The sequence below is a fragment of the Squalius cephalus genome (assembly GCF_949319135.1).
Source record: "Squalius cephalus genome assembly, chromosome: 3".
Taxonomy (NCBI): Eukaryota; Metazoa; Chordata; class Actinopteri; order Cypriniformes; family Leuciscidae; genus Squalius; species Squalius cephalus.
Window position 1 is genome coordinate 19,616,823 of NC_137124.1, and position 262,404 is coordinate 19,879,226.

Consider the following 262,404-nt stretch of genomic DNA (forward strand, 5'->3'; position numbering starts at 1 on the left):
TAAATGGACCATTTACTTCAAACAGAATTGCAGAAAGAAATCTAATGTTTCAGACATATTTGAGTATTTTAAACCCATCCAACTCTTATAAAAACCAAAATACATTTTGGAAAATCTATTTTACAATAAATATACTTTTGTACAAACAAAGCCTTGTGTACCTTTAGGGGTCTTTAGTGTTTAAAGGTTGTGTGTCTAAATGTCAATTTCCTTCCATTGTAAATGAAAGGTTCTGTTGACACAGCAAAGGTATTTCAATTATTTTGAACATCTCCAGATGTAGTTTTAATCTCTTGTTTTGTATATTTCAATCAAAGCTAGAAGTTACAGTTGTTTTTGGAGAAGTAATTACTTGCATGAGTAATTTGTGATAAAATGAGCTTACTTCTGGCAGGCAGTTGGTGAAAATTCAACAAAGGCCTTTTTAAAAAAAGCACTCTGATATTTCTTTAGTGACTCCAACTCACCAGCAACATGTAATGCTTTGCTTTCAATTTGACAAAGTCTTGATGTTCAATCAGCAACGTTTCATCCATAACTGACTGTATATTTAAATTAGGTTCATTTCAAGTCTGATTTTAAAACCATTAGGGAACCGCAATGTTGTGTTTGTGTTGAAGAAGGAAACAAGAAGCTCTGAATTACATATTTACACCATACAGTATATATTTCAGACTAAATACAATCCAGCTAAAGATAGCAAATGATAGCAAATGATCTGCACAGCAATTCCAGCAATTGAGACCAGTATTACAAAATTCAGAAGACATATGAATATCAAACCTATTTGTGAACCACATGGAGGAACATGCTGGACGGAAAAGTGTCCCACCTGCCAGTGAAAACATTAGATATTTCTGTCTCATTAGTCAATAAACATTTGAAAGATATCCCCTTTTATTCTAGAAAGGGGTTGTGGGATTCGGTCACATTATGCACCTCCTCCTGCCACCAAAAAAGTCCAATATGAACTAATGTGTTGACACAGGCTAAATGAAGTGCTCCCTCTACAGGTCAATAAAATCATCACAGTTAAACAGCTGGGAAAATTACCTCATTACAAGGGATTTTTGGATAAAAAGAAAAATGAAATTTAGACCAAACATATTATATAATATTACCAATTAATGTTGCATATCTATCTTTACTAAGTAGCAGTTGCCAGCAACCAGTCAGCTATCAAATTGATTGTACAATTTAATATAAGTGTAAGCATTGGGATAAATACTAGTGCAAGACCTTAGGCAAAGTCTGGAGATATAGGCTTATATCAACACCTACCCACAGCTACAGATAACAGCATAATACATGAACTGATTATAATGTGCGAGATTAGTCCTCAGAAAAAAGCATTTACTGTTTTTCAACATGAATCCTTAAAAAACAGCAATCCAGCCAGTATGGAAAACTCAGAGCTCAAAGTGGATCAAATGTCTTTGTACATGTATATAGAGGCACAACTAATAGTGATTTCTCCTCCAATTTAGTGAGTGCCTCCTCTTCCTCTTTCTGTGGCTCTGCTCTCTTCTCTCGGGCCAGGGAAATCCAGTCACCATGGCTTGTTCCAGCTCCTCGTAATCCTCAATGTCGGAGTCCTCCTCCTCCTGGACAGGGCAGGTCAGATCTGGGAACACCTCCCTCAATTTGGAGGTAAAAAAGGACTGTAGACTGTGGCCTGCCTGAGCCACCTCTGAGTCAGACTAGAGAGAGAAACAGCTTGGTCAGCATCTACAGTATCTGTCCTCTTAAGATCTAGAGATACCGTATGTCTGAGTATACTCCTATACATATTTAATACTATATCAGTCTAAAGTACATGAACCTGCTAAATGGCAATAAGGTCCTTACGACCTTGATGATACTAAATAATTCCATCAGTATATCTGTCTTAATCAGTATTTTGTCTTGTTTCGCACTTAAGATTAAGATATTATTTTGATATTTATTATTTTAGAGAACATATTTGTATTATATATTTATTTAGAAAATACGTAATTATATATATATATATAAAATTGTGTATTTTCTATATATATATATATATATATACAGTATACTGTATATGTGTATGTATATATGTGTGTGTGTATGTATATATATATATATATATATATAATATTATTATTATTATTTATTTTTTACACATACATATATACAGTAGTGACCAAAACCATTCAGCCTAAGAAAAAAATGACATCTTCATGCTTTATTCAAATATTATAAAAAATTGGTCAAATATTTTCTAAGCGTATTACATAGTTGTGCTTGTAGTCAATTGTTTTGAAAGTGAAAGTAAAGTGACATGTGAAGGCCATAACCCATATTTGGAATTTGTCCTCTGCATTTAACCCATCCAAGTTAGTGCACACATATTAGGTTAGTGAGCAATGAACACACACACTGCACTGAGCAGGCATTTTGCTTGTGGCACCCAGGGAGCGATTGGGGGTTAGGTGCCTTGCTCAAGGGCACCTCAGTCATTTCCTGCCCCTAATAAAAGTATTAATTTGTGATAACGCAATGAAACATGCCAAATTGAGCGTAATAATTTTTGTTTGTCCTTCGATCGCCCTAATCTCCTCACAACGACCCTCCGTAATAGTCACTGGATAATTTGTAATTGGTGTCACTACATGGCCACATACTTTTGCTAATGTATTGTACAAGAAATAAAGATGGATTTGGAAGATGCCAGAGAGAGGAACTGTAAGTAGCCACTTACAAATTCTTGTGATTTGATGGACAGGATTAGATGAATAAGCTCCCCCCAAACTTTCGTTCAGAACTTCATTTATTATACAATGCAAATACACAAAATGAACTCAAATGAGTGTAGCTTTTTTTTAGCTTAATCTATTAAGAATTTAATTTAAACTAAATTAAACGGGATATTAAAAAAGTGATGCATAATCATTACATCAGCACGTGGTTTGAATGTGAATCAGTTATGAAATTAAATATTCAACACTAATGGCTAGAAGGAAGTAGATTAAAAAATAATGCAATTCACTCACGTAGTTGAACTTGGCACAGTTTTTGAACATGAGCAGGACATCAGCCACAAACTCTTGAGGGGAAAGATAGTGTGTGTGGCTGTTTCTGCTGAGCCTGTTCCGGATGACAGACAAATCCATGGGTTTCTTGATGATCTGATAATAATGACGGGCCTGTACATAGATAAAGATAAAAAATGAACAGATTTAAAGTAATAAAAGTATCATCTACAAATATAAAATCATGAGATATTCATTTTAAAATTACCAGAGGGCTGACAGGCTCATGGAATGGAGCACTGAGAATGTTGCTGAGGATCAGCAGCGTCAACTTCTCGCATTTCTGTGATCAAACAGACAAGTCATCCATCAATTGAGATATTTCACTTTTTAGACAGACTGTAAATCTCCTGAGGGAGGAACTTTTTTTGGATTTAGACTCCCAGATTTCTAAGGTCACAGGATTGATCAGAGCTAGGACAGATGAGACCTGGCATCCCCTTCACTCACCTTCTGGTCACACGCCGACAGCCCATATGGCATCGTGCCTGTGGACATCTGGACATTCTCACAGTCATATTCCACCTCTGGTTGCTCCAAGTCCCTGCACAGGGTGCAAATCCAGTCACCTCTATGGAAGCCCGAGATGATAAAGGTTAGTTTCAGTGGTAAGTAAAGACAAAGGCAGATGCGTAAAGTAGGAGGGAGAGTGGCTTACATGGGAAAACTATGGAGTGGGGGAACGTGGCATGACAGGTGAAAGACCCTAGGGCAACGGTCACAGCACAGAAGGTCACCTCCGATGAGACAGACCGCACAGAAGTCCTCGTTCTCTATCTCAGGTCTTTCCTCTGCAGGCTGATGCTCAACAGCAGGTTCTGATACATTCTCAGAGCCAGTGGCAGGTTGGAGAACCGGCGGCTCCGCCTCCCATTCACACTCAGGTTCAAGATTCACAGTCACTTCGGCTGTGGAATCCGGATCCGATTCAAATTCCTGTTCAGAAGCCGAGAGCACTGATTCAGGAGGTTGCTCCGAAATGACATCTGATTCGGATTCGACTTGCAGTTCAGATTCAGCGCTCGGATCTGATTCCTGCAGGAGCTCTGATTCCATATCTGCATCTGAACTTGGTTCAGCCTCTCTTGTGGATTCAGTTTGGATATCAGAATCTGTAACTGATCTGAGTTCAGATGGGAAGTGTATCTCTTCAGTGTCAGGTTGCAAGACAGGATCTGAATCATTGGAGATGGCTAAAATCCCCCCAGGATCTTGGTTTAGGTTGCAAAACTCTTGGCCAGGAGGCTGAGAAACCTCAAGGGAGACAGATGATTCACAACTGTGCAGATGTTCTGGTGATAGCTGCTCTGTGGGCGACACGCTGTCCTCTGGCTGAACTGATTCCTTATCCAATGTTCCCTTCAAGGACATGAAAATTATTATTATGAACTATGAGATGATATAAACCTTTTAGAAAAACATTTCATCAACATTGAAGTGATACCTGAGAAGTGACCTCTCTTTCTAGCACCCTCAAGACAGTTTCTTCAGGTTTGAGTCCAGACTCTGTCTGAGAAGTAAGATCTGTGCTCTGATGGTTCTGTGGTGGATGTCGTGATACCAGGATCTTGAGTCGCTCAAGACACACAACTGGAACCTTAGAACCATCTGGGGCTTCTTTGTCACTGTATCAAACAAAAACACCCAAACATTTCAACCTTTCTAAGACAGATCTGCAATTTTACTTATAGGGCTGCATGATTAATAGAAATAAAACAGAAATCGTGATATGGTTTAGTGCGATTATCAAAATTGAGAAGGCTCAAGGCTGTGATTTAATTAAATATATGCACAGTTTCTGTGTTATTTTATGACCTGGTGTTTTCAGTGTCTCATAGCGGCTCAGTTTGCAGTAACATTTAAAAATCAAGAAATTAAAGCAGCCATAAATATTAAAATTGTAATTTTACAGTTGTACAATAAAATATTTGCATTATTATTTTTATTATATTTTCTTAAATAATCAATTTTTATTTTACAGTGAAATATTGCAATAGTAACATTTCTTATACTGTTTAATATTTTTATTAATAATTAATAAGTTTATCATTTTACTATCATTTTTGGCCAAGATCAGCAAACGCAGAGCTTTTTGTAATCACATTTTAAATTGCAATTGCAATTTTTATAAGACAAATTGTGCAGCCCCAGTTACATCCAATCAATTATACCTGGTGTCTGGATCCTCTCGAGGCATTCTGTTCTTTCTGGTATTCAGCCTTCTGTTTTCATAGGCATATGCATATACATTATCTGAAACCAGGAAAAAAAATAATGTAGATTGATTAATCCACTACAGAATATCTTCATTTATTTATATTGCAAGTTAAACATGACAGAAGCTTATTTAGAAATGATAAATGGCCTCTTCACCTGGTTCAGACTTGTAGGTGGTCAGCGTGGACGCATTGTGACTGCTTATACGTCCCGGGATCATCTCAGAAGCATCAAAACGTGCACAGACCTGCTGAGATACAGGAAGTAAACAGTAAAATAAACATTGCCATTCTGTTGACAGGTAATGGATGCAGTGATGTCACAACATCAGCATACAGACAAAATCAGTGAATATGAATGTGAGCAAACAGTGAACTTGTTAAACCGAATCAGTTATGTGGGCTGCTGCATCTAATTTGTTCTCAAACAGAAAGAGCTTAAATGAACTGTTTCCTAGACAACAGTAATCTCTTTTTATGTACATCATCTGTATTATTCCTTAAAAGGCAAGTAATAGATCTGTGTGCACTGGAACGAAGGTGTTTTTGACTGTATGACAAAGACTGGATGTTTGAAATGGACTTAAAAAGGAATCATGATGAAAAGCACTTCAGGACATTTCATCAATGTCAATAACTATTAATATTAATAAAGTGAATTATTCATATTAGTCTACTATTCTTACTAGGGATGCACTGAAATTTCAGCCGCTGAAAATGGCATTTTCGGCTTTTGGCCGAAAGAGAAAAAGGCTAAAAATATGAGCCGAAAATATATGCCGCCCCTCAGAAGTTTTATGTAACTTTTCAAGCCTTTGTAACCTTTGCAACTAACTTTGTAACCTTGACTCTGACCGAGCAGGTAGGCCTTAACAGTGCGTGTCCACTGGGGCGAAGCGAGCGGTGGACAAGCACTGTTAGGCCTACCTGCTCGGTAGCACAAATCGTCAGAACACCCGCACCCAGTCTGCTCAATGCTCCACTCCGTGTGTGCACTCTCTGCTCAGTCGCTCACGGCCCAAGCGAACGCTCTACCGGAGAAGCAAAATATATTGATATTTAATATAATTTTAATATATTTTCTGTCCAATTTTGGTGTGTTACTTTAAATAAAAGTGTGGTTATTTTATTTATTGGCTTATATTTTTTAAATTCAGATTAAATTCAATTATTGAATTTAATTAAAAAGTCTAATATTAACACAATACAAAAAAATACAAAAAAAAAACTAATTTAGAAATAAATAATTATTAAGAAAAAGTCATTTTCGGTTTCGGTTTTCCAGAAGTGCATCCAGAATTTTCAGTTTAAGCAATTTGCATTCCTAATTCTTACCCTTTAGAGTATACAGGTAATTTTAAACATGGATGCTACAAGCCTTTTTGGAAATTTATTTTAAAGGTATTTCAGAACCTCAAGAAACAATGCTGAGCTCTGGGACAAAACCCACTAATGAAGTGGTTCTCAACCTTTTTGACTCCAAGGCAAGTAATAGATCTGTGTGCACTGGAACAAAACCACACTGGAACCACTGTGTCCATTGGTTTTTTAATTTAATTTATTTTTCTTTCATTTATGGCAATTAGAAGTGTACATAGATTAAAATATGTAATAAAAAAAAATATATATATATATTAGTTGTTAGGTGTTTTAGCTTATTTAAAATCTTGTTTTGCCTTATTTTAAAACATTTTTAATCATCATCTTGAGTCCTTGGAAGTTTGCTGAGGCCCCCTGGTTAAGAACCACTGCATTAATATCTAAATGTCTCTGTCTCGCCACGTATATAGAAAGTTTACCTGCTGCGTTGTGCATCCCTGGTCCCCAGCCACTGCTGCCAGGCTGTGAGCAGCCCTGGCCGGCCTATCTTTACAAAGCCTTTTATGAGGTCCTCGGGGTCCTACCGCAGTGCTCTGAGACCGTGTCGCCCTCTTCGAACCGGAGCGGCTCCGGCGGTCACCTCCCCGGCCTTGAGCCAGCGCGTACATCTCTAGCGCTGAGGATCTCTACGGAAGAGAGCCAAACTCTCATTAGCGCAGCACTAGGCTAAAAGTGATCTCGACAGCGTATGCAGCACACTACAACCATAGCAACAGTGTCAACAGATGACAGGGAGGTAAGGAACAACAACCTTGAGTGTGACAATCCACAGTAGCTAGTTTGGAGCAAAAGAAAGAACAATAACAAGCCCACATCTATCAAACGGAGAGAAAAGTACAAACTAATTCTCCTGATAATATATTACTTAGTTACAGCACCAATTATCGTATGTAAATCCCACATCTGGGGCACGAAAAGGCTTCTTTGAATAAGCAGCATTAACACATCAGAGATTAGACTTTCTCTCCTCCACGGCCCTCTTCTTCTCTTGTCATAATTTCACTAATGCGCAAAGTTCTAGAAAAGCCCAAGCGACTGCATCCTTCGCTAACACGACAAATGTCAGAGTCGGAGGCAGCAGCCCGTGCTCTCGACGAAACCCCTCCTCCAGCTGTCTCTTAGCCCTCTCTTGTTTTTTTCTTCCTCGTCTTTCTAAAATCATTACCTCAGGATTAAAAACACTCACCTGATAGAAGCCGAGGAGGAGAGGGTGGAATGAATCAAGCTGTGGAGAGTGTCTTGCAAGCATGTGTGGGTGCAGAGAGAAAGTAGGAGGTCTCAGAGACTTTAGAGGTAATCGTGTGGGCTCTACAGCGAGATGAAGAAAAATGCAACAGCCGGCTCCTTCAATTCCCCTAGCTTCTCATTAATGCCAGGTTAAGTAAATATGTGGTTGCACCCAAGCGCTTTTTCCCTCCCTTTAATCATGTCACAGTTATGGGCTGAAGATGATACATAAAAAAATAAATATTACACTAATTTGCCTCTGGAGTGCCAAATCTTACAGGGAAACTGATTTTGATTGGTGTTTGTCCTAGGAAAATGTATCAAAATACTGACATCAAGAGATCTAATAATAACTTCTATAGCCTGATTTGGTTCTCATCCAATACAGCTCGAGGAGCGGTTGCTGAGCAGAGTGAGTCTGGATGTGTGTGCGCTATTGTGTGGTCTTAATTGTTTGTGAGCTCACACCACAGTTGTCCTCACTTATGTCTCACCATCTGCTTGCAGAGGTGCTATCTGCAGCTGCCAAGATGAAAACATTACAGCTGCATAAATAGAGATGATACTGCCTGGAATGATTCAATTTCCTCTTTCTAAATTAATATTCAGTGGTGGAGCCCATTGCGATGACAGGTTCACTGTTCTCTTGCTCTCACTCACACCAAATATACTTAAAGCACAAGCAAAGCAAAACACTATGTAAAAGTTGAAATAGCAAACTATGTATAGACTATATATACAAACAAACAAACAAACTATATACAGTATAGTAATTCAATATATATATAAAATAATCGGTTTCACTTTATTTTGATGGTCTCTTTAACACATTCTGTTGACTATAAGTAAAGTTGCCTACATGTCTACTAACTCTCATTAGAGGGTTAGGGTTAGAATAAGTTGACATGTAGTTGCAAAGTTACTTATAGACAGTAGAATGTCCATTGGAGGATACATCAAAATGTATATTCATAAAATGTATAAAAATGCCCAAAGATTTTAATAATAGATATGATTTTTCCAGGTCTAGAAATCATACTTTATAAATAGGCTACCTAGGTTTTCCAAGACAGTGTGGTAACCCTGGTTCTTTTAAAGGAACAGTAATGAAAAAATATCTATTGCGTTTAGGAGTTTTAATTTAATCGCTTACTTTAATGCTTGTTTTTTCTTCATTTAAATTATTTTAAGTCATCTTGAGGCTGCCTTAGAAGTTGGCCCCTGAGCTTAGAACCACTGTCGTAGAGAGACTACATGGAATATCTGTAAAGGACAATTGAAATGAGCTGTATAAATTGTAAAATATGATTAATAATAGTAAAAAGAAAAAGCTGGCCCCTCAGTGACATCACCTAAAATATATACTTTTAAAATATAAATTTGAACCTAACATCGTGATAAAAAATAAGTAAATCAACTACCAAAAGTCATTATGCTGTAAGGGCCCCACACTGCAGCCCTCTTCAGTGCCTCAGCACATTTGCAGTGCTGCTCAATGGTCTTTCATCTGCTAGGACTTGTGGTGTGGACCAGTAAACAGCACAGCACGGTTGACATGCAACCTTTGCAAGCACTAAAGAGCACCAGGCCTGAGGATTGTGGTCAGTGTTGAGCACAACGTGAGCAAAGGTATTGCTTTTGCAAAGCACAAATAAACACAGACACATTAATGAAACTAACCCTGTCATCATCGACGTGAGCAACGATAGGCTGCAGTTCAACCATGGGCTGGTTGCTGGTTTCTGTGGTCGTCTGCACTCGAGCCTGGTTGTGGACCTGTGGGAGCTCTCTGTCTGGTGATGCCTCTTGCCTTGTGTCTGCTTCAGGTGCAGATGTTTGCCCTCTTCGGTTAGGAGACTGGTCTGGTGCACAGTTTCTCCCATCCATGACAGTCTGGTTGGAATTAGCAGGGAGCGGCTCGGGCAGCGGGTGGTTGTTGGATCCGACAGGCTGCTGAGGCAAAGCAGAGCTGGATTCATGCTGGACGAGGTCAGATCCAGGGTGAGAGGTGGACTGCTGTATAGGCTGGGCACCAGTTGGATGCATGGGGACAGATGCATCAGACTCCCAACAGCTGTGAAGGGACGGTGGGGAGCTCCGCCTGGTGGCTTGAGGACACGGGGCAGGGAATTTATCCAAAGGGACGGATTGAGTAGGTCTGCAGTGAAGGCAGCAGAGCTGGGGCTGGCAGAAGGTCTGGTAGGCACAGCCAGGTTCCCGCACCGCATGGCACAGAGGAGGCATTGCTATGCATGGGACAGGCTGGGGTCGCAGGATACTGGGATGACCCACAACCTCTGAGTATGAACGACTTCCACCTTCAACGACCAGCTGACCTAAAGCAAGGAGGAATCATTACAATGATTGTGCGGCAATATATACAGTATTCCTCAGACATTTCAACTTTCTTCTCCACCAGTGTTAATCTTGTATTACTGACAAAAGCATTAACAAAGTTTTTATATGTATATACAATTTAAATATAAAATTATTATGAATGATAACAAAGACTAAATGAAAAATGCACATTATTTATAATTATAATGATTTTAATTAAAACATACTATTGATGAATATATGATACATGTTTAAATCTATATACTGTACTGTATAAACTGTTTGAACATGGTTTGGTTTAACTTTGCACTCTCATCAACTAAAATTTTATTTTTGATGAGTGAAATTAAATGTAACATTAGTAAAATTGACAAACGAACATGACAAAATATTTGCAAAACTTAAAGGGGTGGTTGATTATGATTTCACTTTTTTAACTTTAGTTAGTGTGTAATGTTGCTGTTTGAGCATAAACAACATCTGCAAAGTTACAACGCTCAAAGTTCAAAGCAAAGGGAGATATTTGCTTTTAAAGAAATTGCTTTTTAAGGACTACAACAAACGACTGGTAGAGACTACACAACATTCCTCACGGGTTAGTGACATCACCAACCCTATAATTTACATAAACCCCGCCCCCTGAACACAATTTATAGATTATCAAAACAGAATATGCTAATCAAAGACTAGAAGATAACTACACAGAAGCTACATAAATTCATCAACTAACCATTCAGAAATGTTGTCTACATGTTTTCACTTCTTCATGAGTCTCTCCATCTTTCTGACTCCGGTTTGAACATAAAAGCGTAAATGTTTTTTAAATTTTCATGCGTGTCTGTGTAAAAGGACACAAGAGGTGTGTTCGACATCGGCTGTGGCTGGATGTAACCGATCGGCGAGAGTAGCCGTGTGCAGGCGGGAAGGAGCTGCAAACGGAGACGTGAAGTCAGACACTTTCTAGTAGAGATGCACCGATTGATCGGCTGGTGACCGGAATTGGCCGATTTTCACGTGATCGGCCATGACCGGCGACCAGCCGGTCAATCTGACATATGCCGATTTTATGCCGGTCAAATGCACTCGGGCGCCGCATGTTTAACCTTTTGAGCGGTATGGTCTCATATATGGGATTTTTATTCCTGTGCCCCTGAGAGTACGGCGCCACATTTATAGTGTTCAGTGACGTCGCATATCTGCCAGATTCAAACTGTGCTTTCGCACGTTGGCTGGCGCTGAGCCAGAGTCGGACGCGTTCAGCGCTGTCATATATCACAACTAAGCAGTGTTTTCAGCCTCATAATGTTTATTTTAGGTTTCAGATATTTAAATACACATAAGCACGAGTAAAACAATACATTTGGAGTTTGTAAAATACACACTGATGTCTGTGGAAGCAGCAATAACAATCTATTCAAATATAATTTGCCGACATGTTATTCATATCAGACAAACATAGTGGAAGTAACTATAAAGTTTACTCTATTCTTCTCAGTTCACCGGCCAATTTCTTGCATATATTTCTGGAGAAACTGAATTCACGTGCTGTAAATCCGACTGACAGGACAACATTGCGGCGCCCATCTCATGTTATAGATCAAGATTATTTATAAAGGTTTTTAAATGACCAAACACACTCCCTTATACGTATTTGAGAATCGGAATAATAGATAGGCTAGTTGACAACATGGTAAGCAAGTTTGTGAATATTTTTAATAAAAAAGGAAAAGCCACACATCTGTCATACAGTATAATTGTGGCTGCGGTGTATCGCGTGACGCGTCGCCGTGGAAACATTAAAGGGAACGTTCGCCTTGAAAAAACTCACTCTGGGGGTGGGGTGTCAGTTAGAATATATTAAACTTGCGCGTGAAAGGGTTAAAGAAAAGATCGAAAATAAATATTTGTGTGTGCTGTAAAGTGGTTAGAAATTTTTTTTATCGGAATCGGCTAAAATCGGTATCGGCAGGTCAAACTCGATGAAAAATCGGAAATCGGAATCGGCCTAGAAAATAGTAATCGGTGCATCTCTACTTTGTAGTTCCCGTAGTGACCGCTCACGTGGTGTTCGCATACTTTACCACAGCTTAAGTGAAATAAATGCAATATTTGCCAAATAATACACAGATGTTTCAGAGACATTTTCATTCAATACTTTATGTACTGCTTCATACAGCGTCTGTTTGAACAAGAATAAAGTTCAACATAAGCTACTATCAATGAAGTGGAGTCTACGTTTTTTAATCAGTTTTAATTTGATAAACATGACACAATATAACATCGCAACTACATGAAAAGAGTGTTTACTGTTATAAAAAATGATTTGTGAGCTTTAGAGGAACTAAAGGTGTTCGAATAAACACGAAACACACGTGATCGTTGTCATGCGGTGAATCCGGCAAATCGTGGAACAGCTGTGACATCATCAGCCCTCGTGCAGCCCAGTGCAGCCGCTCTTGAGAAGCTGCGCTAACTGAGTTCTCCGGCTACTCTCGAATCGCTCTCGCGGTACTTTGATGGCATACGTCACAGTCACGTGGTGTCGGCGCTGTATCAAGTCGGACAAAATTTCTAACCGGCATGCACTGCTTCAAGTCAGCCGCCGTTCGGTCTGCGCAGAGCTGCATGAAGTCGAACAAGCCTAAGCTCTTGAAGCTTCGCCCCCTGTGCCAGGAGCAGCAGCTCATTTGCATTTAAAGGGACAGACATAAAAACGGTGCGTTTTTGTTCACCCTCAAAAAGTGACAACTTTAACAAGCTATATAAAAATATCTGTGGGGTATTTTGAGCTAAAACTTCACATACACACTCTGGGGACATCAGAGACTTATTTTACATCTTGTGAAAAGGGCATTATACCACTCCTTTAAAGGATATTTTCATCCAAACACAAACCTAAAACAAAATATGTAATATTTTTAAAAAATACTAAAAAAAAGTATTTTATTTTTATTTTCAAAAGCTATTTTTGAAGAAATTTAAAGATTAAAATGTATGATCATTTAAAATTGTCCATTTGACATTGTTAGAATGTTCTCCATTCCAAATGGATGGAAGTGATGATGTCATCAATCATGGTATTTGCATTCTGCATTGTGATAGGCCTTTTCAGTTTACCTAAAGTGGACATCTGCTTGGTCCAGAAGCTGGCATCCCAGTTAAACTTGATTTTCAATGGGGTCCAAGCCTCTGAGAGCATCAGTGGCTCCAGTAATTGCTGCATCTGAAGAGCAATCTGACAAATGAATTATAGATCAAACCTCATGATTACAAAGACACTGGGTTATAAATATTGCATGCAATTCTGGCAATGAAACTGAAACTCTCTCTGCACTGTCTCTATTTTTAAGTTGGTGAGAGCATGATTAAGGCTAACTTTAAGAGATCTAAATGCAGCAGCAAAAAGAGGTGAGGCTACTTTAAACTAATAGCGCTGGCATCTTTTTGAGACCTGCCAGAAACATAGCAGGCAGCTGCCAGGAATCTTAACATCTAAAGCCCACTTGGACGTTGAGAAAATCCTACCAGCTCTTTGCTGAATAGCAGCGGATTGCGTCTGTGGTGGGCCGTAGCCCAGGTAATGAAGTTCTGCACATGCTCCAGCTGGCTGCACAGTTCAATGGCCCCCTGCAGCTGGTCCTCCAGACGTTGCTTGAAATCACTGGAGATACTCTGCACCGGAAGACAACGACAAAAACATGGATCCCCTCATCACTTTTCCCAAGATCCCCATCTGTTTGGATATGTCACTACTTGGCGGAATCTGCCTATTTTGCATGATTCGCTCTGAAGACGTTCTGTTCCGCACGCTCCATCACCAGTACATCCACAGTCAGCTGGATGTTTGGAGATGAATACGTTTGGAAAGACGGAGAGGGAAACGAGGGGAAAAAGTAATTACCTCCAGTTGTTCTATTAATAGGTTGGCCCGTTTGTTAAGCTCGTTCATCATAATCATCTTTGCCATTTTTATCTGGTTCTCTGCCTTCCTCTGGGTGATCTTTATACCGTGGAGCCTGGACAAACGGAAAGAAAAATGAACAGCGAGATGGCTAAGCGAGGATAAACAAACCGATATGGCCAGAACATCTGGATGCTTAAGCATCTGCTGAAATCATTCAAAGGAAGTAATGGATCTTGTTAATGTCATTATGCTTCATTTAATCTATGCTTGTCTGTTCACGTTTTAGATGAGTAATGGACACGCTTTGCTTAACTAGCATTAACGCTAACATTAGCAGCGTCAAGGAGGTGGAATAGATGAGGTGTCGTCCCACCTGCCCTGGATCTGTTTGGCGGTGCTCTCCACAGTAGATCTTTTCTCTTCCACTCGGGCCATGAGGTTCTGCAGGAGCCAGCGCTGGTCTTGCAGAGCTTTCCCAACATGCACCAGCCTACAGACAAGAAACCAACAGCAAGTAAAACACCTTTGACTTTTAAAGTTTACACACAACATGCTCAATAGCATATAGTTGTTGATACGTGAGAAAGAGGCCATCTGTTCAGTCTGCATCTTTGTGCATGTGTTTAGAAAGACGTATGAGAGAGAGAGAGAGAGAGAGAGAGTCTGCAAGTGCTTGCATGTGTACAAGTGCATCGTGAACGTAGGCATTCATGTCAGTGGGTATTTGTCCTCTACGCATACCGGTGGTCTTTGTGGGTGGACAGGTGACAGATGCTGCAGGCCATGAGGTCGCACGTTTCACACAGGAGTTCCAGAGGCTCCTGTTTATGGAGAGGACACATGACAACAGCATGCCCGCAGCAACCGGCTCCTGAGACACGCAACACAACAGAGAAGAGGGAATGAGAGCTAAATAGATGATGCCCATTAAGACCACATTATCTGTAATCAAGAATCACAAATCAAAAAGAAATATTACAAACGTACGATTGAAAAATGCATGAAAACAAACGTGTTAATATACTGTAAGCATGTGGAATCTCTTAGAGGTTTAATGAGGTTTTAAGTATGTTCAAATCATTTTGACCAATGCAGAGTCAATGAGAAAATGCAGAAAGACCTTGTTGGCCTCTGTGAGTCACTCTCTATGCTAGCTTCATTTATTTTTAGTGGAAAAACAAAGCACATCAAAACGCTTATAAATATTTCTGGATGTATAAATGCATCTTTTTTCCAGCAAAAGAAAAAACAGACAAAAATGGAACACAGCAGAGCTTTGATCAATCAGTTAATGTCTCATTAAAAGCCCTGCCAATACGAGGAATGTAACTCTACATGTGCTTTTGAAGAGCCAAATAAAGTAACAGATACTGCTATCACGTGTACCTTCAGAATGGCCCACATTTCTGACACAAACCCAGCACTGGACATTTAAAAACCATCAGATCAGAATGCTACATGTCATGATCATATAAACTACATACACAGACAGGTTTTAATTTTTTTTTGTATTATTCTATTTTTAAATCATTTTAATAATTAAGTTGCATTCGAAGAACCAAATAAAGAAGAGATACTGTTTTTACATGTGCCTTTAGAATGGCCTACATTTCTGAAATACATCCAGCACTGGACATTGGACACTGGACCAACTACCCAGCTAACTAAAAGATGTTCTAAGAACATTTTGCTGACATTCCCATTCAGTTATACGAGTGTTATTTCTGAATGTTCTCTAACCGTGCAAAACATCCAGTTTTAAAATGTATATAAAAAAAGAAAATCTTGGTTATGCGAAAATTAAGGGAACATTCCATTTTACCATTTGCAAATATAATGGGAATGTTACTTTTGAATGTTCTCTAAACATTCTGAAACAAGTCGTAACATTTTTAAAAAAATGCTAAGTGAACCATCTTAACCTTTCAGGTAAAAACGTTCTATGAACGATGTATAAATAATGTTTTTGTGTTAACTTTGTGAGAATATTATTAAAGAAAAGATCCCTTTTTTAACATTATTGGAAGAATGTTTGTTCATAAATTTAAGAGAACCTTGCCACAATGTTAGCTAAAGTGGTGAGAAAGTTCCCTGTTAGCTGGGTAACCACACAGACAAGGCTTAGACCATTTTATTTTATTTTAAGTAATTATAATTATTTTGTTTTTCCAATAAATAAAATTATTAAAAACATTTTTTTTTACTTAAATTAATATATAAATATATTTTTATTTACATGTACATTTTACAGTACCAGTCAAAAGTTTAGAAACATTACTATTTTAAATTTTTTTGAAAAAAGTTCAATGCTCATGAAGAAGTCTCTTGCTCATCACGGCTGCATTTATTTATTTGATCAAAAATACAGAAAAAACAGTGTTATATTGTGAAATATTATTAAAATAATTAAAATAATATATTATTAAAATTAATTAAAATAATATTAAAATTAAAATAATATTACAATAATATACAATTAAATTAAAATATTATTAAAACAATTTAAAATAATGTTTTTCTATTTTAATATACTTTAAAATATAATTTGTTTCTGAATATAAAATATCAAAAGCTGAATTTTTATCATCCATTACTCCAGCCTTCAGTGTGACATGATCCTTCAGAAATCATTCTAATATGCTGATTTGATACTCAGTTATTATCATTGTTGGAAACAGTTGTGCTGCTTAATATTTTTTTGTGAACCTGTGATACTTTTTTCAGGATTTATTGATGAATAAAAAGTTTTTAAAAAAGCACTTTTCTATCGCTTTTTATCAATTTAACATCCTTGCTGAATAGAATTTCAAAAAAGAAAGAAAAAAATTACTGACCCCAAACTTTTGGACAGTGCTGTGTATTGTTACTAAAGATTTCGTGATAATGATAAACATGATAATAAATCAGCATATTAGAATGATTTCTGAAGGATCATGTGACACTGAAGACTGGAGTAATGAGTGATGAAAATTCAGCTTTGCATCATAGAAATAAATGATATTTTAAAGTATAATTGTAATATTTCACAGTATTACTGTTTTTTATGTATTTTTGATCAAATAAATGCAGGCTTGATGAGCGTAAGAGACTTATTTAAAAAACATTAAAAATAATAATGTCTCCAATAATGTTTTTATTGTGAAAATATAAACTAGATGCACCTGCTTTTGTCATAAAACCACAAAACTCTACCAAAGATGTCTATCCAGAAATTAGTTTGTTTGAATACACACATCTACTTGACCCTGGGCTGAAGCAAACGGCATAAACAAATAAATCAAACATTCTCATTTCCGTTCCATTAAACTTTGCATATATAATTCTGCAACCAGAGAGAGTTAGTCAGGGAGAATGCAGAACTCCATTAGAAATGAAGGACCTCAGTGACAGCACCTGTCACACTGGATCTAGAGCCTGTCCATCAGAAGCGCCGGCTGGCTGATGCTGTGACAGTATAGGGTAGACAGAGACACGCTGACACATTGCACAGGGAGAGAGGGTGTTAAAGTATGAGACCACAGGCTCCAACACTGAAAAGCTCCCACAGCCTCAGTGCATACTGGTGACCGACCACATCCTGCTTCACACCCGCACTTCTGTTTCTCTCACACTCTCTATCTCTCTCTCATCTTTCTTTTCTGTCATTCTTTTTGTCACTTCATCCCTCCTTCTCTTGTTTTTTTTTTGTGAGGACTTGTGGTGTCGTTATCATATGCTTAGTGGATTTCAGAGAGTCTCACGAAAAAGCTCAAGAGTATCGATGAAAGGAAGCTAGTATAGGACAAGCTGGCCAAATTTGTGCTGCGTTTTCTGAGAGAGAATCAGTTTTAGAAACTAGGTCACATAAAAAATACAGCACTACAATACATCACCGGATAATTATTCACACTTATTATAAAATGCATTATTCATTGTGTTAAAGAAGAGGGTTTAGAAAAATATGCTGCGGAGCTGATAATGTCCGGTGGCTAAGAGCAAAAACGTGCAAGCAAACAGCCAACCGAAGCTGAAAGAGGAAAGTAATTACAGATTGGCAAAAGAGAGACGTCTTGCCTATTTCAGAGGGTGATGGAGGGTCTAGCGGCTGGTGCTGCAGATCAGAGGGTTGAGTGGAGACTCTCTCATGCTGGTGCAGGTCTGTGCACTGGAAGCACAGCCACTTGTTGCAGAAGGTGCACAAGCTCTGTGCCATCCGGGGCTCTGAACACTCGGTACAGCACTGAAGCACAAGCAGATACATTTATAATCATTCTTTCGTATTCTGATTGAATGAGATTTGCTGACACATCTGTCAGCCTCAAGTGAGTGGGAGTCTTGATATAGCAAGTAGTAGCTAAAGCAGCATCTGTAAATATCAAAAGAACTGTTATTTTGTTGTTTATACAGTTAGTCAATATTGTTTCAACCCCATTGACTCTTCTTTTGTGCTCTACAGAAGAAAGAAAGTCATGTAGGTTTGATTTTTTGGGTGAATTATCACTTTAAACTATTGGATATATCTACTGGGACTTAATATTTATAAACCAAGCATTGTTGTCATGAAAAACAACATACAGCATTCATTCTGCACCCCACACTTTAATGAGAGCAAAGCTGCCCGTTCAAAGGATGCCAAAAATATTCACATTTACATTCCGCAGTATTCCCAAAAAGCAAACCCAGCGAAACAATCACATATTATGCGACATCTGTGTGTCACAAGAAGCCGCAGTTTGCTGATTACCTCAGTGTCAAACCAAATGTTGCATTATCAAACTCTCCAAATCGCCCTGAAAATGCGATGCATGACCGTCTTACCTTCTCCATGGTGGGTGGCGGGGTCCAGATTCCTCGGTGAGAGCGTGAGAAAGATTTCGATATCCAGGCGAGCAGCTCTCGCAGCAGTGAGGCAAGGACACGGCAAGCCTCTGACACAGCTAGCGCTCCACACCACACTGTGACAGCTCTACCTGCGGCAGGAAGTAGTGCACACTGCACACTTTAACCCCAGCGGAGTAGACTCCTGAGCGCTCCTCCTCGTGTGCCCTCAGCCGTGGCCGGCGCGTAGCTCTCCTCATTGGCTTCCTGCAGCAGCTCGAATCCCGAATCCTTCCCTCTGACAGCCACCATGATCTTTCTTCTTAAATAAGCCTGTTCATAATAATTGGGAATTAGGGAGGGCTGATAATTATTTTTTTTTCTGGGACAAAATATCCCCGGCAGCCCTTGTTGCCAAAAATGGAAGGGGAGAGGTGCCAGATGACCTACAATATTTAAGAGAATTGCACGCGAAGGGTGTGAGATGGATCGGGGATGAGGGAACACACGTTGGTGCCCTCCTTCCTCACTTCCTTAGATCAGCACTAGTAAGGGACAGGTCCCTCCGGACAGGACCCGCTCCCACGTAACACGCTGAAACCGGGTCAGCCTTCTCCAGGAGAAGATGGGAATTGAGATGTGCTCGCACAATGCCCTGCAAAGCGTGAAATCAATTATGATCGTATCACACTTCATCTTCTCGAAAGAATTTTGAGGCATGACTTCTTCAAAATCTTTCACAGGTAGGAGATGTTCAACAACCAATGCATAAAGTGGGAAAAGGCAGATGGGCGGGCGGGCGGGCAAAAGGGGATTGGCGTAAACTAATGAAACCGTACGTAACCCGAACTGACATCGGTGTCGTGCAGATCCCCGCTAAGAAACCACCGTGAGTCTGCCTGACAACAACCCCTGCAGCCTGACCTACAAATCTGACAACTCTCTCTTCCTCTAGAGCTGCTCATGGGAGCTTAAAACCATCCGATTCCCCATTGTGTACCCACAGACCCACTTTAAAACACAATTAGTCTACCCAGCCAGTCTTTCTCTTGTTCTTCGGGCAGACAGGCGTGCCTGCGTCTCTCGTCTTGCCTTCCGAGCCACTCCATTTGGCTTTTAAAACAAAAAGCTTACGCTTCCTCTCTCTCTCTTTCTTACTGCCAGAGATAGCTCCTTTTCTCCAGTAAGTGAATTCAGCATGAGTATCCTTCTGCCTGAGCAAGCACAGCCATCTCTAGAGAAAGTACATTAATAGAAACTTGAGAGGAGGTTCCTCCCCTGGAAGAACACCTTAGTAACATCCATTAACATCAATGGTTATGAGATCATGGTAGATTTGCCCATAACAGATGGTAATGTCTCACTACAGATCATTCAATTCATTATGTCTTCACTCATTACAAGTGAATACTTATATTAGCCAATTATCGGTTTGCAGATTGAAGTCTTAAGACACTCATTGGTTATTTGAAAGAATGTAATATATCCTTTATATAAGTGATACAAACTCAATCTGATGTTTAAATTACCATTGGGCCTCTGAGATGATTATTTCCTTGTCATGTGTAAATATGCAAAGACATTTGTCTAGTGAGACAGGACATTTAATTGTAGCATATTGAAATGATGTGATGTGCCATTAAACAAGCTACAAATAGCCAAATGACTGTCAAAGTCACATGATTTAGTGCGAAAATGGTGGTGGTGGGGGGGTGCTCTTCAAGCACACACTTGAAAGGTTACTTCATAGGGAAACCTACTGTACAGTATGGAATGTTTTCATGCACTGGATAGTTGCAGATAGTTGCAAATGTAATATAAAAGTGAATCATATTAATAGGGGAAAAGGACTTTGCCAATATCCTTGTTATAGCTGAAAAGGAAGTGGGAACACTGAAAACATAACAGAAGAAAATTTACATAAAAATAATAAACCATCTGAGATAAACTGTTATGAGATTATATGAATGCAGAGATATATGCTGTTGTACAGTGATAAGCAGAGATAAGCGTAGCCACTGAAAATGACTATGATAAGCAACCACAAGCTATTGCAGAATAAACACCGCACATACCAGTGTGCTAAAAAAAACAAAAAGTTAGGCTATATATTCATACACAGGCTATAGATTATAAGATGTGAATTATGGGCCAGGGTGGGTTTTTTAACAGTAATCCAGAACAAAGGAAGTAAAAACGTTTTAAAGGGAGTCTTAGTAAATGGACATTTTCATACAGTTATATTTTTTTCCCACAAGTAGGGATAAAGTATAATAATAAACAATAATAAAAATGGCAAAAAGTTGCAAGTCAGAACCAAAATTAGACGCCAACAAATAGACGCTAAAGAACAAAAGTTAGTTCGACCAAAGGAGGTTCCGGTTCCAACCATAACAACACTACGATGCGCATGCGCTGTCCATTACGATCCATTACGAGTTGTATTCTTCGGCAATGCACTACAAGTCAGTGAGGATCACGTTATAGAATTACAGAAATATAACACACACACACCTTTTTTCAGAGTTCAGTCAAATATTTTTACAGGCTAACTGAAGTTTAGCTAATGGCTCCCAATTAGCCTGCAATTTGCGTTGCAAGACACGAACTGACAGATCGCGCCCCCCAAAGATGACCTTTGCAGTTAGGACAGGCTACATTAAATAATTTAGCAGAGGTTTACGTTTCATAGCGGTAAAAAAAAATCAAGTCGTAGTATAATTCGCACACTGAATAAGACAATTATTCAGCTATGTGGAAATAAATCCTACTGTGAAATGTGCAATTTTAACCTGTAAATAACTGTAATTGGAGGCAAGTACCTCTTGAGTGAAACAAATTCTTGTTAAGGGATTTTACAGACAGAAAATAATAGGACTAATTCCATGTCAAGCCCTCTAAAAGATTATTTGTTTCGCGCCATTTAACGTTACACACAAAAAAATGAAGACAGTCTACTCCCCAAAAACACTTTTTTAAAAATGAATGGTGCTAAAACGAACAACATGATACAAAAGCACATGCACATGTGTTAAGTTGTAATGTGTCAAAAAATGCGCACCATAGACCTCTGCGTTTTTGGGAGAATCTTCTCGCACACCTCACAGATAAGATATGGGACTCCACAAAATCCTGCACAAACTGCTCATATATGTGCAACATTTGAGATTAGTGCAATATAGAGCGTCACTGATATAATCACACTGACGATAGAAAATGAAATAGTGATGAACGCATGCACACATAATGAGTTTGAACCGCACCTTGCTTCTCTTGAAGAGGCACAAATCCAAAAAGCATCCTCCTCCTCCTCCTCCTCTTCGGCGGCTGGAAGATTATAGCGATTTCAGCAATGCTTCAGTGTCTAAACTAGCTTCATATAACCATATCCTTAAAAGTCTTTCCACCCCTGGAGACTATATTTTGTAAACGCTTGTGATTTTATTTCCTCTACCGCTTAAGCACTGCAACTGTCAAAGGCACAGCCGTGCATACATCTATAGAGATGCACAACTTTCAGTGTGTAGACTCCAGTAGATCTGCCATCTGTGGAAAATATCTAGCACACGCAATCAAAGTTGTAATGGAACCGACCGCATTATCAATCCTGTCCTTCACCTCCCGTCTTTTTTCGTGATACGCACCCTGCGTTGCGCACTAAAGTTCTTTACCTTTAAATGTCGTCTGCATCTCATCCAGCAGATGTCGCCTTTGCCTCAGGTTTCAGGTGAGGAAATAGATTTTAGGAAAAACATTTTTTACCTCACTATGCTAGTGATTTGAGCTGTCAGCGTTCAGTTGCTTGTCTAGTGCTGGCAGATTAAATCATATTATTATTCGTATCACACGCTACGGCTGTTAGGGTTAGGTTAGGTAACGATGTTTATTCAGCATGTTTTATCAGGATCATTTTAATTGGAATAAAATGGCATTTTTATGTAAATATAAATATATTTTTGGATTGGGTTAAAAAATAAAATCAACCCCAAAAAGTGCAAATTCGTGGTAATGTTACAGCACACACAAGAAAAAATATTTTGGGTAGTTTCTTGGATGGGCTATACAGTATCTGAACTGTAATTCGTATTTTGTATGTAATTATAATTTGGCACCTAGTTCAACAGCTTTTACAATTTCTCTCACAGATCACAAAAATAAATCTCTCCTGGTAACCATTTGACTGACAGCTTTCCTGAACTGTTTTTTCTTTCTTGGTAGTGCTACAAAACACCTTTGTTGTGGCACCTTCTGTGACACTTGTGGAGAAAGATGTCAGTTCTGCACTTGCTCTCAGTGGTTTTGATGACATTTTTGAGATTGTTCTTGTCCAGGCAGGGCCCAAAATAAACTTTTTTTGTGAAGGGAGAGTGGATTGAGAAAATTTACCAGACAGAAATACATTTAACCAACCATAAATAAGTCAAAAATATTGCGTGTTGATATATTTATATTTAATTTAATAATCTAACACAATTATTTTGAATAATTTTGTTGGATATTTGTGCTCATAAGATTTGTAATTATATAAAGTTCATTTTCATAATTTTCTGGAGGTAAGATTTTAAATGTAATTTAGATTTCTCTGTTCATTTAACATTTTAGTGCATAAAATGTTATGCATAAAATAACATTAATGGCATATGCAATAAACAAAGCCCGCTTATTATGTCTTTCTCTGAGATTAACCACTTTAGTTCATATTAATCCAACAAATACCAATTTGCAGATTTTTTTTTTCTTTCCATCATCTGCCTTCCACAGACACCGGCTATGGACTGAAGTACACAGAGCACCAATACAGGACACATTTAATGAGTTGTGTATGTTTCTTTAATATAGAAAAAAAAAAGTGTCAAGTTTCAAAACATTCCCAGTGTATTATTCATTGCTGCTATTTTAAACACCAAAAAAAGCCAGACTAAAAGGATGGGAATAACTCCACTGATAGACAGGGCCTGCTTCTATGATCCTAAACATTTTGGAACAAAGCTGTTCATTAATGCAGATTGAGAAATTAACAGAAAAAGCTTTATTGATTTTTTATTAAACACTGTAAATAAGGTAATTATACTCTTCATGTGTTAATAAATGTACAAAATACAGTTCATGGAGAAATTCTAGCGTTAAATACTACACAACCGCTGTACATCCACCTGTCAAGTTTCCATTCATACATCTCATCCAGCTTAGCACAGCTATCTCTAAGGGTGGAGGTTATACTGCAATATAACCATTCATACTCTCAGTACCATCCTATTATTTCTCTAGTGTCATATACAAGTACCATGGAAAGGTAACAACAGAGCTACATGTGAGATTAACAGCACAACTTTCATAAATATGTACAAAAACATGAACGTCAGAGTCAACACAACAGACATGGACATGCGTGACTTAGCCATGTTAGGTCTTCAGATGTAGCATTTGTAGAAAATGTCCACAGTTTTTGGTTTCACGATAAAGTGTTCTTTAGTTCTTTTTATGAAGGAACTTCATTTTATTTCCTGAAAAAAAGATGAAACTTTAGTGTATCACGTAATTTATGATATGCCTTTTCATAAAAGAAGGTTGATACTTAGGCCGTCTGTCCACCAAACTGCCAGATGAAAACGCCAGGCACGCGTTTTTTGTTGTTGTTGTTGTTGTTACTAGTATCTGATTTCAAATATAGTCATCTGGTCGAGACATGTATATTCTAAGAACAGCAGAATATGTTCAGTTATTTGTCCCAACCCTTCTCCACTGTGATTGGATGGCTGGGTAAAAAGTGACAGTGACAAGCACTGCATTTTATTCAAAGTTGACAATTTTTTAACTCTCATCAACCAGAAAAAAAGCCAAACGTGCAAACACTCAGTGTAAAATAGACACTCAGCGGCTCGTCACGCTGCTGCCGTTTTGAAACAATGAAAACAATTGAAAACGCTTTGGTGGACACACACCTTTCATATGCATGTGAAACATAAATGCTGTGCTGTACTCACCTAAACCCTTCAGAAATTTGTTGACTCCACTCTGTTCTGTGTCTGGTAACTCCTCCAGATACTGTTCCACTCTCTGCTCAAATAGACCTGATAAATAAATAAATATACCCATTATTTTTATATTTATATTTTTTAGCTTCTGTCCAAAGCATTGTTTTTGTTAACCAGAGGGTGGCAGTAAAGATCTGACTTATATATTAATACCCCTCCACTCCATCTCAAAAAGACCCTCACAAGTAGTGTATAATTATGCTGGGTGTGGGTTTTAAATTACACTTATAATGGCCTGAAGCTAATAGTTTTATGAGAAGCCATTTTCTTTAATTGACCAAGCACGATTTACCTTTAGCCCTATACTTCCTCATCTCCTTATCCTGGATGAATCCAGCAAACATCTGAGACTCCATGAAGACACCCAGGAATCTGCGGATGCTCTTAGAAGCCACCGACTTGCGGAAGGCTTCGCGCTGGAAGATGCGCTCCCCTCTTTCGCCCTGGGTTAGAAACAGGGAATAGTGGCCAATGGTCTCCAGGAAAAAGCGGATGAAGGCCTCTGACACCACACTGTTCAAAGAGGTGGTGCACTCTGTGACATGAGGGGATATCAAAAAAGATTCATTATACAATATCCTAGAGCAACTAAACTGGCCATTTATATTTTATCAAGCATTAACAAAAAATATTAATCAAAGTTGAGATATATGGTTCAACAAAGTTTGAATAGGAAATGAAACACAGTGAAGCCATATGTTTTGCTTTACAGTCAGAGCATGTATGCAAATAGCCAGTGAGTCCATTGAAAACAGATGGGCAAGGCCACAACGTCAGACTTTTCACCTTCATCTGATTCGCTGTCGGAGTCTTGATTGATGATGTCGTTTCTCTGTTCAAGAGATTGCTCCAGAGCAGCTTGCAGTTTGCGTGGTAATAGAGAGGCCTCGTCATCCATCTTTATACAGGAAGAGTATGAAGATTAACGTTGTAACAACGTTCAGTGATTCATATCATGACACAGCCCGCTTGTTTAGATTACGCTTGTTCTCAGATCTTAATGGCAACACGCAATTAGCACTACAGCCGTGGGAGAGTTTGTGTTCAACTTTTTGGAGAGAGATCGTTTATGGACGAACCTGTCTGATGAAGCGGTCCGTTCCAAGATCGACCATTAAAGCCTGAAACATAAAGAGAAACCGATCTCAATTAGGTTATGTGCGCCACGACTAATTTCAGTAATGTTTAAAATGAAATTATGTAACTGACTAGTCTAACAAACCTCCGGAAGACAGTCAAAAAACAGCTGTCTGTATAAGCAATTCATTTAAAATGATGGATCGCTATGAATCAACCAGTCAAATACCATACTGAATGCCACAAAAAATAGGTCATATACATGTGACGTGCTTGCCTTGCATTATGATTATTGTACATTAGACATATTTATTCAAATAAACTGAATCAATAGGCAGTGCAAGACAAATAAGTACAAACTCAATAGCCTATTACAGTATAAACAGAATTCCTCAAATAAATGTTAGGGTTACACTTTATTTTAAGGTGATGTAGTTACATTGTACATACTCAAATAAGTACTAAGTAATATTAATTAACTACATATACTTACAATAGTTATGGTTAGTTACAAGTGATTATGCATCATTTACTGTTATTCCTATATATAAGTACATGTATTAACGTGTAACTACGTCACCCTAAAATAAAGTGTTACCAAAGTTCATCCAGGTTTGAATGTGATTCTTATGTACAGTGCTGGTCAGAATTATTTGCCCCCTTGGTAAATATGATCAAAGATGGCTGTAAAAAATAAATCTGCATTGTTAATCCTTTTAATATTTCATTATCCAGATATCCTTCAGATTCCCAGATCAGTGTTGGACAGATGAAACAAAAATAAAAGAGTTTTTTGACAGCAAACACTTATCATGGGTTTGGTTCATACAGGGATAAAAAAGTGCCCCATGTGTAAAATGAAATACTCTGCTGTATCTTTAATACTGTGGGCCTAATTTTCTGCCAAAGGTCCAGGACATCTTGTTCAAATACACGGCATCATGGATTTGATCAAATACCAACAGATAAAAAAATCAAAACCTGACGGCCTCTGCTAGAAATCTTATAACGAGCCATGTTTGGATCTTCCAACAGGACAGTGATCCAAAAACAAACATCAAAATCAAAACAAAAATGGGTCACTGAGCACAAAACTAAGCATCTGCAATGGCCATCCCAGTCTCCAGACCTGAACCCTATAGAAAATGAGTGGGCTGAACTGAAGAGAAGAAGCGCCAACATGGATCTGGGGAGATTCTGTATGGAGGAATGGTCTCTGATCTCTTGTCAGGTGTTCTCCAAACTCATCAGGCATTATAGGAGAAGACTCAGAAAAAGGAGGTTGCAAAAAGTATTTAATAAAAGGGGGCAATTAATTGTTCCCAATTTCATAATGTGATTTTCCCCCCACTTTCAATTCTTTTACTTCAATAAAAGGTTAAATTTTTACATTTTCTTTTAAATAAAATATTAAAAGGATAAACAAAGCAGATTTATTTTTTTACAGCCATCTTTGATCATATTTACCAAGGGGGCAAATAATTCTGACCAGCACTGTATAAAAAGTACCTGTACACATGACAGGTGACAAAAATCTAAGAAAAGCTTGACGTGTACCTTCGCTCCAGATATACACCTTCCAAAATAATGTATCATTTTTAAAATTGAACAGTAACATGACACTAATTTGAACATAGCCTTTGTACAAATATAAAGCAAAACATAAATGAGCAAATAATTAAAAAATTATGTAAACGACTAGTATTTGTCGACTAGCAGAAGCTGTATCGTTTAGTCGAGTAGTCTTCCACATCCCTAATCTCAACTGGCTGAAACAATGAGTAGCATCATTCTGTTTAATTACACTGCATTCAGTTGTTTTGGGAGTCACAACATTTCCAGAAGTTGATCCACAACAGATGGAGCCTGACACCCATTTAAAAACGCAGTGTTAAAAATGACAAGCACCACAAATTGGTGTGCTTCCAGATGTTTTCCCTGCAAACGGTCACCCCTTATGGCCATTACAAGTGCACTTATGTCCAAAGTGCAATTTAAAAAAAGTACTGAAGACGACTCCTGCCAAACGCACTAAATGCCAAAGACTCAGTAGCTGGCACTGTCCTATGGGCAGCTGGGAACAACAACACTCTCCCGGTTGGGAAAGTTTAGAGGGGAGAAGGCAACAGCCTGGCCAGGAATGCCGAGCTAGGCTTATGAAGCTGACGCCACATTAAAGGCTCATACACACAAGTTGGCCCGTGTTTTGGGCATGTTATTGTACTTAGCATGTTTCTCAATCATTCCAGCATCTTTCTGAACCTGGGAAAATGACTTTAGCTCCATATTCACTTAAGGAAAGCATAAGGGTTCAATGTTCAGCCAGCTTGTTAGAGTAAGAGCATAATTGAACTGTTAAGGAAAGCTGCCAATGTGACCATATTGAGAGGAATTCAAAGTCACGATCAGGGAAACATCTCTCAGAATAATAACCTCCAAACGTGAGGAAAAATGACTGAATCTTGAAAGAATGAATCGGTGGGGTGATTTTGTTAGGGAGTGCATCTGCATAGAAAGTAATTTTTAAAAACACTGACAATTTTTCATTCTATTTTAAGATATTTTTTTCTTGAGTGTTAAATCTTTTTAGGGCTAAACAATTTTGGAAAATTTTGAAAAAATTGTTCATACAACCAACTCAAACCTCTTTTGGTTTTATGACAAATAATTATCATGCTTTTATTGATTATTATGAAATAAAAATAATAAATATTTCACAAAAAAGAAATATATTGTAACTTAAAAAAAATAATAATAAAAGTAAATGTGAGTGATAAAAAATATTTTATGTTATTGTAAAATTACAATCTTAATTTCTACATTTTTAAACTCTAGATTATCAATATTATCAAGATTATCTATATTATGCTTTTATTTGGGAGGGTTAACGGGGGGAAAAATGCACTGCGTGATTTGACGATAGCACTAAGCCATGCTGTGATATCAATTTTATTTTTATATATCGTGCAGCCCTAATATGAATATATTTATTTGGGCACAAACTGCATGAGTTATCGCCCTGAATCTAACGACAGTTTTTCAGACAAACCGGTTTCATTTAGGCTGGTACACAGCAAAGCACATGTTGTACACACTTGACAAAGTATCCTATTACAACAAACAAGATGGGTGACAACACCATAGCTGTTGCAATGTTTGACATGACATATCAATGTTGGATAGTGTCCGCACCTCCTCCACGGGTAGTTCCTTGAGCTTTGGCAGTGAGCTGGACAGAATGCCCACTAGGAAAGGTGTGGGACAGCAGACAATGTCCACCATGGAAGTGGGTAGCACAGGGATGAAGGTGTGCTGCCAAGAGAATGGGTAGAGCAAAGCCACCACCGCATGAACACAGCTGGAAAGAGTACTGTGGGGAAAGAGAAAAAGCACACAGTCAATCAACAAGCTTTTACAAAATCTCACACACTTTCTTAGCAAATCCTGTACTGGAAAAAGTATCTTGAGCCCAGATTTTCCAGGTTTATTTTGGCTTTTGCGAAGGGACAAAGGAATCTGTGATTATGAGAGCAACAAAAGAAAATATCCAGTGGCATTCAATAGACTCCTGTAATATTATTCACATTGTGCCAGTGGCATTCAAGACAATCAGAAAAAAAAGGTAATCACTGTACTTTACCTTTGCACTTACATTAAACACTACATATTCTGCTCTTTTTGGGTGTTTGGTGTCAGTAAGAATTTTTTTTTTCTAAATGTAATACTTCTCTGCAGCAAGGATGCATTAAACTGATCAAAAGTATCAGTAAAACATTTATAAAGTTACAAAAGATTGCTATTTCAAATAAATACTGTCCTCATAACATTTTTAAAATCAATTTTACAAATCTTGAAAAAAAAAATTCTTAAGCAGCATTATCAACATATTAGAATGATTTCTGAAGGAACACTGAAAAAGTTCAGCTTTGCCTTCGTAGGAATAAATTAAAATTTTAAAATATATTCAAATAGAAAACAATTCACAATTCAAATATATTCAATTTTATTTTAAATTGTAAAAATATTTCACAATATTACTGCTTGTACAGTTTTTTTGAGCAGCCTTTGTTTGTGAGCATATGAGACTTCTTTCAAAAACATAAAAAATTCTTAGGACCCCAAACTTTTGAATGGTAGTGTACATGAATTTGCAAGGCGAAGAAAATGACATGACGTGTTGCTGCTAGCTTTATGCAATCAAAGGTCGCAGAGTTCCCCAGGTAGCGGAAGGGGAGAGGCTAAACATTCTAAAGTGTCCAACATTACCATAGAAAATAAGAAGAAACAAGCAGAGGGAAAAAATGCAAATTGTCATTACATTACAGCTGTCAAAACATTACCAGTAAATCAATAGAAATGTTCCAACACAAGGGATAAAATGTTCCCACAAGACAATCAGCAAATCGCTGTTCTTTTGTGTGTGTGTGTATAGCTTGTATTCAAATGGTAGGCTGCCTCATCTACAATACTACATTACCCATTGTAAGTGGAACAGGCTGCATGTAAACCTTCGTATCTTCAGGGGGATACGGTAAAGATGATATCATGATGGGCTACCACACTGTAACCACACACGCTCGTTCTCATTCAAAACATCCAATAGCAAATCACGCTCCTCAGAGCCTTAAATTACTCTGTGACATTAAAGCAGCCATGAGATGTTACAGCTAAGGCTAAGCGCAAAGTCACAAATACCATAGTGGCCTTCTCACGGTCCCAAGCTTGTTGATAGTGGCTGACCCTCCTTTCTCTCGCTCTCATCTCTTTCTGTCCCATCCACCACACAAGCCCACATATACAGAGGCCGAGAAAATAAACCATCAGAAACACACTGACTCCAGCCATGAATTAAAGAGGATCAGGACTGAACCCAGTGATAAAATTTGGTATGCTGACAGTAAACTAAACATAATTGCAGCTCCAATCCTGCTCATTTGTGTTTTCAGAAGAGAGACAAATATCAGTTTGCATTTTTAATCAAATCAAAATATTACATATCATGGCCTGTGCTTAAAAACACTCTAGGTGGAGTCTGAATGTCTGTGTGTGTGAGTCTGCATCCTGCATTCTGGCATGTTCACACTGGGAACAGGGAGAAGCAGATTTTAAAAACCTAGCCACAGGCAAGTCGGGCAGATTCTGATAGCTGATACCTGGAATGTCAGCATAACTGAGGCCTCAGAGGCAAGTACTCATGGGAAAAGATGAAGACAGAACTTTAGACCTGTCCAAACACTGTTCTATGCTGCCCAAATCTTCCAGGAACCAAATAACATGGATGGAGGGTTGAGTTGAAAACTGCTGCTAGCTAGTAGTGACTGACTCTTGCCTGGCCCGGACTGTCCTACAGAGCTGGTATGCACACAAAAACAGTCTACAAACACACTAACCAAATTAACTATCCTTTCCATCGAACACTTACTTTACACTTATCCCTTAAACTGAACAAAAGATATAAGGGATATTATATTTTATATTGTACTATTATAAGTTAATTTGAGAACTTGGTGTGAACGGGCCATTAATTCATGCTGATCAATTCAAGGACGATAACTATAACGATAATGATAGTGATAAATATATAGTTCTAAAAATCATTCTAAATATGAAAGAATAGCAGAATCCACACCACAACAATGGCACAAAGGAATGATATCGTTGGAATCCCGATTCCCTTTCAGAACACTTTTTTTTCACCCGCTGATGAACGCTAAATACATTGACAGCCAATAAGAATCCATTCCGCTTTAAAGAGCTCAGGCATTTTAAGCAACAGACGACAAACTGCGCAGCGCATGCTTAGAATAAACAGTGTTATAATTATTGTTCGTTGGTGTGGACGCTTAAATAGTTATCGCTATGGTCATCTTTATAAATATCGCTCTTGGTGAGAACTTAAACTTCCCTCAAAGATTCTAAATATGTAAAAGCTTCTATTTGAAAATGTAATTCAACTTCTCTATTCTCTATCAAACGGCAACTTTTTTACGTTGAGTGGGAATCCAAACTGTCATTTTTACACTGCCTTGAACACACACCAACAGGATTAACAAATCAGTGTTGAAATAAAATAAAATCAAATATAAATAGTAGATGAAAAACTTAACAGTATTAAAATAACTAAAACTAAAATGAAAATAAATTAAAGCTAAATAGAAAGACTTAAAAACTAAATGTAATAAAAATGACAACAGCACATTAAATGACAAAAACTTAAACTAAAATAACCATTGATTTTCAAATTATTAATAAATACTATAATAGTTCATAAATGATACTAAACATAACACACTGATCCAGTGGAAACCAACAACCATGTGAGCTAGCCCTAAAAAAATAATTTGCAACAGAAGCAGCTCAAGGGTGAAAATTCAAGATTCTAATCAGAGCAACAACAAAAAACCATATGCTTTCATTTAACCATCCAAACTGACTTTAATAGATTCTAAACAATATTGCATCTTTCATAACTCCTAAAAATAATGGTAATGTTGGATGGCTGGCTGGCTTTTGGAAAAAGAGCCTTGACAATAAATGTATATATTTAACGAGAGCTTCTGCATGTTTAACCAGTGGTGAAATGCGGTGTGTGGATGTAAAAGGCTGCAATAACACAAGGTTTATGCAAAAGTTGATGTAAAGTTTCTCTTTCCACCATTATGCAATATATTGAAACATATTCCTGTGATAATAAAAAAACAGAAAAATGGAAAAAAAGAGAAGAAGAAAATACCTAAAACATTCAGCTAGACACATATTGTATAATGACCAGTTTATTTAAACAAAATCTTTTTTTATCTTTTCAATCTTCATGTTTTTTTGGTTTGTTTATTTCTGAAACTAGCCACACAAAAGTCTCTGGCCAACTTAGCAATACTGTATTACATTTGCCTAAAGGGGTTTCCGTCTCTTTTTCATTTTAACTTGTCTGGGACACAAAACATTTTCCCACCTGGTTCTCTGTGCTCTGATTCAACGACAACATTCACTTACTAGAGGAAGACGTCTACAGCTACACCTAAATTTGCACACACAATGTACTCATGAAAAAGGAAGTAATTTGGGAACGACAAAACCAGACAACACATCAGAGATTTTAACTCGATCCTTCCTGTCATTTTATAACCACACAGAATGCTAATATCATTACACAGAAATTTCAGTAGCAACAATTACAATTAAAACTAATGCTTAAAAAAAACGAATGAATTATTGCTTATTCTTTAATATAATATTGGGTGATTAACAATAAAAGCTGCTCTCCCCCCACAGAGACTCACTCAGCAGCATGATTGAATATCAGTGTCTGGTTTGGGCAGAGGAGCTCCCAAGACAATCACACAGCTAATGGAAAAGTTTGTGATTCGAAAACAATTACTTTCTGTGCCACAAGAAATTGGACGGTAAGCTTCACAAAGAGTCTACGCGGTGTGGAAAGGGTTAAAATACAAATGAGCACGAAATCTCAAGGAAAGCATTGCCTAACATGGAGTGAGTTTTCTTTCTGTCAGATCCTAAGCAGCAAATATATTAGTTAAGCTACAGAAGCATACATCATACACTGTTGGCACACATTTTTTGGAATTGGATTGCAGTGGCCTTTCCCATGAGAGCGGCAGCAATGCCCTTGATGTGGGAGAAAGGAGAGTTTTCTACCTTAGTCTAGCGCTGCCCATAATCCACCTAAGGTTGCTGGGCAACACAGCTAGGCCTGGACCAAATCCCATCAATCCACCTATCCTGTTTTTAACAGAGCCAAGCCCATGGAATGTCAATACTTGGCTTAACAGCATAATATGTTGTAACTAGAGCTCTATCTATTATGATAATGGGTGTGATTCAAACCCATTCAAAAAGAGCGGTTTGAAAAGCGCTCTTTGAACGACAACAGAGAACATACTGCCTTTGTTTCTCTGATTCAAAGAAATAACATGCTTTGCTATTCTGAGTCAAATATTCGTATGTATGTGAACTAAACCATTGGTGTACCATGTGAGAAGAAGGCAAAGGTTATATTTTAACACATATCGACTAGGTCAATAACAACAAGTACGTTTACATACGCAGATTTTGTTTTTAATATATTATACACACATACATATTTATCTACATGTATTCGTCCCGAACCGTACGGTACAGACGTCACAGTTTTGGAGTAAGCCAGGGGCGCCTGCAGGAGTTTATCTCAGGGTGCGCACAGAACTACTAGCATTTTTTATATATAAGCCTATTAGAGCTGAAACAACTAATCGATTTAATCGATTATTAAAATAGTTGTCAACTAATTTAGTCATCGATTAGTTGCTAAATAACTTTTATTTGCCGTAAGCGGCTCATTTCGTGCATATTTTAAATCTGCGGTGACCAAAGTGTGGCAGTAATGATCCACCGGAGGTTTTACTCAGCCAGTACAGCAGGAGAAGTAGCGAATAGCCAATAGCTGGCCTTGTTTTATGTCACGTGCTTCCCGCACAGCGTCTCTGCAGCATTCAGCGAGATGGCAGCTCGAGAAAGAAAAAGAAAAAAGCGGAAGATGAAACTAATCGAACGAAGCAGCATTCGGCAGTTTAGGATATCGCACAAGAATTGTCAACAAAGAAAACATTTCATCACTGGAGAGGTTTTTTTTTTCCGACACCATCGTATCAATTGATTTTGATTAATATGCGCGAGGGAGAGAGAGAGAGCAAGACAGCGCTTGGGTGAGTGCGCGCGCGCGCGGCCGGGGCTCTCTGTTAAACTGACAGGACTTGTCACAAGCAAATGATACACTTTAACTCTATGATGGTTAAACTATGCAATTCATTATTTTTACTCAGAACTAATGTTTTGGTAGGAACGAAAGTTTACCATAAATTTACCAAAAAAAGCTACTTTCAACTTTCTGATTGATTTCACAGCATAAGCTATAAAGCTGTTTCCCAGGTATAAGCTGTGTGTTTACAGGAAAAAATAAAATAAAATGCAATTTACTGCAACTGTATTCTTTATTCTTATTCTTCGTGAAAATATGTTCTGCAAGATTCCTTAATAAGCTTTGTTCGGGATGTTAAACTACTTTACTTTAGGAGCCCTAAGGACTACCATGGTGAAAACATTTGAAATCTCCTTTGTGAAATTTGCTAGAGTAAGTTACCTATGGGTCAGTGTTTTGATTGCAGAAGAGTTCGACAAAGGATTACTAACACATAATAAAACACAACTCCAAGTATGTTTTTGATGAGGATATGACAATGCAAAATGGTTAAAATCTCTAAAAAGTCTCTGTTGAATGATAAAGACCCTTTGTTAATAATTTACTTGGGGAAAAAAGGGCTAAAACTAAAATATAAGTACATAAACCGATTAATCGAAAAAATAATCGTCCGATTAATCGATTATCAAAATAATCGTTAGTTGCAGCCCTAAAGCCTATATTACATTATCATTTATTCTGCCATATAAACAGTATACAATCATAAAATAATTAGAGTACAGTTTACTTACCTCTAACAACTTTGTTGGTAAATAGTATTATTATAATTGTTGTTGTTACATTTAATTTATTGCCACACTTTAATATGTGATTTATATTATCAGAAAACTAAACGGGCCTAAAGCCAAAACAGGCTTTCATTTGAAGAAAACAACAGAGCTGCACAATCGGGTTTATGCCTGCTGTAAATTTGACCTGCCACAAGACTCAATAGCGTCTGGTAGAGGTGGGCGATACTCCCAATTTTGGTATCGATCCGATACCAAGTAAATACAGGGCCAGTATCGCCGATATCGATACCGATACCAATACTTTTTAATTTTAAAAGCATGCACTTGAACTTGTATGCACTTTCCTGTGCTAGAGCAGTGTGTCATGATTTATGAGGTGAATGCATCATTAATATGCTAAATCTGAAAACGTTTTCATGACTACTAAATATTTTGTGATTTGTGCTCTCAACTCGCCTGTAATTATTAGTCAGTGACTTTTACAAAACTACCCTAATTATAGTAAAAGTACTATTGTACACTAGCCTACTGTTCAAAAGTTTGGGGTCTGTAAGATTTTTAATTCTCTTCTGCATTTATTTGATCAAAAATACAGTAAAAACTGTAATATTACAGTTTAACATAGGCTATCTGTTTTCTATGTCATACTAAACTGTAATTTATTCAATTGATCAAAGCGTAATTTTCGGCATCATTACTCCAGTTATGATGATAATTAATTTTAATATGCTGATTTACAGCTCAGAAAACATTTCTTATTATCAATGTTGAAAACAGTTTCATATTTTTTTGTGGAAACCATGATGCAGAATTATTTGATGAACCAAGTTGAAAGAACAGCATTTATATGAAGTAGATTTTTTTAACAGTGAAAAACCCTTGACTGTCACTTTTGATCAATTTAATGCATCGATCCTTGTTGAATAAAAATATTAATTTCATTAAAAAAAATCTTACTGTCCTCAACATTTTGAACCGTTATATACACTTTTGCTTTGTTTATTGCAAAATAACTCCCGATTGTTTCTCTGTCATCTAAGCAAGGCTTCGTTTCCCAAACGTGCCTGTGAGCTCAGCGAAGCACCAGCAACGAACGCTCTCTGTGATTGATTGGTTTCGTCTTGTATCCAGATGACTAGGAGAAAAAGTTCTATCCTACACAATTATCCACTAACATTCGCTTATTTTTCCACTTAGAAGCTTATTTTACGCACTGAATTGCGTGCTAAATTAATAAAAATTACTGGTAAAAAAAACACACATTTGGATCGATATTTTTATGTGAGGATCGATCCTTTTCGATACCACGTCAGTATCGAAGTATCGATATTTTAGGATCGATCCGCCCACCTCTAGCGTCTGGCTGCAGACTTGCACTTGCACTCTCAGACACCAGCGCTTCCTGTGCCTGTGACGTCACTCGCAATCGACACAAATTAACCGGAAATATGTTTCCAGCAGTTCATTCGCATTGTATTGACGCTGTTAAAGCACTTGCGTGATATAACGCCACCGAAATTTTCCCCCAAAAGTTATATCTTGCAGCTGGCGTTCATCGAAATATTATGTTATATTATTTATTTTTTCAGGAAATTTAAAAAACGGCATATTTTTTTAGTTATTAAACATTGTATCATTAAATTTGGTATTATACCTCTATGTATAACATCTCACGTAGCATTACATTTACCTCAGGCATTAAGTGTCGAGAGCAGGTTAGTTCGCTAGAGAAATTAACTTACATTTCGTATATGCACTATATCAGCCTATTCAATATATTTACTTTACCTGTTAGTTGTGTCTTGATTATTTAATGTATGTTTAAATAAATTTGTCATGAAAACAACTTATGACAGCCACTGTGTAAATGATTATATTTTAAAAATGAATTGGAGTAGAAAATTAACTTTATAATTAGATTTAGAAGTTACTTGAAAAAATATGCCTTATTATTTGAGCGTTGATTATTATATCTAAAAATAAATACAGTAGCAACTGAATTTAATAATTTGGGCTCTGTTCTTTAATATTATAGTAATGTGTAAGTAAGGGCTATAGGGACATAGCATAGGCTAGTTTACAGCAATCGCTAAGAGAGATTTTTTTATCCTTAAGAAAATTTTTATTATAATTTATTTATTTTAATCACAGAGACATGTTTGTTAAAATAGCTTCTTTTTTTTTATTAAATTTTTTTTATGTTTAGCTTTCTCCTCCCTGCTGTGCCGACTCCAACCATGACTTCAAAACAGAGTACGTACCGAACCATCCTGTTTGTGTACTGTTACATCCCTAATACATATATACATACATATACATACATACATACATATACATACATATATATATATATACACACACACACACACACACTGTATACTGCAAGCAGATAACACAGAGACAAATTGTAGTCTGATTAATGCAGTGGTTTGCGACCTTTTTGACTCAAAGGCCCTCCATTTAAGGTAACATATTTCCCCTAGTATTTCTGCTATAATTATAAACTGGTTTGTGGTGGGCGTTCTGGCGCACTATGGCTGCTGTCGCATCATCCAGGTGGATGCTGCACATTAGTGGTGGTTGAGGAGATTCCCCCTTCTATGTAAAGGGCTATAGAGTGCTGAGAAAAGCGCTATATAAATGTAATTAATTATTATTATTATTATTATTATAACAAAGATGTTTGTTTTTAATCTTTTTTTATGAACAAACTTGGGAACAAACAGAAGCTAGAGTTATTGAGGCCCACTTGGAAGTTTGCAGTGGGTTCTGGCCCACTGATTGAGAATGACTGGATTAACATGCATACATGCTGGATGAAGCCAAGCTATAATGACATAATCTAGGTTTTTAGTCCAACTTCGAAAAAGCCATACAGGTATGATTTTATTCAGATTAAAGTGTTGACGTCATTTTAAAAAGACAAATTATTTATGTTTTTAAAGTGCATCAAAACGCACTTATTGACTTAATCAACCAAAAACTACAAATAAAGGAGCTTGTCCCAATAACTTTTGTAACTAAGTAACATCCGTCACCCTGTGACAATATGGCTACCGATTAAAGGAGAGAAACACGCGCAGTCACTCACACAGGAAGTGCATTCCTTCCTTCACAGTAACTGCCCACCCCACATCACCCGCTGCTGTTTGTTTAAACTGGCTGATGATTTGTGGAGATTAAGCTTTCACAAATAACCTACTCCCTAATGACCCCCCATGCCCGGCCACAAGCTTCCGTGACCAAGCACGAAGGCTCGAAGGGGGGTGCCGAAACCTCCGGGGACCATAACGGCCCTAACAGAACCAAAGCCCTGTCTCTGCCCTGACCCACTTCTGCATTTAGATCAGCGGGGACTCCTGGGAGTTAAGCCCAGTGTTAGAGGGTGTAGTCAAATATGCCTCCTCTGATGAATTTAGCAGTGGCCTGCATGGAGCAGCCGTTGGGTCACCCTTTAACCAAAACCACAGTGGAAGGCTGCTATTTGCCATTCGCACTGGATGGACACTGACAGACAAAACTGTACTGGGCCTGAAAACAACTATTTTCTGCCCAGATATGGCAAGACAGATATTTGGTTGGAACATTCAGACCGATACTATGATTGGTATTCCATTCAGAATCCCCATGGTCACTGACAAATATGGAATGATGCTTTCCTAAACTTTGTCCTCTTATATTGTGATGATCACTGAACTTGAATTTCTAACTTGAGAACTGAGAAAGGAATAGGTCTGAAAAACAAAGACTACAGCAACAAAAATCACCAACAGGAGGAGAAAAACCATGCTCCAAAAAGATAAAATTCTTTTATTTGTAGCAGATGTTATTTTGCAGGCTCTGAATGAGCAGACGGAAAACTGGAAGTGACACTGCACATCAGTGAAGGAAGAGGTTATTGAGAACATCTGCTGTTAGGCCACACTCAGACTGCTGTTGTCACAGTGGTCAGCTTGTCTTAGAAACACAGATTCATTTGGGAGGACTGTTTGACCATGTTTGGGCTGAAAAAGCAAGAACTTTCTCATGGGAATGAAGAGTGTGTTACATGAGATGATATGCTGCCTACACTTGACGGTTCATATTCATTGGCTCAAAGACTGCAGTTACATGATATCTCAGACACTTAAGCTAAAACACAAGGGTTTCTCACCTCAGCTTGTCAGCCACAAAGATGACCCTTCGTTCCAGCAACAGAGAGGCAAAAACACGTACCACCTGTCGTACACTCAGGCAGTTGAACAGACTTTCAAAGTCCACATGCTCTAGTCTGGAGTCCATGGGTCTCCGTAACTCAATCACCTGTGGAAAAATAAAACACTGCATTGAAACAAGGAGCAATATAAATGCTGTTAAAATGGAAATAGCAAACTATTGGCTAATTACTATTGGCTAATAATGTCTGTTGCAAGAAAAGTACAGATGTAAACTGCTGGCCTTACTGTTGAACCCTAAATAGGGTCAGTTTTAATATAATTTAGTCTATAAGGATTCAGATCTCAGATTTGCTTCAATAAGTGTTCAATAAACCTGTACTAATCTACAGCAGATAACAAAGCAGTCTAAATTATATGCGAGAAGGATCTAACCTCATTTCCTGCTCCAGGCAGGAAGGTTTTGACTTTTATGGTTTTGCCTGGTGCTGGGAAAGGAGATTCCATCACACTCCTCATGAAAGGATACACCAGAGCAGCCGAGATCCCTCTCCTCCTCTCCACTTCATCAAGGATCTGTAACAAATGAAAGCCGAATAAGTTGATGGAGAACACACCAGTGCTAACAGGCATTGACACTGCTAGACTTATACACTACAGAACAACATTGATCGATTTCATGTGGTCTGTTTTTCTTTTTTCCTCTCAGATTTGTGTGTGGAAGTCTCTGGAATTCTAACCTGTCACTAGCAAGTCATGGTTTTCATCGGCTACATACGCTTTTTTTTCTTTTCAAGATTGATGAAAACATGCAGTTCAGATTTCCACTGAATATTATGATTACCCAAGGTTGGATCCACCTTACTTTCCCATGAGTGGAAGGTGGAAGTGAAGGAAATAACAGTGGTTTAATAGGCCAGGGAGAAAGACAGATTTACTAAGTTGGATGTACCTCAATGCCAACACAAGCCTCACTTCAGCTGTGCCCATGTGTGACAGCCAGAGAGACAGTGTGGAGGTGTGTGTGTGTGTGTATGAACAAGCCTGAGCTCACCTTGGAAAACAGGTTGAAACAGCCCAGTCGACTGATGACACAATACACTTCAGGAAGGCGAGGCCCTTTCCCACTCGGCTGTAGTTGCAGGGGAAAAGATTACACAAACAATTAAATCATCACATGAAGTAACTGGTATGCAACACATGAAAAGCATCCAGGTGATTTCAGTAAAACGTATGGTACTAAATCAAATCTTTGAGAGCTGAATTTGAGAAGAAACCAGATTTTGGTGGTGCTTGCACCTGCAGAAGTCACCATCATGACACTAGGGTGTTGTGGATGGTTGCCAGAGCATTGCTAGAAAATCACTTTTTAGGCTATGCAGTTGCTAGGGTTTTTTGGGTGACCCACAAGCCTTAATGATATGCTGGTTCCTAGATATGGCTTGGGTCCTTCAACACAATTATATAGGATTAATTCGCGTGTATTATCACGACTGTACCTATCATTCAAAATGGCGTTTTATCACCTACTGTCACTACCATTCAAAAGTTTGGGGTGTAAATTATTATTATTTTTTATAATTATTTTAAGCTCACAGAGGCTGCATCTATTTGAGCAAAAATACAGTAAAAATAGAAATACTGAGAAATATTATTAGAAATTTTAAATAACTGTTTTCTATTTTAAAGTGTAATTTATCACTGTGATCGCAAAGCTTCTACATCCATTACCCCAGTCTTCAGTGTCATGTGATCCGTCAGAAATCATTCTAATATGCTGATTTGGTACTCAAATAATTATTTATTGTTAATATCAATGATGAAAAAAGTTGTGCTGCTTAATATTTTTGTGGAAAACATGATCGATTTTTTCAGGATTCTTTAATGAATAGAAAGTCTTTTCTGTCACTTTTGATCAATTTAAGTTGATCACATTAATCAACAACTTGCTAACCACAAACTTTTGACCAACAGAGTATATATATCAGACATCTCAACATGTCACATATTTTAGATATCATTAATGTCAGTATTACAAACGTTGTGGGATGTGTGACTTGATAAGTATGAGCAATGGTGATGGTCGGTTTAGCAAGCACCACTAAAATCGAGAGAGAGAACAGAATTTTGCCGTTCACAAAATTGCAGCTTGAAAACTTGAAAGCCACATCAAAAAGATTTAAGGGAGTTAAAATGAGAGTTTCATGCTGTTTAAATAGATTTTTTAAGAGCTTTTCTTTAAAACGTGTGGATGGAATCATTAAAATAATCACCCCCTTTAAACATTGTCATCCCACTCAAAATTTTATGAACTCTGTTTTAGTATTCAGTTCATAACCTGAAGTTAAACACATGAAATAGTGCATGGTACAAGTCTAAAATGGATGCAGAATGTCCAGTGTAAACACAGCACAGGTGCAGTTCCACAAAACGAATGAGTTGTCACACGCAATTCACTAAACAATCGAAAGTCTGGCTATTTTCTAGGAGTCCAACCAGGTTAGTGTCTCTCAAAGCACACAGACACAAAGAATCTCATTCCTCTTGTCCATATTAGGTATGCAATTCTCCTCTGCTGACTTTTTACAAATGGATGATTAATTCAAGCATGTAGAGCTGGGTTCAAATCCTCAGGAATGCCGCCCTCATGCCAGCCCCTGGACTTCCTCCCTGCAGGGAACACAGTCAACACTTCTCTCCACTGGGCCATTCAGATGCTCAAAAAGACGAGCTGAGAAATAATAGAAGCTAAAGAAATCCCGCAAGCCAATAATGAAGCCAATCGAATCTAAAAAATCTAAAGCTGAACAACACAAGGTCACATCTATAAAAGCAAGTTCTGAACAAGCAACAGCTAAAATTATTAACAACTACTAGAGAATATCAACTACACATTTATCTTCTTTTATTTCCAGAACACGCTTTAACATTTCATTCTCAAACCACAGAAAACCAATAACATGCACTTTAATGCAAAACTTATGTATAACTCATAACAATAATGTACAGAAAAAGCAGCACATTCTTAACTGCACATTCACAAATAAAACCATGAAACATGCAGTTCACCACAACATTAAAAAACAATAATCAGCACAAAACTCCAAAGCACACAAATATATGACCGATTCTTACGGTACAATGACATCTTTTGATGATTTGCATTTCCATTCATCTCCTGAGAAACTCTCATTAAAACGGAGACACGTTTACGAGAATCTATTTCTCTTTGAGCACAAAAAAAGAGCAAACAAAATACTTACTTAAGTGACTGACCAAAACTCTATCCATATGCTTGGCCTTTAAATACATGTGATGCAATATACAATATACGTATGGTTATACTATCAAAAACAAAAGGAGCAAGAAAGGCATCCATAATATGAGAAAAAGACTCACCAGAAGCCGTCTGCAATAGCCAAAGCGTCTACTGCCATCCTCTCCGGTGAGCATAAAAGAGAAGGTCTCACTATAGTAAATCAAAGACAGCCACCATTAGTCCCCAAAACCCACATGTAGATCAGGTGATAAGAAGAAAAAGTGTTTAAAAACCACTTGAGAAGAAATGCTCTTGAGATGGAAACTTTGCCTTTGAGGCGTATCCTGTGGTCAGAAGACTTTATCAGGTAGCTGAGATGTTTTCAAAAAACCAAAGAACTTACTCAAATTACTGAGCGTTTATGACCTGGGGTATTTGACTGTGAATACTTGTGGAAGTTTAAATTGAAATTGCAATGTTTCAGTTCAGTTGATGAATTGATTGTGGGATAATGTTGTTCATAATGTAGTGTAATGAAGAGTACATATCTTGATGGAAGTAACCATTCCAACAAATCTCTGGAAAATTGTTCTTGAAGGTAGCCCCCACCCCCCAAAATGAAATATGCTTAAAGCTACACTGTGTAGGATTTTCTCCCATCTAGCGGTGAAATTGTACATGACTACCAACTGAATATTGCTTTCTAGCCCCTCCCATTCCGAGGGCGTTTTAACTCCTACGGTGGCCGGCAGTCGCGAGTAATCCCCCCCTCGCATTCGTCACGGTGCCACTGAGTGTAAAAGCACGAAAGGCGAAGCTTGAATTTCCAGGTATGTCCCTCTTTGGCTAATGCATTTTCAAGATGGAGGCACAACATTGCTTCCGCCATTCGAGCAGTCGCTCGTATGTATTCAGAATGGCAGATTCTACGCTTACGTGAGTACTTGATTAGTTGGTGGAAGTAAATACACATGAATGAGCACATATCATTTTGAAAGAACAAAGTGGGGTTTTTTTGCGAAGAATCAACTTAAAAAAATTACACAGTGTAGCTTTAATGTACAGTAATACCACAATTTCTCATCATTAATAGTTATCCATATTTCATATTGCATACCATAATGTGATTATAGTAATTAACAGCTTATCAGTATCAGCCAGAATTTTAATATCAGTGCATTCCTACATACAAGGAAACTGATACCTGTTGTATTCAGACACAGGGCTCCAGTCTTTGGCATCTGGGAAGCAGAATTGTGGGATAGCCTTGAGTCTCTGTTCAGCTTCCCTCATCTGTTTGGTGAGTCTCTCTAACTGTGAGGGTTAGATGAAAAGACCTGGTAAGAAATCCATCTAATATATTTACACAGCCTCTTTATAATATCCCTTCAGACCTTCATTACTATGTCAAGTATGTACAGAATATTTTCCCACCCCATAAGGGGTCAATCCCCCACTCCTACCACCACCCATGCCACCATCTGCCCTTTGTTCTAGTTTAAAAGCACAATGACGGGGTTGACCCTCTGTTGGGCAGAATGTCAACATATTTCAGCCTCTCAAGAGAAAACAATCACTGAAGCAGATCTCAGCTAATTAAAAACCTATCTCTGTAACTAAACATGATTGCCATGGCAACGATTTCCTGCTTACGCCACTTATTGTCAATACATCCCAACGATAAGAGCTCAAAGCATCTGGATTTTCAACACTGTCTCTGATGCATTTAATGGCATACATAACTACCATTCAAAAGTTATTTAAATAAAACTATTTAAATAATTGCTTTATATTTGAATATCTGGTAGCACTTTTCTTAAAGCCTTTATATACAATGCATTAGAAAATTATTTCTAATGCATTAATTTTGCCTTGTAATGCACCTTATAATCTCTTGAATAATTAAAACCACAGCTATAATACATTATAATAATTATCTTATGCTTTTAGAAAGTATTGTGCATTAAAGCACATGACAAACAACCAATATCCTGTGAACCAAGGAATCTGCAAATATTATAATGCATTTTTACTTTGGTTGAATTATTTATGAAAATATATAATATTATGTACTGTATATGTAACACATATACATGTATAGAAACATTATAATGTACATTATGAATACCTTTATAATGCATTATACAGTACATAAAGGCTTTAAGTAAAATGTTTCTTAATATATTTTAAAATGTAATTTATTCATGTCGTGGCAAAGCAGTCATTACTCCAGTCTTCAGTGTCACATGATCCTTCAGAATTCAGTCTAATATGCTGATTTGGTGCTCAAGAAACATTTCTTATTATTAAGCTGCTTGATATTTTTGTGGAAACTGATACATTTCTTTTTTCAGGATTCTTTGATAAAAGTATTAATGAAACTAATACATTTCTTTTTTCAAGATTCTTAGATTAAAAAAATATGAATGAATAAAAGCATTAATCTCTTTAAAAACTTACTGACCCTAAACTTTTGAACAGTAGTGTACACATCTGTTATCAAATATCCAAACAACTACATTCCACCATCTAAATAAAAAACACTCAATATAAATGACATTCAGAAAGCAGTAAGGATTACATAAAATTACTCATCAAGGCTTTATCAAGAAACTGTTTGATAGCAACTCTGTGAGAACTGACCCTAAAGGAGGTTGATAAATATCACTGATGTACATCACTCTTCAGCTACACGTCGATAAGCATCAGATGTTGTGCAAATGTAAAACAAACATAGTGTCGCCCCTTTTTTACAGAGAATATTCACCTTGGGGAACTGGTAGGTGACTTCTGGAGTATATGAGTTTTTGGTGGTCTTTTTCTTCAGGGAGACCACCACAAAGTACTCAAAGAGCTCCCTTTCCTGCCACTCGATCAACTGCAGCTCCAGCGTCCTGTAACTGGGTGCACTTCGCAGCATAGACTGCAGCTTCAGTAACCTCTGAGTGTGGGCTGTGTAAAAAAATCCACATGATATCACAATATATACATTGTGAAATAACAGTGCTTGCATATTGTGTGTACATGGTAATTTTCAATATGATTTTCATGTAAAAAACACTTACATATTTATCATTAAATAACAGTCTGGAAATAAGATATTTTTTGAGATTTCTAATCTTAACAGACCATGTGTGGAGCTCATTCTCATTTAAAGCTCAAGTCCAGTGTTGTAATTGTTCACTGAAACTAAAACTAATAAAAATAATTTTCGATAATTGAAATAAAACAGAAACAAAATATAATTATTAAAAAAAACTAATACAAATAATAAAAGCAAATGAAGTTACTAAAAATTACAACTCAAATTAAAATGAAAACAGAAAATATAAAAAATAAAAGCCAACTCAAAATATTAATAAAAACTAGATTAATATATAAATAAGTAAAATAACACTGCTCAGGTTTGACATTTACTTGTGACAAATCACAGGGTCATGTGATGTAATGTTATTTGCTCAAAGGACAGAGTCTCTGAGCAGCGCTCAACTCAAACACACTGCCTTCTCAGACATATGTGCTGATCCCTCACCTTTGAACCTGTCATCGGAGTCACTTTCACTTTCACTGTTGTCATCTACAAACAGAGAAAAGAGGTTTTTGATGTCAAAGGGTCAACTGACAACGTTTTTTTGGTCTGGACATTCTGAGAGCATACATCATGGTAAAATCTTTACCTCTTAGAGACGCAGTTTCTATGTTTGAAAGTGAAAGCTTCTTTAGTCTCTTCTTGCCTCTTTTTGTACAGTAGATAGAGTTTATTCTTTGCACCACCTGACAGGGAGAAAATGCATTTGAACAAATTGAAAAAGACTTTCAAGCTGCCCCTTATGTACACATTTACCCTGGAATGTTATTAAGTTCTGCAAATAATATTTTAAGAGGCTGCTGTGTCCAGATGGAAAATATATTGATTTTAGCTATCAATGAGCTCCTAAAAGCCACTGGGACCACTCTATAGCAACTTGTAAAATGTCTGGAAAGGGAAAAACAGTAAAACTAAATCAGTCCTTCAGGGCATTTTTCTTGAGAGTGATATGTGAACTTGAGCAAAAAAAAACATAGTCTCTGTTTTTCGCTTTTCTTTTAAAACTCTGCAGCATGTAAACATTACGGTTATGGGCATTAAAATTGTGTTTGGTTCCCTACAAAAAAAAACAGGAGCAGTGGGAAAGGTAGCTGTAAGGCTGATGGGTGTGTTGCACCTAGTTCTGATGAGCCAACTTTAACTCTTAAAGGTAGTTAGGCAATTTCGGAGAGGCTAGCAATAGCAAGCTAGCTTTGAAAGCATGAGATCCCATCCTCCCTTCAGCCTCCTCCAAAACACATGAACGCACAAAGAACGAGTCTGCAAAGTGGCCTTATTACCTCATGTCTCAAAGCACATAACATTACAATAATAATGAATGTAAACAAATTACAGAGCTCTTACTTGTACCACCTGACTGCTGCAGATTTATTTCGGCATTGATAGTGTTGACATAGAAATGCATAAATGAAATACAGTCTATTTACTTTAGTTTTTTGCTTGTACCAGCAGGATAATAGTAACGCTAATAGTCAGGTGTTACTATAGAGGGTATGCGCGTGACGTCACCGTCGGCCGGAGTGACTGCAGTTACGCCCACTGAGTGGCAAAAAGACTGAGCAGCAGAATTGGTTTTAAGTGTGAATGCCGCGAAAAACACACAAAACACATCTAAAACGGGAAAGAGCTTTGCGATCGACTGTACAACAAGATTTGACAAGAAATCTGAGTTATAATTTTACTGCAGAAAGCTACAGAACAGAGAAGCAAATAATCACTGCAATTCAAAGAAACAACTGGACTCCAGGCAGCGAAAGGTGGATTTGCAGTTATCATTTTGTGTCAATATGCTTAATTTAGGGGTAAAATCATACCCTATATATTGTATTGTTATATATTGTATTGAAAACTCATTAATTAAATATTTACCATTGTATATTCTGCATAATTGGATGTTTTTAAATAAAAATAAAATGATAGTGATCACGCGGATTTAGACCTACCTATATTGTATTTATATAAAGCCTTCACAGGCAACTTTGCTTTATTTATTTCCCCGGCGTCAAAATCAGGCACATATGAATGCCAGGAAACATGATTCCTTGCTACATGTCAATATCCATGGATCACTGGATCTTTGGTAAGATGTAAGGAACACTATATCGAGTCCAACCTTTAGTGTAAAACTGCTAATTGTTTGTTTTACTTGCGTTTTTGCAGTTTCCCCTATTAAATCCAGTCATGCAGCAGGCTCTTTTGCCACTCAGTCCAGCTGAGGGAGCGTGTTCTGGCAGGAAAGTGACGTTAATGCATACTCTCTATTCACAGCATACAAAGACAGCTACATAGACTGCTTTTTGTCTGTGTATTCCCTATTTATTCCAGGCATATGGATCTTGAAATCCATTTCTCATTCACCTTAAAGTAGGGTTTCCCAAAATGTGGTTCTTCAGTTGATGAAAAGCTAATAATTAAATAATAAAAATGTAAAATTAAAATAAATAAATAATTTCAAAATAAAACAAGAACCTTGAATTTACTTGAATGTCATGTAGCTTTTTTTTGTGAACAAGCGAAAGTTGTTAAATTATTAATATATTAACTTCAAATCTCAGTTACTTCAAGTAAATACTGTATGTCAAAGGGGTTTGGCTGACAAAAAAATAGTTGGGAATCCCTGCCTTAAGGAAAGCATAATGAATTATGGAAAAAAAACAACAACTCCATTTCACTCAAATCTACCCTCATTGTTTACCTTGGGGACTCGTTTCTGCCTGTGGGAGGCCAAGGTATCAGTGGCAGGGTTCAGGCTGTCATCTAATAGGCCACAGGGGGAGGAAGGCATGCCAAGCTGAGGCAGCAGAAGCATGTCATCATGGCTGTGCCTCTTAGACAAGCGGGATGGGCGCTGGCTCTTCCTGTCAGCAGGAACTGGCAGCCGCAGAGACTGACTACTCGGTTTAGAGGGCAGCTGGTGAGAGGGAAGTTGATAAGAAATGAAACTTTTAGCACAACTAAAAGGAACGTATAGTAAATTCGATATTTGTGCACTTAAAAAGCGCATAAAATACAGTACATTATGTTCGGCATATTATTACTAAAATTACTAATAATATGGTGAATTAATGCATTAATACAGAGCATTGATTTTAAATAAAAATCATATTGAAAAGCAGGTGCTATCATCACTATCTTACACAGCCAAGGAAACTACCTGGGGAGATGTAATGGACTTCCTGTCCTGGGAGGTCCACAGTCTGTTGAGTGAGTCCCGAGACCTCTCGGGTAACAGGCGGGAATTTCTGGCCAGACATCTCCTCAATGGATCTACATCCTCATATGGATTCTCTTTCTCTGTTTGTAGAAGAGCAGAGGAGAGAGAGAGAGCACGACTCAGACTAAAACCAAACACCAGCTGCCCAAGAGCCAACTTAAAAGGTAGCGAGGTAACATGTTTTCTTAAGGAGTGAGTGGGAAAGAGGCAAACTGATAGGGAAAGGGTGGGCAGAGGTTATGGAAGGTGGTGGAAGATGATCATGAAAAGAAGGAGCCGGAGGCACCCAACGGGGCAGCTATTGAGTGGTGGGAAAGGATTATTCATGGAGGTTTACTGCTGGCTTGAAACTCAAGTGCATTGTCTCCAGAAACAGTTTCTGTTGGAAATAAGCCTTTGGACAGCACTCTGTCTCCTGAAATAAGGGCCAGAGATGAGTCAAGATAAGAGAATGCAGACAGTCCAGAACCCTAGTCTGACTCCATAACAACAAAAAACATTATAAATATTTTGAATCCAGCTTCTTTAACCAAATGTGTTGAGGATGATTTCTCTTTTTGCTAACATGTTTTCTCATGTAAAAGGGTGGATCACTTGCTCACCTAAGGATATAAATAAAATGTTGCTTTCCCCTTCAAGAACCTTTGGCAGACAGATGGGTGGTGAGAAGCGAGGACAGGGTGACCTGAATAGGGTCTGCAAGAGATTTCACCTCTAATGTGGAAGCATACTACCATTACATATACATACACTATGAAATGAAAACAGTTGTGATGCTTAATATTTTTGTGGAAACCATGATACATTCCAGGATTCTTTGATGAATAGAAAGAACAGCATTTGAAATAGAAATATTCGGTAATATTGTAAATGTCTTTAACTTTTGATCAACTTAATGCATACTTGCTGAATAAATGTATGTGTGTGTGTCTGTGCACATGTTCACAGCAGCATCCCTTTAAAATAACTGTGTTGTTCATATAACATCTGATTATTGCATCAATTTGTGCCAGGTCAGTATAATGAAATCTTCTAATTAGTTATTCTTTCCATGTCACCAATTCCTGCCTGTCAAGACAGTGTAATGAAACAAAAGGTCTGAATGCTGCCAGTTTCAATATGATGTAATAGCAGTTGTGCACATCCCAAAAAAAACATTGCCCTACTTTTCTATTGTGTATCTTGTTGTGACACATTGGTATAGCACATCTTTCTGCCCTGTTTCCCTCCACTAGATACACAACAGGGGCCATATAACATTAATATCCTAACATAGAACACCTAATCTAATCTGTGTAGTAATCATGCCGATTTCAGTTAGAAACCTGGATCTTGGTAGAGTATAACTTAAGGCTAAGATAGGACGTTTCTGTAATAAGAAATTCTCTAAGAAATTCTGTAGAGCAGCTGGAGCTGTATTACAGAATCAGATCTGCTCAGTTCATGTAGGATCTTGTAGAAGAAAACATTATCACTTTTGCAACCATTCTGTAATATGCTGTACATATTAACACTTTCGCAAGAAAAAAATTCATGACATGCCAAAAGTGCTACTAAGTGAACTTGAGCATAATAATCATAGTGTAACTTCTTGTGAATAGCTTGAGAGAAGGCAAATAACTAGCATACAAACAACAAACTACAGCCTGACCTCATGAAATGTACTGCTGAGATTTGCCCTAGTGCCATTAAGGCTGAGAGGCACAATGACAGGCCAGATATTGCCCAGAGTGCTCTGTGAGTCTCCTAAACGAAGCAATGTAATGACAGCATGCTGGAGAAATGATATGCCTTCCTGACCACTCACATACAGGAGGGTACTAATCAACTTCTCTACTTACAGGAGCTCCACAAAACACACAGACAAAAGGAGAGAGAAAGCGGGCACCCCTAACTAAAACATACTGTGCTTCTGTTTACACAATAGGATTTTCAAAGGAGAGGACGTTGAGTGCTTGATGAGTTACTGAGCAGTACACAATGTCAGTATCAGACTACCAATAAAAGCAACAGATGCAACCATTTTATGACCATTTTGCGGTCTTCCGAAGAACACCATGCAGTCATGTGAAATGAGGAATGGCCATCACATGAAATGGCTTTGTGACGTGTAAACAAGCAGAAAGAAAAGCCAAAAAACAGGAATGAAAGGGAGTCTATTCAAAATAATCACACAGCAATATGGCTACTTATAAGACCCTCAGTAAAGACTAGGGGTGTAACAGTACACAAACATGACGGTTCGGTACGTACCTAGGTATTAAAGTACGGGTTCGGTACAGCAAGGGGGGAGGGGTAGACTAAACACAAAATTGCTTCTTTTTTCTTTTTTTAATTAAACTGTTTTTTTTTTAACAAATGTGTATATATGTTTAAGGGCTGCACGATTAATCGCAATGATACCTCACGCAATTTGGCAAAGGCTGCGATTATTTTATGCTCAGCTTGTCAGTGCAGCACGGCTGATCGGTAGTAAATGCTGCTCCATCTGAACGCCAGAGGGCGCTCTCACGCAGAAACGCCAAATATGCCCTGCCGCAGAAGTATGATAACGGACATCATTCCAGGAAATCCCTATCGGGCATCATACTATTGAATAAACAAAAGATTGAAACAATTTGATTGATTAAACATGACTAATAAACACACTACAGCCTTATTCTGTGTAAGAAGCCACATCATCTCACAGAAGGATGCTCAACTGTCGTTATGGAGTGAGTTTGGAGTAAAAGCATGTTTTAAATGTTTTTTGTTGGACAAGAGGTTCTTAAATGCTTCTCATGCTTGAAAAGATGTTTGACGCGTTTCAAATACACGTTATGAGTGACTCAACTCACAGTGCTTTCAGATGGAGCAGTGTTTACAGAGCCGTTCATCAATGACAAGCTGCGCATAAAAAATAATCGCAGCCTTTTCGATTTCAAAATCGCGATAAGCCATCTCGATTTAAGTGCGATTACATGTAAATTGCGATTAATCTTGCAGCCCTAAATAAATTATAATTAAACATTTCTTAAGGATAAAAAAGCTCATCTTAGCTAATGCTGTAAACTATATGGGGAGGCCTTAATTACACATTTCTATAATATTAAAGCTTACAATTAACAATAATTTTTATTGTGTTTAGCCTATTTTGTTAGGGAGGAAAACACAGTGTACATATTTACATATTCATCTTAACAGTAGCATTGGCGACTTTGGGATGTTCACTAACAGTATACCACCTAAAAGATATTTCAAACTTCTTTTTACCCCTAGGTGAAGAACAAAAAAGAACTTCGCCATGAGTATATTGGGGCCTTAAGGACTAATGGAAGAAAGCAGCCTTTGTTGGGGACTATATATCATTGTGACATAAATATGTTTCCCTACAAGAGATTTATCTCTTTGTAAATGTAATATGACCCTGTCATCTGGAGATATTTGGCCAATCCATTATCACTATACTAATGTGCATTGCATATGGGGGATATGTCATAACTGCCACCAGACCAGACAGGCTCTGTGCTAAAATGCCCAAAAGTTAAACCTAAAAGGACGGTTGTAGGCTAACATGTATACCATAAATACTGTTTACATTTGAAACTTTTTGTGATATTTTGGTAGGAAACAGGGCAGAAACTTTGGGTTATTTAGTGACAGCCTGAGAAAACAGACTGATGTGGTAACCACAGCTCTGTGCTTCTGGAGTGCCTCTGTCAGACTCTGTTACACCAATCCCTAGCTCAGTGGTTAGAGCTGGAACTAATCAACATTCGTAAAAATGTGCAACCGCAATGCTTGATCCCACACCCGAGGTGTTCGCTGGAACAATGGAACCATTGTCATGGGGAAAAGGCTGAGAGTCACCCACATCCCAACCGCTAGAGACTGATGCACCACCTTGACCCAGTCGCTATCATAATTTCTAGATCAACATGCAGCAAAGGCAGTATTAGCCGCTTTCCGATCGGAGGAACCTTTTCACAGTTCCTAGAACTATTGGCTAAAGTACCCGTATGTTCCTGCGGTGCGAACACGCCGACTAGGAACGACTTTAGCTCTAGGAACTCCTAATGTGACGCTAATGTACGCTGATGACCGAACGCACGCAAAACACCAGCACCTGCCATTTTTAAAACAGCTATATACACAGATTATAGCCTATATATTTACTCAAGAAACTAGATACAAACATGGAAAACAGTGATAGATGGGCTTCTAAACCTTTATGCTGAAGAGAAAATCCAACGCAACTTTGAGGGGACCAAGTCAAACATGATTATGTATTTCTGCTCAGCTAGCAACACTGGACATCAACCACACGGCATAGGCTAATAACTTTTTTTTCATATACTGTGTACTTTCTATAACAATTCTATCTAATAACATGTTAAACAGTACTGTTAGACAGATCGCTAACTAATAAACACAGAGAATGCGAGCATTGTTTGCTCTGGCGTTCTCAGCGCCGTCAAAATAAAAGTCGCCGTGCTTGCCTCACTCCCTTACCCCTCCTACCAGTTCCTATGGCCACTTGGCCAGTGCGAACGCAAACAGCAAAACCGAGTTTGGGGGAGAGTAGTTCATAGAACTGTTTAGAAGTGGACAGTTCCTATAACTAAGTTCCTGTAACTACTTGGTCGGAAAACGGCTATTATTGGCTGTAGAACTAACAATATGACATATAAACATCAAGCCTACCAAACCCTGACTCTTTCAACTCATTTGCCAACTGGAGACTTATTTAACCAGACTTCTTAACAGCACCTGATGCCCTAGCCACATCAGCAATAGCAAGACAGATATTTACAGTCTGGCCACAGGGCAAGACCCATGAATGCTGTAACAATGTCAGCCCCCTCAGGGTCTGAGCATTAGTGCACACAGACTATTTCCTGCCAGGAAGGAATTTAGCACATAAAATCAGCCAGCGCCACATGCCAGTACTTCATCACCTTCAGTAGACAAAAAAGGGAATTTAACCAGGGCTTATGTTAAGAGTGCACAATAAGCACAAATGCTATAAAATATAATATATTATTGCTATATAAAAAAATAAAAGTTAATATAATCTTTAAAAAATAATAAAAAAGTTTAAATATATAATAAAATCATGTTTTTTAATTAAAAACATGAAAGGATAAATATGAAAGGGAAAAAATATATACAATATATAAAAAATTATAATTTATGACGTTCATACATTTATTATATAAAATAAAAAAATTATTATATAAATAAATGTTTTTGTTATTTATTATAATTATATATGTTATAATTATTCTATAAATTATTTGAAATATATTAAATAAAGATATATATTAAAAAACTGTTATTATTGAAAATATAAAAACATATTTAATTTTGTATTAATATCTTTACATATATTCATAAATTTTATATATATATATATATATATATATATATACAGTGTTTATATAAAATACATCAAATATTTTAATTAAAAATAAAATGATAAATATAAAATACATATTTTTATACCATTATAAAATTAAATATCTCTAACTAATAAAAAGTTTTCCAAAGCCATTTTCATATTCATCAGTAGCTGCGTTTACATGGACCCTGATTGTAATCGGACTACTAGCACAGTCGGAATAAAAAAGTTACATGTAACCAAGTCAATTGGAATGAATTGGCCAAATTTCATTCGAACTGTAGGGGGTGGTTTAAACCTTTTGCAATCCGATAGAGAGGACATGTAAACTTCTCCCTAGTCCTTGTTACAGACTCTCATACACAGATGAGTGTGGGAAGGGGCGTTTTTACTGCTTGATAAATATAAGCTGCATGGCACAATGGTTCATGTGCTTGTCATCTCCTAATTAGGACCCGAAATCAAAGAAAAGAAGCAATTTAGGAGAATAATATGCGCAAACAGCAGGAAATTGTAAATTTGTGCAGTGAGCGCATGTAAAAAATAAATAAATAATACAATTCCGATTTGAAGCTTGTGACGTAAACACTACGATCGGATTCATCAATGAATTCATTCCGAATTAATTCATTCCGACTGAAAAAAAGGTGTCCTTATAAACGTAGCTATAGTTAAAACTTTAGCACACAATCAAAAGGGAGCAAGTAGGATCTATCACCAACTGTTGGCTGTTCTTACCCACTATGTCCTCATATGCATTCTCCTCAAGTGTGCTCTTGGAGCTGGGCCGACAGTGGTTCTTTGTGCCATTCTCTGTGGGTGAGGACGGGTATGAGGAAGGTAGACTGACAGCATCTTCTGACTCACACGATTCTCTGGAAAACAGATAAAAATTAAAAATAAACAAAAAAAATCACAGCTTTGGACATGACTTTTGCTGAACCAGTGAAGAGTAGTTCTGATAGCTTGGCTTAAGGCAAACATCTTTTATTTGCATGATCACATTCAGGCCAGACCACCTGAGAAGATGAAAGCATCTTTCACTTATGAGGATCTTACATGTGTCCAATCACTCAACAGTTTTTCTGGAAGACACCAATTAAAATGATAAGCAACAAGAGAGGATTGAACAATGTGCTTCAATAAACATGACATATAGTTCCCGCCTCTGATCGGATGGTATTTATTGTTTATGTAAAAGAAGCCAAAATGCATTTGCATGAAAATATACACACAATAACATGGTTAGAAAGCTAACCAAAAGTTGGAACATCAAATTAGCAGTTTGACATGACACAATCTAATTGCTTGCCTACGGTCAACTCTGGACCAGCCACAGGAATGTTAAACATGGGCTCAATTGTAGAGCAGTAGAAATGCTCCAGTACACAAGGTTCCCATTCAGTCAGTCACGTTCAACGTTACGTCGGAGCCCAAACACCTCCAAGCAGTAGCAAAAGGGGCTTTCGCACCGGAGGAAACTTTTCATAGTTCCTAGAACTATTAGCGGAAGTAACCAGATTTTGGGCGTGTTCGCACCACAGGAACTAGGAACGATTTTAGTTGTAGGAACTAATTTAGCTCCTACTTCAGAGTAGGATCTAAAGCAGCACTATAGGAACTATCCGTGACATTAGTGTACGCTGAACTGGCCGAACGCACGCAAAACACCAGCACCCGCCATTTTTAAAAAACCCATCATTCATATTTTGCTTCTGAGCTGAGCGGTTGTGAACAGTGATAACTCATTACAGTCATCCATCAACTGAAGTGGATTCCTGTGCAGAGAAACAGCCATTTTAATTGCTAAAAATTGCTTATTTTGAGGAGATCTCTCTTGCCGTTGTGAGGGTGTATACAGCTGTGATTCACATCCTGAAAGGGCTGTGCACAAATAAGTGCAGCGTTTTACCCCTCTGTGTTTCGGCGCGTAAGAGCAGATTTCCTAAAAGACCTTTTTGAAGACATTTCTCCACCCGTGCATTCCTGGATGTGGTCATTTCCTGTCCTCATTTGACAGCCACGATCGTTGTCTCACATGCCTAGCATGCTGAGATGGCGTTCGTGGGTGGTTCATGTTCTCACATGGGAACATGTCCACGTCGGCACGAGGGTCGTGACTCTCCTTTCTCGTAAATCCTAGAGTCCCCTTTGTTGTTGCCCAGCCGCCGCTTGTGTGTAAAAGCATAGCTGCGGGTCTGCTCAACACTTTGGGAGACCAAGGGTTACAGCGAGAACTTTCCGCCGGGAATTCCGACGTGAAGAATGCCTCGCCCTGCCCCCGTGCCTTTCTTCCCGGAAGTGCATGAAGAGCTTTGGCAGTATGGAGGTACATTAATACAAAAATCTGTTCAAAATGTAGGGCTGGGCAATATATCGCATGACATTGTTAGGCGCATCTCGTCAGTAAACCCGGTTCCTTGATTAGTAGTAAATCGCCATCACCTGCTTTGGCGGTGAGACAATGGCAGCTCTGGCTGCTAAGCCTCACAGTGTCGCTGGACAGACCATCTCTGCCTTGCACACAATGGACTTCCTGCAGGCCAAAGCACTCAATGCACGAGGGCAGTTCTGAGCCGGGGTTGATGCAGGAACTGTGCACGGTGACTGACCTTGTCCTCTAGGGCCACTGGCCCAACTGGACCTGGTTCCCAGAACTGATGATCCTTGCGACAGCTCGTCCCTGGCGGATCCCTCTGAGAAAGGACCTGCTTTCTCAGAGATGGGGCACTATGTGGCATCTGCGTCCAGACCTCTGGAACCTTCACGTGTGGTCTCTGGACAGGACGCGGAGGACTTAAGTGACCTACCGCCAGCGGTAGTTGACACTATCACTTCAGCGAGAGCCCCCTCTACGAGGCGCGCTCATGCTTTGGAGTAGAGTCTGTTCGCTGAGTTGCTGAGTGGTGTTCTTCCCGGTGGGAAGACCCCCAGAAATGCCCCGAAATGCCTGGTTGTGCTTTCCTTCCTTAAAGATGGCTTGGAGCGGAGGACAGGGGTTAAAGCAAAAAAAAAAAAAAGTCTTGAGTGTAACATTTTCCTCGGCCAAACCCCATTCCACAGCCTGTCACACACCCAGTTTAAGAGCAGTTTTTCTTCTTGTAATTAGGAGTATAGTGAGTACATGCTAGCCTATACCTTTACCAATTAAATACTCAAAGAACATTTGCATTTAAAGAAAGGCCATTTTGAACTGCATTTCTATTATTTACACACTTTTATGAAATTTTCATGTTTTCAATCTAATATTTTTACAAGACTTGACTCTTTGTGATGTAGTCATACAAATAATTAACCATTTGCATAACTTTAACACAAGTTTTTATTTCTCAAATAAATACCCAACAGAGCTTTTGCCGCAAAGTGAGCCAATATCACAAAATATATAATATAATATAATATCTGTTTTTTACCTAGCCATTATACCCTGGACAAAATAATAATAATAATAATAATAATAATAATAATAATAATAATAATAAATTCAGTTTTAACCTGAGCATTATAATAAGAAATTATAACGCATGTTCTAACTCAACCTGTTAACACTGAACAGAAGAGGGAAACTAAAAGCACCAACATCAAAAAGTGCATTTATGGTAGGGATGGGCATTTCAAGCGAAAATAATATTCAATGATCGCTGGGAATTATTCGATTATTATTTGAAAATCGCACCCCTCCCCCATATGCTCACTGGTAAAATGCGTTCGCTCAAATTCTGCTCCAACATTAAATTTCTCTGTACTGTAGCCATTAAAGAAAACACATTTAGTTTCATATGTATGTTTAAATAATATAATGTTATTTTTTAATTTCATCTATGTTGATTATATGAAAAGTGAACAGCATGAGTAAGATAGCATCATTAGATGCGCAATATATTGGGAGACATATGGAGTGGGTCAGACATGATTTTGACCACTTCATTATGTTTTGTTTTGTATAAAGCCTTTCTTTAAAGTGAATTTCGTTTTGTATCTTAATTTTAATCAATGTTTCATCAACCAATTGCCTAGATTGCAAACATAGCAGACAATATAATCAGGACATGCAAGGCTCCTTTATTACATTAAGGACAGATGGGAACCCTGCAATTGACGGAAATCAGTCATAGGCTCGCTGCAATTTAAAATCCGTTGTAGCGATCGAGAACTGTCACATCACGATGCCATTGATGGCAGGTCACTGGGAAAGCACAACCTGATCATCAGGTTCCTAAGAGGTGCCAGGAGGTTAAATCCTCCCAAGCCGCACATCATACCCTCCTGGGACCTCTAAGTCATCCTTTCGGGTCTACAGAGAGCTCCATAGAGCACCTAGAGTCATTTGAGCTCAAAATCCTGTTTTTAAAGACAGTTCCTGACCGTGCTCGCTTCCTTCAAGAGGGTGGGGGACCTGCAGGCATTTTCAGTGAGCGAATCGTGCTTAGAGTTTGGGCCGGCCCTGTCTGACACCATCCTGAGACCCCGACCCGGATATGTGCTTCAGCTTAGAGCAACTCTTTGTCTGCTTGGAGGCCAGCAGAAGGGAAAGGCTGTCTCCAAACAGAGGTTGACCCACAGGATAGATGTGGAGCCATGCCCCCTTAGGGTGACAGCTCACTTCACTCGGGGTGTTGCTTTCTCTCGGACAATGGCGCATGGCGCGTCTCTGGTAGACATCTGCAGAGCTGCGGGCTGGGTGACACCTAACACATTTGCGAGATTCTATAATCTCCAAGTGGAGCCAGTCTCTTCCTGTGTGTTGGGTACAAACACACCCAACACACTCGGTGTCTCGCTTGCGGCGTCATTCCCCTCTAACAGGGGGATATAAGCGCCTACTTGCTACTGCAGAGATCTTCCATATGAAGCACTGCCCCACGGGTCAATCCATATGTATAATCTCCACACGTTACCTCCCTTCGGGCAGGCTGTGGTCTCTCTGTAGTGTTCCCCTCTTTTGTTATTGGGCATGCTTCCCCAGCGTTACCAACATTGGTTATGGCTGGGAACAATGGGAATTGAAATCCAAAGCACTCTTCCCCATGAAATGTCACAATAAAAGAACAGCAGCTATGACCATTCCCACAGTAAGTCCTGTCCCTTTCATCCCGAATGGTATGGAGGCCTTCCCCTCGGGCTTACTTGGGGTGCTGGGTAGGTTACTATATTGTGAGAGCAGTTGCCAAAAGGGCATGCGGCAGCTTGTCAGTATCTGCGTCTCCAACACTCAGTTCAGTGGCTATGGCGCTTTCCATAGGGACGCCATGACGTCAGTCCGACTTAACGTTGAACGTGACTGATTGAATGGGAACATCTAAGTTTCTATTTTCTAAAGTAACCCCAATTCCCTGAAGGAGACGTTGAATGGCCAGGATCCCTGTCTCAGCTCCTCAGCAAAACATGAATGAAGTGAGTAATGACAGTCATATTTATACCCGTATTTATGGGTAGGTGTGACTCGGCATGCAAATCTCACTGGCCAATGTCCATTGGCTCATTTGTTACCACTTGGAGGTGAATGGGCTCCCAGGTGAGACCCCATGACGTCAGTCCGACGTAACGTCTCCGTTCCCTCCTTCAGGGAACGGGGGTTACATTAGTAACCTAGACGTTCTCCATCACGAGAACCTGGCAGCTCTCCATACCCAGTAACTGGGCTAAATAATCTTTGTGCCAAAGATCATTCACAAGGCCATGAGGAATATGAGCTATAAACAACATGAGAGCCCTCAAAAAAGCCAAAAAAGCCAAAAAAGCAGCACCATGAAGCAGTGTTATATCAACTTAACAAGAGGAGATGAAGCAATGTCTCTGAGGTCTTTGAACCTCCAAAAACATTTAATTTTCTGCATTTTACTGGTGGGTTTCTAAAAATGAACTCAAAAGTGTTTTATGGAACTGTTGAAGTTATTGTTCATGCTATTTTTGGACTTTTTTTTTTTTAACTAAATTTGGAATAATAGGGATAATATATAGCATTGACTATTTCAGCAGTATCAGTTTGAATCTCAATGTGAAGATAAAAGAAGGGAAAAAGATGATGTGTGCCATTCACAGAACAATTGTGTAACATTTGAAATAGCAACAAATTCACCTAATATGGTAAAATTATGAAACCCTGAGAAAACTAGCATCTCCATGTTGATCTCTGCTAGCCGTCAAATGCCTGACAGGAAATTTCATTTTGCTTACTTGATTTGTAACATAAGAATCTGTGAAACTGTAGAGGCCAATTCACTGTGAGAGACTATTAAGTAAGAAACAAAAGCCAATATTTCAAAGTCCAGAGCTATATCAACAAAACAAATGCTTGGCCTGTGGTCCTTATCCTTTTCAACATTCTTGGGACAAGTTTTATACACTTCATTATCCAAGAAAAATAAATGATCTCTTGTTCGTGGGGGAACCGACTAAGTGGAAGTACACAAATTCAGTGCTTCTCAGTCATTTTCTGACATGTTATTTCTTTCTCCAACACAAATCTGTCTGTCTAGTCTTTAGTTTGGACTTATTGGAGGTTTACATCTAGATATTAGAAACGTTTAAATATGACAAATTTCCATAAAACAGTACTATGACATGTACTACAACAACATGGAGAATTGTAGACAAACAAAAAGTTACACCGCTGAATCTAGGGAAAAGCTATGGTGTTTTAAATAATACTTCACCTAAAAGTTCTCTCATTATTTACTCAAGTATTTCCAAACATTTCATCGCTTTAGTGATACTGGCTGTATTGCTGTAACGATTCCTTGATTTAAGACGAGTACTCGATTTAAAAAATCCTCGAATTGCAATTTACCCGTGTCGAGTCACCGGCAAAATACCGGAAGTGGCGCGTACACTGGCGTTATTACACTGTTTTCTAAGGCTACAATTTACAATAGTGCTAGTGCATAATGCTATTGTGAAATCACAAAGGCTGCGATTCAGTTAAATAAATAGCACAAGGCTTTAATTATTTACATGCGTGCAGATTAGGCTACATGTTAAAATTACCTCAGCTCCGTTCCCAGTGATTGGTGCTCCACGCAAACTCAATATCTGCATATGCTGTTTGTTTAGATTTCCAATAACGTGCATTTGGGAACACAAAAAGTCGGACGCGGTTTGTGTTTCATAGTTGCAATGTTATCATTTATAAGCGTGGAGCAACTCGGGTTTCTCCAACTCCATTTCTGCATGCTTTGAGTTTGGGTTGCTTAACGTTCATCTGGGAACACATGTGTACATTTGTAACGTAACTCATTTGTAAAATCTACGCCAGCACAGGTGAATACATAAATATGTTTCTAAATATGCAAATTGTTGTTCATCGCGATTTCAAAATAAAAGTTTAAACTTTCGCTCTGAGTTTGCATGTTTTGATGCGTTCTTTTTCAAAAAATTACAGCGCCTGTTGCATTTCTATTGTATAGAATTGACCAAATATTAAAGGTTAAGTGGACATTTGAATTAAATGTTGTTTGGCCAATATTAAGGATTTGATCATGCCATAGTGCAACAACAACTAACACCAGGCCGTTGGCGCCCTCTGCAGGCATTTGTTATAGTAATGTACATAAGTTATCATTAATTTATTTTACATGGTGTATTTTAACAGTGTTGTTCAATAAAACCCATATCATTACTTACTTTGATACTTTATTTGAACAAATTTGTATTGCTTGTTATTATAAATTAGTATTTTAAGTCATTTTAAAGGCTGTTGTTTAACTTGGATCTACTTTTTTTTTATCCGATTAATCGATTAATTGATGAAATAATCTGTAGAATACTCTTAATAATCTTTCCCTGCACCACAGCTCTAATATCTCATTCACATTCAAAAATATGGTTGAAGACTTGGAATATAGCACATGGCAACTGTATGCTTGCATTGTATGGAAAATATCAAATTAAATATTCTCCTAAACATTTTTATATAGGTTGAAGGTACCTATTAAGCATCACAGTTAGTAAACGTAAGGTCCTCACAAGGAGCAAGCCCTGAGCCATCACCATTGTGCCCTTGAGCAAAACACTTATCCCCAACTTACGTTGTGTATCTGTTACAGTACATGATTCTGTGGATAAATTAATCTGCTAAATAGCTACATACTACTATACGAACAGGCATGCCATTCATCCACTGTTGAAGATAATCATGTTTCTCACCTATCTTGAGTCTTCTTAGGCAAGCTTTCATCTGTCTTGGAATTTCTCATTATAGCAGGTGCTGGGGTGGAAGGAAGTGGAGGTGGAGATTCAGCGTTGGGAGGTAGTCCATTACCAGGCAACAAGCCTCTGTGATTCCGGTTGGCATCATACTCAAATGTTCGTTTGGGTTTGGGCAAAGGGTTCACTGTAATTCCTGAAGAGTCCTGTGCAGTAGGGAGTTCTGGGCTCTCTGATCTGGTAGAGCTGATGCTGAATCTCTGCTTGAGCTTAGAAAGTCTATCAGAGCCTGGAGAAGCTTCAGGTTCTGTGGCCACAGAACAGATGCTGCTCCGCTTGCTGCCACAAGTGCTGTCCAAGTCCTCGATCCCACTGATAGTGAAAGACTTCTGTCTGGACTTGTCAAGGCCGTAGCAATTGCTAAGATACTGCGGTGGGGACGAAGAGGGGCTTTCCTTTAATACCTGTTCAATTTTTTTTATGCGGCTGAGCACGGCTGAGGTCTCCTTGCGTGCCGAAAGCGTGCGGAGGAAAATCCCTGAGGACTCTGTCTTTGAAGGCCTTTTCTGGAACCTTAGAGGAGCTTCTCGATCCGATACATGCTCATCTTCCTCAGTCTCAGGGTAGGAGCACTCAGAAAATGCTGTGCTCATCCTCCTCACACTCTTAAAGTCAAAGGTCTTCTCGCTGCAGGGTGAGGACAGCAGACTTGGACAACCCTCGCTCCCACCTCCAGGCCTCTTCTCCAGGCAAAGGCTCATCCTAGGCAGAGCCACCTTCCGACCCTCCCATTCCGAGATCTTTTTGCGTATGGCGACGGATGAGGCGCAGGTCCCAGTACAACTAAGTGAGAGTGTGCGCTTGTGCCCAAGCTTGGTGGTAGGTCCTACTGAAAGAGTACTGAGGGGTCCAGTATTCAATCCATCCCCCACAGGGGGGGTCTGTTGTGGCTGGTTCTCCTTCTGATCCTGGTTATCACTGCTTGGTGGCTTATGGATGGTGAGCCTCTTGTCCAGACAGCTAATGCTCCTAGATTTGGTGAGCCTGCTTTGACATTCAAAGTCAGTGGAGAGAGAGGCGCCACTCCTCAAGTTGGCAGTCTTACAGCTCCAGTTCTTTTGGGTCCAGAGTTTAGTGTCAGCTTTAGCGTACCTTCCTGGCTGACTGGTGTCCTCACTGCCAGTGAGATGAGAGGAGCCTGGCTCTTTTCCAGTAGTAAGAATTGGAGGTGAGGACACAGACTGACACCTGAAACAAAAGTAAATCAGCAGAAAGATTAAGAAATCCTAAAAAAAAGTATGCTTGGCACATAAGAGTGTTATATCCTCACAAACACTTACTATGAATAAGAACACAAAAAAATACTAGTTACTACAAAATGTGTTATAATCAGAACAAGTAACATAATACTACAAGAAATGCAAAAGGAGAACTTTAAAAATGATTTCAGATAAAAGGAAATGTTAGTTGTCTAATATGGGAAAGAACAACAACCTGACATAAATTTGGCGGTATAGAATCCTTCACATCAGTGGCGGCTGCTGGTCTTTCAAAGAGGGGAAGCTCATTTTCGGCCTACATCATAAAAAATTGTCCATTTATTTATACGTAAATTCTGCCCTACGTTCCTTTTCAAGAAAATGCTCTGTGACCTTGTCATACCAACTAGGCGTCTTTTCCAGTGACTTGACCAGTGTCCTCTCAATGGCCAGCAGACCAAGAAATAGGTTGCAGCAGTTTGTCTTTCGACTACACTTGCAAAATCCGCGATGGGACTGAGCTTGAATAGTTTCAGCGCCAGCAACTTTTTATAGTACAAAATCGCTGTCAATCAAAAGGAGATGCAGTCTTTCGACAGACCCTCCAATCATCACGCAGAAGCCCGGAGTCTAGGCCAACCCACTCCTCCATTCACCCCCAGAGACGCTGAGCATCCGTGGCCGGGACATTAATCGCAGCATTTATCCAATGACCGTCTAGTTTCGAAGCACTGAAAAAAACTGTTCAAAGCAGCCCCATTGAAGTCAATGGATGCTAGGCTTCAACAGTGAAGTGCAATGTGACGCTACAGGAATGTATGAGAAGGAAATCGAGTCAGCCGACCTGCTATATGTAGCTGATTCTGAACGAACTCGTCTTCGAGATGAACGTGTTCTAACGCATTTTTAGTCAATAAAATGTTACCACAATAGTACATATTTGACCATTAATTTTTTGACATTATAGGGGAAGCTGAGCTTCCCTTGCAGTCTTAAAGAAATCCCCACTTCTTCACATCAAGCCAACGTAAACAGAATTACAAATCATTCCACACAATCATTTTGAAGAACATTTATATGGACCTCCCAAACAAAAAACATTGAAACTATTAAACTTGAGGGATATAAATGAACTCACCCTCACTAACCCTCAGCTTTTTTTCTTAGACGCATGTCCTCTGTAGCAACTGTTTGTTTCTCTTTGCCTACATGGCATCCTCAGGCCGATTGTTCACTCAGCAATCAGACACTTCTCACTGCTGAGCAATGATATTAAAGACCTTGCTGACCTCATTTCAGTCTCCTCAGACATACAAACGCTTTCTCATCCACCTCAAAATCTAATGCCGCTCATGAGCTTCCAGGAACTAGAAATTGACTTGGCCCACACCTCAGTGAAATTGAGGCAGGCAGATCTGATGTCACAGCGGTGGTTAGAATAACAAGTTGAAGCTGGGAGGAAGCCAAGAGTATGAACCAGGGTGCAGGTTGGGACAGATCAACCAAAAACCTCACCATAACGCCCTTCCCATGAAAAAGGGGAGAGAAACACCATGCCCACCTGCAGTCTCGCAGGTGTTGCATGGAAATAAGTGTACAGTCATCCCCCAACATTTACAGTACAATATACAGCACCACCAAATATTACAAGCAGACAAACTTGCACAATCTGTTGTTCCCAACTTTCAAAAAAAATCTAATTAATTTTACATACCAAACACAGTTCTGTTTTAAATTGTCAAAAGGTTCACCCAACACAGGCATTAACTCTATAAAATCAATTTTACTTTATCAAAAAGAAAAAAGAAAACACTATATTCTACATTACCATCTACAGTAGAGAAGGGCAAATATGATTAAAAAAAACAAGTATTTAATATAAATATAAAAACATATATACTACTGTTCAAAAGTTTGGGGTCAGTAAGATTTTTTTAAATAAATAAATGTTTATTCAGCAAGGATGCATTAAATAGTTCAAAAGTGACAGTAAAGACTTTTACACTGTTCCAAAAAAATCTATTTCACATTAATGCTGTTCTTTTGGCATGGCTTTCAAAGAAAATATTAAGCATCACAGCTGTTTTCATGATATTATGGTATCTTCAGCTGAGTTAAATCTTTCATCATTACTGGCATAATAAACTTGTATTTCAAAATCATGTACACAAAAGAGCTGATTCAGAAGGGAATTAAAGAAAAGGGTATAATACTTCCTCGAAAGATAAAGCTGTAGGCCTCTTTGCATGAAAAGGTGACAGGAAAATGTCATATCTGAGTCTGACTGTAATGTGTGTTAAAGAAGATTCTTTAGGTTCAACCTTTACAATGGATCCCCGGCCTGAGAAAAAAAAAAAGTCTTATCCTGGCTAATCAAAGGGGAGGATCTATGCCAAATCTGTCAAAAGGTAATGGAGGATATTGTTTAGGAGGACACTTTTTGCATCAAGGCTGGTGTTTATAGCACAATTAAAGTTATATAATCTTTGGTCAGATGTTTTCTATAGAATAACACTGCATATCTAAATATGTCTCCACAACCGTCTGGATGAAGACTCCAACAAAGCATAAATTATTGTTTTTATAACTGCAGTATTAGGCTCATGTAAAATCCTTTGCTCAAAGAAAAGCATCAGTTTGAGAATGCTTTCATTGAATCCGCCATGAGTTTGTGTCTGTGGTCTGACGAGGTTCTCTGAGAGGCCGGACAGGGCCAGTAAAAACAAGGCCAGCTCTGGGGAAGCCAGCTGGTCTGGCCACACATGGACCGAGTGGGATGCCAGAGCTGGTTTGGCTCTTTCTGGGTCTTGAGGGCAATGTCAACCACAGGCCATTTCCTGTTGGAAAGCTGTGCCAGGATGGTGAAACTATGAGGTTCCAGGAACACACATCAAAAGAAATATGTCAAGCCCAGTTCCAGTGGGTTCTCCCCCACAAAAATGTGGATATTTCATCTGTGATTGAGTTATTTTTTCAGCTATTATCTTTGCTATAAAAAGGGCATATTCTCAGTGCAAGGTCTACCTACCGCCACCCTCATCTGACATAAATCTGCTTCTTCAGCATTCTCCTATGCTTGTGATTTACAGCTGAAGCCGTATTATCCATGTCTAGGAAGAGAGGCTAGCAAAAACTATGCCATCATTTTCCCCACACACTTCTTTGCATAAATCACAATTTACTTTGATAAATATTTCTGACATCAGAGAGCGTTGAAAGGTAATTATGAAAGTAACTCCTCTCACTCTTCAAAGACGTTCTTCACTTGTTCTGATAGCAACTGCAAAGATCCATAGTTAAGCAAAGGCCACAAATAGAACAAAGCCTCTTTTTCTAATCAACTTCCTGGCTTTTACTCATAACCAGGATGTTTACTTTAGCTTTGTATACAACAGTTTGGCCTATGAAGCATCGATGGACTCATATGTCTATTTCAGCAACTCCTCAATTATGGATAAAAGATTTGGTTATCATAAGCAGTCGTTGCCTATGAATATTTAGGCAAGCTGTGGAATGGAAAAAATTTACCAACTAGAGCTGTCAAATCTAGCACATCTAACTATACAAAATAAAATCTTTATTCTGCATACAGAGTAAATGTGAATTGCTACAAATTGATTTGTTTCTGATACATTGATCCTCTAAATCTCAATCTCAGAACAGAGCTAAAAAAAAAATTATGTTCTAAATTAAACTAGTATTATTAAGCCCTGTTCACACCAAGAAAGATATCTATAAAGATATCTAGATAGATTAGTGTCCACGCCAATGGATGATAGCATTCTGTCCATTATAAGAGCGCACTACAGTTATGTAGCCTGCTGCTTTTAATGGTCAAGTTCTTTAAATTCGTGTAGATTCAGATTGGCTGTCAATGTTTTTACTGTTAATCAGCTGGGAAAAAATCATTCTGAAAGTGATTCCAACAATATTGTTCCTCTATGTTGTTATCATAAGCCGCTTTCCGACCGGAGGAACCTTTTCACAGTTCCTAGAACTATTGGCTAAAGTACCCGGATGTCGGCGTCTTCGCACCGCAGGAACTAGGAACGACATTTGGAGGAACTAATTTAGGTCCTACTTCAGAGTAGGGTCTAAACCAGCACTATAGGAACTACCCGTGACGTTAGTGTACACTGATTGACCGAACGCACGCGGAACACCAGCACCTGCCATTTTTAAAACAGCTATATGTAAACACACAGATCATAGCCTATATGTTTACTCCAGAAACTAGATACAAACATGGAAAACAGTGATAGATGGGCCTCTAAACCTTTATGCTGAAGAGAAAATCCAACGCAACTTTGAGGGGACCAAGTCAAACATGATTATGTATTTCTGCTCAGCTAGCAACACTTGACATCAACCACACGGCATAGGCTAATAACTTTTTTTTTCATATACTGTGTACTTTCTATAACAATTCTATCTAATAACATGTTAAACAGTACTGTTAGACAGATCGCTAACTAATAAACACAGAGAATGCGAGCATTGTTTGCTCTGGCGTTCTTAGCGCCGCCAAAATAAAGGTCCGTCGCGCCGTCAAAATAAAAGTCACCGTGCTTGCATCACTCCCTTACCCTTCCTACCAGTTCCTATGGCCACTTGGCCAGTGCGAACGCAAACAGCAAAACCGAGTTTGGGGGAGAGTAGTTCATAGAACTGTTTAGAAGTGGCCAGTTCCTAGAACTAAGTTCCTGTAACTACTTGGTCGGGAAGCGGCTATTATAGCTGTGGTGTGGCCTTTGCTATTCTTATTAGAATAATTCTTAAAACTTTATAGTTAAACTAGTATTAGTTTTCATCCTAGCCGTGAAAGGGCCCAGCAAACAATAGCTGTCATTTCACCTTCTCGGTTAACTATAGACCCGATATAGTCCGGCTATGAGTAGCCCACTTCTAGCCAAAATAACCTTGAATTTGGTTACATATCGTTTTTGCCAAAATAACTTGTGAGATGTATTATATTCCATTATGTAGCCTAAGCAGAGTCAACAGTTACAAGGTGTTTGGTTTAATTTCGTTGACATGTTCTATGCGTAGCCTGTGCGTCTATTATTGGGCGTCTATTATTGGGCTATTGTTGTTAGACGTCTATTAAATTTTCACTGACATCCCACATTTCGTCTTGTTTTAGCTTAGACGTCAGGGCTGTGTTTGGACGGTTATTAGACATCTTTTAAAAGCAAAATTGCTTGCTGGGGGCCTTTAGGAGGTACATCACAACTTACAATAGTGGTAACGTCATTTTGTGTCACTGTTTTACCACAATGGCTTCCTGTAAATAACTGGAAAAGCACAAACAATGGACAAAAACTGCTGACTCATCATCATGACTCTCACCTGTCTGAGTTTTCCTGTGGATCTTTAGCCGCTCCTGATCTCGGTGCAGTTTTGGAGCTCTTGTTGGCAGTCATCTCCCTCTGACAGCTCCCTCACCTGATTAAAAAAAAGTTACTTTCATAAGAAAGCTGCACCATGACCTTTAAAGTAAATGTACTATGATTATACAAATACTGAAAATTTCTGCACTGCGACCATAAACCAGCCGATCTCTCTCTCCATGAACAAGACAAGATGTATTAAATGCAGATGACAAAGACTGTTTCAATTTGATCTGAAAACATATTCAATGAACAATGTAGAGAGCGAACTCGCTATGCATAGTGGGAAACTATTCTTTCTAGTGATTTGAAATTCTTGGCCCACAAGACTAACCCATGGATTAACCCTGACTGGCAAATATGAGTAAAAACACAACAAATATGGACCTTGATCTCTACAAAAGAGCAGCAATATTATCCCTGTCAAGTAAATAAATCTCTGACCCTCACAAAAAATCCAAACAGCCCCAGCATGTTTCAAGAGAAGAGTGGGTTTGTGTTTTTAGATGCAGGTAATAAATCCTGTTTAAGATACTGAGGTATAACGTCATACCACATATCATTAGGAGAAAGAAATACATGCCAGCTTAAAAACAGATGTCCACATTCATAAAAAAAGACTCTGCATGAAAAAGTTGCTGCCATGATCCTAGGGTGGTTGACAGGGCATTGCTATATTGTTGCTGAAGTAATCTAATTGATTTTTAGCACGTTGCTTTGCAATTACTACGGTGTTATGGGTGGTTGCTAGGGTATTATGGTCAATTGCTTACTGGCCCAAGTAAAAAAAAAGAAGCCCAACCCAGTCTCTGCTTTAGCATAGAGAATTTTCTGGCCCATTTTATTAACTGTCAGGTGAAAATCCTGAACTACAGTGTATCCCCTAGAAAAGTATAAAGCAAATATTGGTTTTAGGTTTTTAAGGGTTTTCTTTCCGACCCCCAGGTTTGAGCAATAATAATAGTAATTCTTGCCAAGCACCACTAATAATAGCAACATTAAATTGTGAACTGATTTGTAAAACCCCAGAATATGCAGTCTAAAGAATGGCAGCTCTAAGACCTGAAGGTAATTACAGAGCCGGTTTACATGGCCTGTTAGTATAAGAGAGGTTCTAAAAAATCTGTTTGTAGAATCAGACATCCATGCCAAGTGCCTTTAGTCTATGAAGCAATGTTTGGAGTGTGTTTGTCTTAACGTCTGTTTGAATAGAGTAGCCAAGATTAACAAAGCTGAGCTAGTCTCTTGGCTCATTAAATAGTGATTGCTTTTTCCCATGAACATTTGCACCTTAGGACTAAAAAAAACCTGTTTAATGACAGATATTAGTTTTACAAGCTGGGTCAGGGAGTTGTGGTTTTGGGAGCTTTGAGCACACTGGCACTCAGATTGGTTGTTGAGAGAGGGAAGGGGGCTGGTTTTTCATTTTGTCAGTTGAAGCCATAACAAGACTTGAAAATCTTTGATGAGCAGTAAATCAGATTTAAAAGGCCATGCTTTGCACAGCAAGTCCCTTGAATGATTTTGGATGAACAGATCTTCTTCATTTGACTCTATATCCCAAAAACTATTAAAAGGAATATTCTGGACTAAATACAAATTAAGCTCAACCGACAGAACTTGCGGCATAATGTTGATTAGAAAAACTTGCACAAGTCCTCCACTTCTTCAAAAAAGGCAAAAATCTGGGTTACAGAGCGGCACTAAACATCAAATCACTTTTGTCATAAGATAGGTTATATACAGTGTTAACGTGATTTTAGTGTGCAAAAAAATAAATCATTAACCTTATGTGTTATATCCAATTCTACAACTTTTTGAAAAACAACTTCACAGGTCACAGTTTTTAACAGAATAATTATTTTTTTATATAAAATTATAAATTCTAATCTAAAATTATATTCTCTGCTTTTTAATCATCCAACAATTGGCCTAAAATTACTACTGTTGTAAGTGCCTCATCATAACAGATTGTTGCTCCTTTTTTAAGGAAACAAGGGACAAATTATCTATTGTGGTAATTAGGGCTGTCACTAACAATGATTTTGGTAATCGAGTAACCATTCGATTATTGTGACGATTAATCAGATCATTTCTTTTTTTGTGCTAATAAAAATAGACCTAAGTGAAAATAGCCTTTACATTTATTTAACATACATATAAAACAACAATGAGCCCATAATAATTGGTTAAAGTAATAACATAAAGCAAGTAAGATATATGGGTTTTATTGAACAACCATCCTAAAATGCGTAATAGCCTACATATACACATAATCAACTTTATGTACATTATGTAATTAATGCCTGCAGAGGGTGCCAACGGCCTGGTGATTGTTTTAGTGACACATTACAGCATGTTCAAATCCTTGTTCAATATTGGCTGAACAACATTTAATTAAAATGTCCACTTAATCTTTAATATTTGGCCACTTCTTTACAATAGAAATGCTACAACCACCATTTCTTGAATAAGATGTGGACATGTAAGGGTTTGAACTTTTATTTTGAAATCGAGAAAATATTGATGTATTCTCCTGTGTTGGCGTAGGTTTATAAATGATTTACGTTACAAATCTGGTGAAATGAAATGACGCACGTTGTGATCCCAGATGTTATAAACAACCTAACGCAGCAAAAATGCAAAGATAGTGTTTTTTAACCGAGCTACTGAGATGCGCAACCATACTAAAATGTAATGATATAGGCCTACATGTAAATGATAACACTGCAACACTTCGCTATGAAACACAAAGCACGTCAGACTTTATAAGCGTTCCCAAATGCATGTAATTGGAAAACCAAATAAGCAGCACATGCAGAGACTGAGTTCGTGTAGAGCAGCATTTACTGTTAACAGTATTAACAGAGCCGCTCTGAGACGCTCCTAGACCTGGATGAAGCTGCGTGTAACCTGCATGTATGCAAAATAATTTAAGCGTCGAGCTTCACTCTAAAACCTGCAGTGCATATATTAATTTAACTAAATCGCAGCGTTTGTGATTTCAAAATGGCACTTATGCTTTATTATGTATAGCATATATGCTATATCGTGCAGCCTTATAAAACGGTTTAATAATGCGGTTCATGGATTCTCATCCGTGGAATGGGCCACTTATTTTGCAGGTTAATCGACACGGGTAAATTGCAATCGAGGATTTTTTTTAAATCGAGCACTCGAATTTAATCGAGGAATCATGACAACCCTAGTAATCTACAAATACTTAAAGTTGCAATCTAACAAAAGTAGCAACAAATATTTTCTTCCATGTTGTAATAAATTTATAATAAAGAAATAAATTTAGTACGGTGTCTTGGTTCTATCCATCGTTGGTAATTGGATGAAGGCAGATCTAAATGCTTGCAGTCAATTGTAAGAAAGAGGTGGGGTTTAAGGTCTAAAATGATTGAAGAAGTCCGGCACCAGAGAAAAGTCTGTTGTTTGACCCGGATGATCAAGTTATGACATTTTGATTAAGAATTACACAGTTGGGGAAAAAAAGAAAAAAAAAAGAAACATGAATGGCTGAAACAAAATAATACATTTCAATGCTAATTCATTCACAATAAGGTCAATTGCATGCATTTCGGAAAGAAACGTGAATTTCCATTTACTGCCAACTTTAACTTGTATTGAATCCAGAGTTTCCTTTTAACATAATATGATCTCAGATGTTCTCCTCACCACAATCACAAGCTCTTCACACCAACACACACACACCATTGCAAACTGTCTTCACACCAAGAGACATCTTAACTAGCCACCCCTCACAACCACAGTGCCATGTGCATACCACTTGCCACTTCCTCCCATCAATTATAGGGCCTCATCAGAGACCGAAGTGGGAAGAAATTATCTTCCACATGCAGAAGGAACACCTCCCGTCTTGGCATGCGTTCACTCGTACTGCTGTTTATGGTTTATAAGGAGGTCAATATTACAAGCACTCAAATACAGAGGGGGCTGGGTGTAACTGGGTGCACTGGGGGCTTGTTTACAGGAAGTTGTTGTATGTAGTAGTCGGTCAACCAGCAGCAAAACTAAAAGCCCAACAGAGACAGATGAGAGGAGAGACAGCATTCCTTCTGTCAGCCATTTCCTGTTTCAGAGGACTGCAAAGAACATGCATCTTCATTTTCAATCTTACCGGAGGGCCCTCTAACCGCTCATATTCAGACTTCTGTAGTTTATTTTCAACCTTGATGAATTATTGATAATATCTTGATTTCTTCTGCTATAATACCACTAAACTGGCATTGTCAATGCTGTCCTGTGATTTATCACTAATGTAGCTTAGAAACTCAACAGTTATAGCATAGATTTTTCTACAACCCACAGCTTCACAATTAATAGAGAGATTAATTCACACACGCAATCACTCTCTCATTAATGCATTCAAATAAATGTACTCTCATTGTGCTAATTTATCTGTAGCTGGTTTAGAACGAGCTGAAATCTGTAAGAAATGTTACGACCGTCAACCAAAGACAAAATAACTGCGAGAAAGTGAGCTGTTATGTAGGAGCAATCACACTGTGGACAGCGCCATGACATTTGCCTTAGCTCTGCACAAGGCAATCCGAGTTCGAGTCCCGGTTCAATTATTTTAAAATCACAAAAATAAAGAAATGCACTCTTTCATTAGAAATAAAATATCCCACATTTAATAGTTTAGCATATTTACAGTACAAACCTTGTCAGTGAACTATAAACAGGGGGAACAAAGCAAAAAAACGAAATAATCGATAGATTTTGATCATATTTACAGCCCTAAATGGTGAAGATTCCAGTGGCAATGATTTAACAAGGCTCATACAAATTAAATAATCTATCTTGTTAGGCACTGATTTAAAAAGTCTGATGGGAGGTCATTACTTCACAGTAATACTTGACTTTCCCGCACAGCTTTGTTTGCAACAAAATCAGCTTCCCTAAGGTTACTTTTGACTTACAGTGCAGTGATTACCATAGAAAATGTCCAGCTGAAATCTTCAAAAGGTTGTTGTTATTTTTACAAAAATCACTATAGCTGCAAACAAAAGATAAAGTTATGACCAAACATAACTGAAAATGAAAATATTTTCTTTTCTATGACCTGGGAGGCGAAATTTTTCCGGAACCTATTTTTTCCAACCAGACTGAATATTTTTACTGAGCCGTTGAAAGATGAACAGCTGTAAAAATAAAGCAGGCTGAACATGGAAATATTGTACACTATCGAAGCATCACTGAGACTGCAGAGCACTTTTTCTTCCAAAAAGCACAATACAAAATTCAGTACTTAAAATTACAATTAAAGGTGCATTAGGTGATCTGGGAAATGCTAACTTTAGCCTGCTAACATTGAAAGCATACAATCCCACCCCCCCTATACAAATCACCGTCCAAAGCCACACCTCCTCCAAAACACATGAAAGCACACAGACCAGAAACGAGACGGCCAGAGGCAACGTTATTGGATTACATCATGTGTCATTCACAGGTGAGAAAACTTTACAGTACAGAGAGTAACAGTACTACAATAACGAACGTAAACAACTGATTGCCTCCCATTCTCGCTCTGTTTACAGCTTGAACAATCTGATGACGTCTGCGTGAACAGGCTGCGCAGTGGTATGCAAATGCACGTTGACTGACAGGGAACACGTGCTTTTATTTCATTCGGACCGAATGCAAATAATTGAACAAACATTTTATGGTCATACGCCTTCCACAGACAATATATAGGCCTATTTATAAAAATACATTCAGACCACTTAACATAGTGATTGCTATGTGAGGAGACTTTCAACCAGCATAACAAAAAATATTTCTGTAGAGAATCACCTATTGCACCTTTAAACTAAAAGATACTGAAAGGTTTTGGATACAGAATTGTTTATGTAGTTCAGAAAAGTAAAAGTAATTTCCTCATAAAACGAGTTATGACTTGCAAATTGACTGAGACGTATAACCTGCTTATGTCAAGGAATATTGAAGGGAAAAAAGACCTGCTGAGTGTGATTGACAATCTGCTTATTAAAGATGCTGTTCCACATCAGTCTGCTCTGCATGGATGACTGCAAAGAAGCAGGGTTTGTTCCAACAATGTATCACTAAAACATAAAATGTAATTACCAAAGCCATGAACTCATAATGCCGGCATACAAGCATTAGGCCTACAACATATTGATTTCACAGGAAACAACGGTCATATTTATTTTAGCTTGCTCACTAAAAGCTGGCATCATTAAACATTCATCAATATGATTCATTACTCCAGTTTCCATGTTTAATATGCTCAGTAACCATGTGACTCCTTCATCAGCACAGTGGCACCGTTTCAGTGAGAAACAATCATCTCTTTCTCTCAGATATTGATCTACAACAGGAAGAGCAAGAGCTGCTCCCATTTCTCAGAGAAACTGCCAGAAAACCACATAACCTTAAAAATTCATACTGGATATATTGTAAAAGACAATAAGTGATTTATGTTTATTTAGACTTGGATGAAAATAAAATCATTGGCATCATAGCCTAGTTCTTGGATTATCATGTCTGCCATAGATTCAATAACATTTAGGCATAAAATTTTTCCCAAACACAACTCTAGAGTCTGAAGGCCCTAAAAATCTGTAAGAACATTTGTATTTTCAAGAGTTTATGTACTGTACTGGTCAACCACTAGCACAACAGTTTAAAAAAAAAAAACAGACTACTACATACACTCATAATGAACTAGTTAACAGTTAACCGACAGTAATTTTTTAAGTAATGTTTCAAGATATTTAAAAATGTTTGCTGCATGGTTAAAAAAATATGCTACAAATATAAAATTGCATTTTTGAGAGAAAAAAAACATGTCACGAAAAAGTCGCATTTTATTACATTCAGTAATGTTTACTAAGTGTAAATCAGGAAACTAGATAGGGGAAATTAAACTACGTATACAAGTTGACGTTCTCTTAATGTGTGCTTGCTTACATGAAAGTGCAAAAACTCAGAATAAATGTAAAAAGAAAATCCTTAAATGACAATAATCGTGATTATAAATTTTGAGAAAAATATTTGTGATTATCAGTTTAACCATTGTTGTGCAGCCCTACTCATGACTCTAATTTAAATGAGTACAAAGACATTTTTAGTGGTCACATCTTCACGAAAGAAGTAATGCAGACACTAGACAAGGGCAAACTTTCTAGTGCACGTGTCAAGCGCCTGTGTTCACGCACACTATCAAATGGAGTAGGCCTACTTTGAAAGGCTATTCGGCTATAGCCTACGTATACATGTTCATGTCAAATGTGCAGTATACTTTCGGCTTAAAGTATGACAGTCCAATTTATGATGTAGAACCCAATGATAAAGTTTCTTGTAGCCTATAGCTTATTTAATTCAAACCGATAAAAGCTATTTTAAGCCCTTTTACGAAGTCTTGAATTTGTTTTTGGGGTGTACTAGAATACGATTTTATGCTTGATTGTTCAAAAAACGCATAATTATTCACATATTTTACATTAGGGTTAGGGTTAGGGTTTTGCTCTCTCCCCAGTGTGTCTCGAACGCGCAGTCTAGGTCCTATTTCGATGAAGCCCATCCTTCCGAAATACGAAATGTGCTGTGATTGGTTAGCTGGCCCAGTGTCGTGATTGGCACCCCTTAGCGTGTGTTTGGGAAATGTCCTGCCCTCCGTAACTGCAAGTTCTGCTCTAGTGTAAACATTAAAGCAACACTAAGGAACTTTTCCTCTTCTGTCCCCCTGCAGGTTGGAAGCGGAATTGTCCATTACCGCTGTCGTAAATAATTTCGCAGCCTACTGTCGCACGCACGCTCGCTGTTTATCCAGCACCGGCTTTGGAATGAACGATGTCCACAAACAAGGTAGAGTATGTTGCATGATGTCATGAAAGTATGATGTATTGCGACATCAGAAATGAAGAAAAACTAAATAATGACTATTGTAGCGCTTGACGTAAAGCAAGTCAAATTTGTAGTTTTCTTATGTCTCATTCGAACTACAGAAACGCGACCCGGTTTGGCAAACTTGCATAGTGTGGTTATAGCAGATATAGGGCTGCAAAGCGAATCCAGAAGTGCCTTTCACCCTGTTACGACTTGATGAACCACTGATACGATTTTGGAAACATTATTTTAAGGTAAAAAATGTTCCTTAGTGTTGCTTTAAGGATGGCGCCAATGTCAAACCAATTCAAGCCTGATTCAGACCCTGACAATGTTAATGAACAAGAGGATCATGCAAAACGGACTGCATTCACACGTTTCAGAGTGGTACGTTTTTTGTAAATTTAATCGTGATATTTGACGGAAAACTATAATATAACAGTAATCCGTAACAAAACCATGGTTTATTTTTCTAATATAAAGCGGTGAACCATCTTACAAAAGCGAGAGCTTGCAAAAGCAACAGAAAACAAGTTTTTCTCCATAAAATGTGCAGCGCACAGATAAATGTTGGGGTTACAATGTTCAGGAACAGTGTAAAAAATAAATTTGAACCACTCTTAAGATTGTCCACCTTAAGAAGGCCAAACAAAGGGTGGAACCAGGGTGGGGGGGGAAATTACCAAGGGAACTGATGGTGAACTAGCCTTCTGGATAGGCCTACAAATTGATGTCATGACTGAATAGCTTCACAGTCACGAACAGCTCCATTTGCAATTTTAGCTACAGAAGACAGAACATCTTTGTTCGATTTATCCTTGAACAGAGTGTGGCTAAAAAGTAAGCTTCTTTATCAGTGGTTCAAACAAACACTATCTGACCAGCTACCTCGGGTGAGTGACACAGTTAGGAATGTTCAGGGTTGAAGACGAGACCATCGGGCCATGTTCTTGTCAGCGACGACAGGTCAGTTGGCTAACGGAGCGGTACTCTATTCAAAAGGAATGCACTAATATTTGCCCCATCCGTCAAGGCACACATTCAACACATCAGAGTTTCTGAAAGAGGAGGAATTCTTCAACTGATAGGGAGAGACTCATTTAATGTCAATAAACATGACACCACAAGGTAGATTTTAGTTACTCAGCCATAGAGATTGTGTTAAAATTGGGGTTGAAGCTTTACTCGTTTTGCTGATCATTGACCATAAAGTTATTTATTTCCGTCGGAAAATATTCAAAAACTCATTGGACCTGAATAGCAGAGGTTGACTTGCGTCAAGGCAAAATGCACATTGTTGTGCACATTAGATGAAAAGCTCCCAAAAAAAGACCTGAGTTTTAATTCAATTTTCCTGTCGACAGGGTGAATTAGGGTCTTCAGGGACTTTTTGCACTTTCGACTTCTCCAATTTACTGTGATCAGATCTAAGGTGTCCCAAATTACCCCAATTCACCCTACATTTGCCATAACGGTCCCTGCTGATCAGCCACTTTAACTTTAACATCTCTAAAACAAGCAACAGAGTGTAAACCACTGCACATTCTCAACCCCTAAGAGGCAATGAACAGGGTTATGCATTTACCAGAGAACATTTTGCACCAGAGACGATTACTCTTTCTCCGTTCTTTACTCATAGCCTGTAAACTCCAAGTCAATGTTGTTATTACCAAATCAGACATGACTGTGTGAGAATGGGAGTTAGATTACAGCATAAATACCAGAGGAAAGAGGGACCCCCCTTCCAGACTCATAGCTCGCACCGTCATATGGTCCTCATCAGGGCTCTCGCTGAGATTTATATACTGCACGAGGTACGTTAATGCTGCTGTTATCAGCCAAGCACGTTGTGTTTAGATTGAGGCAAGAAAAGATGATCAATGCGTCTGTGGTATCGTGAGGAGTTTTTTAAACATGCTCCCACCTGGACGAATCCCTCTGGCACTGCTAATTAAAATTTCCCTGAAAAGTCTGACAGGGAAAAAGGAAGAGGCAGAGCATAAGGGGGCGTCTTTTGTTTCCCTTTCACTCGGTTTCAATCCCAAGTCCGCAGAGCCTGTGAATAATGACAGAGGGTTTGTATCCAGGTTGGGGGCTGTGGGGTGGAGGGAATAGTTGTACCCTGTTGAGCTGCTTAAACGTCTTTCCTTCTGAGGCTTTCATGAACTGTGGAACTTGGCCTGTCACAGATCGCAGCAGCTGCACGCTCCCCACACAATATACCCACGATTCCTTGCTCCCATAGTGCTGACTGGACAGGCCAGATGGAACCAATTTTTAAGCCCTTTTCAGTCTCTGTCTTTCCTGACTTTCAGCTGTTTACAATTCTTTTTGTTTTCCAAGTCACTAGCAAAAGGAGAGATTCACACATTGAGGAAACAGAGGAATGCTGCTCATAAAAAGTGATATGCAGGAAACTAAAAATTAGAGGCAAATGGATCTTATTTGATTTCAGTGCTCATTTGTAATTGATGGCTTTTACAGCAGTGTTTCTTAAACATACAAATTGTTGGGTTTCTTCTATTTGTTTATGACTTTCAATCAAAACTGCAACGCAAAACCATATTTGTCCTAATAGCCTTCTACTATACGAACACTAAAAATAGAAACGTGTATGGAAACATGAGTGCATTCGGTTCAAAAGACTCAAAGCAGTCATTTTCCTTAAACAACTCAGTACACTGTTCTTATCAGGATTTACAATATTGTCCTTTATCAGGCAGACTGAAGACAGAACGGCTGCTCACATTGAGCCATAAAACTTTTAGAGGTCCTATGAAATCCCAGTCATAAATACCTTTTTTTTTTTTGCAGCACACATTTTTGAAGAAAATTTGCAGATCTTCTTCATAGAACAATTCATAGTTACCATATGCGTCAAGCTCCAAAACAACAAAATAAGACAAACAGATGCAAAAGTAGCATAATTTTAGTCATGACTGTATTTCAACCCATATCATAACTTTTGCCGCTCTAGGGGTTAATAAACAAAACTGCATTGGTCGAATGAATGAATAAAAAGGAGGTAAACACTGTAACCAACAAGACATTCAGTAATCTTGTAAATTTGTCTGCACTGGGAATCCTATTTTTTCAGTGAAAATTACATGAATATGACATAGTGGGCAGCTGAAAATAGCATAGCTTGAAATCAAGGGTTTAAGGTTTGTCGATCGTGCGTGTTCCTGTCCGCATTCAATTCGCATGGACAGACAGTCACACGCAGAGTAACACGTTTGTATGAAACGTATACAAAACTTTGGCCTTGGCGATATATCGGTCGAACACTAGTAAAAAAAAAGTCACGATGAAACGGAAGTAGCGACAAATCCAATTCCCGCTATTAACTAACTATTAACTATGACTTTTGCCTCAATAAACTTCAAATTACTGCTAAAAGGTAGTTGTTATGTTTAGGTATTGGGTAGGATTAAGGATTAAGAATATGGTCATGCAGAATAAAGCAATAATATGTGCTTTATAAGTACTAATAAACAGCTAATAGCATAGTGGTATGCATGCTAATAAACAACTAGTTAATAGTGTCAATTGGAATTGAACTAAAGTGTTACCAAAATATTTTCTTCCTTTTGTGATGTAAACGGCTTTTCTAAAAATTTAGGGTGGAGACCACTGATAGATCAGTGGCGGGGACTTGGTTCTATCCATCGGTTTGATTGGATTTTAAGATGTGGCCATTGCACTCAAAAATGACCTGAATCACCTGAAAGAAGTTGTTTTCACAGGAAGATCAAAATGACATTTTGATTTAATATTACAGGTCCAAATGTACCAAAAAATGTATAAGTCAGAAATACTTCATATTTAATTCAGCAAGGACATATTAACTTTACCTTTAAACAACCAAGTATTTGAGTAATTTAAGGAAACCAGACTTTTATGCATTGATGCATCAGACTTGCATCATAGTCTATTGTGTTTGATAGCTTACAGAGTAGAATCTCAGACATAGACTTAGAGGATGTTACACAATAACAAGACAAAAAACTACCTTCTCTCCCATATGAATAACACTGACTCATGTAAACTTAGTATAATCACAACCTTGTCGGATTGACAGGTGGCAGGTGCTGTTTCTGTGTAATACCAATGACACACAACATTACACTAAGTTCCTTGTTATAACTCATAACTCAACTTGGAATAAAATCATCCCTTAGACAAGTGTTTTATTAAGGCCTAGATGGGACACATTTTGAAGCACATTGTGTAATCTGAATGTCAACCATCCAACTATTAATGCAAGTCACAACGCGTTGCCTTTTTAAAGTGTATAAAAATTACAGGTGCGTCAAAACGAAAACAACAATGCAGTCTTTTAAAGGCAATGTCCATTCAGTGTACCACACTGAAAAGGATTTTACAAGTTAAATTGTTCTTTTGTTATAGTGCTTGCTCTCATGGATGAATAGCTTTCATTTAGCCTACATCCTTAGAAAAATGCAATCACAAAGTATAACAATTACTATCATCAAACTACTAAATTAAAAGATAAAGTGCACAAGCAACACAGCTCTGCATCTCGATAACAAGACAAGATACTGAATCTGGGAAGAAAGTGCATAAATGCACAATTGCACATAATACTGCATTGCATTTTTTTGACACATGAGATCCAGTGTAAATAAGAGTCCTTGCATCACTGTTATTACAGCTGACAGTTTGTGGACGAAATCACATTGACACTGGAATGACAAGCAATGGATCAACTACAGCTTAACACTATGAAAAGGTTTGATACACATTATAGCGGCAGGGCTGTGCATTTTGTTCAAGGTTTGGTGACATCCCACCCTTATCCATATTGCGCAAGCACTGGACAGAGTACAGAGCGGCTCCCATGGTTGAGCTGACAATCCAGACCAATGAGAAGGAAGGGTTATTGTTCCAATAGCACAATAGACAGTCTGTTCAGAAAGTTCAGGAAAAAAGGGCTTGCAGCTGCAGTAACTGCTAAAGCTGAAAGCAGGGGGCACTATATACTTGTGATCTACTGTGATCATGTAACATTCATGTGTCCATGTCAGTTGGTGTGCTCAAATAAGTGCATGATTTTAGTGGGAATAACTGATGTGACATTAAGGAAGAACTAATTTGCTGTCAATCCTCTCTCATTCAACATTTAGGCCTACATTATATTTATATTCAAGCATTTAGCAGATGTTTTTATCCAAATTGACTTACTACGTTGTATTCAATGTATACATTGTTTGTAATCAATGTATGCATTCCCTGGGAATCGAACCCATGACCTTCGCATTGCTCAACTGTTTGAGCTACATACAATGCAATGCTCAACAGTATTTTGGCCACTAAACAAATCCATAAACTTTTTGAGATTTATCAGGGAAATTTATAAACTAGACTTGACCTTGGGGCACCAAACTATCCCTCAAATAAATAAAAAAAACTAAAAAAAAACTCAGCCAAAACGTTTGAGTAAACAACCAACATTCGTAAGAGTTGGGAAATTACCAAATAAGGTAAACACATTTGACGTAATACAGTTTCAACCACATTTTTAAGAAAAGTCATGTTCTGACCCACAATTACATTTAAAACATATAGCCTACTACTTTGGCTGTGACTTAACCAAGTGAGTTAAGTTATCATTCAAGTTTTGAGCATTTTGAGGTGCCACGCGCCTATCATTTTGCTCCAAAGATGCTCAAAAATGCTTTCTATCAAGGAAGCGAACTAGGTTTTGACACACAGCCTTTGTTTGCGATTGACTGTGCTCATTTTCATACAATGTAACCCCGCTAGAATGAGATAAAAGTTTTACCTGAACGAAACGTCCCGCTGATCGTGCCATTTTGTTCAGCGTCTCACAAACACTCGTAGCGATTGCAAAAAAAATCATCGATTTGCCGGTAATACCTGGAACTTTTCCCTAAACTTCCATGCATGTCCTTTCAAGCGGGGTAAATCCCTCCCTACTTGAGAACTCTCTCTTGGCAGAAGGCTGAGCTAGTCGCCATGGAGACGGATTGTTTTGCCCCCCACTCGCCTCTCCAGGTTCTCGCGCTCCCAGCCTCCCACACGAAACTAAACTCTCTCCTCATGAGCCACATGGATCTGAACTTTACACGCTGCAATGGCAAATTAAGCGCGGTTAAAATAAATACCTTTCACATTTCACACATAACTATTTTGCCTGATAGTTCCTTCATCCTTCCACAGGAAAAAACAGCCAAGAATAGCTTATTTGAGCACGTAATTAAAGTTCATCGTACAAAACGGTCTCACAGGGTAGCAGTACCGAAGTACTTCAGGTTGCTTACATACTTATATTTTGAAGTGGGTGAAATTGAATTCCATTATCATAACCACTAGCCTACTTTTTTTTCTACTCAAATCTTTCTTAAATGAAACGCGCGCGAAACTCAATATTTAATTTAATTTTAATTCTGAATATTCACCACCTGATAAAACACTGAAAGTGCTATAGACGTACAACAACAATGACATATCTAATCTATAAAAGCAGTTATCGGTAAAGCAGTAGGCTAAACATTAACAGTAACAATCTGCATAATTTATTCATGCCGCGGTGCATTGCTGGCAACACGAAAACAGCGTTAATCGCAATATTGTTATCCACAGATTCCACACCTTGATCAAAAGTGCTGAGAAAATAAGTACTGAAAATCATATTTTGTGTTATTTCTTTTTTTATTATTTGCTTTAGTTCTCGCTTGTTTAGTGTTTAAAGCCGTTTTGTATGCCAGAAACATCGTTTGTTAATTTAAGGCTTTTCACAACCAGCAACATTTAGCCTATACAAAATCTGCTTTTTTACTTATAGAATTATATATTCTAAATTATTTAATAACAATACACACGTTATTTCGTTTTACAGTACGCTATTTTAACCTTTATTTGTACATATAGGCTACCAATATTTTTCCTCACTGATGTTTTAACGTTATTTAACTTCTGCACGGCTATGCCTCTTTTTGTTGCACTAAATAACAGAGTTATGTCAGTAGTTGATATAACATTTCTAGCAGTGACCTTCCGTGTCACGTCTACAGCGGTTGAATGGATGATTTAATATGATGACATTTTGTACACCAGCGGGGCCCATTTTCATGATGGGCAAACCCACAGGCTCGCCCTGAGAAAAGATAATGTGAAGAATAGGTTACTTGTCATAGTGAGCAACATTTATTGATTCATTTTTTTTGCTGCTATGGGTTTAATTTTTTACTGATTATTTAAAAAGCTTTATATAAATACAAATTCTGTGGAGTCATCCATGATTTACCATTATCCGTATGTTCCAGACATCTTCAGTTTCTCAGCAGCAGCGGACAAGCATAACACATTGCAAACAGCTGTCTAAACTGTGGTATGCAATCACATGTATGTGAAGTATAAGTTCAAGAACAAACAGACAAAGAACCTTTGAATGCATACTTGGGGACAAGACTGGAAAGAAGGCTACATTAAGTATAGAGTTACATTGACTTTGTATATTAGGTTTGTGACATTTTATTAAAAAAAACAGCTGTTGAGTGTCTGAAATTGACAGACAGTTGTCAAACTATCAAAAAAAACCTTCAGAATATCTACAGAATAAACCAAGCCTGCCAACTTTTTCACATTTTAGCTCTAACTGAGAAAGTAGTAAAATGTCAAATTTTGTGCAATCTGAATATCACTTTTTAAACTGATCCTCCAAGTTCTGTCAAAAGCCAGTCTAATATTAAAATCCCGCTTTCAATAAGGTTTGATGCTTTAAAAGCAGTCTATGTTGGACTCAAAGTTGTGCAAATAAGCAACCTGCTGCCAAATAAGCAACCGCAATATAAGAAGCAGGGATCTGTGGCTGACAAAAGCTGTATGATGACAACTTTCTCTGGAACCCTTTCAAATTGTACCAATACCTAATCGGAAATGTGGTATCTGGTGTGTTGAAACACACTGTGGGAGTTTTTTCCTCAAATCTGTATTAAATTGCTGATTTAATAGCTCAGGGACAGTTACGCCACAGATCATCACTTCATTCGTTTCCAAGAACAGTCATTCACTCCAGGTGTTTTGAGAGGGAAATAATTCCAGTGTTGGGTCAGTCCAAATACTGAATTGGACCATGACTCTATAAGGAAATACAGAAATGTATTTTTGTTGCAAAATCTTGAGAGACAATAAACCTGCTGAAACTAGTGTTTCTACTGCAAAACCATATTATGAATAAGAAAAGAAATTTGGTACACTGTATATTTGCCAAGCTCATATCTTAGCTTGTCATGCTATTCTCACGTTTCAAGCGAGCATTCACTATATTTAACCTTGCATCCTGATTTTTTTTCAAGAACACCATGAGGCCCAGACTAAACATCTCCCATGGTGGAGGATGCCTGTTACGGCGATCATGACACCAAAATATGTGGCTGGAAATGTTTGCTAGATATGGACTAATCTAAAAGCCAAACAGCCCTTTTTCTAATCATTGCTGTTGTGTTGCAGTGTTGACCCAATCGAAACATAATGCATTCTCGATATGGTCCGAGCAGTTGGAACCACAAAACGAGGCAGATACCTTAATTTTGTTGTTTTGTGCAGAAAAAAATAAATAAAAATCCACAACTTCTCCAAAAATTACAATTCTGTCATCATTTACTCACTCCAAAGTTGTTCCAAACCTGAGTTTCTTTCTTCTTCCAAACAAAAAAGAAGATATTTTGAAGAACATTGATAACCAAAAAGTTGATAGACACCATTGACTTCAAAATATATTTTTTTGTGTCAGCAGAAGAAAGAAACTCATACAGGTTTGAAACTACATGAGGTTGAGTAAATGATGACAGACTTTTTCTTTTTGGGTGAACTATCCCTTTAAGTGATTCAACCAAGGGTATAATACTAGTGAATCATTCTGTTGTTTTTTAACTAATTTCTGATGGATTAATACTGCAAAGCACTTGCACCTATCAACTATTATACAATGAGATCAACATGTTACATTGCCATAATGGAAAATATAATAACTATTTGGTTCATAAGGTATTTCCTTATGTCTCTGTATTTATTTTCAAATACTCTTACATTTCCAGTAGCAAGTCAGCAGTTACAAGTAAAAAGTCAAATTTACACCTGTTAAAGTAGTTAAGAAACATTATGCCAGAGCTGTTAAATTGTTTCTCCTTCCTTGAACACATTTGTAAGGGCTTCATCATTAGTCACGTTCAACAAATCCCACAAAATCTCCAAAATACAACAGTATCCATTTGCAACAGCCCTGAAAGTTTAACACACCCTTGCCGCAAAGCATTCCTGTCACAATCATTCTGTTCAGGCATTTGAAAATACAAAGCAGAATATTGTCTATATTAAATGTATACGAATAATGCCAATGCTCAGAATAAGTTCAAATGTTTTGTATTATGGGTCATTCTGCATTCTGTGACGGGAGCCATTAGTCCCCCCATATAACCCCATTTTTTATATATATAAATATATATAAATAAATAAATTATATATATATATATATATATATATATATATATATATATATATATAAAGAGAGAGAGAGACTATCTTTTAGAGAGATTATCTTTAATTGTATCCTAGCTAGCATATGCTAAAATTTATTATTATTTACTACATTATAATTTAGCTTATTATTTATTATTTTGATTGCGATAATAACACTTAAACATAATAGTAATATGTCTGACAAAATGTTAAAAAATGCACATACATTTTTATACATAAACCATTGTTTTCTGAGTTTCTTGCAATGTTGCAGTAACAAAAATTACATTATGAACAAGGACACACCAAAAAGAAACAATTGAGATAGATCTGTCAAGGAACCATGATAAGGCAGAGGGAAAGGACAGTCAAAGACAGCCTTGAGGGAGGCAGAGACACAGAGAGAGGAACAGAGAGAGCTGCTGTGGCCCTGGGGGACAAACAAACACACACGTGATGGTGTTTTTTAAGTGTAAAAACAGTGAACTGTTGCTGTAAGTCTGAGGTCAGACTGAAAATGGAGATTTTACTAGCAGTAATAAGAGCAAAACTCAACCAATGAGCATAAAATAATTCATTTTTGAAAAAAATTCTGATCATTATCATAATGCTAACTGTGAAAACAACGATTCAGAGGCGTCTATTCGTTTTCTTGGTGATTTTAGAAGGTTTAAGAGCGCCTCCTTGTTTCTGCTTCACAGTAAAACACCACAGAGGAGTTTATGAATCTCTCTAATGCACATGATGAAATATCCATTCTGATTACTGTGCTCTCATAAGCTTGTGTATTATAGCCGATATATCTGTTATGATGAAGGAAACTGTCTCGCCTATGTTCTGGCGACTTCAAAACACATTTGAGTCTCTTGTCAATTTGAATTGTTCACATCAAAACGCATGCCATCTTTTCTGTAATTTATGCTATTATTATTATTTTACTTTTCCCACTGTATTTGTTCTGTTATTGTGCTTTTCTTTATGTCTCTGCAGACTAGTTAGGTCATTTACAATCTGTTTTAGCATTAATGACATTTGTGAGATATTTTTCATCCATTTACAAAACAAGCAATTCAAAAGAGTTACGCACAGAAGAAGCGAACATAAAGAAGGCAGTCAGATAAAGAAATCCATACCTTTTCTGGGTAAGTGACGCTTGCGTTGCCAAGGTTACCTTTTCACATATCCATGCTGCGAGTTTGCTTAAGTTAGTTTTCAGTGGAGTGGGCGCTGGATTGTCTGTCCCAGGACTTTTGGCTGGGAGGAGGAGGTAGCGCAGGAAATGATGAGAACCGTTGTTTTAGAAATGTGATATGCGTAGTCTGTGTAACGCTATTTCAATTTGTCTAGTTCGTTTATGAGGTAAATACTTTCGGTTAAAGTAATACTCAGCTTTTCAGCAAAACAGTTTAAATTAACGGTTCACCGTTTATTATTTTAAAAGTGGTGTATGAGTTCTTGCATATCTGGATGTAACGTTACAGTCAGTGAGTATATGAGAATTTTCCTAATATTAGTACTAAAATAGCTTGCAGTTGACTCAATTTTATTATACTTTTTAATACTGAAGATAACTGCGCGTTTAATAATAAATGAATCCAGGGCTAATGTAAAAAGACATTAAACAGCGCCTCCTGGGGATTAAAAGTACCATTACCATTACCCGAAACTGCGTCATTTGAGCAGCGGGTTTGCCAACGCTGATATGGCAGGAACAAACTGAGTCTGACACAGGAAACCATAGTTCACCTATTAAGATAACTGTAATGTAAATCAAAAGGTCAAAACAGCTCTCTCTGTTAAATCACGCACCTGAACATTTCAATTATTATATATATACACATATTAATGACAAAGAGTGTAATTCTGAAATCTTCAAAGAATGTGCCATGGAAAATACTGTCCGTCAAGAATGGTAAGAACTAAAAAAGAAGGAACATTTTTACACCATCATGAATCAGGAACCTGAATCTACACAAAAGCTAGAGAAGAACTGACCTGGGAAGTTAGTCATTAAATAGCATATTATTGGGGGACAATGACAAAACACATCCACAGATTATTATTTACAAATAATAGTTGACAGCAAACTGCAAGGTAAGAAAGAGAAGAGCGAGAGAGGGGAATTTTACCATGTACAATAAACTACTAAAGACTGGATATCAATATTTTGGGTTTAGTATCAATTCTGACATTTATATAAAAACATTTTGAGAATAAATGGATCAGCAAATTTGTTGAGGAAATTGGCACTTTTATCCCCACATCAAATTCGGTGTGACTGGACTGCAGTAGAAGTAAACTTTTTTTGTTGCTAAATTCAGAGTACATGATTTCAAAATGCAGGAACACAGTGATAATTAATGCAAACAGTCTGTATAACAAGCAAGACTAATTAATAAACAAGGTTTTGTCGCATGCATTGGTCAAGACGACAAACCTACACACACCAAAAAGAGATGTACACACTGGGGTCACTGGGGGCTGCTCAGACATAATGGAGAAGACCCAGCCTTCAGCACAGTACCAGAACCAACATATAACAGTCCAGACTGTGAATGCTTTTAGCTGAGAACCACGTGACGGTCGAAGACAGACTTGCGCTGTTCTTGGACCTGCCTCCTCCAGCGCTGCTGAGCATGCTCTACTTTGTTGAGCATGTTGGAGCGAGAGCGAGAACGGGAGAGCACATCATGGGCATTGGCGAAGGGCTGTTGGTCCTTTTAACAAAAGAGTGTAATGTTATCACATCATTTCTACTTTATACCATATGCCTATAATTAAAAACACAAACCCCCAGTTTCACAGTCCTGGACTAAAATGCATGTTTGAGTTGTTTCATCCAAACTACCAACATTTACAACTTAAATGTAATCTTGTATCCATAAAGAAGTAACAAAACACTTACCCCAACATCGTCATCACTCTGAATGAGCTGTGAATGGCCAAACAGCCTTCTCTTCAAAATAGGCTCCAGCAGTGTCAGATAGACCATATACAACAGCAGAAGGCCCAGAATAGATAGATATATTATAATAGTGACCTGTAAAAAAAAAAAGTGAAAGATGATTATTTAGCTAATATTTAAACAAATTTGAATATTGTATCTATCATATAAAGACACTGAACGTACTTTGATGGTTCCAGAGCTCCTTTCCTCATATTTGCATTCACAACGTAAACAGTAAGCCTCCACATCCTTGCCTTCAACAGGCATCGGCTCCACCACATGAAGGCAATTGCTGTACAAATGATTATATTTGAGGAGTTATGGATCAGTAGATGGAGAGTCATGGAGTTAATTATTTACAAAAAGTATTGTAGTCTCTTATTAAGCCTAGTAAATCATTTACCAGTCCTTCAAGGAAACGTTTTGATTGTAGATTTGCCCATCAATCTCCTTATAGGGTGGACAGATACATTTGCACCTGATGTCTTCTGAATTCTGAGAAAAGTGACCACAGATACACAAGCTTATATATTTACACCAATGAATGACATGAAACAACTACTGGCGCAGTCAGTCTACCATACTTCTGTAAGTCTGGAAATCATTTTACATGGTTTGCAATCAGAAAGTGTTGATTTCCGATTCCGAATTTATCACGCTATTAATTGGCAGAAACATTGAAACATGCTAACGGCTAGTTAGCTCTGCCAACAAAACAATATGATCCCAACAACAAAATGAATTTCGTTAATATATTAAAATACAGTGATACATGTCCTAATTTACCTTAGCTTCTGATGTTTGTGCATATAATATCAGCAGAAAACACACTAGCGATGAAAACGTCAACATATTGACAGCGCATCTTGGGGTCACTCGATTCATCTTTTTCGCTTCCGCTTAAGACAATGTTGTCAAATAATGAAGAGAAATGTCACAGAATAACGAGTAAATATTCCTTTAGTAACGCATACAATGGCTAGAAGACTTTTGGTCCAATTAAACGTCAACAAAACAAAGCTTGAGGGCTGGACTCTGTCTGACACATCAGCTGACCATCAGCAGCCGGTCCGCGCATTACCACTTTCCTCCGGAAACATGTGAGTGGGAACCATTCTTCCGTACCATACAGCGCTGGCAGTGGCAGGTCGCAGCGCCCTTTCCGGTGGCATCCCCAGATGCTACCAGAGCCCGACATCTCTGATGCTACTGGAAGTTGTCTGGCAGCTACCACTGCCACTGCCAGAGTTTGTGCCAGTCAGGTGTCACGGTCTTGTCTGGCAGCTGCCAGAGTTCGTGCCAGGTGCCACGGGAGTTTGTCGCCGTTTCTGCTGTTTACTCGGTAAAAACTACACTGTGTTACCTGAATGACGCCTCTGTGGTCGTGACCCAGTACCAAAGATAAAGGGGTCATGAATTGAGAAATCAAATGGCAAATATAAATTTTTTCACATCAAGTTGTAGTCAGGCTACATAGCTTTCCATAAAACACTCATATAATCATGTTACGTTAGTCAGGTGTTACCTGAATGACGCCTCTGTGGTCATGACCCAGTACCAAGGATAAAGGGGTCATGAATTGAGAAATCAAATGCCAAATATATTTTTTCTTTTTTCTTCAAACTGCATTAGCTACAAAAGAAAAATAAATTAATCACTGATCCTGAAATATTATATTAGATATGATTAAAAACAATAATTAACAAAGAAAAGTCTGATCTCTCCAAGAACCCCTGAAGTGTGCAGCTGTGTGCCCCATTTGTATATCACTGATATAGGCTACTTCTGTGCATTTTAAACAACATATATATTTTGAGTGTATTTCTTTATTTACATGTTAGATGTACAACCATAAAAATATAAACATTTAATTTACTCTGCACGTTATCAATGGGTAATCAATCCTACATCTAGAGCCTCTTAATCCAAAAATCAGTTTGGGTGATGGAAGTGTGAACAAAGTGAATGAAGAGGAAAAATTGATAACTGATATATCAAATGACCATAATGTCTACTGAAAATATTGTGTATACGTGATGTTTCTTATTGGAGACAAATGAAGAATACATATATGAGATGTATGAAGAAGGCTACAATGCAAACAAAGAATACAATGCAGTAACATGAGAGCTGATGCAATTTTTTTTACATAATGTACAACACATTCAATCTCGCAAAAAAAAAGAGACTTTAACTGCTTTAACTTCCACTACATCCTTAGTAGTGCTCTGAAGTTTCTAAATAAGCTGGTCAAACATTTTCACAAAAAAATGGCAAATTTTGTGAAATGACCTATAATATATAACAAGCAATCTAGTTGCTCTTCTTTTTTTATGACTAATTTCGGCTGTGATTAACATGTTTCGGTAACAGTCACTTCTGGGGGATCAAGGAATGAAACAGGAAGGAACTTTTTCTTCAAAGGTGGCGTCTCATGTTATAATTGTAGAAGGGCATTCACTGGAAAAACAGTTCATTTTCTTCAGGAGAAAAATGTTCCAATGACTTATTTTGGAAAGTTTCTCATGAGCTCTCTTCTCGTCAGGTCCAAGAAGTTGTCTTGAATCTCAAATATGCAGCCAGCCCAGAACATTCAGGAATATTTGTTCCAGGGCAGTCATTTCAAATTTGGCTGGAGCGCCAAATATTCATTCAGTAAAAGATTCTTTTACAAAATTCAGGGCCGTAGAAATCTCAAAACTTTGGAGCGGAGGAATCTGATAAATGATTTGGGAAACATTTCTCTAGACTCTTGTGCAGTGTAGTTGAAGAAGTTTTGTGGATGGGCCAGGACATCAAACAGGGCCTTCATTAGCTTCTTGTCCTGTAAAGGTAATTAGAAAACATAAATGAACTTCAAGCCAAATACAAAAGCACAGTATTTTCCCATCTTCCACATGGTGGCACTATTGCCTCTTTTTTGACTACATGGACCTGGAATGGCAAACCTCTTGATTATTATTTAAAATCAAGTTGTAATAAGAGACCTGTTAAAAATAAAGTTGCTTGTTTCAATGAACTGTACACTATACCTTAAGAATTTCCTGATGATTCTCAGAGGCATATAATCTTCCATCCCTAACAATGTCTTCAATGAGCTCCTGGTAGTCCTCTAAGAAGCATATTAACACAGCATATAAATACTCAACATGAATACTTATCATACAATAAAAAATGTCAGTAATACAGTTCTCACCATCATACGTCACATACGGCACTTGGAAGCCTTTTCCACTGTTTCCTTCGTTGGAGTGAAACTGGATCCAGAGTTTCTTTGAACGGGAGGTGAAAGCGATGGGTCGCTCGTACGTCTGGCACGTTTCATAAGTCGTCACTGAGTTGGGCAGAGCTGTGGGAACAGTAAAGAAACTTCTAAAGACCTCTGAAGTGGCTTATTCGAGCCCCAAGAGATGAAGGAGAGCCCTAATGAGCCCATCGATGCATCTCCTCCCCCCATTTCCTCACATGTGTATTCACAATCACCCTGCTGAGCCGATGCATTCAACACCAGATCACAGCCCCGCAACACTCACAGCTCTTTCGCATGACCAAATAGTCCCCACACTCGTCTTCAATGGGAAGGTAGATCTCGGGTACCACGACGAGGATTCTGCGCTTGGGGGGAGGGATGATGGTCCAGGTGCACTCGATGTTGGCCGGGTAGTTGCCGGGGTAGTTGGGGGATTCGATATAGCCGGTGTATTCTCCCAACTCTCCTCCACAGTGTCTGTCTGGCAACAACAAATCATATGACTTAGATGGGACTATAGAGAGAATGAATAAAAATAAAATTGTAATAGAAATAGGGAGGCTTCATTAAAAGGATAACCTTAGTGAATTTTGCTTACTTTTGCACTGCATGATGTTTGTGGATCCGTCAAAATCAGTGGTAGTGTTTCCAGGGCAGGCAATGCAGTAGTTTTGGCCAAACTCCATCTGATAGGTTCCAATGGGGCAACGGATACAACGGTGGGTGCTGGTATTGTAGTAATGCCCTGGGGAGCACTGAACTGTAAGGACAACATGGATTATTCTTCTGAAATCAGTATTTGTGTGGAATACTTCTTGAATGTGACACAACATCTGCAAAGAACATTACACAGTGTCCTAACAAGATGCGACGCCATGACACGACAAAAGGTATTCTGTGTTAATCAGAGTTTTTGTCCTAACCAGCCATGACAAATTCTGTTTTAAAATCATACAAAGTACAGAAATGATCATCTCAGGCACTGTTTATGGACTTTATTTAATGTTCAAAATGACAAAAGAAGATGAGCACACAAAAAATAAGCCAAAAGCTCCCATGAATTTTTAATTTAAAGCCATGAACTTCTTTTGTCATTTTTTTTATATTTTTGAGCTACTTTTGAATCTGCAAGGAGTTTGTTCATTCATCTGGTTTGGACTGGTGTTTGGCGCAACGCTTTTCCGCTCTCTTTATTTAATATTTAAAGCGTTTAATGTTAGTTTGATTATCATTTTGTGTGACCTTTATAGCCATACTGAAAGCGACAATGGAAAATTCACCTCAGATCTGGAAAATAAATTAAAGGAAACAAGAATGTGAACAATCAAGTTTATTCTGTGACATTGTTTCAGTCACTCAATATGTATTATTTTAATAATGTTAAAATGGTGTAATATTTATGAACTATATAATGCACTTATTAATTTCGTTAAAAGAGCTGTGCGCTTGCAGAGAGACTCTGCCGACATACTCTTCTGTTTGATTTTTGATTATTTTTGTTGCGTCTCGTAGTCTCGTTGTGTCTGGTGTGGACAGACAATTTGCTTGTCGTTGGAATCTTATCGCATTGCGTCTGGTTAGGACACAGTGTTACAAAAGCAGGGTATTGCCTAAAAATGTATAAAGCCTAGTGTAGGTGTCCCTGCCTGACCAGTTAAAAAAGTGCAGCAAAGCCCACTAAAACCAGCCAACAAACCAGTTGGGAGACCAGCTTAGGCTGGTTTAAGCCTGGTTTTCAGCAGAAAAGTTACATCTCAGAATCAGTAAGAATTTCTTTTTTGAAAGAAATGAATGCATCCTTGCTTTTTCTTCAGCAAGGATGCATGAAATTGATCAATTTTGAAAGTAAAAAAAAAATTGGAAGAAATTTATAATTTATTTCAGCAAGGACACATTAAATTGATCAGTAAGGACATTTATAATGTTACAAAAGATTTCTATTTAAAATTTTTAAAAAATGTATCATGTTTCCACAAAAATATTAAGCAGCACAACTGTAATAAGAAATTTTAATAATAAGAAGAAATGTTAATAAGAACAATAATAAGAAATGTTTTTTGAGCAGCAATTCAGCATATTAGAATGATTTCTGAAGGATCATGTGACACCGAAGACTGGAGTAATGATGCTGAAAATTCAGCTTTGATCACAGGAATAAATTACATTTTAAAATACATTAAAATAGAAAGCAGTTATTTATAATTGTTATTTTACTGTATTTTTAAATAATTGCAGCCTTGGTGAGCATAAGAGACTCCTTTAAAAATGTATTTTTTAATAATTACATTTACCTGTTTTACATTAAACTGAGTAACTCAGAAGACATTAGGAATGAATTCTTCTCACCTTTGGTCTCACAATTCTGAAAGGACACAGCACCATCATATTTGGTTGTGAGGCTTCCTCCACATGGGAAACAGGATGTGCGGCCAACCTCAGGCTGATAGGTGCCTTGTGGGCAGGGCAGACATGGCACAAAGCCATCATGGGAGAACTGACCAGGACGGCACTGACCTAGGATCAGAAAAATGTTAAGAAAATGCCAGACAAACCAAGTTGAGTACTTTATCGCCTTCCAAAGAAAGCAAAGTACAATGATGTCATGCAAGTTCATTATGTGCAGGCCTCCCCTCATCCCTCTAGTGACCACAATAAATCGGCTGCCACTGAGAAGAACCCCAATAGCCCCTCCTGTTGTGTCTATGAGCAGAAAGCAGAAGATGGCATCTGAACCGCAAGCTGCCTTTGATGACTATGTTTGAGGAACAGAAACACGGTGGTTCCTTTTTTCTTTACACATTAGACTGATTTGGAATTCTTTGTTGATGTGAATGAATCAGACATTTGAGGATTTGCAGGACTGCATGAGATGGCCCCTCCCAACACACTCACAATCACAAAACTTAACTCAAGCTCAACAAACCATGAGCCTGTGAGATTGTTATCATTACAGGTAAGCTTCCAGCCAACTGCATAAACAAAAAACAGGACGTGATTCATACTCTCCCTTTTCAACCTTAAAAATATTCACCAATCTGTAAATGACATCTCTGAGGATAAATACCAGGATGAAAAGTGGTACATCTTATACAATGATGATGAAAATAACATTTCAATATTATTTTTCTAATATAGACTGTGCCTGTGATTGACATAAATCCTCCATTTTTAAGATAATCTCTGGTCTAATGACCTGTTTGCGTCATTTCTGACTGCTTAATATGACTTAATATGCAGGAGGGCCTCTACAAGGTCAAATGCCATGCATAGGTAAAATAACATGGATTAACAATAAACATTAACAAACTTTAATAAATACTGCACAAATGTGTTGCTCATTATTAGTTAGTTAGTTAATACATAACTAACATTAACTAATGAGACCTTTTTGTAAAGTGTTACCAAGTACCAGTACATGAATGATAACATACAGCTGCCATATTTCTCTTTTAAGTTACATATGGATTGATTTAATTGATATATTTATAGCTGGCAAACGTCAATCCTTGCTGCGTTGCTGTATAACTTGTTAAAACCAATAAACAGATTCTTAAAAAAAAAAATGGACAGACATCAACCTCAATGGAAATGTGTAATAGCAGAAAGGCTATAGACTTGTTTGTTCATGAGCAAGTCTCTGTGAAGTCTCACCTCCACACTCTGAGATATTGCGTGCTCCTGCGGATCTTGGGATTCCCCTGCCCTCGGGTCCTGGGCACACGTCGCATGACACCTGCCCCTCTTCATCTTGGTATGTCCCAGGGGGGCAAAGAAAACACCTCCCTTGCTCTCCATCATAGTATGTGCCAACAGCACATTTGACTAGCACAGAGAAAACTCAGAAATTAGATGAAACAGAGACTAAACTTGGAACACAAAAGAGGGCCTCACATCGAGCAGCTAAAGAAGCACTGCAAATCGACCTGATGCAGCTATGCCAGAAATTCAAACAAATAAGAGAACTGAGCCTTTCCACAGCTGCCTGATCCCCCACATCAAACGGCCCCCACACGCATACACAATCCCTCCTCACCTTACTGAACATGCTCAAAGGGAATATTACCTCGCATAAACCTATGATGTCTGATTAAAGGGAGCGGAACAAAGTCTTTTTAATGTTCACTTTATAAACTGCTCTGATTTATAGCGATGGTTTCAAAAGTGTTTTGCACACACTTAGCCTTAAAATAAGCCACTCACTGGTACAGTTCAGTCCTTTAACCAAGTAAGTATGGCAATTTAGAAATGTTCCTTTCATCTGTGTCTCTATGCAAACATTCAACTGACAGTGTTCGGGAGAATTTAGACAAACCTCTTACTCCTGAGATTTTATGGTAATGATGCCCAATTCCACAAAGGTTGAACAGCATGCCAATTATGTGTGCCTCAGCAAATTGCCCGATTTTCCAAGAGAAGAAGAAAATGTAATTCTCTCAAGAGCAGTTCATTTTTTTCCTCTCTTTTGTTAATCCTGAATGACCATGAGGAGCCACCGTCACATTGTCCCGGCTTTTATTTGACAGAGCGACGGAGTAAGAGAGAAGAGAGGAAGAGCTGAGAGATGGAGAGAAGGAGAGAGAGAGAAAAAAACCTTTAAGCCTTTCAAATGCAAAGCGATGATTCTATTGAATCCTCGAATTGATGGTTCCAAAGAGGTTTAAAGGACCTTTCACCTCTATTCAAGTCCCCCGGCTTTTGCCCATTTGATGACATAGGCAAACACTATGGTATCACAGTGGTAAGGAGCTGAACCCAATAAAAGAGGTCAGGATTGTGAATCCCCCCATTCAGAGGAGTCCAATCGCTCCTTGCGCCTATGAGGCAGGGGCCCAAACAGCTGATGCTAATTGATTCCCATGGTGTCGCTGAAGTCAATTCTCTTGAGCCGCTCACTGGCTGGGGTCGCACAGAGTGGCCCTGCCTAAGGAGGAATTTGGCACTTAAACTGCTTGCTTTAATAAACAGCCCCCCTCCACACACACACACCACAAAAACAAACAAGCAAACAATAACTTAGAACATTTAAGGACAGGAGAGGAAAGCGGCAGCTGAGTGGGCAAACTTATGCAAACGCCTCCTTATGCGACCGTTTAGCTTTGCTGTTCATCTAGAGTTCACCATTGTGTGTTTTAGTAATGTCTAACTAATGGATTACATGTCCAAACCCTTTCAAATGTATGTGTGCTTATATACATGTATGTCTTTAAATATATGTGTGTTTTAAGCGAATTAGCCTTATAATACAAGCTATTTTGAGCAATGTTTTTGTCCATACAGTGAAAGTCAATGGGGTCCAAAATTAGGGAGGGGGGCTTTACATTTTAAAATATCTTCCTTTTTATTCCACAGAAGAAAGAAAGTCATAAAGTTTTGGAATGACATCAGGGTAAGTAAATGATGACAGAATTTTAATTATTGGGTGAACTATCCCTTTAATTAGGAAGAATACGTTCTCTTCACTCTTCAGGGTTTAGAAAGCAAATGTAGGTCTGCAAAGCGGTGAAGAAGTGTTGAAGCACAGACTTTCCACCCTCACTCCAGGAGCTTGAACAAGCCCCACTGGGATTTACAATGGAGTGGGCAAACTGAAAAGGCTAAACTACACTTAGTGAAGCGAGCCAGTGGGGGAGGCCAGAACAGGGAGGAAAAAATATAGCCCTTTTTAGAGCTAGATTTAAGCTGGCACTTGGACACTGCATGTCTGTGTACCTTAATTATATGCCTGTTTTACTGAAAATAGCAAAACTTACAATCCCATATTCAGCGTGGATTCAATTAATTACTTATTGGCAAGCGTGTACATTTCACTTGGCATTGCTTTCGAAACATGTTAAATGAGTTGTAGACGTGTAGCTTGGATCCTTGAAATGGTGCAATCCGACTTAGGTGAGAGGTTTTTATTTCTTTTAGTTGGACTTGTGGGACTTGTGATTTGTAAAACGATGAGGGGGGAGCTGGTCAATGGTCATCAATTTTCTCACTTCACTCCTCTCCATTACCATTCACCAGTGGAGAATTAACCCACTCCAGTTATAATGGACCAAACAATCAAAACCCACCCCTTAAGGCAAAGAAGAGAGAGAACCACTGCACTCCCTAAACTCCCTAAACTACTTTAAAATAGACAGGTAGAGAGAGACAGAAGTTATGTGGACAGTTACTAACGTTCAAAAGGGTGGGGTCTGTAAGAATATTTTATGTTTTTGAAAGAAGGTCACCAAAACGGCATATCTTTCTGACTATGCTATGTTAGCCACTTGACAATATAGTGTTGTCTCTGGTGCATGGAACAAACATAAAAATAAATCAAGAAAACAAGAGATTCAAACAATCAGACTAACCATGTTGAAATATACAACAATGATCAATTTTCTGATGATAAAGGCATCTAAACAGTTGCTCACCTGTCAAATAAAACACATAATATATTAAAGTGTCTTTGGTGTTTACACGGTTTCTACGGAAGTAAAACCAGAAATCGAGGGTAACGTGGATATGACGCCACTGACAGGAGACGCAATGACAAGGGCAGTTACACTGATTAAATTTACACTTGATTTCTCTGGATTTAAAAGTTTGGGATAATATAAGTAAACACAAATATACAATATTGTTTAAGTGTTTTTTTAATCCAGACTTCTTACATATTGTGCATTGAATGCATTGCTGAATAAAAGTACATTTAAAAAAATCTTACTGACCCAAACTTTTATACCCCAATAACTTGAAATCATTTAAGATCATATCACAAGATCATATAAAGATCTTATGACTATTAAGTCTCTAAAGCTATGAAAGAGTAGGCAATAACAGACTGTTATAAAGAAGTCTTAGAAAAAGCTGAGAGCCTTTGGTTGTCTGCACTACTGCTGAAACTGAGCCTGTAAAAGATAATGGACTTTTCCACCATAAAAGAAGACAAACAACCTCAGCAATACTGTCCCCTTAAAAAGACATCTTTGAAAGGGCCTTATGTCAAAGACAATGAAGGCAATAAGATAATGTTCAACACAATGAGTCCTCCAGACAAAGAGTTTGCTATTCCTCACATACAGACCCTTTGAGATGTTTATTCTAGAGGCTGAAGAAAATGGATGCCAAGTGGAACATATACTGTACCGAGCAGATCTGAAGTACGCCTGCCACAACCTTCACAACATGTAGTCGACTTGGAACAGCATTCAGCTGTAAGAGCCAACAGCAGCCTTCTGTTTCCCAGTCTTGCCTCTTTAATAAAGCTCATGCCAACTCTCTCGCACCATACGTATTATACTACATAACACCTAACACATATATATCAGTTATCTGGCCTGTAATCCACTTCTACAATATAACAGTTGAAACACTATTTGAAATAATGTCAGATTTAACTGATTCATTCCAACAAGACATAAACAGTGACCTGGAGCACAACCAATATGTAAAGTGAATAATATAATACATATCGGAATCTTAACAAATATTTTGTGTCCTCAAGCAATTGTAAGTTGCCAATAAGCATATATATTTGAACTGTCCACTCACCACATTTCTTGTCCAGCAGAATCTGCCCGGTGCCGCAGTGATCTGGTGGGTCAGCGGGTCGGACCAGTTTCTTGGCCAGCTCGTACTCCGACCCAGCAAAGTGCAGGTGAAACTGCTCCCGGTTAATGGACTTTCGAAGAGTGCGGATAGTCTTCCTAAGCCGCTTCTCAGAGCGCCGCCGAACACATGCCAGGTCACAGCCCTCTGCTGAGAGAAACATTGGATACCATATCTTGTCCACAACAAAATACACACATAGAGTGCACACAAACGTCCATATGAGCTCATTATCCACTATTTAATACAGAACCCACTTCCATCTTAAACCAGGAGATACTTTCACCTGTTGGCTTGTTTTAGTAACAGTGACAGGAGCAAGAAGAGGGTGAGATGCGAGCAGGCAGTGAGAGGCCTAAGGTTTCTACTGAAACATACACATGCAGTGCACGAAACCAACCTGTTACCTCCTCCAGGTTCACATCCAGCTCAAACTGGGCAGTAATGGAGGATCCTTCCTCCTCACCAGCCTTCCGCCCATGGCGACTACGTTGCTGTCTGCTTGAAGAGGCACAGTGCAGGCTAACAAAGCTGAACTGGACATTCTCGGTGGCTCTTTTATCTGAGTAAATAGATTTTAAAGACTTAATGGATTTAGTGGATCCAAAATGTAAAAGCACTTAGCTCTGGTTTTCTTTTGTTATAAAAATCTAAATATTTATTTTCCTTTTGCTTCGCTTCTCAGTATGGATAACAGTGCAGAAAGAATCAAACAAGAGTGGATGAGAGGGAAAAAAACTATTTTAAGTTCTGGTCTTTCACTGAAGGGGAGTCTTTCAGACTCTCAGACCCTGAGTCTGATCAGGAGGTCAGTGTGATTGATGGTCTGGGTAAGACTCTATTGAAAGGCATGCCATGGCTAATTTCATTTAGCTCTTTCGAACACTGCTGGACAATGAGTACCAGCAAGACTAGATTCTAGCTTGAACTTTCCCCTCACATCCACCGAATGACACTGACCAGTATCAAATCAGTTTTTCCATTTATAAATTGTAAAATATATAGTATAAGTATAAAATAATAATATCTAAACATTTCAGTGTCTGGCTTGCTGCATCACTCACTTACTTTTTATTTCCACTTAGTCTACTTAGAGAGGAAATAAAAAGAAAGTGACAGATGCAGTCATGTCACAGTGTTTCATTTATAGGGAGGCTTTAGATTTCGGCTTAATGCCTGTGCAAACGCTACGTGGCCAGTACCTGACAGGGTAGTTTTGAAGGTCTGTGCAAGATTTTCCTGACTCCGCTTCAGATTGCACTTCCCCTGTCCAGATTTAAATGTAGCAATGGTTTTGATTCCTGAACCTGTAACAGGAAAGATCACTGTGACTTTTACACTTGGCACATTCATGGTTTGGGAACAGTGTTGTTATTAGGCCCTTTTCATCACTCATATAGTCTTCACTGGTACATTTCTGGTAAATTACCGTTAAATTACAGTTAATAGATCATTTGTGAACAGGACCTTTTCAAAAATACCGTTAAATCAGTTTTGGCAATTTCCCGGTATGAGAAGTATTACCAGTAAATCACTGGTATGATGCTGTGCGAGAACAAAGAATGAAGATTATTGTTTATGATAATTACTTTTAATTGTTTTTCCTTGTAAACATGTGCTAAACAAACGATGCGGTTCTGCATATACTATTACGTACTATAATAACTGCTGTACTATAGTAACTATTATAGGCCTCGTATCCTGTGTATGCCTCGTCGTGTCCTTAAACCTGTCACTCGGAAGTAAAAAAAAAACTGAAATGAAACCAAAGCGCTTCTCCTCATCCAGGTGGATGGACTGACATCACAGAGTTTACTGGTATTTTAGTACTGATGTGTATCTTACCAGCAAAAAGACTGTTGTTTCTGTGTACCGCACATTTGTGTATTTACCGGAAAAGTCATTCAGGTAATTTTACGGTAATTTACCAGGACTGCTGTGTGCAAGGGGATATTGTTAACTAAAGCTAAAACGAAAACTATTAAAATATTAAATATTATACTATTAAATATTATATGAAAACATTGGCAACTAACTGTAATAAAATAAGTTAAAGCTGAAGTACTAAAAAAAAACTTTTTTCGGGAAAAAAACAACAACAAAAATCAACAAAAGATGATTACAAAATTAATATATATATATATATTTTTTTAGATTAGATTAGACAAATGAAACTGAAAATATAAAATAAAAGCTAATTCAAAATATTAACAATACTAACAATACTATATATTATGCTGTATATAAATCATGCTAAAACAACACTAATATATTATTCTAAATTCATATAATAATAATCACTCTGTTAAGTGTGAATACTTCATCTTTTAAACAATAACATAAAGAATGAAGCTGAAGACATTTGGAAGAGTTCAAACCCTACCTGGGCAATATGATCCGTTCCTGTTCCATTGTCCTCCTACGTGGCACGGCAGGGGCATGCCACAGGTCACCGTGTATGAATCTTCAGCTCCTACATGTGAAGGTGAAGGTGTCAGAGAAACTCCACGCAAACTCCACAAAGATCTCAACAAATCTACATGTTGGAATACTTACCACTGCTGATATGAACCTGCGACTGGCAGGTCAGGTAGCAGAGCTCACCCCCTCCCTGCTTACTGCAGTTGAGAGTGGGCCTGGCAGGTGGCGGCACAAGTGGAGAGTCCTCTGCTTCTGAATGTGAAAATCACAATGCTTAAAAGTGGAGATATGGTATACATGCTGAGAAGGGAGGTGGACGGAATGCGTTAGAGAGAAAGATCAGAAAGCTCAACAATGCAGTACATTCAAGATGAGAATATGAATGTACAAGGGCACATTTGAGATTTGAGTTTGGTCAGCAATAGCATAGACAGAAAGAGCCAGATAGAGAAACTCAAAAGTATCTCCTGCTTTTAACTCCCAGAGATGAAGAACTGATTTCCATCTAAGCCGACACCATCAGATATAGAATCCCAGCATTCAGAATCACTCAGGCTCATCTTACCGATACAGTCTTTCTTGTTCCAGTGCAGCTTGTAACCAGCATGACAGTGGCACTCAAAGCTTCCCATGGTGTTCTCACAGGTGTGCTCACATCCTCCATTGTTCAAACTACACTCGTTTATGTCTGAGAATGGAGGAATCACCAAACACAACAGATTTCTATTAAGACGTTTTCAGGTAAACAATTCTTATAGTTGCACTTCCACTGTAATATTTCCGTGAGATTCGCCAAAAATCAATAAAACTGTATCATGATTTAATTTTTTTTAAATAGCTGTTTGAATCCTCACCTCCACAATGGGCAAGCCCATAGAGAGTGTAGCCCTTGTTGCAAACACACTGGAAGCTACCAGGTGAATTTACACAAGTGTGGTCGCACGTCCTCTCAAAAAAGCACTCGTCGATATCTGTAATCAAGCCAAAATTCCCTTAAATGGCAAATTACACAGCATCTCTCACACTCTCATTTCCTGTTCAAATGCTCAGTATTCAGTTTGAAAGAAATCAATCAAGGCTCTTTTATTAATAACAGGGAGAAGTACTTTATTTAGAACAATTGTATCAAGGACAGGGAGTTGTCCGTGTGGTTAAACGAAATGTATTCTTTTAGAGTTGAGTGTTATACTCTTAGTCTGCGTTAAGGATCTTCAAAGGAATCTTGCAAGTCGATACTGGCACCCTTCAAGAGACTCCCACCCTGTCTTATCTCCGAGCCGAGTTACAAACACAGATACTAACACCAACCCCCACGCTGCTTCTCTATGTTCTGTTGGACCCATAGCAAAAGAAAAGTGTCCTACCCTGGCATGAACGCTCGTCCGTCAGCAGCTTGAAGCCCTTTCGACAGCTACATTCAAAGCTGCCAATGGTGTTCCTGCAGTAGTGGTCACAGCCGCCGTTATGATGTTCACACTCATCAATGTCTGAGAGACAGAGAAGGACCAAATCACACTGCAGAACATAGATGGACTGATCAGCTATAGGGTGAATCTAACGAAGCCAGTCAAAAGTATTATCTGTGACATTATCACCCCACAACAAATTAGATAGTGCTTAAATATAATATAATATAATATAATATAATATAATATAATATAATATAATATAATATAATATAATATAATATAATATAATCATCTAATTTTGTGCTCAAATCTTCTTTGGTGTTCCGCAGGGCTCTATTTTAGGTCCTCTTCTGTTTCCCTTGCCTCCATTTGGTCGTATTATTCATAAACAACTTATTGTATAATTTCTATGATGATGACACTCAGCTTTATCTTCCAATTAAATTTAACAACTGTTCTCTGTCTAATCTGTTTGCCTGTCTTCAATTCATTAAATGCTGGATGGACACAAATTTTTTACAGTTAAATAGGGATAAAACTGAAATAATAATTTTTGTCCCATTTTTGCTAATTAGCTTGGTCCCCTATCTTCTAATGTGTGCTACTGTGTTACCAACTGTGCTACCTTGGTGTTATTTCGATCCCACATTGTCGTTTGATAAGCAGATCAGTGCTGTGGTGAAAAGTAGTTTCTTCCAGTTAAGATCAATTGCTAGAATCAAGAAGATGCTTTCTAAGAAGGACCTTGAAACGGTAATTCATGTTTTTATCACATCAAGGTTAGATTACTGTAATTCACTTTATTTGGGTTTGCCCAAATCATCTTTGGAACGACTGTAATTGGTGCAAAATGCAGCAGCCAGATTACTGACTGGCACTAGGAAACGTGCACATATTACTCCTGTACTTGCCTCTCTACACTGGCTACCGGTCAAGTTCCGTGTTGATTTTAAAATGTTGCTCTTTGTTTTTAAAGCTCTACATGGATGTGCTCCCCAGTATATTTGTAATCTATGTTTTGTAAAACTAAAGGTGACCAGGCATTTTCTGTGGCTGTCCAAGGCTCTGGAATAGTCTTTCCTATCACATAAGATCTTCCCCTTCTATTTCTATGTTTAAATCCTCTTTGAAGACTTATTTTTATTCTTTGTTTTAATTCTGTTTGAGGGTGTAATTAGTTTGTAATTAGTAATTAAAAAGTTTGTTTTTACAGCACTTTGGTTTCAACATCTGTTGTTTATAAATGTGCTTTATTAATTAATAAACTAAACTAATAAACTAAACATAATATAATACAATATAATCAGAAATACTATGAAATATTATAAAAATTTAAACGAACTATTCTATTTAATCTCTAAAGATAATTTACATCTGTCAAGGCAAGGCTGAATTTTCAGCAGCCCTTACTTCAGGCTTCAGCATTATGATTTGGTGCTCAAGTAACATTTCTTATTATTATCAATGGTGAAAGCAGTTTAATATTTTTGTGGAAATCATAAAACATTTACATAAATAAATATAAGCAGGATGCATAAATAAATATTCCTTTCATCGTCTATATATTACTTCAATCATTGTAATATGTTGATTTGGTGCTCAAGAAACATTTTATATTATAATGAATGAAAACAGTGCTGCTTAATATTTTTGTGTAAACTTCGATTTATTTTCATGATTCTATGATCAATAGAAACTTCAAAAAACATCCTTTATATGTGTAACGATACCATTAGAGGACACTCCGACCCCGACAATCACCACACATCCACAGACTCCATTCCCCATAATCCTTTGCCCAGACCATCATCCATTATCACATTCACCTGTGTCTCATTACCTTGTTTAGCTCACCCCATATAAGCCTGGTTTTCTCATTCATTCTCTGCGAAGTCTTGTTTAGTGTTTGTACTGCAATTCTGAGCGTGTTTGTATCTTGTTTCTCCCGTGTCCTGGTTAACTTGATTCTCTGCCTGTTCCCTCGGATTTCTCTCTTTGCCTCAGCCCTTATCTGTTATTGTTTGGATTGCTTGTTTGTATATGACCCTTGCCTGGATTTGGATTACGTCTTTGGATTATCCTCTGTTCAATAAATACTGCATTTGGATCCTCAATCTTTGTGTCTCAGAGCAGTACGTAACAATGTGAAATAGGAAGATTATAAATGTATTTCTGTCACTTTTGATCAATTTAATGTGACCTTTTAAAAAACAATGGGACTGTTGTGAGATTCAGCCTAAAGCAACTAAAATATGTGTGTAAAAGAATATTCGTTGATTCAGACCTTTGCAGGATTTGACGTCAGGTTGGAGAGTAAATCCCACTGGGCAGCTGCAGCGAACACCTGTGGATGTGTCCTTACAGGTGCTGTCACAGCCTCCGTTGTTCACCGCACATGTCTCTGGAGAGCAAATGAAAGAGAGACGCAACAAGTTACAAAGGGCAGGACTGAGAAATAAATCCTCAGATTGATCAGCGACGTAAATCTGTCATTGCAAGATCAATCAGTTCATTAATATTTAAACAGTCTGTGCAAAGAAGACTATATACTGTATCATATTATCATCACAGATGTAGAAGGCCAAGGACAGAGAGGCCATATGCAGTGCGTTGTGTAAATATGAGCTGGCAGAGACAAATACAACACTCAGCACTGTACGATAAACATCCCCAGTCCCTGTCTCTCTCTGCATGAGAGAAAAACATGTGAAATGTACCACTCTATCACCAGTACATATTTTACAAGAGAGAAATCAGAGGTGGTGAAGTGTGGGTCCCCAGTCATTTCACAGTTTACCTAAAAGACTGTGGAATGCTCAGCCTGGCCGGGCTATACACTTCTAAATACATGCACTATAGGTTAACACACAATACTTCTCGCTTTTCTCTAAAAGCACGGACATATTTAACCCTATGTCTCTGGATGAAACTGCGTACTTTAAATTGATTTGATTAGGTATGGATTGTTGGAGGTAGAATTTTACCCATGAGCAGTCGACGCTTGACTCGTTTGTCCACCTCGGCCAAGGACGTGGCATTGTGATCAGGGGTGGTGGGGGCCGTTTCATCCCTTTCTGAAAAAGACGGAAGTTGAGAACAATATTGTCTATAGACTGTTAAAAAGTTACAGTGCCAGGTAACCTTAAAAAAAGCTTTCTAGAAATGGTCAAAATAATTTTATAACACCAATAAAAGTTTGTTTCTGATTGCCAGGTCTAGAAGAAATATGTAGCAGCTGCATAGTTTCTCTTTTTATGATGTAGGACTTTTTTCAACAAAATCATAATGCTACCTACATATAATAAATATTCTACAGTACACATAAGGGCATAAATCATTTTATAAACAATTCCACAGCCAATAAATTGCCTGTAAGAACTTACCTTAAAGTAAAAAATACTGTATAAAGATACTATATTTTATATCTATTCAAAGGGACATTCAGATGAGGAACATCAATGAAATATCCCACATGACAGTACACAACACTGAATAATCCTTAAGAACAGACGCATTTAAAGCAGTAGACATTTGCAGTTATGTTTTCCACTCTGGGATCACACAATCATCCTGTGCAATCTAACCAAAATAGCAACCACACTGATAAGCACACCTTTTAATAAACCAAAAACATCTATAACAGCAACCAATCCCAGGCAGAGAGACCTCCGTGACTTCTTGACTCTGTCATAACCATTGTGGCGTTGTGTTGTAGATAAATACAGATAGTCGTGTTCAAAATCATGGACAAGGCCGACAGAATGGAGAGACAGAGAGACAACGATAACTGCAGACCCCACACACACAGCCCGCAGGCTCCAGCTGTACTTCCTCATTATCAGATAAAGCGTGTGTTTGTGTCTGAATGAGAGATCTCTATCGCCACCTTTGCACAAAAGTGAATCAAATATGGATCGGCTTAAAATACTTGCCAAGAGATCATCGTAAATTCTAGCTGGAGAAGTGGGTTGGGACAAAAGCTAGTAAAGCAGCCTTACCTACACAGGTTCTGCCATCTGCGTGCAGCGTGTACCTGACGTGACACCTGCAGATGGGCCCCTGCTCTGTGTCTTCACAGATGTGCTGGCAGCCCCCGTTGCCATGGTTACAGGTCACTATGCAACAGAACACAAATAGCATCACATCAACAGCTCCAGTGAGTCGTCCTGTGGTATTTCTCAGCTCAACGGTGGGTCAGAAATGTGAGTCACACGTACGGATGCAGCCCCGCTGGTTCTTGGCCAGTTCAAAGCCCGGCCGGCACTCACAGGCGACGCCACCTTTGGGTGTTTCCTTACAGATGTGAGCACAGCCGTGTTCCTTATTCATGCAGCTCATGCCTTCTGTGAAGAAGAGATACAGTCAAAGAGCCTGCAACACTTATTTTTGGATATTTTAGAGAAATATTCTGGGATAAATTCAAATTAAGCTCGGTGGCGTTCTGTCGATTACCGCAGAAAATAATTTTGACTCAACTTTCAGTCAGCATTGGCATATTGATTGGATATTTCACCCCAAGATGAAAATTCTGTCATCATTTACTCACCCTCATGTTGTTCCAAACCTGTATGACTTTCTTTCTTCTGCAGAACACAAAAGAAGATATTTTGAAGAACACTGGTAACCAAACTATTTTGGCAACCATTGACTTCCATAGTATGGACAAAAACAAAACAAAAAGACATTTCTCAAAATATCTTCTTTTATGAAAGAAAGAAAGTCATAGAGGTTTGGAAAGACATGAGGGTGAATAAATGATAGTTTTTATTTTATTTTTGGGTAACCGATCCCTTTAACATCAAATCACTGCTCTATTTGCTTTACTGAAACAAATATAATACATAATAAAATAATTTGATTTTGCCAGCTGTAAAACCAACTGAAACCGTAGGCAGATGAAATAAATAAAGAAATAAAGAAATAATTATATATAAATTAGGGCTGTCAAACGATTAATCGCGATTAATCGCATCCAAAATAAAAGTTTGTGTTTACATAATATATGTGTGTGTATGGAGTATAATTATTTTCTATATATAAATACACACACATGCATATATATTTAAGAAAAATGTGTTATTTATATATAAAATATTTATATATAATATAAATTATATATAATATAAATATATATACACAGTATATACATGCAAATATTTCTTAAATATATACATGCATGTGTGTGTATTTATATATAGAAAATAATTATACTCCATACACACACATATATTATGTAAAAACAAACTTTTATTTTGGATGCGATTAATCGCGATTAATCGTTTGACAGCCCTAATATAAATATATAAAATCAAAAGAGCATAATATAAAATTAACATCCCTAATTAAATGAATAGCTACAGTACATTACTTAATCTTTACATTCCTAATCAGTATACGAGAGGAAATAATTATTATTATCTTTCATATTACCTGTTGTTAAAACTCTCATCAAATTCAACGACATTTAATGCCACACAACCTGACCTGACATCAATAGCAGGTCTATGGGTCAGTGTAGAGGGCCTTTCCTCCCATTCACTCTGCAGCTCAGTGGATGTGCTGACAGGATTTAGCAAGTTTACCCAGAGAAAGCAAATGGGGTGGAAAGCCTTGCAAACCTTAGCTCAATTTACTGAGGGGAAAACAATACTCGCCGCTGAGAAGCTACAGACACATAAAAAGTTTTTTTTATTCTCATCTATGACACAGGCCACAAAGCCCTGAGTGTTGCAGTTATTAACTTGTTTTGTTCCTCTGAACATGGGGCTCCCTTTCCCACAGCATGGGCCCTTTTGTAGATAATGCCCCGGAGAGGGAACCCAACTTAAAAGCTGTCATTCGCCATTGTGCTGTCAATCATGATCTTATGTGAGAACATTTAGAAATTAGGTTGGCTTTCCTCTGCATTTACCCCTTACTTAGTGCACTGACATCTCTGCAAATACTTCACTAAACAACACAAGCCTCTCATGATGCACTTTTGACATCCAAGTTCTGACATCCGAAATGTCCATCAGACTGAGATTTTCACCTGACCATTTTTGAATCGTGTTCACATCACACATAGAGAAGATGAATACACTCTGATACCTTGATTGTTCAATATGATAGTGAAAATGGTAGACTGAGGCATTAAAGGTTTGTTAAAAGCAGCGGCTCACCCACGGAGCGATGGATGCATGTGTGTTGATTGTCACTCAGGAAAAAGCCTTCCTTGCAGCGGCACTCATAGCTTCCCATGGTGTTGACACATACATGCTGACAGCCACCATTGTTGAAGACACATTCATCCACATCTAGAGACAGAGTATGTTAAAGCATCACAAAACACCACAATAACTTTGGCAAAGTCAATTGGTCAAAGTCATAAGACTGGGTTATGTGGATATTGCAATTAGCCCTACAGTACAAATATACTGTCTGTTCCAAAACACTTGTAGCATGCAGTGAGAATAACTCATCCCATGCGATCATTAACCTTTACCCCGCCCTCGCACATGTATATGTGATTTCTTCGTGGATTTCTACTTACCGAGACAGTTGTGTCCATCATGTGCCAAATGAAACCCATCAAGGCAAGTACAGCGGTAATTGCCGGGTATGTTGTTACATTCGTGTACACAGCCACCATTGTATTCCAGATCACATTCATCAATGTCTAGGAAATGGAACAGAAATCAAGGCTGACCAGTGTTCGCAATTTCAGGGGCACTGCCCTTCCGATACAACTTTTAAAATGTTGAAAAAGCAATTTGAAAGAAAGGAAACATGAACATCCTCCTTTAAATTAAAATACAACACAGTTGCATACTCAATTCGCAACGTGTAATAAAAAAAAAAAAAACATTACTCCAAAAACAAAACTATTTAAATACTCAGTTGCACACTGTGTACAGTATATGAACAATCATTTAAAAAGTGAGGTTTTCTAGATTACAGGTCTAGTTCACTGTCTGTTAAACTGAAGAGAAAGGGAGCTGTTACCTTCACAGTGTTTCCCGTCCCCTTTAAAGCCTGTTTTACAAGTGCACTTGTATGAAGTTGGGGTATTTTGACAAATAGCATCAATGTGACAGGCATCGCTTCCCTCTGCACATTGATCTGAATCTGTGTATCACAAATGTAACATGAGACTTTACAGTAAGCATTGCTCACTTATTACATTGTTATATTAATGTTTCCTTAGCAGTGTGATAATGAACTGCTAAATGTTTAATCATTTGTGGAGTTGCTTGTAAATGAACGTTGTAATTGTTCTGACTGCAGAGATTACAGTAACATGTGTAAAACACAAACATCATGTAAAGTGTTACGCAAAAAATAATGAAATGAAATGTCAGGAAAATCATTAACACATATTCTAAAATGTGTGTTTTAGTGCTGAGGTAAAAGTAAAGAAACAGGGTATCAAAACAAGGGGAGGTAAACAAGTTGCGTGTTTACAGCATCGCGTGTAAGAAAGTGAAGACTCTTACCAGTGTTGTGAAGAAGTGCGGCGCTTTGGCGAGTATTTAACAAGAGCATAAACAAACAGAGGAGCCGTGCAGTCCAAACAGCTCCCATGGTGATCAGTTCAGAGTTTAGAGTCGAACTCAGTAACACGCATTTACTCAAACACGAGTATCCCACTCATTTTCATCCGCACTTTGTCAGTGGCTTCGCGCTTGTGAGCGCTTCAACAGAAGATGTGTGCAAGAGAGTGAGCGCGCGCCCGTGTGCGTGTGTGTGTGTGTGTGTGTGTGAAAAAGGGCCTTTTCTGTCTCTCTCCATGATTCTGTGTCGGGGGATGGGGTGTAAGCGCATTCACACAGAAGTGTTTCTTTTATTGATCTCCAAGAGCCCATGTGAATTGAATCGATTTTAATTTCACAGAATAAAATAGGACAAAGAAAAAGTGGTATAGCCTAGATATAATATTTTTTTTATAAACTCAAGATTAGGCTAGCATGTTACATTACAATATAGTTATTTATAATGTTAACATTTGTGTGGTCCACTTTTAAAATAGCACAGTTTCATATACTATGGTTGACTACTTCTTTAAACAATATGTTTCATCAAACGATACAAAAATTACAGTAGCCTGTCCTGTAATAAAGATTTGGCCATGGCCTTGGTCAGCCAAGTTAATTTTATTAGGCTATAAAATGTGTTGGTGTGAATTTTTGATATTGAGTGTGATGGTAATTACATTTTTCACTTTTGGGGAAAGTTGCACAACCCTATAACACTGTTTTCATATCATTATCATGATGTAAAAAATCTTAAAATTAAAGACTTCGTTATGAAATCATTATAAATAGCCTATATTATAATCATGTAATTATAATATAGACATAGGCCTATACTTTTAAATTATTTTGGTTTTTCATTAAAGCATGTTCCTAAAGGTCAGAAAAGGCCTTGATTGATAAAATACCCGAGGATAATATTATGTTAAATTGTTAAAAAACAGTAGCCGATCCAAGGATTTCAAGTCAACCTTTAATTAAACCCAATTAAACCGCGACCTCTGCAGGCGGTTAATTGCAACAATATGGGGACATACCGATACCCTTTACATGTAAGAAACTCCACGCCGCAGCGTGGCGCTACTGTTCCTCAATATGATGGTCAATAAAACCGCCAAACGAGAAAAAACGAGTGAAAAGGAAGAAAGGCAGGCTACAGCGCAGGTTGTTGTTGTCGTCGCTGGCTGGCTCGTGTATTTGTTTGTCTGCCATCTGAAATCTCCCCGTGGTGACACAACAGACGTGTCTTTACCGAAATGGACCCGAGCACGACCATTCTGCGGGTGAAGAGGAAGAGAGGTACTGATCCAGCGGACGCGCTGCTGTTGGCCTGTAAGCGGATCCGTCCGGAGGCCACGGCGGCTCAGCCCAGCGATGAAAGTGAACCAGAACCTCAGGAGCCTAAGATAGAGAACTCGGTGTTCAAACTAGTAGCCACCGTGGTGTCACAGGTAATGACTGTACGGCAGCTGCTTTGCCGTCATGAGAAACGAAATCTAGTGCTCTCTGTGAGATTGTATTGTTTTTGGTGGTCATTGATGACGTAAAGACGTCATGACTTGCCAAATCTTTGTTTTTACGTTGTTTGTTACATTTGAGGTTTGTGCAGATGTTATTTTACCTTCTCATTGGACAGTATAATTCCTTAACAATATGAAAAATGTGCTTGTAAAAATTAAGCAACAGTGTATGAAACAGTGAAATTACACGTGTTTATGCTTGATGTTACCCATTGTAGACCATGGATGGCTTGATTGATAGATCCATTGATGGATAAATATGAAATTAAGTCTAGACTTCCATTAAGAATAATTGTCAAATGGAAATGATTGCTGTGGTTAAATCTATATAATCACAATTCTCATCTGTTTCAATATTTTTGCCTATTGTTAAAATATATCAATTATTTTTATAGGATGCTCCGGTACAGCCACATGTCCGTGAAGCTCTGGCACGTCCACGTCTGGCCCATCATGCCTTGCGGCCATCACAAGGAAGCTCTCAGAGGATCATTGGTGATCTGCGCAGTGTCAAATGGAGCACCAGGCGAGAGGAACGGTACCGGATCCTGTCCAGCCACAGGGCCGGACTGCCAACAGAGCCTACACCTGCAAGAGGAGGAGAGGAGAACGATGCCAGCCAAACAGAGAACCGTGACAACCTGGCTTTGGGAGAAGTGCAAGTGTTTGATATTCTGCATGAGGATGGTGATGTCAAGGTGCCTGGCAAGGTAAAGCCAGAAGATTTTATTCATCAGTTTCTGTCAATAGAAAAAATGTACAAAATCACAAACAAATGTAGTTGAAGAACCCCTCATTCTTATTAATATTTTCTTTTTATTCATATTTGAAGTTTGAACACGCCTACTTGTTTATGATATTGCTATTTTCAACATTTACTATCTTATAATAATTATAACAACAACCTTATAACTAGTATCCACCCTTAATCTTTGCATTTTCTCAGCCAACCTCATGCAATATCCACCTTAAAGGGTTAGTTCACCCAAAAAAGAAAATTCTGTCATAATTTGCTCGCCCTCGTGTTATTCCAAATGCGTAAGACTTTCGTTCATCTTCAGAACACAAATTAAGAAATTTTTAATCAAAGATATGAATTTCTCTATGGAATTTTTGAAGCGTCAAAGTGTCAGTTGCGTAGCTGTCTATGAAGAGAGAGAAATCGCTCCGATTTTATTAAAAAGATCTTCATTTGTGTTAAACGAAAGTTTTACGGATTTGGAACAACATGAGGGGGAATGTTGACAGAATTTTCATTTTTGTCTGAACTAATTAAACTTTTTAAACATTGAATATAAGTTTTGGCTACATTTTCTTTTACCATCCATTTCTTTTAACTCGTTAATTTAAAAAATAAATGAAGAAGATTTAACAACTTAGTTTGTGAAGAAATATGCATTCACAATTTACACTGGTCTACAAAAGTAATTAACCAGAAGCTAATGACTTTTTATCCGCTTATTAAAATGACTAAAAGTTGAAGTTTTCTTTTTCCTCAGACTGTTGTGTCTGACCCGGAGACAATCCTGTGTAACTCTGTGAAGATGATTCGTGAGAAGCTGAGTGTGTCAGGAGATGGACTCGGTATTGAACATCGAGAGAAAGAGGATGACTACGTGTACGACTTGTACTACCAAGAGACGGCCACACCAGGCTGGATCCAAGACATTCTGTCTGTCAGACCCTACGCACAAGAGGGAGAGCTGGTTCGTTGCAGTGTTACTTTAGTATAATCTATTTACTATTGGAGTTTTTATTCATATTTTGGTTTAACTTTTATTTGTATATCCTTTCTTGATTTTTTTTAATATTACTATTCAGCTTGAATTTAGTATGTTTTATTTAAAACTAAGCCTGGTTAGTTGAAGATCTATTTTATCTTTGCACAGACTCATTTGTCTTTTTCTCTTTGAATACACAGGTCCCTGACGTAGTGGCCTGGGAGGAAGAGGTGTATGAAGATGAAGATGATGAGAACGCTGAAACCAACTGGAGAAATGACTACCCAGATGAGAGCAGTGAGGGTGACAGTGATGCAGAGGAGCGATATGGAGGTCATACACCCAAGCTATTATATTTGCTTCATTTCTGAATCTTTTTAAAAGCTCCTCTATCCCTAGATGTTATGACATTAAAAAGAGCATAAAGTAAAGTTTAAACAAAAGAAAATGAGCCTCCACTGCTTTATCAAATGGCATATGTTGAATGTATTTTTCGGTCCAGGTTTCTGGAGTGAAGAGCACTCGTACAGCAGGAGGAGCTGGGAATGCTACCGGCAGGATGTGATGCAGGAGTTGGAGAATGACAAAGATAAGGATGTTGATGAGGAGGAACGAGAGTATAACGATTCTGACTGAGAGCCTCCGTGTGTTATAACAAGCATGAGAGGCCATTTTTACTGACGTGTGTTGAGTGAAGCTGTATGTTCTTTTGTCAAAAGTGAATGTATGTGGTAGCCCATGTGCGTGTACTTGTGTGGGTTGCTTTGACTTGCGCGTTAGTGAGATGAGTGATTTACTATTTGCAATATTTTGCGATTGTTTGATGTGAAGATAGTATGGGGAGAAAATGGTGATTATTTGAGTTTGTGTAAGTGTGGGGTGCTTTGTGTTGTCAGTTATGTGTGTAGTGTTTGTAAGTTCCCCATATCCAAAGGGGTGAAAAACAACATACCTGTAAATATGTAGATGTGTATAAAAAAAATAAAGACTTCAGAATTAAACTGAAAATCTCTTGAATTATTTCATTTATTCAAACAGTTGTCTGGTAGAAAAAAAGCTGATACTCTTTGAAATAAATTAATAGAAACACTTGTACATTAAGGCAAATAAAAACAGTTTGACAGTGTGGTTTCAGTGTGCGACACGCTACAACGCAAACATCAGAATAACCTGTTTAAATTACTTCTGGACTTGCATCCTGAGTTAACTGGGATTTTCACTAGTAAAAAAAGTATTGCTTGTTTGGCTGATGGACATTTCAGGCTGATTTTACAGAAACTCATGACACTTAGTATTGTAAAAGGAGAAAATGAATTCAATGTTTAAATCTGGAATACCATTTGAAGTTAACAGAATTTGAAAAATACAGATAATAAATATCCAAATTTGGAACAGATGTACTTAAAAAAACATTCCTAGATTGAGTCGACAAATGTTTCCAGCACATCTGATGTACTCTTCATCTTTATTCTTACCTAGCCTCTTCTACAAGTGAATGCGATGCTTCATTACATGTACAGCAGCATAGCAGCAGATTTGAACGTTCAACTGTGTACAATCACCTTCCCCCTAAAAACCAGTTAAGGCATGTGGGCAATTATACAGGACTGACCTCTGGCCAACTCCGAAAACACAAAAAATATATATATAAAAGAACTGACACATTTGTGCGAAAGTAAATCACGAAGAGGAAGATAAATATCTTGCTTAAAAAATGTGTATAAATTAATTGAAAAATTGTAAAGACTAGATTCTAAAATAAAAGCATGTTAGAAAAACAGGGTGGAAAATGTTACATAAACATATAAATAATCAAATTCAGGAATACAGATAGTGTTTGCATCATGAGCGCGCTGGTACCATTATGAACCTTTAAAATGGCCTTCATTTTCATGCCATATGGTTCATAAGGTCGTATTCCTAATACTTGCAGTGCACCGTGACCTTAACCGACACCTTAAAATAAAAATCCAAACGCAGTGACATTAGGAGTGCATCTGTGTCTTAAAGTGTGGAAGATCTTTTTCCCTTATCTCCAGATATTGGTTTCCTCCTCCTGAACCAGTGGGTTTGTGGGTCAGAGGAGTGCAAGTGTTCTAATCAACGGTGTCCATCTCGGTGAGCACACAAAAGCACGTGAACTGGGTGAAACGAGTGATGGCATCTGTGTAAGGGAGACACATGTTAAAGTTCACATGAAATCAAAATTAACAAATCAATAATATTTGTATATTTATTATAAATTATTTGTTTGTGCACATCATTATTTAATTTTGTATGTGCCCTTGTATTATTTAATCAAAATAACTTTTCTCCCTCTTACGACAACATCTCTTTTTCTGATTGTGTTTTTTGGCGCGAGGACGGGACAACCTGTCACTCGCATGAGATCACAGAAATATCACAGAAGCCGTTTCACTCGAATATACGTCACAATAGGGAAGGAAAGAATAATACAACTTCCGTTTCAAGCCAACTTTATATCCAGTCACTGCCACTGTCATTTTGGCTCTGAATTTGTAAACAAATGAAAGTTTTAGTGCTAAAGTCTGTGGTACTTACTTAGTAATTTAGTGATGATGGGTGGGCGCTTAGACTCAGGAAGATAGATACCCAAGAAGTAAACAGGAACTCCGGAGAGGGCAATAGCAATTCCAATGAGTGAGTTGAGTGTGTCAGAATAAAGTGGCACAGCCACTAGGAACACAACACACATGCAGAAGATGATGGGATACACCAGACTCAACTGATCGCACACAAACATGGAAGAGAGGAGAGGAAAACAACATTTTATTTCACATTCAATGTCCCATTTCAAATTGCACCTGATTTCTATCTTCCCTTTTTTTAACAACAGTTATTCCATTTAAGTTTCTGAACCAGTCCTGTTTTTTACACTTACATTGAAAAGTTTGGGGTCATTTTTAAAGATTTTAAATTGTTAAGATGCTAAAAACAGAAATACAATTTAAAATAGCCGTTTTCTATTTGAATATATTTTAAAATGTCATTTATTTCTGTGATGGCAAAGCTGAATTTTCAGCATCATTACTCCCGTCTTCAGTCACACGATCCTTCAGAAATCATTCTATAACATGCTGATTTGGTTCTGCAGTTACATTTGTTATTATCAATGTTGTATATTTTTGTGGAAGCCCAGATATATTTTTGGGATTCTTTGATTCTAAAGTTAGTTCAAAAGAACTGCATTTATTTGTAACATTACACTATCTTTACTGTCACTTTCGACCAATTTAATGTGCCCTTGCTGATTTGAAGTATTAATGCTAAATACAAGTATAAAATAAATCTTCCTAACCCCAAGCTTTTGAATATAGTGCATATAATTGTAGGATATAGTTGTTTGTAACAGGCTTATGTGTGCACAATGACAGATAACACACTTCTTCATGTTATTGTTAAGTTATGAAGGTGCTAAAAAAAAAAATTCCCATCTGTACAGTGTCTACTGCCTCACCTTCAGTGGTCGGGGCCTGTCTGGCTCCTTCCAGCGAAGGTAGATCTGTCCGGCGATAGACAGGCCAACGAAAAACCAGTAACTGAAGCTGTAATAGTTAATCAGCTGGAAAACATCTTCCACTGTAAGGTAGATCAGAGCCATGGCACACTGCAGACAGAAAGCACAACCTTAGTTACTTGATCCACTAGATGGAGACAGAAAATCTCAAACATCCCAGACTGTGAGATGCTACAGTAACACTTATATTTGAAGAACTAAATGTAGTAATAGAAAGTTAAAAAACGTATATATAAAATATATCATTTTAAATACTTAAAAATAGGGGGGGGGAAGAGTCACAGAAAAAGTCTCTCTGATAAAGAGAGAATGTTAAGATGCATTAGGCGTTATAAGTGTAACTGAAATGTACTTGCGTTAAATAGCAGTGCAGGAACTGGTGTGAATCTCTGCACATGAATCATGGACAAAGCATCTGGAAGATGACCTTCTCGAGCTCCCACGAAGAACAACCTGCAGCAGCAAGAGACTTGCTTTATTCAAATGTATCTCAAATGCACCCAAGAAGGGTTATTAATTTAACTTAAAATAAACGCGAACTTAAATAAAATAAAATATAAAAACACTAAACATTTTTTTTTTTTTTAGGTAGTTGCCACAGGCAACATTTCTCATTTTAAATTGTCTAAAATAACTAAAACTGAAATAAAAAAACTATTCTATTTTTTTTTCATTTTTATTTTATTTAAAATTTTATTTAAATTTTATTTAAAACCTAAAAAAACACCACAAAAGCACTAAAGTTAAACAGAAAAATATAAAAACTATAATGCCATCTTATAGTGATAGTGAAATAGCACGGCACCTAATCAAAGTGCTGAGAAAGCAAACCAATTATGCAAACCAAATGCATAATTGCACAAAAAAACAACAACATTGTTTGCATTTTGCATGAAAATTATCTTCATACTAATATGCTCGCACATTAATGACCTAAAAAGCTAAATCTATTTTATTTGAAGATTTCATGCTAATAAATCATACATGAAACTGAATTCCCATCAGCACTGCATATATTTTCTCAACACTCCCAAAATTTCTCAACACTCCTCAGATCTCATTATCTTACACATGGAATAGTGGCAGGCCCCCCACACACAGTCATTACCAGAAAGCTGCTCCAGATGGTGTGAGCGCAATTGAGTGGCTTCCTATAAAAACCACAGGATCTGAACTAAGCTCTGTTCCTCCTCCTGGAGGTTAACAGCAGTCGTTAAGAATAAACTTGAAGAACAAAACAGAGGTTCAAGAGGAATAATAAAACTATAAACCACTGCAATTGTACAGGAGCATTTTCAAAACATATAATACCAACACAGCTCCCAATCAGTCTCTTTAGACTATGAAAATAGAATGGACTTAAAGGGCTAGTTGACCCAAAAATGAAAAAGCTGTCATCATTTACTCACCCTCAAGTTGTTCCAAAGTTTCTTTCTCCTACTGAACACAAAAGAAGATATTTTGAAGAATATGTGTAACCAAAACGGATTGATGGAACCCATTAACTTCCATAGAATGGAAAAATACAACAAATGATGACAGAACTTTCATTTTTGGGTGAACTAGCCCTTTAAGTTAAATTATTCATGATGGTGTGTAGAAATCAACAAAGCCACTTGAAGGCAAGCCTGCAACCTTAGCTGAAAAAAGCATAACACCTGCAAACGCTGTGGTACACAGAGAGGGAGACAAAAGGCCGTTTTTTTTTTTTTTTTTAATGGATGTTAATGGAGATGCTTCACTACGCTGAATAAACCGCCTTTGTGAGGAAATAAATTATTTAATGAATCGACAGTCCATGGAATAATCTTCAACATGTTTGCTCTTAAACATAATTTTAAGATTAATCTATTTTTAGTTTACACCGGGAAAAAAATGCTGTTTTATAAGAGAAGTCACGGACAATTGGGCGATGGGTATGATTCATTTGACTGCATTTCTCATTCATTTCTATGGTCTCCGCAAACATTGACTGTCGCACAACTCTGAACTATATTCATTGATGTCAAGGCTGTAATGTGATTGGTTACCAAGGCACACGTAATTCAAGTTAGCCGTTAAAGGGGATGTATAATGCGATTTCATGCATTCTGACTAATTTACACTGTTAAAGAGTTGGATTCTCATGCTAAACATGGCCAAAGTTTAAAAAAATGAGTTGGACGTATGACAGAGTATTTCTGTGCCAAATACACTCCCTCAGGATTTGTATAAGCTTCAGTGGTTGTGAGGAAAAGATAACCTTGTTCAGCTTCCCAAAGAACCCAGTGTTATAGGAACAGTAGATGCAGTTAGTTTATCCGGGGTGTGTTTGTTTGTTTGCTTGCATTTCGGTGACAAATGTTTTTTAAACCAGGCCCAGTTTGAAACTGGGATCGTTTGAAACTGAAAGATGAAGCGGTTCCAGCGCTAAAATATCCAGGTCATGAGTAGGAATTTCAGCCGGTAGGAAACAAATGTCTGTTTTGTTGGCAATTGGCGCGTAACTGCATATAATGTTAACACGAACGTATAGTGAATCAAAAGTTATCCAGGGATAATGCGATGATGTATTGTGCGTGACTCTTTAGCTCCGCCCACGGCACGCCCCCAGGAGCTCGGCTGTTTTCGGAAAGAACCGGTACAGCGTATCTGATAAAACTAAAGACTCTTCGGAGATATGAAGGATGCTGTACTACTCTATAGGTACTCAAGATTAACATGAGATTGGCAGAAACTTTGTGTGTAATGTCCCCTTTAAGCTTTTTCCAATGGTTGAGCCATGAACCCTTGTATCTCCCAATTATAAGACCATCTCTGAAATCAAGCTTTAGACTGACCTAGATGCAGCAATGATGGAAGCATTAAGACCTCCGTAACAGGATAAAGCAACCGCAATGGGGATGGTCCAACTCATCACTCCCAGGGTGCGGTCTGCAAACGTCTATGGGAAATATTAGCTGTTAGATCACAGATACTACAAACATTATGACAACACAGAGGTCTATGAACTCACCACAGCAACAGCATCACTGGCAAGGATGGCACTCATGTCGAGCACAGCGTAGTAGGCCACGTTTGTGAGGATGTAGATGATCGTAACGATCGGCATGGAGATTGCAATGGAGAGGGGAAGGTTCCTGAGACACGCATGAACAGAAGAATTAGCTATCTTATCAATACTTATTTTTTCATGCTGTATGTTCTCAACAGGAACAGGAACTAAGGGTCAAGTCTGTCTCAAAGAAGTACCTTTCAGGGTTCTTAATCTCTTCTGTGACAAAGTTAAGAGTGTCCCAGCCTGAGTACGAGAAAAGAGCCGAGTACAATGCCAGAGCGATATCTCCTGGGTCACGAGACGAGCCTTGAAATGAATCCTCAAAGTTCATTGTGAAACCTGTGTGGGAAACATTACGAAAAGTACTGAAAAGTTTAGCAGATCTTCAAGATTAACATTTCTTAGAACACTTTGTATTGCGGTTTTGCTCTTTTAGTGTTATTTGCATTTATATATCAAATATACAGTACTATGCATACTGTACGCTTTTGCATGTTTATAACATGATTTTAATTTTTAATTTTTATTTTGACTTCACATTTTGTATTTGTTTTTAGGTTGACTTCAACATTCTGTCCCGGGACTACAGATGAAAGTCCAAACTCAGTCCTGTCCTGCAGAGTTGAGCTCCAACTTTCCTCAACACACCTGCCTGGAAGTTTCTAGTATGCCTAGTAAGACCTTAATTAGCTGGTTCAGGTGTGTTTAATTAGGGTTGGAGTTAAACTTTGCAGGACAGTGGCCCTCCAGGAGCAGGATTGGACACCCCTACTTTATGCTTATTTGTGTGCACTGTCTCTGTTAAATAAACTAAAGAAATAAATTATGTCATCATTTACTCACTCTACTGTTCAGACCTGTGTGCCTTTCTTTCTTCTACAAAAACAAAATACAGTATTTTAAAGAATGCTGGTAACCAAACAGTTTTGATTACCACTGATTTCCATTGTATGAATGGAAGAAAAAACAAACAAAAGAAAAGAGACATTTTCAGTATCTTTTTTGTATGTTCTGCAGAAGAAATAAAGTCATACAGGTTTGGATATGAGGGTACTATCCCTTTTGCTGAACTATCCCTTTAAGCTGATTCAAATCTCACAATTTGAGCAACATCTGGCTCAGACATGAACAAGTAAAACATTTTCAAAAACATCATTATAAGATTGCTGATTTTTTTACCTTGGCACATTTTCACTATCCCAGTGATAATGATGACAATGAGGGCCAGCACTTTGGCGTAAGTGAAGACATCCTGCACCCTGGTACCCCACTTGACATAAGCAGAATTAATAAAGGTCAGCAGGCCTGAAACATCATGAATAGTAAGCATGTTAGCATAAGAATAAATATATGTTGACACAATTACTCTGAAAAGTAAATTGAATGCGCAATGAATGACAACAATGGTTACTCCCTAAAGCCAAATGATAGGACAGCAATTAAAGTATTATTACAACTTGAATGGATTAGTAGGAAGTAAAACGAGTTTGGTGGTATTCATGGCAACAGTAATGTTTCGTTCATTTAGAAAGGCATGTCTAATGAGGCTGCTGAAGGTATCCAAGTGAAACAGGTATAAGAGGAGAGGCACCACAGAACCAGAAGAATGGGCTCCATGAACTCAAAAACAAGTTATTCATTAACTGCCCCATGACATTTTTAAAGTTAGACCTTAATGGGACTCAGCAGCTTATCAGATCTCAGGGTGAGAAAACAGAGAGAGGAAGAGAGAACACTAGCGTGAGAAAGACATCAAGAATGTGGAAAAACAAGGGTGCAGAGCAACAGTACCGTATGTACACCTTACTCACAGATACAGGCTGCAGCAATAAGTCGTGAAGCAGAATACGGCGGCTCGCAGGTGGGGAAGAGCGGCTGAACCAAGTAGTTGGCAAAGGTGATGGCGATAACAGCCTGACTCGTGGGTTCGATGATGAGCAGCGATGTCCACAGACGTATGAACGCTATGAAGCCTCCAAAAGACTCCAGGATATAGGCGTAGCTGGCACCAGATTTGGTGATTGTTGTGCCCAACTCGGCATAACAGAGAGCACCTACCACTGAAAAGATGCCACCGATGGCCCAGATAACTAGAGACAGTCCGTAGGAGGAGCTGTAGATGAGAACGCCCTTTGGCGACACAAATATGCCTGAGCCAATCATGTTCCCCACGATGAGGCTGATGCCGTTCAGGAGCGAGATTTCCTTTTTGAGCTGCATGGTCTCTTTGGGTTTTGAAAGGGTTGCAGGACCCTCAGACTGGCCGTTCAATTTTTTAGATTCAGTGTCGTTCTCCATCTTGTTCCACAGACGTACGTGTTGGTGCGCGGAGATAGAAGCGGCCCTCGTCGGCCTTATCTAATTTGACAGAGAAGACAAACCAGAAAAAAATTTATATAAGAAACATTCTGTCATCATTTGCTTACCCAAATGTCATTCCAAACCTGCATGACTTTCTTCTGTGGAACACAAAAGAAGATATTTTGAGAAAAAATAATAAAAATAATAATAGTAATAATAATAATGTCTCAGTGGGTTTTCTGTCCATACAATGAAAGTCAATGGGGAAGTGTAGCTATTGTTAACTTTAAAAAAAGTTACAACTATTATAAAAATACATTTTCTGTAATTGAAAAAAAGGTGAAATAACTTAAAATATAAATATGAATGACTTAAAATTGGAAATGTTGCCTGACAATTAACTGAAACAAGTTCAAGTAAATACAAAAAACAAAATAAAGCTAAATAATATTAAAATACTAATAAAATGACACTATATTAAATATCAAACTAATAAAAATGACAAAAGCACATGAAAAAATCACTAAAATTAAACTGAAAATATACAAATAAAGGCCTTTTTTAATATAAATGCTATAAATAAATAGCCTACAATAAATAAAATAGCCTAATTGCAGTGTTGTTTTGGGCCCCACTAACTCTCAATGTATGGAAAAAACAGTTCTCCAAAGAAACATTCTTCAAAATATATTATTTTGTGTTCCACTGAAGAAAGACAGTCATACAAGTTTTACAAGACATGGTGGAGGTAAAAAAAAAAATTTAAACATAAAAAAAGACATTGGGTATCAAAGCAATAACCCACACATAATTAAAAAGTCACATCTGGTCTCTAATGTCTAGTGATGGTGTGAAGTCAGGTCATTGTGATGAGTATATTGCATACGTGCTAAATGTACTGTAGCTAATTGACGAAAAACTAGTGTGAAGATTGCATCACTGATATTACGTAAACAAGAAAGTTTTTCTTCCTTCAAACATTTCACAACCCATCTCCAAATCAGAAGGTGAAAAATTAGCATCATATGTACACGATATGTTAACGTGCAAGTTTAATCAGGGTCTATATGGGTTTCTATATTAGGGAAATCACATTTAGTCCTGACTGTTTGTTGACCCTCTATAAATGATTAAGCACGAGATGTCCGCTCCTGTCACCTCTCCTACTGTGGAGAGCTGATAGCACATTCCTCTGATTATTTGGCTTGAACCACGTACATCAACATTGATCCTTGTAAAGCGGTCATTACACTAAGCGTGTTCGAAAACCAACAGTCCACCCTAGCTTGTCTTTCAAACTGAGGGCATATCATTTTTAATTATTATATAATGGTAGCAAGCAATTGATAAACAAGCACTGATTCAATTTTTCCCAAACACTCCCCAGAGAGTTTTCCTTCCCTGAGGCTTGTTTCCCATCCTAGAAGAGGTTTCCCAGAACTGGAAAATTCACAAAAACATCTGCACACATGACACAGTTTACAGTGATAAAGGCAGTCCACTGTCGTTGTCTTGGAGACTCAATGACATAATTTTAGATTTGACTTTGAATGAGCCAAGCGGCCTTGTTGTGGAAACCTGTCTTGCTTTTGATTGATGCTTTTGATGTTTTCTTCTTATTGTGAGCTTATCTGTTTGATACAGACTGATAAGCACAAGATAATATGTTTAAACCTCACAGGTAAATATTTAAATGGAAGTATAAATACTGTAAGTGTGTGTTTGAATATGTGTTGTAGATCTCTCTTTCGGAAAATGTTTTGGAAAGATGCATTTTCCATGTTGCATCAGCTAAATGATTTACGCTCAGAAAACTTACTGTACTGTATGTCTATCCCTCAAAGTCTCATTGTCATTAATGTCTAATTAAATATAGCAAATAAGGTCCACGTTGTTTGTTATTCATTTTAAGCATTTTTTGAAGTAGTACCCTGCTGGAAAAAAACCCCAGCTAAAAACAGCCAAATAGCTTAGACTGGTTTTGGACACTTTTTTTCAACTGACCAGGCTGGTCTTAGATGGTCAAGATGGGAGAGCAGCTAAAACCAGCTGAACACCAGCTTGAACAGGCTGGAAGTCCAGCTTAAACCAGCGAAGACCAGACAACCAACCTAGGCTGGTTTTAGCGTTATTTCAGCCGTTTTTTTTTTTTTTTTTTTTTTTTTTTTTTCTTCTTCAGAAACCAGTAATTGTCATAACTTTTCATTAACACAATTCTCAAGAAATTGCTAATTTTGGCAGCACATAAACAAAAGATGGTTTTAAAAACCACCTAAAACCAACAACAACAACTTGGCACCCCGCGATCAAAACAAGTTAGAATATGGCAACCCTCTTTGTTACGACAAGACGCACTTCAGTGTCGAGTTACAGAAAAGAAAGATAGAGCTCTGCAAAATAAGATATTACATAACATGTCATCAGCTAACACACAAAATAAAGAAATGAATAAACAAGTTTCTGAAACTGCATTACGATGTATTACGAGACTTTAGCGTTGAGTTCATCCGTCATTCCCCCTCCAGCAAATCAGCTGTTCAACAAAACAACCGTATCAGCGTGTTTTAAACGTTGTAATAAGGCAGTCTGACTCTGTACTGTGTGTACGATTTTGGAGTGGTGGGCTAATTAATACAGCGCTCATAAATCACTTGTTCAGAGAGTAAATGTCATCATAGAGAATGGCTTGAATAAAGGTAAAACATTTAGTAATCGATGAGATGAGACGCTACATCCTGTTTTTCTAACGTAGAGGGCAGCAGAATATGAGACACGACCACTGCGTCATTTGAACGCAGATATTCCCCTCTCCGCTTTGCATTGAACATTTTGAAAACATTAAATTCGGGCGTTTAGGAGAAATAAGTAAAATGTCATTAAAAAATGGATTTTTTTTTTTTTTTTTTTTTTGCCGATTTAACACAACCTGTTCAGCCCCTCTTATTCTTTAAGCGTAAAGTTAAAAACACAAATATGTTCTTACCTTGTCGTGTCCTTTCTTTATCGTCTTTGTTTAACTGGTGACATTAGCAGCAGACACAGCAGCATCTTTAACTACAGCAGATACACCATGGGCAAGCTGCCAAAGAAAGTCACGTGATACCGGTAAAATTGATGTCACGTGGGTGGTTTGCAAATCAGACAGATCAACCCAGTTTGTCAGCAAGCCCATTCAGGTGCTGTCCTGCAGCCAAAAGCGAACCATTTAAAAGTAATGTATTCTTGTGTATGTGTTTAAGTGGCTTCTGATTAACGCTGGTTCACACCTGATACATTTTATGTCCGGCGATTTGCTTTAAAGTGAGAAATAAGGTTTTGCTTCAGAGGAAAGGATATAAAAGAATAAACAAACCTAATGATTATTTTATTATTATAAGTTTTTCTAAAACGACATAGCTGAAAAAATAACGTCCATAAACCTTTTTGTTGGCTATTCAACATCAAGAAATCAGTCTAATATGCTGAATTCAATTTCTAATATACTTTTTTGGTGCTGCAGTAACATTTATTAGCCTATTATTGTCGATGTTGAAAACAGTTTGCATAACATTCATCTGGAAACCGAGATTTTTTTTTCAGGATTCTTTGATAAATAAAATGGGACATCATTTATTTGAAATAGAATTATTTGAACATTATAAATGCCTTTACTGTCACTTTTGATCAATTTAATGCATACTTTCTTAATAAAAGTATTAATTTCTTGCAAAAAAAAAAAAATAAAAATAAAATCAGCCCACCCCAAACTTTTGATTGGTAGTGTATTTATAAGTTATATATAAGCATATTTGTATAAGGGAATGAGTATTTTAGGTCCTGTGAATGGTTACCATTACTTTTAATCTCATTTTACCTTCACTGCTTCATTTTAAATTGCCCTGCGGTGTGAAAAAAGGATGTTGTGCTTAGCAATACAAAAGCTCCATGTAGTTTATTTTATGAGCATGCAGCATTCATTGTTCATAATAATTCTAATAATTAAAAACAGAAAAAAGTAGTACGTCGCATCTGTTGAAGCAGCTTGAAATTTCATGTCAAAGACATTTCACATCTCATATTGCAATGTTTGTAAAGGCCCTTATAGCAAGGTCCATTCATGCCCAAAGACCATCCATGCAATTAGATAGTCTGTGAGGAGGTATGTGGCATGGTATTGACATGACAGTAATACCAAGCAATTACTGTTCTCCAAGAAGTGGATCTAACATATGAGTTCATGTGAAATGCTGAAGGGACACATACTGTTAAACTGTGTTATTAAAGACACAACAGATCACAAAAAAGTGTGAACATTTAATGACATTTCTTATCCCATATCTGTTTTTCCATACATGAATACTTTATTCATAATCTTGCTTTATACATTCCGTGCTACATACATAGAGCACCAACCAATACTATTAAATGCTTTTAAAAATAATGTCTTGTTGCAAGATACACTATAATCAGAAACTACTGCGTCTGTTGTGCAACATGCACAAACTTAAGTCTAACATCAAAAACACCCAACCTTGGAAATGTGTGGTACACACACAAAAACCCAAGATTAATATGGTTATAGAAAGAAACGTAAAATATTTGATGAGTCTATCAAAAGAATATGATATATTAGGCTGAAGCAACGGTTTCAATATTAACAGCCACTGAGTGTGAAAGTTATAAAGCTGTTAAGAATGATTTACCTTTCACTAAAGTTCCTTTGAAAATAATCTGTTTTTGCGCTGTTGACTTTTTTTTCTCTTCAAAGGAATGTAATCAAATCTGTAATTGCTCATTCATCAGAACATGATAATGTTCAAAGTCATTTGAATAATCCCTTCAGTTTGTGAACTGGGAAACAATTAGATCATCAATACCCTTTACATTGGGTGTTAATTTGATGATATTTTTTTTGATTAAAAAGAATAAACTGCATGGCAGCATTCCCTTCCAGAGGATCTGACCTCTCTTCATCTCTTACAGACTTGTCTAATTAAGAACACAATAACAATCTCAACATATTCATGACACATTATACTGCCGTACAAATCTAATATCAATTGTTTCGTGTGCAGTTACTGCATTACAACACTAATGTAAAGGCATTTTTGATCAAATTTAACCAGACTGCCACCTCTGGGCGGTTTGAGTATTTTCAGTGGATACTAAACCTAAAGTTGTGGCCACCAAGATAGCAACATTTTCACCAAGGCAGGCACAGATATCAAGCAAACAGCGCGTGCGTGCAGTCAAGGTCAAGGCCGCAGTAATGATCTCATACGTCTCACGAGTCACAGCATGTCTAGCACGTAACACGTCAAGTAGGTTGTTGAGTCGTCCTTCAGTCATGCGGCGAACAATGGCCTCTCGTCTCTCTTGCAGAAGCCGGCAACAGCTCCTTCTCACAGACAGTTCACATTTAACTAGAGAAAGAGGAAGCATTAGTCAATAGTGTTTTCATGAATCTTTTAAATTCTGCAAGAATATTGCACATTTAGCAAGAACATACTTCGCAGACACTTTTATTTATATAGCGCTTTATACAATACAGATTGTTTCAAAGCAGTTTTACAGTGATAAACAGGAAAATAACGATTCAATGATGCAAACAGAGTTCAATTCTGCTGTAATCCAAATAAAAAAAGACAATAGCAGACAGTCATTATTCAGATGAAATCAGTTCATTGAATCTATAAAGCAGCTCTGGAGAAAACAATGATGTCATCATCCAGCTCAGTTCAGTTCTCATCCAATAGTCAGAGCAGTCAAATCAATAATATTGCTGAATATTACATGTCCCCAACTAAGAAAGCCAAAGGCGACAGTGGCAAAGAACCCAAACTGCATCGGGTGAGAAATGGAGAAAAAAAACTTTTTTTAGTCGGGGGACCAGTCCTCCTCTATCCAAATAAAAGATACAATAAATATATTAAAATTAAGCAAATTTTAAAAATCTATTAAGCAAGGATGCATTAAATTGATCAAAAAGTGACATTTACAGTATAATGTTAGAAAAATATTTTAAATTCATCAAATACACATGAAATAAAAAAAAGTATTACAGGTTCCACAAAAATCTTAAGCAGCACAACCGTTTTCAACTGTGATAATAATAAGAAATGTTTCATCAAATCAACATATTAGAATGATTTCTGAAGGACCATGTGACACTGAAGACTGGAGTAATGATGCTGAAAATTCAGCTTTGCCATCAGGGGAATAAATCCCATTTTTAAATATATTGAAATAGGAAACAGTTAGTTTAAATTGTAATAATATTTCATAATATTACGGTATTTACTGCATTTTTGATGAAATAAATGCAGCCTTTGTGAAACTTCTTTCAAAAACATTTTAAAAATCTTACCAACCCCAAACTTTTGAACGGTAGTGTATTTTTTAAATTGCCTTTACTCTTAACCAGTTACTTCACTGCGACAAAACCTTCTATACTACCTACATTTAAATGAACAAAACAAGACTAATTCTGAGAAAAACAAAAACCCTCTAGAGAGGAAACACACTGGACACAGATAAGGCATTAGTGGGGCGGTCATTCAGGAAGCGAGCGAGCACAGTCCCACAGAACTGCTTACTGCGCACATGTAAAGGCACAACACAAACAAGAACTGATACATTTGCTCTGTATAGGTAGTTATGCCAACAGTATGTACACAATATGTACACAAAGCTCCTCCAGATTTATTTAGCTAAAATACATCAGGCAATTGAGACTGACAGAGAGCAGAGCTCTTTTCCAGATGGATTAAAGTATGCAACAATGGCATGTTTATGCTTGTGGTCCAAACTCATATGTTGGAAATGTGCAGGACAGGAATGGAGGGAATTAGAGAGATTCAAACAAAATGACTGTTAGGACCTTTTGGAGACAGAACTAATTGCTTACCCTGGTTGCCAGCGTTGTGTTGTGGGGTGCTCTGAAACAGCGTTGAGGAGGAAACACATGGGGACCTTAAAGATGTGGGACTCTGTCTCTGGGAAATTCCACTATGCCCATTAATCTGATTGAGACCATGATTACTGCAGGAGTTACTGGACTGGACTGAGCTTTTTCCAGTATCTATGAAGACATGAGCAGGGAAAATGTAATTATACGACATTTTACACTAATAAAGTGAGAAAATGTATCCAAAATACTATTAAAAGAGTGGTCACTAACCCCTAAAGCACCCAGTCTGAGGAAAATCTCTTGTTGCCAATGGCGGAGAGGGCTTTCCTTTTGCCTTCAGTGAAGATACTGGCAGAGTTTCATTCTGTGGAATCACTTTTGAGGTCAATTTTTTTGTGGGACCTCTGCAACTATTGTCCTGTTGATGGTAAAAGACATTCAACGGTCAAAAGCATGGCCGTACCAACCATTGAGATCCCAGAGGTGTATAATAAAAGTCATTAAATAACTGCCGAACAATAACTGTACTTTGGTGCGGCAAAAATGTTCTACAACACAGAGATAACCAACTTTCTCATTTATGCTGATCAGCAGTGTAACAGAGCAAGTCAATGTCAAAATGACAGAGATGCCCAATCAAATCAAAGATTTATCTATTCAAATTTTGTCACTTCAAACCCAAATGCTATTTTACATTAACCTTTTCATGCCATGCGTTTTCTTTTTTCACTAACACAGTAGAAAATTAAAAAGACTAACATGGTTTTAAAGCAAATGTTGTCCAATCTTTGCCCTTCAGACATCTTAAAATGCACAAATGTAGATAAAGTGAATTATTTTTCCAGGGGGCCCCGAACACCCCAAGCAAGTTTTTGCTGTAAGAAGTGTTATATTTGCACATCATTTATAATGAACACACACAATACAAAATATAGCATTGGACTGAGTACCTGCTCAACAATTTAAAAAAGAGAGAATAGTTCTACACCACATGAAGTAAAACCTGCAGCAGTTGTCTTACCTCTAGGTTATGTAGTTCAATAGGCAACTCCCAGGACGATTGCATTTTACAGCTCAGTAGCCTCCTCTCCTGGTGAAAAAGACAGATACACAAGCCACAAATAATTATTACCAGCTAATACATACACAATCCTTCACATCTGTATTAAAATACATTTGAATTTAAACAATATATTATTCAACACAAAGTGGGGTTCACAAATCTCAGACTACTAGTGAAAATGCTTATCACTGAATACTTCTGCATAACAATTGGGTGAAAAGTTGATTAGAAAATTTTAAAATGTTTTTGTATTCAATTTGTACTCGTATTGCTTTAATCACGGCAGCACTCGAGCTGCTGTGTTTTTGTAAAACCTGATCTCTAGCATAGCATTTGAGAATGAAAGAGCATCTTGTGCTTCAATGGAATCAAGAACATCTGACCATTTGGAAAGAGATTATAATGTTTATACAATTTGCTTTTTGGATTAGTGACCAGGAAATCTTAATGTGTTTTCTTTGTTTTAAATATTTCCTTTAAGTCAACATGGAATTAAAATGGATAATTCATATTTTTATAGAATATTGCCGTGTTTATTATAACCGATTTATCCATGCACATCATTATTATTTTTAATTCATGTGCCTTCAAAATATTTAATCTAAAACAATAACTTCCATTCCAGTAATCCCTTTAACAAACAGAAAACATCAAATCAATTCCTGATGGACAAAATCAAGTTCTGCCCTACAATTTTTTCTTGTTTGAAAAGTTGTTTTACTTGGTTGTACATCACAATAGGGAAGAAAAGCAGATCTGTCTCATGCCGACTTTAAACTTATTTCCAGACTACAATGAAAAAAATCTGTTTGTAATGTGGACTTTTGGACCCTACTATATAAAAGTATTTAGAACTATTATTAAGCTCATTAATTCTTAAACAAGTACCTTGCATTTTTTCTGATGAAGAACATCTTCAGTCAAAGTCTGAGGATCAAATGCAGCCAAAGCTGTCCTTAGAACCACTGCACACTCTGTATGAGCAGAAAATAATAAGTGATGAGCAAATTTTAAATAACACCTCTAAGCTCCATAAAAAAAGCTGTAACTAACCCTCAGCCGATGGGCGTTTTCGAGGTTCACTCTTCAAGCATCTAACGATGAGCTGGGTAAGAGCATGGTGTTGAGGGGTCATTAGGGGCAGAAGGTCAACCCCTAAACCAAGCTCTAATTTGGTCTGAAGCTGATCAATACCTGTATGAAAACAAATTTAAAGGAAATGTTTCAGGTCAATGAATGACTGAAAAATCCTTCTCCCAGAATAAGACAAGATGCATTGAAGAGATGACAACATACCTTCACATGGACGCTTTCTATTCAGTGTTTCCCACAGCAGAACCCCAAAACTGTAGAATCATTACAACGCTTAAATGAACACAACAATTCAACTCTAATATACCACTCTAGAATTTCGAAATAATGCACCTCACCTATATATATCCGCTTCCACAGAAGGAACAGCACCTTGTAAGACTTCAGGTGACATATAGGCCAGATCTCTGACACATGGCCCAAGGCCATTAGAAGTGGTCAAGTGCATGTCTATCTCTTGACCCCAGTCACACAACTACAATGACACACATATTATAAAAGTAAGAAAAATGGTAAAGCATATGCACAAAAAAATATATATATATATATTTTAAAGAACTTTGGACTATGGTAATACTTTGGCATGGTACTGTTGGTCTAGAAGAACATTAGTAGCTTTCAGGGCTCCATGAGGCAGCGGAATAGCATGGATATGAGCTAAACCTTCAGCAACATCCAACAGGATCCGAAGACAAAGAGCCATCGAAAGCTCTGGGTACAGATTTGTCTTAAGAAAGCAAAACAAATTATCACTTGCAGTTTTATGAAATAAGACTGGTAGAATGCACAGATAGACATTTCCTAACAATAAGAATTATATCACTGATGATGATGCAACAACTACTAAAATGCTAATGTATTGTATTGGAATGCTACGGCTCTATAAAACTTCTGTTTGTTGGTACTATTTTTAGTAGGCTACAGTTACATTACTAGACAGTTCCCTGCCCAGGGGGTTTCCACTCTCTCACTGTCAGGAACATGAACACACCTCCACAATTCAAAAACAAATTTTCAAACTTCCTGCTTTAGATAAGACTCGTCAGGTATTTTTATACACACCTGTCTGTGACTATAATTATCTTTTAAATGAAGTGCATTGTTTAAGTAAGTGCTTACATCATGCAGTGTGGAATCTAGAGATCCTTCAGCCATCCAGTCCCACACCAACCCCACTAGAGAGTGAGCTGAACTTGTGTACACACCCAACGGGACCAATACTTGCTCAGCGCACACCTGGCCCAACATTCCTACTTTCTTTAACCTGTCAATCCATTTACTGATACCACACACACACACACACACATACAAAGCATTTAAGTTTTGCTTTCCATTTCTTGGAAATACCCTTAGCTGCTCCACAATATAGCAATATTTAATAGCATTTTGTTTTAATACGTATTCATATTAACATGAATTATTATTATTAATTCATATTAATGCTGTATTAGTAGCTCTTAATTTACTACGACTTAAATCATATATTTTAATTTTTTTTTTTTATATATAGTATAATAGGCTATATAGAATAGGCCTATATTTGCTATGCAAAGCACAACAAATAAACGTGCAAAAATGATCTGCCACAGGTATGATGACTGAAAATGCACTTTACCTATCCTTGATTAACTTGACAGCCACTTTGCGTCCTGTCCTTCCGAGATGGCCTCGCAAACACGCACCTACACTCGTTCTGACCAAAACTACGTCTCGCAGGTCCTTCTCATCAATCACCTGCAGATGACTGACCTGAGCCATTCCTCAGGACTCAGTCAGTTTCAACTCTGCTGGAATGCTGAGGAGACTGAGACGGCTCGACTAGATTCATTTGCTGTCATTTGCTGTCATGGATAGAAAAGATCTATAGTCTTTAGAAAATGAAAGGAATCGAGAGCCCGGCCCCAGATCGCGTGCACATGACGTCACTTGTTTATGTCGTGTCTTATTGGCTGAGTTCAAAGAAATCCCCTGCTATTTTTAACAAAGTCACGTAGTCGTGAAAAACAACTTCAGGACCGCATTCCAATTTTTTTCTTTTCTTTTTCTTTTCTTTTTTATTTATTTATATGTATTAGCAGTTTATCAGCCTCGCACATTCAAGTTTAAAATGGCCGCGCCCCCAAAATAAGGTGGAAAGATGAATCGTGAAAATGTTTTATAATTTCCAAGGGTCTTGTTGAATTGGTGTTGTAAATATCGCCAAAGTCGGGGTCAACTAAAACAGGCCATCTAAGGGTGAGAGTAATTGGTGTGGTTTATGAAGCCATTTTAATAATCTATTAACACATCTAACAACTGCACATCTGACATATCAGACGGGTCTCATAAAGATATCGCTTATTTTTTCCCTTGACATGTGATGTGACCACATGAACAACATCATAAAACCTATACAAAATAGTCACAAGTGGAAGACAATAACAGGGAGTGGAAATACATAGCCTACACACAGTTAATGCTATTAATTATTAACCTCTCAACATTGACATCTTTGTATTGTTCATGTCTGAATTGTCTCTCTATATAACATAGGCTGTAACAACTATCTGGAATTGAGCTATCAGTGTGACAGTGACTCCACTGAGTCACTTAAGAAAAAAAGAAAAAGAAAAAAAAAAAACAAAAAAAAAACATTTCCTCTTTTTCTCAGATGTCTGCCGAAATTGCAAAAAGAGGTGACTGTCACACATTCAGGGTTTTTTTTTTTTTGCAAAGCTAAAGTTTATAATTAAGTCTTACACCATTTGCTGATCACTGTTCAGCGTGACAAGTGAATGGGAAGTGATATTTCCATCTTACAGAGAAGGGGATGTCCAAAGTGACTGAACTAACAAAAGAAAGTGGAATCTTGTGAGTCATTTATTGGTTTATCACTTTCATGCTCTGTTATCTCAGAAGAAGAAAAAAAACTATTGTCAATTTAAATAACTAGCTACAGTAGCTATTGTTATTTTATTGAACCATTCTTTTAGATTACATAAAAACGTTTTAGTTAGTGTCTGTGCTTAGAAATTATAGCCACAATAGATTAGATAACAGAGGCAAAAAGACACTGTTGAACTGTAGTAACCTATCCAATAAAACTAGTCAATACATTAACTTTTTATCCAAATATGATTAAAATTTATCATTACCTGAACAATATACATCTGATTGGAATGTTTTCTTAAAAAAAAAAAAAAAAAAAAAAAAAAAAATATGAAAGGAATTACATTCACTAGAAATGCAATTAATGTCTACGTTTCCATGTTATTAGATGGAATTGTTCTTGTCTTTGTGCCATGTCATATTTATTGACAAAAAAAAGAACAAATGGCTAAAGTAACACATTAAATAAATGTCTTTACTGTTTTAATTGTATATATCATAAATAATTTGCATATTAAGTGACACGTTATGCATCTAGTAATTGCAGCCTATACTTTTTTTGTCTTCTCTGATACATTTCTTGTAAATTCATGCTAGTGATCCAGTGCAAATGTGTCAGTGATTACTCGAATCTCACATAATTGTAAGTAAAAAGTCAGTAAAACCACTTTTACGTAACTTTCCATGGAAAAGCTGCAACTCAGTGAAGAAGTCATAGACAATGAGTTTAGATGAAAATCAAGCCGAACAAAGGGGAACTTTAACGCAATGCTCATTGTGTAACATCATTTTGAACTTCAGAATGCAACATTGGCTTACATTCCCTGTCTACTAAAGACAAACATTAAAGCAGTTCATCAAAGAATTTTTAAAAAGTTATTCAAAAATACAGCATAAAGATATATACGAACATTTCCAATGCAATACGCTGGATCAAAGACTCAGTGTTAGTGAGTCTTTACTCATTAAGTTTAAGTTTACAATCCTAATGTGACGTCATAATGAAACCATAAGTCCTTCAATAATAGTAACACATAAGGGTGGACTGTATTGTTTTTCATGTATAGTCATTGCTATGAACATATTGTGTATTGTTTAACTTTAAATATAGATTGTGCATACTGTATTATATATGTCTACTTGTTTTTGGAGAAAGGCAAATTCTTTATAAATGCAACTTACCATGGCAAATAAAATTAATTCAGGTAGTTGTAAAATGTGATAGTGGATCCTTCAGTTATATTTTATCTGTTAAGATGACTGCAACTCATGATATGAATAATGAACAGAGGTAAATACAGAAATCTACAGGTGGAAAATTATGAAATCCACAATAGCATTGGGACTTGGATGATGGTTTGTCTTCCAAACCAAAGTGACCTGAAACATACATCACAACCCACAGCAAAGCCCAGATCCAAATCCCAGTAAGTATCTGTGATATGAATAAAAAAAAGATATGTTTTTCACAAAGAGTCTCTATCCAATTAAAAATTGAGGATTTTTGCATAGAAGAATAGGCCAAAAAAAAAAAGCATCTTTTTTTAAAGATGAGCTCCAAACACCAGCCACCAGAGGTCACCCATCTGGACCGAATTATTCTACCTAAGCTAGGCTATTAATTCTTTAAATAAATGCTCAAAGTCTCTTGTATCTCCAACTATGGTTTTTGAAGCAATATTTTTTATTTTATTTTTTAAATATACAAAGATTGGACCATCGCACACCTGCAGGTGATAGGTGCGTGGGAAAAAAGACCATGTCATATGCCTGATGAAGGTCGTGAGATCGAAACGTTGCTAATAAAGAGTTTTTGATACTTTTTTGCAAGAACGGATAGTGTGCGGGATTTCTTTGTTTTTTGTTTAAATATACAAAGATTAAAAATGATAAGAACTCATTATCATTTTCAGGTAAATTGGGACAGTGCAATTGGTAATGTGAGACACACACTTTCATCTTATTTGTACTTGGATAATACAATTGCTTACAAACAGGATATTGTACAAATCTTTTTTTTTTTTTTTTCAACAGAAATGTTTCAAAATGTAATTTAAAATAAATGTAAATAACTTTATTTTACATATACAAAACAGTTGATGTACCCCATTGACTTTATTTTAAAGTTGCTATTTTATTTTAAAATTGATATATAGAACCTTAATGTTGTTATAAAGAACCTTTTTTAATAATCGCTTACTCTTATCAAATGGCTAGTTCACCCAAAAATGAAAATTCTGTTGTCATTTACTCACCCTCAAAATAGTTGATGGAAGTCAATGGGGTCATCAACTGTTTGGTTACCCATATTCTTTAAAATATCTTATTTTGTGTTCAGCAGATGAAAGAAACTCATACAGGTTTGGAACAACATCAAACACCCAAACATTTTTGGGTGACCTATCCCTTTAATATTTTTAATGAATATAGTAATATGGTTCCCCCTTGGTATGGTCTTAATAAAATGTGTCCAATTAAAAAAAAGTAAAAGAAAAATCACCAAACATCAAAAATATTGATATTATGTATTACACATTATTACATATTCCAACAGAAATACACATGAAAAATTACAAATACATAAAACAATACAAACTAAAATGTAAGGTTTGTGCTTTACTTTGCTTCATTACAAGACTCTAAAGAATAAACAAAAGTGCAACTTATGTTTTATCAAAACTAAACAAAATATAGAGTTTGCCAAACTCGTTTACCTTGATTCTGAAAATACACAATTGAGGAATGCACTTTTTTTGGCAGTTTAAACTTGCACAAACACCCTAACTCATCTCACACAACTCACTACTTTTTGACGACAAAATTACATTATTTTTTATTTATTACTAAAAGTGATTTGCAAAAACTCCTTTTATCACTATAAATACAGCAGTTTTACACAGTAGTAAAAAAAAAAAAAAAAAAGCTAAAGTGCAAGGCTCGCTTGAGAAAATGAAACAAACTATCAAACATGTACTAAGAATATGAATACAGAAATACAGCTTATGACAGGTAAAGCATTTATGCTCAATTACCCAATGCTCTATGACTCAATGTCATCTGAGGAACTTTCAACTTCCTGACCAGCAGGATAAGAGAGTATCTTTAAATGCCCTTTGTGGATAATCTTTCATAGTAAAAACTTGAGAAATTTAAGAAATTTGGCAATTTCAAAAAGACACTGTTTGAGCATCATCAAACCTTTAACTATTTTCATGAGTATGTAGCATATGCTGTTTTGAAGATCCAGAACTGCTCCCATCCGAACTGGAGTCATCTTTCTTTTTTATCCGCTCAAGAGCATAGTATCGCAGCATTAGAAAAAATCCTGTTAGGACACATGGGAATAATCACAATTATTTTCATAACAGAATTGAAGCTAATGAGTTAAAAGCAAGATTTCTTAAGTAATGATAAAAAAGGAAAGAAGTTCGAGGGCTGTTTTATTTTTATATGCCACCACAGGAACTCAACTTACATTGACACAATAGCCTAGCCATTATTTGACCTTGTGTATTTCGTGATAGAGCGTTCAAGAAAAAGCTTACCTTGTAAGGAATTGATAATACAGAAGAGGAAGAGGATGGCCTCTGAGAGAGGGCCAAAACCGAGGAAACCGAGGCCCCATGTTGTGCCAAACAGACAGGTGAGACCCCAGATACTGAGAAAAGCCACATGAGTCTTCTTCCAGTCGGGTCGATTGCGGATCTCCTTCATCACAAGGAAAAGCATGACTGTACCAGAGCTCACCACAACAGCCAGTAAGCCAACATTAATGATGTAATGGGCCAGTAGGCCATTGTCAGAAGCCGACATCCAGCACCTGGATAAGCAGAGCAAAGATTATTTTAATTCTTGTATACTGAATGCAGGGTCACATCTAAGTAGTAAATATCTCTTCTTACATGTGGTAAGGACCGGTAATATTTTCACTTGGTACTATATCCCTTTTGCCATAAATACCCCCTATTAAGAGTAGTATCCCAACTGGCAGAGCTGGGAGACCTATAATTGGAAAACATATATTTTTTTAGATGTATATCTTTCTTAAAAAAGCAGGTGAAAATGCAATTTCTGCTTGTTTTAAAATAAATAAATAAATGTATGTTTATACTCACCAAATCCCCCCAAGTAAAAGACCCATGGAGGTGTTGTGCTGAAGCTGAACACCTTGTGGACTAACAAGAATGTGTGAAACACTTCCATAGCCATCCAGCAGAGTGTGCTGAGTAGCGAGTAATGCAGAAGAGTTGCTGTTATCTCACAAACTGTATCATTTCCAACATTGGCTATTGTACCGGTAAGGATGAAGAACAAGCACAAAAGAAATATTGCCACCACCAGACCACGGTGCACCAGTGAGGACTGGTTTTTCTTCACTTTTCTGGAATGCAGAGACAAAAACATTGGGGGTGAGATTCAAAATAGATTTTGTTTCACTAAACAAGCTTTTTTTGTTGTTGTTTTTTAAAGAAAGAAAATGTGTGATAGTGTAATAAAAGTGTAATAAATTCCATGTCAATGAAATCATAATTACCTGTGTTTACAGAGCCAATAGAAGAGAACCACACAGCTAACTAAAGACACGGCACAGCCCACAGCGGTAATGAACGTCAGAGCCTTTAGATGGCGAACTGTAGCCCTCTGTTCCACTTGCTAAAGCATTGAAGAAAAATAGACATGGTAAAGTATGTATTATTGCATTTCTGTGTGTAATCCGTTAACACACTCTCCCATTAGCTATGCAAATTCCCAAGAATGAAAGAAATACCTTTTATTCATAAAGTCTGGCTCTCAGACTTAACAGCAATGAGTAAAAGCGCTACTCACCACAAGAATAGCGAAGTATGTAAGGTGATCACAGCGACATTCTGTCTCTCTTTCATTGATTTTAATCGTATTACAACCCTCGTATCTCCAATTCACTTCATTGTCTGCAGAAAAAGACATCAGTAGAACAATCAGTAACTGCTTAAACATTTACTTGGTGTCAAATACTGATTGATGATGTGTCTATGAACATGAAGACTTGAACACACCTTTTCTTGTGTCCCATGAAACACATCTTACAGAACAGTTAGCCTGTGGAATGAAACAGAAGAGGATAGGAAGAGAGATTCATCATAGCAATTGCAAAGTTCAGCTGAACTAAATTCTGTCATAAATGAGGCCCTTTTGATTTAAATGCCAAAAACAAGATGAGCAATCTGATGTTTATCAGGCTTCACCTCACTATCCTGGTCATGCGGTTTTCAGTGTTAAGGAAACGGAAGACATTTAGGGTGGGGGTGTTCACACTTGTAGTTCGGTTCTCTCTTTTTTTTATTTTTGCTAAAGAAAATAATACATTTAGTCCTGGTTTGCTTAGCGTTCACACTGTAATTTTTAACACCAAACCTAAACATACAAAACGAAAACCTCTTTTATGACGTATATATTAGAACAGAACTTGCTGTGTGCTAGGCTAAATGCGAGTGTGCGTACAATATGTAAAGGAGTCAAAACAGTGTCAGGAATTCCTCCGTTTTAACGAAACGAATGAATATCTGCTGCAAGGAGACAGTGGTTCTGACGCCTGTACCAAACTGTAATGGGCAACATAGCTCCTATGACGAGAAGGTCCAGGTATGCTTGAGCATTCTGTCCTTTACAGGGTTGCATCTTGTGACATCACGTCTTGTTTTTGGTTTGTTTAGATGTCTTTGGTCCGTGTTGCATTCATATTTCTCAAACTAAACCAGAGTACTTTTGGAAGCTGTTTGTTTGGGGCGCACAAATGTTCGGGTGACAGCATTCACTCTTATTCAAATAATAAACCGCACTGTCAGAGCAATTGCACCAGAGTTTGTCTTAATCTAACCAAGTGTGAACACACCCTTGGTCTACTCAGTGCAAAAATGATGCCAGCTACAGTTGTTGCTAAGCTTATGAATAGCACTTTATCACCATAACAAACATGGTATAACCTGAAAAAGTTAAACAACAACTCAAACATACTTACTGGTAAGGGAAGGTGATGGAAGCGGATTTTGACAGGCTCTGGGAGGTTTTTGATGATTTCGTTCTCTACAGAGAGTCCAACTACGTCACCCAGAAGAGTTGAATCAGGAGGTCCCCCCTATACATCACAAATACTGTTGTATCATACTGTACATTGCTCCACATGATTTATTTCTGCTTGACAAATATTGTCATACCTGAAATAATTTCTGTTCCTTGTAGTAAGTACACACCACTTTGGATTTAGTCTTTGTTGTTGATTTCAGGCAAGAGGGAAGATAAACTGAGGGTATCATGTTTGGGTCTACAGATCGAGGGGCCTGGAATGCAAAACATATTTATTCATATGCAAGAAAAAGACCTTTCTGTGAATCAAAGATTATTTGAACTCTGCTGAAAAAATGTGAATGTCATTTACTGGCAAAGTTAAATTGAGTCCTGTGAAGCCCTCCTCCATCTCAATAACTGTGCCCTGAGCACAAGGTAGATCCACACGACCTATTGTATTGGATTTCATCAATACTTCTTCTATCCTGCAAACATGCACAAACACATGTATTTAGACATGATCACACTATAACAGAATCAGATACACAAATGTCACTTATTGTACTAGGTGTTATAAGTTATCATAACATAGTCACGTGATTCAGCATGATTATTAAAAGATACAAGAGCTACTATTATATAAGGCATAGATTCTGTCTGCACTCTCTAGAAAGTCAGATTCATATGAACCCAAACTGCATCAATGCCACAATCCCACCACCATTTTCATTCAAAGAAAAAGGTTTATTTATAGTATTCTATTGTGGAGGGTGTGTATGTGTTATGGTTGCAATACAAACCACAGTAAATACTTACCTATTATTGTAACCACACAATATGTACCCACCCATTTCTGCACTATGCATAAGACGCTACTCATTTATAGATTTTAATATAATGGCTCAGCATATTAAATGAACATGCACAATATATGAAATAAATAAAATGTTGAAGATGTGATAAATGTACTAAAAATCCAATGATGCACTTGGCAGTTCATGCCACAAAGGAATTAGTTAGAAAGCCATTGTAAGCATGTGTTTAGCTTCCTGTTTGGGGCTCAACCACTGTTTTTCACTCATATTTAGGCTCATCCTGATTGCACTCTTGCAAGCATGCACAACATAACCTCTTGCAATCTGCATGATTGACCACATCAGTTCATAACACTCTAAAGTAATAGTGAAACTACCAAACTAAAATAAAATGATAATTGGCTTACATGTTTGCTCCTCTGGACTTCTGACTTGCCTCATCACAGAACGTCTCTTCTGTAAGTGGGAAAACAGATGAAATATACTGAAACCAAAGTAATTACATACTCAGAAATGCTAAACTCACTCAGTGTAACTTTTTATATCTGAAACTTTGACAAAAATGAACATATTACATTAAAGGTTCTTACTGCAGTTGATTGAATCCCCTTTAAATGTATATATTTCCATTACATCGTTATTGATGATATCACCATGGGTACTGCCTTTCACAATACCATACAGACTGGCATTTTTCTGGTCCTCCAGTGAGAGGTCAGTGCAGCAGGATCCTTGAAGGCCTTTTGGTTCACACAGAATGTATTTCTTTCCATTCACCTCCACTATCAGCAGGTCCAGCAGCGGATCCCAGAACACACAGAAATTACTTTGATTTTGAAGAGGGTTTGAATCTAGGTGAATGGATGAAGATCGTGTGCACTTCGCAGTGATACTGCCCCGAACAGAGAGTGTGCTCTCATTTGCTGAAATCTCAATTCTATCACAGCCTGTTCTCAAATCATACTTCAGATTTCGGGATGCATTGCCATGGCTCCATATTCCACACATCTTAAAGTCTCTGTCATTCTCTAATGTTGCTGGAGAAGTAAATAAAATTGATATACATAAATTTTATCTGCAAAACAATCCAAAATATAAAAATTTTGCACTAATCAAGTGCGCAAAAATAGATTTATTTAACAAGGTACTATCAGCAATTCTTATTATGCATCATTATACATAAAAAATAAACTTAATTTCACTTCCTTGCTGGTCGCCTACTTACCTAGACACGAACTGAACAAAAGACAGATCATCCACATTCTTACAGTCTTTGGGTTCTGCTTCATTGTAGCTCATAGATGATGCCTGAAAAGCAACAGAGAACTCAGTTAGAGAGAAATGAAAATATGCACAATGACGTGCCTTAGTAGAGCCACGCAAGGGCTTCCCATATGAAAAGGAAATAATGTTATCAATATCTTGGCTGTTCCTTCCCCTTACCACCTAGTTTAGAGAAAAAGATACATGTCTGCATTATCTGTATAGAAAAAAAATGATTTCCTCTTCCACTATTCGTGAGATAAAAAGGCAGCCATCTAGTAACACATCTATTTCTGGACTCTTATCAATAAGAACACATACACCAAAGGGTAAAAATACATTCTGATGCATGCTTGGCTGCAACTGCCATCTCTTATCCATGAGAACAGACTTTCTTTTGCAACAAAGTGACTATTGTGTTCATATGATGTCATCTTTATGTCACAATTTTTGTTTCATTTTGTGTAGTAATACATGAATCCTCATGGTCAAGACAAAGAGCATGTCTCAGATCTACAATAAAATGAATCATAACACACTGCCAGTCCCAATGTGCTAAAACATGTGCAAGTGACAGTGGATGAGTCAGCATGGATCACTGAGGCAGATCTACAAGTCACTTCTCCAAATTTGAGTGTTAGAAGCTGATGTTTTTTTTCTCACTTCATTGAGAGACTATACAGACACCAGAAAACTGTGGTATCGCAGTTTAAAAAATTGGGTAAACATTCAAGTTGCTCACATCCTCTCATGTAAATTACGATATTAAGTCTATGCATCAAAACGATGCCAGAATATCATTTAAGATTGAAACGGACGAAAGTGAAACGAATTCTCGAACAATAAAACATGTATATCAGGAATTTATTGGATTGTTGTGTTTGCTATTGATGTGATCTCATGTGAGTGACAGTTTGTCCCGCCCTCACGCCGAGAAACACGTCATCAGAGAAGAGAAGAGATGACGCTGCAAGAGTGAGGGGAGATTACTTTGATTAAAGATTAAGAGGGTACATGACTTTTTAAAAATATTGATGTGCACAAATAAATCATTTATAATAAATACAGCAATATTCCATAAAAAAATAAGAATTGTCCATTTTGATTTCACGGTGACTTTAAACCCAGATGATGGGCTTACAGGGTTAACAGGGCAGTATGACGTTTTCACAATTAAGTCTAACCTTCCTGTAGATAACAACCATAGGATCAACTACTTTAATTAGATCTCACTTGTATAGTGCAGATCTACCGTGTTGCTTTTCTGCATGTTGACCTTTACATCTTTCAAAAATATGAGCCAAACCAGTTGAAATGAAACTGTAAGAGAATGTAGCACACTGTTAAGATCAGACACCACTGTGGCTTTCCTGCATTTACCAACTGCGAGCGCAAACATGCGTCAACCTGTTGTGGCAGGCATTATGCTAAACACAACATCTGCAGATACTCGATTTGGTCTGAAGACGAAACTACATCATGTGCTTTACCACTGATGCTGCTACTATTATGAGATAGTGTGTTCTAGAACTACTAAACTGCTATGAAATGCATGCATGCATAAACAAAGAGAATCAGAGACACATATAATGTAGCAGAGATAAAAGAGATGAGAGATAATAACATAAAATGACTGCCATCTGTGTCAAGAGAACAATGACAAATCAATGATAAAAAGATCTAAACAGAAAATGTGCACATACTGTATAGTATACTTCCTTTTGCCATACTGAGTCAGTGCACTTTAGAGTTGACAAAATTCTGCAACAGATCGGTTTAACTGCGTATACAGTGTAATGGAATATGTGTGAGACATTTCTGACACTGTAGCAACAAAGGAGTTGTTAGGGTTTAAGGGCAAGCTGTCTATATGAATAATTGTGCACATTTTGGCTCCTGTGATCTGTTTTGACAAACTTTTTGAAAAGGAATAAAAAACTTTTCGACAACAAAAACAACCTACACAGTTGCCATCGTCTTGCCTATGTTGTGGTAAGCCATTTAATTTGATAGTTTTTCCTCCCACACTGGCCACCGGATACTATCAGGCCGCAACAACATCTTGCCACGCAAACTACTTGCACATCAATCAAGCACACTTTATTTATTGCAATTCAAAGTACTTTTCAAGTGTATTTAAGCAATTGACAAAAATTAAAGCAATGAAAATAAAATGGATATGATATAATGATATAATGGATACATTCAGATACATTCTCTACATAGATTGGTTGCTTTTCCACAAGCTAAAAGAGAGCTTACCATTAACCAATTAATAGGTTTTTACCTTAGCATAAAATTACAGTCATTTTTATATATTAGGCACATCTGCTCAACTGCTCGTTAACGCAAATATATCTAATCAGCCAATGACATGACAGCAACTCAACGAATTTAGACGTCAGAATCGAATGATCTTGTCACATCCTGTCAACTGAGCTACCTTCAACTGATCAATTTTTGAAAGACACATATAAGCTGTGTCCCAATGTGAAGGCTGCATCCTTCGAAATCTGCGGCCTTCACATTGGGACACAGCTGTAGGCTAGGCCTATATGGATCCTTCGTTGCGTATGAAATCCCACAATCCTGTGCGTTCCAATCCTTGACAGTTGAGCTAAAAAATAAAGATGACATCTGAAAGTTGCGGTTGGTGGTCAGTTTGTGTGTATATGTATGTTTTTGACCAACTTTTCCACTTTTGATGTAATTTCCAGCAAGGATGCACGAAAATTAAACCGAAATTTGGCTTGAGGCTAGGCAAACACTGTGCAATTTTCATCCGTTTTTGAGCCGAATTATGACTCGTGCAACACTTTTTTTAGAGCCTATTTTCAGCTTTGCTGTGCGTTGTTTGCACTGTACAGGGGGAAACAAGAGGCGATAAACTCTCCTGACCAACAATTGGATGGGCGGATGAATTTCTGGCATGTCAGAAATTTTGGTAGCCCCTCGTGAGGATATCATACACTTGAAGCAGAGCTACGAACCGATTGCCCTAAAGTCAGCGTTTTTCCCACACTGCGCCTGCACGAAAACAGAAGTTAAACCATTTCATCTTTAATGCAGCAAGAAAGAAAACAAAATGAGGGAGATCTTTGAGTTCTGCAGCTATCAAACAGCTGCAATTAAGCAAACTGTTGCTTACCTCCAGTTCGTGTTGCAAAATGGATAAACCATATTACACACGTCTTCCAAGCCACCAGCCTATAGCTTACATATGGGGTCTAGGCTACACCGGCACCTCTCTTATTAATTTACTTGATCATTAATTTACTTGTTTCACATTTCCCTTTCACTTTATTTACTCATTTATTTAATATAGCCTGTTATCACGGGAAATATGAACTGTCTAGCAATTGTCAATAAAGAAAAATGTCACATCGCAATATTGGACATTTTTCACCATGAAGGTGAGTCAGTGGATAACAAGCAATGTGCAAACTTTGCGCGAGACTTAAGTCTCAAACCCCAGTCAATTATCACAACAGAAAGTTTCGGAAAGTGAAGACAACGAGAGATAAATCCTACTTCAACATATATATGCTGATAACTGTCTTCATTTATTTTCTTAATATTTCTCTTGTGACCCATTTATGTAATGAAAAAAATTAGAAGAGAAACATTTTGCGTTAAACAAGTTGTTTTTGAAGTAAAGCTGCTCTTAAAGGGTAAATCTCGCCAAAATGCAACATAGGGTCTTTTTGTTAATCTACCCGAGGCAAACTTTCATTTAAAAGCATAATTAGAATGGAAACGGCACTTTTAAGTTTGACCGTATTTTCGTTTTCGGTCAAATTGCTTTTTGAATGGGAGTGCTTGGGGCACTAATATGATAGCATCAAAAATCGCTATTTTTAAAACACTAAGAAGGCTCGACACAACATAAAACTTCGCTCGAAATATCACCAGGGGCTCTACACATGAACTCGAGCATTGAGAACATTGTTTGTGTACGAGTTTACTAAAAAGAAAGATTTTGAACAACTCACTGTAGCTGTGTCCGCCGGCATTTTGTCAGTCAAAAATAGTCGATCTCCGAATGCGAATGAACTGACTCTGAATTTTAGTATTGTTTCCTTTTTTCAGAGGATCCTGCTATTTTATCTTTGCTCTTGTTTAGTTGAGTATTTGAGTATGTCTGGTGTATCCTTGTTGCTATTTTGTTTAGTTTTTTCCTCTGGTCTTGTTCAAGTTAGTTTGCCCCTGTGTCTTCTTGTTCTCTTTTGATTTTGATTTCATTTCTACTTAAGATTTTCACCTCCAGTATCTAGTTTCCGGCAAGGTTGTTCTTTGTATTATTTTATTTGTTTGCAAGTTCCAGTTATTTCTAGTTTTCTTTTTTTTTTTTATTCATCTAGCCATAGTTATTTACATCAGGTTTTAGTTTGCCTCTTGTTTCATTTCTTATCTTCTTTCTTGTCTTGCTCTGTTATCTTGTTGTGTTGTGTATTGTCTTGTTCCTGAATCCTGAGATTTCCTGGCAACTGACCCTCACTAGACTGTGGGAGCAGTCTGATTCCCAAGTGTCAAGCCTCTGGTTCTGTGAGCCTCTGCCAGGCAGCAAGACTGCAACATCAAAGAGATCATCAAGCCTCTGGTTCCTTGTGTTCCTGCTTGTCTTCCTCACCATCATCCCACCTGGTGCCTCTCCATCTGCAGTCCTCAATCCCTGCAGTCCTAGTCCCCATACCTTAGGAATAGTTTCAGCCTCAGACGTCATGCCCACGGACTGTTGGCTGAACGTCTGATGCATATGGCACATTTTTCTAGAAACACTTCAGGAGTTTCAAAGTTGTGATCTGATTGGTTGAATTCTACAGGATGTCCTGGAGATGTGTGTGTGTAGCGTTCTTTAACAGTATGCCTGGAAACAAATGTTGTGATGCCCAAACCCCCTCGTGGAAAAAGAATGCCGTTGGGCGTGAGCACTTACCAGGATCAACTAAACGATGGTTTTTCAAAAGTATGTGGAGTCCTCTCTATCTTGCAGAACTGTGACACACATAGATTGTGAGCTTTTGCTTTACATCGCATGCAATCTACTTGTACAGTGTGAGTTGGAAACCTTGCTGAAATCGTGATTTCGATTACAAAATCGAGGTTGTGAGCCATTACATACGTTACGAGTCAGTTAACCTGATAATTGCGTCAAAGCAGCTGGTAGTACACGGCACGACTGTCCTGCACGACGAGCCAGCGACAATCACATGTGCTTTGCTTTCATGCTAAACATGCAGACTGGAGCCTTCCATGTTGCTGATATAGCTTCGGATAAAAAATAAAATAAAATAAAAAGACGAGTGTGCAAATGACTTGGTGGAAAGCGGAGAACAACACATCAATGCCTTTCAACAAAAACAAGAGTGTATTTTTGTGTGTCAGTGTATGCGCACGCTAGGGTTGCAGCTACTGGGCTATAACAATATGCATAGCTAGGTCTAACCTATGTGATGTGGTTGTGTAGGATTTGGCAATAGAGGACAGCCTATACACTGGTCAAAATCGGCCTGAATTTCATGAATTTTTAAACATGTTTGAAAATTATTGGGAGGTCAGGAAGATCGTATGCTCGGCTCTGCAAGCAATTCTTCTTACACAGTGCGAGCCATGACTATACGAGCATCAATGATTTCCAAGCTATTTCTACAGAGAGAAATAAATTGCCTGCGAGCTTGTACGACAGCAAAAATCGCGACATGTGCCCCCGGGGGGGGTGTGCACCTGAGACCCACGTCTCTCTGTAGGCAAGGGCGTGGTGAGCTAGTACCTGCTTACGTCACGCAGTATCACAACATCCAATAGGAAAATTCAACTGCAGTAGCCACCGTTCAACCTGAAGAGGGCAGCACTCAGAAGTTTTTAGACAATATAGAATTAAAACACTTTATACCCAAATGTCAAAAAATGTACTCGAATCAATGAACAGCACTAATGAAGCCCCAGTCTTACAGATCATTAACTAAAAAACGTTGTTTTAGGGTTTAGTTACCCTTTAAAGGTGCAGTCTGTAAGAATGATCGAAATAGGTACTGCAGTCCAAATTCAAAATATCGGAGATCATTGTTTCTCCCGCCACCAGCTCCTCAGACTGGACGGCGCTCACACGGGTTGCCAGTTTAAGCACACGCAACATGAACGAGTGCAAATGACAATGAAAATTGGCAAATTGGGAACGTGCAGTATTACACAGACCAAATCAAAAACAAACTTCCAGTCGCACATTTCAAAGTAAAATAACTGGCTATAGAAGTGTTTTTCAACGAAACGAGTATGTGAACTTACCATGTTTCCTCAATATATGCAAACATATTATGGTATTTTTATGCTTTAGTAGAGTGAAAAAAGTTACATACAGCACCTTAAAGGCCTCTTTTCTCTTTCGTCCAAAAACTGAAAATGCCATTTTCGGACGATAATTTTGGTTCATATAATAATCGCATTTTAAATTGCAAACGCAATTTTAACCAGAAAAATTGCAACTACATTTTTTCCCCTAAATCATGCAGCCCTAATTTTTAGCGAGAAATTAGTATTGTAGTAATTGAATATCCTCTTAGTTATCACCAAAGCTCTCTATATTTTGTTGTAGATCATTAAACAGTTATGTTGCTTCAGAAGACTGCCCGAAATCAGTTTCAGCAGACACCATTGTGTGCAAACGCTGCCTGCAAAGTCATTGCCAGTCAGCTGCCTAAGCTTTCGGATGCAGCCCTGGTCAAGACAATCTGCTGAATTTCGAACTGAGCATCAGAATGGGTAAGAAAGGTTATTTATTTGACTTTTTGAGTTGAAATTATTTGAGTAATTCAGAAACTGCCAATCTTCGGGGATTTTCATGCACAACCACAGAAAATAGTCAGAAAAAGAGAAAATATCCCGTTTGCGGCAGAGGTCACAGGAGAATGGTTCCTGCTGATAGAAAGGCAACAGTAACTCAAATAACCACTCTTACAACCAAGGTCTGCAGAAGAGCATCTCTGAACGCACAAGTTGAACCTTGAAGAAAATTTCAATATCAAAATATTTTGCTATAGCTCTAAACAAGTGAACACAGTAAAACTGAGGCTCACCAAAATAGGACAAAAGAAGACTGGAAAATTGGAAAAAATGTGTTCACTATACTCAAATGGCCTCCAGAGTCACCAGATCTCAATCCAATAGAGCACCTTTGGGATATGGCACACAACGTATGTGCCGCTGACAAATCTTTAGCAACAGTGTGATGCTATGTCAATATGGACTAAAATCTCAGAGGAATGTTTCCAGCACATTGTTGCCACGAAGAAAAGAAGGCAAAAGGGGTCCAACCCGGTACTAGCAAGGTGTACCCAATAAAGTGGCCAGTGAGCATATACACTGTAAAAATTATTGTAGTTTTATGCTATGTTGTGTGTCTTTGTCCAAACATGTCTGCAATGCACTGTATAAAAATTACAGCCCAATGTGGCTATTACAGAGCAGCCTATTGACTACCACTGAGAGTACCCAGTTCCTCTGTGCTATGTTTGAGATGGGTGCGTCTATGCCTCCGCCCTTTCTGGCCCTCTCTGCCTCTGCCATTGTTCCAGCAATGTGGACCTCACAGCAGTCAAAGAATGTCCCTTTTCTCTCCAAGCACCACTGAAAGGAAGCTGGTGAAGTCCATTTATACAGGGAGCATGTTGCCAGTTTTAAACTGTGCAATAAAAGGAATTTTTGAAACATTCTCTCGCCCTTACTATGTTATGTTATGTTATGTTATGTTATTTCCCACTCTACAGCCATTAAAAAACAAACCATGCACACTCATATAACACTTCCTCTTTTAGTTATAATGACTCTGTGGAAATTTTAATAACCTCTGTGTTGTGAAGTCATGAGTCTTCCAGCTACCTGAATGTCGGTGCTCTGATAAAATCTCTTGAAATGATTGAACTTGTTTCGAAGTCCTACATATAAGCCTAGAGAGATAAACCACAGAGGACGTGCGTTTACAGTATTTCCACGGCTGATGTTGCGTCTAGCAAAGCTAACAACCCGCACAGAACAAGAATGTGAACTTTGAGATGAACTAGGTCAAGCTATTGTGCTTTTTCTTTGTGAGATCAGTGCAAGACAAAAAAGAGAGAGGCCTTTCAGCTCACTGCATTCTGAGCTGAACTGACAAGTAGCAGGGACTGAGGGCAAAGGTCTTTCGATCATTTAGTGGCGAATGCACTGAAGCTAAGTTTAAATACAGCGAAAAACTCACTGATGTTTAGCTGCACAGATCAAACCACCATGGTTCAGACAGGAAAACCAACATACACTACAAGGCAAAAAGAGAAGCTAAAATGAAAACATTTTTGATTGCAATTTAATAGGCATACCAGCAATTCTTAAAGAACAATAATAAAAGCATATTTGTAGTCACAGGCTCAATCTTCTCAGTCAGTTTAGAAGGCAGATAAAGGAAGCATTCCTTTCTATTGAGGCGGACTGAGTGGGGGGGTTACAGGATTTCACTAAAGCACACAGTCTCAGTGTGTCTTTGATTTGTTCATAGCCTCGGAGTAAATATGCGGGTGCTGCTCCTCCACCTGCGCTCCAATTTCCCCAAGGAGATCCTTGTCTCATATATTACTGCAATGAGTGTGAAATGTTGAAACGAATGAGAAAAAAATGCATGTTTATCTTAAGGTTCAGGTCAAAAGGTTATTGCATGTTAAGATGTGTTAATGTGTTACTTTAAGCTCATTAACATGGTTTATTTGGTATTTGGTCATTTTGAGAGTTTCTTCTGTTAGTGCACTTGCAAACACATGCAAAACATGAGGGAAAATAATAAAACCTAGCCCATTTATTTGAATACAAAAGGAGACCGGGGCTATATCTCAGCTTTTTATAAGACAAATGTATTTTATCTAGCAGTACATTCATATAGGCTTTTAAGCACATAATTATGTGAATTCAACCCTTCCAACTAAAATTTTCAATATCGAAATATTTTGCTATAGCTCTAAACAAGTGAACACAATACAACAACACTGTAGCATCAATTATAGCAATGGTCAGCTATATAATAATGGTAGATTTACACTGAAAAAAATATATTGTTTTTAGATAGCCTATCAAACCGGGGCAAGTTGTCACATTTTTATAATCAGAAGTTATTTTTCTTAGTGTGACAACATAGAGCGTTTAATAGTGTAAAGGGGTTTGATGGTGTTTAACCAATTAAAAAGTGTGACAACTAACTCTACATCTCGGTTAATATTTTTCTAATTAGTTTAATAACGGCGAAGGTACAAATTACACATTTCACAAGTAAAAAATGTATGAAAACACACAATTCACAATCTAACACCTTTCTCACAGAGTGTGATCGGACATCATATCGTGCATCACATAGGCAAACATTTAGAGAAATTGTCTTACCTTTCATACACAAACGTAGAGCACTTGCTTTCCGCCTCTCGCAAAACAGATGGTTTTCGGAAAACGGTCAGCGAAATCGCGTAAAAGGTCGCTGGTTATTTTGAAGTAATGTTCCCGGTGAGACAGTAGCCTATATGTCAAAACAAGCGCAATGTAAAACCAGTGGAAGAGCGATAAACGCAAGTGACATTCACACTCAAGACACCGCGCGCACAATGACTCAGTCAGTCCCTCAGAGCGTGTGAATACTACTGAACTGAAGGAGCTCGTGTCACATTATCATGTAGGCTAAGGCTAGTCATGCCATGCGAAAAGCGTAGGTAGTCTATACGAGCTCAACAGTCAGACTCATAGATACACTCCATCAAAGCGTATAGATGACTGCATTAAAAAGCTTGATGGTCAGATAAGTTTTCAAATGAAACTATTGTAACATGGTTCCCTGTTATGTGCTATATTTGTTAAATAGAAATTACACAAAGGTTATAGGCTACAGCAGGTATATAGAAAGGGGGGTGCAATGCCTGTGAACATTGGCTATATAGTAGTTTAGCATAGTCAGGCTTTATTTTATGCATTACAAATAAAAAATACTGTTCATACTGTTATCAACATGGTCTTTTCAAGGGCAATCTCTTTTATGTCACTTTTAAACCCTACAATAAAGCCATAATGTTGATAAGATTCCATCGCTATAGGTGGACAAGTAGGAGAGGGAGAGCTCTCTCTCTCTCTCTCTCTCTCTGTCTGTGTGTGTGTGTGTGCTGTCTGTTGATCAGTTAGAGCACCTGGCTTCCTGTGCGTCTCAGCTGCTATTTCGACAGCATTTATGAAGGCCAAGGTCTGACAAAGGCTTTTCTGTTTCAGAAGACTGATGTTGAAAGACCATACATAGAGTCAGACATTTACACTTAGGTCATGTTTGATTGGTTTTAATAAGTCTCTTATTGCTGTGTTCATAAACATTAGGTAATCGGTCTGATCTAAGTCATAGCTCTTAGACAGACATTTTTATAAAACGTAACCCAGGAAATGTTACATACATCATAGTCAAAATCATTCAAAATCATAGTCTACCTGTGTTTAATTTGTTTTTATACAGTACTGAAAGCTCTAAATTGGTCTCCACATCCTGAAAAGAACTAAGAATTTCCCTTTCGCTATTTAATATTCATGGTTAAGCTATAGACAATGTGTAACTTGTTCCTCAACAGGACATTAACTCCTTTCAGTGAGGTTTCAAATTGCTACGGAAGTGTTTATGTCTGAACATGTATGCAGGATGAAAAAAACCCCCAGCTTTTTCACACAGATCCAGTCTTTCTGTTAAGAATCTTACTATGGATCTCGTTTGCAAAAGTTGTCAGTTTTATTGGACTTTTAGGTCACAACAGCAACAGACAACTGCTTTACGACGGCATGAGAAAACCCTGTCTAATGTATTCACAGTATTTTCACACCATGGCTCTGCCTCTGTGCAATGAAGCAGTGTAGCTGAAAAGCAATTCTACAGCTCATGCACACTCAGACATTTTTGGGACATCGTGCCATTCTCTACAGTTTACCACTATTTTGGCCTAATCTATAAGCATCACGAAACAGATGGCAGCTAGTGCAGATGGTATATAGTGTGATGGCAACCAACAAAGGCAGTGGTTCCGCTCTTTTGTTGCCTCTTTCAGCCGTCGTGAAGTAGCGCTGACTCCCACTGTGTAAATCCATGGTGATCTCACAGGCCATGGGGAACTCCAAATTCATGTTTATAAAGAGAGATTAAGGCTACCAGCATGAAAGAGTTCTGCACTCATGGACAAACACAGACACAAAAATGAAAACAGATTCAAGCCCACACCACACCATAAAATGCTTCTTAAACAGATAATAAAAATAACTTTGAGGTGTTTGGACAAGACAAGCAAATTCACTAGTCCTACACCTACCAGTTGTTCTGTTTGTGGACTCTGAAACGTTAAACATCTATGTTCCTGTTCTGTGCAATGCTGTTTTGCTTATACAAACATGAACGTGCTTTAATATTTTACTTTCCTGTTCAGAATGTGTTGAGTAGAGTATTTGTGTGTAAATATGGGTGTGAGCCAGTTGTAATTTTTTATTATACATAGCATATTCTTCTCTCTTTTATTATTTTAAAGTTCCATCCATCCATCCATCCATCCATCCATCCATATATAACGCTGTATCCTCTGTATGGGTCATCATGGGCTATTTTAAAGTTAAATATGGGCAATTTTTGTCAATCACCTGTTTTTCTTTGTTCCATTTTCCCGCTCCTTGTTTGTAACTATGGTTTCTGATTAAGGAGTCATCACCTGCACTGAAAAAAATTATTCGTTGAATTTAATAAAAAAAAATTATCGTAAGTGGTTGCACACAATTGATTTTTGCTACATTTAAACAAATGCATTAAGTTGAACTTAATCAATTTTAGTTCAACTTAATGCATTTGTTTAAATGTAGCTAAAATCAATTGTGTGCAATCACTTACCTTAAAAAAATTGATTAAATTCAATGAATCATTTTTTTCAGTGCGCTCCTCATTTGAGTTCTATCACTTTCCTCCTTTTCATTCAGTTGGTGTCTGGTATTGTACGTGTATCTGTTACACTGCCTTCCTGCTACTGGATTACCTAAATTTGTTTTATTAAAGAACCTTTTTTTTTTTTTTTTTTTTTGTGGTAACTTGTTTGAACGGTTTTCATCATCTTCATTTGGACCTGATCGTGACAAACACATAATAATCTCACAAAAATATTTTCTGAGCTTTTTAAAATAAAATGTTGTTTTTTATATATAAAATATAGAATTATACACTATAAGGTAAGTGTTAATAAAACTAACTTCAAAATTTCAGGTTTAATTCAATATTACTTGCCATTTCTCTGTAATTATTTGAAATAGTTTCAAAGTAAATCCTACACCAGTTTTTTGTCAGTTTATGCACATATCAGTATATTTTTCAAAATCATATTGACTCTCTGCCATTGATACACAACACCAGTGACACACGCTGAAGTCCCAGCCTCAAGCTGCATCTTGTTCTAAGGATTTTCCATTTCTACTTCTCTCTTTTTTAACCTATAGCTGTCTGTTTCTGTTTCTTTTCTCAATCCCTCATCCTGCTGTGGTAAGTCAGAAGGTTTTTGTATGTCATTGCGGTGTCTGCTCAGCAGTGGCAACTGCATGATGTCTGCAACATTACAGTCTGGTCATCAGTTGGTTAGCCTGTCAACTGACAGATGGGGTTACCAACATCTACAGATGGATACACTCACCCCTGCATTATTAAAATTTATTCAAAGACAGAATCAGCTGCTTTCACCTTGTGATTGCAACTGGGAATTGCCCATTCTACTGTCACCATGGTTATTTGATTGACTAGTGACATGCTGTTTAAATCTGGTCCCAAGGGGGTCTGTGGTCGTTTCTGGGACTGCCAGCTTTGTAAGTGGTGAATTACTGTGGTTTATTAATAGCTTAGTCTGAAAGGTTGCCAGGGTTGCCTTAATCTGATTTTATTACTGCAAGTCCACTGCATCAAAGAAATTAAGTAGATAATATTTTATTGCTTAGCCTACATCAGCAAATTTACATTGACAACATAGAATTGAAATAGAGCCACACTTGGAATTATTTTCCGAAACCCCTGAAGATATTTATTGGGATAAATGTCCTACAGCTTTAAGGATTATGTAACCACTATTAAATGTCCAATTCTATCCCGCCCATGTAAACTGTGTTTACTAGAGCAGTTCAAATGCTTGACAGGAAGGAAGGAAACACCACTTAAAAGATAGCAGATAAATTAGTCAAAATGTGATTTTTATAAACCATAAAAGAAAACATTTCAGCCCACCTTCCTTAAGCACACAGAGAAAGACATACAGTAATATCTTGATAGGCCAATGCAGGTCGGATTTTGCTACATGCGTCACTACTTACAGCCACTAGAGGTCACCATCACCAGCCAGTTTCTACATGTAGGCTACTCAGCAATTTTAGTTTATTTATATATATATATAAAATAATGTTTATGTAATTTATTTAATCTGTGCTGCTTAATGTAACCATTAGGTAGTACCAAAACAAAGTTAGCACCAAAACAAAGTTAGCAGTAGGCTAGATATTTCCATTGAGAAACCTGCTCACTGATACAACTAAAGTCTTCATTTCCTGTGTACATGATTGTAAACATTTTTTTCAAAATTATACTGCTGTTACTGTAAAATTACTGTTTTGGATCTTGAGTTTAGCTAGATAGCAGCCGTTCAAAGCGAGAGCATAATTGCAAATGTGATATTGATTTTAGTTCCAAAAACAAGAGGTCAGTATTGAATAACTTACATTTTAGAGACAGTTTTGCCAGTTTCTTTGTCAATATTTGCTCCACCAATAGAAATAGTTACATACAAGGCCAAAGCTCTTGCGCTTTGAATTCATCCTTTTTTTATTGAATCGGTTAATGAATGATTAAATAACTCACTCATAATATACAAATAAAGACTTGTCACTTCCTACTGTTGTACTCAACATCAATCAACAGTCAACGTCAGCTTTTACAAGTTAGTATCAATAATTGTCTTCTTCATTTTTTTTTTTTTTTTTTTTTTTTGACTGGACATTTAAAAGAATAGTATGTTTTCACACAAAAAGCAATACAATTCCGAGCCAGTAGATACGTACCACAAAGAGAAAGCATAAGAAAGAAAGCAAAGAGAACACCCAATGGAATATTCAGGTTTTTGTTAATCATACTACACAATCACAAAGCTCTTAAAATTTAAAAATATAATTTCTATTAAAAATAGTTTGAAAATATTTTTTAAAAAGCTCAGGGAACATGTATACTGCAAATATTGTTAAAAAAATGTTTTCATTACTGTAACCTCAAATACACAAACTCAAAGATTACATACAGCAGATTTACACAAAAACTGCTGAAACAAGACTTTTTACTTGTTTAATTTCCTAGACTGTGTTCTGGAGCACAATGTCATCTGAGAAACATTGAATATTATGACCTAGTACAGGATGAGCATTCGACGCATATAGGCCTACTCACTTATAAACACACCATCTCTGCACTGTAACAGATCCTGTACTGCCCCCATCCAAACTCAATTCGCATCTCTTTTTCATCCATTCAAGAGTATAGTATCGCAGCATGAGAAAACATCCTGTTTAGATACAGAAACATTGATGATTATTATTATATAGATTATAATCAATGATTGAGAATTCTAACTCTAAAAGGCTTCTTAACTCATTTGCATGCATTATCAATGGACCTAATAAGTTCCACGCAAGCTTTCTGAAACAACCTTGTATAAAGAAAAAAAACTTACAGGAACACAACTTACTGTTCCTATTTGATTATATTATGTCACATTGACACAATAACCTTGACAAGGCCAGTATTTGATATTTCGGTAACACTTTAGAATACTGTTCCTTCATTAATGAATAACTAAAATTTGAGTAATGCACTATTAACACTCTAGTTACTACCATTAACTGAAACTCTGATTAACAAATTAGTAAGTAATAGCACTCAGTTGAATGTGGTAGTTCACTATTAGCTAATCAGTAACTACTATTTTTTTCATACCTCCCAGAGGTTCATAATTAACATGAATAATGAATAATGCATAATTTATAATAAAATACAAAGGTAACTCACCAGTAATGACTCAGGTGCTACTACATCCTTCTAAAGGAATTACTAATTATTTGGATCAGTATTCTGTGGAAAACATTATAACTACCTACTATTTACTGAAGTCATTGTAAGCTTTTGAGATTTTTGTAAGATTTTGAATAGTCATTACTAGTGTGTTGCCATGATCTTCACTTTAGAATACTGATCCAAATAATGAGTAGTTCCTTTAGAAAGATGTAGTAACACTTGAGTCATTACTATCCAAAACCTTACAAAAACCTCAAAAGCTTACAGTGACTACAGTCAATATTAGGTTATCAAGCTTTTGTTCAAATTATTAGTAGATCCTTTAGAAGGATGTAGTAACACTTGATTAATTACTAATGAGATACCTTATACATTATGCATTATTAATATTAATTATGAACCTGTATATAGTAGTTCTTGTAGTCAAGTCAAGTCACATTTATTTATATAGCGCTTTTTACAATACATATTGTTTCAAAGCAGCTTTACAGAGATAACAGGAAAATGCAGCAAAGTTTGTTTCCAGAAGAAAATAGCGTCAGTCCAGCTTAAGTAAGTTCAGTGATGTTTCATTTTGTTGTAAAAAAGTTATTAATTTAGTTCATTTATATATATAGCCGCTTTGGAGAAAACCGCAATGTCAACGTCCAGCTCAGTTCAGTTCTCATTTAGGCCTATGGTGTCAATGCAGGCAGATCAGTATTATTGTTGAATATTAAATTCAATGTTAAATTTAATGTCCCCAACTAAGCAAGCCAAAATCCAATGGCAACAAAGGTGAAAAAAGGCGACAGTGAGGTATGTGAAAAATAGTTACTGATTAGGGTTACACTTTATTTTAAGTTGTCATTGTTACAGTGTAATTATACATTTAAGTACTGTGTAATACATGTAACTACATGCACTTACTATAGAGTTAGGGTAGGATTAAGATTTGGTTGAGGGCTATTTGCATGTAATTATGCATAATTTACTGTTATTACTAAGTACATGTAACATATGTAAATATGTAACACTGTAAAATAAAGTGTTACCCTGATTAGCTAACAGTGAACTACCACATACGACTGAGCGCTATTAATTAGTACTAATTCGTTAATCTTGAGTTTCTTGTTAGTTAATAGTAGTTACTAGAATGTTAATAGTGCATTACTCAAATTTGTTCCCGTGTAGTTATTCATTAATGAAGGAACAGTATTCTAAAGTGTTACCGATCTTTCTTATATGTTTTAATGAAGTATTAATGCATTAATGAAAAAAAAAACTCACCGTGACAGGAATTGATAATGCAGAAAAGGGAAAGGGTGGCCTCTGTGAGAAGGACAAAGTTGAAGAGGCCCCACGTTGTGCCAAACAGACAAGTGAGACCCCAGATACTGAGAAAAGCCATGCGGTTCTTCCTCCACTCAGGACGGTTCTGTATCTTTGTAGCCACAATGAAAAGCATGACTGCACCAGAGCTCACCACAACTGCCAATAAGCCAATATTAATGATGAAATGGGCCAATCTGCTCCTGTCAGAATCCAACATCCAGCATCTAAAAAAAATTAAAATAAAAAATAAATCAAATAATAATAATTTAAAAATATATTTTTTTTTTCGCATACTGCATGATTACAGCTTAAGCAGGTCTGCTTACATAAAATATAGACTGGTGGCATCTTCACTTGTCATTATATTCCTAAATCCATAAATATCACCTATAGAGAGCAATCTAGAAACTAGTACAGCTGGAATACCTAAAGGGGGAAAAAGAATAGAATTATTTACCTTCATTAAAAAATTAGGAAATTTAGCAGTTTTTGAAAGGGCTCTTAGGACATAACAATTTATGATTTAACTATCTCACCAAAGCCTGCCAAGTAAAAGACCCATGGAGGAAGACTTGAGGTGAATCCACAGCACACTAACAAGAACGTGTGAAACATTTCCACAGTCATCCAGCAGAGTGTGCTGAGTAGCAAGTAGTGCAAAAGAGTTCCTGTTATCTTACAAACGGTTTCATTTCCAGTGTTTGCTAGTGTACTGGTAAGGCTGAAGCACAGGCACAAAAAAAATGTTGCCACCACCAGTCCACGATGCACCAGTAAAGAATGATCTTTCTTTCCTCTGGAGACCAGGGAAACCAATGGAGACAAAACAAGAAATAGAAATAATCAATTGGGCAGATTCACAATAGCCATGCAAGGCTAAGCATTCCATGTACCAATGAAGTCCTAGTTACCTGCGTTTAGACAGCCAATAGAGGAGAACCACACAGCTAACTAAAGACAGGGCACAGCCCACAGCGGTAATGAACGTTGGAGCCTCTAGATGTCGTGTAGCTTTCTGTTCCACTTGCTAAAGAAATTGAGAAATAGACAAAGCATACAATCCTTTTCTATGGTGTAATCCATTAAGCAAGCTGTCCCACTGACATCCAAACTTGATAGCATAATCAAGAAAGAGGGAAAGACCATTTATGAAGTAAATAAGTAGGCTACTAGTGATTTAGTTCACATATTCTGGGTCTCAATGAGAAATATTAACAGCAGTCAGAGTCAAAACACCCATACTAGTCAAAAGAAAATTTGAATTATATGTTTATTTTATTAATATTTTTCTTTGCTCACCATAACAACAGTGACGTAAGCAAAGTGATTACAACGACACTCTGTCTCTGTTACGCTTATGATAACTGTCTCGCAACCCTCTGATCTCCAGTTTACTTCACTGTCTAAAAAGAAAGAATACGAGTTTGAGAAGAACGATCAGTAGGCTATTTGATGCCAGTTGAGTTTAAAGATCTATACACGCACCTTTTCTTGTGTCCCATGAAACACATTGTTTAGAGTAGTTAGACTGTGGAATGCAATAGAAACATCAATATATTTTTAACAGTCAAGAGGACTTATTTGTAATTTGCACAATTTACTCTTGGGAAACTGGGCATTGAAATGCTTGTGAAGAGGTTCAGATTTACAGTAACATAATACAGGACCATACAAAATCTAGTAAACATAACCGTATACACAAATATAAACACAAAGTTGAGGGCACTGGGATATTAAAGTGACATGCTATTTCATATGCAGAACAATGGTAGTAACAAATACAATAAAGAGTAAAGAAAAGAGTAGCATGTAGTCAATAATATGTCATATGCACGATAAGCACATGTAAGGCACTTAAACAGACATGGTGACTCTAGAACAGATGATGTACAAAGAAACAGATGTACTGGGAGAGCAGAGTGATGGAACCGGATTTTGACAGGCTCTGGGAGGTTTTTGATGGTTTTGTTCTCTACAGAGAGTCCAACTATGCCACCCAGAAGAGTTGAATCAGGAGGTCCCCCCTATACATCACAAATACTGTTGTATCATACTGTACATTGCTCCACATGATTTATTTCTGCTTGACAAATATTGTCATACCTGAAATAATTTCTGTTCCTTGTAGTAAGTACACACCACTTTGGATTTGATCTTTGTTGTTGATTTCAGGCAAGAGGGAAGATAAACGGAGGGTATCATGTTTGGGTCTACAGATCGAGGGGCCTGGAATGCAAAACATATTTATTCATATGCAAGAAAAAGACCTTTCTGTGAATCAAAGATTATTTGAACTCTGCTTAAAAAATGTGAATGTCATTTACTGGCAGAGTTAAATTGAGTCCTGTGAAGCCCTCCTCCATCTCAATAACTGTGCCCTGAGCACAAGGTAGATCCACACGACCTGTTGTATTGGATTTCATCAATACTTCTTCTATCCTGCAAACACGCACAAACACACATTCAGACTTAATCACACTATAACAGATCCTCAAATGTTACTTTCTGTAGGTATGACCATGCTAAGTTATTCTTACATACTCAGACAGGAATGGAGTAAAAATTGCATGATTACACAAGTACAAGTTTTGAAGATGTTATTAATGAATTAAAGATGCATTGATGCACTTGGTCCATGCTTTACATAAAAGTGAACATATAACTTATAAAGCCACTGCAGCATGTGTGTTTAGCTTCCTGTTTGTGGCTCAACCTCTGTTTTTCACTCAGACTTAAGATCATCATTATTCCACTCTTACAAGGAAGGAAGAGGTGATATCTGCATGATTGACCACATCAGTTCATAACACTCTAAAGTAATAGTGAAACTACCAAACTAAAATAAAATGATAATTGGCTTACATGTTTGCTCCTCTGGACTTCTGACTTGCCTCATCACAGAACGTCTCTTCTGTAAGTGGGAAAACAGATGAAATATACTGAAACCAAAGTAATTACATACTCAGAAATGCTAAACTCACTCAGTGTAACTTTTTATATCTGAAACTTTGACAAAAATGAACATATTATATTAAAGGTTCTTACTGCAGTTGATTGAATCCCCTATAAATGTATATATTTCCATTACATCGTTATTGATGATATCACCATGGATGCTGCCTTTCACAATACCATACAGACTGGCCTTTTTCTGGTACTCTTGTGAGAGGTCAGTGCAGCAGGATCCTTGAAGGCTTTTTGGTTCACACAGAATGTGATTCTTTCCATTCACCTCCACTATCAGCAGGTCCAGCAGCGGATCCCAGAACACACAGAAATTACTTTGATTTTGAAGAGGGTTTGAATCTAGGTGAATGGATGAAGATCGTGTGCACTTCGCAGTGATACTGCCCCGAATAGAGAGTGTGTTCTCATTTGCTGAAATCTCAGTTCTATCACAGCCTGTTCTCAAATCATAATTCAGATTTCGGGATGTGTTGCCATGGCTCCATATTCCACACATCTTAAAGTCTCTGTCATTCTCTAATGTTGCTAAATGGACAAGAACATTAAATGATTTGATGAAAACAAACAAACAAACAAACAAACACATACAAACAAACAAATACAAAAGTTTGTTGATTTCTACATATTTCTTCCTGCTATATCCTTGAATTCTTATTGAATTCTTTAATGATCCCTTTCTTACCCAGACCCAAACTGAACAAAAGACAGGTAATCATCCACATCCTGACGGTCTTTGGATTCTGCTTCATAAATTGTGCCTCAAAATCAACAGAGAGAATTCAGTTAAGAAGAGATTAAACATCAAGCAATGGCTTCAATATAAATTCAAAAATCCCATAGACGTGTGTAAACCTTTTTGATAAAATTCCATTATTATAACTAATTAATTTCATGAGCATTAGTATCCTTTCTGCATAACATGAAGTCAACTCACATCGCCTGTGGGGTGTGACTTGATGAACATCTCCAGATTTGGTTCTTGGTGTCTCATCTCACTCTTCTTTCATTTGTTAAATCCCAAGGTGAGTTAACGACAAAGATCAGAGACCAGAACGGCTGCATACAAACAAACGTGTTATTGGTAAAATAAAGCAGAAAATTAATAAATGAATTACGGATTCTTTACCCCTGTATATAGAAGACCTGTAATACCTTCCTCTTAGTCGATCGTGAGAAACATATGCTCTTTAGAGACTTCAACAAAGCTGTCTCAGGGTGTTCATTTCAACCACACTCTCAGACCACAGCTAAACTCTTATTAATTGCAGAGCAACACTCTAATGTGACACATAACAACTAACCCAAATGTACCTAAGAACATATACAGTAAATGGAAACAAAATAGATAGTAGAGAATAGATATACGTACAAATTAAAGTTTGACTTTTCACAATTAGAACTATAACTTCAAAGCAATGAAAACTGGCCTGCTATGGTCTGCTTGTTCTCTCTCTCTCTCTCTCTCTCTCTCTCTCTCTCTCTCTCTCTCTCTCTCTCTCTCTCTCTCTCTCTCTCTCTCTCTCTGTGGCCATTCTGTCATGGTTTTAAAAAAAGGTAAAGTCACATGTTGAAGTTTTCTGACTGTGATAATGTACTGGTCTTGTATTCCATGAAGATAATGTACCATTAATCTTCTTTAGAAGGAAAGTGGAGTGTGTGAAATGTGTGTATTTTGGGACAGAGTTGCTGGGTGGAGTACAGGTGTGGTATATTTCTTATGTGTCCCTGCTTTATAATAATTTCAGCGTGAAGAGCATGGAAAAATAAGGCCATTTATTTCCAGCAATAGGAGGTGGTCCATGTTGTGTAAAGGATGGGTGTGTTCTGATGAACCATTTACAAGAAGAAAACAATATGTAATCCCAGGAGGAAACTCTGGCAAATCTTACAGTTTTTTTTCAATTGCTTAAGCACAATTTTGAAAACAGGGCCCAGTTTTTCAAACCCCTTCACACAATTAGCACAACACTACACCAAAGTAACACAACACCTCAGATCATTTGCAAAATGGAACACTTTTGTCAAAACTATACAATGTCTTATAAAAACCTTATTTTGTTGTCATAACATAAACACAGCCATCATATGGTCTGACTCTGTTTGAATCAGTTAAACACTCCTGTGCTCAACCTAAAACATGTTTAGCATTTACACAGAGAGAGTGTAAAAATAAATTCACCAACACCACATGACACCAATTGTGCACACTAATGAAAATATTTATTTATTTTCATGTACTCAAGTCAGTCAATACTGAAAATTTCAACAAAACATTCATAACAAAACATTTTCTAGTTTTCATACAGTATTACTGAACGTACCATTGTACTGTAAGCTTACAGTAATACTGTAACATAAATTTACATATCCAGTTCAGTACCGAATAAAAAAAAAAACTAAACATCTCTCCGCCTAGCTGGATCCGGCCACAGGGCCTCGTCAACATTACAGGCTATATTTTCAGTTGCAAGGCAACGTGGGAAGAATCTTTTCGAGTGACGAATCCACCCTTGTATGGATGCTGGTTCAATTGGATCACATGCTTCCTCCATAGCTTGAATGAGGGGCATCTGGACATAGGGCCGGAGATCATAAACCTTCCACCGCCATGCAGAGAAGAACTCCTCGATGGGGTTTAGGAAGGGGGAGTATGGTGGAAGGTATTGAACTGTAAATTGTGGGTGTTGATGAACCCAGTTTTGGGCCAGAGCAGAACGATGGAAAGCTACATTGTCCCAGACGACAATGTACTGCATCTGGTCTCTTTGGTTTGCTGCTGTGATAATATTGTGTAATCTGTCTAAAAATGTAAGAATGAGGTCAGTGTTGTAAGGACCCAAGTTGGCATGGTGGTGGAGGACCCCATTCTGTGTAATGGCAGCACAAAGGGTAATGTTACCCCCCACGTTGCCCTGGTACATTGATAATAGCCCTGTGGCCGATGATGTTTCTTCCCCTTCTTTGCACTGTTGTCATGTTACAGTTTTTCTCGATTGTTTACACACATTTTCTGAAAGCATGCCTCATATTCTCAGAACTCTACACACAAATCCAAAAACACACACACAATGGGCAAAACCCCTCAATTCTCCTGCAAAATGAAACTTTACATTCAAAACAATGTTATTTCTTCTCAAAATGGTATTTTGTTTTCAAATGACACACACAAACGATCACATGAATAGACATTTATAAGAACCAGTTGAACACTGATGTGCTCAATGTAAAACACTATGATGAATGGAAAACACTTCTTCTCCATTCATCATAATGATTTAGGCCTTTTTTTGTTCAGTGTTACACTTTCTACAGACAGTACATACATAAGTGTGTTGTAAAATATCTGAGAATATTGTTTTTATACTCAGAACACACAAATACACGGTAACGAATATATTTTATTTTTCCCACAAAAACAATGTACACAGTGTACATCCCAACCAACACAAAGTTGTACATACAGTGGTCTACATACAAAACAACAGAAGAATTTACTGTATACAGTTACAGTAAAAAAATAAATAATCCAATGTTGTCATCCATTGCCCCATTGAAGAGCTGACCTTTTGCCCTTTTATGCTAAAGCTCTGACTGCTTATTGTAAAACTGTGTGACGGGTGTTTGCCCATGTGAAGAGTCAGTGTGCATGTTTGAATGGCAGTGTGTTCCTTGTGAAAACAAGAGATTTTCTGCATGAAAATTGTGCCAAAAGCAGAGAATTGTGTGTAGTGTTTTGAAAAAAGTGTGTTTTAGATCTGCAATTTGAGTGTAAAGCAGGAATTGTTCTTGTAGTTTAGCAGAATTGGCTCAGGGGGTTGGTGAATGAGTTACATGTTGTGGTCATTGTGTCTCAAGTACCAGAAAATGTGTGTAAACAATCGAGAAAAACTGTAAATCCAGCCTCATCAATGTATATAAACTCATGCGGGACTTCCTCCGCGTCCATTTGCAAAACTCTCTGAAATACAGCAAAAGATCACATTGTGTAGATCAATATACTGTAGGTCTGCTATACAGTAAAATTACAGTAAAAAGGTTATGTGTGCTGTACACAATACTACAGTCAGTGAACAAAACATACCACCACATATTCACGCCACAGGACTTTCACCCTGTCTGAATTTCTTTCAAATGGCACTTTATACAGTTGTTTCATCAGAACTTGAAGTTTTTTAAGGATACGGGCTATTGTTGACAGAGAGACCTGTTGGACATTATTTGAAAATTAGGTGATCATTGACAATATGGGTTTGAATTTCTCAAAGTCTGATTGCATTATTGGCCAAAACGAGGTTTATGATCTCTCTCTCTTGCTCCTGTGTGAATATGGGGCCCGTCCCTCCTTGGTGTTCATGACGTTCAATCCTATGTTGGCCAAACAAAATACATAGCTTACTGTAAAATGATACATACAGGAATATATACCAAAACTGTTGATATAGTACATGCAGTAAGCAATGGATTTTTTGTTGACTGAAGAGAAGTTTCTCACCTGTGCTCTTGACGAAATGTCCGAACTATTGATGCCACCGTGTACCTGTTTAGGTTAGGCTGTACTACGAATTTCGTTACACAGATTTGGTTGTCTTCTTCTTTGTGCATGTCCTACCCCTCCTCCAGGTCTTCCTCTCCCTCTTCCTCTTCCTCTTCCTCTTCCTCTTCCTCTTCCTCTTCCTCTTCCTCTTCCTCTCCCTCTCCCTCTCCCTCTCCCTCTTCCTCTTCCTCTTCCTCTTCCTCTTCCTCTTCCTCTTCCTCTTCCTCTTCCTCTCCCTCTCCCTCCACCCTGTTCTCTCCAGATTTCCCCTCTCATCCGCACTCTCCCTCTTCCTCTGACACCGTCCATTTTTGTTGAAGACAGGTGAACTTACCTGTTGCCTTTTTATAGTGCTTAAACCTGATTGGTGTGTCTACAATTAAGCACCAGTGTGTGTGCACATCTGGTGCCTGTGTTTAACCAATTGGTTCATGAGTGTGTTCATTTGAAAGCCTTTGCTTTGAAATTGCAAGGAAATGACATCATGATAAATGTCTGTGTCAAATGCATACAAGTGTGTTTAGTGTTTTGCAAATCACTGTGTGTAATGTTTTGCAAAAAGTGTGAAGCTGACAATGTGCTTACAGTTGTGCAAATCTAGGCCGGTGTTTTGCTCCTTGAGTGTAAGGTTTTGCTAATTGTGGGAAAGTTCTAATTTTAGTGTGTAAGCAATTGAAAAAAACTTTAATCCTGCAGGGTTGAAATAAACTCATGCTAAGAAACTATTGAAATTGAACATTTTCCCCCCGTTTTTGTTATACCAATAAGTATTCAATAAAATCTTATTTCTAATCTAAATTATTTCAAAACATCATAGCCTATGATTTAGGCTAAACATAACTATTTATTATCAATTACAGCAGGGTTCACCAATCTCGGTCCTGGAGGGCCGCTGTCCTGCATAGTTTAGCTCCAAACCCAATTAAACACACCTGAACCAGCTAATCAAGGTCTCATTAGGCATACTAGAAACTTTCAAACAGGTGTGTTGGAGCTGGTTGGAGCTAAACTCTGCAGGACGGCGGCCCTCCAGGACCGAGATTGGTGAACCCTGAATTACAGTTTTTCACAATTGCTAAGACACATTTTCTTGAAAACTTCAACCATTTTCTCACAACCAAAACTTCAAACTACATGAAAAAAACCTGACTTCTTTGGCAAAATCAAACATTCCCTCAAAACCATTTTACCTGTACTCAAAATCAAACAATGCTTTCAGATCATACACACAGCAAGTCAATAAACACTACAGCTCATTCTTTAGACACTACATAAAAATGGAGAACACAGCAGAGCATATATAGAAAATCACAACTAGTAATATATTACTGTATGTACTGCAATAATATTGTATTGAATATTGTGTAATACTAAATGTCTAAAAATACAGCAGTCCAAATGCAAAAGGCCAAAAGGTCAAAGAAAACTGTAAATAAAAAGCATGTTACAGTACACTCAAAAAAGTTGTGCAACTTCATTGCAAGGTCAATGAGAGATTCATCCTTCCTCAGCATCATGTCTTCTACACACAGAATAGAATCAGCATCTTTTAATCAGATTCTGTTCCCCCCATTTTTCCAACACAATGAGGTTCTAATATTTATCAAACTAATGCTGGTGAAACTCCATCCACACAGGGAATAAAATCAGCATATTTTAAGCCACTACATAAACATCTCTCCTCATGTGGGTGGGGGAACGGATTCAGACACTGAATCAGGAACGGATTCAGACTCGCTGACTGACTCAGACTCTAGCACTGTTGTGCTTTTGGGTGACTCGAGCTCAAATCCTGGCTCTTGGACTTTTCTGATCCTGTCTCCCACGTTGCTTCCTGTTTACATACTATTCTTTCTCCATACCTTGCTCTTTCTCGTCCGCATCCTCTTCCTCCTTGTTCACTACCTCTTATCATCTTATACACATACTCTTCCTCCTCTCCCTATTATATTGTTTCTAACCATTGTTGGTATCAACATTCAGCGCAACATTTTAAGTTAATTTTGGCACTCCGAACTGACTTGTACTTCGTACAGTTGGTTTGGTCACATCATTAGAAATAAGTGTGAACAATTTTGAGTCGTTGTGTGTAATTGATGACAACTGTGTTGTAGTTGTGTTTAACTTTTGCCTTCCTGTGTTTATCGTTTTGAAACACTTGTGCATCACAGTGCGAAATGTGTTTTTAATGAGTGAGAATGTGTCTAGAGCTTTGCAAAAAGAGTGCATGAGATTTGCAAACAGTGTCTAACTACCTGAACTTGTTCAATGTTTTACAGAAAGACCTATTTTAACCATCTAACAATCTGCTCGTGCGCGAGGTTAAAGCGTGCAAGCAGACCATCAACGGGACAAGTAAATCTCAGCCTTTCAATTTCATAAAACACTTTTTGCAAACCACAACACACAATTCTCTATGTAACACACGAAAATCTAACAGGAAGTATCTTGATTTCCTTTTTCAAACACAACCTATCAATATGACACTCTAATTCATCAGTGCCTCACACTAACTCCTCACACGTACAAACACTCATTGCTTTACTTTACGCCAACCAATCATGACTTTAGAATAGGTCTATAAATAGGCCAAAGGTCAAGTTATATAGTTTTTTCGGACTAATACTGTATTCACAACAACAAATAATAAATAGCTTGGTTTCAATCTTGCTTTCGTGTTTACCGTGAATTTTTCAACATTTCTCTGCCAATTACTTTCAATCTTGTACAGAAATGTACATAGGAGCTCATGAAAGAAAAGCTTTAGGTTTTAAATAACTGTGTATATGATATATCCAAAATTATAATATTATGGCAAAGGTGTTTGCATCGTAAGACAAATGTTTGCTTTTGAGATGTGTTTGTGATATTTTGCAAGAGATGTGAGGCATTTTGCATTTTGTGTGTGCAATTCTTGGATTTGTGCAAGTTTTGGAGAAAAAAAAGAGTTTAGCAGTTGAAAAAAACTAGATTTATATGTGGTTTGATGTTGTCAGCTCAGTTATTACTGAGGATATGGCTCCCCCTAGAGTTCTTTTAGGTCACTTTTCAGGAATTTTGTTTTTCTTCAGCATGTTTTTGTATAGGCCTAGATATAGCGGTGCATTTAGCTACTTTTGTCAGTTTACAAATTGATACCCAACAGGTGCCCATATATAGCAAGATAACCGCTACCTCTGTGTTTGTGTTCTTACAATGTGAATGAATTTTGCTTTGCTTTGCTTTAATTTCTTTAATTTGCCTCGGATCCGGTTCTTTCTACAAAATGTATGGTCCACCCATTCTCTTGTGACTTGCTCTAAATAAGTCCAGTCTCACTGACAGACTTTCTCCCTCTGCTACCAATTACATTGCTCTTTACACCCCTTCTGTCTCACACTATATCCAGTAGGGGGTGATTTTCAGAACAGAGACAGACCCCTCCTGATGTGTATAGGCAGGGGTGGGGAACGTTGGTCCAGGAGGGTCACTGTCCTGCAGAGTTTAGCTTCAACCCTGAAAAAAACTCACCTGATTGTAGCCTTAGTGATCCTAAAGACATTAATTAGCTGGTTCAGGTGTGTACCCATTCGATAGAGAAAGATGCTTTGGCAGGAGGCCTTATCTGCTGCCTGTACAGTTTGTTAATGGGTAATCTCTGCTGCCACTATCAATGAGATCAAACCTTTAGCTTTGGAACTGGTGCTCAGGTTTGTGGTGCTGAAGCTAAAGAGATTCAAATACAGTGTTGTTTTGTTACAGGCTGAGGTCATAAAATGTGTCTGGACCTTTTCCTCCCTGTTACGTTTTTTGTTTGTGATAATGAACAAAATGTATTGAATCCTTGAATACAATCTAAGTTGCTTAAAACAATATAAGTTAACCCTATAAAGCCTGCTGTATCATATTTGATAGGCCTACATGAAGGCCTCTACAATTACAAATCAAAACTTTTCTGAAAAACTTGTACACAATATTCTATGTATCTCTGGCCCTCTTGGGAGTTCATACATTTTCAGCGAGTAAACAGCAAACAGCCTTTTTTTTGGTGTCAAATCTTTAATGATTTCATAAATTAAATGAAAGAGTGACTTTTATATTGTGTTAAGATTTCAAGATGAACATTTACTGGGCTGATTTTCTTAAATATTTATATTTTCTTTTATATTTTGTTTAAGTTTCAATAAACTGTTCCATTTCAACAAATTAGATTATTTCATATGTCAAGGAGTAAATCATTTTCATTGCAGTTTTAGTAAAACGAACTGTGGTATTTTGGCATACACTATGTAACATTGTTACATTTCTGTGAGGCACTGTCATTTTTCTCACATATTTTTTTTTTGGCAAAATGCAGGTTATTGTATATGGTGTGTTGACAAAATGCTTCCAGGCTGGAAGTTTGGTGACGGAAAAGGCGCCGCCTCCGTTCTGTTCTGTTATCCCTCCCTTTCTTCCATCCTCCGCTCACATTGCTCTTTCCTTCGGTGGGAAAATTCCTGCTGGAACATCCACGGTGGATTTGAACTCGGGAATTGTAGTGGAAAAGCAGAATTCTGCAAAACACGCCGGAGGATTTCCTCGCATGTTTTTCCTCATATTGTTCAGGTATGTGCACGTTCTAATGGTTCATGGCATGATCCGAGATGTATTGTTGTGAATTATCCGAACAGCGGTGTCGAGTGACATTCAACAACGATAGAAATGTGCACGCAGACGTCGTTGTATACACGCTGAACTTCCCAAATATACAGTTTACCCGTGAATTGCTACGCTGTTTACCTTGAAGCCGACGTGTTGCTGTTACAAACAGTATTTTGTTACGTTGAGTCACGTCGTTGGAAATGTAGTATAGATCCTGTGTGAAAAAGAACTGTTATGGAGGGTGAAGTAGAAAAGTTTCATCGTCGTTAGTCTTTTTATTACTGTTTTTTAATCAGACTTTAAATATGCAGTGTTTATTTGATCTTAAAAAAGTAAGTGATAAGTTTAAAATGGACTGAATATGAGTTACAGTTGGACTATGTGGAACAAAGTCCACTTCCTTTGCAAGCCATAGTCATTCATTCATGTTGTATGGCATGTTACAGACTTAAATGTAACCCAGTGAATCAATGCCATTCAAACGTAGACTTTTGTGCGGTTGTTTTTGTATGCTTTTCAGAAAGAATACATCATTTATTTAGTTTATTAAGGCCTATAATCCAACTCTCCCCCTCTGTCAAACTTACAGTAGGCCTACATAACTTTGTCACCAACTGGCTAATGACAGTTGAAAATAGGGCTTTTAAGACCATGACATCTGTTTTCCTCTGGGCTGGGTTGTCCCCTTTAACGCCCACTTGTAAAAGAGGCAGGTAAAAAAAGAAGAAGGAAAAAACAGAGCTTCATCTACACAAAAACAGTGTTAATTGGAGGTCACAAAAGTTCAATAAAGCCACAGCGGCGCTCACTTTTTCCACACTCGAAATAGCAAATCTGTGACCACAGAGAAATACATTTTGGTGATATATCCTCTAATAGCTGTCAAAAAAAGAGGAGTTTATCCGACTAATTTATAGTTATCCAAGAATATTGATTCGCTTCCTAAAAACAACACGCATGCACCCGAAATGATGATTTGTAAATTACATGGCATTTATTGTATGGTTGGGACTGAAGTTTCACGTTTTTTTTTTTTTTTTCTTGTTTCTGTCTTCATGTTTTTTTTTCTTCAACTTTTTTCAAAGGAATGTTCTTGAATCCCACATCTGGAGCACTCTGGTCACCCACAGATATAGTGATTTCTTCTTCCTCCTCTGCATCACTGTATTAAAAGAGGAACAGTCAAGGCCACACTGAGCCTGGCCCTGTGGCCACCCTAACCACAACCATCCCAACTGCAATCGCAATGACCAGTTATGTTGTCAGGACCAGATTGAGTTTGAATATAGTTTGTCAGTTCCAAGGACGTTGGGCTTGGTGCATAAAATGTCCCTCTGTCTTCCTGTGTCTTCGGATTTTCTTCAGAGTAGTTTACGGAAAATTAACATTTTATTTTATTTATTCATTCCAAACCTGCATTACTTTCTTCTTTGAAACAAATAATTTAATATTTTAGGAAATCTTTAAACAGATATTCATCACACAAGGCCAGTTTCTAGTGATCACAGCTGTTAAGCTCCAAGAATTTACACTTAAAAGCACCATAAAAATAGTCCATGTTGTATTTTCTAATATTTTTTATATTACTGGTCTATATGATAGCTTTGTGTGACGAACAGATTTATGTCATTATTCAATGACAGTGTTCCCCTCCAGTGAGTTGTTAAAGGGATAGTTCACTTTGAAATTAAATTTTGGTATGTTTTAGCTTACCTCAAGGGCATCCAAGATGTAGGTGTCTTTTTTTCCGCAGTAGTTTCAATTTTGATATTTTTAGGTCAAACCGTTCTTGTCTGACAGTCATATCATGCAGGTCTATGGTCACTGTCTCAAAGAGCATGCACAGAGTCCAAATTAAAACAATTCCCCATCGTCCAAATGAAACAATTCCCCATAGTAAGTACACATTGATGGCCTAAGACACGAAACGAGCGGTTTGTGTGAGAAAACGAACAGTATTTATATCGTTTTTAGCTCTTATACACAGACACGTCCAAGTGATCTGAGGGCGCGCGCGCATCCTGCTGTGTGACGTGTGCGCAGACTGGTGCATAGATATATACACTAGATGTCGCCTTAAAGACATCGTTCCAATGAACTGCCGTAGTCAAGGCGACATCTAGTGTATATATATCTATGCACCAGTCTGCGTAAACGTCACACACCAGGATGCGCGCGCGCCCTCAGATCACTTGGACGTGGCTGTGTATAAGAGCTAAAAACGATATAAATACTGTTCGTTTTCTCACACAAACCGCTCGTTTCGTGTCTTAGGCCATCAATGTGTACTTACGATGGGGAATTGTTTCATTTGGACGATGGGGAATTGTTTTAATTTGGACTCTGTGCATGCTCTTTGAGACAGTGACCATAGACCTGCATGATATGACTGACAGACAAAAACGGTTTGACCTAAAAATATCAAAATTGAAACTACTGCGGAAAAAAAGACACCTACATCTTGGATGCCCTTGAGGTAAGCTAAAACATATCAACATTTTATTTCAAAGTGAACTATCCCTTTAAGGCCACAACTGATGTGACAGGATCAGTGATTCGTAAACAAGCAATTGAATCTAAATTGTGACTTAAATTTCAATTTTTTACTCTGGATTCAACTCACATGTTGTGTGGACTATTTTATATCTTTGTCATTCTTGGTTCTTAACAGATGAATAGCTATTTTATATTCTTCATGCTATTTTGTCTAAATAAAATAAAATATATATTTTTAAATCAATCAATTTTAAATGCTACAAGTGAATTTATGCATCACAGTATTATAATGTACATAATGAAAAAAATATATTAATTTTACACTTGCTAATGATTTACAAAAGACTCTTAAGTGAACATTAGATGACGGCAAAGGTAATCTAAATGTAAAAATAAGGAAAATGAGCACCAATTAAATATCCAATATCGGCAATAATCATTATGGTACCGTTACACAGTATTGTGCATCCCTGTTGAATGTTTCACTGAAAAATAACAGCAGGTAAGTTTGAAACAACATGAGCATTAATAAATAATGGCATAATTGTCATTTTGGGTGAGCTATTTCTTTAAGATCAAAACAGCACAGAAAACCGGCAGTGGTTGTGTATAATGGAGATCTTTCTGTATACAGGTGTGTCGATGGCCTTCATCATCTTGATTTAATTACACATCTTGTTTTGGTCTGGAGGTCAGACCTGCCAGACTCCCCCTCCCTTTCAACTGTCAACCTGGCAGTGGTCAGCAGATGGTGGATTGCTTTGTGAAATACCTCCGTAAGCCACCGAGCCTCCCTCCTTCTCAAGGAATTCGCTTCACTGATGGTAGTGCTAGTGCACCAAACATGGAGGCAGCTAGCCAGACAGATGGAAGGTGAAAAGGCACTATTGCCCCTTCTGCATATCATTTCACTGAAAAGAGACCAAATGTATGTGAGTGGTTGCTATGGTGACCTCGCATTTTCAGACGACTCGGACCCATCTGCTTGCAGGCTGCACGTAGACTGAGAAAGAGAGTGGTAGGGATTTTCATATAGGGTTTTGTGTACGTGCTCCTGTTTGCTTTTTGATTGTGAGAAGCTGCTAATTGTCTAAGCTCATGTACGAAAACCACATCCTTGTTTTTGTTTCAAGAGCAGTACTTTTTCACGTAGGGTTGCTAAATCAAACTGGTGTTTTTTTTATTTGTGGTAAAATATTTTGTATTATTTTTATGTTATGGTCAGGTTTTCTTTGTCTAAGAGCTTTCGCAGAGACACAGCTTCTCTAGCTTGCATGCTGAATTGACAGTGTACCTACAGTCATTGCCTGTTACAAGCATTCTGGTGGTCCACACCCATCCCCTAACCTCACTTTTAAAATCCCCTCGCTCGTTCTTTTTTTCCTGGTTCCCAGACCTCTCTCTTTCATGAGCTGTAATCGGTTGTGATAGTTTTGGAACGCAGGCTCTGACTGAAATGTTTCTGTTTCACACAGTTCAGGGATGTGTCTTGACAGAATTAAATGGCTACAGAAAATCTGGTCCTCCTAAATGATTGATTAATCTCTGAATGTGAAATACAAACTCCTTCATAGCAGATCCGCAGGAAACCGAAATGCGGTCTTCGAAGTAGAGCTTATTGTCCTACGATCTGACAGCCCTCCTGAGGTACCTCACCCCCCCCCACCGTGATAATTACGGCCAACTCTGAGGTCTGTGTGACCGCAGAACTTTTATGCGGTCTCTTGACAGTCCTTAGCATCAGATAAAGTTTCACATACTGTGGCTGTTTTATAAAGTCGAGTTGAGGGTCAGGATTGATCTTTGTGGAAGCTCCTAATTGGAAGTGGCAGCCAAGCTCATGATTAGCATTTCTGTGATGCACTGTGGTTTTGTGTGATTAGTACAATTGTGCTGTTGAAGCCTAAAAAGTTTGTGAAAGTCAAGATGATTTTTTACACTTCTGCTGCACTTTTTTGTGTCTTTGATTTAAATTGACGCTCATTCTACCTGCAGAGGCAGCAGACACAATGCATGATTAGCACTTTTGAAAGTTTATTGGTTGGAAAACATCTGCTGTGCTAAGTCAGTTTTAATTGGCAGCATGGGCTTGCCTTTGCTCTAAAGGGCTGAAAAAACAAGTTAATGGTAGTATGTATTATTTCCAAAAAAGTAAAGTATGCTTTACATATTTGTGAAATATTTATGTATATTTCCAATTAATTCATGTATATTATATTTTTGGGGAGTCGCAACATTATAGGCAGTGAAGCCTTTAAAAAATATATATTCTATTATTATTTTTTTCTTCATTATGATATCAGGATTCTGGATGTGGTCAAATTGCACACCATATTTTTTTTGAATGGGTTTTTCCAGCATTGGACTTATTCATTGTCTGCAGCTTCATTTAGTTAAAATAAACATTTAGCCAAAAACATCTATGAATGATTTGTCTCCTACATTTGGGGTATTGTATATTTCAAGAGGTTAAATCTGTTCCACAGTGATTGATGTTTTTTTGCTTTTTTTTTAATTCTCATATGAACAACTCCAAATAATGTGGATTAATTAAAGGAAAGAGCCTTAGAATCGGCTTTTCGCTTGGAAGTGACTGGCTTAGTATTCAATATCCATGGAATGGGAGGATAAGTTCTGTCAGCTCTAAATTTGATACATGGGGTTTGGATTAGGATCTCCGATAAGAAACACTGCATTCTCACATATTGTCGCCAGATACCTGGACTCTTTATTTTTCGTTCTTTTTTTCCCCACCCTAATTTATGTGTGTGGAGAATAAATGTTCTATTCAAAGTTGCCTCATTCATGCATGAAGAGTGTTGTCCTGTTATGAACCAGCACTCGAGTTAATTGTACCAATATTCTTCCCTCATTACAACTTTATGCTCCATATCACTGGTGACGTCTTGACATAATGCAATATCCACTGATTCTGCATCAGTCTGCAAGCTATTCAGATAAGCACTGGGCAAGCATGCTGTATTTGCGCACAGTTAATGTTTTTTCAGCCTTTTTTGTTCTAAAGATCCTGTTCTTTTGTCACTTCTCCAGCTGTGTCTCTGGACTGTATATTTTGGTGGTGACCTCAGTGCTAAAGTTAAGCCTGGTCAAGACCACACTAGCTGTACAAAAAGACATGTGGGAAAAGCAGTTGTTCGTAGTTCATAGTTTTCATTTGTTTTACATGCAGCTCCTCACACATTCATCGGTTTCAAGTTCTCAATGAGACCTTTAAATTCATGTTAATGGGACAAAAAAAATAAAGTGATTGTATTTTTTGATTGCTGTCGTTTACCTGAATCTGTGTGTTGTATCGCAGGCATTCTTGATAAAGATCTTTGGCATTTTGAAGTAGCTCGAGGAAGGAAGTCTGATAGAATGGGGTTAGAGTGGAAAGGATGTTGTCTCAGGGGCCCTTGACGACCCCCCTTACTCTCCTTACTGTAGAAACAACTGTTCAGGCCAGCTTCAGAGTGCTTATAAGTCACCTTTTGGCCCTTCAGCAGGGGCCAGTCCAACTGGGAATAAATGCACTACATCATTGGATATTCTGTGCCTTCCTGTGGCCAATTAGCTTGCACCCCAGGCCCATAAGCAGTCTGCCAGATGCACCATAGCAGTGGTCTGTGGCTTTGAGAGGGAAGGGCTGTGGCACACAGTCTGTGATATGAGTGGTTATTAGAGAGGCCCCTCTCTGAGTCCACACAAGCCTAGAGATTTGCTGCTTGCTCTTCATTCAATCGGGCCCCTCAAAGACTGTTAAGCTAAAGAATTTGGATGTGTCTCGATAAAATATTGTCCAAACCTTTCAGGCCACTGTAAAAATTCCACCCAAAAAATCTCTGACTGACTTTCTTCTGTGGAGCACAAAGGAAGATATTTAAAAAAAATGTCAGAGTCAGTAAGGTCCAAATCAACACTGGACCCTATTGACTTTCATTACATGGACATTTTTTCAAAATATCTTCCATTGTTTTCCACAGAAGAAAGAAAAAGAAAAAAAAAACTGTTGAAATGTTCTTCAAAATACATTTTGTGTTCCTCAGAATAAAGTCATACAGGTTTGGAACAACACGATGGTGAGTGAATTTTTGTTTCTTTTTTTGTTTTTAGGCGAACTTTCCCTTTAAGATCAAATCAGAAATCAAACCATGCATCTTGCAGACATGCTTTAATATTTTGCCAGATATTGAGTATGATTATCATCATTCTTTAAGAGGGGTTTGAAAGCTTCGGCCTTGACTGGACAATATCTGGCATGGGACTGGCAGATATTGCACACACTCATAAATGTTAGATCACTTTTTTATTGTTCCGTTGTACTGCTGAGCATAGATGAGAAAACCATGACAAGGCTTTATTTTGTGTTGGCGTCAGCCCTAACTTTAATAGTTGTATTAGGAGTTCCGTTCCTTTAGATACAATCATCCTAAAGTCCCCAATGTGTTTTCATATTTCTTTTCAGTTGCTTTGAGTTTGATTGGTTTAAAGCCAGCTGTCCATTGAGATCACTGCTGCATTTGCTTGGCAGGAAGGCACTTCGATTGTGATTCCCACTGAACTGGACCTCACGGAAGATGATTTATGTTAACTATCATGTGAGATTCAAAAAGACAAAGTTGTATTTTTCTCTGTAGCTCAATGGAATGAGTCTTTTTTTTAAAGCTTGGAAACTTGGTGATAAAACTTTTCCTCTTGGGAACATCACACTCTCTGGTCTCTGTTAGGCCATTAGCTGAGATATTTACAGTGCTTTTATGGTTAGTCACAGATGCAGTAACAGTCGTTGTTGATTAGTCATGTCGGCATACAGACATGTGTCTGGATTCTTTTTAAGTTGACTGGCAAATTGCATTTACATGCCTAGCCTATGTTTAATTAAAGTTCCTGTCTTACATTCTAAACATTTTTAAGACGGAATATTTTAAAGGGATAGTTCACCCAAAAATGAAAATGCTGTCATATACTCATGTTGTTCCATAATACTTTTGTTTGACTTGTAAGCTCAATTTGTAATGAAACATGAAAGATTTCTGAAAGATTTCTTCTTTGAAAGTCGATTCACGCAAAAGAAATTCATTAGTTAATGGATAATAAGTGCAACTTATTTCAATATCGCGATAAAACAGTATAGTGTGATAAAAGCTTCAGCAATAGAGAAAACATGAAAATTTTATACCGTCACATGCCTAAATATGTTCATAATATATAGCAATTGTGTCTCTTCAGAAGACTTTGATTAAACTGCTCGATTCACCCAAAACGGTGATTTCAAAAAGTTCATAAAGAGTTTGCAAAATAAATCTCTTTATGAACTTTTTGAATCATCAGAGTTTTGGGTGAATGGACTTTAAATGGAGGGACAGAAATCTCTCAGGTTTCATTAAAAACCTTTTCGTTTGCATTTCGAAGATGAACAAGTCTTAAGGGTTTGGAATGACATGAGGGTGAATAATTGATTTTTTTTGTGCACTATCCCTTTAAGAAAGAAAAAAACATTGTCAGTCTTAGAACAGTGGGAGAGGGTTTTCCTAAGATGTGTTGTCAGAAGTTGATGGACTTTGCTTATGTGCTCAAATGTTGAGTCTGTTTTGATGGTTTTACCGCCATAAACTTTCCATTGCAAATTGTGATGTGACCTCCAACCTGCTGCTTTGCCTGAACAATTAATCTGATTGGTCGGTCAAACAGTCTGCCTTATGTTTTTTTCATTTTCCACTTTGTATATTTAAACACCAAAGCAGCTAGAAACAATGTGTTCCTTCTGTCTGAAATTAACATACATTATGACTGTGTTTATAGCGCTCTGTTCTTTAATCAAAGGAAAGTATGTGAGAGAAATAGGGGTGTTTGTTTTCTTTCTGGCGGATGGGTTCTCCTGATGGCTTTTGTGTTCTCTGGCTGAACCACTGACTGATTTAGATGATTTAGTCTCTTTTGTTTCTCCATTCATAACCAGAGCTCTCTTCAATGGTTGGATGATTATTAAGAAACGTGGAAGTTAATATACCGCCATATTATCCTTATTTAAATGACCTTAAATAGCTTAATTGTCTCAATATGTCTGCAGTTAAAAAATTCTGTATAGCATTACAATATTTATAGATCATGCAATATATAACAAATTTGAAGGTATTATTAGATCTTTACCGACCACAGGCGTCAAGTGGAGTCTTTTTATGTTGTGCGTGTGTGTGGTTGTGCTGCTGTGGTGTATCATGTTCCTCATCTGATCCTCATTAGAGCTGGGGAACACAAGGAGTCTGTCTGTGGGACCATAGACTGTCTCATCCTCTCTGGATGTGCCTTAGCCTTAAGTCACTGTACCACCAAAGAAATGACTTGGACCCAAACAGATGACCTTTTATAATCCCTCTGCGTTGCTGTGAGTGTCAATTGTTTGTCAGTTTGTTTCACGAGTTTGAAATGGTAAGAGAGGTCAAAAAGCCACTTTTGTGTCTAAACTCCTCCTTTTTGAATCCAGAGTCTTTGACTCCACATGAGGGTTCAGGCGGGTTGACAGAGCTGCTTCAGACCAGGATGTTGTAGAATAAAACATCTGTTATGTATTGGTTCAAAAAATTGGTACCTAATTTAGCTCTATTTCTATTCACCTTGAAATAATACCCTTGAAAGCTCAAAGCACAAATACATACTTCTGAATAGGGGTGCAACGGTACAGATAGCCCACGGTACGGTCCGTACCTCGGTTTTTGGGCCACGGTCTCGGTTCGTTTTCGGTACATGTTTTGTGCAGAAAGAGACTGCTATTTCATCCCAAAAATATGTTTTATTTTTCTTATGAGCATAAACAGAATGTCACAGTAGGAAGAACATCAATGTATGGAATAAATTAACACTCTAGTCTGTAGGCCTACTGAACAACACTAAGTAATACAACCTCTTCAACTATCACTCATATGAAATACAAAATGTAAACAAACACACTTCAAAATATTCAAGTGGATCCCAATTCCAAACCTTGATAACTGGTATATGAAGTGATCAATGTGAAAGAAAAAGTGCACTTTTACCTTTAACAAACATAAATTAGCTTGCTTTGAATAAAAAAAAGCAGAGCAAAATAATATAATAAAAAAAATACTGCATTCAGGATACAAAGTGCAATATTATTTACTCATCCACTATTGAGAGATTCTTGTGCAAAAAGATGAGTCTATCAACACTGTCTGGTGCAAGGCGAGACCGGTTGGCAGTGCACTAACGATGTCCCCAGCAGAAAATTCTCAACTTTTCAGAATGCCGCAAGCCGTAGGTCACGTGACAAGAACCAACCAGAGCGCAGCTGATGGTTGCTTTAGCAACGAAAGACGCCTCCGGAGCGCAACCGCCCTAGCGCTTTGGAAAAAGGAGAACGCGGCGCGCCTAGCGTTTTCTACGCGTTTTTAGGCGCGATATGTGAACGGCGCCTAAAGCAAAAACTAAAAGGATCAGCGCGAACTCAATGGCAAAACCGAAGTCCCGCGGGACACGAGGGTAGATTGTCCCGTGCAGGGCTGACCGAACGGTCCGGGATTTTACCGTGTACCGTTGCATCCCTACTTCTGAATCAGTATGACTTAAGCACATTCCTAAGCTTAGAGGTTAAATGGATAGTTCAACCAAAAAGGAAAATTCTGTCTTCATTTACTCACCCTCATGTTGTTCTGAACCTATATGACTTACTTTCTTCAATTAAACATGAAAGATGATATTTTATCCATACAATAGAAGTCAAAGGTAACCAAAATGGTTTGGTTACCAACATTACTCAAAATATCTTCTTCTGTGTTCCATTGAAGAAAGTCAGTCAAACAGGTTTGGAACCACATGAGGGTGAGCAAATGAAGACAGAATTTTCACTTTTGGTTGAACTATCCCTTTAAGGGTCTGTTCACACTTGTATTTCGGTTCTCTTGGTTATTAGAAAATGAGACATTAGTCTAGGGATGTCACGATGAGGAAATGTTTACGCCGCTAAATAGACAACACTGGTATTACGGATAACACCAGCTGGGGAGATATTGTATATAACTTGTGGGCATCAGGGAGCCGCTATCAATATGCAGGGTATTGAAATCACGCTCTTGCTTTTCACTTTGAATTCACAATCATGCATGCTCTGTGTTTCGGGAGTGGCAGTACTGCATATTTTACAAGATAATGAATCAATGATGCTCAGGATCTGTTACACACCAAATCCTTCACCATCTATCTTAACTCTCATCATGTGATAAGTAAAATCTACTCTTGCTGTACTGTGCTGCGACTCTGACTGCAGGAGATCGTGGTTCTGACAGCTGTACCGAACTGTAGGCAACATCACACCTATAACGAGAAGAACCAGGTATGGTTGCGCATTCTGTCCTTTTGACATCACATCCTGTTTTTGGTTCGTATAGATATCTTTGGTCCATGTTGCATTCATATTTCAGTTTGTTTGGAAGCAGACTGAGACACTTTTGAAAAGGAACTACACTAACAGAGCAATCGCACTAGAGTTAGTTTTAGTCTAACCAAACCTGCCAAGTGCACACCCTAAACAGCACCTTGTCTGCTTTGAATATGGATATTCGTAGACATATGCAGAGACCTCAGCAGTTTTTCTGCTAGAGTAAGCAGATAAATGATATCACCTCTCTCAGGCCCTCATTCTGAGGCAGATCTATCCTTTTGAATAAGTAATGGCCAACTGACACTGGTGCAGATCACCAGAAAGCCACCAGCTTTGCAACTTGACTTCATCCTGTGTTAAAAGAATTCTGTCAGCGAGTACATGCTCTCATGTGATTCTAAACATTACTGACTTTCTTCTGCAGTAGTAGTTGTAGTAAAGAATTTGGTGTATATGCATAGCCAACATACCATATATAATATGGAGGCTATTTCCAAGCAGTAGCAGTAAGACATATGTACTGTAGTTAGAAGTGACTTATGGCTCAAAATCAATAGCCAGCTTACTGTGTCGATTGTAAATCACTCGTCAGTCCAGTTAACTGTCAGCTCAGTCTAATTATGGTGTTCTCTGTGTCCATCACATCAGCTTTAGCACTCGCACTGCCGGAATGTAACAAGTTTAGCCCAAGGACAGGATCTAAGCCTCATGTGTTAATTAGTCTAGATGCACGGCGTCCTCATCAGTCTGCATTTAGAAGTGTGGCATGCAACAGGGGGCACATTTATAAACCTTATCAGCCTGGCTCATGAATATTTATTAAGTGACATTCTGGGGTGCTTGCCAAATTAGGATTATTGCTTACCGATTGTGCATTTGTATGTTTAGTCCACTGCCAGTATGACAATGCTTCACAGAGAGCTCACACAAATATGCACGGAAGCGTTTGAAAGGTGCCGCCCATCTGCTGTCATGGGCATGAGATAAAAAAGGGGAATGAAATTGGCTTACTGTCTTTATAAGCAAAATATATTGCAATTTTATCTCTAATATTCTCTTATCTCCAATATTCTATGTATTGCCCAGCCCTTGTTGCTTCATTCAGTTAGGATTTTTGCAGACCACCATGGAGATCATCAGAAGATTTGAGTAATTGCCTGATTACATAAGCAGAAACAACTGTGTTTTTGACTTCTGCTGCAATTTGGTTTTAAGTTATTTTACAAGACATTTATCTCAGCTTCATGTGATCTGCAAAAAATGATCTTTCTGATGTTCCTGTGATTAACATTTAAATTCCCTCAAGATTAAAGTGTGTCTGTGTGTGTGTGTGTGTGTGTGTGTGTGTGTGTTGCGACAGTCTCCTGCTCACCAGACACATTCCTTTGACTGTGTTTTGATTTTTTTAATTGGGCCCTTCCAGCTCTCAGATGGAGCTCAGTTCACTCTCTATCACTGCAGTTTTTGCCTCATGGGCTCCGTAGCGTTTGATCACCCAAACCAGTCTTACACTTTTATATGTTCAGTCATGGTCATGACAAATGTTTTTGTAGTCTGAGGGATCTGATTCATTACTCAGGTTGTGTTTGATGGTTTCATTAAGGTAGCCAATTTTTTGGTCTGGAGTGAGGAATTTCTTCTGACTTGTGTAGAGTAGTTTGATCTACTTTTAGTATATGCCTTGAAAAGATCACTCTCAATCTCCATAATACTTTGCCTGAAGCTGTTTCATAGAAGTTGTGCCCGGGGAGTTTTTGGATTTCACTTCACTTTTAGTTTAGTGTTTTGAAAACTGTAGAGAACATGAGGATCTGCTTTGCTGTTAAAACCACTGATCAGCGTGGTCATGTAGCTGGATGTTTTCTTTGGTGTGTTACTAAGGTACTCCAGTATATGTGTGTGGGTTTGAGTGCTATGTATATATGCATTTGTCATTGAGTCATTGTTCAGGAATGCACAGTGTGTCCTAAACTAGACTGATACCTGAAACCTGGAATCGTGAAGACCTGGAGTTTCCTGTTGACACTGGGAGGAGTCAATTTATGATGGGATTAATCATTGTGGACAAGGTTGATGATTGAGAACTAATATAATCAGGGGTGCGCATATGTGGTAAAAATAAATGATGCGCACCAGAAAACATGGAGTGAAGCGCTTTTGAGTACCAACAATTTTGGGGACAGGGACATGTTTACTGGAGTAGGATTTTGCTCTATCTCTGGTAAGATAGCAATCATGATGATAAATGTGTTCTTTAATTACTAGGGGTGCAACGGATCGCAGTTGATCCGTACGGACCAGGCCCCCATGGTTCGGCACGCATATGATTCGTGGATTAACTGCTCAGTTTAACCATCACAGAGTAAAAGTTTATCATTTGGACATGCTTTTTCTTGCCAATTTACAACTTCAAACGATTTTAAACGCAGAAGAAGAGGCGTAAATTGGGACTCGCATGCTGTTATCTGTGCGAGAGAGAGAAGCGCGTTTCAGACAGCCCTCGAACACTGAATTGATTCCTCTTTTGCGTTTACTTGTGCTTGAACGGACACATACACATAAAATTATGTCAAAATACTCAGTATTTGTCATGTCAGTATATTCGGTCCGTCCATTCGGTTTTAAAGTGACAGCAGCCTAATATATCTGCTGTTGTCTGTGTCGTTAATGTTAATAAAATAAAATAAAATCATCATCATAATCATCTACCATGTTCGAGAGAAAAGAAGATGAGGAAAGCAGTCAGGAGGAAAGTGATGATGACAGCTTGTAGGAAAAGTGTATCGCGTAGTGTAAGTACCTAGCAGCATCTCCAGGTGCTCTCTTGAGAACCAGACCAAAAAAGTTATGTGCACCCCTGAATATAAAGATGCCTTATACGAGATGACTTTGGAAAGAAATATCATAGTGGAACTGGGAACTTGTCTTCCAACCAAGGCACACACCAGGCCTGCACAGTAAATTATATCTCGATATTTTCTGGGATTTTGTCGATAACAATGACTAAGTGATGTTTTGCTTAGTGTTACTGTGCTGGTAACTTGGCAGGCTTAGGACTGCTGTGGACAGCTGACTCCTGAAGTTTTTGTTATTCTTCATATTTTGTGCGGTGGTGGTTAGTTAGCAGCAGTGACAGAAATAAAAATTTCCAATAAGTTTAAATTTGATTTTTAAATTGGCATTTTTTTCTTGCCTAATTAATGCATAATTTATTATGTGAAATTATTACATTTGAACTAGGGCTGCACAATATATTTTTTTAGCATCAATATCGCGATGTGTGCATCCGCAATAGTCACATGCGGTGTCAAGTACAGGGGTCGTAGTTGATCCGTGATCCGTACGGGCCAGCTGACCCCCGGTGTGGAGCACATGTAATTCACGGATTAATTGCAAAGTTTAACCATCATAGCGTGAAAGTTGTATACATGTAATGTAATGCAATGTATATGCACTCTCTCTAGGCGTGTTTTTGAAAAGCGAGGGACTCAATAATGTCAAATTGCACATCGTTAAAACAACAATTACGATATTATCGTAGACAATATATTGCAAAGATGGTTTCCCTTCAGGCCTTTTGATATGGTCTCATTGGTCACCGCCACACTAGTCAAGCAGAGCCATAGTAAAACAAATATTTGTCGGGTGGGGTTTCCTTTACATTTATTTGAAAAAGACAAACACAGGAGGAAAAACTGATCTTTCTCGTGACAACTTAATTATTTCTGGGAGTTCACTGTGGAAATCACCAGTCTGGTGAGTGCTGGTTTTTATTTCATTTCATTAAGAAAGTGAATTTGTTAAATCAGGATGAAAAATACAGGTTTGTTTTTAGGTATAAATTAGGCTAGGTTCTTGTCAGATTTTATTTTTAATTGAATACATTATTGAAATCTGGTTTGGAGATTATATATTCTATGCTATGCTATGCTATGGAAGTATGAATACCTCTATTCTGTTCTGTTCTGTTGTAATACTGCTGATGGCAGTTTTCCTGTGAATTTGCACATGTCCTGCTAAGGCAGTATTGCACACTGGACTCTAAAATGGTAAAATTGGCTTCAAAGTCAAACCCCTTGTAAGTGTGAATCACCACTGAGATTTATCTGCTTAAATTTGTTTATGTTGGTGAGTCTGGTTTAGTGCCGTTTCAGTGGTTTGGACTTGTTTGTATGTTTGCATTGTGTCAAAGTTCTGTAAACACTAGAGAACATCAGGGGCATTTTGTTTAATTCTTCAAGATGAGTTTGGGTCTAGTTTTTGTAATCCATGGGTTCCATGCAAAGCTTTGTTTACTGCATGTTTTTACCGCTGAAAATGCATGCTAACATTTTTTTGCTTGCTTGCTTTCAAAGCTGAATGTTAAATTGAATCATGATATGTAGATGAGAGAGAGAAACCAAAACTGAAAAACACGCTGTGCTATAAATTAAACCGAAAAAGCGGTGTCTTCTGTAGCGTTACGACCCCTTCTCAATTTCTTAACTCACCTGCTTTCTTCAAAAACTTATTTGCACGTTTATGTAAACCCAGGTTCATCACAGACGTTGCAGCAACAATAATTGGTGAGGAAATGATTTTGAATGTTTGATTGTAGAGTTCTAGTCTACATTCCCTCTCTTGCTGCAAAACGCATATTCTAATGGGAGCAATTCACATCCAGACCCCTTTAGAGCTGTCCAGATCTCTGCTTTGTTTCACAGTCACATGAATCATGAGGAAATTTGCTATTAAGAGCACAACTGCATCTGTGCCAGCCACAATCTCACACACTGTGACACTCAATAGTCTTTTTGTTCAGAGCAAATTGATGAACTGGCAGCTAGTAGTTTATAGGAATTTTTACTTACAAGTGTTCACCACTGATATATATTTAGGACATATAAAACTGGCTGGCCATCTTTTGGAGGCACATTCATTATAGGAAAGGTGAGTATTGGCTTTTAGCTTTTGTTTGGATTTTTGGTTGGCAAAGAAGGGTAAAGCTTAGCGCAATTCTCAGTATTGAAGCAAGGGGCTCTATAGCTGGCATTAGCGCAGTCACTGTGGATCTCAAACTCAAGCCAACACACACACACATACAATTGTAGACAACAATATTTGAAGGCCCCGCCTCACAATTTCTACCCAATAAAATATTTTAGAGCTTGACATTACAAGAAAGATGCATATTGTTTATAAAAAATAACCAAATAATAAGAAATATATTTGGGCCCCGGCCCCCTGGTTAAGAACCATTGCATTAGCACTAATGTGTTCTTTTGGTCAGGTTAACTGAAGAGAAGCTTGCTGAGGGCGTTAAAGGTTTTTAAACTATTGACATGTTTATAGCTGTCTGTTTATGGCATGGACATTTGTGGGTAACATATAGAGTATGTTTCTGACCTTATGACTTGCACTTGGCACTAAACTGTTATTTGTTTGAATTTATGAATTTGTTGAAATCAGTTTTGAAGCAGTCCGTGTTTATTTGATCAAATAAGTAAAATCAAGTATATTAAAGGGTAACCTAACCACTGAAGGTTAGAAAAGAGCAATACACCTTCAGATAGTGTGAATGCTGTTTAGGTGGAGCAAATAGATAAACTAGGCTATATGATTAACACACTGGCTCACAGCCATTTGTAATGAAGCCATGAATTAAAAATGAAAGTGTCACCTCAAAATGACTCCGTGGTGAGGTCTGAAAACAAATGCCGCATCAGTTCATTAAACCATGAAATTGGCTTTTATGGGCGTAATGTGGGAATTGATACAGATAACATGAAAGAAGTAGAGGCGAGGTCAAAGAGAAATTTTGGCAATGAGATTGAGGACGGGAAGATTTATAGTGGGAAATTTGACTAGAAATGGATTGAAGAGAATATAGATCAGGCCTACAAAAAGACTGTTTCTGAAAAAACATGATTTGTTTTCCCCCTCTCATTTGAGCAAACAAGAAAGAGCTCATTTGGTTGAATCAGCAAGATTGATGTTTCGTCGTGCTGATGACTTAAAAACACCCTTGAACTCTGTCAGTGATGAGTCAGATGTTGTCTTTGCATACAGCTATGAATAGCCTAACCTGTGATGAACAGATAAATTGTGGTTTTATCACCTTCAGTGACACTGGAAAGATGGTTGGTTGTTTTTTTGTTTTGTTTTTTACCACAAAATGGTTATTTTTAATCAAATCAGCTATCATATGGTTAATGGCTATCAATTTTAATATATTAAATTCGATTTTTTACAAAAGGCATTAGAAAATTAGTATGCATCTTTTCGCATTACTATTACAACACTAGAAAACAGAAAATATTGCTCAAGTAGTTTTGTTTCCATTAAACGTTTGGATCATAATTGTAAACCATTTTGAAAAACACAATTATCATTCATGTCATATGACAATTGCAGGGTTTATTCTATAATTTGACAAACATTAGGTTGTGTGGTTTTATAGAGAATAACTTGGCAACTATATGATTTTCATGTCTTTCTTCTTGCTAAGGTTTTAACTTTTTCTGCTTAACGTCAAACGTGTTTCTTCTTGCTCTGAAACCACACTGCATAGCATCAATTTGAACTTCCTGCCAGAGATCAGCAGTTTTGCAATGAACAGTGATCAATAGTTCAACAAGAGCATTTTAATTAAGTTATAGACCCATTCGGATATTTAAAGTTCATCCACTTTTTTTTGGATTCTCTCTCTATTTGTATTTGTGCTTTTAATCTGAATATTTCTTGATGGCAGAATGCTTTCCTAAATCTTTATTTCTGGGGGGTTTTGGCCTTGATATTCCAGATCGCTCTCTTCCCTGCACTTTCAGGTTTTTAGTCTGTAGCTATTTCATGGATCATATGGTTGCAGAAATGTAGCATTGCCTTCCTCACTGTGAAGAAAGACTGATCCGCTCATGTTAATGGAAAACTGCCTCAGTGGAGCCGACCAAAGTCACATGGTCAAGCTGGAGGAAGCATTTCGTCACGGGTCTGAGACTGCCACGGTGAAACTCAAACACACAACAGCCATTTGTTTAAGTTTGCATGTTTATAGCCTGGTTCTGATCAGCGCAGAAATTCTCAATTGATCGGTTAGCTCCCCTAGAGACAGCAGATTAAATGAGATTAATTTGTCACACGCTGCGTAATATGGTACAAATTAATGTCCAGTAGTGTTGTTTTACGTTGCACTGAACTGCATTTCCCTGTCCCAGCGCACATGTAGCTAACATTTCTTGGCATGTCTGACTCCGTCACACACAGTGTTTTGCCCTTTTATTCTTGCCTTGCCAGGATGTTTGTAAATCAAGCATCCTGTCTTTTAACCCTGTGCGCTGTGGACGAGCAAGAGACCTAAAAAGGCATTGACAAAGAGAGTGGACACAGACAGACTTGATCAGTTGTAAATAAGTGTTGTATATTTCATCAGTGGCAGGAGGAATCCCATTCAGTAGAGAAATGTCCTCTGCCATCTGCCCCTTTCACAAAGACTTTCCCCTCCTCCCCTTTCCTCCCTTTCCTCTCCGTCTTCCTCAACTCTTTGCCCTCTTCCACAGCTTCTTTTCATACCTTTCCTCCCTTACTTTGACTGTCTGCATTATTCAGTCTGGCTTGGATTATTCCAGTCCATTTGCATTTTACATTTTCCAGGATCGTGTCGGCCTTTAACATCTGATCCTTATTAAACCGCATTAACGTACACATACTCCATATAATCGGCACTATAAGACTGAGCACCATTAGCCGTGGTAAAATTAGAAGAATGCACTGTTCCTTGACTCATCTTTAATATACCTTGTTTTCATCTTTAAGCCACGCATGTGTGCGTGGACTGTTGGGTATCATTAACAATACATTAGCTTGTCAAAGGATATAGGCTACATTACACACATGCACCTTTACATTGTAGTCTCCTGATAAACCATATGTTGGCCAAGCTGAGGATACGGGGAGAGCGGCGTTAGTCTGTTCTGTCATGTTGGTGGATGTTCAGAATGATGGATTAGTTTTAATGGTGGACATTGAACCATGAGGACAAACCACACTCTGTGAGGTTCAGCTAGATCGCTTAGTTTCAGAAAGACAGAATAATTTTACATTAGCCCAGGTCTACTTATTGTATAGTATACTAGGTCAGTCAGTGAGAAATTGAGTGTCCATGATCAAGAACAGGAAAAATCCTTTAAAATCTAAATTAAAACACACATCCATGTTTCATGTTCCTAGTAATGCCGTCTTTGTTGTTTCCGTTTGGTTTTTGGAAAAAACAATTTTCAAGAAAAGTTTTGATTTAATGAATCTAAATGTCATGTGGTGTAACCATCAAGAAAAAAAGTAATGTAATATGTGTCCACATCTTAATAATAATAATAAAAAAAAAATAATAATAAAAAAAAAAAATATATATATATATAAATAAATAAATAAATAATATATATATATATATATATATATATATATATATATATATATATATATATATATATATATATATATATATATATATATATATATATATATATATATATATATATATATATATATATAATTGTTTTAATTTTTTTTATTCAGATATGATAAACATGGTCCTCAGAGAAATGGTGTATTGAATTTCACTTTTTGTTTTATGCACAATTCTATAGACCTGTATATGCTTGGGCTGTAATTTTTTTTAAAACATAAACAAATATTAATTATGAATACATTAATTAGGTATGTAACAATATACTGTCACAATATATCGCAATACAAAAATGCAACAATATGTATCATGGATAGTGACAATCTGTATTGTGTAGTTCACCCAAAATGAAAATTATGTGTGAGGGGAAAAAAATTCAAGTTTACAGAGTTTTAGTGTCATTAAACTACTATATATAATGTTGAATATAATGTATAAATAATGCAATGGGGGAATATCTGTGGGTCCTGATAATGCTAAATGTCTTATGTTACCAGTAAAAAGTGGCCTACATTATTTTAAATATATCTAGTCAGCGACAGAGTGCAAGCATTTTCGTCTAAAATAATTCTTTATTTTCAGCTTCATAATCATGAATATTTTTATTCTGGTGTCACCATTGTCCAGTGCATTGGGTTTCCAGCACCAAGTCCAAGCCTATTCATTTCCACCCCCAATGTAATCCCAAATTTAGCATTTTAATCAACAGTACATTTTTTTTGTTAACATTTTACCATATGTCTTGGAGTATCTCAATAATAATGTATCATGATATTTATCGAATCGTGACATGTATCGTTACACCCCTAATATTAATATACTTATTATATTAACAATAAAAACAGAAACGAAAATGATAACAGAACAATAAACTATAACTGTGTTAAAAACGGTCAGCTTAAGGTAGCTACAAGTATTAAATGCAGTTAAATTTCAAAATAACTCCCAATATCACACACTAGAGTTGTGTGGGGTGGGGGTAAATTTAGCACGACCTGCTGTGACGTCACAATCATGTTGCATTGTGGTCTATGGATCTGTCTGAAGTGTACATGTTGAGTAGACTTGCTCCCTTGGTCAGAATCGAGGGGTTGAGGGTCTGTCTAAATAAACTTCCCTCGTCCACTTGACCAAGTTGAACACATTTCAAAGTGGCGGTGGGGATTCCCCTGAGAGGAAGTGCAGGAAGTTTGCTAGTTAAACGCTACTCTGCAGCTTTGTCCTCACATCGCCCCCTGCTGTAAGGATGAGGAAAAGCCATTGTGCAGTAACTGGTTGTGTAAAATCCTGTGCTAGCTGGAGGATTTCAGTCATTTTTTCTACTACAAATACTACATCTCCCTTCATTAAACCCACTGAGGTGAATGATTGTCATTTTTCATGGACTCCCCCAGGGCAGTTTGCTCAGTGATTGTTTAATTTTCTTATTTAATGAAAGGCAGAAGTCTGATTAATTTGAAAATGGATAGACTTGTGTACAGGAAAAGGACTGTTTGCATTTCATAGATTGTTGTGCTTTAACTGATAAATTGACAAATATGGTGATGTATCATGTATGCTCTATAGGCCTATGCCCTCTCCACAGGATTGACAGTGTTGTAATCATACTGTGAAATCACAAGTTCAGGCATAATCCTGTCTTGTCTCGTCAGTATTTCTTCCCTTTCTGCATGGTATGTGTCCTGTTGCTGCTTCTCTCTTGACTTTTCATCACCTTCTGACTTTGTCCTACTTTTGCTTCCTGTTTTTCCTCCCCATTTTAATGTCTTACCATTTCTTTTGGAAAGCCTGTTTTGGAAGTCTGTTTCAAAACAATAAAGAAGGTAATTGAGAGAAAGTGTACAACAACGAGTAAAGTCACATTATGAGATTTGAGAAGTCGCTATTTCAATAAAGTCACGTTGCATATTGTCACAATATGAGATATAGAAATTCGCAATTACCATTTTTCTCTGAGGCAGAAATGGGCTTCCAATACAACCTTCTTCCTTATAGCTCTATTCAACTCACTTGTTCAGTGTTTTGCATGACTGAAATCTTGTTCTGGTTGATACATGGTTGCAGACTTGACCTCGAACTCATAATCTGCTCATGCAGGATTTTGAGTGTTTATTATTGTCGTTTCATGCCTCGTTGAATGAGATGATGAAGAGATTAACATCTTAATGCTTAACACCCCTTAAATGAGCACTCCCCTCTGACATATCACCAGTTCTCCCTTTCTCTCTCTCTCTTTTTGGCTGCTTTTATTTCATAATTCTCTCTATTACATGCTACTCTATATGTAAGACCTTCTAACTCCCTGATCCATTAAATTCCTCTTGGGATACTAACTTTGATCATGTTACTAGTGATTATTTTCACAAGAGGCCCCTGTAAGTATGTGACAGGCTTGGCTGACCCCCAAATGAACCTTTTCCTGATGTCCCACCAAGTCAGAGAATTGACATCTGTCCCATCTGTTGTAATTCTTCCTATGAATGTCAGGACTGTTTTGTTATTGTGCATGTGGGTGATTATTTATTCCTCTACTTTGATATTCAGTTGTGCAGTTTACTTAGAAATCTGTAGAAAATCTCAAAAAAAAAAAAAAAATTCATACTGTAGCCTAGGTTATAATAATGTTGTGAAGCCTAAATTCACTTGTTGCATTTAAAATGGTTGATTTTTCATTTTTTCGTTTAGATTTTTTTTTTATTGGACTTAACATAATAATAATAATAACAAAAAAGAGGAAAAACTCAATGTTCACCTGTTGATGCCCTCGAAATTTGTTTCACTATAAAAGTGTCCAAGTAATTTTCCATTCCAGACGTAAAATATGGAGACACCATATGTTACCCATTTCTCAGACAAAATGTATTAACCACAGGTGACCCCAGTATTATGCATGACCTGCAGATTTCATGCATATAATGTGTGTGTGTGTGTGTGTGTGTGTGTATGTGTGTGTGTATTGTTGCTGCAAAATGTGTTCACATTTTAAACTTCTAACATGAATACATTTTTATTTTATTTTTGATTCTTTGTTTTTCTGCAAACAGTGTTTGTTTTATGTAAACAGAAACCTATATCCTAGAGCTGCGCGATTAATCGCTAAAAGATTGCGATCTCGATTCAAACAGCCACACAGTCTTGTTTCTAAATGACAATGATTCGGATATGTCTAAGTTTGTCTAATATATAAGTTTATAGTTCAGATAAACACTGATTTCTACGTTAGCGGTCAAAATAGAATAGATCCCGCTTCAAATAACGATTGTATCTATTACATTGTTACACCAGTCCAGTATGTAGCGACAAGTGACTTAAATCGATTCAAGAGATTCATTCAAAAACGCTGATTCATCCAGTAATGAAACCAGTGAAGCATTTACATTATGAGTGAGTCATTAAATCATTCATTAATGCAAACCAATCTAAAAAAAATCATTCTAATTAATTAAACCTTTTTAAATAGACTGCAGCAATTAATATTTTGTCAGAACCTCTTGTAAATTGTGTAATTTTATTTAGTTGTCTGTTTAGAATCGTGGGAGGATCGTGATCTCTATTTGAAACAAAAAACATCCAGAATCATGCAGCTCTAATCCTGAAGAAAAGTCACACCATATGAACATTTGAATATTCATTTCAAGATTAGGTGTAGAATTGATTAAACACTGATTGAAAAGCAATTATTCTCAATTAAGGCACTGTTTGATCAGCAGTATAGACTTATTTTATGACATTTTACTGGTATTGATTGTGACATGCAGGCCCAGTCAGGCTGTGCATGGGTCATGTAAATAAAGTAGATGCCCATCCACCAGCTCAGTCTCGACCGCAGATATGCCTGGAGTGGCTATAGTCATTACTGTTTTTACTGTGTGACATTTTTGGCTTGTCTACCAGTTTCTGGTGCGTGAATCATTCGAATTTAATCAGCCGTGTCACAGTGTGAGATAATGACAAGCTTGAGAAAGAAAGCTAAACCTGTTTACACTTTCTTTCATTTCTCTGTAAACTTGTGTTGAGAAAATAATGGGTTTCTTTTGATTTTACAGGACATTTATTCTGTTCGAGTTAAACTCAGTTAAAAAGTTAGAGAGCAGAGCAGAGAAATGACGTTGCAGTGAATGGATGCCTCCGTTTTTCTTTTTCTTCCAGTATTATGAGTATTTCTGCTTGCGGTATGGGTTACGTCCAGTGGTTTGGTGATGAAAGTAAACGGCAGCCCCGGCTGGCTGACTATTTGGTCTCAAGTTAGGTTCTTTTATTAAACCAGAATATTTAAAGCGTACTATGACTTAATGTTTTATAATACTACATAATTCATATGCCCTAAAGAATCAGTTTGACTGTTCCTCTTAAAGAGTATGTTTTATCCTTCTATCCTATCTTCTCCACTTTATTTGAACTCATTATGCTATCTATATGGTATATCGTATGCGTTTACCATCTGTTTACAATATCGAAACAGTTTGGCTGTCTGTAGCTTTTCAGCAAGCTTACTTAGCTGTGAAGATAAGCCGTTTTTAAGACTTGCTTATTTACACTTGGCAAGAACGCTTTCAACCGAGACAGCGGAAGATCTTTTATCAAGATCATCTGCTCTAATGTGGAACACAAAATGATTGTTGTCACTTTCACAGTCTGCGGTCGGAGACCACATGCGCTAGCAGCGCTCAAAACAGACAAACTTCCTCTTCCTTTAGGGGCAAATTCTTCTGAAAACCACAATGATCACAGGTTACAGCCAAGGTGTGCTTTCACTCTTACAACTCTGAAATTTATGTTAACGGATGCTGTCCTCATAATACCCCCTTCTCTTATATTTCCGAACATTTCAATCGACTTTTTGGGTTCAGGTTCACGTTTTTCTATACATGTTCTCTGCAGAAACAAATAAGATCTCTGCAACATTACTCACTTCCTGCCCTGAGCGTCTTTTAACACTTTACTCTGTCCTAATGGAAGATATCTCCTGAGGCTATACCTTGACAAGCATAGCTGATGAACCAGGGAACAAAAGATTGTACTCCTAGCTTTATGTCAGGAGGTGACGGTGACAGTAGGGCATTGAAGTAAAATGGACTGCAGCCATCAGATCGGTTTTCACTTTCCCTGGCTCCTGTGAGTTACACTTTGTCTCAGTTTGCCTTCGAGTTCCTCCGACTCCTACAGAGCCACTGGGGAAAACACAAATGGATAGCGTTTTACACAGGGGCTTTATTTACGTCCTGCGTTGAAGAACTCTTCAGATTTGTAATTCATTGCTTGCCGAGTTTGGACAGATGAGATGTTGCTCTGTGGTGTGGTGTGTGGTCTCCGTTGTTTAAAATGTTCTTGTGAATTTTCTGTGATGTAATAATAATGAGTGTTCTGGGGCCTCATTTATAAAACTTTGCATAGATTTCATCCTACAAGTATGTGTACACACAAACTGATTTTTTTCTTTACATGCACAGGATTTGATTTATTAGACCATACGTGTCTAGAGTCTGCTTTGTTATAAATCCCATATAGTATACGCACAAGCTTCAACCATCTTCTCCAAAATGACCATAAATGAAACTTAACAACACTAGTTTTATGCATAACATCTTTTGCATATAATTTACATATTCTGTGCATACTGCCATCCAGTCAGGCATGTGATACTTCCCAGAAACCTATGAAAACTGATGATGCAGACTGTGAAGAATGCAGAATGTCATGAACATTCATTTATAAAAGGATGTAACACTGCAAAAAAAACTTTTTCTTAATCAGTATTTGTCTTGTCTACTTAAAATATCTAAACATCCTTAAAACAAGATCAGTTTACCTGAAAAGCGGAAATGTATGAGATGTTAAGGAATTTCTCTTGAACAGAAGTGTATTACTGACACCCAGTTGAAAAATAAAAAGCTATGCCACTGCATATGAAATGCCAAGCATAATGGGGCTAATTTCCCTCCAAACGGCTTTTCCCTCATTTTTTGCTTTTCTCTCTCAAAAATCATCTTTTGTCTTAGTGTTTACTTCTTTTTTGCCCATTTAACATGGCAAAGATTTGAATCAATTTCTTCGTGCTTGAACTTAACTAGCATTTGTATACACTCCATTATGCCTGTCAGCCTCATTCTGGTTTGGTAAAGGGTACTGTGAGCTTCCAGATGTTTCCTTGACAGTGAAATATGACCTGAAATGGGTGAGTCAGCTTGGTCCATTGGTGAATCAAACTGATGGCAGCAAATCTGTGACTTTTGAGGGATTTCCTGTTGAGGGTATACACTAGGAACAGTGTTTTGGGGAAAATAGTTGTGGCAGGAGGGAAACCATTTAATCCTCCACTCTCAGAAAAAAAGGTACAAAATCTGTCACTGTGGCAGTACCTTTTCAAAAGGTACACCTTTGTACCTAAAGAGTGCATATTAGTCCCTCAAAGGTACATATTGGTACCAAAAGTGTACATATTGGTACCAAAAGTGTACATATTAGTACCTAAATGGTACATATTAGAACCCTTTTGAAGGGTACTGTCCCAGTGACAGCTTTTGTACCTTTTTTTCTGAGAGTGTCCAATGCAGTTCATAATTAACCTCTGACTTTGTAGTTTTGCATTAAAGGTGAACTAAGTAACTTTTTTACCTTAACCGAACAGCTTCGTAGTCATTGGAATGGTTATATGACATTTTTCGGGTTGAATGGTGGTCGTCTCGCACCCCCCGAGCGCCTGTGAGCGGAAAAACCACACTTGCAACTTTGGGCCGCCGGGCCGCCGGCCTCAGCGTCAGAAAGTATCGCGTGATATCAGGTCCCGCGATGTAACAAATTGCTTTACGGCACTGCACACATACACTATCTAAACATTTATATGCTAGCCTTCTGTGTATCATACATACCTCAGTGGACATGGCTCCGTGCGTTCGCCGGGTTCTTTGAAAACAAATGCACATGACCAGCGGGAGAAGATGGGAGAGGGGAGAGTCGCCAACGAGTTTTGACGACAGTGTTGTCAAATATCTATTCCAAAGCTGTGGGGGAGCTCTATAGAGAAACCCGCGAGCAAAAAGCGAGAAAACAGCAAAGAAATCGGCAAAGCTGCATAGTTCTGCTTTAAATATGATCTATTTTTTGTAGTAGGCAAGTGTTTCTCAATTTGTCCTAGTGCTTGAATGTAATAGTGCAAGCCTGAAACTTCAACCAAATCTGTCTTTTTTTTTTTTTTAGCAAGTCTTTGCTCTTCCTTTGATATCAACTGCTCTTTCTTCTAGCTGTCAGCAGTATAGCAGCGGGTCCAGTTACACATTTTCCCCTTCTCTCGCTCTTTCCTCACCTCTTTCTCTTCATCCACTCGTCTCTCCATGCTGCTCATGTTTCTGTTGGAGATGCTGCTCAGATTGCATCATCAGTCTTAATTAGGATCTCCTGTGAAAGCCTCTGGAGCTAATTAATTTTCTGCCTCATTCTCGTTTTCTTACTTGTGGTGTTCTGTTGCTTTTTGTTGCTCTTCCAAATCCTTGCAGGAGCTCATTGGCATGACAACTGCTTTGCCTCCAACTTATCAGCTGTAGCTCACAAAAGAGACACCCAGTGACATATAGACTAAACTATGTAGCCTGTGGTGATATGTTGATCCAGGATGCTGATTCATTGTACCCTTGACCCACAGTGGCATCGGTTGCTGTTCTTTGTCACCAAAACCCTTGTGCACCCTCCCAGCTTGCAGCAAACCTAATAGTCTTCATATTTTTTTTCCAGCTGAGCTAATAAAAAGGGGGCTTTTGTATGAGTAGTGTTTTATGAGGAGCCTATGCCTCTGTTTCTTGCCCCAATATAGTATAATGCACAAGTCGGCAGTTCCCAAAGCCACAGGCCCCACCCGTAAACTTCCTTAGGGTTTGAATAGTGGCATATGAGTGTTTTTTTTAGTGCCACATTTTAGTGCTCTTCCATTGGAAATCTATGGGGGTAGAATAAATGTTAATGCACCAGAATAAATGTTAAAATAAGTATAGGCTCAAGACTTAAACATTATACATGATAACATTTGACTACAGAGATAGCCTAAAATCATTTACTGATATTTGTCTATGCAAAGTTATATCTCGTTTTTTTTTTTTTTATCCTGTCATGAACATGTAAAGTCAAGAAACTATGTAACTTTTGCACAAGGATATTAGCAATACCCAAAGGAGGAAAAATGAACCCACAAAAATTACCTACCAATCTCTGTCAAAATAAAATAATGATACGTCATCTTTCTAAACTCATTTTTACCCCCTGTAATTTGGCACTAAATCTCAGGTGAAAATTGACATTTTGAGTGGATTACTCTGTAAATATACATCCATGACATGTAATATTTTGGCTTTCTTCTTAAATTACGTGTTTCTTTCACCAGAAAAATCCTCTGGTTGAGTTGACACGAAATGACCCTTCAGTCCATCATATTTCGCTTGACAATTTTGCTTCCACAATTTCATAGACTTCCATTTTAGGTGCAGTAATATACCCATAATGTTTGTTTGTTTGTTTGTTCCACTGAAAAAATAACCTAAGATAAGTGAGTTTGTGTATAACATGTCTGTGAATGTACCTAAATTGTAAACCATATTATGATGTTTTACTAGAATTTTCTTTTTGGCTCAGACAGATGACATGCTCAGTTGTTTTATAGGTCAGAAAGAGGTCTGTTTTTAAAAATATAATAAATCTAAGCCTTGTTCACCAAAGCCTCACACTTTTTACATACACAAACACAAGTTCCTACTCCCCTTTGCTATAGGGCTGTAACTCTTCTCACGGCCGATGAGAGATGCTGGCTGCTCTGGCAGAAGGCTTTTGACCTGGAACCTCCTTCTTTGTTACCCTGCCTGTACTCTAAGTAAACACAGCTCTGTGTGTGGGAGTGTGTGAAAGGGAGAACACTTGTAAATTAAAGCTGCACTTGGTTGTCATGGTGTGGTCTGGATTGTTCAACAATATTAATGTTATTGGCCCTGTTGCAATGACATGTTGATAGAGAGAGTTATTTTTCTCTCGTTTTGCTCTCTCTGCTCCTGTATGTCTTTGTCACCTACTGAATGTATATGTAGGCTGCTTTTCAGAGCAAATTATAGTGCTCATTTTTTGTCCTATCTGTAATTTTATTCAAAATTACATTAACATTGCAATTATTATGTACAACAACTTGAACAGGCCACTTCTATACTTTTTTTTTCTTCTTCATGAAATAAAAAATGTCAGCTTCTCTTGAAAATGGTATTTTGGTTTTGAAAAACTATGAATAATTAAACATTAGTATATTTCTAAGAATTTTTTAAAGAGAGTTTTTATTTTGAAGGATCTGTTTACTCTTCTTAACTCATCTTGCTCTTGCTTCACAGAAAACCACCATGTTGATGTGGATCATGGCTTCCTGATTAGATCTTCCTGACCACTATCTTCTCTATCCCTGGACTCATCATTGGCTCAGTGATGAACCACACACCTAGCCCCCACATGACAGAGGCCGCCAAGTCTGGGGTAGGCTTGTTGTGCGGCCTGGGCCTGGGCCCGGATCGGGTGCGCTCCCCAGACAGCCTGACCCACACGCCCAGCCCGTCAGGGGGAACACCCAGTTCAAGCCCTCCTCTGCTGCTGTCTCCAGGGCTGGGCTGTGATGGCTCTGGGGACTGGGAGAGCCGCGAGGAGCTGCGTCTGCGTGAGTTGGAGGAGGCTCGGGCACGAGCAGCTCAGATGGAGAAGACAATGCGCTGGTGGTCGGACTGTACGGCCAACTGGAGGGAGAAGTGGAGTAAGGTGCGGGCCGAACGCAACAGGGCACGGGATGAGGTTAGGCAGTTGAGACAGCGTCTGGACGCCCTTACCAAAGAGCTGACAGGGGCACGACGGGAGCGCCAGGAACTGGCGGCGGAAAATGAACAACTGCGTCTGGAAGCCCAAAGGGTCCGAGCTGAACAGAACTCCCCAGAGAACGCTTCCACTGCACCAGCATCCAACTCCTCAACTGCCTCCACACACTCCAACCAGCCAAGGGAACCAGAAATCAAGCATGACAACCAGGACGAGGAGAGCGTGAGAGATGGGCCAGGCTCTCCAGAGCAGGAACCTGTGAGAGATGTAGGCACTGACAAACTAGACAGGCAGAAGGTGAGTGTTCCTCAGTTGGAAAGATGTAAAGCTAAATATTTTCAGAAAGGACTAGTTGGTGGGTTGCCTGATTTTACCAGACCCCAGCTGGACACTCAAATTCAACTACATAGATCGAAACAGAATGCAGGGGTGTTTTCTTTTTCTCAGAGGAACAAAGGACTAGGTAGAAAAAAGCAATTTCAGTTATTCGGTTGCAGGAAGATTTGTGCACTAACCAAAACCGCAGAGAACCATACTTAAATTCACAGGAACTGTATGCCACATACACCTTTATAAGGGGATTCTTATACGGTTTGTGGGTGCGCACCCGAGTTTGGAAGGAACATCATCCAAACGAACCAAACTGATGTCAAATGAACCCAGTGCACACCAAAAGCGCTTGTCAGAAAGCACACGTATTTGTCAAATCAGTTGTATACCAGAATAATACTTGAGAAAAAATTTGAATAAAACAATTTAAACCCAGATGCTCAAACCCATAGAATAACCGAGGCTGTTAACTCTCAATACAGGTAGACAATTGTAAATGGGTCAGCCACAGACATGGTTCAGTGCACCTCCCTGTGATTTCTTTACCTGACTCTGTGCTTTTTGCTTGTGTGCTGGTTTCATTTTTTTGTCCTATTATTAGAACCAGCACAACCCCCCATGGGGCCACAGCCAGGGGTACCGCACCAGTTCCCACTACCCAGAAACCCCTTTTTCATTCCTAGACTCGTTTGAGCATGTCCGTTATTTTCGTCGTATTTTTAACTAATCTTTCAAAAGAATTACCCCTCAAACAAATGTTCCTATTTTTTTGGCTTGCAAAGACGACGCACCAGCAGAGAGAGGGACGGAAATAGATGTCACTAGTGTCAAATTGACCTTCAGAGTTTCGAGCATGATGGATGTATATTTCTGCACAGATATCAACATGGGGTAGCCTAGATAGCTCAAGAGTCTCTATGGTTCCTGTAAACAGTGACAATTACCTGCTGAGTACAAAACTGTTTTTGCTGCTTCTTTTTTTTTATTGTTCAGCACAGAGACATGGACCTTTTCTGAAGTAGGATCAGGCACCCTCATTCAGTCTTAGCTAAGTAAACAAATACTAGTTAGCTTAGTCTGATTCTCACTGGATTGTTTGATACCATCCCATTTCCTGATCTGTTTCCACACAGGCATGCTGAGTGCTTCCACATGTGGAACTCAATGATCTCTAATTGTATGCGTTTGGTTCCCCCTGGTGGTAGGGAGTTGTCATTGCACTTTTAGTGCGATTACTGAACTGTGGCCTTTCTGGGATCGTAGGAAGTTGGCAGCATGTTTAGTGTCTCATGTCTGTATCCTGGGGCCCATGTCTTTGATATGTAATCCCTACTGTGTGTAGGAAGGAAAGAGAAAGGATGGTGCATTGAACTGTAAAGCCGTTTTTTATTACTCCTCCAAAGAGCTTGTGAATTGCATCCATGCACAAAGGAAATAAAGGAAAGGTGCAATGTGATATTTGTTATGTGGATGACAGAGAAAACGACTCTAATGTGGTTTGGTTTAATACGGAGAAGAAAAAACATGAAAGTGTTTTTTTGTTGTTTATGTTTTCAATTTGTTTTCATTGTCTTGAAACATTGACTTAGACAGCAGTTCTCAGATGGTTTTGCTTCACAACCCAGGTTTTACTTTGGACATTGATTGGCAGTATCAGAATTGTTTATTGTACAAAAGTAAACTTAAACCTTTCTATAAGAACTTAATGTAATTTTAAGTTAAAATATCACCCTCTCCTTGTTTATCCCTGTTTGTAAGATAACTTTCTGGGTTCTTCTTTTTATTTTCTTTTTTTTTCCGAGGATGAGGGCATGTCATGCAACCTCTCCATTTTGGCATCTTTTGACCAGTTGAAACCCTTTCTTTCTTTCTTTCTTTCTTTCTTTCTTTCTTTCTTTCTTTCTTTCTTTCTTTCTTTCTTTCTTTCTTTCTTTCTTTCTTTCTGTCTTTCTTTCTGTCTTTCTGTCTCTCAGGAGGTGGAGTTATTGGAGGCTCTTCTCAGGGCAAAGTCAGAGGCTCCAGACTCATGGGACGTTCGCAGTGCCAGTAGCTTGCGCTCAGTTCTCAGTCGGCAGGACCGGAGCAGACTGCTGTGGGAGGATCTGGCTTCCCTGGAGGAGGACTCCAGCAAGCTCAATGTTCTCCAGCTACGCCTGGATGAGTCCCAGAAAGTCCTTCTGAAAGAAAGAGAGTAAGTGATCATTGTCCAGGTGGCAACAATGCATGCCAACAGACCAGAACTCAACAAATGAAATAAAAGGCCTTTAGAATCATGGAGCTTCTCATAACAATTAGAGGGTTAACATAGATGTATCCTTCACTGCCAAGGATAACTGATAATAAAAATTATTTCAACTAACCACTGAATTGCACTCATCATAGACTGGTGAAGGATATATCTATGTTGACTTTAAAATTCACCTACTGGAGGCATCTCAGAAGACCAGATGTTTGGAGAACAATCTATTTAGATTTGCCTTCACCCTGTCATGATGATGTTGATGATCTGGCCCGTGCTGTGCATGTCAAGCTATCATCTCTCTCTCTCTCTCTCTCTCTCTCTCTCTCTCTCTCTCTCTCTCTCTCTCTCTCTCTCTCTCTCTCTCTCTCTCTCTCTCTCTCTCTCTCTCAGAGATAAACACACACTCATTAAGAACATTGAGAAGCTGGAGGCAGAGCTGAGCCAATGGAAACTCAAATATGAAGAACTGAACAAGAGCAAACAAGAGGCTGTAAAACAGGTGAGGAACATAAGCAACATAACACTTTTTTTTTAACACTTCAACTGTTGTGCATATTAGGGATGAATGATATGAAGAATATTCTTCATATTTTTGCAATTATTTTGCTGGTGATAAAGTCAAGCAACATTACAAACTTTCTTTGTAGTCATTTAGTGACAAATAGTGTCGAAAAATATCTAAACTAGATTTATACTGTGCATAATACCCTGAATCTACTGATCAGCAGTGACTGTTAGGTTGAAGTGATTTTTTTTTTTTTTTTGATTGGAAAAAAGCCATTTCAGTCCAGTTGCATAAATATTGAGATATATATTGAATATTGTTAAAAGGTTGTGTGGAAACCTAGATCGCCCCAACTCTTCTGCATGTAGTTTATTATGACAGTTATTCTTCAGCAACTTGCAATAGGTCACTATCAAAAGCCAAATAGTTTTGTAGCAGCTGTGGAGCATTTAGTTTAGTTGGCTTCATTGATTGGTATTGGTATTTTAAGCAATTTATTTTTGCTTTACGGGCATCAAGTCGAGACATAAATAGCTGAGCCTTAATTGTGAACATTAGTATTCTGGCTTCAATGCTGTGTTTCTTATTTGCGGATTGTATCTGATTTACAAATAACAAGTAAAATACTGAAGCCAGAACACTAACACATGGTATTCTCATGAGGAACTGATCTCCAGCACTTTCGTGTTAAAAGAGCAAGAAATCCTTGGCGCTTTCTCCAATTTTCCGCAATTTATAGTGAGAGCTCTAATCAATAGGAAGAATGCAAGGCCTGTTCATCAAAACCCCTGCACTTCACCTTCTGACTTTGATATCATATTCTTCCTTATAAGTCACGGATCCTCCATGCGTAGTCATTCCTGCTTCAAATTCATAATAAAAAAGTGGACACAGTCCAAAAAGTTGGACACACCTACTTGTTCTTCATTTTATTCTAAAATGTGGAAAAGAATAACAAAGTCATGAAAAATATAAAATAAACTATTTAAAATAAATTAATAAAAACATAAGGTGTATCCACTTGGGATGCTTTTTTTAAGGAGTTTACATGTACGCTGGCAACATTTTGGCTGCTTTTCCAACACTTTATTTTTTTAGTAAATTCGTAATGTAGACCCAACTTGTATGTTTTATATAAGCAAAAATGATACGTGTTAAACTTGATATTTTATAGTATAACACAAAATTATGTTTGTATAAGTACCATTATATTATATTATATTATATTATATTATATTATATTATATTATATTATATTATATTATATTATATTATATTATATTATATTATACTATATTATATTATATTATATTATATTATATTATAACTGCATATCTTTTTTTATATTTGAATAACTGTATCCAAAATTTGACTGATATTGTACATAAGAATACCACCAGGGGGCAGTTGTTACCCATGAACGAGACAGTCTGGCATTGTTCATGAATGATTATACTGCTGCTTAAGATGTCTTTCAGTCAGGCACTTTTATGAAAGACAGACACACTGATTGGGCCCAGGGAAACTTTCACTCTCAATACAAGCCTTCCATAGAGAGAATAAGGGACTGATTCATCATCATACACCTAGACCTCGTCACAGGATATAGTGGAGAGATGATGAGTAGGAAGAGATGTGCTTCTCTTTTTAATAACTTCAACCTGTATGGATGTGCATGAATACCATGAGATGATGAGTAGGAAGAGTGTGCACGCTACACTCAGTAGTTTAATAGATGAGCTGCCTGTCCCCAGCCCAGCTGTGTGAGCTCACGACCTGCTGCGAATGTTAATCACTGCGTTTGAGTCACAGTATGGCGAGTGCGAGACGCTGTAGAACGATCAGACTTTGACCATAGCGTCCCTCTCGCTTAATGGCAAATGTGCTAGACCGTATTGCCACAGAATGTCAGTACAAGTCGTGTTAAATGAGTGCAGTTTCACAGTTTCATCAAATGTGAAATGAGTTTAAAAACCAGACTCCTTCACTGTCAGAATGTAAAATCTTTTTGAATACCAATGACATAGTTTGGTGTAGTTAGGCTGTGTACTTTATTTGAGTACCTAGATATTCTCCGACAAAGCAAGGGGAAGCTTTACTTCAGAACATAATTTCAGAGATGAACATAAATGACACTGTTTCTTTTGCAGCTGAATTTTTTGAAGGAGGTGCATCAGGATGAGCTGGGCCGCATGTCGGAAGATCTGGAGGACGAGCTGGGAGCTCGCACCAGCATGGACAAGAAACTGGCAGAGCTCCGTACAGAGGTGAAACACATGTACTTTTGCTGTGTCCTACCCATGCTGCATTGTTCTGCATGGGGCTGCCGGTTCGGTGTCACCCCAGGACTCACTGTGATATACATCAAAGTTAAACACCCTCAGGGCTTTAAACATCCATCTGCTATCTCTCCTGCATTTCGACTAGCACGGCACCAAACACCACATCCCTCTGTTAGTCAGGCTGGCGTAATGACAGAACGCTGCTCTCTAACACATTCCCAGCTTGCAGTGTTATCAGCGGGGTGTTTCTGAGATGAACCTGGCAGGAGAGAGTGACATTTTGCACTTTGATGCGCCCCTTAAAGAGCGCCGCCACTCCTGTGTGCCGGCTCAGATCCGCTGTGTCCCCTCATCTCCAAAATCCCATGGTGACCTCCCTTCATCTCTGCCCTCAGGAATCAAGGCATTTCACTGGCACTGCCTCATCTCAGCAGTCAAATGACATTATAGAAATATTAATGACTAGTCTGGAAGAGTTTGGGGTATGAAAGTCAGCCAGCACTTAAGGTGAATCTAGGAGAAATGGTTTCCCATTAAACTGCTTTTAGCAGCAGGTCAGAACTGGGAAATCGTGGAGAGCCCTTCACTTAGTTCAACAACATTCTGGGGTATTAGTAGTCCTGTGTGCTAATGCAGCATACGCATTAGTCCTTCCTGATTATGGGTATACACATGGGAAATGCTGTGTCTCCATGTTTTATATACTTAGAGTTCTGCACACAGTATATGCTTTAGTAGTTTTCAGGAATTTTACTATGTAACAAAAAAAAACAGTTCAGTCAAAGTGATTTGTATAATGCTTATACGACACACATTGTTCTAATGCTTAACAAAAAAAAGTTAAAGTTTGGGAACCCAAACTTACATAACCTTTTTTGTGTGGATTTTCCAAGTGAAAAGAATTTAACTAATTAATTAAACAAATTAAGCTTGACATATTTATCCAAAACAGGTTTTATGAAGTATTTATTTACTGAATTTAACAGATTGAAAAATAAAATTGTAAAAGCAGGATATGCAAAAACACCCTTCCAGTTGATTTCAAAAAGGTTAGATCCAAATCTGGGTAAATCTCAAACATGCAGCGCAATGCAAGTTGACCTAAGAATATCACTAAAGTAGAAGTACTGAAGAAAAGAAACTAAAGATACTAAAGAAAAAACAAAAAGACTGTTCAAAGGTTTCATTATTTTTAAGAAATTAATAATTTTATTCAGCAAGGGTGCATTAAATTGACCAAAAGTTATTTATATAAATATCAAATAAATCTAAACTTTCTATTCATCAAAAAATCCTGAATACATTTTTTTTTTAAAACAATATTCCTGTTTTTACTGTATTTTTGATCAAATAAATGCAGTCTTGGTGAGCCTAAAGAGACTTCTTTCAGCATCAGACCCCAAACGTACTTAAATAAATAAAATCAACCTACACTCCAGGTAATGTATTAATTACTGCGTTTGAATATTTGTTAAAATATTATACCATTGTGAATATTTACATTTAGGGTGAAATGGTGATGCATTTATTTATTTATTTTATCTTGTTGTGCTTATGGGAAATTTGTACATGTTAGGAATAGCTTTACATTCATCATTGTCCTCAGATATTTTGTTTTCTATTGTGTTATGTCTCTCTCTCTCTTTCCTCGCTCCTGTCTTACTGAATGTATGTGTGTATGTGCAGATGGAGCGTCTGCAGGTGGAGAATGCAGCAGAGTGGGGTCGTCGGGAGCGGCTGGAGACGGAAAAGCTGGCTCTGGAGAGGGAAAACAAAAAGCTGCGCACCCAGATGGAGGACCTGGAGGAGCAGCTGGCACGCAAGCGCAGGCAGGCCGCCAGCGCCCTGGACACTGACCTCAAGACCATCCAGTGTGAGCTGTTTGAGAGGAACAAGGTGAGTGAAGGAGAGCGCAGTAACCTCACACAAATAATCACAAACCTACATAAGTAAGCATTTCTCAACATCTCAGCATCAGCTCAGATTCTACTATACAGCATATGAGAGATGGATGAGGTGTGGTGGCAGTTTGCAAAGTATCTGAGCCTCTTCCTGCTATAAATCCAGGCAGTGTCACTGACGTAAAGAGGCCATATCCATCAGATCCTGTGCTGAGAGGCATGCGCCCTGTTCTGCAAGACAGTGGATGTGCGCAATAGCTGCCACGCAGTTTTGATGGACGTCTCGTGTTGTATATTGGCTGTGCTGAGAAAGTCGTTCAGTGTGTGTGTGTTTGTAAGATGCTGGTCAGGCTCTATTAAAGTAGTGTGTCAGGAAAATCCAGACACTTATGGCCAAGGCCCTTATGAGCGACCATTAGCGCAGCCAGAGATTTATGAAGTGATCCAAAGCTCCCCTCATATATACGCTGTAAATCACTCGCTCACCTGCTCTTACACTTCTGCCTAGAAAGTAGGAAAGATTTAAAGAGAGCGGGGAAGAGGGAAAGATGAATATGAGCAGAGTGAGTTGTTTTAGAGGCCAGAGGTATGCTGAAGGGAAAGGAACTGAGTGAAAGGGGCTAAGAGTGAGCGTAGCATGTCAATTAATCCAGTATCAAGGGAATAGGGATATTGTGCCAGGAAATGGACATGTAATCCCTGCATGCGAGGCTCAATGTGTTGGCTTATTTGTTAAATGCATAACATATGGCCATCTGAGAATGGTGTTGCGCATGCGTGTGTGTGTGTATGTGTCCACATGCTGTTGCACATTCCCACACGAGTGATGTCCTGATAGTGGCCGGCGGCCTGCAGTCTGGGAGAGAAACACAGAGAGATTGATGAGCTTGCTCAGGAGCTGTTGAAGCAAATGGATCGATGAGGACAGGAGCGGAGAAACAGGCCACGGCGCACTGAGGACGATGCACCATCACTGACAAAAAGAACAAAGTGTGATTGATACTGAAATCATATTCCGCTCCAGCCGCTTTCTCACTTTCTCCCACGTTTCCTTCGACTCTCACCCGTAGATTGATGCATACTGTCATATTTGCTGTTAAACCCAGTATGTGCAGAATATTGGGAATGGGACTCAGTGGCTACTTCCTGTGTGTGTGATTTTTCTGGTGTTTGCCATCCCTACAAGAGATGAAATATTGATTTGATCACTCATTAGTAGTGTCTTTGTACTCAGGGCAGGGTTCCCAGAGTCATGGAAAACTAGGAAATGTCAGACAATTTAATTGAGATTTGTAGGAGTGGGAAAGTTACCGGTATGCAAGTTAAAGGAGAACTCCGGTCAATTTTAACATTGAGCTCATTTTTTTGTAAATTTGGAGTGCTGTCAATACAGAGAACAACGACAAAAATCGGTGTTGCCTACACCGTGTTATCCTCTTTTTAAAATTTGCACCCTGTTGACTTCAATGGGGCAAGTTTGAAACCTGCTTTTAGCCTCTTAACATCCTTGATGTGTCATTACAAGTGCACAGCCAATGTGAGTGATTCCTTCAGAGTGAACACGGTGAATCTGACTGCAGTAGATGTGAAAGATATGAATAAAAATGATAATAATTCAGCCAGCGCTCATACCTGTATTTATTTCCTGTTTTCGGTCGAAGTCCACAGTAGTCGATTGTCGAGTTCGCGCAGTTAGTTAGCTACCTATGATCACGCGTGTGAACTCGACAATCGACTACTGTGGACTTCAACCGAAAACAGGATGTAAATACAGGTATGTGCGCTGGCTGAATTAACATCACTTTTATTCATATCTTTCACATCTACTGCAGTCAGATTCACCGTGTTAACTCTAAAGGAATCACTCACATTGGCTGTGCACTTGTAATGACACATCAAGGATGTTAAGAGGCTAAAAGCAGGTTTAAAACTTGCCCCATTTATTCAACAGGGTGCAAATTTTAAAAAGAGGATAACACTGTGTAGGCAACACCGATTTTTGTCGTTGTTCTCTGTACTGACAACACTCCAAATTTACAAAAAAATGAGCTCAATGTTAAAATTGACCGGAGTTCTCCTTTAATGAAACCTTGGAAATTTCTATAGTGAATATATTTATATAGTGTGTTTGTGTGCGACTTGACTTTTACATATAAATGCATTTCTTTTGAATTTTCTATTTATCAAAGAATCCTGAAAAAATGTATCAGGGTTTCCACAAAAATATTAAGCATCGATGTTTTTAACACTGATAATAATAAGAAATGTTTCTTGAGCACCAAATCAGCATATTAGAATGATTTCTGAAGGATCATGTGTATGAAAATCATAAATGACATTTTAAAATTATAAATTAAAATTTATAGTAATAATATTTCAAAATATTACTGTTTTTACTGAATCTTTAATCAAATAAATGCAGCCTTGGTGAACATAAGAGACTTTAGCCCTGTCATTCATCTCACAAGAGATTTCCTATTAGCATGCAAATTATTATTTTTTTCTTCGTAAGAGGGAAATGTAAAAATGTAAAGTTTAATTGAATATCCCTGCTTTAAGGCCTGAATCACGGCCCTTTGTAACATGCTGTTTGGTGCCCATCTGGAAGGCTACATGCTGATTCGAAAGGGATTCGTCAGGTTGGCCGAGGCTCAGTCAGAACTCAGTCTGACTGAGACAGCGGTGCGTGTACAAACACACAGCTGCAGGTCGGCACATCACACACACACACACACACATCAAAAAGGCTCCAGGTGAATCGTGCAGGTGGAGATTCTGCTATTGGTTCTGCTGTTTGTTTTGATCAGGGACTGGTTTTGTTTGGGACCGTGACCTCTTACAAACTTCAAAGCATGTTTGTGTAGGGCTAATACATGATGACGCTTGTGTTTCAACAAACACGAATAAAATGATTAGGCCTCCATCCAGATGGAGGAACATTGGCAAAACACGCTGCACAGGGTTTTTTTTTTGTTTCTATTCCTAAAGGGTTTGTTGAGTCTAGAGTAGACAAGCTTTGAACTGGAGTTAAAGTCTGTCTCTTTGCTCTCGGATCAAAGAGAAGTTTGTCTTTCTGGAGGTCAGTTTAATACCATACTTTTTCAGTCTCTCTCTCACTCATTTTTTTTGTTCATTTCTCTCTCTACTGATCATTCACATTTCTAGTCACATGTTTTACCAAACATATTGCAATATGTTATAAAATGTAGAATGTTATAAAATAGTAATAACGTCAACAGTAAAGTCATATTCCATATAGTTGTGAGTATAACATTTCGAGGTATTGGAAAAATGGAGGTTTTTGAGAAATAGAATTGTTATTAAAAAGTTCTGTACAGAAAGTTATATAATTTTTGTAATTATTATTTAAGAATATATAGGCACAGTTAACATTTACATATTTATTTTAATGATTTAATTTACGTTTTTATATTCTGATTTGTAAAGCCCTTTGACCTGCACTATATGCATTAGTATATACATCTTTTTTTATATTATTAGTTTTTTTAACTATAGAATAACACAAATAGAAGTATAGAAATTGTCTCGTGAAATAAATAATTGGTTACATTTGTAAACTGTTTAAATCAATTGAAAAGTTTTATACAGTAATACATATTATTATAATTATAATATATATTATAATTGCCAGTATATAATATGTTTTAAAAAAAGACACAATTTACATTGTCTACTAAATGTATTTCAAGCAGTTAAGCATAATAATTTAAGTCTAAAGAATTTGAGGATCATGGAAAACAAGTGTCCTGTCTCGAATTTTCTCCATATACAGATGTGTTCTTCACGTTCTGTTCAACAGCCTGCCTCTCCTTAAACTCCTTCAACATCTGGCCAGCCTCTTGCTCCTCCACACAGGTGTTTATGCCTCCTGCTCTGATGGTGTAGAGAGCGAGTTCATTCACAAATCACAATGATTAATGAGCCTATATTGGCCGCTCATCTGCTGTTGTTGCTCCTACTTTCTGATGGAAATGCGGTAAACAGTATCGACGGCCAATGTGGGAGCCCATGTGCTCTGATTTGCATCTCTGGATTTGGAAGCAGCAAATGAATCAGAGTGTGTGTGTGTGTGTGTGTGTGTGTGTATAAATGAGCTTCTCTAGTGTGCTACATCTGGAGTAAGCCAGTGTGAAATGAATTGTCTTGCCTTTCAGTTTCTGGGCTGCTTCTCTAGAGGTTTTCCATTTGGGCCTGCTGTGTTTTTCTCATAGGGGTCGCCCTTAACTTATTGAGGTGTCTCATGCACATTTTTCTCTCCTTCTTTTTTATTTTTCATCCATCACCATTTGCCAGCTCTCATTCATCTAACTTTGTCCTTAGAAATGTTTATGATTATTCCATTTTTATGCAATGCAAGAGGTTAAATGTGAAGTGTGTTATTTGTGCACCAGTAACTACAAAAAAAGGATTTGGAAAATAACTTTTTCCAAACAAGTTTCCCAGCCCAAACTCATGCACTTTGTTGAGTCCGAAATTTACATGTCAGACCGCTCAACCAAACAGAAAAAAGTTTTGATAGCACAGCAGAACAAAATACTTTAAATTGCATTTATCAGGAGAAGATTAGATATTTACAATGAAAATCTACACACACCTTGGTGGTTTACATTAATAAACCAAACTCTGTATTATTTTAGTATTATTTATATACTATTATGGTATTTTAAAAAAATATTTTTAATGAGCTTTTATTTTTAAATGCATTTAAATTCATTTTAATTTACTTCTACTTGGCTTTATTTTTATTTCAGTTTGTTATTGTAGTTCTTCAACAAACTTTTATCACAATTTTATTTCAGCAACATTTCAAATTTCAAATATTTCAGCTTAATTAGTTAATGGAAAAAAATATATATAAAAAAATGAATAAAATAAAATATATAAATAAATAAATAATTAATTATAATTTAATTTTATTTATTTATTTTTATTTTATATATAAATAAAATATATTATATATATATATATATATATATATATATATATATATATATATATATATATATATATATATATATATATATATATATATATATATATATATAATTATTATTTTTTTATTTTTTTTAATTTTTTTTTATATAATAACAACACTGATCAGGGTTAGTTCACCCAAAAATTACAATTTCAGATGTCTTCTGCAGAAGAAAGTAAGTCATACAGGTTTAAACAACATATAAGAGTAAGTAAATGATGACAGATTTTTAACTTTTGGTTGAACTATCCCTCTAATGCTGTTGTCAGTATGCTGTGTTAGTAGAGTTCCTATGTGTTGGGAGCATGACACTGTGTCCACACATTAGTCACTTCTCCCATGATCCCACGCCAGTCAGCAGAGCCCTATAAGGCCAGGTCTGAGTTTAAATGAACCCATTTGCACCTACTGCTATGGCTTATTTATGAGCCACTGAGGCCAATGTCCCAGTTAGCCAGCACTGACAACATGCCATTACTGCTGATCTACAGCCCACTGTCTAACCCAAACGGGACAAACGACAAGGTGTACGTATCTGTGTGTGGAATGTGCTGTTGAAAATGGTTGGAATGCATTAAAAAAAATTATCCAAGGATCTGAACTCAAGGGAAATCTTCTTCCAGATTTGCATATTTGAAGATTCAGAACATTTTAAATTAAGATGTATAAGCCTAGACATTGACATGTAAGGGTTGAGCAGCTCTGATACCGATGTCTGGGTTCTTTCTTTTTTTTTTTTATCGAGAGAGCTCTCGGTCAGCAAAAAAAGCCTTCTCTCAGGGCCGACAGGAGGGAAAAGTGGGGGAGGTGAAATGAAGGTTAAACAGAAGTCCTTCTGCAAAAAAGAAGTGAGAGAGAATGATGAGGATGACGATATGAGGATAATGTGCTGAAAAAGAGTGCAGTGTTCATCTCACTTACAATAGAGAGATTGTGAAAGGGGGGAAGAAATGGACGGCTGGACAATACAATCACAGAGGACAATGGATCTGCACTGTGAAATTGCATGGAGGTAATGAAGGTGAGACAGAGAGGATGAATGGAAGAGGTGACAGGAGAGTGAGAGAGACAGAAGGGAAGCAAAGGAAAAAGTAATTGGAACTTCAGGATTGAATAAGGAAAGTGAGAGGGGCTAGAGCAGGTGAAATAGTCTGGCTTTAATCTGATCTCGGGGCTAATGGTCATGTGATGTTTCGAGGGGCGCTATGTAGTCCGAATGAGGCCTTTTTGCTTGCCTCATGAACCCCTAAAACAGTGTACAAACACTACCAGCACGGCTCTCCAGCACAAGCCCAGGGTCATGGTGGATTTTGTGTGTGTGTGTCTATCTTGTGGCATTTCAATGAAGCTTTGTTTAACTGTGCTTAAATGGTATTCTAAATTCATGACTTTAGTTGAATCTGATAAGCAAATCTGATCTACTATTCTGTGAGCAGGGTCCAGAATAAAACCCATGAGCTTGTCATTGCTAGTACCATGCCCTAATGTTTGAGCTACAGCAATGCTGCAGGAATATGTTTTCCCTATGGCATCAACATTTTTTAAATAATATTTTTAATAAATATATACATTTAAATAAAAAAAGTCATAATTATTGAATAATTTTTTTATTTCATTATTTAAATTTGAATTACTTAATTATTTCTCTGCATAATTGTGACAAACAGCACGGTTCATTGTGTTACTGGTTGTATTATTTAGCAGTTCCTGAGTTTACTTTACTTAGCAAGTGTTAATTTTGGACCCTGTCTGGGAGGATGCATGTTAAAACCACCAAGGTGAACTCAAATTTAGATTCAGGCTGTGTAGATTTGCCCACAAAGCACCATTCATTTGAAAGGCACAGCAAATTCTATTTGTAGACGGCACATCTATTTTCCTGGCCAGTTGGACTGCATGTTCCTCGGTCTCAGGTCAGGGCCACTAAGAGCCACAGACACTGTTTGATCATAGCTCCTGGCCCACTGTTTTTGCCCACTATAAAACTGGAGTGAGTGAATCATCCTTTCAGTCTGTCAAGAGAAATAGTGTTAGGAAGGCACAAACTGGCAGAGAAACCATTATGGCTCTAGCAGCTCCTACATCGCCCCCATTTTCCCATCGACTGAGGCGTCCCTCCCCCAGACTGTGCTCTCACTTAGCTGTCTTATTAGACTTGATCTAATCCTCAGCTGTAATGATAGCTGTAAGGCAGGGTCAGGGGTTTGTGCTGGATTACAGCTGCACTTGAAGTTAAAGAAACATGTAACAGAGGTGTAGTGTTTATGTTCATTACAAGATGCTTTCTTATGTAAAGCAACCAAATGGAGGCATTTCCCTGGAGCAGCACTTGAGGACACCATAGTAATAGGGGATCTTCAGATCATGGATCACTAGTTTGTGGATTTTAATTCACAACCTTATTTACCTGTCCAGATCTTTCTTAAATCTATGGGTAACACTTTTCAATGAGGTTCCATTTGTTAACTAACATTAACTAACAATGAGCAATACATTTGTTGCAGTATTTATTAATCCTTGTTAAAGATAGTTGATAAAAAAAGACATTGTTCTAGTTTATAATTTATATGACATTTGTTTGTTTCAACAAAAATTCTAATAAATTATATAATTATATATTGTATTTTATATTAACATTAATTGTATGTATATTTTCACCATCCCTCTCAGGCCATTTATATGCTTTATGAATTTTAAAATAAACAACTAGGCTTTTTAATTGTTTTTGAGACTGGTGAATGTTAATGAACGTTCTAGAGTAAATTAGCAGGCAATTGACCCTTTTAACTGCAAACTGCATGACTACATATTACATATAAGAATACATATTGAGATTTATAATTTCTTCTGAGCATTACATAATCTCTGCCATCATGGCTGGGTTGTATAACTAGATATGTGGGTGTGAGGCATCTTTGTCAATATACTATATGCAAACCAGGAGTGGAGTTTGCTTTTTTTTTTCTTATGTTGGCTCTTGGCTGCGAGTGAGAAAGCCCGGGTTAGCTGTAAGCTCCAGAAATTATATAAAACCTACTGTATGTCATAGAGCTGCAAAGAAGAAATAAGTGCAAAGTGGACCGAAATAGTTTGACTGATTTATTTAGCTAAAATTCACTAATATTATATATTCCAAACTAAAGCTTTTTCTGCTTTTATAGCTGGCTTTGCATGGGCGGCAGCCATTGGAGCCACTCGATGCACACCATTTGGTGAGCACGTCAAAAAGCTCTCGTCTCTCTGCTCTCGATGAAAGGCAAAATGAAAAGGAAATAGAATATTCTAAGACTGCATTTGTGTATTTCCGATCTTTTAGAGTGGAAGTGAGAGACAGAAAGAGGTGATTGTGTCTTGCGTGGCAAGGTGTGTGTTCTGAGTGCAGTGGGCCACATGTTTAAGCACATTTCAGGATCTGAAACATTTAACAGCTTTCCCCATGCGGCTGTATAATCTCACCCTGCTTTCATTTACTCTGTGCGTATGTGTCTGTTTGCATCCATCTTTATATTATTATACAAAGTCTTTTTTTTTTTTTTTCTTCACATTCTCATGTTGTATTCCCATGTGTGTTGAACCGTATGTGTAAATCTGTGTGTGTTGATCAGGTGTCTGTTCCCGTATCCCAGGTTTCCATTTCTCACTTTCCATTTCCTTCTGCTGCAGTAAATTTCTGTAGCATCATAGATCATTCATCATGACGTGGCATGTTTTATTCATCCAGCCCTCTTTTTTCCTTCCACTTTCTTTCAGTTTCAAAACACTCACCAAAGATGGCTAGGTCCAAATTACCTAGATGAAAAATTTAACTTTTAAGTGGAGAAGGCTGTTAAATCACAGGCTCCTTTTTTTAATGTGATGTCATTTGTAATTTTACCTTCCTCCCACTTAACATGTATTTTTCATCTTCTCAGATGGTTTCTGCCTTATGCCTTTCATGCTAATCTCTATCTTTTCTTTGAAGTTTTCATCTTTCACATACAATATTTCACTGTTTTGCATGACCTCAGGAGCTTCTTTTTTTTTTTTTTTTTTACCTATCTGTCATTTCACGAAACATGTTGTAAGCTAGATGAGTGACATTGATCATTTTATTTTTTTCAGGATGTAGGACTTTGATGTCTGATGGAATGGACTGTTTTTTGCTTATGTTACGTAAGACATGTAAAAACATTTTCACATGGGAAATTAATATCATTGCTTACTCAGGGTGGCAGGTTTGCTTTCTGGTCAATTCTAGTTTACACATCACCATATTTCAAAACAGCCTCTTGCAAAACCTCACAAAATACATTGTGACTAGTTCACAAAACAATCTGCAAACAAACTGTTAAGATCTGACTGACATGATCAGGAACAATATGTAGTGCTGCATGTGCTACCCCACAGACAACGTTTGGTTCATCACAACAGTTATTGAACTCTATATTATTAGTTATTATTTATATATTAACAGAACAGAACCCAGAACAGACTCCCTAAGAAGAAATGAAAAAGTTATAATAATTCGCCTTTGGCTAAGCCACACCCTAGAATGTAGATTGACGAATCACAGCACAGCCAAGAACGAGCTCCGACAGAGGTCCGACACTTTTTCACAGCGCTCCATTGACTTTAACGCAGGCGTCTCATATTTTTGGTCTCGGCAGGCTATTACCGTCGTAGTTTTATCAGAAATATGGTTAAACGTTGTGCCTGGGGAATTTGTAACACAGATACGCGTTTCCCAGAGAGGTTGGAGGGGGGTGTCCGTTTTTTCCCTTCCCAAAACCGAAGTCAAATCCTGACAAGTGTCGTCTTTGGATTAAACCCCTAAACTAAACCCCTCAAGGATCAACAAGCACACTTTTGTGTGCTCTAAGGTAAATTTAGCTTTTAACCTTACTGTGAAGTTATACTAGTTAGACAGTTTTATGCTGTTTGTTTTAGCTAACTTTGTTATTCAAGATACTTTGTTATTCACGATACAAACACCTAACGTTAATGTTAGGTGTTTGTATCTTGAATAACACAGTTATCTAACATCCAGCCGCTAGTCAAAACATACAATCCTGACTTACGTGATAACTAAACTATCGCTAAGCTTGCTTGCTAGCACCTTGATTCTTCATTAATTAGGGTAGAGAACCGAAATCATAACCTAAAACAGCATAAAACTGTCTAACTAGTATAACTTCACAGTAAGGTTAAAAGCTAAATTTACCTTAGAGCACACAAAAGTGTGCTTGTTGATCCTTGAGGGGTTTAGCTGACTGTGAGGACGTCCACACACACAGTTTAATCCAAATACGACACTTGTCAGGATTTGACTTCGGTTTTGGGAAGGGGAAAAAACGGACACCCCCCTCCAACCTCTTTGGGAAACGCGTATATGTGTGTTACAAATGCCCCAGGCACAACGTTTAACCATATTTTTGATAAAACTACGACGGTAATAGCCTGCCGAGACCAAAAATATGAGACGCCTGCGTTAAAGTCAATGGAGCGCTGTGAAAAAGTGTCGGACCTCTGTCGGAGCTCGTTCTTGGCTGCGCTGTGATTGGTCAATCTACATTCTAGGGTGTGGCTTAGCCAAAGGCGAATTAAGAAGGGTAAAATAATTAATCTAAAATAAAGGAAACTAAAAAAATGTGTGTGAAAAAAAAAAAAAAAAAAAAAAAAAAAAAAAAAAAAATATATATATATATATATATATATATATATATATATATATATATATATATATATATATATATATATATATATATATATATATTCAGGTGCTCACAGGGGGATCCAGGTTCTAATGTGACCCGCAGTCGTTTCCCGAACACCCTATCTCTCTCCAGTCACTCTTCACTGTTCTTTCTGAATAAAAGTATAAAGGTAAAAGGTTAAAAATGTAGTCAAAAAATAATTCACACAGTATTTAAACATCAATGTCAAATGTCTGCCATATATATATACGTATATATATATATATATATATATATATATATATATATGAGCATGTCTCTATTCATGAGCTGAACTCAAAGATCTAAGACTTTTTCTATGTACACAAAAGGCCTATTTCTCTCAAATATTCACAAATCTGTCTAAATCTGTATTAGTGAGCACCTCTCCTTTGCCGAGATAATCCATCCACCTCACAGGTGTGGCATATCAAGATGCTGATTAGACAGCATGATTATTGCACAGGTGTGCCTTAGGCTGGCCACAATAAAAGGCCACTCTAAAATCTGCAGTTTTACTGTGTGGGGGTCCAGGGGGGATTGTTGATTGTGGCCTGTAGAATGTTGGTCCACTCCTCTTCAATGGCTGTGCGAAGTTGCTGGATATTGGCAGGACCTGGAACACTCTGTCGTATACGCCGATCCAGAGCATCCCAAACATGCTCAATGGGTGACATGTCCGGTGAGTATGCTGGCCATGCAAGAACTGGGATGTTTTCAGCTTCCAGGAATTGTGTACAGATCCTTGCAACATGGGGCTGTGCATTATCATGCTGGAACATGAGGTGATGGTCGTGGATGAATGGCACAACAATGGGCCTCAGGATCTCGTCACGGTATCTCTGTGCATTCAAAATGCCATCAATAAAATGCACCTGTGTTCGTTGTCCATAACATACACCTGCCCATACCATAACCCCACCGCCACCATGGGCCACTCGATCCACAACGTTGACATCAGCAAACTGCTCACCCACACGACGCCATACACGCTGTCTGCCTTCTGCCCTGTACAGTGAAAACCGGGATTCATCCGTGAAGAAAACACCTCTCCAAAGTGCCAGACGCCATCGAATGTGAGCATTTGCCCACTCAAGTCGGTAACGACAACGAACTGCAGTCAGGTCGAGACCCCGATGAGGACGACTGGCATGCGACGGTTTCTGACAGTTTGTGCAGAAATTCTTTGGTTATGCAAACTGATTGTTGCAGCAGCTGTCCGGGTGGCTGGTCTCAGACGATCCTGGAGGTCAAGATGCTGGATGTGGAGGTCCTGGGCTGGTGTGGTTACACATGGTCTGTGTTTGTGTGGCTAGTTGAATGTACTGCCAAATTCTCTGAAACGCCTTTGGAGACGGCTTATGGTAGAGAAATGAACATTCAATTCATGGGCAACAGCTCTGGTGGACATTCCTGCAGTCAGCATGAATGAATGTGTTTGGGATGCTCTGGATCGGCGTATACGACCATGTTCCAGGTGTTCCAGGTCCTGCCAGAACTCGATGATGGTGAGATCAGATCTCCGTGTGGATCATACTGGCTGTTGTCAGACTCCTTATGCATACAAATGGAATCTCACTGGATTATTACAGTTAATGGCCAAAGGAATGTTTGGAAATGTAAACATATTTCCTACTGACACAATACAGCAAAATATACAAATAACTGGCTTAAAAAAAATTGTATGAAAATAATAACGTGCCTAAGACTTTTGCACAGTACTGTATACAAAATTCATATATATATATATATATATATATATATGTGTGTTTGTATTTTGTACGTTTTTATCCTGTTTAAAGAGACTAGTGCAAAATGCCCGTGCAAAATCAGTTTTTGAGTGTGTTTTTAGTAATTGTTGGTTTGGTGTGTTTGAGTGCTCATTGTTACAATTACACAGCAAAAGTTCAGTGACATTTTTATGTTCTGCATGGTAGAAAGCAAATACTGATACTGACATAATGACATACAATAAATGTGGAACATTGAATGATTCAGGGAGCAGGCTACACAGGGAACTCCAAGCTAGCCTACTTAAGCTCCACTGCTTTCTTCGACCCTCTCTGTGAGGGTCAAAAGCCAGAGTGGCTAGAGCGGCAAAAGCCAGTGTGTGCTTCTTTTACCGATATATATTTACCAATATTTTTTGCATTTCTAATCCAAACAATGTCAAACTTGGCACTGCACTTACTCATGCCCGTAGCGAGACACCTGTCAAGTTTGAAATCCATCGGACTAACGGTTCGAGAGATATGCGAATAACACACACACACACACACACACACACACACACACACACAGAGAGACAGACAGACAGAAAGACGTTCCTGTAATTTATAGATAGATATAATATACAGAAGTAAACCGCGCAGGTGACTTACAGATTTCAGGGAGCAGGCTACACAGTGAACTCCGAAAAAATGCTACGCTTGAGCAAACAGTTTGTGAATAGGTTATTACAAATGATGGCCGTGAATAAAATATAATATTCAGAAGTAAACAGTGTAGCTGACAGAGTGTTTATATCAGAATGTTTATTTTTAAACCACAACCTTCTTGGGGCTTATTTTACTGGTATTTTTAACGATATCTTTTGCATTTCTCATCCAAACAACGTCAAACTTGGCACTGCACTTACTCGTGCCCGTAGCGAGACACCTGTCAAGTTTGAAATCCATCGGACTAACGGTTCGAGAGATATGAGAATAACAGACACACAGACGTTTCTGTAATTTATAGATAGATTTGTTACTAAACAAGATGTTTAGAAGTTTATACTAGAAATATACATTTTATGACAATGGATTGTTTAGATTTGACTAATATCGGTTTAATGTTTACTGACTTAATGCACAACTTACTTAACCATACACTTTTTATAGTTATTTATTTATTATTTATTCATTTTTGATACAACGATTTATGTATATATATATATATATATATATATATATATATATATATATATATATATATATATATATATATATATATATATATATATATATATATATATATATGTAGCCTATATATGTATATGTATATAGGTTATTACATTTTAAATATACATTATATATTTTTATTTTGAGCATAGTGTATATGGTGTAGTTATTGTATAAAGTGTTCTGTTTGTCTTCTGTTTGTTGTTTTTATCCAATAAGGTATGCTGTCATTTTGTGTCATTATGGTTGTACTGTGTGAATTATTTTTTGAATATATTTATATTTTACTTTTATTCAGAAAGGTCAGTGAAGAGTGACTGAAGAGAGATATGGTGTTATTGGGAAAGACCACGGGTCACATTTGAATCTGGATCCCCTGTGGGCACTTGGACCTGAATAAGATGCGCAACGTTTACTATGTCTTGTCCAAAGAGGTGGTTTTTGCATAAAAAACACATATGGACTTAGCTAGTTTTGCCGCAAAAGACAATCAAATTTGTGAAATACCAATGAATTGACTAAAGTGACATTTAAAAAAAAATGGCATTTCAATAACTGACTAATAACCTTTACATTGCCATTAAAGTGTAATTACTGAACCTAAACATATAAGCCTGATAAAAAAAAAATGCTTGTATGTATGTCACATCACATTATATAATCCCATTGACAGTTTTTAAATACATTTGATTTGTCAAAAACACTTTTGATCACACTAGACACTCAAAACACCTCGGCAGGCCATAGTGAGCGATGTGCTCCACATACAGAGCAGTGTGATTTGCTCTGAGGTTAACTATGCTGTGGCTCTCTCAGTAAAAACACAAGTAGATCTTGTCCTCCTTTCCAGTGACCCAGAAATCAATAGAACACAGCGGCCTGGGATTCTTATTCTGCCGTGTGTGTGTGTGTGTGTGTGTGTGTGTGTGTGTGTGTGTGTGTGTGTGTGTGTGTGTGTGTGTGTGTGTGTGTGTGTGTGTGTGTGTGTGTGTGTGTGTGTGTGTGTGTGTGTGTGTGTGTGTGTGTGTGTGTTACTCTTCTGTCTCTTTTTAAGCTGTTACTATCTTATATATCGTAGGGTTTTTTAAAAATTTTTTTTAGATCTACTCTTTCATATCAGTGTGAAAAGAGTGAACCACTGATACTAAACGCGTATGAATCTCCACATGTGTGCATACATGCTCCCGCTCTAAAACAAATAGACAGTTTGGCTGCTCATGTGATGGGGGAGGTACATTATGAATGAGATTTGTCTAGCTACTTGATTATCCTCTTAAATTATTCATGGATCTGGTGCTTCCCTTTGGCTTCCACCCCCCTCGATCTCCCTAGACTTCCCTCTCTTTGTTCTTCACTGTAATGGTCACACACAGGTTTGTATGAGCTGTGTGTGTACAGAAATGAGAGAAGGTCGGAACCCTAAGTAGATCATCCTGGGTCGAGACACTCATAAGTACTTGACTTAACTATTAATTTGAAGTGAGTGTGTAAGACCATATGTCGCCAATGTAATGGACAAACTTGCATTATACATGGAAGTACTTCAGACTTTTGTAGATTAATGAATTATTGATTATATTAGTGTTTTATTTTACTGTTATTTATACATGTATTTAGAAACACATGTCCTCAAACTTCTGGATATAAATGTTTAAGTTCCAGCACTGATTTAAATTCTGTTATACTACGTACATATGCATCAGGTAATATGTGCTCTATCATTCAAAGGTTTAGGGTCGGTAAGATTTTAAGTCTCTCATGCTCACCAAGGCTGCCTTTACTTGATTAAAAAAAAAAAAATGCAGTAATATTTTGAAATGTTATTACAATTTGATAATTTATTCCTCTGATGGCAAAGCTAAATGTGCAGCATCATTACTCCAGTCTTCAGTGTCACATGATCCTTCAGAAATCATTCTAATGAGCTGGTTTAGTGTCCAAGAAACATAAGTTTTGAAAACGGTTGTGCTGCTTAATATATTTTTTTGTGTAAATCTTTTGTAACATTATAAATGTCTTTTCTGTCATTTGCATACAGTACTTGCTGTATTTAAAATATTTACATTTCTTTAAAGAATATCTTACTGACCACAACCTTTTGAAAGGTAGTGTAAATGTAAAAAACAGAGTTAAAAATCATTGTATTCTTGCTCTCAGAATGAGAATGAAAAAATGCCTGAATGGTGAATTGGGCTTCAATGTTAAAGTTGAAATGTAAAGAGATTGTTTGGTTGTGTGTTTTAATAAAATAAAAAAAAAAAATATATATATACACACTCACCTAAAGGATTATTAGGAACACCATACTAATACTGTGTTTGACCCCCTTTCGCCTTCAGAACTGCCTTAATTCTACGTGGCATTGATTCAACAAGGTGCTGAAAGCATTCTTTAGAAATGTTGGCCCATATTGATAGGATAGCATCTTGCAGTTGATGGAGATTTGTGGGATGCACATCCAGGGCACGAAGCTCCCGTTCCACCACATCCCAAAGATGCTCTATTGGGTTGAGATCTGGTGACAGTGGGGGCCATTTTAGTACAGTGAACTCATTGTCATGTTCAAGAAACCAATTTGAAATGATTCGAGCTTTGTGACATGGTGCATCCCCCACACCATTACACCACCACCACCAGCCTGCACAGTGGTAACAAGGCATGATGGATCCATGTTCTCATTCTGTTTACGCCAAATTATGACTCTACCATCTGAATGTCTCAACAGAAATCGAGACTCATCAGACCAGGCAACATTTTTCCAGTCTTCAACTGTCCAATTTTGGTGAGCTCGTGCAAATTGTAGCCTCTTTTTCCTATTTGTAGTGGAGATGAGTGGTACCCGGTGGGGTCTTCTGCTGTTGTAGCCCATCCGCCTCAAGGTTGTGTCCGTGTTGTGGCTTCACAAATGCTTTGCTGCATACCTCGGTTGTAACGAGTGGTTATTTCAGTCAAAGTTGCTCTTCTATCAGCTTGAATCAGTCGGCCCATTCTCCTCTGACCTCTAGCATCAACAAGGCATTTTCGCCCACAGGACTGCCGCATACTGGATGTTATTCCCTTTTCACACCATTCTTTGTAAACCCTAGAAATGGTTGTGCATGAAAATCCCAGTAACTGAGCAGATTGTGAAATACTCAGACCGGCCCGTCTGGCAGCAACAACCATGCCACGCTCAAAATTGCTTAAATCACATTCTGTGATTTCCCATTCTGACATTCAGTTTGGAGTTCAGGAGATTGTCTTGACCAGGACCACACCCCTAAATGCATTGAAGCAACTGCCATGTGATTGGTTGATTAGATAATTGCATTAATGAGAAATTGAACAGGTGTTCCTAATAATCCTTTAGGTGAGTGTATACAGCGGGGGAAATAAGTATTGAACACGTCACCATTTTTCTCAGTAAATATATTTCCAAAGGTGCTATTGACATGAAATGTTCACCAGATGTTGATAACAACCCAAGGAATCAGTACATACAAAGAAACCAAAACAAATAAGCTCAGAAATTAAGTTATGTGTAATAATGTGAAATGACACAGGGAAAAAGTATTGAACACATGAAGAAAGGGAGGTGCAAAAAGGCATGGAAAGCCAAGACAACAGCTTAAAACTATTAGTAATTAAAAAGTAATCCAGCAAAGTCCATGCAAATTAATAACAGCTGGTTCAGTCCCAACGGATGGCCTACAAAAAGGTCTCATTGCCAAGGTGTCACACAAGACACATCTTATGATGGGTAAAAGCAAAGAGCTGTCTCAAGACCTTTGCAACCTAATTGTTCCAACACATAATGATGGCATTGGTTATAGGCACCATTCTAAGCTTCTGAATGTTCCAGTGAGCACTGTTGGGGCCATAATACGGAAGTGGAAAGACAATCATTTCACATAAAGTTTGCTGCACAACATTTGGAAAAGCCAGGGAAATACTGGGAGAATTTAGTGTGGTCACATGAGAGCAAAATTGAATTTTTTGGATGCCATAATACACACCATGTTTGGAGGAGAAATGGCACTGCACATTACCCTAAAAACGCCATACACCTTGGTGTTGGCTCTTGGACAACTCTTCTGATTATTCTTTTAACCCCTCTGTCAGAAATCTTGCGAGGAGCACCTGGTCGAGGCAAATTTATGGTGAAATGATTGTCTTTCCACTTCCGTATTATGGCCCCAACAGTGCTCACTGGACCATTCAGAAGCTTAGAATGGTGCCTATAACCAATGCCATCATTATGTGTTGGAACAATTAGGTTGCGAAGGTCTTGAGACAGCTCTTTGCTTTTACCCATCATGAGATGTGTCTTGTGTGACACCTTGGCAATGAGACCTTTTTGTAGGCCATCCGTTGGGACTGAACCAGCTGTTATTAATTTGCACGGACAGGGGGCTGGATTGCTTTTTAATTACTAATAGTTTTAAGCTGTTGTCTTGGCTTTCCATGCCTTTTTGCACCTCCCTTTCTTCATGTGTTCAATACTTTTTCCCTGTGTCATTTCACATTATTACACATAACTTAATTTCTGAGCTTATTTGTTTTGGTTTCTTTGTATGTACTGATTCCTTGGGTTGTTATCAACATCTGGTGAAAATTTCATGTCAATAGCACCTTTGGAAATATATTTACTGAGAAAAATGGTGACGTGTTCAATACTTATTTCCCCCGCTGTATATATATCCATAGATTAGGAGGGGTTTCTAGTATCCCGAGTGTTTTTTTTTTTCGACTGTTCCACATGCACTCTTTATTTATGTTAGTTTGTTTTGTCTTCGTTTCCTTCGTTGTTTAATATATGGGCTGTGGTACAGTGCATACCAGGAACTGTCTCTCTTCAGAGGTCTGGTCTTGTCTAACATTAAGATCGACTTGGACAAATACCCGGATACAGAATACATTGTCAGTGTTAGTTTGTCTTGTCTGATTTAAATACTTGAGGCTGTGGTTTCCGGATCCTAATCAGGGCACAGCTTCTTGTGGTGGGTTTGAGTGGTTTTCAAGATGGTAGATGTAAAGAGATTCTTCCAAGGCTTTCATAATATAAAAAGTATAGTTGAACATTTCTGCATTGCTGTTTTATTTACACTGTTCCCAAAAATGGTATAAAAAATGAGGCAGAGCAAAAGTATTCAATTGTAATAGAAAATAGATCCAACACACTGTTCCTTTGAGCCATGATGGGCTACATTTTACAGCTTTGTATTATACAAACGACATATTACTGTGTTAAACTTTTTTACTCTACTGCTCTATAGTCTGCAATAGACTCCAATGGGAGCAGAATAATAATAATAATAATAGAAGAAAACAAACACTATGGGGGGCAATGCACCTTCTGTTGGCAACATAATGTTCTTTGTTGGTCGTGTTGTATTTGTTGATTAGATATGACTTGGGCTTCCCATCACAATCCCTTGTGTTGTTATGGGAACTGAAGCACAGTGTCCTTTTTATTAATGTCTAGGAAGGTAATCAACTTTATTTTCATTACTGATAAGTTAATAGCTATGTGACCTGTGTTCTCTCTAAAACAGTTCAAAAAGGATATCCACTTGATGGCATGTGAAAATGTTTACTTTAAAGGGGGGTGGTTGATTATGATTTCACTTTTTAACTTTAGTTAGTGTGTAATGTTGCTGTGTGAGCATAAACAACATCTGCAAATTTACGACGCTCAAAGTTCAAACTAGCAAAGGGAGATATTTTCTTTTACAGAAATCACTTTTTAAGGACTACTGTACAACAAATGGCTGGTATAGGGACTACACAAACTTCCTCCCGGGTTAGTGACACCACTAACCCTAAAATTGACATAAACCCTGCCCCTGGAAACACGCAACAAGAGGAAGAGTTGTTGTAGTAGAGCACATTTGGGAGTCTGCTCAAATCGCATTCGTCTTTTCACATTTATTGCAATACAGTATACGTAACACAAATGCTATAGCATGTCACTCTGTAGGCATCTTACAACAGTTCCCACACGAGCGATTTTATAGATTATCATGACAGAATATACTAATCAATGACTTATAGTTAGATAGTTAACTCCACATCAGCTACATCAATTAATCAACTAACCATTCAGAAATGTCCTGTTGCATTCTACATGTTGTCACTTCTTCTTGAGTCTCCCCATCTTTGTCTGACTCCGGTTTGAACATAAAAGGCAGAACAGTTTCTGACATTTTAGTGCGTGTCTGCAAGCTGCTAATGACGCGAGCTGTTGTAGCTCCGCCCTCTGTGCCGGGAGCAGCAGCTCATTTGCATTTAAAGGGACACGCACAAAACAAAGTGTTTTTTCACACCCTCAAAAAGGGACAATTTTAACATGCTATAAAAATGATCTGTGGGGACATCAGAGACTTATTTTACATCTTGTAAAAAGGGGCATTATACCACCCCTTTAAACTAGGCATATTGAAAATGAGCTCAGAATGGGTTTTTCTTATTTCACTGCATAATGTTAACAGCACTGGTGTAGTAACCATTATAGAACTTTTTAGAGTTTTTACAGATCATACCTCACACGCGGGCAATAATCATTATATTTATGAACTTTGTTTTTCTTGGCTGCAGTGCAAAGAGAAAAACTCTTGCAGGCCAAACAGCTTCTGCAAACCAGTGAATGTACCATCAGTAGAGGATAATCCCAATATAGCTAGATCCCTGATTAATATTCATGAGCCAGGCTGATAAAGTATATAATACCCCCCTAACGCACACAAACACACGTTTTTATATTGATTCTGTGTCAAAGTATATGAAACAGTTTCTGAAACTAAGCAGTATACAGGTGGGTGATTATGATGATGGAGTTCTCAGCTGTCTAGATCATGGTGTCAATGCATCTGCTCTCTTGCAGGAGTTGGCAGATTTGCGGCACGTCCACTCCAAGGTTAAAAAACAGTACCAGGAGAAGATGGCTGAGCTAGCACATGCTAACCGGCGTGTGGAACAGCATGAGACAGAAGTTAAGAAACTCAGACTGAGGGTGGAGGAGCTGAAGAAAGAGCTGGGCCAGGCTGAAGATGAGGTCAACCAAAGCACTTGCTCAAAATTAAATTCATAATTGCTTGGGGTGTATTCTGTGGTTTTCGTTATATGTTATGTTATGTTATGTTATGTTATGTTATGTTATGTTATGTTATGTTATGTTATGTTATGTTATGTTATGTTATGTTATGTTATGTTATGTTATGTTATGTTATGTTATGTTATGTTATGTTTAAACTTTACAACAAATTGATTCGGCTGTTACTTTACAAAATTATACATAGATAAATTAATCTTTGCTAGGACAACAAACAATTATAACATAAAATTATTAGATGTTTAATTTTCAACCCATTCTTCCTATCTCTCCTGACTGTCTCAAGTCATTTTCACAGTTTTGATCAGCAGTTAGATAGCATTGCATTAGTGATCTATTTAAATCAGCAGAATTCTCAGGAACAATATTTAGTAAATCACAGAAAACCAAATCTTTACGTTTGCTATGATCAATGAATGTATGCTATATTGACAACACATAAATATAAATTTATATATATATAAACAGTATGTATTATGCAATTGTTTCAGTTGGATGAGGCTCATAATCAGACCAGAAAGCTACAGAGATCCCTGGATGAGCAGGTGGAGCAGTCAGAGAACCTACAAGTTCAGCTGGAGCACCTACAATCCAGGTAACCACATAAATATATGCACACGCACTGACTCTGAAGTATCTCTGTACCAGGTCAACTGTGTGATCCGTTTGAGAATATTGTTCAGTTCAGATCTCTTTTGATCAGTAATGAATACAGGATAAGCTTCTGTTACACAACATCATGAATAAGATGGCAGGTTTATAGGGTAAACTGTCAACGATTCCCTCAGCCCGTTCTCTCTTTTAGTCTCTCTCTCATTATTCTGCCTGCATTCAGGCTTGCACCTACCCGCAGCCAATCCCAGGCTGCCTGGCTGTGGGTTACCGTAGTAACAGGGAGACTTGAAGCAGTGTTGTGGGCTCGGGCCCCCCGCAGCTGGAGAGAACAGTGACAGGCATGTCGGCATGGTGGTGTTTGTAGAGACTGATGAAAAGCTTCTAATGATTAAGACATTCTCAAAGCATAATTCCTCCAAGTCACACCTGTGTTGATACATATGAATAAATTATGAGATTATCATGAAAACAAAAGTCATTTAACTAAAAAATGCAGCCTTGCAGATTGGGTTCTTCACATTGGATTTGCACACGGCTAACTTTCCTTTGTGGGTATAGGAAGAGATGTCAGTTGGATTCAGTCCAGACTGTTGAGGCATTGTGATTTAAAGGCGATCTTTTCATTTCATGAAAAAAATGTAAGGAGCGTATGGAGTGGTTGTTACTGATTTGTGTCGTCGCATACTGATCCATTTCAACAGAGCTCCCCCCATGTCTCAGTAGCTGCGTTTCCATTACCTTTTAAATTGCACAAATTGAAATTGCGAATTGAAAATATGCCCAATGGAAGCACATCAATTTTGCAAAAACTCGCGAGGTGGTTTTTCAGGCCATTCGAAAAAGGAATATTTCACAAAACTGCAATGGACAGTTTTTCGCATTTACAGGTCACCTGGCGTAAGTAAAAGTCAATCATTCATGACACGTTATGTTTGGACAGAAGACGAGATGAGTTCTTTATTAAACTCATAAAAGATAAAAGTATTACGAGAATACTGGATTCTAAATAACAATGAAATGCCTCAATTTATCAAGACCTTGAAGCAGATAGGAGGGAGAAACACCTCATCCAGCTGCTGCCAAGTATAAGGGACTTTCCTTGGAAAGGATAGTAGGATAATATACCTACGTCTCCTTCGATTAAAAATAATGGCTAGTGCCGTGGCTGCGATACGTAAACCTACTAACATCCGTTGCCATGATTTTTGGAATGACTTATCGCGAGAGGTAAAAAATATGTTTTAGTCGCATAACTTCGGTTAATGGATTCGCAATAGTTTTTTATCGACATTTAGAAAATATCGCAAAAGTCTTGTGCAAATCTGATATGGAAACCAGGCTAGTGATATTCTTGTCCCTCCTTTTGCCTGGGAAAATCCTAAGTTTGAGGTTTCATGCATGTCTACAGTTTGGAACGAATCCTGTCCCTTAATGGTTTCATTAAATACTTTTAAGTTAATGAAAGTTTTCATTGTACTTTCAAGGAAGAATTTTTTTGAAAAAGCAAATGCACTTCCATTGCTAAATGATTTAATAAAAAAGAATCTTTACATAGACTTTAATTTGAGGTGCCACCTTTATTTATATATATACAAAACATATTTGAGTTTGCTCAAAAACTAAAATAAAATGCTCTATCGGGAGAAAAGGTTGATCACTAGGCTGTCAGCGAGTGCCAATCTTCAATATGAAAGAGTTGTTGAAGAAAGGATGCGAGAACATTCCGACCGTCCCTCTGAGAGGTGGGCCAGGGTTCAGCACTAGCGCAGCGATTGAGGAAGAGAGGAGCAGGCCATGGGGGATAGGGTGACAGATGGAGTTGAGCGCTTGTCCAAGTTGTCATGGAGACCGAGGATGGTCTAGAGGCTGATTTGGAGTAAGCGTTGTCAAGGTGACAGGAGAAGGCTGGAAATGACAGCATTAAGGAACTGATAGTGCTTCAGTCGCTGAGTTGACTTAGAGTTCATACCCATATCTAACGCCACAGGAAGTTCAGAGTCGCATCATTTCTCAGCTGCCTGTGACTCCGCCCACTTTATGTCCTGCAGCAAGAATTCCATAAACCATAATATCTGCTGTGGGCGCAGTGGACACGCAGAAAAGGATCAGATCTCATGATTGAGGTTGGCTCCTCTCGCCCGCTGTCCTGCTCTCAGCGGCCGTGTTTGTCTGTTAGTCTCGCAGCATGAGACAGCAGCTCTGCTCAGCCCACCGGCAGCACCATTTGGCACCCCCACCGTGCCTATTTGCTTCTTTCTTCATTGGAAAGCTGTGAACTCACTGTCTTTCATCTCTGTTTCACCCTTAGTGGCTTGTTGTTGTTCCGTCTACTCGTTGTTGTCCTGTCTTCTAAGGTCCTTGCTTTAATTCTCTCTTTTTATTCATGTCTCTCTGTCTCTTCCTCTCTCTCTCTTTCTTTCTCTCTACCTCGGCCTCTACAGAGAATAGATGGTAAATGACTGTATGTGCCTCAGTCTATAATCATAAACTTTGTGAGTAAATCGATATATGAGGGCAGACAATGCTCCTAATCCCTGCAGGAAGCTGAGAAGCCTACCAGGTCTGCATTTACACTCAGGCGTGTCACATATGCCACATGCGTTGAACACTTCAACGCATGTAGTGACTGTAACCCTCATGGTCTGTTTGTGGTTTAAAAAACCACAACACCTTTCAAATAGCTCAAACAACATACAGCATTTTAAAGGAAGAGTTCACTCAAAAATGCTAATTCTGTTGTCATTTATTAATTTTCGTTCCAAACCTGTATGACTTTCTTTCTTCTGCAGAGCACAAAAGAGGATATTTGGAAGAATATTAGTTGCCAAACAGTTTTGGTGACCATTGATTTACGTGGTATGAACGGGGGAAAAAAACACATTTATCAAATTATCTTCTATGTTCCACAGAAGAAAGTCAGTCATACAGGTTTGGAATGACATGAGGGTAAGTAAATGATGACTGAATTTAAATTTTTGGGTGAACTATCTCTTTAAAATGTAAGTGTGAGGTTGCTCTCTTATGGCTTTTCTTAAGACTGATATAAAAAATCATTGCAATTACCATTATCTGGTAATTTATGTACAAAAACATGCATGCAATGAGTTTCATACACAAAGACATGGATATACTAACAGTATAGCAGTACACTCCTGCCAGTAGTCTGATAGTAGACCCGATTACTTGAAAGCTCTGAGGAATGTGCCAGATACGGTTCTGCGTGGAGGAATGAGCTGCACAAAGACGGAGACATGGTGATGGGGCTTTGTGTGAGATGGATCAGATCGAGAGAGCTGATGGTGTGGATCTATGCAGCTTTAATGTAGCTCGCCAGTTGCATTCTTATCTGAGTGTACAGACATTAAAAGGCAGGCACTTAAAGCACACCTCCACTGAGTGACAGGCAACTCATCAGCTTTGTGTGGCAGAGAGAAATAGAGAAAGGGAGCGAGTATCTCTGCGTTATGTATGGGGGAGTTGAAGAAGGGGATATATTAATAAATAAATCAAACAAAGGATAATGAAAATGTCTGTGGTGTAGAATGGGATTATCATGCACGTGACACTGGTGTCGTGATTTCACGGTTGCTTTGTCTGACTGACATGTTCTTTATTGTACATGTCTCTGTGCCAGTAGCGTTGGGGTAGAACAATTACATTGCTGCTTTCCTATTGGTCACATTGGTTTTCCATTGGTTTGGTAGTGCAGAAAGTCAATTCCACATCCTAAATGATGGTGTAATGTTTTACATCAAAACAGAACAGATAATATGCCTGAGGGCCTGAGTTTATTCTTTGCCTCAATGAACAATTTGAAGAATAAAAGGCTAGCAGAGTTGCTGATCAGAACTTGAATTGTAAATGAGTAATTGGCATGAAATGTCAAGCAACGACAGCAGTCATATACAGTACTGTGCAAAAGTATTAGGCATGTTAGTATTTTCACACAAAAAAATGATTTCAAGCCAGTTATTTACAGTATATCTTTTGCTGTAGTGTGTAAGTAGGAAATATGAGCATATTAAAATGGTTCATGAAGGATCATGCTGTGTTACATTCAGTGGAATAAACTGCATTTTAAAACATATTATATTTTATATATAAACATTTAGATAAATATATAACATTTATAAGATAAAAATCACTACACACAGTATTTTAGTCTCTGGTGATTTTGGTTTGAAGAACTATCTAGAACTGACAGAAAACTACAAGAAAAAATATCCTTTTTACATGTATTTACATTTTAAATAATTATGTCCATGTTATTTATCCGCCACCCAAATGTTAAAATGCTCAAATATTCATGATAAACCCTGAAGACATGAGTCACTGTGTGGGCTCAACAAGAATCAATTTTGTTTCACTATTTGTATGCGTCTCTGTATTTATGATCTCTAGTGAAAATTGTAGCCCTGTGAAGCTTTGGACTCAAAAAGCTTTTAGCCTCTGTGAGTGAGCCACTGTGGTCAAAATAGTGTAATGTGTAATTTAGCAATGTTTAGTGTTTCCTGACAGTAGGTCCCTCTTCTGTGGAGGATCCTGGGCCCTTATACACCCCTGAATACACCCAGAGAAGCTTTTCATCTGTTCAGTTATTCAAACACTAACAATATAGTGAGTCATCAGCTGTTCAAAGACGAGAGGGTTTTTTCTCTCTCCCTCCATTTCTTACATCAACCTCTTGTTCTTTTTCTGTATTATTTGTTGTTGTGATTGTTTTACCTTGTCTGTTTACCCCAGCAGCACTTTAATGGCCAGGAAATGTTTCTTAACACACCACAGGGCCAATATTTCCTTACTATTACATCAAAAACATACAAATACTGTGCCTGACAAGAATAGAGACACAAAACAGAGCGAAAAAGTCCAAAAGAAAAACGATGGGCATTAAATAGAGTGTTGTCAGAAAGAACTGTCTGTGCTAATGACCACCTGTTTTGTTTATTCAGATATCATATAAATCATCATCATAAAAAACTATGATTTATTCCATTAATTTGCCCACTGGTGACTCATTCTGAGCTAATTTGCATTTTCCCATGTTTTTTTCCTGATGCAGTACTGGCCTGAGCTATTGCTGAACTGATGCATTTTATTTATCCATTAGCATGTATTATTATCGTTTGCCAGTAATAATGGAGATAAACAGTTACTATAATTCTTAGAGCTCCTTTTTCTTGTTTCTTGTTCTTATTTTAATTGACGTAATGAAGATACCAAGAATCCTCATGACTTAAAGTTACTTACAGTGGCTAAAGCTCTATTTAACAACCTAATATGAAATCAACAGCGACAAATGATGCTAGACCTTTTCTCAGACTCATTTTGAAGAGTACATTACAAAATTATTGTTTATAATTTAAAAATTAAACTGAAATGTTTTACTTAAAATTTATGCTTGTACTTTATCTCTTTAAATGACACTTGATTATTTTTTCTCATCTAATGCAGTGATTTTACATTAAGTGTGGCTTAAGTGCCCAAATATACTTTTTGATTCCACTGTGATTACGGATTTCTCATTCTTTTTTCTTTCCTTCTCTCGTTTGTCTTTATGTATTTACTTGATTTATATTATTATTATTATTTATTTTATTTTATTTTTTTTATATTTTTTGGGAAAGGCTAAGGCGTCAGCAGAATCCTGGTCTCTTTGGCAAGATGATTACATCAGCTTCAACGCGTTTTGGGCCTGAAGACGCAGACGGCCCCCATAGTGACCCTGATGAAGATGAGGAAGAAGAACTGCAGCTTCAGATCCCCTAAACTGTTCAGTCCACACCTGGAAATGGACGAAAGACTCGTAGACCGTACCCAAGCATTTCACCTTCCCTTTCATTCCATCTCTCAGCTGAGTCCAGAAGAGGACACAGACTTCACAATCCTCAGCAGACAGATAAACACAGCGATTTTTCAGTAGCCTGTTTTTGACAGCTTATAAAGTGTGTGCCAGCCAGGGCTTTCATGTAAAAAAAAAAAAAAAAAATCTGCTTGTGTCTCCACCAATATATTGCTGGTTACAGTCCTAGATGGCACATAGATGATTAATATAAGGATACAGGTTCAAAGATTATTAATAGACCAAACTGTTTTAACCCTATGGCTTTTGAGGGTCTCATGAAGCCCATTGTAAAGTAAAATAATAAGTGGACGCATGCGCTGGTACACACAGTTCAAGCCTGAAAAAAAGCCCATTGTAACTTGCTCACACTTTCAAACAGTAACCCTGGAAGGAAATTGACACAGTCTGGATCACATTGTCATCTCTTGTCTGACATGGGATGACCTCTAAAAGCACCCATGCATCCATACAATACTTCTGCTCTTTTGCTTCATGTACTGTTTACATGCGTGTTCCCTTCCTCCTCTCTTCATTTATTTTCCATCACCTGCATTATAATTTTGTCTCGTCACCCATTCATTTCTACTGTTCCCTTTTGCTCTTCCCATTCATTTTGATTTCCAATTTAATCTTTTGTCGGCCCTCCCACACACCCCCATCCCTTAACACCAGATGAACATGATGATTATGTTCCCTGTGTCTGGGGAACATTTCATTTCTGCTGTGTTGTTACTGAAGAGGCAGGCAAGTGCTTTGTTTTTCAGAAGTAGTCTTGCTTTAATTGTCCCAAAGTTCTTCTTGGTGACCATATAAATGTGTTTCTGTCTTTGCAGTGGAGGAGTAGTCTTGTTTTATATAGGAAGTAGGGAGGGGGGACCGTGGGTAGTTTGTGAACGAGTCGGTTGGATTCTTATTAAATGTATTCAAGCATAATTGCTTTCCCCTTTTGTATTAAACCTTTGAAAGGGACATGAGGGAACATTTGAACAAATGTTCTGTTGATTTTAAACAGACTTTTAAGCAATATGATACTGTCTACATCTGCAATGGGGACCAAAACTGACTCATCTTCAGCTGGGACATTTGTACTGGTCATATTAAAGTATTTATCAGATGTTCGTTTTTTTACCTAAGTTGCCTGTATTACAGTTTTTTTGTATTTGTTTGTGTTTGTATTTTACCTCTATAAATGTTAAGTGTATATACAGTAAATATTGACTGACAAAATCAACTCCTGCCCTATACATTTATTTTCTCGTTTCGGAACCCGTTTCAATTGTATATACATCACAATAATGAAGAAAAGACGATCAAAATGACTGTTGCATGCTGACTTGAACTAAAATCACATGGTTGATTGCACCTTTCTATGGATGCGGTGCCTCTCTCTGACATCTTTATAATAACATCTCTTAAAACCTTTCTCGTATGCATGATTACATGTGCATTGTTCACATGATAATTATAATGCAAGTAATGTTATACTTTAATCATTCTTCTTTTAGACACGCTTCAGCAACCAAAGATGACCCAGGACGGATACCTCTTTCTTTACGCGTCTCTGTATTAATTGATTTGTAATAGGTTGTATGGCAAGATCACAGCAATGGTTTATTTCATTTTTTTGTTCTTTCTGGAGAGCTTGATTATATATTATATAGCGAAGCAGACCCCAAAAGTAATTATTTTTACTTTGCAAAATACATTTACATATAAAGTTTGAAGGTCGATGTGCTCGTGCATAACGTGCAAGAAACTAAAGTCCCTAGAGACCTATTATTTTGTGCGTTTAAATATGTTTAAACTGCATCAGGTTTTGTTCTGCTTCATTGGTTATTTTGGCTATTACTTTGGCTTTGAGGAACTTCCCAGTCCTTTATAATAGTGATGTGCAGAGACAGTGCAGCTAGTGTTTTAGCTTCCATTGGACACTAAAGCTGCTCTGTCTTTTAAAATAGTTTTATTATCCCCTATTTTGGCCATGTTTCTAAAATCTTCACTCAAGCTCATCTCTGGTATCTCGCTGTCTCCTTCACCCATGTACGTCAGATGCTGACAGAGTCTTTCTGTGTCACTGAAGGAGAGGAGACGAGGTGTTAACTTTTTTGCTACATAATGTAGTGTGTCCTCAGTTCTACCTGCACTTATGGTTAATGTAGCAATTCATAATCTGAAGCAGGCAAAGACTAAAATAACACCCTTACTTCTTCCCGGCCCCTCTAACGACCTCCAATTATCCACATCTCAAACTTGTCGAGGAATCTGAGTGCTTCTGTAAAAGCGAAATCCAATATTGACATCTGGAGACCTCGAGTATGACGGCTCAAAAGTGTGCATGCACCGAGAACAGTATGGTAATATCCATATGGAGATTAACAAGGTTTCCCCACCGAGTGTCTAGAACACACTTTGCCACACTGACACCTATTATAGATTGTCAGCAGGCAGTGGAGGGAACCGTAGCGATTGTAATAAGATACAGCATGTAGTACTTTCCCTGTTTAGCTCTGCTTTTCTCCATGTATTATCTGGTTATGCTGCGTACAGTATATATTTACTGCAATTAAAAAAAGAGATCTTCAGTGGAATAATGCTTCTACAGATGTGATAAATACTGACACTAGACTTTTACATGGCTTTTCTGAAGAAACCGAGTAGTGCTTGAAATACTGCCGCATTGCTGAGGTGTTCTGGGTGGTTGCTAAGGTGTTGCTATGTGGTTGCTGTGGTATTCTGAGTGATAGTTATTATAGTTAGTGATAAATGCTAGGCGGTTCCTTTTTGTTGCAAGTCCCACACCAGGTGTCTGATATTCTTGTCTCAAGAATACAACTGGAACCTACAATGCAAGTCTATGGTAATTTTGGCCTGTTTCATTGCAAGTCTGAAAAGTCATAACACACCTCTCCTCGACAGCTGTATGACTTTTTGAAAAAAAGTATCTGTGTTTTTTTTTGCAGAAAGTTGTACAGTTACTTTCGGTCTGATGTCATACAAAGGCTACCCACTAAAATATCTAGCAAAAGGGTATCTGCGTACAAATAAGAACAATACATCCTGAGGAGAAAGTTAATGGTAATTTAAAGGAGAACTCCGGTCAATTTTAACATTGAGCTCATTTTTTTTGTACATTTGGAGTGCTGTCAATACAGAGAACAACGACAAAAATCGGTGTTGCCTACACCGAGTTATTCTATTTTTAAAATTTGCACCCTGTTGACTTCAATAGGGCAAGTAGTAAGCCTGCTTTTTAGCCTCTTAACATCCTTTAAGTGTCATTACAAGTGCACAGAAAATGTGAGTGATTCTTTCCGAGTGAACACGGGTGGATTTGACTGCAGTAGATGTTAGAGATATTAATAAAAACGAAGTTAATTCAGCCAGCGCTCATGCCTTTGTTTACATCCTGTTTTCGGTGGAACGCCATAGTAATCGATTGTCGAGTTCACGCGCATAGGTTTAGTTACCAATGATCACGCGCGTGAACTCGACAATCGATTACTATGGCGTTCCACCGAAAACAGGATGTAAACAAAGGCATGAGCGCTGGCTGAATTAACTTCGTTTTTATTAATATCTCTAACATCTACTGCAGTCAAATCCACCCGTGTTCACTCGGAAAGAATCACTCACATTTTCTGTGCACTTGTAATGACACTTAAAGGATGTTAAGAGGCTAAAAAGCAGGCTTACTACTTGCCCTATTGAAGTCAACAGGGTGCAAATTTTAAAAATAGAATAACTCGGTGTAGGCAACACCGATTTTTGTCGTTGTTCTCTGTATTGACAGCACTCCAAATGTACAAAAAAATGAGCTCAATGTTAAAATTGACCGGAGTTCTCCTTTAAGCTTCTAACAATACGAGCCATAACTATAAAAGTACAATATGTTCTGAATCAGGAATAAACCACTTCTTCTCCTATTATTATTATTATTATTATTATTATTATTATTATTATGGGTTAATTTGCACCTGAAGTTGCAACAATCCTTTCGATTCCAAATTTATTCTGGTTGGGCTGTCGTAATGTGGCATTACTTAATATGTGCTTGCAAAATAGCTTTAGTGGTCGTACTTGCAGATACTCTGACTTGCTTGAATGAATTTTCTAGTGCTTTTCATCCATGGTTAAGAAATAATTTTTATCATTCTCTTCAAGGAAATGAGTTAAGCAAAGACCCCCTGGTACTGTGAAACTGTGAAAATGACAAATTAAACCTTAAAAAAATGTTTTCCCTTTAAGATGCATGCAAATTTACCACCCACGGGAAGTTTTTAAATGTCACCATTTGTCCTTTTCGTGACAGTTCTTATATTAGCTGGTGTCACCTCAACTGAGACGCACACCTATGGTGAAATCCAGATGTTGTACTGAAGGCTGCAGGCTCACTTACACCCTTGACTCATTCACAGGATCATTTCAAGTAGGTGTAAGAGTGTTTACATAGTAAAGGTTACACATCAGGGCCATGAATATATTAAAGCCATCTGTGTTTAAGAGCCAGTGGACTGTGGTGCATTTAAAGAGACACGAAAAGAAATCTAGTGCAACCTAAGAGTCAACCATTATTAACTTCAATTAAATCGTCAAATAAGACAACAAGAGATGTACAATTTTTACAACCCATAAATGACCTTGCCACAATTATTTACTTTGGCTGATTCAGTGTTAACAGTAACTGAATAGCAACGCTGCTTAAAGGAATAGTTCACCCAAAAATTTGCCCATGATTTACTCACCATAAAGCCATTCTAGGTGTACAGTATATGACATTCTTCTTTCAAACGAATACAATCAGAGTTATATAAAAAAATGTCCTGGCTCTTCCAAGCTTTATAATGGGAGTGAATAGGTATATATTTTTTGGAAGTCCATCAAAGTGCATCCATCCATGATAAAAGTGCTCTACGCGGCTCCTTCTGAAGTAAAGCGATGTGTTCGTGTAAGAAAAATATTCATATTTAAAACTTTTTGGACTAAAATTATCTAGGTTCCGGCAGACAGCCGTACGCAAGTCGTGTGTATACATATATATATGAATATAAGTTCAATATAAGCAAATGTGTGTGTGTGTGTGTGTGTGTGTGTGTGTGTGTATATATATATATATATATATATATATATACATATATATATATATATATATATATATACATATATATATATACATATATATATATATATATATATATACATACATATACACACACACTGTATAGTATATTAATATATTAAAAAATGATGTATATTGCCTGCAAACAAAAAGGAACTTTTTGTAACTTGTAGTCTAGCTGAACAGTTTTAAGGTTCCCAAAATTAGTCTGCTCTTACATTAAACCCCAATTCTAACCTAAAAATGACTCAATATGTGTGAGCAACCTTGTTGATTATTTTTTGGAAAAAACATGGTGGTGTTCTGTTTTTAATCTGATAACTACTTTAGCATGTGCAACAGATCGACAGAATTAACCCATTGGAAACGGTCTCAAAAAGCTGAGATTCCATCAGTTTGATTAAAAAAATTGATTAATTTACCAATTAAAATGAATCACTCTTAATTACTGATGCTAGGTGAATACAAGCTCAGAGTGCTGCTATTGTTCTAGGATGTTAATGAGAAAAAGCAAATTCAAATTGCTGAATTGCTTACAAGCCAAGAAGATTAGAGCTAGTAATTAAACTCTTGTTCTCCGTATTAGGCAGTTTAGTCCAAACAGCTTTAAACTGTTTTGTGGAGTTTATTCGTCCTTTTAGGGTTCCAATTATCATTTCATCCCTCATTTTATTTAGGGAAAGATAGTCTCCCTTTTTCAGTGAATGAAAAATCTTTCTTTGTCATGTCTGTCAATGTACTGAGAGAGGCGAGCTGAAACAAGTGAACATGACAGGATCATCAGCTGGAATCTGCGTCATGACTCCACTAGTGAGTGTGCAAACCCTTCACTGTGCTGTCAACTTCAAATGAAGCACCTGATGTCAACCTTGTCAGTGTGGAGGAACAGAAAATAAACAGTTATTTCACAGACAACAGGACTTTAGTCCCCCATCTCTCATTTAAATTTCCTTCTCCCTTAACTTTCGCAGAGCTGTCTCTCCAAGCGGAGACATTTGACAACAGAGAGACACTTTTGTAAGCCTCCACTGGTGCAGATGCTATTTCCTCCATATCGCTCCCCAGCACGCTGTGAGAACTAAGAGATAGCATAGCACCACGTCTGTGGGAGAAAGGAATTGGATAACAGATTCTCAAATATCACTTGCTTGTAAAGCAGAAAGTCTTTTGATATTCATCTCACGGTCAGCTGTCATTTCAGAATGCATGTCTCTGGAGGCAGGTTGGTGTGGGCATAGTGTATCTACCCCATGTTTTGCTTGTTTCATATAATGGCTGTTCTCGGGTATCTGGGATGTATCTGTCATTCTATTACAGCTACACAAGCAATCATGAGAGATAATGGTTGGGACGCTAATAATTCTTACCTTGTTTACTGGAGTTATCTGGCCAAGCCACAGATTTGTTCATTCATAGTATTCATTGTTGCTCTCAACAGGCAAACCATTGGTGGTTCAGTTTCACTGGCATCAGATAACTGTCAGGGGGAAAAATATGTTAATGCATACATTCTGTGTATACACATGTATCTATCTTTACCAATAGCCTCTGAAATTATTATAGATTTATATACAGTGTTGGGGGTAACGCGTTACAAGTAACACAAGTTACATAAACAGACTTTTCCAAGTATTACTTTTGAATTTACGACAAAATACCTGAGTTCCTTTTTGTTTCCCCATTTCACGAGTTCACACTTACAAATAAGTCAGATAGAATAAATGCGTATTTGGCGTGCTGTCCGAGGAGAGGGCTCCGGGCTCGGTATTTGGCCCGAACCCAGAGTACTCCCCCCGTATTCCTGGCTGTGAAAGAACAAGCCAAGAGTGAGGAGTCGGGGTGGTGGAGGGATGCTGAAAACTGTCAAGGAAGTTAGGTGAGTTGACAGAGTGAATATATATATATATATATATGCTTCCTCTCATGCTGATAGGGTAGACATGGTAATTGTTTGATGAGTTGATTGATTGATTGATTGCTTGATTATTTGAACGTGCTCCTCCCGAACTTTGTTAATAAAACATCATTTATTGACACCCATGTTGAGAGAAATCGGAAGTAAAGGTGCAGAGGCGTTGTGTGTGCTGCGTAAATGGTTATTGTAGTTGTAGTCTAAATGTGAACATTAACTTTCTCATCTCAATTTCACAAAAACAGATTCAGTATTCCTCTAAATGAATAAAAACTGTGAAATACAAACTCATATAACGCAAACCTGCAATAATTAAACATGTTAAATAACACAAATATACTTTATGCATTTAATCTCACTTTATTACCCAATGTCTTTGCTGCTGACCTTTGATGATACAGTTCAACCATATTAATAAGCAACAATGACTTTAGATAAACATCACATTTGTGCTTCATTTTTGGTTTTTATTGCTGAAGAAAGTGTCTTGAACTTTCTTCTCCTGCGTCCTATTCTTCTGAAATTTAGAATGGCAGCACAGCTGAAAGGTTTGCTTGAGCTGTGCCCTCTACTGTTCAGGAGTGATTTTACATTTCCTTCAGCCTGAGGCTTATTCATTTCACTTTTGGTGTGAAAGGGCCTTTACAAATTTACAACAAGCAAGCCCAGCCTATAGGTCAGAAAAAGTAATGCAAAAATAGCGTAACACATTGCTTTCCATAAAATGTAACTAATACAATTAATTACTTTTTTAGGGAGTAATGTAGCCTGGGAAAACCCAGACAACTTCCGGCAAATTCAGATTTGCTTGAGAAGTAGTCTGGCAAAGAGCTCATTCAAGCCCATTTCCATGGCCTAGAAATCGCGGCACCAATCAGAAACGTTGAGGCGGGCTTTACACAATAACAATCGCTCTGATTGGTTTTAGGTCTATCCAATTGCGCCCAGAGGCATTTGAGCGACGTCCGTTCAACTTTTAAATGCATTATTATATTCAAATTGCAAACACATGAGGACAGTCTCCATGAAAGACCCACTGGCAGATGAACGTGCTACTACATTTCTCTCCGAAACGGTAGGAAATTAAATTAGATTTAATAGAGGATTTTAACTGTGACACGATGATTGACAGGGCAGTTTAAGTGACAGGATGCACGAGACAGATCCGTCCGATAAAGATGACGAAGTAGTATGTCCCAAAGCTTGCCTACTTTTTTGCTACACATTCAAAAGTAAATACCTTTTCTTCACAAAAAGAGTACATACTTTTATGGCGTAGTGTAACTTAGGCGAATTGGGACGCAGCATATGGCTTTACACGATGCCGATCGCTCTGATTGGTTTTAGGTCTATCCAACTGCGCCCAGAGGCATTTGAGCGACGTCCGTTGGTGACGCCCCTTTGGAAATGATTTGTCTATGGAGCTTTGCCAGACCATAACTCAGTTACTACTGAGAATGGTCTGGTTTTAACCAGGCTAGGAGTAATGCAATATTGTAACGCATTACTTTTAACTTTCCCAGACACAGCACCAAATCAATTAAAATGATTTCTGAAGGATCACGTGACACTGGAAACTGGAGTAATGGCTGCTGAAAATTCAGCTTTGCATCACAGTAATAAATTACATTTGAAATAGTCTACATATTTAAGTAGAAAATGGTTTAATTTGTAATATTTTTTTATATGTCAGTGTTGGCATAGTATGTTTTATTTAAATGTTGATTATTATTATCAGCCTATTATTATATATCTTGTGGAATCTGTTATGCAGCTTTTTCAGGTTAGTAAATCTATATGAATAATTATTTTTACATAACACGTGTTTACTTAAATTCCAGTGTGTTGACTGGAGTCTGTCTACAGCTTTTTATGATAGTTGTATGTGGTCATTAAGTTCCTCAGGTTTCCTGAGCTAAGTTTTAAGACATTCTCAGATATCATTTTTACCAAAAGAAGAGCTAGAGCCATCACATCGATGACATGTATACAGTAGTAGACAGAGCTAACCTAATCATTTAGGTAAATGGCCGGTCACACACTGAATGATGGGCTTAAGTCAAGACACATTAGCATAAATGTTCTCCACTGTACAAACCAGATCTGACTGCACAGTTGTTGTGCTAGATTAGAACTACTAGAACAGTAGAATGCAAAGTTATTTCTTGTTATCTACCCACAAGCTAGCTACCTTTAGGTAGGATGTCTCTTTTTCATGTCAAATGTCATTTTTGTCAACAGCAGGAGTTTGCGCTGAAACACTGTTCTGGCTGAGAGGACTGAAGCCATCTTCTGTGCCTCTAAGCCCTTAAGCTCTCTACAAATCCTCAGGTATATAGTGCAGGTTTCTTGATGTTTTGAGCCTAGCATAACCTGAGTGAAGATGTTTGAAATTATGGGTTCTGTCACTGAGATGTCTGGGGTTTTAGCGCCCACAGGTTCAGCACACTCAACAAATATGGCTGACACTTGCATCACACATGCAAACTGTGTCCAGTATGTTTCTGTCTCTATGACGATGGAAGCACTCACTTCCAGTAATGATCACGCATGCTTTTTGCACCATATCATGTGGAGATACCAATCAGACCGTAGGGAACTGTAAACAGCCGTAAGAGACACAGAACACAGTTCTCTTCAATGGACCTCATCCACTCACCAGGGTCGCTAATGAGTTAACCATGGCAACCACGCTGCTGAGATTATTTCAGAATGACAGTAAAACAAAGACAGCTATTAGGTGCGTTTGTAAATGTTCCCTCTCTGCAAAACCAGTTGTCTGATCTCCATGGTGATAATTGCAGGCCGTGTCACCTGACACCTGGTCATTACAGCCCGTGTGGAGCTTGGCACGGCATCGCATTCAATATTGAAGCGACAGAAGATGAGTGTTACCTCTCCCTATCCCCACCTTCCCAGAATTAATGACAGCTCTGTTGGTTCATTAGGAATTCTGCAACCTGTGCAAGGTAATGGAGTCTAATGGAATACAATCACAGCTCTCTGCAGCTGTAATGAAATCTAGCCTCTTGGTGCATGAAGATGCATCGTGACCTTGATATTGTAATTGAAAACAGCAGATACAGATGGAAATACAGACAGAATTGGAAATAAATGGAAGAGTACGAGTACACTATAAAGACTTGAAAACAACGCAACCTGATGCATTCAGATTTTTAAGGTCTTAAAACATGATTTTATGTCAATTTGAATTTGTTTGTTCAGACAACTGTTTTTGACTGGTCGGTTTCGTCATGTTTGTCTAACAAGGAACTTACATTTCTTAGTATTTGTGACTCAAAAGGTCCTGTTAACTGGAAAATATACACAGTTTATTTTTTTCAGTGTATGAAAACTTGAAGAGCATGAGAGATCTCTTTTAAATTTAAAAAAAAGTTTTTTTTTTTCCTTTGCTTAATCAATTCACATCGCCATTCTTCCATTCTCTCCTCCCTCACTCCTGAGGACAGGGTGAAAATGACAAGTGGAGCTATACTGGAGAGTTGCTGGAGAGAAGTGGTTATGGAGAGGCTCTGAGTGTCCATTTACAGACTATGTCTGAGAAAATGCACTGCAGCCTTTAAGAAACTGTTGAGTTTTTTTTCCTCTCCCAGGAGAAACCAAGCATTTCATTTCTTAACGTTCCAACATATCTAGGGGAACCAAAAACGATCAATCCTAACATGTATTTTTCAGTACAGTAGGCCAATCTAAAGAAAGTTCATGATAGCAGTAGACATGATCCCTTAGTGCTTATAAAGGACCGTTTCCATCACTTGTTGTTTCTGTGAGTGAATTCATAGTTCAATTTGGCAATTTTTAAAATACATTTCTGATTTACGATCTGAGATTCATATCATGTTCTGTTTAACAGACAATTAAACTAAACCAGAAGCTAATGGGAGAATCTATTCTGCACTTAGATTCTTGCTGCCTCACCATCTGTTACATGCAAAATAATTAAATATTAGATGAAATAAATGCAATTTAAACCGTTTCTTATTGCTGGCGTGGGCCTGTGTGGCCCAAAAAAATGAAGGGGAAAAAAATGCATCTGTCTCTCTGTTTACATCTAATTTGCACATTAAATGGGCAGGCAAATGGGAGGCAATGCTAATGAAGTTGTTTGACTGTTTCCAAGCTCTGACTAATACTGCCTGTTTGTTAAGGTGGGATTTTGTATTAATGTAACTGAGCGTTAATTGTGTTTGGATACAATATGATAATGTTTTCTATGCCTCATTCACTGTGACATGGCCAAATGAAATGATAAAATGGACAGCAAATTAAAATCAGAGAACAGAACTGTTTTATTATGTTATCAAGCTTGCATGAACTGGCGTAAAGCTTAATAAAGAATATGATAATAAAAAAAAACTTTTTAAAATTATATATACATATATATGTATAAGCATAGCGTTTTGTTCTATTCAAGTGATCTAAAAAATAAAATAAAAAAATGAATGGGTTTAGTCTGAGATGTGCACAGGTTTGAATCTGTCATTTCACAATTTCATTAGTAATAGTAAATTTACTTTATGGAATTGCCTGTCTGATAACCCTATTTAAACATCATCAATTCGTTATTCCTCATCATTCAGCTTTTAGTATGGCATCTAAATTCTGTTCTGAGAGGATCTATAGACATGTAACTGTGTTGGCAGAAAATCAGCGTAGAGTCTGATTTCATCCAGTGTCTCTATCATGTTGTTCAACTCAAGCAGGTCTCATGAGAATCTGGCTGGATTATAAATAAATACAGGCTCCATATTACTGGGATTTTAGAGCACTTCTAAACATATCTTTGTACTAACTCTGAGTAGGCCGTAGCGAGGCCTGTTCCCTGTGTTTTAATGGCTTATGACAGGCCGGTCTGCAGTGGATTAGAAGCTGTTCTTTATTTTGTGAGACTCACCCCTGTGTTTTCGAAGCTTCAAAAGCAAAGGACAAATCTTCATTATACTCATTTTGGCTTAAAATAAGTTATTGCAACATAATTCTAGAACATTTGTACAAACTGCCATTATATATATACTGTATATATATATATATATATATATATATATATATATATATATATATATATGGTGTGAATATGTGTCAAAGTAGAGTGATTTCATCTAGAAGCATAGGCAGTTTACATAATATCTAATGGACGAAAATGGTTGAAAAGGTTTTATTTATTTAAACTGGATTTATTTAAACTGGATAATTAAGTAAATTGAATGGGTTTATTTAAACACTTTAGATACTTAAAAAATTGGCCTATTTTGAATTACAAAGAGAAAAATATCTCACAAGCAGATGTTTTCTTTAGGACTAATTGTGAGATTACGATTTCTTTGAGCTTTGAGAACATTTCAGCCTTCAAAAACTATTGCAAACAATCAACTGGAACATGCAACTGCACAGAAAAGAGAAGTCATTAAAGCACAGAGATGAGATAGAACCACGTTTTTAACTGGCAGGAGTTCAGGGGAGTTGCTTGTGTCATGAATCAGAGCTGTCAGAACTGGTCCCTCTAAACCAGCAGTGCTAGAGTAAGTTGAAATCGATGCATAATTAAATATACGACTCACGTCTTTTGTGATGCCAAAAAGCCTGCATACAAACTGAGGAATTACAGCAGGGAAAAAACAGCAGCTCTTTTTTTCTTTTTACTTTGCTTTATGTGAGTGAAAAGAACAAAATGGATATTAAATGGAAATGCAATGAATGGAAATGCACAGAAGGACAAAGTAAGATGGAAAAAATGGTTGAACGGATATAAACTGAGAACTTTGCTTTGCGTGGGGTGTTTGAAAGGATGAAATGATGCAGTCTATTCTCCTGCACGATGGCCACGCTGACAGATGGCAGAAGGCCACGTCAAGAGAACCATTTGCCACGCAAATAAAAATGGAAGTGCAGCTCTGCATCTCCGATAAAAGCACATTTAAACTGTGCTTAGAGGGCCCTTAAACGTCTGGCACTATACCCTGAATGGCACAGAGGAAGGTTGAGCGAAATCCTAAAACTGAACATTGAATTGAAAAGAAAATACTCAATGGACATGGCAAATGTACAGTATACCACTATATGATTATGAATCATTTCAGATGCATTCTGCATCCATTGTTCTGCTTTTTAAATTACTGCTATTATTTCCCGTCCTTTTAAAACGTATTAAGGGGATTCAAAAAATCCAATTTATGGTTGGTTTGGTCAGTGACATTATTTATGTTTGGTTTCATCTTGTGACAACGGTCATGAAAATTGACACTAAAATGTAAGCCTACATCTCTCTCTAGAGTTGGGGCTGTTGAATGCTGCCCTCATTAAATGCTTTTTATTTTAGAGAAACATGTACTAGAAATACACATGAGACAAGTGGGTAAGGAAGACGATGGTTTAATGTCCTCCAACAATCTGAGAATTATATTTATGATGATTTTACACATGCTCACTCATAGCACACACATCTGCCACCCATTTGATCAAAATTGTATTTGAGAGCACTTTTTCCTCATGCTGATGCCAAATGCCAAAATATATACAATGAATGGTGGGAAAGAGGTAGAAGGGCTGAACGAGAGCGAGTTATACTGTCCCCAGTGAGTTCGCTTTCTAAATTGCTCTTTTCATTCCAGTTGTTGTGGGTTTATTAATGTGGCTGTCTTGTGTTTGTGTCGCGTGTGTGTTTGGAGGCTCTGACAACTGTTTGACTTTCTGCTAAATGTCCTTGGTATCATTACTGTCTTTTAGTCCCCGTGCAATTCAACAGAACAGTGTTTTCTTCAATTAACAACAACATTTTAATTTGAGGTCTCTTAGGTTTTCATGTCATTGCTTGTTAGCATGAATGCAGTGTTTTAGGTAACTAACAAAAGTATACAGAAACATCAACCCATTGTTTTGATCAGCAACAAAAATTGTAACCATTTTTCTTTTGTGGTCACTTTTGTGGTAATTTGTTTCCCCAACAGCTTTTGCAATAATTCTGATGTAATTTAAGTTTTAGTTTGTAGGGAAAAAATCCCCCAAATTATGCTAATTTGAACCGCATTTGAAACCAACATAAGAAAACAAGGACTTATGAAACTGAAAACATTACACATATATCCTATAACCTGTGTGACAACTAGCCCCGGTCTCATTTGAGTGCATGGCTGTTATCTGTGGTAAAATAAGCAAACACGGTTACATTGTCATTGTTACAGTGTAATTATATATTTAAGTACTGAGTAATATTAATAAACAACATGTACACTGTAAACCCAGATTTTGTTTCTAATTAATCTTACGAGTAATCATTACTTATTATTTTATGTTTAGTAAAAACCTGCTATCATTACTAAACAACATTAGTTGTTTGTACTATTTAACTGAAAGATTCATTGCACTAATCAGGTTTAGCAGAGATAACTTGGTATGTTTAGTTTTATAAGGAAGGGGAGGGGCCAAATCAAAAACCTGCCTGGTCACGTGAAAAGACCCGCGTCTAACGTGCGTCCAAGGGGCTCTACACCTGGCGGGACGAGTATTGAGAATTGTATTGAGAAGCAGACGTTATTGAGAATTAACAGAGGTTTAGATGTTGATGAATTATTGTTTAATTTGTAGTCACCATAATGGTGATAAGTGTTGGTTTTAGTTGGGCTCTTGCCCTTGACAATTGAACATTTTTTCTCTGGCTGCTTTACCTGTGTGTTTAAAAGGCACAATTGTAATAGCAAAAAAGCCAAGAGTATAGTGATCCAGTGACTATGACTGCATATTGACGTAGTCATCTATATAAGTCATCAGCATCTCATTTCATCTGTTTAATCTCTTATTGTCTGGGTCTTTCCATATGATTGATATGAATGTTAATACCACTCAACATGTTTAGTTTCAGCTTGTGTAAAAAGTTAGGATTCCATGTTAATACAACTGAACATGTTTAGTTTCAGCTAGTGTAAAAACTAAAGTGGTATAGGGCAACGGGTTTCCACGCGATTTGCGAGTAAAGTCAACTAATTCGGGTTAAGAGTGTACTTGGGTTAGGGTAGGATTAGGATTTGGTTGAGGGTTAGTTGCATGTAATTATGCATAATTTACTGTTATTACTATGGTAAGTACATGTAACAAGGACACTGTCAAATAAAGTGTTACCCAAACACTTTTACACTCATCTTTGAGATTTACTATAGCGACACAACTAATTTTTAGCAGTATTACAGTAGTTCTTCTCATTGTTTTGAAGGAGCAAAAATACGACTCTAATTAAATGTTTAATTATATATAGGCTATATATAATTGTATAGCTATTAGCTAACTACTTTTTAGGAGTTTGATTGTGTAGTTGGTTACATGATTCAAATTAGCTTGGCAAGCTACACTTCTAAAGTCCCCCGACACTACATGAGTAATAAAGACTTAAACGGTTAGTTCACCCTAAAATGAAAATTCTGTCATCATTTACTCACCCTCATATTGTTCTAAACCCGTAAGACTTTCGTTCATCTTCGGAACACAAATGAAGATATTTTTAATGAAATCTGAGCTATTTCTGTCCCTCCGTTGACAGCTATGCAACTACCACTTTTGACACATCAAAGAGTTAATAAAGAGATTGTAAAACTAATCCATATCGAGCGGTTTAGCCCAAATTTTCTGCAGAGATACGATTGCTTTATATGATGAACAGATTTTTCTATGCTTTTATTCACATACAGTATAAATATTGATCAGCAAACATAAACAGAAGCTCAACCGAACCTGCCTGACGCATGAGAACAAACCTCATTGGTTCTTGCGGAGCTTGAGCTTCCGTTTACCACAACTGATGTGTGCTTTGGTGAATGTTTATATGTGAATTAAAGCCTAAATTAAATCTGTTCGTCATATACAGAAAATGTTTACTAAACCGCTCGATTCATATAGATTAGTTTTAGGATCGCTTTATGATCATTTTGAAGCTGGTAGTTGCATAGTTGTCAATGGAGGGACAGAAATCGCACAGATTTCTTCAAAAAATATTTTCATTTGTGTTCCGAAGATGAACGAAAGTCTTACGGGTTTGGAACAACATGAGGGTGAGTAAACAATGTCAGAACTAGCACTTCAATAACATTTAAACAGCTGACTTGGGCTTGGCCATCCTTTTATTGTTAAGATTGTAAAGACACAATTCTGTAGCTTGTATAATGAGCTGTAAGTCTACGCTGCCCACCATTGTAATGTCTAATTTCTGTAACTCTGTTTCATTCAAATTTATTCTGCTTTCAAACAGACAATGCAGGATTTGTGGAACCAGCTTGTCAGGTTTAATAAACTGTATTGTGTCTTTGGGAGGGATGCAGTCTTTACCCTTCTGAGATGATTTAGGCTCCAGTCTGAATACCTGTTCAAATACGAAATTACTCTATAAGACTGTGCCATTAGAGATGGAATCATAATAACCATGTATCATTATTTCAAGACAAGGAGCATTTCTTACTGGCAAAGGAATTATCACAGTGAGCATTTGTTTATTAAAAAGAATGAATATTTTAAAATGCTCCTCAGTTCTTAACACTTTTGATTAGGTGAAACAGCATCTTAAAGGTTCCAGGTTCAATGTAAGCATCCAATGAACGTGTCCAAGCTGCAAATTTGAAATAGTAATATGTAAACAATATCCTCTACACACTAAATACGGCAGCAGAAACTCCAGCACAATAGAGTGCTGCAGGGATGATACATTTTTGTAGGCCAAAACCTAAAAACGAGTTCAAATTTTGGTACTTCTGGTTCCATTGTCCTGAAGGTGAATAAATTCCTGAAATAAGGTCTGCGGTTAACACAAGCTCAAGATATTTTCATGTTTTATTCTATTACATAATATACATAAGTAATACCCTCTACTGATCTTTAAGTTTTTACTTGTCTTGAAAAAGGTGGTTGTCAGGGACATTCAATGTCATCATGCCAAACAGGTACTCACTAGTCTTTTACAGCCTCATTGTGTTTATAATCACGCTCTTGCAAACTATTCTAACTCACATTTTCAGGGATTTTTTATTTATTTAAATAAAGACTAAAAGAGTTTTCAGAAGCTTATTGGTGGTGATGTTAAAGTCATACTACTATGATGTAGTTAGTTTATAGTCTATGTTTTTACTTCTGAAAATTCAGAAAAGTTGTGTTAATTTGTGAACATTTATAAAAAAAAAAAAAAGTAAGAATCATAAACTTGTATTGGTCACAGAACTCATTTTAGGCACTAATCCAAAATCCAATATAAAAATCATATTCGTTTTTTGTCGGTTAATGCTCAGAACAGACGTCAGTCCCTACCTCCCAGTGATTAACCTACCTGACATTTGCATAAAGTTGAGCATGTATCAACCTTATACGCGTGAATCCCACAATTGACTGCAGAGATACGATTGCTTAATATGATGAACAGATTTTGCTTTTTAATGAACAGAACACTTTTATTCACATACAGTATAAATATTGATCAGCAAACATAAACAGAAGCTCAACCGAACAAACCTCATTGGTTCTTGCGAAAGCTCAAACGTTCTGTGTAACACACGAGAATGCACCTCATTAATTCTCGCACATCAAGCGAAGAGCTTGAGCTTCCGTTTACCACAACTGATGTGTGCTTTGGTGAAATGTTTATATGTGAATAAAAGCCTATTAAATCTGTTCATCATATAAAGCGATGGTGTCTCTACAGAAAATGTTTACTAAACCGCTCGATTCATATGGATTAGTTTTACGAACGCTTTATGAACTTTTTGAGGCTTCAAAAAGTGGTAGTTGCATAGCTGTCAATGGAGGGACAGAAATCGCACAGATTTCATCAAAATTATTTTCATTTGTGTTCCGAAGATGAACGAAAGTCTTACAGGTTTGGAACAACATGAGGGTGAGTAAATTAAACGGCTGACTTGGGCTTGGCCATCCTTTTATTGTTATTACTGTAAAGACACAATTCTTTAGCTTGGTCAGCGTGTCACTCGGGATGAATTGAAAACGTCCATTCAGATCCGCTCACTCCGTGCAATTGGGCACATATCATCACACAAAATTCTGCGATTGACCAATCAGAATAAAGTATTCAAAAGAGCTGTGTAATAAGTTGCTCTGTTGCAGTTATCTGAAGTCTAAAACCTGCATGTTTTTTTTTTTCAGTTTTCTTTTCGTTTTTGGTTATATTTTGTGTGTGTGCGACTTTGACTAATGCCCCTGTTAGTCCACTGACCTTCCTCGTGACAGCTATTCTCTGTCTTCTCCCTCAGTCTCCCTCTCTCTCTGTATCACAGGGGACCTGTTAACCAGGCCCGAACTGCGTAAAGGCTGATGTTCGGAAGCCAGAGCACACTGGCTTTGTTTCATATTAATCACCAGGTGCCTGGGGTGCAGTTATTCTATCCACACAACAGCACCCGACACTGTGCTCTACCCGGCCTGACACAACCCCACAGCAAGTTGCCAATCACTGACAGAGATTGAGAGAGAGCGAAAGAGGGAGAGAGAGGGACTAGGAACAAGTAAATGACAGGCTGATGCACTCCCTTAGCTCATGTAGCAGAGATATGAGGGCTGTCTGTTTCGAATAATAATAGAAATCAGCAGAAGAAGCGAGAGCGTCGGCACACTGATAGGAGGGTACAGGGAGATGAATGAGAGTTGCCATCAGTGCAGGACATTCATCTGGTTTAGCCATTTGGGTGTAAAGAACACATTTTCACTTAACTCAGTTTGAAATTGCAGGTTTTTTAAGGGTTTTGGTAGGTAAAAGATGATTCAAGATCAACATGACAAGGCATCTTCTATCTAAAGTTAGAGAAGGGACAGCTCTGGGTGATGCCAGTGATTGGTAGACGTGCTGTTGGACTGTGTCCATGCAATAGGGGACAGAGACAGCTGGGGGCTAGTAATAATGATCTGCTGTGGAATCATTATGTCGGACAGTGGAGATGGAGCAAAGGGAACAGCACAGCGGCAACAGCACACATGTAGAGAGGCAATTACGTTATTTCCAAAACTTTACTGCAGAAAACAGATTTGCCATACTCCCCAAGACTAATGAACTATAAAAATCCACTGTACAAAAAATGATTTGCCATTATGATATTTAAAGCTGATCATTACAAAAGGATGGATGGAAATTGTGCTTCACGTGGAAACATATAAATTAACCGGTTTCAAACAGAGTTGAACATTATTGTAGATTTTGCATACTGCAAATGTGCCCTTTTACATTGTTTTAGTTTGAAAAAAGTTACAAAAATGTCTACTGAAGAGGCACTGAATATAGAAAGCTAGATACTTCTGCACACCTCTTACCATGTGCAATTTTCTTCAGACAGGGCAGCCTGTGGTGAGAGGTGTTAAGAAAACTAACCGTGGCCAGAACCTAATTTTCTGCTGGTAAAATAATAATGTGCACCTCTCTGTATGCATGTGAAAGTGTGAATCTGAATCCGTATGTGAATGTTAGTCTCTTTGTGGAGAACAGCAGTTTGCTCTTAATGAGAAGCGAGAAGGAAGAGAAAGATTCAGTGCCAGGATCTAGCATTGAAGCCAAAAGGGCTTTACCCTAATTCATTCAGCTACAGGAGTTGCTTTCTTTTTTTACTACTTCCATCCATCATGCACACAGATAATAGATGCTCTTATTATCACTGTGAAATGTGCTATCTCGCTACAAGATTACCAGAGACAATGCCAAGATACAATAAATACATCATAAATATCCAATTTGAGCTCCATTCTCAAGACAGTTTGCACATCATTCGGCTGGCTTTTAGGTGCACCTCATCCCATCATTTCTGAACAGCACGCCAACTGATATGGCAACATTAACCATCTGGCAATAAATGAGGAAAGAATTCTCAGCTAATTTATCAAGCAGCGGGGATGTTTTTCTCCCCATTGATCCACTTCTATTCTTTCTTCATTTGCATTGGAGCTGTTTACAATGTTTTCTCTCTCACCTCTGAATGGTAATTTAGGAGAATTATTCTAGCAATTAATGTGTGTGAAAAACCTCCTCAATTATTTTGAATTCTTCTTAATATATATCCAAAAACATCCCATCTCTAGTTTGCATAAATGCTCAAGTTCAAGTTTATTGATTATTCCAAGGAAAAAGTTCATGGATAATGGATCCCACAAAAAAATGTGAAGTGGGTGTGCTCTTCTTGTGATTATTAATTCTTTTTGTTTGTTTCCTCTTTAGAATTCATTCACACTATTCTCTCTGACATTATAAACTATTAATTCCATAACCCAGCAGCAGTGAACACATTTGCATTACATGCAACTTGCAGCTTTTGTCTTTACTCAATATTTATCACGCTTTCCGATTCATTTGCAAATTAATTAAAATTTGATTTCCACTCAAACTGAATCGGCTCCAAACAGCACGATCTCCATCTCTGCGGAAGCATTATGCAGTGACATCAGAGAAAATATTGAAACAGAGTGTTCTGTGAAGAATCTGGGGACAGATAGTGAGGAGGAAGCTTATGACAGGTTGCTGGAGACTTATTAGTTTGTGAAGCGGGATGGAAGAGAAAAACATGTCAAAGTATTGCACGTGCAACAGAATGAGACAGAGGATCTCTATTTAAAAGTTACTGAAATGAGAATGGCTTTAAAATTCCAATTCAGTTGCTGAATTTGAACTGAGGTAGCAAACAGAATGCGGGGTTGCCATTTTAATTCAAAGTAATTATTGTAATTTTAACTAGAAAAGCTCATTTTGCCATGAAAAACTGATTTTCAGACAGATCGATACATAGAACAATAGAACTTATTTTCCCAGAATGCATCTTCCTGTGCGATGTGGCCAATTCCATTCAAATTCACATGAATTAAAAGTGAACCAGTCGTTAAATTCTGAATTTTGTCCAACCCTGATTTGAAGACAAAAGAACAACATTAGATAGTAAGATTTACACAAATATTATAATATTATCCTTTTCCCCCCTCTATTGCCTCTGTTCTGAAGACAGAAACAGAAAGAGTGAAGGTAGAAAAAATAGTGTTATGCTTAAATGAAGATACCTCGCTGTTGTTGCACGGAACTGCTTCTTTTGTTTACAACAATGGATTACAAAATTCTTTATATAAAAACACTCCTCTGATGCCTCTGTTTTTAAATGAGGTCATAAATTGCAAGCCGTTCTGCTTTATGGTGATTATTATTTCAATTTTGTATGCCTGCATGCAGGTTTTTATTTTCATGATAACGTTGAGTACTAAAATAGAAGACCGCAAGTTGCGAGGCTTGCGAAAACATTGGGCTTGGACCAGTAACCAGTGCATTATAGGACTGCTGTGACTGATGGCATAATTAGCAGTGACATGAAACTCACTGGATCTATAGCACTCATATAAAAGGTTGTAAATAATTACGCCATGCTAAGGCAATGAAAAGAGAAATATGTTATTTGAGGAGAATACAGGGAGAAGAAAGGCTTTGATAAAGATTGTGTGGAATTGGTGTCAGAGGATTTAAGACATGATGCAAACAAGATATGATTATAGAGATATGATCTCCAGAGATCAGGGCATTGATTTTTCTTCTTAAGCTCTGGTCAGCTATATCAAAAGAGTGGCGGTACTTCAATCAAAATCTATTTGTTCAATATTTATTGAAAATGTAGGTGTGTGTGTGTTTTTTCACACTTTTCACACTTCAGACTTTTTTCAGCTTGCTCACCTTCCCACAATTCCATCTGCATTCCCTCTTCGCTCAGCTGTGGAGTTCTAGCAATTTACTATTTTATACAATGTTTTATTTAAAAAACATATGTTGTCCTATGTGTGCGTGTGCGTGCGCGTGCGTGCGTGCGTGCGTGTGTGTGTGTGTGTGTGTGTGTGTGTGTGTGTGTGTGTGTGTGTGTGTGTGTGTGTGAGAGAGAGTGTCTGAATTCACATACAAATCAGGCATGCTGTGATGTGCAGAAAAACAGGTATTAAGTGATTCAGGAGAGCTGGGCTGGCAGAGCTGTGTGAAATGAGGAGTCAGTGATATTTTTTCCAGACATGTGGTTCAGGCTCTCAGAAGCTGCCATATGGCCACGATTACACTCATTTATGAAACGTCTTGCACTGGATGCTTTTAGACTGCTGCTGTGTCTCCTAAGTGTTTGTCCTCTGCACTCAATTAAACTATAGAGGGCTGTGTATGTGAGTTTGTGCAATACAGAGAGAGAGAGAGAGAGAGAGAGAGAGAGAGAGAGAGAGAGAGAGAGAGAGAGAGAGAGAGAGAAAACATAGAGGCGTGTGGAGTTATGTAAAAAAAAAAAAAAAACACTATTATGTAAAAAGACAGCCAATCTCTGTGCTTACGCTAATGTTAGTCTTTCTGCTTATTCCGAGGTTTACTGTTAGCTGGATCCAGGCCGTACCCAGATCAGATGGTGGACCTGCGCCTAGACACGACCACAATGCATGATGTAGTCAGCCGGATCCGGGCCGTATCCAGACCAGATGGAGGAGCTGCACCTAGACAGGACCACAACGCATCCCTGAAGTGTCATCAGAGATTGTGTCAACTAGACTCTCTCCTGTGAAGGCCTCATCAACACGACAACCATCGACACTGATCCTCAACAAACCCGTCTCCATACTGGCGTGACTGCGATCTTCAACCAGATGGAACTGGATAATACTCTGATTGTTCCAAACCAATCTGACTTCTGACCTGTAATGCTGCCTGAATCATAATCATACACTGTTCGTTCATTGGCCAGAGGAGAACTGGCCCCCTGACTGAGCCTGGGTTCTCCCAAGGTTTTTTTCTCCATTCTGGCACCTGATCGAGTTTTGGTTCCTTGCCACTGTTGCATTTTTCCACCTTTGTTGCTATTGGCGTGGCTTGCTTAGTTGGGGACATTAAATCTAACATTTAATTTAATATTCAACAATAATATTGATCTGCCTGCATTGACATTATTATACAAGAACTGAACTGAGCTGGACGATGACATCACGGTTTACTCCAGAGCGGCTATATATATATATATATATATATATATATATATAAATGAACTACAATAATAACTTTTTTAAAACAAAAATTAAACCTCTCTGAACTTGCTTAAGCTAGACTGTGGCACTATTTTCTTCTGGAAACAAACTTTTTTGCATTATTTTCCTGTTATCTCTGTAAAGCTGCTTTGAAACAATCTGTATTGTAAAAAGTGCTATATAAATAAATGTGACTTGACTTGACTTGTACTAACTCTGAAAATATAAATTTTATCATTAACAGAGTATAATGATATTTGCTGTATTTCTGTACAGTATTGTTGTAATGACTTCTAGGATATTATCTCAGTTGGACAACACAGTGGATCAATTTAATATCTATTTATTTGACTCAACCTTACAAAATGAACCAAGGGAATTAAAAGGGGGACAGTTTGATATCTGTATTAAAAGTCAGCAATTTCTAAATGAATGTTATTGAACTGTTTTTTTTTTTTACCTCATAATTCTTAATCAAAATAAGTCATAACTTGATCTTCCGTTGAAACGGCAGATTTATCTCTGGTTACGTATACCAGACTTCTCCAAATATTAAGGGTACTACGTTTATATGACAAAGATGTACTAAAACTGGAAAAGTTTTTCCAAAGGGACACCGTTGTAAAAGAAATCCCACAAAACAAGAATCCGCAAAAATGACTTAAAATGCTGCGTTATGCATGCCAGGCCAGTAGTTGGTGGATGTCATGTAAAGGAAAACTATACTGAACAGATATATAATAGATATACAGATATATATAGACTGAACACATATATAATACGCATGCGCATGATGTCACCGTTTTCACAAATTTGCGTTTTTATAGTTTACACAAAAACAATAACGGTATTGTTTTCAAAAGGCATAAACGCCTTTTGAAAAACGCATAAAAGGTTTTCCGTTTTTTGTTGAAAATGGTGTCGTTAATGGCCCCTTAGTCTGCTTAAACCCTAGCCTGGTAATACCAAACTCTGCTACTTCGCTTTGCTTCGTAGACAGAGTCTGCCATGGCATAATTGAAAAGTGTTTTCTTTCTCACGGGGGGCGCTTGTCTGAAGTTTAAAATCATTGGTTACCTGTAAGCCAATCACATAACGTTTGGTTACGGCGTGTGTTATGCGCATGCTCAGCCGCATCTAACTTCCACTGTAAACACATGTATGATGCGAAAACAAAACCATCGAGCGAAATACCGGAGTGAACATGGCTGTGAACGACTTTTGCAGATTATGTGAAGTAAATCTACGCATCCACGGTACAATCAGCGTCTACGTCACGGCTCTCAGCCCGCCCTCTGTTCGTTGATTGGCCGGCTGTTTTCAGGCCGGAGGAAAACGGAAAGCTATTACGCTGTCTCAGACTGAGTACAGAAGCGAAATGAAATTGAGCGGAAGTATGAAGTCTGACGTAGTCAGGCTACTTAAACCCAGCCCCTGTCTTAAAATCAGGTGGAATCCACAGGAGTAAATCACGCACATCTTATTTTCATTACGGGTGCTGGATCACAAGTATAATCCATGTAGTAGTCAGTAACAGATCCGCACACCGAATAAGCTCCCATTCAAAAAATGTTTAATTAGTGACGTTTCGGGCCTCACATGGCCCTTCCTCAGACTAACCTTAGTCTGAGGAAGGGCCATGTGAGGCCCGAAACGTCACTAATTAAACATTTTTTGAATGGGAGCTTATTCGGTGTGCGGATCTGTTACTGACTACTACTTAAAATCAGGTGGAAACTCGCATTCAGATTTATTTCCATACAATCAGCAACCGATGGACTGAGCCAGGTCTCTGCGCAATGGAAGAAAGAATCTGTTACTTGAAGTAAAAACACATTGCAGGAGCATCACAACTGTGGTGACCCTGCATGTGTAGTTATGTAACCCTGTCAAAATAAGAAACATAAACCATTATTTTCACGTTTTACACAAACTCATTTTTCATTTAATAAAAAAAAAAATTCAGTAATTGAAGTGATCCATAGTTGGAAGGAAATAATGTACATGTCTTCAAAATTCTTTAAGTTTAGTTGCACAAATGGTATCTGCACTTCGTCTCTGTGTATGTGAATAAATGCAAGTGCATGCGGGCATGAGCCTCTGCTTGTCATCACTTGCCCTCATGTCTGCCTCTTGTCCCCTCTGTCAACGTTATCACACACTCTTATCAGTGTGGCGGCACCATTTTCTGGAACAAATTCCGGGCCTCCCGCTCCTCCCCCATTCATGGTCCTGCATTCTCAATCACCTCTCATTTACTTGCTTTTCCTCTGAAATAGAATAAGCGATATATGAGTTTCTCTTATACATTCTCAGTTATTTAACTTCTGGCCAATAAGCAACAAATGATTTTTATGTTAGCGTTGATAACGGATAAATGGCCAATGAGTTTTGGTCAGCGATCTCTAACCCAGAATAAAACCATACTCCGGAGAAGGTTAGCCGTGTAGCGTAAATTACCATGGCGATGAAACCCGCTTAAAAACCAATCCATCTTCTTGAGCCCGAGTTTGCTCAAAATAGAGATTGCAAACTAACAAACTAACAATCTAACAAACTTGCCTGGGTAGCTACTGAAGCCGGCTTTCTGCAATAGGCCACTGAACTAAAATAAACAATATTAATTTAAAACCAAATGTGCTAGTCTGAATTAGCACGACTGATGTTGCCTATAAAACTTACAATGAACCAAGAAAAGCTTCAAATTGTATGGAACGGAGAAGCAAATCCAAGGAAAACAATGAGGGCAGAAAAAAGACTGCAATCAAAAAACTTTACAGAACAAAAGAAAACTCATAGCAAAGAAAGGCTGCAGACATCAGCTGTGGAATCAAAGGAATGCTAGGAAATCTATTTGTAATTAATTCAATGCAAGTTAACACACTTCTACATGAATAATACAACAATTTCAGATAAAATTGAATAATCAGCTTTATTACCTTTCTGTTTTGTGAAATCTGTGGGTTGACAGTAGCTATGGAAGAATATAAAAATAAACCACAAAAATGACTGCTGCTGGCGCCCCGAAGAGAGAGGTTTAAGACAGGCGGAGGACCTGCAAAAAAAGATGACCAGTTGGATGAATTACTGACAGGTGTAAAATTGAGAGCCACAACCTTTGGAGAACATACCAGATGACCATGATTTCTTGGAGGAAGACT

General features: G+C 37.7%; 10 protein-coding genes across 20 annotated transcripts; 2 read left to right on the forward strand and 8 right to left on the reverse strand.

Annotated features, from left to right (window-relative positions):
* Nucleotides 1-636: 636 nt before the first annotated feature.
* trim66 (tripartite motif containing 66) lies at nt 637-22,568 on the reverse strand. 3 transcript variants are annotated; one of them, XM_079867510.1, is made up of 18 exons: nt 22,178-22,568; nt 18,915-19,247; nt 18,171-18,336; nt 14,859-14,988; nt 14,491-14,607; nt 14,115-14,229; nt 13,739-13,885; nt 13,331-13,448; nt 9,557-10,212; nt 7,069-7,275; nt 5,427-5,517; nt 5,225-5,306; nt 4,498-4,678; nt 3,712-4,412; nt 3,504-3,624; nt 3,262-3,336; nt 3,015-3,167; nt 637-1,700 (listed from the first exon to the last, which is right to left on the reverse strand). In XM_079867510.1, the coding sequence occupies exons 2-18, from the start codon at nt 18,921-18,923 to the stop codon at nt 1,461-1,463; spliced, it is 3,309 nt and encodes a 1,102-aa protein (XP_079723636.1). In that variant the 5' UTR covers nt 18,924-19,247; nt 22,178-22,568; the 3' UTR covers nt 637-1,460. The 3 variants fall into 3 exon arrangements, with proteins under 3 accessions (XP_079723636.1, XP_079723635.1, XP_079723637.1); XM_079867509.1 differs by having other exon boundaries at nt 5,427-5,520; XM_079867511.1 differs by lacking the exons at nt 18,171-18,336; nt 18,915-19,247 and having other exon boundaries at nt 5,427-5,520; nt 22,178-22,295.
* A 1,449-nt stretch (nt 22,569-24,017) lies between these two features.
* dennd2b (DENN domain containing 2B) lies at nt 24,018-88,098 on the reverse strand. 3 transcript variants are annotated; one of them, XM_079867182.1, is made up of 20 exons: nt 87,920-88,098; nt 69,361-69,456; nt 62,753-64,000; nt 55,346-55,482; nt 49,168-49,307; nt 48,709-48,924; nt 46,603-46,699; nt 46,458-46,502; nt 45,693-45,877; nt 44,130-44,239; nt 43,066-43,135; nt 40,721-40,798; nt 40,102-40,242; nt 39,666-39,814; nt 29,219-29,396; nt 26,029-26,070; nt 25,736-25,847; nt 25,242-25,484; nt 24,899-24,985; nt 24,018-24,418 (listed from the first exon to the last, which is right to left on the reverse strand). In XM_079867182.1, exons 2-20 carry the CDS (start codon nt 69,432-69,434, stop codon nt 24,384-24,386), a joined length of 3,387 nt encoding a protein of 1,128 aa, XP_079723308.1. In that variant the 5' UTR covers nt 69,435-69,456; nt 87,920-88,098; the 3' UTR covers nt 24,018-24,383. The 3 variants fall into 3 exon arrangements, with proteins under 3 accessions (XP_079723308.1, XP_079723307.1, XP_079723309.1); XM_079867181.1 differs by lacking the exon at nt 87,920-88,098 and adding an exon at nt 83,089-83,368; XM_079867183.1 differs by lacking the exons at nt 69,361-69,456; nt 87,920-88,098 and adding an exon at nt 65,150-65,361.
* Nucleotides 88,099-89,158: 1,060 nt separating this feature from the next.
* tmem9b (TMEM9 domain family, member B) lies at nt 89,159-91,077 on the reverse strand. Its single transcript, XM_079867192.1, has 5 exons — nt 90,520-91,077; nt 90,137-90,228; nt 89,917-90,025; nt 89,692-89,826; nt 89,159-89,503 (listed from the first exon to the last, which is right to left on the reverse strand). Exons 1-5 carry the CDS (start codon nt 90,616-90,618, stop codon nt 89,348-89,350), a joined length of 591 nt encoding a protein of 196 aa, XP_079723318.1. The 5' UTR covers nt 90,619-91,077; the 3' UTR covers nt 89,159-89,347.
* A 1,126-nt stretch (nt 91,078-92,203) lies between these two features.
* scube2 (signal peptide, CUB domain, EGF-like 2) lies at nt 92,204-112,117 on the reverse strand. Of its 6 annotated transcripts, none has more exons than XM_079865596.1 (23): nt 111,870-112,117; nt 111,379-111,501; nt 110,927-111,052; nt 110,556-110,690; nt 108,612-108,737; nt 108,393-108,509; nt 107,379-107,468; nt 106,679-106,795; nt 104,350-104,472; nt 103,840-103,956; nt 103,551-103,673; nt 103,121-103,237; nt 102,948-103,037; nt 101,767-101,871; nt 100,965-101,126; nt 100,508-100,714; nt 96,635-96,805; nt 95,330-95,497; nt 93,582-93,743; nt 93,267-93,464; nt 92,930-93,082; nt 92,766-92,845; nt 92,204-92,557 (listed from the first exon to the last, which is right to left on the reverse strand). In XM_079865596.1, the coding sequence occupies exons 1-23, from the start codon at nt 111,955-111,957 to the stop codon at nt 92,411-92,413; spliced, it is 3,045 nt and encodes a 1,014-aa protein (XP_079721722.1). In that variant the 5' UTR covers nt 111,958-112,117; the 3' UTR covers nt 92,204-92,410. The 6 variants fall into 6 exon arrangements, with proteins under 6 accessions (XP_079721722.1, XP_079721725.1, XP_079721724.1 ...); XM_079865599.1 differs by having other exon boundaries at nt 108,612-108,734; nt 111,870-112,039; XM_079865598.1 differs by having other exon boundaries at nt 103,121-103,234; nt 111,870-112,039.
* An 888-nt stretch (nt 112,118-113,005) lies between these two features.
* On the forward strand, nt 113,006-116,147 carry slc7a6os (solute carrier family 7 member 6 opposite strand). The gene is made up of 5 exons (XM_079867188.1): nt 113,006-113,356; nt 113,821-114,135; nt 114,925-115,131; nt 115,347-115,479; nt 115,649-116,147. The coding sequence occupies exons 1-5, from the start codon at nt 113,162-113,164 to the stop codon at nt 115,780-115,782; spliced, it is 984 nt and encodes a 327-aa protein (XP_079723314.1). The 5' UTR covers nt 113,006-113,161; the 3' UTR covers nt 115,783-116,147.
* Nucleotides 116,148-116,864: 717 nt separating this feature from the next.
* slc7a6 (solute carrier family 7 member 6) lies at nt 116,865-127,106 on the reverse strand. Of its 2 annotated transcripts, none has more exons than XM_079867186.1 (10): nt 127,006-127,106; nt 123,533-124,079; nt 122,901-123,026; nt 121,916-122,060; nt 121,680-121,803; nt 121,504-121,607; nt 119,041-119,137; nt 118,625-118,774; nt 117,709-117,892; nt 116,865-117,310 (listed from the first exon to the last, which is right to left on the reverse strand). In XM_079867186.1, exons 2-10 carry the CDS (start codon nt 124,017-124,019, stop codon nt 117,243-117,245), a joined length of 1,485 nt encoding a protein of 494 aa, XP_079723312.1. In that variant the 5' UTR covers nt 124,020-124,079; nt 127,006-127,106; the 3' UTR covers nt 116,865-117,242. The 2 variants fall into 2 exon arrangements, with proteins under 2 accessions (XP_079723312.1, XP_079723313.1); XM_079867187.1 differs by lacking the exon at nt 127,006-127,106 and adding an exon at nt 126,498-126,548.
* A 1,195-nt stretch (nt 127,107-128,301) lies between these two features.
* Nucleotides 128,302-135,003, reverse strand: LOC307156021 (receptor-interacting serine/threonine-protein kinase 2). Its single transcript, XM_079867185.1, has 11 exons — nt 134,682-135,003; nt 134,186-134,345; nt 133,644-133,793; nt 133,405-133,541; nt 133,271-133,320; nt 133,028-133,168; nt 132,863-132,948; nt 131,933-132,001; nt 131,182-131,329; nt 130,909-131,082; nt 128,302-129,424 (listed from the first exon to the last, which is right to left on the reverse strand). Exons 1-11 carry the CDS (start codon nt 134,822-134,824, stop codon nt 129,120-129,122), a joined length of 1,563 nt encoding a protein of 520 aa, XP_079723311.1. The 5' UTR covers nt 134,825-135,003; the 3' UTR covers nt 128,302-129,119.
* A 2,959-nt stretch (nt 135,004-137,962) lies between these two features.
* Nucleotides 137,963-153,729, reverse strand: adgrg1 (adhesion G protein-coupled receptor G1). The gene is made up of 14 exons (XM_079867184.1): nt 153,457-153,729; nt 144,020-144,102; nt 143,385-143,831; nt 143,202-143,250; nt 142,350-142,464; nt 142,129-142,251; nt 141,933-142,049; nt 140,971-141,013; nt 140,762-140,865; nt 140,469-140,587; nt 140,050-140,315; nt 139,837-139,936; nt 139,480-139,754; nt 137,963-139,259 (listed from the first exon to the last, which is right to left on the reverse strand). Exons 2-14 carry the CDS (start codon nt 144,081-144,083, stop codon nt 139,135-139,137), a joined length of 1,947 nt encoding a protein of 648 aa, XP_079723310.1. The 5' UTR covers nt 144,084-144,102; nt 153,457-153,729; the 3' UTR covers nt 137,963-139,134.
* A 4,170-nt stretch (nt 153,730-157,899) lies between these two features.
* LOC307155872 (adhesion G-protein coupled receptor G5-like) lies at nt 157,900-163,963 on the reverse strand. Its single transcript, XM_079866865.1, has 12 exons — nt 163,520-163,963; nt 163,337-163,385; nt 162,799-162,913; nt 162,578-162,700; nt 162,382-162,498; nt 161,960-162,002; nt 161,774-161,877; nt 161,386-161,501; nt 161,011-161,270; nt 160,801-160,900; nt 160,430-160,698; nt 157,900-158,651 (listed from the first exon to the last, which is right to left on the reverse strand). The coding sequence occupies exons 1-12, from the start codon at nt 163,935-163,937 to the stop codon at nt 158,533-158,535; spliced, it is 1,833 nt and encodes a 610-aa protein (XP_079722991.1). The 5' UTR covers nt 163,938-163,963; the 3' UTR covers nt 157,900-158,532.
* An 8,460-nt stretch (nt 163,964-172,423) lies between these two features.
* On the forward strand, nt 172,424-237,442 carry ccdc102a (coiled-coil domain containing 102A). Its single transcript, XM_079866235.1, has 9 exons — nt 172,424-172,562; nt 201,286-202,051; nt 204,058-204,275; nt 204,717-204,825; nt 206,982-207,098; nt 208,800-209,009; nt 229,526-229,696; nt 230,245-230,348; nt 235,996-237,442. The coding sequence occupies exons 2-9, from the start codon at nt 201,377-201,379 to the stop codon at nt 236,135-236,137; spliced, it is 1,746 nt and encodes a 581-aa protein (XP_079722361.1). The 5' UTR covers nt 172,424-172,562; nt 201,286-201,376; the 3' UTR covers nt 236,138-237,442.
* The last annotated feature ends 24,962 nt before the right edge of the window (nt 237,443-262,404 follow it).

Coding starts and splice junctions, on each gene's coding strand:
- ccdc102a (XM_079866235.1), top strand. CDS start 201,377: ATGAACCACACACCTAGCCCCCACATGACAGAGGCCGCCAAGTCTGGG. Junction 204,826..206,981: donor AACAAGAGGCTGTAAAACAG/GTGAGGAACATA, acceptor TTTCTTTTGCAG/CTGAATTTTTTGAAGGAGGT. Junction 207,099..208,799: donor TGGCAGAGCTCCGTACAGAG/GTGAAACACATG, acceptor GTGTATGTGCAG/ATGGAGCGTCTGCAGGTGGA.
- slc7a6os (XM_079867188.1), top strand. CDS start 113,162: ATGGACCCGAGCACGACCATTCTGCGGGTGAAGAGGAAGAGAGGTACT. Junction 113,357..113,820: donor TAGCCACCGTGGTGTCACAG/GTAATGACTGTA, acceptor TTATTTTTATAG/GATGCTCCGGTACAGCCACA. Junction 115,480..115,648: donor TGCAGAGGAGCGATATGGAG/GTCATACACCCA, acceptor TTTTCGGTCCAG/GTTTCTGGAGTGAAGAGCAC.
- trim66 (XM_079867509.1), bottom strand. Junction 4,679..5,224: donor CGAGAGGATCCAGACACCAG/GTATAATTGATT, acceptor TGTTTGATACAG/TGACAAAGAAGCCCCAGATG. Junction 1,701..3,014: donor ACTGTGCCAAGTTCAACTAC/GTGAGTGAATTG, acceptor TTCTCTCTCTAG/TCTGACTCAGAGGTGGCTCA.
- scube2 (XM_079865596.1), bottom strand. CDS start 111,957: ATGGGAGCTGTTTGGACTGCACGGCTCCTCTGTTTGTTTATGCTCTTG. Junction 108,510..108,611: donor GAACCAGCGGGGCTGCATCC/GTACGTGTGACT, acceptor TCTGTTGCATAG/TGACCTGTAACCATGGCAAC. Junction 100,715..100,964: donor GAACCTGGAGGAGGTAACAG/GTTGGTTTCGTG, acceptor TGTTTCTCTCAG/CAGAGGGCTGTGACCTGGCA.
- slc7a6 (XM_079867186.1), bottom strand. CDS start 124,019: ATGGAGAACGACACTGAATCTAAAAAATTGAACGGCCAGTCTGAGGGT. Junction 121,608..121,679: donor CCAGTGATGCTGTTGCTGTG/GTGAGTTCATAG, acceptor TATTTCCCATAG/ACGTTTGCAGACCGCACCCT. Junction 117,893..118,624: donor ACAGGCCCCGACCACTGAAG/GTGAGGCAGTAG, acceptor GTGTGCGATCAG/TTGAGTCTGGTGTATCCCAT.
- tmem9b (XM_079867192.1), bottom strand. CDS start 90,618: ATGAATCGAGTGACCCCAAGATGCGCTGTCAATATGTTGACGTTTTCA. Junction 90,229..90,519: donor CACAAACATCAGAAGCTAAG/GTAAATTAGGAC, acceptor CACTTTTCTCAG/AATTCAGAAGACATCAGGTG. Junction 89,504..89,691: donor AGAGTGATGACGATGTTGGG/GTAAGTGTTTTG, acceptor TTTTGTTAAAAG/GACCAACAGCCCTTCGCCAA.
- dennd2b (XM_079867182.1), bottom strand. CDS start 69,434: ATGACTGCCAACAAGAGCTCCAAAACTGCACCGAGATCAGGAGCGGCT. Junction 45,878..46,457: donor CTCCGATGACAGGTTCAAAG/GTGAGGGATCAG, acceptor TTTTTTACACAG/CCCACACTCAGAGGTTACTG. Junction 25,848..26,028: donor CGGACCGCTTCATCAGACAG/GTTCGTCCATAA, acceptor TCCTGTATAAAG/ATGGATGACGAGGCCTCTCT.
- LOC307155872 (XM_079866865.1), bottom strand. CDS start 163,937: ATGTGTGGAATATGGAGCCATGGCAACACATCCCGAAATCTGAATTAT. Junction 162,914..163,336: donor AAGTCCAGAGGAGCAAACAT/GTAAGCCAATTA, acceptor GCGTGTTTGCAG/GATAGAAGAAGTATTGATGA. Junction 162,003..162,381: donor TCCATCACTCTGCTCTCCCA/GTACATCTGTTT, acceptor TGCATTCCACAG/TCTAACTACTCTAAACAATG.
- LOC307156021 (XM_079867185.1), bottom strand. CDS start 134,824: ATGGCTCAGGTCAGTCATCTGCAGGTGATTGATGAGAAGGACCTGCGA. Junction 133,169..133,270: donor TAGAAAGCGTCCATGTGAAG/GTATGTTGTCAT, acceptor GTTTTCATACAG/GTATTGATCAGCTTCAGACC. Junction 132,949..133,027: donor AAAACGCCCATCGGCTGAGG/GTTAGTTACAGC, acceptor CTGCTCATACAG/AGTGTGCAGTGGTTCTAAGG.
- adgrg1 (XM_079867184.1), bottom strand. CDS start 144,083: ATGAAGCAGAACCCAAAGACTGTAAGAATGTGGATGATCTGTCTTTTG. Junction 142,050..142,128: donor AGGAACAGAAATTATTTCAG/GTATGACAATAT, acceptor TGTGATGTATAG/GGGGGACCTCCTGATTCAAC. Junction 140,866..140,970: donor TTCATGGGACACAAGAAAAG/GTGTGTTCAAGT, acceptor CTTTTTCTGCAG/ACAATGAAGTGAATTGGAGA.